Genomic DNA, 288,358 nt, shown 5'->3' on the forward strand with positions numbered 1-288,358 from the left:
CCTTTTTCTGCCCCCAAAACACTGTGAGTTGTTGTTGTGTGCAGAAGAGCCTTACTCTAGAGATTTCTCAGTCCCCTCTCTCTCTTTAGCCATCTTTCCTTCTAAATTCAGTTACTCCAAACCCCCATTTTCCTTATAATTCTGTCCCTGAGGTTTAGTTCATATTTGTTATTGTGTCAATCTTTCTCCTTGATGTTTCCCACAAATTCTGAATTTTTTAGTTTTCCTTCCCCCTTTTTGTTATATTAAGAGAGCATTAAATTATATTTGGGGAAACATGATGCAACCATAAAAAATTAATCATAACTGCAGTGGTAACTGTTTTAATTTTTGTTATTCCCATTCCTGTCAACTCAGGTATATATCTTTCTGCTGGGGTGCTCTGGTCACCCATCACAATTCTCAGGGGTCTCTCTATGGGTTGGGGAGATGGTAGTCTTTCAGGAACCTCACTGGACTTTTGGCCCATTATAGACTCTGGAGCTGCAATTGCAATGCATGATATATATCCTTAGTATCTGTCTCAGTCTGTGGCTTCAGGCAAAATGCTCTACCGCTTAAGAGTGCCTCTAAAATCCTCCTATATAATAAAGAGGTAATATGCAAATTGACCCTCACACAAGATGGCTGCCACCAGGTCATCACAAGGTGGCCCCCCCACATTGTCACAAGATGGCCGGCAGGGGAGGGCAGTTGGGGGTGACCAGGCCTGAAGGGGAGGGCAGTTGGGGGTGATCAGGCCTGAAGGCAAGCAGTTAGGTGTCAATCATGCTGGCAAAGGAAAGGTTAGATGTCAATCAGCCCAGCAGGGGAGCGGTTAGGGGCTATCAGGCTGGCAGGCAGAGTGGTTAGGGGTAATCAGGCAGCCAGGCAGGCAAGTGGTTAGGAGCCAGCTGTCCTGGATTGTGAGAGGGTTGTCCGACTAATCATCTTAGGGATCGGGCCTAAACCAGCAGTGGGACATTCACTGAGGGGTCCCAGATTGGCGAGGGATACCATTTTTAATTGAAGAACCAGCCAATGAGAATGTATTTGGTGATGTCTTCATAATTGAAATCTCTGTTGCTATAAATGTGTGTGTTGGTGGGGAGGAGAATCTTCTAGAATGTTTTTTTTGCACATTGGGCTGAGGGATACCTCCTCCCTCTTCCCTTCCTCCCCCAGTGCACAAATTTTGTGTACTTGGCCTCTAGTAGGGATAATATTTAATTATAAGTGAAGATTTGATTAATGTTGTTAATGGATTTGCACAGGCCAAGCACATATATTTCGATACTTGTTTTAGTAGTAGCTTCTGGTGTTCTGACTTTTCTCGCCTTTAAAGGCATCATATTTAGAAAGAATGTGATTGTTTCTAGAGAGGGAGAAAGATCTGGAACACACAGGTGTTTTGTGTTTTCCCATAATAATAAAGCAGTTTGATTCTAGATGGCAGTAAGATCTGGAATGACACTCCTCTCCTCTCTCTGTGCTGCTGCATGACACCATTTCTGCCTCGTCCCAGGCCTCTCTTTTCTCTCACTTTCCATATCGCTCTAGGAAAATACTGTCTTTTAGTCAGAGACCGAGCATTTTTAATCGAAGAACTAGCCAATGAAAATGTATTTGCTGATGTCTTCATAATTAAAATCTTTGTTGCTATAAAAAATGTGTGTTGGTAGGGAGGAGAATCTTCTAGAATGTTTTTTTTCCTTCTTCCTCCCTGACTTGCCTGCCCTACCTCAACCCCAAATAAATATACAAAACAGAGGTCATGTGTGGACTCTGGAATTGCCCCAGCTGGTTTGAATCCTGGCTTGGCTCTGACACCTGGACATGTTGCTTCACAGTTCTGTCTCTCAGTTTCCTGATTTGTAACATGAGGATGAGCACAATTCCTACCCCAGAGAATTGTTATGAATTTTAAATCAGTTAACACATGGAAAACACTTAGAGTGCTTGGCACTGTGTCAGTGTTAGTGACCATTAAACCAAAAATCATATGAATCATACCTATTCTGGAGTAACTGTTAAGAAAAAAAGATTTTAGAAGGCTGCATTGTCAAGTATTACTTTTTATTTTTATTTTTGCAGTAAAAACAAATTCTTAGTAACAATTTTGGATGGAAAGGATCAGTTTTAATTAGAGAAAATGTCTAATATGGCTTCCCCCAACTTTCAGAGAAGGTAGAATGTTTTTCTAATTTCTATGTAGCAAGAAAAAGAATAACCACTTGAGCATTGTGTATGGCAGCAGCACTGTGATGCATGCTTGACACTTAAAGCTATAAGAATCTCATGAGTGTGTTCCTATCCCCATTTCACAGAAGAATAAACATGGGCAGATGAGGAATCTTGCCCATGTTTGGAAGTGGCTGTACTTTATTTGACCCTGAGTTGTCCTTCCCCCTCCTCGGACACCCTGCTCATACTGAGGGAATACTCTGCCTCCCTGGCGGCTAGAAGGTTGCTGAGTATAGCAGAGGAGAGTAAATTTGGTTTATTATCATCGTAATCACAGTATCTCTTATTGGTAGTCTGGTAAATGTATTTTCTTTCAAAGGCAGTTTTAATGTTGATAGACATCTAAGTCAGTTGTCCACAAACAAGGAGCTCAATTCATGTTTTTTTGTTTCTTATGTTTGATCAAGCTGCCCTGCACAAAACCCTCCTTTTACATCTGTAAACAACTAATGTAACTTACCTGAATGAGCTAGAGTACGGCCTAGAATTTCCAGTTGCTCTCTAATTCCATTCAGGAGGGACCCTAGCAGAGGCCTCATCTGATTTGTGTGGCTGGAGTCTCAAGTATTTGAGAAGATGACCCTGAGCAGCTTCTTCTTGTTCTTAAACCACAGAGGTGACACCGTTTAGTGTCTATAGTAGAGCGCGGCAGGTATTCTACATCTTTGTTCCTTGGCCTCCAGTAAGTGTAGTTGGGTTTTTGTTGTCCTTTCTGGAAGGAACTATCAGTCACATCTCGATCCTAAGCCACATATTTACACTCATCTGAGTGATAAGCAAATTTGACAAGCAAGACTGAGACAATAATCTTGGTCTTGACTTTAGAGACAGGATTTAGTAAAGGAACTGAATCATACATTATTTATTATTTTGATCACAGAAGTTGGAAAGTCCCCAATAAGTAAATCTTTAAAAATTGTTTATAATACCACATACTTTAAGTTGTTTATTATTGATTATTTATACTAATACTATTGTACATATTTAGAATGTAAAGGAAAAATACCTACTATAGAATGTTGCAATTTTATTCAGTGGGAAAAAATTTTTTTACTGTCCTCATTCTTCTAGAAGAAAATGTTCCACTGAATAATTGATACCTCTAAAATGAAGCCTTGTGTTTTTATGATACTAGAATAACTTTATTATCTAAATAAATGTTAGACATTTCTGTGTAATAAACATTTGATCAAAGGAAAACTTAGGTGAAGTTTAGACCATGAATTATGCAGAACCACAGATAATTGCAGATGATAGAATTAATCACAATATACAAGTAAGCAACTATTAAGAACTTTATGAAAAATTTTCCGTGGTTTTGTTAAAATAAAATAGAATGTAAAACTGGAAATTTAATTTTAATTCAGAATGGTAAATACATTATTACAGTTTCACACTTTTTAAAAGAATTGAAACAAACGTAGTCAATTACATTTTATAATCTTTTTATTTAGTATAAAATAAAATAAGTGCATTATTTTTTATAACAAAGAGGCAAAATAAAAACACCATGTCTCCTAGTATTTCATACTCTGGATCTGAAATTCCTCCTTCTAAAATGTATACTTGGCTTGAAATGATATAAATATTGTTCTTATTACTGTTTTATACTTAAAATTTTTTAAAGGTTCTACATCATATCATGTCTTGTTAGCTGAGGATAATTAGAACCAGAAAAAGTCCATTTAAAGTGAATCCAGTTAAAGGAGACCAAACTTCTTAATACAACGAAAAAAAGCTTTGGGACTTTATCTTGCGAAAAACACAAAAATATTATGAAAATACATTTATTTTAGTTTATATTTAACAAAATTTAGATGATCATTTTGATTATGACTCTCAAAAATAAAATGAGCAATGCAAAAATAAAATGTTGATAATTTTGAGGAGAATAATTTTTGGACAAAATTGTAATGATTTTACTTGTTATACTTTTAAAAAACTTTATGTATTTATTATTTTATTAATAATAAATTAATTTTAATTATAGCAGCTTAAAATTTTTTTCCAATTATATTTGCCATACAATAAAATTTAGTTGGACAGCATAGTGATTAGACATTTATATATCTTGAAAAGTGATCACCTGGTAAGTCTAGTGTCCATCTGGCACCATGCATAATTATTACAATATTATTGATTATATTATATTCCTGGTGCATGAAATTCATGCATGGGGAAGGGTGACCCTCAAGCAGGCCTGCACCCTCTCCAATCTGGGATGACTAAACCAGCAGTCATTCCTCTCACAATCCAGAGACAGCTGTCTCCTAATCGTTTGATTGCCTGCCTATCTGCCTGATTGCCCCAACTGCTTCTGCCTACCAGCCCGATTAGCCACTAACTGCTCCCTTGCCGGCCTGATCATCCCCAACTGCCCTCCCCTGCCAGCCTGATGCCCCCCAACTCTCCTCCTCTACTGACCTGATCACCCACAACTGCCCTCTTCTGCCGGTCTGATCGCCCCCAACTACCCTCCCCTCCTCCGCCAGGACCTGCCTCCTCCACACTGCAGGACCGCCAGGCCTCACTGCACAGAGAGGCCACCAGGCCCTGCCTCTGTGTGCGCAGCCATCTTGTGGTAGCCCTTTTGAGATGATGTTGTGAGAGGGTATGATGCCACCTTGGCTTATATTTTATATAGGATTTCCTATTCTATATTTTATAGCCCCATGACTATTTTGATAACGGAATTTGCACTCCTTTTTTTTAATTAAAATTTTTTAATGTTGACATAATTTCAGTTTTTTCCCTTTTCCCCATCCTTTGCCCACCTCCACCTCTCATCCCCCTCTCTTGACCTTCACCAAATTTGTTCATGTCCATGGGGTATGCATATAAATTCTTTAGCTAACATCTTCATCTTCCTTATCCAGTCATCTCCAACCTTCTCCCCTCAGGCACCAGCCACTCAATTAATGAGAATATATGGCATTTGTCAGCTTATTTTGTTCATTAGATTGCACATAATAGTGAGATTATATGGCATTTGTCTTTCTCTGACTGGCCTATTTCACTAAGCATAATATACTCTAGGTCTATCCATGCTATAGTAAAGGATAAAAGTCCCCCCCGTCAAATAGTATTCCATTGTATAAATGTATAGCTTTTTTAACCGCTCATCTACAGATGAGCATTTGGGCTATTTCCAGATCTTGGCTATTATAAATAATGCTACTATAAACATAGGGGTGCATATATCTTTCTAACTGGTGTTTTGAGGTTCTTAGGATACGTTCCCAGAATGGGATAGGAGAGTCAAATGGCAGTTTCAGTTTTAATTTTTTGTTTTTCACAGTGGCTGCATTAGTCTGCATTGCCATCAACAAGAGTTCCCATTTCTCCACATCCTTGCCAGCACTAGTTGTTTGTGATGTACTGATAGTAGCCATTCTGACAGGTGTGAGGTATTTCTCTCTGATAATTAGTGACCTTAAGCATTTCTTCATATAGGCCATCTGTATGTCCTCTGTGGATAAGTGTCTATTCAGATCCTTTGCCCATTTTTTAATTGGATTGTCTTCCTGGTGTTGCTATATAAATTCTTTATATATTTTGGAAATTAACCCCCTATCTGATGTATCATTGATGAATATGTTCTCCCAAACAGTGGGTTCTCTTTTCATTTTGTTGATGGTTTCTTTTGCTACACATAAGCTTTTTAACTTGGTGTAGTCCCATTTGTTTATCTTTTCCTGAGTTTTCCTTGATATTGTATACTAAAGGCCTGATGCACGAAAATCATGCAAGAGTAGGCCTTTACCCGGATGCTGGCACCAGCTTCTCTCTGACACCAGGACCTGGGCTGCTTCCCTCCCCTGGCCGCCCACAGGCACCTGGGTCCCGGCCTGCTTCCCTCGGGCCACCTGCAGGTACATGGGACCAGCTGACTTCCCTCCATCCCCAGCTTCATCAAGAAGGATGTCCAGAATGGCGTCCAGAAAACATATGGTCTAATTAGCATATTACCCTTTTATTATTATAGAAGATAGAAAACCCTAAAGACTCTATCAAAAAAACTACTAGATCTGATAAATGAATTCAGTAAAGTGTCAGGATACAAAATTAACACTCAGAAATCAATGCCATTTTTACATACCAGAAATGAACTATCTGGAAGAGAAATTACCAAAACAACCCCACTTATTATTGCAACAACAACAAAAATATTAGGTAGCCAGGGAGAAATTTAACTAAAGAGATAAAAAAACTTGTACTTGGAGAACCATATGACATTGAGAAAAGAAATTAAGGAAGATACAAATAAATGGGAGCATATACCATGTTTGGGGATAGAATAATTAATGTCATCAAAATGTTCATACTGTCTAAAGAAATCTATAAACTCAACACAATTCCTCTTAAAATACCAATGGCATCTTTCACAGAACTATAATAAATATTTCAAAAATTTATATGGAATCCAAAAAGATCCCAAATAGCCATAGCAATCTTGAGTAAGAAGAACAAAGTTGGAGGTCTTATAATACTGGATATCAAACTATATTACAAGGTCATTGTAAACAAAACAGCTTGGTACTGGTAAAAGATCAGGAATATAGATAGGCCAGTGCAACATAAGAGAGAGCCCAGAAATCAACCCATTCCTTTATGGTCAATTAATATTTGACAAATGAGGCAAGAGCATACAACAGAATAAAGACAGTGTCTTCAATAAATGGTGTTGGGAGAATTGGACAGGCACATGCAATAAAATGAAACTAGACCAACAATTTATACCATACAACAAGAATAAATTCAAACTAGATAAAAGACTTAAATGTAAGTCTCGAAACCACAAAAATTCTAGAAGAAAACATAGGCAGTAAAATCTCACACCTCTCTCCTAGCAATATTTTTGCTGACATTGTGGTATTATATGATTCACATTTGACATTTACATCACATCTTCATGATGGTCAGTTTTACAAAAATAGTTGAGGTCTAACTCATTTTTCTTTCAGATTCTTGAATATTAAACTCCTCCTGTATTGAAATCCCTATCTTGGCACCAACTTAAATTTTTTCTCTTAAATTATTGTTTCCCCATCAAACTGCTCACTCCCCATTTGCCATTGCTTCATTCTGTTTCTGGGAATGCTCCCTAATTTCATTTTGATTAACCTCCTAAGGTTCTGTATTTGTGGGGAATATTTGCAGCTTTACCTTGCAGTGGACATTGGTGCAATACTAACAGATAGGATCAATTATAGATGCTGATGGTGAACAAGGACAGAATTTAGAGTGGGGGTTCAAGTCACAAAATGGTTGTTTGTTAGGAAGTATTTTAAGGTCTTAAAGGCATGCTGCCTTGGAAAAGCTCCTATCTATGCAGGGATTTGGCTAAAGACTTCTCAAATAATGAGGACACCCTGTTTTATTTGCATGAATTCATTGCAGTGTGCTCTGTAGAAAAGAGGACAGATCCTGACTGTGGAAATCCCTGGGCTTGTCTTAGTTCTGCTAGTGAGGCATTGTACGATCAGGACAAGTTACTTCATTTCTTTTGGCATAATTTCACTTGTCTGTAAAGCAGTTTTTGCTAAAGAACCTTCTAGTTCACAACATTTTGTGATTGGACATTTTAAGAGCTTTATTGCTGTTTTCTTAGAATCCTAGAATTTATTACCGTATTTTCTGGCGTATAAGATGACCCCCCAATTTTACAGTTAAAACATAGGTTTAGGCCTATATTCGCTGTATAAGACAACCCCCCACTTCTGAGGCAACACCAGTTCTTTTTTTAATAGACCGCCTCTCTGACTGGCCATTTTCGGTTGACTTTTTTTCGTTTCAAAAGTCGTCTTATACACCGGAAAATACGGTAGTCATCAACCCACTCCTTTTTCTAGTTATATCTATATATATAAAAGGCTAAGTAAGCATCCAATCGTTGACTGGTAGTTATGATATGCAATGAACACCAGGGGGCAGACACTCCAATTGGTAGCTATGACATCACTGACCACCAGGGGGCAGACCCTCAGTGTAACATCTGCAAAACTGCAGTGACTTGGCAGTGGCAGTCCTCAGGTTATGCACCCCAGAACCAGAGAGGAGGGAGCCTGATTCTGGGGTGTGTCACCTGAGAACTTCTCTCTCGCAATCTGGGACCCCTCAGGGGATGTCATAGAGCTTATTTTGGCCTGATCCCTGTAGGCCAGGCAAAGAGACCCCTCCTGTCAGAGGGACCTCCACTTACTCTGCAATGCCCTTCAAGCTGTGGCACTGGGGAGGGACCATGGAAGGGGAGGTTGGCTCCAGGGCGTGTCCAGTCCATCTTGCCCAGTCCTTCCCCGCTGGCCACCTTCTAATTAATTTTCTTTCAATGTGTGTGAATCTGCTAGGGCACTAGTATATAATCTATCCCATCTAATAAAGAGGGAATATGCTAATTGGCCATCACACCATCACAAAGATGGTGGCACCCACAGCCAATAAGGAGGGGATATGCTAATTGACTGCCACACCCTCAAAGATGGCAACGCCCACAGCTACAGGATGGAAGAGACCAGTCCCTTCAGCTCCACCAGGGCAGCAGGTGCGCGGCACAGCCACCTCGCCCCCAGGCGGGTCCAGCTGCTCCGCATGCCTTTCTCCGAAGTCCCCCAGTCTCCTCATCCCCCCAGCCACCCAGGGCCAGCCTTAGGCACAGGCAAGCTTTGGATGACAGCTGCCCAGCCACCCAGGGCCTCCTAAGGCTTAGGTAACCAGGGCTGGCCGAGGCTTGTGCTGCTGGCAGTGGCAGCAGCAGAGGTGTGATGGGGGAGTTGCCTTCCTTGATTGCAGAGTTGCCTCCCACCCCTGAGGGCTCCTAGATGAGGCAGACCGGGCTGAGGGACCCCCCTCCCAATTCATGAATTTTCATGCACCGGGCCTCTAGTATATATATATATATAAAAGGCTGAGTGACCATCGCATCCAAAACAACTGAATAAATAACTGAACAGGCTGTGTGGGGTGACCAGGCTGGCAGGGGATTAGGGGTGACCAAACAACTGAGCGGCCGGTTACATGGGGCTACGGGGGAGGGGGGCAGTTGGGGACAACCGCTCCAGAAGAGGGGTGCAGTAAAGGGTGACCAGACTGGTGGCGGGGGGCACTAAGGGGCAACCAGGCTGGTGGGGGGGGCACTAAGGGGCAACCAGGCTGGTGGGGGGGGGGCACTAAGGGGCAACCAGGGCAGCAGGGGGCCAGTTTGAGGCAACTAAGCTGGTGGGGCAATTGGGAGTGACCACGCTGGCAGAGGATCCAGTAAAGGGTGACTAGGGGGCACTAAGAGGCAACCAGGCTGACCAGTGACTGCACCTGCCCAGGGGGAAGTTGGAGGTGACCAGGCCAGCAGGGGGTGCATTAGATGTAATTAGGCAGGCAGGCAGGTGAGCAGTTAGGAGCCAGTGGTCCTGAACTGTGAGAGGGCTGTCTGGCTACCAGTTTAGGCCTGATCCCAGGTTTCAGGCCTAAACAGCAGTCAGACATATCCCCCAAGGGGTCCCGAATTGGAGAAGTGCAGGCTGGGTTGAGGGAACACCCCCAGGCATGAATTTCATGCAACAGACCTCTAGTCCTATATAATAAAAGTTTAATATGCAAATTGTCCCTGTGACTAGGAGTTTGACCTGGAGTTCAACCAGGGGGTGGGGCCGGCTGGCCAACAGCCTGTGTCCCCTCCCCATGTCCAGCCTCCCTCCCCCCATGATTATCCACCTACCCCAATCAGGGCTGGGGCTGGCTGGCCGAACACCTGGAACCCCTCCCCCATCCAGCTCTGCCCCTGATTGGCCCAGATTGGAGCGGGCTGGCCAGACCCCACCCATGCACAAATTTGTACACCAGGCCTCTAGTCTCTATTATAAAAGGCCTGTGGTACTAACTCTGCAATGACCAAAGTCTGGCGCAGGTGGGCAGGGCTGTAAGCTTGGCAGGATGAGACCGTGTGGGTGGGTGGGGCTGCATGATTTTGCGTGCTGGGCTTCTAGTATGTATAGTGTACATTATAATTTCAGTTGTTACTTCCATAGTAATCATACTTTTGGCAAAGTTGCAATCAGCACTTTCAAACAAACTTAAATTCTAGTCTTTTCAATAGTGTTACCTCTTATAAGTGTTTTCCTGTTTAATGGCTGCTTGATAGTTTATTGATTACATATGCTTTAATATATTTAAATATGTCTTGCCCAATGTATTCTGGCAACTGAGCATCTCTGTATGTTAGAGCTTTGGGGAGTTTTGGGGACTGTGTTACTATAGACATCTCTATAGCAGATAATTATTTCAAAAATTCATCTCACATGTAGCACAGTCTTGGGTGCATTTCAGTACTTAAGTGCCTCTTGCTGCTGTTGTAAACAAGAAGAAACAAACTCAGACAAAGCGTCTGGCTGAGTGAAGCAGGGGGAGGGACAAGGAAAAGGAATTGTGTTTTGCTGCTGATGAGCAGGGAAAATCCTGGGGATTCTGGTGTTTAATAACAAAGCAAGAGGAGAACAGCTCAGAAAACAAGATTCTAGATGGCGTCTTCGGGTACCTGGCTGCCCCTGAACATCATACCTAATACCCAGTCACCTGGGAAAGTTGGTGACTGGTGACTCCTGAAGTTGCACTCTGTCTGGTCCAGAGAACAAAGCTAGAGAGGAGGCCACACAGCAGCAAAGTAGCCACAGACTAAATGAGTTCATCGTACATTATTAAAAATTACAGCACTTTTCATTTGAACTCCAGACCTTGGACTTTTTCAATGCACCCTTGGGGAATAATTTGTTCATCCATTATAACTGGATCTGCTACCTCTTATGAAGATAAAGGAAACTTCGCCCTTGCTGATATCGCTCAGTAGGTAGAGCATCAGCCTGCAGACTGAAGGGTCCTGGGTTCAATTTCGGTCAAGGACACATGCCAGGATTTCTGTCTAGATCCCAGTGTGTGACATGCCGGAAGCAGTTGATCAATGATTCTCTCTCATCACTGATGTTTCTCTCTCTCTCTCTCTCTTTGTCTCTGAAATAAGACATATATAATATATATATATTTTATTTCAGATCATATATATATAATCTTTTTCATATATATGTGTGTGTGTGTGTGTATATGAAAAAGATTTAAATAAAAAGATAAAGGAAACTCGAAACTAATACAAAATATTAAATGTGCACTGTAATGTAAAAAATTAAAAAATTAAAAATATCAAAAGAAAGCATACTGCACACTTTTCCCTTCCTACTTGTAATATCGACTTCGGTCTGTGCGTGTGGTCACTTCCTCTGCACATGTGGTGAACTGTTCGCAATGCTTGTTTCACATAACTTGTCACCACACCGTGGTGGTTATTGGGCAAGAAAGGGAACTAAATTTTGATGAAATTAGGATAACCTGGTTATTGAAAGCAGCTAATGCAAATGTTTCAAGTTAAGTCAGGTTAAGGTAGATTCAGTAAAGGCAATTGTAGTCATGATTCAAATTGCCAACTAGAAAAAAACTAGAGAATTATAAAAATTATACGTCCATTTTAAATTTCACTGTGCTGGGTCACATAGTACTGAAGCATACTTATAAACTAGGAGAAGTTCAGTATTTTCGGAGGTTTACTTAAGCACAACGAATTTGTTCTGTGTTATGTATGTGTATGTTTCTCAGCTTTGGAAGTGACATCCTACAATTCTTTAATCTTTTTTTCCCCCCAGATTCTAGTTCCATTGAAGACTGGTTGTTTTCTAAAACTAGAGAAGTCCATGAAGTGATGGTGGCTTCTTTTTGAGGTTCAAGTACTAGAATAAAAGGTAATTTTTGATGATTTCAGAATTTGTTTGCAATACTATGGTAGAGGCTATCTACAAACAAAAACCAAGACTTCGAATATTTTTTTTCACCAAAAAATAACTAGTATCATTCTGATTTAGTTGTGTTTTTTAAAAAAACAAAACCTAGCATATCTTTCTTAAATGTAAGCATTTGCAGGTAGGTATATCTGAGGATTACAGTGTAACCCAGCTAGGCAGCTCACTCCTTTTCTTAGACCTCATCCCCAGGGACATCGCCCATGCCAGTTTGGTGTGATATCCCACACTCAGAGAGAAAATGTGAGAGTTCAGGCATAAGTTACAGAAAGACCGCTACAGTGTAGGGACTCATTTTAATGACACAAATTGGGTAAAAACTAATAACCAGCTGCTTTCCCATTTCCCCCAATCCCAGCTCATGTAAGCCCTGTGACAACTGGTGGGCTCACGTTACAACAGCAGGTTTGTCTTTGGCTGGGCTCCAGGAGCAGCTCCTCTCTCCCAGCCAGCTAATCCTAAACTGGTTATCCTCTCCAGGTCAGATTTTTTTTTCTGGATGCCTTTAGTTCTCCTATTTCTCAGAACTCTCAGCCAGATTAGGTCTCAGAAACTGTTTTCCAAAAGATCATCTTTCTAAAATCTATTCACAATATTTTTTTCTTATGGACAACCACAGTTCCTGCTCATCAGTTCTCAAAGTAGCAATTTATTTTCCCCTCTTCTTTAAGTGCTCAGTTTAATGGCTGGATTTAGTTTAAAAAGAAATCATATTTAAATCATACTAATATACTTTTTTTTTTTTTTAAATTGGTTTTAGAGAGAGAGACAGAAACACTGATGTGAGAGAGAAACATCAATCAGTTGTCTCCCGTATGTGCCCTGAGCAGGGATTGAACCCTCAATCTGGGTATGTGCCCTTGACTGGGAATTGAATTGCCATCTTTTGGACGGTGCTCCATCCAACTGAACCACACCAGCCAGGGCATACTGATATACTTTTTAATCATGTCAGTCCCAGGGTCAGTGGGTTGAGGTTATAAAGAAGAGTCAGGAGAATTTTGAAATCTCTGTCTAATGTTCACGTTACTTTGCCTGGAGGTAGCTCTCCCTAGATAGAGTTGTTTGTATAGAAACTGGACACCTGTCTGACCAGGATATTGGTGAAGGGGTGCCTGGCTGAATTGGGAAGAAGGTTTTCTAGGTCTGTTTAATCCCAGAGGAATTCTACAGTTTCTCAATTGATGGTCCAAAGCACATGTGTCAAACACAAGGCCTGCGGGCCAAATCCATCCCGCCAGGCCTTGCAATGTGGCCCGCACCGCGCTGTCATCACTGCACTCCGCTGCGTTTCCATCACAATGACAGTTTATGACTGTTCAGTAAACCATTCGGCCCGCAATTTAGGCTGGATTTTAGATTTTGGCCCATTCTCTGATTGAGTTCGACACCCCTAGTCCAAAGGAAGTAAATGGTTCCTCCCTGCCACCCAACCCCCCACCCCCTCACCTCCCCACACACACATTTAAAAAATTAAACAAAGCATTACACTAGATTAATACTTGGTGCGTCTATCATGCTTTTGGGGTGACTTTCTTGATACTCTCATTCTGAAGTATATTTCGTGAATGGCTCCCTCTTAGACCTCATGACCTTGGAGGGCTGTCCTGAGAAAGAATTTTTTGTGGAAACACTTCTGTGGCGAGGAGCTGCTCAGAGGGTGCTTTAGGGCAACTGTCTAAAGTAGGGGTGTCGAACTCAATCAGAGAAGGGGCCAAAATCTAAAATCCAGCCTAAATTGCGGGCCGAATGGTTTACTGAACAGTCATAAACTGTCATTGTGATGGAAACGCAGCGGAGTGCAGAGATGACAGCGCGGTGCGGGCCACATTGCAAGGCCTGGCGGGACGGATTTGGCCCGCGGGCCTTGTGTTTGACACATGTGGTCTAAAGCGTGTCTGTGGTTTGCTAGGTTGGGAGGGAGATTACCATGAGTTGATTATATACACCTGGCTGTTAGGATCTTAGCTTGGTCTTTGAACCTCACCCACTCTGCCACTCTGGTTCCCCTAGTGTTGCCTTAGGCCAAGCCTCCCATTGACAGCAAAAAGCATCAACATTAAACATGAGAAAAGTGTCATGTACTAAACAGTTTTGAAAATATTTAAAGGTCCACGATGACCATCTATGGAGGTAATATACACGAGCCTATAAAGGCATATTTGAGTTTTAATCAAATTTTTATGCTCCCATTCCTCATAAAACTGCCCTTATTCCAGCAGAAATTATTTCCTACTCCTTCCTTCTAAATGCTGTGTCACGTGTCACTTTGTCCTGTATGTCATTGGTTTTGTTTTATTTTATTTTATTTTAGTATGAAAAGCTTTCTTATCTTCTGTTTATTCCCCTAGAAACCCATTTGTTTTTTTCATAGAAGCTTTTTACCTCTCTAATATTAAATTAGGTATATAAGTCCTATCTTTAGCTGTTTATTTATTTATTTATTTATTTTTACATTTTTTTATTAAATTATTTGTGTTCATATTTTAACATTGCCCCCCTCCCCCTATACATACCCTTCCTCCCCAGAGTTTTGTGTCCATTGGTTGTACTTATATGCATGTATACAAGTCCTTCAGTTGATCTATTATCTCCCCCAGATCTCCCTACCCTACCTGCTGTAATTTGACAGTCTGCTTGTTGCTTTTTTTAAATGTATTTTTACTAGAGGCCTAGTGCAAGAAATTTGTGCATAGGAGGATGGGAATCCTTCAGTCCAGCCTGCACCCTCTCCAATCCAGGACCCCTTAGGGGATGTCCAACTACTTGTTTAGGCTCCTCTCACAATCCGGGTCTGCTGGCTCCTAACTGCTCATCTGCCTGCCTGCCTGATCACCCCTAACTGCCCTCCCCTACTAACCTGATTGCCCCCAACTGCCTCCCTTCTGGCCTGGCCAACCCCTAAATTCCCTTCTGCCAATGTGGCTGCCCCCTAACTGCTCTCCTGCTAGCCTGGTCACCCCCTAATAGCTCCCCTGCCAGCCTGGTTGCTCCCTAACTCGCCCACTGCCGGCCTGGTCACCCTTTTGGCCATGTCGCCTGCTAATTGTCCAGAAGGAAGTTGGATGTCTGGAAGATGTCAGGAAGACCCAGTCTAATTATCATATTACCCTTTTATTATTATAGTATAGATTCATTTCAGAGAGAAAGGGAGAGGGAAAGAAAGAGATAGAAAACATCAGTGATGAGAGAGAATCATTGATTGCCTCCTGCATGCCCTCTACTGGATATTGAGCCCACAACCCAAGCATGTGCCCTTCACTGGAATTGAACCTGGGACTCTTTAGTCCATAGGCCAATGTGCTCTATCTGCTGAGCCAAACCAGCTAGGACTCTTTAGTTGTATAGACAGCCAATTCTTTTTTAAAAAAAATATATTTTTATTGATTTTTTACAGAGAGGAAGGGAGAGGGATAGAGAGCTAGAAACATCAATGAGAGAATCATTAACCAGCTTCCCGCAACCAATGTACATGCCCTTGACCGGAATCGAACCCGGGACCTTTCAGTCCACAGGCCGATGCTCTATCCACTGAGCCAAACCAGTTTCGGCGACAGCCATTTCTTTCTTGCAGTCTATATACATTGAAATCCTCCACCCCCTAAATCTGTTAGTTTCTGTTTAATTCGAAGGCCTTCAGAGTAGAAGAAAAGTTTGTCCTTCCCCAAACTATTTTATTTTTATTTATCCTCCCTTTTACTACCATTTTTTGATTAAGTATTTTATAATATTTATTTTACTTCCTATATTACAAACTGTCCTTATTTATTTTTTTCCTAACTGCATTAGGGTTTACCATAAGCATCTTTAACTTATCACAGACTGCCTTCAAATAATATTATACCACTTGATGTATAATATCAAGTGTTATTAAGGGCCTATGGTAATATACCTTTCCTCCTCCCTTTTCCTGTCCTTTGTGCTATTGTCATACCTGTTATATTTATTTAAGTTGTTAAACCCACACTTCATTGTTATTAAATTTGCCTTAAATAGTCAATTTATCTTTTAAAGAGAAAAATATATTTTGTGTTTGTCCAAATCCTTCCAGTTTTTTTTTTTTTTTAATAATTCTTTATTGTTGAAAGTACTACATATGTCTGCCTTTTTTCCTCCATTGATCCCCTCTAGCTGATCCCTGCCCCAGGCCTTCACCACCCTTGTCTATGTCCATACTTCATGCATATAGACATACAAGGTCTTTGGTTGATTACCTCCCACCCATCCCCTCATCCTCCCACACCTTCCCTACTAGATTCTGCTTCCATGCTTCCATGTCTCTGGATCCACTCCATTCATTAGTTTATTTTGTTATTTAGATTCCACATATGAGTGAGAGCATGTGATAGTTGTCTTTCTCTGAATTGCTTATTTCATTTTGCATGATACTCTCCATGTTGTCTCAAAGGGTAAGAGATTCTTCTTTTTACTGCTGCTTAGTATTCCATGGCCTAAATGTACCACAGCTTATTTATCCAATCATCTACTGATGAGCACTTAGACTGTTTCCAGATATTAACTATTGTAAATTATGCTGCTATGAATGTAGTGGTGTACACATTCTTAGTTTTTATTTATTTTTTTTAAATTACAAATAGTAGTACATATGTTTCCTTTTTTTCCCCATTAACCTTCCCCTTGCCTCCCCTCCCCCCGGCCTTGCATCCATTGGTTATGCTTATCTGCACGCATACAAGTCCTTTGGTTGATCTCTTACCTCTCCCCCCAAAGCACACACACACACAAAAAAAAAAACCTCCTCAGCTTTCCCGCTGTAATTTCACTCATCTTCTATCTTTTTGTTCATTAGGTTATAATGTTCTTTATTATCCATAAATGAGTGAGATCATGTGGTATTTTTCTTTCACTTACTGGCTTATTTCACTTAGCAAAATGCTCTCCAGTTACATCCATGCTGCTGCAAGTGGTAAGAATTCCTTCTTTTTTATGCAGATGGACATTTAGGCTGTTTCCAAATCTTAGCTATTGTAAATTGTGGAGCTATGAACATAGGGGTGCATATATCTTTCTGATTGATGTTTCTGTTTTCTTGGGATATATTCCTAGAAGTATTATTACTGTGTCAAATGGCAGTTCCATTTTTAAATTTTTGAGGAAATGCCATACTGTTTTCCACAATGACTGCACCAGTCTGCATTCCCACCAGCAGTGCACAAGGGTTCCTTTTTCTTTGCAACCTCGCCAGTACATGGCATTTGTTGATTTGTTGATGATAGCCAATCTGACAGGTGTGAGGTGGTACCTCATTGTTGTTTTGACTTGTATCTCTCCAATGATTAGTGACTTTGAGCATGTTTTCTTATGTCTCTTGACTTTCTGAATGTCCTCTTTTGAAAAGTGTCTATTTAGATCCATTTTTAAAATTGGATTGTTTATCTTCCTTTTGGTAAGTTGTATGTGTTCTTTGTAAATGTTGGATAGTAAATCCTTATCAGAGATAATATTGGCAAATACGTTCTCCCATGCAGTGGGCTTTCTTTTTGTTTTCTTGATCGTTTCTTTTGCTGGGTAGAAGCTTTTTATTTTGATGTAGTCCCATTTGTTTATTTTCTCCTTAGTCTCTCTTGCCCTGTGTCTGTAAAGATATTGTTATGACATATGTCTGCAATTTTGCTGCCTTTGGAGTCTTGTAGGATTTTTATGGGTTCCTTTCTTACATTCAAGTCCTATAGCCATTTTGAGTTTGTTTTTGTATATGGGTTAAGTTGATAGTCTAGTTTCATTTTTTTTTTTTTTTTTTTTTTGCATATATCCAATTTTGCCAACAACCAATTATTGAAGAGACACTCTTGACTCCATTATATGCTCTTGCCTCCTTTGTCAAATATTAATTGAGCATATGGCTTGGGATGATTTCTGGGGTCTCTGTTCTGTTTCATTGAACTATATACCAGTTCTTGTGTCAATCGAACCTGAGACCCTTCAGTCTGCAGGCTGACGCTCTATCCACTGAGCCAAACCGGTCTTTTGATGTGAACATTAATTCATTTATATTTAAGATTATTATTGTGCTTAATTGTTGCCAATTTAATTCTTTATGCCTAGGTTTCTTTCTCTATTTCTTCCTCTCATTATAGCAGTCCCTTTAGCATTTCATGTAATGCTTTCTTGGTAGTAATGTACTCCTTTAGCCTTTTTTTTTTTTCTGGGAAGCTTCTTATTTGACCACCTATTTTGAATGATAGCTTTTCTGGGTATACTAATCTTGGTTTAAGATCCTTGCTTTCCATTACCTTGAGTACTTCATGCCATTCCCTTCTGGCCTGTAGAGTTCTGATGAGAAATCAGATGCCAGCCTTATGGGAGCTCCTTTGTAAGTAACAGTTTGCTTGACTCTTACTGCCTCTAGTATTCTCTCTTTGTCTTTAATTTTTGGCATTTTATTTATGACTAGAGGCCCAATGCATGAAATTCATGCACTGAGGGTGGAGGTGGGGTGGCGGGGGTATTCCTCAGCCCAGTCTGCACCCTCTCCAGTCTGGGACCCCTCGAGAGATGTCCGACTGCCTGTTTAGGCCCGATCCCGGTAAAATTGGGCCTAAACGGGCAGTCAGACATCCCTCTCACAATTCAGGACTGCTAGGTCCCAACTGCTTGCCTGCCTGCCTGATTTACCCTAAACACTTCTGTCTGCCAGCCTGATCACCCCCTAGCTACTCCCTGGCCAGACTGATTGATGCTTAACTGCTACCCTGCCAGTCTAATTGCCCCTAACTGTCCTCCCCTGCAGGCCTGGGTCCCTCCCCCGCCCCAACTGCCCTTCTCTGCAGGCCTGGTTGCCCCAAACTTCCCTCCTCTGCTGGCCTGGTCACCTCTAACTGCCCTCCCTTGAAGGCCTGGTCCCTCCCAACGCCCTCCCCTGCTGGCCATCTTGAGGTGGCTATCTTGTGTCCACATGGGGACTGCCATCTTTGACCACATGCCATTTTTTATAGGTTAGGTTTTTCTGTCATTATTTCTTCAGGCACATTCTCTATCCTTTTCTCCTTTTCTGCCTCTTCCAGTACACTTGCTATTCTAATATTGTTATGTTTCATATTGTTTCACAGTTCCCTTAAGCTGTCCTCCTGTTTTATCCTTGTTTTTTCTCTTTTTGGTTCTCTGATTGAGTGATATTTTTCAGCCTTGTCTTCTAATTCAGTGATTCGATCTAAGCCTCCCCTAATCTGCTGTGTATTCCTTCTAATGTGTTATTTATTTATGCTATGTCATTCTTTATTTCTGTTTTCATAGTTACTATGTGAACTCTTGGGCATCTTTACCATCATTACTAGGTGTATCAGGTTAATAATGCAGATTTTGTAATAAAAGAAAATAGGGTAATTTCAAGAGAAACATCAGAAGTGCTTTATTCAAACTAATGTCCATCACTAGCTACACATTTTTCCCATCTTCCAGATAATTTGTGGATACCATTCCAATAGAACTTTTATTGTTTTGAGGCAAACCACTTAAAAAGTCCCAGTTTTCCACTTCTTTATATATTTTGAAGTGCTGCTCAGAAAGTGCATGTGCCATCAGTCGGAACAAGTGGTAATCTGAAGGAGCAAGGTCTGGTCAGTACAGTGGGTGGCTTAATGTTTCCCAGGCAAGATCTTTTAACATGCCTTTAACTGGTTTTGAAGTGTGTGATGGTGCGTCATTATGAATCAAAATTACTTTGCCCTGTCTTCTGGCACATTCTGGTGGTTTTATGATCAAAGCGTGGTTCAAATTGATTATTTGTTATCAGTAGTGATAAGTATTAATGGTTTCACCTGGTTTTAGAGGCTTATAATACACCACACCTTCCTGATCCTAGCAAATGCAGAGCATTGTCTTCTTTCCGAAGTGATTTGGCCTTGTAGTCGACGTTGATGGTTGACCTGGATCAACCCATGATTTTGTGCGTCCCAAATTCATAAAATAAATCCACTTTTAATTGCCAGCCACAATTCAATGCAAAAAAGGACTTTCTTTTTGTGCTGTTGAAACAACATTTTACTAATGACTTTTTGGTTTTCCATTTGTTTTTTGTTCAGTTGATGTGGCACCCATTTTCCTTCCTTTAAAATTTTTCCCATTGCTTGTAAACAATCAGAAATTGTTTGCTAAGCAACATTTAATCTTTCTACAAGTTGTTTTTGAGTTTGACACACATTTTCATCCAATAATGCTTATAATTGTTGGTCTTCAAACTTTTTGGTTGACCTGGATATTCTTTGTCTTTCACATGGAAATCATCTATTTTAAAGCATTCAAACCAGCATTCACAAGTATTTTGAGATGGAGCATGTTCACCATAATCTTTCTGAAGTATTCAGCAGCACTTTTATTCAAAATAAAGTAATGAATTAAAACTTCCCACAAATGTTGTCTTTTTTGCCACCAAATTTGACATTTTTTAAGTGTAAAGTTATCTATGATGTTAATATGTTCAGCAAATTTGACATGAAGTTTCGAAGCTTGTTGTCAATACAACAAAATAGCGTACATATCAAATTGCATAAATATCAACATATGTGTAACTCCATCTATTGAAAAAAAAAATCCCCATTATTAACTGGTACACCAAATATTCTGAGCTCTGTATCAGATAAATTTCTTATCTCCATTTCATTTATCTCTTCTTCTGAGAATTCTCTTGTTCTTTCATTTGTGGATTGTTTTTTGTTTTGTTTTTTATCTCCTCATTTTGGCTACCTGTTGGTGTTCATAACTTTGTGTTTGGCAGATCTCAGTTTCTGGTGCAGGACAATGTCAAATGCTGATTTGACTAATTGGATCAGGCAGAGAACCAAATCCTAGAGACTGCCTCTATCTATAGACTACTTGAATTGCCCTCAGGCAATCATCCACAGCTGTGGCAAGAGTTTTCTCCCACAGGGTAGGGAAGTTGCTTCTGCCTGAAGGCTAATTGTTATTCTAAGTCTCTTAATGGGAGTCAAACTCAGCACTCTGGGGCAAGATGTTTTCCAATAGGATGGGCCACCTGTCTTTTGCCCAAAGCCTCCTGCATAGCAATTGTCTGTGTGAGAAAGATGATCTTGCCAGTATGAGGGAATGACTCAGCACAGGAAACTGGTTTTTCTGCTTTCTGAGCTCTAACCCCAGAGCTGTCAATCCTGGATTCTGTTCACACAGCTCCAGTCCACTCTGCCTTCCCTCTGCCAGATGACAAGGTGGGTGGCTCCATAGGACATTTGTGCATTGGCCTGTTAAGAGGTTGCCTGAATTTCCAGCTGTCTCTTCCTGAAAGTCAGCACCCCTGTTGCTTTTCACAGCCAGATCTTATGTGGGTACCCTCCTCAAGTCTGGTGCCCTGTTTGCGCCTTACACCCCAGAGTTCTCAGTGACACCCTTCCTACCCCCCACATCTGAGATATCTCTCAGGAACTTCAGTTGCTGCTATGAAAGCACCGCCAGCCCTTTTGTGCCTCTGCTCTTCTCCCAGTGTCTATGCAGTCTCCACTTTCAGTCCTGTTATTTGGGTTCTCTCCAGTGAGTCTTCTATTGATTCTTCAGGAAGTTTTTCTGTATTTTAGTTGTAATTCCAGTTTGGTCCTGGAGCATGTCCATTCAGCATCCATTCTTAATCTGGTTCCTTTTATTGACTATATATGGAGAAAAGGTCTCCTCACTTATCACTGTATATTAGCTCCGTGAGGCAAAGACTTTCTGTTTTGTTTTCTATTTTATGCTAAGTGACTAGAACAATGTCTGGTACATGCACATTTACTTAATGAGGTAAATAAATGTATTACATCCCTAGACCAAACTATAAATTCTCTGGGGACAAGACAGGCTGACACAGCAGCTGCTCTCTTCACTGGCCGCTGGTCTATGGGGGGTGAGAATACACATTTATGCCCTCTCTCTGAGGCTGAGGAAGTGGCATGTTGTATTTTCCCTGTATGGGAAATGATAGTTTAGGCTGTGCCTATCTGCTACTTAAACCATAGAAGATTCTTTCCAAGATGCTTACAAATGAGATGTGGAAGGGACATAAAAGAATTGGTGCCTATACAAGACCTTTTAATTTTTGTGTTTACCAGTCCCTCCCCAGGAAGCCTCTCTGATGGGCCTTGGTGGGGTGGGTGAGGCTGGAGAAGCAAGAAGGGTGTGTGTTGATGTCACAGTGAGTCTTCCCCTCTGGTCAGGTCTGAGGGGAAGTGTGTGGTAGATCACAGGGAGGCAGAATGTCAGTCCCTGACAGGGGCTGAGGGGGCCCTTTGGTTTCCCTTTCATGCCTATGCTTGAAGCCCTGCCTCTGTTTAAATGAACGGGCACAGAAAGGAGCTTCTCTGCAGTGGTCATAATTTGATATGTAGCGGATACAAAGTCTGGCTGGGGAGAATCAAATCTAATTCAGATGATCTAATAATATCTTTGAGGAGGTGCCCTGAGGGTAACTTTGGTCTTTTGGCTTCCCCTCCCAAGTAATCATAAGGAAGAGGAAGGTGGCTAGATATTTTCCAGAACCTCTTTGCTAAGTGAATTTATCTGGCACAGAAATTTTAGGTACAAGGATTTCAAGGCACAATAATAGTTGTCTTTTTGTCAGCTGATGTATAATTTTGAGAGTCATTAGATGTTAATTTGATGAATCCATGGACTTATGCCCTTCTCCTATATACATACACACACACACACACACACACACACACACACACTATCATTCTGGCTACAGCAATTGTCATTGGTTTGCATGTCAGGTTTTGTGGTTAGGTACCTAGAGTCTCTCTTCCTCACTGCAGGTATTTGTGAAGCTCTCATTCTGTGTTGCATCACTGCTGCCAACATATCCCCCACCCTCTCCTACACATGCCCTAAGACTTACCAACTTTTCCCTCCCTTCCCCCCTTGCCTCGCCTTTCTTGATTTGGCACTGCACTCTGTCACTCTGTCACTCTGTCCCTCCTCCTCCTCCTCCTCCTCCTCCTCCTCCTCCTCCTCCTCCTCCACCTCCTCCACCTCCTCCTCCTCCTCCTCCTCCTCCTCCTCCTCCTCCTCTTCCTCCTCCTCCTCCTCCTCCTCCTCCTCCTCCTCCTCCTCCTCCATGCCTGCTTCTATCCCCCATCCTGTTGTATGTACCAAGTTCTACAATAGTTGTGTATAATTACTCTCAGCTCTTTGAAAATCCCAGGCTCAGTCTCAGCTTTATGGCCCTGCCCATGCTGTTTCTGCCACCGGGAGTGCCTTTCCCCTTCCTTCTCATCAGGCGGAACCTTACTGATTCCTAACAATACCATTCTGGTGCCTCCTCAAAACAGTCATCTGGGTCAGCTGCACCTGTTGGGGATGGAGGCTGGACAAAACTCATATTAGAGCATGTCTCAAACTATTATGTTTTAGATGTTGATCTCCAGCTAACTGGACTGCTGTAAAGGCAGTACTGGATCCTTGGCCTCTATCACTGCACCCAACACAAAGGTATTTAGAAAATATCTGGCTTTCAGATCATGTGTCCTTACACCTACCAACATATTCTCAATGCTTTTTGATTTAGGTTGTTTTTTAAACAATATTTAATGAAGTCTTCTATCTGATGCAGAGAGGAATAGAGCTTGTACATTGAAGTTGCCATTTCTTGAAAGAATGGCTTAAATGGCTTTATTCACTACTTTTATTTCATAAGGATTTGCCATATGCATTTGCCACAACAATTGAGAATATAGTAAAAGTTAGTGGAAAAAGGTAATTCCTCCAGTGCCTACAAGCAGCCATCAACCTAGGTATTTTTAATTTTTTAAATTGTTGTTTTAGTTGGTTTTTAGAGACAGTGAGCAAAGAAAAGGGAGAGAGAGACAAACATCTAAGTGAGAGTGAAATGTCTATTGGCTGCTTCCTGCACGCCCCCTATCACAGGCAGTGGGCCTGAAACCCTGGTATGTGCCCTAACTAGATATTGAACCAGCAGCCTTTGGGGCATGGGATGACACCCAAACAACTGAGCCACACTGACCAGGGTGGTATTTTTAATGTTATAAATGGGCTGCCATAGAAAACTACAAAAATATTGTGCCCTGCCCTGCACTGCTCAGTGGTTAGACTGTTAGCCCACAGGGTTTGATTCCTGGTCAGGGCACATACCTGGGCTGCAGATTCAATCCCTGGCCCCAGTCAGGGTGCATGGGGCAACCAGTCAATGTATCTCTCTCACATTTTTATTTTTTTCTCTCTCTCTTTCCCTGCTTCCCTTCCTCCCTTCCAAAAATCAATGGGAAAAAATACCCTCAGGTGTGAATTAAAAAAAGAAAAGAAAAAGAAAAAAAGAAAAACGATGATCATGCATTCAGCTTCAATCAACTCAATTCCCTTCCAAATAAAGTGTAAGATGGAAACCATAGGAAGAGCCTAGTACAAGGAGGGATTGGTATTTCAATGGTCACCAAACTCTGAAGCTTCCACCGTGTTTGGTCATTTCTGTTTGGACAAGAGCTTGTTTTCCATACTCAAGCTTAGTTTGTTATGTGCTGGATGTAACTCCTTCAGGGAACAATCTCTTAACTTGCCTCTGACACACGACTGTCACTCACACATGCAGGACCCCAGCAAGATTCTAGACCTGTTGTCTTCCAGGTAAAGTGGGCTCTGACTTCTCTGCTGGGCTCTGTCTCAATGACTTTCTAGTGACATTAACTCGTTTGTCACAGGCCTTTTTCACCCTCAGCTGACCGGGTCTCTGCTGGATGGTCTTGCTTATCTGTTTTGGATTCTCTGGGTTGAATGTAGAGCATTATGGTGATGAACGCAGAAGGAAGCATCAGACATGAATGAGCTTCTGTTTACCTGACAGTGCAAATAACAGTACTCACTCAGAAAGGGCTATTATGTTCCCTTTTTCTTCATGGAATTTTCACTATAAGTAGCCAGTGAAACTATGTTCAGTTGTCATTTTTAGCATATGGGACTGGTTCTCCTGATATAATTTTTACTTTGGTTTAGGGATATTTCAGTGCATAGCCAACAAAGGATTAGGACTAAGAGAAATGAAAATCTTTCATCAGTTTTCACCTCTCATACATAGAAGCATTAGTTGGAGGTAGAAACTGAACATATCTTTTTGGCATCTGTGTTCCCCGTTCAGGGTTGGCAGTTGAGTTAAGGAAAAATGGAAGAGGGAGAATCCATGGAAAAATACATTGGGTGTCTGAGACAGTCACATGGAGACTGTATCTTTCCTTAAGTTTAAATTTTTCTTATTTGAAATTTTGAAGATGATCACAATTAAATAGAAGTTTTTAAACACCCAGTTGAACAATGTATTTTATAAACCTTTGTTTTCAAATGTTCCTAAGGTAAGTGATCTCTATCTAGTAGACAGATTGGGTCTGATGACCTGGGAAGAACTCGTGTACAAGTGACTAGGGCTGGTTCTCAACAGATGCTTCCAGTACTGAGAGTCACAGCTGAGTGCCAGCAAGAAAAGAGAGCTGGAAAATCTGTCCCCTGCAGCCAAATGGGCGCTAAATCCTAAGCTCACGCCAGCTGAAATGGAGCATCATGTGTGGCCAAAGGCAGTTGTCAGAAAAAGAAGAGCTGGCTTCTAATTCTTTCAAGCCAGAATCCAACTCTGTGTTCTGAGAGCCAGCTACTTTTACCCCTTAAGGTGACATCTCAGGGCCCCAAATGACCTCCTTTTCCCTGTTGCAGGCAGCTTCTCCTCGAGGTTCTTTCTGCATACCTTTGACGAGTAAATCTCTACAAGGCTCTGTGTATGGCCTCAGAGCACGTCTTGTCTTATTGTCATGGTCAAAGACTGCTTAGTCTTTGGTAAGCTGAGCAGTAGTCACTGAGTATCTGTGCTTAGTACATTAAATAGTCTTTGCTCTCAAAGAGTTTATATCACACACTCATGAGAACATGCACACCTATTCTTTGAACTTTAAAGAAGAAGAATGAATGAATATGTATGGTTAGCTACCCAGTAACAGGACATGGATGGATAAATCTTTATTGCCATTAACAAATATTTGTGCAATATAGGTCACATGTGTTTATCCTTCATTAAAATAGAAAGACGGAAGAGAGGGCTTCATTTTTCTCTTAATTTGGAGGCGCATAAGAAGAAAATCATTAGTTTTATTCTTAAAAGAGTTGAGACCATGGGTAGAACATAGTTTGGTGACTAGAAAATGGCCACTTCCTTCAGTGGAGCTTGTAGAAGAACATGGTGGTGTGCCTCTGTGAGGTGCCGGGACTGCTGGTGGGAGTGATGCTATGGCAAGTGGGAGGGCTGGTTTCTCATGGTGCTTCAGGTTTCTTGTGGGGTCATACATATGACTGGGCTTATTGACACTATTCCTACAGAGAAATGTTTGGTAGAAAAAGATCATGGCTCCCTGAAGAATCATGGTTCACATCCTAACCCTTAGAAGCTGTGAATATGTTAGATTACATGGTGAATAGAGATTGCTCATAAACTGACCTTGAAATGGGATGATTATTCTGGATAATCTAAATATTTCAGGTGGGTCAAATGCAGTCATGAAAGTTCTCTGAATTGAAGGAGATAGGAGACTTTATCACAAGACTAGAGTGAGGCCTTGTGACAAAGTCTCCAAACCTTTGTTGCTTTGAAGATGGAGGAAGGTGCCATGAGCAGGTGGACTCTAGAAACTTGAGAAGGGTAGGAAATGGATTCTGTCCTAGAGCCCTTAGAAGGAACCAGTCCTACCAACACCTTGTTTTTTAGCACAGTGACACCCATTTCAAACTTCCAACCTCTAGAACTCTAAGATAATAAATTTGTGTGTTTTTTTTGAAACAGCTAAGAATCATATCTATAACAATAAAAGTGTAATATGCTTATTATACTGGACACTCTTCTGGACAACCTTCCGGATATAGCTAGGGCTGCAAGGGAATCCCGGGTCTCTGGTGCCAGAGGGAAGCCAGTGCAGGAAGTCAGGTGAAGGAAGGTCTACTCTTGCATGAATTTCGTGCATCAGGACTCTAGTGTGGGTTATACTAGTAAAACTGAAACTCATAGACACAGACAACAGTATGGTGGTTACCACAGGGAAGGCAGTGGAGAGGGTAGTAAAGGGTAAAGGTTACCAAATATATGATGATAAAAGATGATTTGACTTTGGGCAGTGAGCACACAATGCAATGTATAGATTATGTATCATAGAATTGTACACTTGAAACCTATATGATTCTATTAAACAATGTTACCCCAGAGAGGAAGGGAGAGGGATAGAGAGTCAGAAACATCGATGAGAGAGAAACATTGAACACCTGCCTCCTGCACACACTCTACTGGGGATGTGCCCACAACCAAGGTATATGCCCTTGACCGGAGTCGAACACGGGACCCTTCAGTCCTCAAGCCGACGCTCGATCCACTGAGCCAAATCGATCAGGGTTTCTTCACTATTATATCCTTAATGCCTACTTCATTGCCTGACTCATATTTAAATGAATGAATCTTTTTAAACTAAATCCATGAAAAACAACTATCTTTTCAAAGAGTTTATTTTATAGTGAATCACTGTTATTAGAAATCTTAAATCCAGGCTCTTGTTATAGACAAAGAATATCACATTTTACATTGTTATTCAAAGATGAGAGGTTTGGTTAGAGGATTTTTTTTAAGTTGTTGGATTTAAACAAGATTCATTTTACTTCCTTGTGTTCTAGGAACTTCTTTGTAATTACACATGATTAGAATGTTAACTTGCCCTTTGCCTGTTTAATAATACTTCCGTAATATGCGGCAAGTTGTAACCTTAAGTTGGTGACCAAAATTTGCTCATTATTTGTGAAATTCAGGTTGGGAAGCCTGGTATTATTTACTAATATTACTAATATTATTAATGATCTTTGCATGGTATCTTTTAAAATTAACAATATTTCTAGTGTTGATTTACTATTTCTTCACTCACTCTCTGAAAAAAATCTTTTCTAGGATCTTACTGTGTGCCAGGCAACTGGGGAAACAAAGGGAAATAAGATATGGCACTTCTTAGAGGAATCCACATTCTAGATGGGAAGAAACATGAGTAGATGGATAATGAGACTATGCTATAGCCAGTATTAAAATAAGTTGTGGTGCCAAGATGAGAAATCTTACAACTTTGCAGGGAGAATACAGCAGAGAGAAAGAGACTCTTAAACCAGGTACCTAAGGACCAGAAACAGTTTGACAAATGGAAGAAGTGGATATATATTATTAACTGTAGGCCTGGTGCATGAAATTTCATACATTGGGGGAGAGGTCCCTCAGCCTAGCCTGTACCCTCTCGTAGTCTAGGACAGCTCTGTGGACATCCCTCTCACTCCTTACTGCCTGCCTGCAGCTGAGCAGCGCCCCCACCCTGTAGTCAGTGTGTTTCATAGTAACTGGTGCTTCCACCATTAAGTTGATTTGCATATTAGGGTTTTATTATATAGGACTAGAGTCTCAGTGCACGAAATTCATACCTGGGGGGCAGGGTAGGTCCTTCAGCTCAGCCTGTACCCTCTCCAATCCAGGACCCCTCGGGGGATGTCTGACTGTCAGTTTAGGCCTGAACCTGCTCAGGCCTAAACCAGCAGCCAGACATCCCTCTCATAAGCCAGGACTGCTGGCTCCTAACCACTCGCCTGCCTGCCTGCCTGCCTGATCACTCCCAACCACCATTGCCTGCCAGCCTGATGCCCCTAACTGCTCCCTTGCCTACCTGATTGCCCCTGCTACTCTGCCAGCCTGATCATCCCCTAACTACCTCTGCATGCCAGCCTGATTGCCCCTAATTGCCCTCTTCTGCAGGCCTGATCACCCCTAACCGCCTCTGCCTTGGCCCCCACCACCATGGCTTTGTTTGGAAGACGTCCTGTATAATTAGCATATTACCCTTTTATTAGTACAGATTGCCTCCAGAATCTCAGGTACTGTGCTGGGCACTTGTGTGGATAACTCTTTTAATTCTAGGAGAATAATATTCTAATTAGGTAACTTTACAAATCCACATAGAGTGGGATTTATATTGTCTTAGAAGTCATGGGTTTTAAAGCAGAAGTGGGCAAACGTTTTCTGGAAAGAATGAGAATAAATATGTTAGACTCTGTGAGTCTCTGTCACAACTATTCAACTGTGCTGGTGTAGTGTGAAGTAGCCATCCTACCTAATTAAAGAGTAGTATGCAAATTGACCATCATTCTGCTCACAAGCCATGCCCACAAACCATGCCCACAAGCCAATCAGAGCACATATGTAAATTAACCCCAGTCAAGACGGCTGCAGCCACAGAGGCTTGGGTTTCTCTGGCAATGGAAGAAGCCAAGCTTTCTGCCTGCCCTAGCAGGCCTAGGCCTCCACTCAAGGCTACAGAGTTTCAATTATAGAAGGTAAAGAGAAACAGCTGCTGCAATGGAGCAAGCAGGAGGCTTGACTCTGCTCCAGGCTACAAAGTTTCAATTGTAGAAGGTAAATATATCCCAGATACCAGAGGCTCTGCTTGGGTTGCTGGAGGGTGTAGCTGGCCTTCAAACCACCACAGACCCCTCACCCAGGCCACCCCACCCCCCAAGGGAACCCTCACCCCCCAAGGGAACCCCCACCCTGATCCAGGACACCCTTCAGGGCAAACCAGCTGGCCCCTACCCGTGCACCAGGCCTCTGTTCTATCTAATAAAAGAGTAATATGCAGATTGACCATCATTCCAACACACAATATGGCTGCCTCCATGTGGTCAAAGATCCTGCCCCTATGTGGACCCAAGATGGCCACCACAAGATGGCCAGCAGGGAAGGGTAGTTGGGAGGGACCAGATCTGCAAGGGAGGGCAGTTGGGAGGCACCAGGCCTACAAGGAAGGGCAATTGAGAGGGACCAGGCCTGCAAGAGAGGAAAGTTGAAGGTGATCAGCGCTGTAGGGGAGGGCAGTTAGGGGTGACCAGGCTGGCAGAGGAGGGAAGTTGGGGGCAAATGGGCTGGCTGGGGAGCAGTTAGACATCAATCAGGCTGGCATAGGAGTGGTTAGGGGGTGATCAGGCTGGCAGGCAGAAGCGGTTAGGGGCAATCAGGAAGGCAGGCAGGCGAGGAATTGGGAGCCAGCAGTCCTGGATTGTGAGAGGGATGTCCGACTGCTCATTTAGGCCCAATCCTCGGGCTGAAAAGGTCAGTCGGACATTCCTCAAGGAATCCCAGATTGGAGAGGATGCAGGCTGGGCTGAGGGACAACCCCTCTCCCTGCCCCGGGGTCTCTAGTAGATAATATGGAAACAAATGAGCAGGGCTGTGTTCCAAGAAAGCTTTGTTGATAGGCAATTGGCTGGATCTGGCCCGAGAGCAGCAGTTTCCTATTCTAGAATGGTGATTATACCTACCATTTTGTTTTGAGATTTCTGGAGAAGGAGCTTTTGGGTCCTATTCACTTCTCAGTGGTCAGTGACAGCTTCAGAATGGGCTATAGACTCTCTCCAAGAAATGATAACCAACAAGGTTAATAGTGGAGGTTCAGATTGACCTACTTTTTCTAACATTTCACAGATTTGTGATTAATATTTAACAGACCTCTGAGAATCCAGATAGAATACATCTTTAGGTCATTATAGATGAGTCCAAATAGAAAACCACACTAATGCAGTCTTGGGAGAGGGTTTGACATTGTGTGGATATGTCTGTGCTTACAGATGAGAGAAGAGAGAGAGAGAGAGAGAGAGAGAGAGAGAGAGAGAGAGAGAGAGAGAGATATTTGCTGGAAGTGGAAAAATACGGTAAATATCTGAACTGATGACCTGGGAGAAGCCTAGGGTGCTAAGCCTTGGTGCTCTGTCATCTGGAAAAAGTCAGAAGTATCTGGTTAGTGTAACGCTGAGGGGCTGTGTGAAAGGAAGTCCTAAGTCCAGATTAAAAAAACAAAACACATCTTGACATTTTAAAGCAACAAGCCAGAAAAATCTGTCTGAAACAGCTGATACTGTGGGAAAAGTCACTTAATTCAGATATTTGAGTAAGGGATTCTTTTAGCATAGTGATGTTCAACCTTTTTCATCTCATGGCATATATAAACTAATTACTAAAATTCTGCAGCACACCCAAAAATATATATTTTGCCAATCTGACAAAAAAAGTATAATTTGATTTATTCACACCAGATAGCTACTGTTGTGTTGGCTATTGCCATTTATTTTATTTTACAATTTAAGGGGAAAGAGGTTAGTGCCCCTGACTAACTAGAAAGGCATTGCATGTTTAAAAAATTATCAGAACACACTGGCTGAAAATTGCTGTTTTGTGGTGAAACCATAAGTTTTTTTGAGAACAGATATCCAAGAGTACTGGTATATTCTAAGAAAGAGAGAGAGTGGTTGGAAAGCCATTAAAGAATTTCAGGAATGTCACCGAAAGAAAACATTGGGAAGCCATATAAGTCACCTATTCTGGCCCTATGTGACTAAAAGATTTGTCTTGGCTAATGAGGGAAAAGTATGACTGACTACTTTGGAGACCTAATTTTTTTTTAGTAAAACTTGAAAAATCAAAAGCAGACTAAGTTTATGAGATTGTTTCGAGTTTGGATGGTGCAAATTGGATTGATTAAAAGTGATGTCTGTGGCTGTTGTCTCTAGAGTTCCCTGGGGTAAGCATCCCAAAGTGTTCTGATATGGTTTTCCATCAGGCTCTGTGCTGTTGCTCTGAAGATTGAATTGGGAGGGAGAGGGGAGAAAGGAAGAAAAGATGGAAAATGAGGGAGTTGGTATCTTTCTGGAAGACATTCTCCATGTTAGCAGGCTACAGTTATCTTAATCAAAACTATTTGAATTTTTTCTTGTGTTTTGGATCCTGGGCATGAATCTTGTCTTGGAAACAGATGTGATTTGGGGACATGTGCAGTCTCATAATGTGGAAGCTGAGCTTTGCTGGTTCTCCTGCTACTGTACCTCACTACGACTTACAGGCATCAACTTGATCCCATTGGGCATTTGTGTGTTATTTTTCTGGCCTCTTTCGGGGTGAGATGCAGCTTCATAAAGCTCAAAAAGAGCTTCCTCAACGGGGGCATCTTAGGGCAGCTGAAGAAAATGATGTGCGAAGCAGATAAATGCTTTGATATGGATTATGTCCAGCAAACTGTTTATATAAAAGGCTTTAACATGTAAACCAATTAAAGAGCCTTATAATTTGACTCCTCTTTCCCATCAGACAAAGCTTTTTTATATTGTAAACTTAGAAAAGCATATTCACATTCTACAATCTGGTTGAAATTAATTTCTTTCAGTAAGGAAGCTTCAAAGCATTGTTGATATATTGCAGGAAGCTTTGAAGCTTTTGTTTCCTGGAATGTTCACTAATGGAGTATATAGTTCCTTACAGAAATTCTTTTTTTAGCTGCATGTAGTAAATAACCTAGTCAGTGGGGTTGTTATTGCAAGATTAAATTAATATCTAAATTAACTGCTTCCATTGTAAAGAAAATCTTAAAATATATTGTTCTTTGGGTCTAATTAACCTTTTCTTTAATTCACCTCTCTCTCTGATAACAATATTACATACACTTTCCAGTAACTCAGCAGCTGTTAAGTATGGAACTAACTTGCTCCATTTCAACACATAGGACATATGTTGTTGTTTTTTTATTTACTATCCTATCTCAGTTAATGGTACCCCAGTTGTCCAGTCTGACCACTTCTCATCTCCTCCACTGTCACCACCCAATCTAGAGCTTACTGGCTCTGCTTTAAAGGCTGTGGGGACCTTCTATCAAATTCTCTGCTTCTTCTTGTCCACTTCCATATTTACCTAACTCTGCGAGTGTCCCACATCCTGCATGGTTCATGGTTCAGGTTCAGGGATCTGATTTGGGCTCTGGAGGAGGACACATGCAAATGAAAGAAACAAGACAAGAAATAATAATTTGGAAATTGGAGGCCAGGCCCAAGGAAGGACTCCGCTTTGTTCTCGTCTTGCCATCCCTTTTATTCAGGTTCCCCATACACCCATAGCCCTTAGGCAGGCAATTCCAGTAATAGGTCAGTGATAGCCTGTCAGCAAGGATTTACATACGACTGAAAGTTGGAAGTTGCTTCAGCTACCTTTTGTTTTATCTAGACAGTGGGTATGTGGCTCTGACCCTTGCCAGAGCCTCAAGATTGACCAGCCTTCCAGACTCATTGTCTACCCCTTTCTGCTAGTGAAGACAATAGGCGGTTTCTCACATAACCCCAAAGTCTGTTTTCCTCAGAGCAACTGGAATGATCCGTTAAAACTAAAACAAGATCATGCTACTCATTGCCCATACCCAACAGTGGCTTCTGGTGACAAAATAGAACCCAAAGTCCTTCTTTGGTATAGGGCCTATATGATCTGGGCTCAGCTATCTCTCACCAGCATTTCCAGGAACTCTTCTCTTCCCTCGCTCCCTTCCAGCCACATGGCCACCTTGCTAGTCCCTTGGACATAGCAGTCACACTTCTATCTTAAGACTGGTTCTTTCCTCCTCCTGACTCTCTCCCTCCTGGTATTCAGTCAAATTCTTCCCCAATTCTCCCAGGGCTATGCTCTAATGTTAGTACCTCAGAGATACCTGACCCAACTTTATGTAAAATAAAAGCCTCCTCCAGTTCTTACTAACTGACATGCAGTCTATTATTGATCAATCAGTTTATTTGTTCATTAATTTATTTATAATTTATCTGTGTCTTCCAAGAAAATGTGAGCTTCGTAATGATGGGGACACTGGGTTACCATTGTATCTTTTATGCCTAGCACACAAGCAATCAAGATGTACCTTCTCAGTCTTGAGTGAAGGAAAGAGCCAGAACTATTCACATTAATTTTGGTCTGCATATTGAGACCAAATCATAGTGCAGTTACATTGTCCAATCATACATATATTTGTTTGTTTTTTAATTTTCCTATCCTACTAAAGGTTTGCCATTCAGCAATCAAGGTTTATTTTAGATTTAGTTCCCTAAAGATTTCAGCAGTAACCTAGGTTTACCTTTGATGTAGTTCAGAGTATGGATGGCAGTACCTGAACTTCTTGGTAATTTAATGGTTTTATAGTGGCAGTCTGTGTGGACAGACAGCCATTGGAATCTTACTTGCCCGCTTTCCTGGGTGATTAGCAGGCACATTTTTAACACCAGGAGAAAGAACCACATACTCGACTATTTTTAATATCGAAGAGTTCCCATAATTATCTAAATACTCATAAATTTCCTTAAGAAAGTGTACGTGATGAAAAAACCTGTTTTTAAATTTTTATTTTATTGTTTAAAGTATTACAAATAATAGTACACGTCATCTTTTTTCCCCCATTGACCTCCCGCCTCCTCTAGCCCTCTGCGCATGCCCTCATAAAGGAGCTTTTATCCTACAAATAAGCAACCGATAATCTTTCTATAAATACTGTATGAGAAGAAAATGAAGTTAATAGAAAAAGTTGGATAATGATTTGTAGAGCCTTGTAGAAGATAAAAATAGTCTCATTCCATGAGATAATTTTGTTGGCATAATTGCTCTTAGCTAGTTTTTAAAATTCATGTGTGCTGATATATAATTTAAATACAGAAAAGTTCATTCTTTTTAAAAGTGTACAGCTGTGAGTTTTGATAAGTACATACAATTGTGTAGCCACAATAATAAAAATATAAATTTCATCCTGGCTGGCAAGGCTCAGTGATTGAGCATTAATCTAAGAACCAAGATATTATAGTTCAATTCTCAGTCAGGGCCCATGACCCAGTTGCGAACTCGATCCCCTGAAGAGAACTGAACTGTAATATCATAGTCCCTGCTTTCCCCATTTAAAGGGTTGAATCCACCACAGTTTGGTCACTATGTCAGGGTTAGAAGTTTGGTAACAAGATTTTTTATTATGTCTCTCTCTCTTCCTGTTTTTTTTGTTTGTTTATTTTTATTGTATCTCTATACAAAAATGATTGTCTTTTAGCATGGCTTAGCAACTTTTTTTATTATCCTCACCTGAGGATATGTTTTTTTGATGAGAGAGAGAAAGAGAGAGAGAGAGAGAGAGAGAGAGAAAGGGGGAGACAGAGAGAGGAGAGGAAAAAAACACACATAAAAACACCCATGTGAGAGAGAAACATTGATTAGTTGCCTTTTATACTTGCCCTGACCATGGATCAAACCTGCAGCCTAGATATGTGCCCTGATAGGGAATCAGACACACATCTTTTTGGTGTATGGACGACTCTCCAGCCAACTTGAGGTAGTCAACCAGGGCAGCCTAACAACTTTTTTCTGACATTTCTTTATAGTGACCATCTCTCCAGGGAACAGACCTGGCCTGGCTTTCTCATTTGGGGACTGTGATATGTGGAAGTGCAGCCAAATTGCCTCTGTTTGGGGGCACTACCTTAGGGCTTCAGCGTGTGGTTCTGGGGCACAGTGAGCATGAACACAGCTAACAAGCAGGTCCATCGTGCCCCGGAAGGCCAGGCTGGGCCTTCCTAATGTGCACTGGCTTTAGCACAATGCTGTTTTATTCATGCACTTCAGAGTTATTGCAGGGGTGAGGGAATTTATGTTGTGAGATGCACTATTGAATTCATAGTAGCCTTTCAGTGTGTCCTACTAAACATACAACTACTGGTATGGGAAGGGGGTGCAGTAACAAAGAAGTGATAACATTACAGAGGAGCTTCTTATATTTGAAGCGATTGAGATCCACCTCTGTAAGATGCGCCTAGAGACATTTTTAAAGACCAGACGCCTGGCGCATAGATTCGTGCACCAGTGGAGTTCCTCAGCCTGGCCTGCACCCTCTTGCAATCCGGGACCCCTAGGGGGATGTCGGAAAGCCAGTTTCGGTCCATTCCCTGCAGGGCAGGCCAAGGGACCCCATGGTGCATGAATCCATACAATGGGACTCTAGTATACATATACAGTGGTGCCTCGCATAAAGAACGCCTCGCACAGCGAACGCTGCACACAACGAACTTCATTTCATGATTCATACAAGGAACTTCGTTTCACACAACGAAGTCGCCCGAGCTTCCACGACCGCTTTGCCTGAGCTTCCACGACTGCTTTGCCCGAGCTTCCACGATCGCTGCCGATGTATTGCATCCTTCCGCGCAGGCACTGCAGGCAGTCGTTAGTCACTGCGCTTAACTTAAGCACGTATCGCGGCAATCGTTCTTCATTACGAATTAAATCACGCACGTATCACGGCAGTTGTCCTTTTAAGTTAAACTCAATATTTTTTTTATATCATGATGTATCTAAATAAAAATAATAACAAAAAATTTATCTTTTTTTATGTCATCTTAGCATATTTTATGCTACAGAACGAATTATTTTTTTTAACATGTATTGTTATGGGAAAACGCGTTTCACATAACGAACTTTTCGCATAACAAACTTGCTCCTGGAACGAATTAAGTTCGTTGTGTGAGGCACCACTGTAATATATTTGGTTAGTCTCTTCCTGCCCTCCCCCTGGCCCCTTCCCTCTGAGATTCATCAGTCTGTTCCATGTTTCCATACCTGTGGTTACTGCTCTTGCGTTGAACATCTGCCCCCTGGTGGTCATTGTGTGTCATAGCTACCAGCCATGTGGCTGATCACTTAGGCTTTTATATATATAGATAAGAGAAAGCAGATGAGAGTGGCCCAGAGGCAGGCAGGACCTATTATTTCCTTACCTGTCGGGAGAGTTAGGCAGAGTATATGGGACAGGGAACTCTGTCCTAGTGCACACTGTTTTTATCAAATGCAACTCACATATCAATAGGTTGGGGTTTTTTGATTTAGTTTGTTACTTGGTTGGGGAAAAAGAGCAAGGCCTAAGATAATCTTATTTTTGGAAAAACATGCATATGTACAGCCAGTAAAGAGCAATAGAAAATATTTGTCTTCATCAAGCACTGAATTGTATGGATTTATTGTGCCTGGGAGGACAAAGAGGGGTCAGGACATCATTGTTGCTTCGAGCCCATGGCCATCCACATGGAGCCCCAGGTGCCCCAGGGGCAGAGGAACAGACTGCCCCATTCTTTGATGGAGCTTATTTCTCTTGTTGTGGCAGCTATACTTATAGAGTGCTTCCTGAACTGCCTGTAAAAATATGCTTGTGTGGTGGATTTCAGAATTGTTGAAATTTGAGAATTGGAGAGAGACATGATGCTCCTTGAGGCACACTGAAATGTCCAGGTGTTGCATTCTGTTATTTTCTGTCTTACAGCTTAGGGCATTATGTATTTTGGTAATATATATATTAATATACTAGTGTATGTATGTGTGTGTGTGTGTATGTGTGTGTGTGTGTGTATACATACATTATATAATATGATACATACACATATGATACATACATTATATAATACACACATATGTATTATATAATGTATGTATCATATGTGTATGTACAGCCCCCTCTTACCCACAGTTTTGCTTTCTGTGGTGTCAGTTACCTGCAGTCAACTGCATCCTGAAAATATTAAATGGAAAATCCCAGAAATCAACAGTTCAGAGGTTTTAAATTGTGTCCTGCCATTTCTTAATAGTGTGATGAAAACTCATAGCATCTGCTTGGTCCCAACCAGGATATGAATCCCACCATCACCCAGCATCTCCATGCTGTGTACACCCCGCCACTTAGTCAGCAGCCATCTTGGTTGTCAGATTGACTGTCCTGGTATCACAGTGCTTCTGTTCAAGTAACCCTTATTTTACTTAATAAAGTGGCCCCAAAGTATAAGAACAGTTTAAACTTTATCATAGCTATCTATGTACCGGAAAAAAATATAGTATGTTTTCAGGCATCCACGGGGGTCTTGGAACATATCCCCCAAAGATAAGAAGGGTTGGCTTTGTGTGTGTGTGTGGGGGGGGGGGGGGGGGAGGTGGTTGTAGACATATCTATCAATTTATCTATCTACTTATCTATACTGAATTATTAAGTATAAAGTTGGCTTTTCCCATATGTTTTAGTTTGAGCTGCTATAACAAAATATCACAGACTGTTGGCTTTAAAAAAAAAATCTATTCATTTCTTACAGTACTAGAAACTGGGAACCCCAAGATAAAGGTGCTGGCAGATTCAGTTACTAGTGAGGACCCACTTTGTGGTTTACAGCTAGTTGCCCTCTTGCTGTGCAATTACATGCTTCTAATAAGGTTGCTAATCCCATCATGAGGGCTCTACCTCATGCCTTTTATCACCTTGAAAAGGCCCCTGCCTCTTAATGTCATTACACTGGAGGTTAGGATTTCATCAAATAAATTTTGGGGAGACACAAATGTTTAGTCCATAACACTATATTGGACTCTATCTATCTATCTATCTATCTATCTATATTTTATATATATATATATATATATATATATATATACATATACATACATACACACACACACATATATATATATACATATACATACACACATATATATATATATATATAGCTAAGTGACTGACTGTTCATCTGTACGGCTGACCAACCAGCCAGTACATATGATGCGTACTGGCAATTTAAAAATAAACATTGACTTGTGCATGCGATACATAATAAAGCTCTTGCTGGCATCAGTTGCATGTATGTGTTTTAATCTGTCATTGTCAATTGTGCTGTAATGTAATTACTGTACAAATCTTTCTTCTAATTAATTTCCTTTCAATGTGCATGAATCCATGCACCGGGCCACTAGTAAATAATATAAAATCATATTCACAAGCACATATATCTTTCAAACAGCAAGCTGAGTTTTTCTTCAATGTTTGCTTGCTAATTGTTTATTCATTTTGTGGTTGTTATTAAGGCAAGTAGTAGGAGGCACCACAAATTTTGAGAAAAAAATGAGAGAACTTAAAATTGAGAATTCTGCCCATTAACTTAACTTTTCTTCCTGTGATTTTGGATAATACCCACCTCCTCTGAATTTTGAAGCTTAAGACCTCCGAGGGTTTTGCCAGAGCATATTAAAAAATGTACAAGAACCTGACCCTGCCTTTTAAGAACCTGTGCTGTAATGTGATATATAGAAAGCTCACCCAATAGGAGCATAAAGGGATGGTGGTGTGTCTGTATCTCACTAGGGAGCACTTGGGTGCTTATTTTATGATTTTTTAAATATATATATTTTTATTTCAGAGAGGAAGGGAGAGGGAGAGAGAAACATCAATGATGAGAATCATTGATTAGCTATCTCTGCATGCCCCCTACTGCGAATCAAGTCCACAACTCTGGCTTGTGCCCTTGACCAGAATCAAACCCAGGCCCTTCAGTGTGCAGGCAGATGCTCTATCCACTGAGTCAAACTGGCTAGGGTTAGTGGTGCTTATTTTAGCTCTCTCTCCTTCATGTGCCCCCACGTCAGTTGCTATTTTGATAGTGTACATGCTCTTGGAGCTAGTATGGTATGCTGATGGCCAGAACCCCTCATGGTAGAGGTAGGGGGAAGGGCAATGAGTTACCCCTGTGCCCATTGATACCCCTGTCACCCTCTATTTGTTGAGCACTGGGCTCATTCCTATGAAATAATAACAACATATAATACAAGATAAGAATCTTGCTTATAATGTTTTGTTTTAGAGAGAAAAAAACACACATATTAAATACAGATAACTTTTAAGACAAGTAGAGTACAAAAAAGTTTGTACAGTCAAATTGTACATTGAAATGCACATTAATATACATTTCACGAAGACTATCAACATTTATTTAGTAAAAAGTCCAGTATTTAGGAAAATATTCACTGTTCTGTGGCTATTATCCCAATGTGTAAAAATATTACAATAATAATAGTTCCAAGTTAAAAAAACACACACAAAAAACCTCCTAAAAATCTTGATAAATAAAATGGGTATTAATACTCTAAAATGTTCTATTATTTGTTTTATTTCAGGCTTTCTGCATCCTCCCCCCAAATATTAAAAGGAAGCCTCGGCAGTTTAGTGTGTCATTAAGAGCTGTCCTTTCCTCTTCCCAAAGGTGCTGCAGTGGGCCCAGTGGTCTTTGAGGGGATCCTTCCCCCTTAGTGTCCTGCTGCCCTGTCTCCTGCAGCATCTTCCCACTGTTGTCATTGTTCATTTGCCTCTGATTTTGGTTCCTATACAAGACAGTCTATTTACTTACTAATAGTTTTCTCATCAAGTTGTGTGGCCCAATAATGAATGCTAGCAGAGTGACACCTTGGCCACCAATATAGTATGCACATGTCTGAGGGGTGATGGAATAGGGCTGTTCCACACTAGTACAGACCCATGGTGACATCTGAAGGCTATTGTGTGTTTCCAGTCAATAGGTACCTTCTAATAGATTTGCGATTTTGTTGACTTTAAAGTATTTTTTTAATACAGTTGTTCAAATAATCATGATTTTATTTATTTATTTACTTATTTATTTATTGTTATGACTAGTCCAAGCCTGGACAGTTGAGAATTAAGTATATAATCAGACTAGAGGCCTGATGCATGAAATTCCTACAAAAGTAGGCCTTTGCAGCCATGGTAGCTGCCTGGATCCCTTGATCCCTCCTTTGCAGCCTCGGGATCTGGATTAATTAGCATATTATGCTTATATTATTATAGATGTTTGGCATGGATTCAGGAGACAGTAAGGTCTCTGAGGAAGAAGTTGGGCATTAAGGGAAGGCCTCATGGAAACGGGAGATATCTGTGCTGAATCCTGAAATGTATCTTGAGATTCCTATGAGCTTAGGGAGAAAATGCCCATGGCTCAGGGAGTTAGTGCCCATGGCTCTGGAAAGATATCTTGAAGAAGTTACTTTCCTTACTTTAGACATCTAGGGAAAGATGGGAGAAGGCAGCCCCAAGAAGAGTTAGGTCTCATATTTAGAGTCTATAATAATAAGACCTTTGGACACCTGGTAGATGGGGACAAGACCTTTTCAGTGCTCTGGACCTGGGGCCACCTGGTCCTATAATTGTTAAGTAATGTGTGAGTAAAACACTGGAAATGGCCCTTCACTGTGGGCATCTTCATGGGCATCTCCTGTCAAACCTAAGTCATTTGAAATATGAAGGTAAAAGTATGTCTTTCTTTGTCATGTCTTCCCTCCAGATGCAGTTGGTCTAGAATTAGTCACAAAGTTTGTCCAAGTTTTTGCCTAGTGTTAGTTTATCTTCTGAAAGTCAAGTGAAAGTTTATTGTTTACCCTGAAATAATACTTTAGAAAGGTGGAGAGAGGCCTGGCGAGATACAAGGTCTTCAAGGTGTGACGTTGAGGGGAGCTCCTCTTCCTCTGCACCAGCCATATTGATTTTTCTTTCCCCAAAGCCCTGTTTTCCTTGGCGTTTTTTTTTCTGCTTTTTTACAGGTTTAACTAACTTTTATAAACTTAACCTGTCACTTAATTTAAATCCTTTCCTGATTGTGGTCTTGCTCTTTTCTTTTTCCCAAGGTAGCTTGAGTGTACTAAAACTGATTTATTGTTTGGTTTTCTGCAAGTGTTTTTATTCTGCAGTTTTATTATCTAGAGACAGGTTTTCCCATTGTCTTTGGGCAAACCATATTCCTGGAACTAAAGTTTCAGGTACAGGCCCTTCAAACTCTTTCTGGGTCCTGGGGCTCTTGATCTCCACTAGATTTTCTTCTTTCAGACTGACAGATATAGAGCCCCAAGGTGATTGTTCTGCACACTCTAGTTAGGCAAGCCTGGTCCAGAGGGTGATTACGGGAGGGGCCAAGGCCTGTGACTCACCGAGGACCCACCAGAGTGTGAGCCTATGAGGAGCAGAGAGCTTTCTCAGAAGAGTGTGTGGTGTGGTTTCCTCCCTGCCCTTGCTGCTTGGCTCCTTTTGGTTCTCTCAGCATTTTCTCTTTTTGAATACTTTCATCTTTTCTTTCTTTTGTGGCCAATACAGAAAGAGGTTTTCCTTTTTCAAAGCAGGCAAATTCTTCCCATTTAGTATCCTGAGGAGGAATCCTAGAGGAAACAGAGGCTTAAATTGGTCTAGCCTCGTTTACAAGCCTGCAAAGCTTTTTAATAATAGATTTATAGAAGAAGGAGGGGAAATGATTTTATTTTTGTCACAAAAAAATAACCTACTTAAATCCAATAGTTTGTCTATGTTTATCACAACCACCTGTATGGTTTCCAGTCATGAGTTCATGGCGATCTAAATGTCACCAAGCAGTGGTGACAATGTGTGTGTGTGTGTGTGTGTGTGTGTGTGTGTGTGTGTGTGTGGAGTGGGGGGAATCCTGCTTTGTGGGAACTTCACATGATTCAGCTCCTCTCTGCCCCATCAGAACCACAGGCTGTCTCAGCCTGGAGATGAACCCCATTCTTGCAATACAAGGTAAGATAAACTCTGACACCATGCCTCCCATATGCTGCTAAAAACTGAGAACTGATCCCACTTCTGGTCCTTTACAGTGTTGGTGTATCGCTTGCTGCTGTCCAGTTTAGGGTCCTCTGTGCTTGAGCAAACTTTCTTAAGATGACTTTTTTCAAAATAAATGTGGGAGGAGATAGGAAGAAGCGCCTCAGCATAAAATAAAATATTTCCAAAAGCCAACCTTAACCACTTAATCAGCTAACCAACTAGTAAACTCACAGGCTTTCTTTTGTAGTCTGGGATCTTAGGACTGTAGTCTTGTGTTCAAATTATTTTTAAGAGGTTTAAAAAGATATGGCAACCACTGCTTATAATTTGTAGTTGCTGATGGAAATAAGTAGTAATTGAAAGGGAGAAAGCTCTTTAGAAGCAGAAATTTAATCACAGCAGTATATCCTGCTTTGTTCATACATGTGGTTGTCATATTATTTGCTATTTTCTTTTTTAGATTTCAAAGTGGAAATTTGTCTTTCTCCCTTTTCAGAGAGTTTGAATACATGATCTTGAAGACTCAGAGAGCTGAGATAGGAAGATTTTGAAGTTGTTCTGCATTTGAAGCCATGATATAAATATACTTATTGCGGTAAGTATTTAGGAAAGAAATAAAACAGTTTTGTGGTTAACACACCATTGGTTTTTGCCTACATTCGAGAATAGTTAAAAATCCATTATGAAGGGTGAATTTGTTTGAATCAGATTCAGCAAAACAGAGCTCTAAGAATATTAAAGCCACCTCTGTGATTGGGGTTTTCTTTCGAAATGAGCTGTGGCTATGAGAGAACTTGCATGGACTCCATGGGTGTGTGTGGTCACCAGCGTTTACTAGAGTCCTGTGGAACTCTTTTCTTAAGGATCATCTTGAGACCAGTGTCCCATTTGTTCGTCAAACAAATGAGAGCAGATCCAGCCACTAAAAGGGAAGTGGAAGCTTCCCTCCAGCAACTGTTCTATCTAAAATGCTTCTCCAGGGCAGTATTTCTCAAAGTGTGTCCCTTAGATTATTGGTGCAGTGAAGGCAGGGGTAGGATGATAGGTCTGTGCTCAAATGTGTTTGGAAAACACGGGGTTAAAGTTAAAAAATCTTCCTTACTGAAGGATCTAAAAAATGAGTGAGCTTTATGCCAAAACCGGTTTGGCTTAGTGGATAGAGCATCGGCCTACGGACTGAAGGGTCCCAGGTTCGATTCTGGTCAGGAGCATGTGCCTTGGTTGTGGGCACATCCCCAGTGGGGGGTGTGCAAGAGGCAGCTGATTGATGATTCTCTCTCATCCATGTTTCTGACTCTCTATCCCTCTCTCTTTCTCTCTGTAAAAAAATCAATAAACTATATTTATAAAAAAAAATGAATGAGCTTTATGAAATAATATGGGTGTGTGTAGTTGTCAGTGGTTATCAGAGTTCTGTGGAACTCTTTTCTTTGGATCATCTTGAGATCAGTATTCCATTTATTTATTAAACAAACTAGAGCCCCATTGCACAAAATTCGTGCAGGTTGCCAGCTGGGGCCTTCCTCCCCCGGCTGGCCCCACCCCTGGTTGAACTTCTGGGAGAACTCTGGATCCAAGGGGACAATTTGCATACTACCCTTTTATTATATAGGATTATTGAATACCAGTCAGGTATGGTGTTAAATTCAAAAATAGCACAATGTTTGTGTAGATAGTAAGTAAGGTAAGAAGTAAGTAAGAACAATTATTGATAGGTATGATAACATATTTAAGGGAATGGTCTGGGGAGCTAGGGAGCCTGGGTTTTATTTTTTTTATATATTTTATTGATTTTTTTACAGAGAGGAATGGAGAGGGATAGATAGTTAGAAACATCGATGAGAGAGAAGCATTGATCAGCTGCCTCCTGCATACCCCTTTCTGAGGATGTGTCCACAACCAAGGTACATGCCCTTGACCAGAATCAAAACTGGGACCCTTCAATCCACAGGCCAATGCTCTGTCCACTGAGCCAAACCAGTTAGGGCTGGGAGCCTGGGTTTTAATTCTGAGTCTGCTACTTATAATCCTGAGTCTGCATGACCTTGAACAATACTAATTTTCACATCCATAAATTGGTGATAATACCACCTACCTAGAAAGGTTGTTGTGATTGTTGTGAGGGTTAAAATGATATGTATGTATTGGCAATTACTAAACCTTGTGCAAGTGTTATCAACATTTATGCTTATAATAATAATGGCTAAATATTCTGAAGGTTATATGATAGACTGACTGGGAAAGAAATAATGGTGGATGGGGACTTTTGAATATGATGGTCCAGGACTACCCAGATTTAGATACCTGTAAATATGAGAAATATGAGCTATGGAGATAGTATAGAGAGAGCATTTACAGGGAAAAGCAAGTGGAAGGGTCTGTGTTTATGTAGAGAAAGCATTTGACAAAATCCAATACCTCTACATGATAAAAAAGAAAAGAAACCCACTAAACAACAGCAACAAATAGGACTGAGGGGGACATTTTTAACCTGAGAAAAGGTACCTATGAAAAACCCACAGCTAGCATGATACTTCATCGTGAAGGACTAAAAGCTTTCCTCTGAAGATCACGAACAAGACAGATGTCCAGTGTCATCACTGCTATTCACTATGGTACTACTGAGTCCTAGCCAGGATAATTAGGAACAAATATGGAATAAAATATTTCTAGATTGGATAGAAGAAAGTAAAACTATATTTGCAGATGAAATGATGAAAATCCACTAAACTATTAGAACTACTAAGCAAGTGCAGATAGGTTGCAGGATACACATTTTAATTGTAGTGCCAACCACTTATAATGAACCTCTGAAATTATTAAGAAAATAATTTCTTTTACAATAACATGAAAAATAATAAAGACTTAGGAATAAATGTAACTAAAAAAGTATAAAATTTATATTCTTAAAACTGTAAAGCATAATTGAAAGAAATTTAGGAAAATCTAAATAAATGTAAAAAACATTCCATGTTTATGGACCAAAAGACTTAATATTGTTCAAATGGGAATATTTCCTAAACTGACCTACACATTCAATACAATCTCTATAAAAATCTCAGTTGGATTCTTTGCAGAAATTGAAAAAGCTTATTCTAAAATTTATATAGAAATGTAAGGGACCCACAATAACCCAGACAATCTAGAAACATAGCAAAATTGGAAGACTCACACTTCCCAATTTCAAAATTTAACAAAGCAACAGTAATCAAGATAGTGTGCTTAAGGATAGATATAGATCTTTTGAATAGAATTAATAGACCAGAAATAAAACTGTACATTTATGATAATTTATTTTTTTTTAATGTTTCAAGACAGTTCAATGGGAAAAGAATGAAGTTAGACCTCTACCTCACACTTTATCTAAAATATATTGAAGCCTAAATGTGAACTAAAACCATAATACTTTTGGAAAACAATATGGGTGTTAATCTTCATAACCTTTACTTAGGCAATGTTTCTTAGTTATAACACCAAAAGCACAAGTGACAAAAAAGCATAGATAAATCGGACTTCAATAAAATAAAAACTTTTATATATCAAAATACTTTATCAAGAGAGTGAATTGTGTCTCTTCTGTCTTTGGGGCATATGTAGGGAAGGGTTTGGGATAGGAATGGAGGGATGAGAACAATTATGTGATACCATAATCAATAACAAAATAAAAAAATAAATAAAGGTTATGACCAGGAAAAAAAAAAAGAGTTAAAAGACAACCCACAAAGTAGGTTAAATATATTTGCAAATGATATAATCTGATAATAAACTAGTATCTAGAATATATAAATAACTCTTACACCTCAGCTGTATTCTTACAGTTTAAAAACAGGCAAAAATTGGCCTGCCTGTGTGGCTCAATGGTTGAGCACTGACCTCTGAACCAGGAGGTAATGGTTCGATTCCCGGTCAGGACACATGCCCGGGTTGCAAGTTCAATCCCTGCAGGATCCCCACTGTGGGGTGTGCAGGAGGCAGCTGATCAAAGATTCTCTCTCACCATTGATGCTTCTATCTCTCTCCCCTCACCCTTCCTCTATGAAATGAATAAAAATACCTATAATAATAAAAGCATAATATGCTAATTAGACCAGACATCCTTCCTGATGAAGCCAGGGCTGCAAGGGAAGCCCAGGTCCCAGGTGCTGGAGGGAAGCAGGTGCCGGCAGCTGGGAGAAGGAAGACCTACTCTTGCATGAATTCTATGCATCAGGTCTTTAGTATTTAAATAAAGAAATAAACTTAAAAAAATAGGCAAAGATCTAAATAGACACTTCTTCAAAGAAGATATGCAAATGACCAATAAATTCATGAGAAGATTCTCAATCACTCCAGTCATCAGGGAAATGCAAATTAAAATCGCAATAATACCATTTCATTCCATTATGAGAGACAGAGAGTAACAAGTGTTGGTGAGGATATGGAGAAACTGAAACTCACACACTACTAGTGGAAAGGGAAAGTCTTTCCAGAGAAGCTGCTTTGAAAAATGGTCTGGCAGTTCCTCAGCCAGGAAAATATAAGAGATACTGTATGATGTGGCATATCCACTTCTAGATATATACCCAAAAGCAAAGAAAACTTATGTCTATATGGAAATGCAAATGTTTGTAGCAGTATTATTTTAATTATCAAAGAATGGAAAAAATCCAAATGAACACCAAATTGATGAATAGACTAAGAAAATGTTGTATGTCCATATGATAAAATATTATTTGGCTATAAAAAGGGATGGAGAATTGATACGTGCTACCAACATTGATGAATCTTGAAAACAACACTAAATGAAAGAAGCCAGACACAAAAGACCATCTATTACATGATTCCACTTATATAAGATTTCCAGAACAGGGAACTAGAGATAGAAAGTAAATTAATGGTTGCCTAGAACTGAACTACAGTGTACCTAGGTGGGAATTGAGAGTGAGGGCTAAAGGGTACATGATTCTTTTTTGGGGTGACTTTGTCAATGATTATACAACTCTATTAATACATTAAAAACCATTGAATTGTATACTTTACATTGGCAAATTGTCTGGTATGTGATTTGTGTATCAATAAAGCTGTTGTATACATAAAGCAGGATATGCTTTGCAGGTGTAATTGCCAGCAGTTGGTAATAGATGAGATATGGAAGCAAGGATTAGGGAGGAATTAAAAATGACCCCTAAATTTTATCCATGACAACTTCTGAAAAGGAAAGGAAAGACTGGGAGTTGTTCTTGTTTTTTGAGGGTTTTGTTTTTTTAGATGGGGAGGGCCAGCTTTGAGAATCCAGAGTTCTATTGTGGACATACTAAGTTTGAGTACTTGTTAAATATCCAATTAGAGATTTTAAGTAGACAGTTGAGTGTGCACCTGTAACTCAGAGAAACAATTCTGGATGGAGATAAAATTTAAATGATAGGTAAATCCATAGGCAGGGGTGAATATGGGGGGAGAGAGAGAGACAGAGAGGGAGAGGGAATGAGAATGAACTAGGCTAAGGATGAGGTAGAAAGAGGAGAACCACAAAGAAAAGAGAAGGAGCACCAGCCAGGGAGAAAGGAAGAAAGTAGGAGAATGCTGTGTCACTGAGCCCAGACTTGAGAAGGAGGGAGGGGTGCACAGAGCTGGTGTGACTAAGAGGTCAGTAAGAGGACAGAAGTGTCCTTTGGAACTGCCAGGGTAGCTGTTGTTCATGACTTTGATAAGAGTAGTTCAGGAGTGAAGATTTCAGGTCAGAGTGGGTTGAAAGGGGAATATAAGTGCTCAAGTGGAGAGAATTAGGCAACAGGTGAAAATTGCTCTAGAATATTTTTCTTTCTGCTCTGCTGAAATACCCAAGCTTTGGCAGGGTTTGAAGACCTATTCCGTGGAGCCAGCTGTTAGGGGTGGAGCCTGCATCTGGTATGTAGAGCAGCAGGCCTGTATGTAGGTAGGGGTGGGGCAGGAGGGCAGTGCTGGGCTGGGGTCCAGAGAGGAAGGTTATTCTTTGTTCTCTAATGGTTTTTATTTTCTTTTGTTATCATGACTGGGAAAAATATGAAAGCAGGGTTTTATTAATGTGCTTTTTGAAGTTTAGGTCAAATTGTTTGAAAATTTTTATTTGAACTGAGAATAAAGAGAAAAGGCATTCCAGGCTTTCAGGTGCAGTCTTTATAAATTAGAGTCCTGGCTGTACATGCATCACTGCTTCATCCAGACTCTAGCGGGTCCTGAAGGGAAAGTGGTAACTTTTAAGAAGGCAAACATACAAATACTTGAGCATATACATTCCTCAAACCTCAGACATCCACTCACTATGCCTCTCACATTGGCATTAGCACATTCTTTCCTATCCTTTTTTACTAATTTAGATTGTGTGGAAACAGCTTTTAAAGTACATATTCCTTGAAGTAATAACCCATTTTTTACTTTCTCTTGAGAAAATGGACTGCTACTTAGGCTATAAAGCCCACTTGAAAGTTTGGACAAAAATCATGTTTGGAGCACCTGTCTGTTGACTGCTCATTTTGTGTAAGTCCAAGCAGTGTGTGTGTGTGTGTGTGTGTGTGTGTGTGTGTGTGTGTGTGCGCGCGCGCGTGCATGAATGCGTTCATGCACATGACACAGTTTGGTGACTCATATTTTTAAAGTTGTATCTTAGTGTTCTAACTCAAATCTCTGCACTGATATGGCATATAAACAGCCTGTCATAAAGCAGTATTTAAAGTACACTATTTTCTAACTGGGTTGGCAAAAAATTAGAAAATATCCTTGTTTTCAAGCCCTGGTTAAATAAATGTTCTTAATAAAGATTTTTATTGTGTGTGTGTATTTTAAAAAAATTAAATTGTTATTGTTTGGTTATGTTTTGTTTTATATGGAGGGGACATGTATTAGGGGATTTTGAGGGAAGAATTTTTCAGTATTCGTCTGAAAGAAGCATCTTAATTTGTTCTAGAGCAAAGATCCATAGGGTATTAAATTTATTATAATGATAAACCAATATTTGTAGTGTCCTGTTTGGTTAGAAGCTAGATTGTCATTCACAAAGAAATAGGAAATCACCAGCTTAAAAAAAAATTCTCTGACTTTAGAATTTTGTTTTTTTCAGGCATCTTCTGCCTTAGGTTTAGAGATTTTACTAATTTCTGGCATCTTCCAATCACAGGAGAATGAGTGATTATCTGGGAGGAATCTTTGAACCTCATTCAACCGTTATTTTGCCCACAGAGCCATGCCAAGGGGTGCTTTTCATATATTGATTTCATTTCATTTTTAAAAGAAAATATTTTGTGGTTTAATACGATTTTGAAAGAATGAAAGTGGTTGTAGAGAGAATGGATTTGGTCTGCTCTCTCACAACTAACTGCTTTCTGAGAGAACCTTCTGCAGGCCCTCATAACAAGGGCCAGGCCAGGCTAGTTTTAGTCTCCTGAGTGTTTCAGAAACTTGGACCGCATTAGGCAGGTGCTACTGACAACATTCAAGATCATTTTGTGGAGGAGGATGCATTGAGTTTTTTCTGCTCCGAGTGGATTGTGCAATTTGCTTTCTTTCTCAGAAAATGTCTTGTTTGTTTTGGGATGCAGCCAGGCCTCTCCTGTGGGTGGTGTGCTGTGTCACAGACCTCAGGTCCAGAGCCTGCACTTTGCTTTATCTGTCAGATCAGATGAGTTGTAGGAAGCAGTCAGCCAGCGTTTGGGACAAACATGAAAGTGATGTTTGTGAGCTTGTGCAGGCAGAGCCTTTGGGCAAACTGCTTTGAGACGTGGGCATCTGGGTGACCTGAAGAAAGAAGAACAGCAGGACAGGTAAGGGACTGCTAGTTTGAGCTGCGCTTGGGAACCTGGCTAGCATTTCAGGGGTTGGTGGGGCCTTATGCTCTCTTTGTAGTGTGTGTGTGTGTGGTGATGGTTTGGGGATGTTGATAATGTACTTAGTAGAGCATTACAATTAAAAATGCCAATAATTTGAATTTTTAAGTAAAATATAGTTTTATTTTTTAAAAATATATTTTTAATGATTTCAGAGAGGAGTGGGGGAAAGATAGAAATGTCAATAATTAGATAGAGTCATTGATCAACAGCTTCCTTCAAGTCCCACACTGGAGATTGAGCCCACAACACTCAACCACTGAGCCACGCTGTAGTTTTACTTTTAAAACTGCTGTCCTTCCCAAAATCCTACTACTGTCCAGCTCCCTAAATAGGGAAAATAAGCACATAAAACTCCTGAAGGAATCTTTCATTGTGATCTTTTATTAAATCCCATGTAAGATTTAGACTTTATTTATAATAAAATTCCCCATTTAACAGGAAACCGAAACCATGGGAGAATATAAATATATCTTTAGACTTTTATGTTCTTTACCTGTTTTCTCTCTCTCTCTCTCTCTCTCTCTCTCTCTCTCTCTCTCTCTCTCTCTCCCTCCCACCCCCACCCACACACACACACACACACACACACACACCCACACTTGTATTTGCATGAAAAATGAGTAATGGACATCTTGTCAGACAAACAGAAGGTACAGTACAGTTAACTAAGAGGTTGAATGTAAGTTGGAACAAATATTAACTTTTTATTTCACTTTCATTTGGATACTTTTACTAATTCTCTTTGCTGGGTTTAGGCTTTTCGAACATTCTTTGGCTCTGGGAGAGGGAGTTGTATAACCATAAAACTTGAGAATCCTGGCCCTAGAATAAATGTTCCTTTAAAAACCCCAAGGACAGAAAATTGAACACAGCTGTGCACAAGAAAAAGAGGAGGGGAAAGGCAAGCGGTGGTTCAGGGCTGTGGGCACCCTGACCAACGTCCCAAGTGCACTGGGGCTGCGGTTTCTGGATGGGGAGTTTCGGTGGTCCTTTTGAAAGTTTCAGGAAAAGGCCAGAACTGGATGTTTCTGTGATGTGGTTAAGAGAACATTCTGACTGGATTTGTTTTTCATTGTCCTGCTGTCCTGTGTATATTCTGTTGTTTTCCCCTGGAGAGAATTGGGGTTTCTGGCCATTTTCTCTGATGTTATGATTAGACAGTTGTAAGTAAGCTTCAGAACTGAAGCCATTTCTACCAGTCAGAAGATAGAAGAGGCAAAATTTTTAGCTCCCAAGTCCTCCTCCTCTGCCCCCTCAGTCACAGAATTTCCCTCAGAATAAACAGCTTTAAAGTGTGGCCCTGAGAATGTGCCATCATTGATCCTTGCTTCCGCTCCGCTGGGACACAAACTTCTCTGGTATTGGTGTGATGGGCACTGCTGTGAACCCTAACCTCCGTGCAACCTTGGATTCATCATTCTGCTCTGTGTCAGACCATGTAATGATGATTCATGCTTCTTCCTCTACAAGATTAGATTACTGTAATTTTCATATCCTGGACTGTGCACTAGGGATTTGAATTAATACTTGTTGGTATAGAAAGCAGTGTTGTGTTTCTGGAAAGAAAGGACTGGATTTGCCCACTCAGCCTTCACCAGAACACATTTCGGGCTGGCCTGTTGTGACGCTGACTTCAGGTTTACCACATCATTTAGCTTACCTGAGAGGCAACAGGCAGGGCTCTGCATGCACTTGGTCCAGGGGTAGTAGATTGGCATATGTGCTGCCATGCCTAGGTCAGAATGCATGAGAGACTTGCAGGGCAGTCCCGCATTGAAATCACACACTGCTTAATGAGGAAAATCTTCCTAAAGGATACTTGGGAAGGAAGTAAAATAATTCAGGCTTGTGGAATAGTCTCCCTAAAACCAGTAGGGACTGTGATCATAGATTGCAGAAAGCAATGAGAGGGCAACTAGCCTTTGAAAAACCTCTATGCTTTGTCACTCTCCCTATAAAATATGTACTATTCATTCTGTTTCTTCAACAGATGTTAATTGAGCACTTCCTATGTCCTAGGCACTATCTGGACACTAGAGTTTAACAGACAACTACAAAACAGAAAAAATCCGTCCTCATGGAACTCAGATTGGGGCAGTGGCACTGCGGTAGGAGTATGAATGGAAGACACCCACAGAAAGAGTTAGGAGGAGCAGGCAAAGCTCAGTAAACGTAGTAGGAGTAGCAGGAAAAGCTCAGTAAATGTAGTCATTTGAGGGTATATTTGCCTGTTTATTTCCTGTCTTTCCTTTGACATGATGTACACTACCCCACTAATTTTGTATTTGTCATAGATAGCCTTGAAGGAAGTTTTTCATCCGTGCTAATAAATAGCCCACTCTGGTATAGCGAGTCTATGGGATAACTTAAGGGTCTTTGAACGGATTGTCTGCTATAGACTGAGTCTGTGTTAGAGGGAAACTGAGGTGGAATCAGGAGTTTTTATTTTTGTTCACTACTATACACTCTAATTATTCTCACTCCAGAAATGCCTTGTGTTAACATTCTCTCTCCTAATAGCCCCTTATCTTTATTTCCTGTTTCCTTCTTATCTTTATTCCCTGCTTTATTTTCTTTCTCTTGATTCCCTCTAATTTGGTGAATATGAGATGGCAGCACTTTGCCCCAGAATTACAGAATCTCAGTTTTTCAGAACTGCATGGGATTATAGGAGTCTTAATCTAGATAGGTGATCTTTGGTCTCTAGATTGAAACCAAGTTATTACCTGATGCAGTAAAATGAGAAATATAAGAAAATGAAGTAAATGTTTCAGATAGCTAAACTTCAATAGTTGATTATTTTCATTATTTTCTTTTCTTAAACTTGTTAGTTCTTAGTACCTTCCACCAACCACAGAAATTACTCATCCTCCTGTACTCAGCCCCCATCACTTGCTCTGCGGCCCTATCAGTTGACTTCATCCCCCTTTCTCGTTCTCCCACACTTTGGTCTTCAGATAGTGCCCTTCTCAATGTGGTAGCCCCAAAACAAGAGTTGCTGCCTAAACTTTAGGGTAGGAAGTCACCATCTGTGCTGCTAGGAAGCTGTGTTTTAGGCTCTCCAATTGGAGCCACAAGTACATTGTAAACTGACATATAGTGGTTCATGGAATTATTGGTAATGTGGTTCCAGTTTATTACAGTTTTATCAGGCTTTTTTGGGTTGGCCCAAGTGCACAGCCATCCCTTATAACGGTTTCTGGAGGAAAATGATAATGAACTTCACAATAGGAACCATTCTGAGCTGGAAAACGAAATACAGAGCCACCAACCAAGGGCACATGGAGTTTCTTGGTTTGTGGAGGCTGGGGAAACTCGGTTGCAAAGAAAGCTGCCCAGGTCCTCCTTGTTTCCAGTGTATTTCTGAGGTCTGGATATTCCTCCTGTTACTTCTTTATAACCTGGGCCAAATATTTGCCTTTTCATGCAGTCCTTAAGAAGAAACATAGGTTCTTTTTCTTTTTCATTCAGGAGTAAGGATTGTTCATTCCCTCTTGGTGTTTGGGGTCAACAAAGGAAACCACTGTGGTGCAAAAGCTTTGTGTCAGCAATAGAATAGAAAAGAAAGAACCTCTGGAGTCTTCTGTGGAGTAGGAGAGCCTCACTCCAGCAGCTGCACCACTTTAAGCTCATGTTCCCACTTAAGAACCTCTGTGTCTCTGCTATGAGACGAATTGACAGAAATCCCATATTTTTAGATATATAGTAGCCTAAATGGATCATGTCATTCTTCATACATCTCCAATTACTCTCAAGACTGAGCCTGGTGTCCAGGAATGTGATGTTGGTCCAGCTGTGCGAGAGGCTGCATCCCTGGAGCCAGGCCTCATAAACATGGTCCAGGCTCCCCCTTGGCAAACTCACATTTCATTTTGACTGTGAGGCCAGCAATTCTGTTCCTGCTGAGCATTGCTACACACCCATGCTCTTCAGGCAGCAGCCTGGGAGAAAAGAGTTGGCTTGCTCATCTGTTGTTCAAGCCAGTGACCTACACATGACCTTGGAGCTTGAAAGATTGTCATCTGAAGCTAGTGAAGTTCTTCATAAGCTTTGAGAAAGAGACAGTGAGACAGACTCATTGCTTGGCTCATTTAGATTATCTGGGTGAAAGAGATTTGTTGGTTGAAAAATATTGTTAACCAAAAATAATATCACCTCTTTTTTCCTTTAAAAAAAAAAATCTACCACAAAATAAAATTATTTGTTCATGGTACAGAGGTCACAATCCTAGGCTCACAATGGTGTGTCAATGTAAATGTTAGGATACTAAGGCATGTCCCTGCCTGTATTTATAGATGTCACAATTGTAAGTTTATGGAAAAAAATAAGCAACACCTGAAATGATTCCAAGTCTGGTCTTGTCATAGCAGAAATTAGGACATAATATGTACAGATCCTGGTTGCCAAGTCTTTTCATCCCCTGGAAATGAGCAACTTAAAAAAATTCTCCTAATGATTGCTCAAGTCCATTGCCATTTCAGAAAGCAGAACTTTTTAGAAGGCAGATCAATTAGAGAGCTTTGTTGTCTTGCTCTCCCTGCTCTTATAGTTCTGGCCAAAGTTCTGACCTCATCCTTCCTCAGAAATAGGTGCTTTACAGAGAGAAAGATGGAAAGTGAGGCTGTTGTCCAAAATCACCTGAGCTGGTTTTATCTATTTTATTTTCTGCCTGTAAACTGAGGAACCAACTTGTCACTCTCAAACTTCAGAGGAATATTATGTATTGATTAGTTACACCTGAAAAAAAAAAATAGAATTTTGTAGCTGAATTAAAATGAGACAAAAAGAACTAACTGTAAGTTACTTTGATTCTAGTTTTCAGTTTTTATAAATAAACATCTGTGATCTTTATTGAGTGGCAGACATTGCTAGGTTATATGGATACAGAGGTAAGATGAAGTCCCTCGCTTCTGGGTGCTAATAAAATAGAAGTTGGAAATCAGAGGCCATAGTAGGGAAGGGCTTATAGGAGAAATAATATTAACTGAGTCTAACGAATGTTTAGGGGATTTCTAAGTGAGAAGGAAAGAGTACAGCATGGACACAGCAATCATGGTCACTGTAGTTTCTCAGGGCCACCTGTGGGGGTTGGGGGAGAGTGATGGAATATGCGGCTAAGAGGTAGAAAGTGGCTAGATCACAGAGACAGGGACTTGGGAATCTCCACTAGGCCAGGCCTTCTTGGTTCTCTGTTTTCCACCTTCCACGTGTGTTGGATGCTATCCAAGTGTCACACACCTCCTGGGTGTGTCCACATGTGATAAAACATGGCAGTAAAGTACCCTGTAATGTCTCAGCTATTAGTAATACATCTGTAAAGTAAGTCACCACAGATCTTGGTCTGTATGAGATATTATAATCCCTGGGTTAAGTGTCACTTCCCAAGTATTTATTTATAACTTGATTCTTTTTTTTTTTTTTCTCCTACTGATAATATCTAAATGCAAGAGGGTAAAGTATAATAGTTCTTTTACAAGGACAGTCTTACATTTATTCTCCAAGAACATTTAATTCACAAAGTTTGTCCAGCACTGAGAGATGACTGGCTGCCTGGCCCACAGCTGCCAGGCCCTCCTGGGGAACCACGTGGAGCTAGTGCTGGGGTTTGGGTTAGGGGCGATGCACCAGGTTGGGCTGGGTGGAAGGCATTCTGCAAGCAGTGGAGAGGATGTGTTTGGGAGGATGTGGGAGGGGCAGTTGGAAGCTCTTCTAAGAGTCCTGACAGGAGGCAATGAAAGTATGATGTGAAAGGGAAGTATCGAGGAAGGCTGAGTTTTAAGTAGGAAGACTTGGTGATGGCTGGGATGGCAGTGATGAGCCTGAGGTGAAGCTGTAATCAGGTAAACGGGGGCACATGTCATGATGTTAGAGGAGAGGACCAATGTAGCATTATATGTCTTGAGGCCTGTATTCCTGTGAGATACCTGGTATTCTGAACCTCGGGAATGACCGCCATCCTGAATTCTGTCTCAGGTGTGGCTGAACTCACTCTGGGAGAGGTAGAGTGTGAAGAGTGCCTGCCAAGGTCAGAGTCCTGGGAAGCAGACATTTGAGGGAGAGGAAAGGAAGATAAGACCAAGAACCAACTGAAGGTTGGGAGGGGGGCAGCAAGGCATGGGGAGAGGCAAAGAAATGTTTCAAAAGATCATGTTCCATGAAGCTGGAAGTGGTCAGAAAGGATCAGATGCCTTAGAGAGGCCAAGTCCACTGAGGGAGCCTGTTGTTGGGGGCAGCAGTTTCTGGGTATGAGGAAGCTAGAATCAAATTGGAAAACTGATACCGTGTTTCCCCGAAAATAAGACATCCTCCGAAAATAAGACCTACTTACAGGTTTCCTTCTGAGTGAAATATAAGGCATCCCCCGAAAATAAGGCCCTCCTAGGATAAACATGAGAGATTTGGTCCACTGATTCTGAAAGAAATGGAGTCACAAGAAATTCACTAGAAAATTCAGGAATTGGATTGTTATTATGATGTTCCAGAAGATGATGACATGATTGTCATTGAATAAATGAGTAAATTCTTGATACTGTAGGATTCACAGTTTTTCTGGTTTGTGTTGACCACTACCGTACTACCGTACCATTTATAGGTAATAAATTTCTTTTATTTTCATTTTACAATAAATGTGTACCCTATTCTTCTTCATGGAAAAATAAGACATCCCCTGAAAATAAGACCTAGCGCATCTTTGGGAGCAAAAGTTAATATAAAACACTGTCTTCTTTTTGGGGAAACAGGGTAGCAGTTTCTGGATGTGAGGGAGCTAGAGGGACTTGGGGAGGGGAGTCTAGTTGTGGAAGATTAGTGCTGATAAAAAGCTGTGGTATATTTACACAATGGAATACTACTTGGCTGTAAAAGAGAAGGAAATTTTACCCTTTGAGACAACATGAATGGATCTGGAGAGTATTATGCTAAGTGAAATAAGCCAGATAGAGAAAAAAAAGTACTATATGGTTTCACTTATATGTGGAATCTAATAAGTAAAGTAACGAGCAAAATAAAAACAAACTCAGATAGAGAACATACTGACAGCTGTCAGATGGTAGGGCTATTGGGAGTTGGGTGAAAAAAGATTAAGCAAAAAGTAAAAGATTCCATAGACACAGAGGGAAAAGGAGTGGGAGAAAGTAGGAGGAGGTAGAGGGGGGAGGGAGGAGAGGAGAGAATGGTGATGGAAGGAGACTTAAATTGTGGTGGTGATCACACAATACAATGTACAGATGATGTATTTTAGAATTGCACACCTGAAACCTATATAATTTTATTAACCAATGTCACTCCAGTGAATTCAATTTTTTTTCTTTTTTTTTTCCTTGTGTGTGTGTGTGTGTGTGTGTGTGTGTGTGTGTGTGTGTGTGTGTTTTAAAGAGACAAGGCAGGCAAGGGCTTAGAGAAGGAGTTGGCTGAAAGGACTTGGAGGGCAGGTAAGAGAAGCTGGAGCATCTTCTTGGACTGTGGTCCTTTCCTCCAATGAACTGAATAGAAGCATCCTCTCATCAGTGCATTTCGTGGTGGCCCCAGGGCTGATGTGACAGGGATAGTTCTAACAGGAACATCCAGTGTGATAGGTTTGGCCTCAGCAGGGACAGTTCAGGATTTAGATCTGATTTTATGGAATCTGAGAGACTAAGGGCACTGAAGCATTCTCAGTAGGCTCATTCTACCATGTAGAAGGCCCAACTTTTATCTCATCTTTTTATTTTCAAGAATAAAACCAGAAAATCTTTAGAACTCTGGAATTCAAAGACTGGTTTTCTGTAATATTTATAGTAGCATTATGTTTGAGATAGCCCAGCCACCTCCCTTTCTTAAAGGGTTGCTTTCTTGTTATTTCTCATATATGTCAGATTTTGAAAATTAATTACCTTGGGGAATGGATTGAACTGCTGAAAATTATCTGAAAGAATCCTGCTCTATGTTAGAGACACCCTGGGTATTAAAGGTCCTTTTTAAATGCCCATACAACCTGCCAAATAAACATATTTAATTATATACAATGCTTTCATTTCTTATTCAGTATAAAATATTTTACTTTGTATCAATGACTTTTTTATGTAGAAACATTTCCAATTTCGATTTCTTAAGATGGCACTGATGACAGGAGCATCTAATTAGATTGATTTATTTAAAGTACAATTACAGTAAGTAGCCCATTTACAAATGGGTTACATTTGGAAGTTTCTTTGAAGTAAATTTTATTTAATGTTTAAACTTTTAATTTTGAGATATAGATTCAAATGCACTTGTAAGAAATAATACAAACAAGTCCTGTGTATGTTTGCCCATTTTCCCCAATGATAACATCTTGGGAAACTATAAAACAATACCATTATCAGGATATAGATATTGGCCCAGTCAGTGGAACAGTGGATGGGTTTCAGAACAAAGATCCCTCACAGTGGCCTGTGATAACCACTTTCCCCCCAGCTCTAATCTCTGATTACCACTAATATGTTTTTATTTATGCAATGTTGTCATTTGGGGAATGATATATTAATGGAATCATGTAGCATCTAACCTTTTGTGAATGGCTTTCTTTTACCCAGAGTAATTCCCTGGATATTTATGCAGGTTGGTTATATGTATTAAAGTTTGTTTCATATTATTGCTAAATAGTATTTCATGGTATGGAGGCACCACTGTTTATTTAACCATGTATCTATTGATAGACATCTGGTCTGTTTCCAGATTTGGGTAATCCTATCTAATAAAAGAGTAAAATGCAAATTAACCATCACTCCACTGTACCCACCAGCCACGCCCACCAATCAAAAAGCAAGTATGCAAATTAATCCCAACCAAGATGGCTGTAGCCACAGAGTGAGCAGGAGGAAGGCTTGGGTTTCCCTGGCAATGGAAGAAGCCAAGCTTTTCACACACCCTGGCCAGCTGAGGCCTCCACTCCAGGCTACAAAGTTTTTCAGTCATAGAAGATAAATCCCAACAGAAATGGCAGCAGCCATGGAGCTAGAGAGAGCAGGAGGCTAGGGTTGCTCCTGGCAATAGAGGAAGCCAAGCTTTCCGAACACCCTGGCTGGCCCAGGCCTCTGCTTAAGGCTACAAAATTTCAATTATAGAAGATAAATAGCAACAGAAATGGCTGCCACCACTGAGCAAGCCTGAAGCTTGGCTCCACTCCAGGGTATAAAGTTTCAATTATAGAAGATAAATAAATCCCAGATACCAGGGTTTTCTCTTGGGTTGTGGCAGGGTGGGAGGTAGGTGGGAGGGGGAGTATGGCCAGCCTGAAAACCACCACAGGCCCCTCACCCAGGCCGCCCTACACCCCAAGAAAACCCCCACCCCAATCCGGGACATCCTTCAGGACAAAGCAGCTGGCCCCTACCAATGTGCCAGGCCTCTATCCTTTCTAATAAAAGAGTGATATGCAGATTGACCATCACTTCAACACACAAGATGGCTGCCCCATGTGGTCAAAGATCCTGCCCCCATATGGATACAAGATAGCCAGCAGAGGAGGGCAGTTGGGAGGCACCAGGCCTGCAAGGGAGGGCAGTTGTGGGCGATCAAGCCTGCAGGAGATGGCTGTTAGTGGTGACCAGGCTGGCAGAGGAGGGAAGTTGGGGGTGACTGGGCCTGCAGGGAAGGGCAGTTCGGGGGGACCCAGATCTGCAGGGGAGGGCAGTTAGGGGTAACCAGGCTTATAGGGAAGGGCAGTTCGGGGCAAACAGGCTGGAAGGGGAGCAGTTAGACATCAATCAGGCTAGCAGGGAGTGGTTAGGGGCAATCTAGAAGGCAGGCAGGCGAGCAGTTGGGAGCCAGCAGTCCTGGATTGTGAGAGGGCAGTCGGACATCCCTTAAGAGGTCCCATATTGGAGAGAGTGCAGGTTGGGCTGAGGGACACCCCCCCGCCCTCCCCCCCCCCCCCCCCCCCGTGCATGAATTTTGTGCACTGGACCTCTAGTTATGAATAAAACTATAAACATTTTTAATCAGGTTTTTAAATGAAAATTAGTTTTCATTTCTCTGGAAAAATATATGGGAGTGTGATTGCTGGGTCATATGGTAGTTTGGTTTGGCATGCTTTGTTTTTCTAAGAAACTGCCAAGCTGTTTCTGAGAGTAGCTATTCCATTTTACAGTCCCCCCCAGTAATGTGTGATGATCTAGTTTCTCCTTACCAGAATTTTGTGTTGTCACTATTTTTACTTTTGCCATTCTGATAGGTATATAAAGCTATTTCACTGTAGTTTTAATTTTCATTTCTCTAATTGCTAATGATGTCTTTTTGTGTGCTTATTTTCCCTCTTTGTATCTTCTATAGTGAATTGTTTCTTCACATCTTTTGTCCATTTTCCAATTGAGCTGTTTGTGTTTTGGCTGTTGAGTTTTGAGAGTTCTTCATATATTCTAGATATTTGTTCTTTTTCAGATATGTAATTTGCAGATATTTTCTCCCACTTTGTAGTATTTCTTAAAAATTTTTCTTAATAGGGTCTTTCACAATGCAAAAGTTTTACATTTTCTTATATATCTTCAAAAAGTTTTATATTTACATTTAATTGCATGATCCATTCCAGTTGATTTTTGTAAAAGGTGTGAGGATTAGGTAAAGGTTATTTATATTTTTTTGTGTTTTTATTTTTCCGATGGATTTGTTGAAAAGGTACCTTTTGTCAAAAGTCAGTTTGGGTATATTTATGACAGTCTATTTCAGAGGACCCTAGTCCATCATTGTAGCTGCACAATAGTTCAATATGGGTAGGTTGATTACTCTCACTTTATTCCTCTTTTTTCTTTTTAATCCTCACCTGAGGACATGCTTGGAGAAAGGAATGGAGAGAGAGAAACATCCATGTGAGTGAGTAACATTGACTGGTTGCCTTCCATAAGTGCCCCAACTAGGGATAGGATCTGAAACCCAGGTATGTGCCCTGACCAGGAATAGAACTGTCAACATTTTGGTGCCAGGATGATGCCTAAACAGCTGAGCTACTCTAGCTGGCACTTTATTCCTCTTTGTGAAAATTGTTTTAGCTATTCTAAAGCCTGTGCCTCTGCATGTAAATTTTGGAATAAATTTATCTAAATTTACCAAAGATCTTGCTGGGATGTCAGTAGAAATTGCATTAAATATATAGATGGTTTTGGGGAGAATTGACATCTTTACTATGTTAATTCTTCCAATATGCGAACACAGTATATGTCTATTTAATTAGGTCTTTTTTTTATGTCTTTTATCAAAATTATGTACTTTACAACATATAGATCCTGTGTAAGTTTATATCTAAATGTATTTTCAGTTTTGTTTTCCATGTGTTAATTGTTGTTATAAAATAGAAGTTATAAAGATATGAATGTAGTTTTTCTTAGAAATACATATCATAAAATATATGGTTCCTGTTTTAGCTAACAAAACCAGATTAAAACTCATAATAAAGCAAATATAATGACCAGTTAGTAGAAAGAAATAATAGATTACTATATGGTTACAATACTAATATATAATAATAAAAGAGTAATATGCTAATTAGAGCAGGCAGCCAAATGACCTTCTGGACGTCATTCTGGACATCTTTCTGGACTAAGCTGCTGTGGTGGGGGCCGAGGCAAAGGCTGTTAAGGGTGATTAGGCAGGCAGGCGAGCAGTTGGGAGTGATCAGGCAGGCAGGCAGGCAGGCAGAGTGGTTAGGGATTATCAGGCAGACAGGCAGTGTTGTTAGGGATGATCAGGCAGGCTGCCAGAGGTGGTTAGGGGCGATCAAGCAGGCAGGTGAGCAGTTAGGGGCAGTCATGCAGGCAGCTGAGTGGTTAGGGGCAATCAGGCAGGCAGACAGGCAGACGGGTTAGGGATGATCAGGCAGGCAGGCAGTCCAGCAGTTAGGAGCAAGTGGTCCAGAATTATGAGAGGGATATCCGATTGCTGGTTTGCAAGAGGGTGCAGGCAGGACTGAGGGACCCCCCTCCCATGCCTGTGCATGAATTTCATGCACTGGACCTCTAGTATTAAAAATAGTAAATGAGAAATAGCTACTTATCAAATATCTTGAATGTCTAAGTTTAATATAAGTCTAGTTCTCATTTTAATTTAAATTCGTAATATATGATTTTTAATTTTCTTCATGAGGATATCATAAAATCTACTCTCATGCATATCAGGTCTGATTATTGTCACTTTTTGGAAAGTGTGTGTGTGAGACAAAAGTTTCCTGAGTTCAGCAAATAGCAGAAAAATTCGAAGGAAGTATTTAAACAGATTGCACAGGTAGAATTATCTGGATTTGGACAAAGACAAAACAGGCATATGAGAAGAATCATCCTTTTAGACTCTCATGCATTAATCTAAGTCGGTTCGGTTGCTCTAGGGAGCAGAGAGCCACAATGTAAATGCATCCAAAAGTTAGATGTTTACTTTGTGTGATTGGATCTTTTTAAAGAAAATAACTGCATTTTTACAGTGATAGTGATTCATTTTCTCCTCCTATCTTTTCTTAAAAACTCTATGGGCAACTGTTTTACATAAGTTTAGATATTTTTTTATTCTGTTTTATTCCAGGAGGAGTTTAAGTCAGCTTATATAAATATATCAAACAAGACCAAATAAAATTAAAAATTGATGAAAGGCAAAATTGGTCAAAGGGAACATAAAATGAGGGCCAGGACTGAGATTAGGAAGCAGAAGTCATGCTGTGAAATTTTCATTGTCTTCTTGAAATGAGTTAAGAAATTTGGCTTGGACAAATTGTTTTTAATCCTTGCACAAAATAGTCAGGAAGCTGGTGTTTAATTATTCAGCTGTCCAGGGTTTCTGCCTTCTTTTCACCTGGCTGGAGGACTGTCTGCTGAGGGGGAGGCATTGTCCTGCAGGGTTAATTAATAACAGGAATTCAGATTCCCCCTTTGGGAGGCCTCTGGTGACTGATGCAGCTGGTGGTCTGAGAAGGGACACCCAGAGGCATAGGACCCAGGCCTGATGGCATGAAGCACAACTTTTGCTATATCCCAGGAGCTCTGGCTTTGTGATTTATATTGAAGTTAGGATGTATAATTGAGACTTTCTTTCATTCTTTCTAACAACAAGGACACCTACAAATTGTAAGTATTTTTGTAAGCAGGGTTGTAATTTAGTTTTAACATCTAAAAATGCAAATAGTTTTTTAAGAAGTGGTTGTGCTTGATAAGCTTTGTTTGTTGTTTAGTTTTGGATTTTTGTTTGTTTTTAGTTAAGGTTCCTCTGAATTTTTAGATGAGCGACCTGAGATCCATCTCAGGCTAGATCTTACCAGTTCTGAGCACTGTCTTTGGTTTTAAGACAAAATATTTGTATTGTTTTAGAGAAAGTACTTGTAGTACAATTCTTCCTTCTGATGACTCATTTTCTACAATTATTGGAAGTAGGAAGAAATCCACAGATGTCTACACAGTCCTAAACTTGTAAATAGACCCAGGCCATTCTAGCATGTTGTTTCATATGCATACGTTTATATGTATGTTACTTTTTGAATGGGTGGCTTCTGAGCTGATTATGTGTTGTTGTTTTTTAACTCAGAAACTAGAGTTAAACAAATGTGTGCCCTCTCCAATCTGTACTGCTATTAGCCTGTTCAGTAGACTGGTGTTGCTTTTTTTTAATTTTATTTCTCTATATAAAAAGCTGAAAGACAATTCATTGCATTTGAGGTAGCTGCTGGCCAGGCCTGTTGCAACAGCTGATGGGCTTCTCGGAGTTCCAAGAGCTATTTTGGTAGATTAGCTGGAATCAAGGCTCTCCAGTTCAGACCATAAAAGGCCGGTCCTCTGCGAGTTGCCCACTGCTTCTGACTGTGTCCTCCCAGGCTGAGTGTCCTCAGGTTTCACGTGGATTTACCCAGTAATGGATGGCCACGCCAAGGCCAGATTGGGGAAGTTAAGTGTCAAGGACACCGGGGGACTGACTACTTCAAAAAGAAGATTCTTTTTAATAATATTTTGGCGATATTTTTTCAGAGAAACTTTTGGGATGTAGCCTTCACCTGTGCACTGCAGTTGGCACCCAAATGCCTTGTGGAGAGCACCGTTCTAAATTTATCCTGTTCTGAATCATCACTTCAAATAGATGCCTGGTTTGTGTTGTGATATTTGATTTTTTTTTACAGTGTTTCTTGGCCTAATTTTGGATATTTTACTTTTTGTTTAGAATTTGAAAGTATTGTTCATTGAAAGGAGGAGACCCAAAGAAAATTCTTGAGGACACCAAGCCAATTCGAGGATATACTTTGTTTTGTTTATTTTTTTAATTAGAAAAATAAGGAAGTTACACTGTGATTCATCCCTCCTTTTTAACAAAAAGGAACAAGGATTATACAGAAATTTGAAGTAAGTGAAAAATCTTCCTATAAATCTAAAGTGCAGTGGTTTCTCCTTGCCGTCTGTCTATGAGTGTGCTCCAAGGCTGTGTTGATTTGGGGCACTGGCCTGTTCTTCCAGGGTGTGCTAGCTCATGAAATTACTCCTATAGGTACAATAGAGCATGTTTTTTGGTTGTGGAATGAGTGGATTTTTGTTTTCTTAAAAAAAAAACAAAAACCTTACTTTATGGTACTGATAGGTTCGTACTAATAATATGATTAATATATATAATTTAGTAACTACATTCTATCTAAATATTAACACTTAAAGACTTGGAATAAAAAGTGTATTTACAATACAAAGTATTTCAATGATAATACCTCAAAAATGGGGGTGGGATGGATATTAGAAAGGCATGTTCTGTTTTGTTCCTATTATTATTATTACAATTGGAAATATAAATAACCAGTGAGCCATTTGTGTGATCTTTGTTTTGAGAATTCTTTATCTTGGTACCCTGAGTTTCAAGCTTGATTTATGGAACCTCTGATGTCTTAGAATTAATTTTTAAAAAAATACATTATTTTCTTGATTTTGAACTATGTTTATTTCTGAATTATCCAAGAAAAAATGCTGTATCAGACTTTTTAGGCCCTAAAGATGGCTGTGGCCTCATTGTAATTTAGCTTGGTGATTTGCTTCTGTTAAAAAAATAGCAATGAGCTATTGGAGAACTATTTTACATATTTCTCCTTAAAAAATATTATTTCTTTATACCGAATCAAATGGACAGTAGGAGCAATAATTATTTAATAAGGTAGAAAAGCAATATTTATAAAAATGAGCTTCATCAGTTAATACCGCTGTGGTTCTTAACCTAAGGTACTACATCTTTGTTAGGCATTTGGAAATACTTGGGGGTGTTTCTGGTTTTCATAACAATGAACAGAGAACGTAGTTAAGAATTCTAAATACCCTGTAATGTTTGATAGTCACTTAAGACAAAGCATTGCCCTGGCCCAATACTGGTAGGCCCCCCTGGGCTCCCAGAACAGCAAAAGCAGCAGTGGGCCGGGGTTATTTCGGCTGCCTCTTCTCACCAAACCAGAACTCTTGAGGAGCCAAGCAGTTGAGTGTCCTGCTTGGAGTAGATCATCCTTGTCACTCCTCTGAAGAGGAGAGGTGATGCAGATAGGCAGAGAGAATCCTCAGGAAACTGGTTTTGAGATTAGTCTAACTGGGAGCATAACTTTCAAAGGAAAATTCGGTTAAAGCACCCTCCTTACATTACTTCATTCAATAAACCAGATCTTTGTTTATCCTTTGAGACACAGCGTTTCTGGAAGATTTTGAATTTCAGTTAGAATGAACTTTTTTGGCAATACCCGGGATTATTAAAGAGTCTACAATTGAGGGATTATGTCCAAAGAAAAGGCAGCACAAGTTCTCAAGTTTACAGAGAGCTGTGGGGATGAGCCACCAGGGGCCTCCTTTTATTATTACGATGCAAAGGAAGTGTCTCCTCAGTCTGCTTTCTGGACATTCACTGCAATTGCATATTAACGCACACATCTCAGGGACTTCCCTCTGACCAGGAGAATTCCCCCATCTGGATTTTCCTGCAGTTCAGCTTTTCATTGTTTTGTAACTGAAGCAGAAGTCATGCTGTCACCTTGACTCCTCTCCTAATAGTCAACAAGGCCACTAAGTTTGTCTTTGAAATCATGCTCCTGCCTACCCCTCCTCCTGAGTCTCCTTGCCCCTTAACCTCTGATTGCATTGCTCTTAATTGGTCTTTTTGCCCCTAGGTTCTCTGCTGCCCAGTCCATCCTTAGAATGACCCTCCTAGACAAAGATCGAGCATGCTGCTCTGCATGCTGTCTTACTATTACAAGCTTTGTGGTTTCTCACTGATTAAAGGCTAAAGCTCAACTCCTGAGCCTCTCTTTCAGGGTCTTTGATGCCACTGTTTTTGCTGGCACCCCTCCCTGAAGTGTTCTGCCTTCCTTTGCCTGCCAGGGAGGTCATAGCAGATGAAATCTTCTCAGAAACTTCCTCTGAACTTCTGCCTCTGGGCTTGAGCCCTCTTGCCACCCCAAGACCTAGCCTAGTGCCTGCTGCCCAGCGGGTGCCCCACAAATATAAGTTGATTGAACAGAATTGCATTGGGAGGAATCACGAATTCTTCATATCAAATTTAACTGTACTCCATAAAATGCTTTTGCCAGTATTATATATTATTCACTATAGAAATGGGTGTTCTGTGTTATAAGCTAGGTTTTCTTCCATAACTAATAATGCAAGCAGAAACATTTGTCTTACTATTACAAGCCAGATAGGGTTTATGTATGTGTGCTTTTGCCAACACAGGAAATGAAGGTACATTTGATGAAATCAGTCACTTCATTATTGGAGCTTTGCCTAAAATGAAGGAATTCATCTAGTGGTGTGATTTGACATGCGTACCTTTCCCAAGCATTATACTTTATCCTTTAGGTAAAACATCTCAGAATGGTTTGTCCTGCTGATCTCAGAAGGGAAGCCTACCACCTTGATGTCTGTTCAAAGAGAGCTCTGTCTCACTTTACTATGGTACTCCTGTTTTGGGAGGTTTTGGGAGAGGAATATATTTCCCTCATAACTTTATTATTCTCTTCTGAAAGTAGATCCTTTAATCCCAAACAAGTTCTTAACCTATTTCTAACTGTCTTTTATGTCAGTGTAGTCAAAGAAAGAGCTTTAACATTTGCTTTGGGATAGTTGGTTTACTCATGTCACAGTACTGGATTCATTTCAGCAGGTTAAGTGCTTCATTACTGCACAGCTGTGCAGATCTCCAGGTTGGATGCCTTCAGATGAACACAACTGAAGTGTGTTCCCTGTCCTTGGTGAACTCATCTCCGGCATGGGTTCAGACATAAACATGACGAAGCTATTATACAATTGCTCTGTAAGCAATGAGCAATAATAACATGCCATACGTTATTACTGTATTCCAAGCTCAATGCCAAGCTCTCTACCTACATTATCTTATTTAATTTTTTAAAGTGGCACCTGAGAAATATTACTATCATTATTTCCATTCTACAGAGGACAAAACTCAGGCTTAGAGACACTTTCCCAAAGGCTCATGCCATGGTGTCAAGGTAGAGCTGGATTTGAACCCAGATATATCTACCTTCAATGCTCATATTTATAGCCACTGCTTTAAACCAGTGTTTCCCAAACTTCTCTCATGATGAGAATCACCTGGTGGAGTTGTTAAAATACAGATTCCTGAATCCCAATTAAGAAGTGCTAAGCTAGAATTTTGGGAAACATATAGGTAAAATTGTATACTTAACTTAGTGCTCTGTCTTAGAGCAGATTCTGATGCAGTAGACCTGGTAGAACCACATAGCAGCAGCCAAGCCCCCATGTGATGCTGAGCCCTCTGGTCTGAGGACCACCTTTGAGTAGCACTCTTCTAAATGACTCCCTTGCTGCAAGGGCCTTGCAGAACCACCAAGTTGGGAGGAATAAAGTCAGATGGGGATTTAAAGAAGGTGGTCTTCCAAGGCTAGTCTGTTCCTTTGTGCTTTTCATGCTATCCCTCCCTGCTCTGCCCAGACAGTTGCTCCCCATTGCTCTTCCTTCCAGCTTCTGTCTTTCTCCTGGCTCTTTCTCCTCAGTGTGAAAACATGCTCAAGTTTCCGCCATCCTAAATAAAGCTCTCCTTGACCTCATGCTATCACCTACAATACTTCTTTCACTGCCTATTCACTCCTCAACACCCACAATTCAGTGGGCACTGCTCTCCAAGACATCCCAATTGCTTTGAACTCCCCGAGCTTTACCTCTGAGCACCTCTTTGTAAGGATCCCATTTCAAGTGTAGAGGGTTGATGGGGCTCTGGCCTCTGCACTGAATGTCCACAAACTGCTGAGCAATCCTATTGATAGGCCTTTATTTTCTAAGTCATTTTCTCTTTACTTGTTCAGCTCTTTATGCTGTGAATTGTATGTCCTGTCCATTTCAGATGGAATATATTCATTTGGACTTTGTAGTTTAGATTTTTTTTTAAAAAAAATTAGAAGTTGTTCACTTATACTTAGCTATGCTTGGATTTATATGCTATTTAACTAATATTGATAGAAGAATTGTGTATAAAAAAAGAACAAGTAGCTTCTAAGAGAAGACCTAAAGGGCTTTTATAAATAATGCACCTACAGTTTGTGGACTGTTTCTTGATTAATTGGAGGTCTCTAATTTCCTTCTTGATTTTTAGTTACCTCCCAAGTATGGAAAGTTGGCAAATAACATAGGCTTAGATATAAACTGTCATTAAACAGAAGAATTATATTGATATTTTTGTATTTTTTAAGATTTGAATACTTTAAATATTTTAAGCCCTTGGCTTTTTTATACTTTCTGGAAATACTCTACCTAATTTATCCCTTTATACCAGAAATTTTAAATATACACATATTATACTTGCACACTCAACAATAAAAACAAGCCACTCCAGCCAAAGACTCAATCAGGCAAGTAGTTGATTTTCAGTAGCAAAAAATATATTAAATTAAGAGGTAGGTAGGTTATGAAAGGTAAAATAATTTTTGAAAGTTTTAGTACTGTTTTTATATACAGATTTTTTTTTTAGAAAAGATAATTTAATTTACCATGTACTAGTGGTCACATAATTTTGCCAAATTCATTTATTTTGCAATTAGTTTATTCCTTTAACAATTGACATTATAAAATCCAAAGACAAATTACATTTTAATGTCTATTACTTGTTTTTTTTTTTTAAGTATTGCTTTGGGTACCTAATGCAGCTGATGACTCCACAGGTTTGAGCCAGGTTAGAGAGAAAAAGTGGGAATGTTCAGGTATATGGCTCTACAAATTATTCTCACAGTCCTAATTTCTACCAGGTGCTCATTTTAGCCACATATGCATAATCATTTGGCTTTATCATTTCATACTTTTTTTATGGAAAGGTTTGCGTATTCTAAAATTCTGTGAGTGGATAATTGGCTAGGATGAGTAAGCTTCATGCCATGCATAGTACCTCTAACAGTGTCCTCCCATTTGAGATGGAATTTATTGATTTGGGTTTGTATCAGTTCTCTCTGGAGGCTTCAAGGCCCTTTCAGGGAGCTAACAGTTCTTAAATGTTTAAGAGAGTCACAGTAAGAAGTGGAGTGGGGAGCACAGGGAGGAAAGTAATGTGAAAGGATAACAAAGGAACATTGTGCTCCGCCCAGCCTCAACCACCTCCCAGCGCCTGGGAAGTGCTTTTTCTGCTCTCCGTGGAGGAAGAACTTGGAAATTGAAGGTGTTTGACCCTGAAAAGTACTTGGGAGCAGCCCTGATCCTAATAACCAGCTGTCTGATCTTGGGTAAGTTCTTAACCTTTCTGAGCCTCATTTATTGAAATGAGTGTTGGGCTGAAGGATTTCTAAGGTCCTTCTAATTATTTGGACTCTGTAATTCCAAGATTTCAGAGCTTGAAAATATTCTGACCTTCCCTGGGAAGGAGACCCTTTCTGGAAGGTGGTGGTTCAGGTGGGAGCAGGGCAAGTTAGAGATGTCTTGAGCAAATGTCCTCTTACTGTACTTGCTGGCTTCTGTGAAATATATGTGCAACCAATGCTTCCTTCTCAGTTCTTAGTCACCATTTGTGGTCTCTTCAGTCCTTTTTTTTTTTTTTTTTTTTTTTTTTTTTTTTTTTTTTAAGTTCCTGCCATATCTTCAGATTAAGCTCTCATTTTTTTGTGTGTTTATTAAAATACTTTAATTTTCTTTCCTCAAATCTGATTTATTCTTCTCTTCTTTGGACTTTTGCTCTTTCTCCTGATGCCTGAGACAAAATTTTCCTGCTGACAACAGGAGTAGGTTGTACTCAGTTTCTCCCACTCCCTTTAAGTTTGTTAACTCTCTGTCAGACATTCATTCTTTATCAACAATTATTTTCTGAGCTCTTACTATGTGCCAGGGACTGGCATAGGTGATGGGGAAGGAAAAGTGATAAATAAAATTTCAGTCTTCATGGAGCTGTAATGGAGTCACATGCAGTGCCCTGGGAATTCTCTTCATTTTCAGCCTTCTATCTTCGAAGTGCTTCAATGAAAGAATTTCAATTACCTGCCATTCTTCCTAACTATAGTTAGTATCTACTGTTTGCATTTTCCACCTTCCAAAATTCTTTCATACCCTATAAGTAATATTGGTAGTTTATATGTGTTTTTTTTTTTTCGTGTTTTTTTTAAATATATATTTTATTGATTTTGTACAGAGATGAAGGGAGAGAGATAGTTAGAAACATCGATGAGAGAGAGTCATCGATCAGCTGCCTCCTACACACCCCCCACTGGGAATATGCCCGCAACCAAGGTACATGCCCTTGACCGGAATCGAACCCGGGACCCTTCAATCCCCAAGCCGACGCTCAATCCATTGAGCCAAACCGGTCTCGGCATGTTTTTTTTTTGTTTTTTTTTAATCTGTTAAACTTAGGCAACTATAGGTCAGATACCCATCTCTCTCTCTCTCTTCCTCTCTCTTTCTCTCTCTCAACTCATGTTCTCTCCACTGTCATAAAGTACTATCTATAAATCTTGGTTCTTTGCCAAGACAAAGGTTGACATTGATATCATTCAACCAGAATGTTCCAAAAATAAATCATTTAATCAACTGTCAACTGGACTTCTGTATTAATTTTCAGATTTTTCCTCTTTTGAAACTTTTGTTATGAAAGTAAGCAAAAAATTGAAAGTAAAGGTAGTTTTACCTGAAGACTTTGAAGTGAATTTAGAAAGAGTTTAAGTCCTATCAGATGAACTATTGTGTGTCACAAGTAGTGTGAGAAGCCATCTTACAACAGAAACTTTGGAATTCATGATTCACTTTCTGTGTGTTTTTCTTTTTTAAGATTATATTCCTGGTCACCTCTACCACTGGGGAAGCTTATTTTATTAAACTAGTACATTAGTCACCTTTGTGCTTCCAGTGTAAGTTAGTACAATTTTTACATTTAATTTTGCACAAGTCGTGAAGACCAGTTCTTGGTTCGCAGGGCTATAAACATTCCAATATTTGCCCTTCACTAGATATTTATTTCATTAAAAGTAAATTACAACTTATTCAGTAGCTCCAGATAAAAATGGCAATTACATGGTAAATGGATGCTCTAAGATCTGAGGAGAACAAATCATCTTGGTATTTTAATAGAGTTTTGTGAGCTGAGAGTTTTCTGAGTATGCTATGTATAATTTTTATGCAGTGTCTCTTTGGCTAATAATGTGAGAGCTGGGGCAGGGTGAAGATAAAATTGTTATTGCAGGGAAATTATGTTTCAGATAACCACAATAGAAATGATTTTGTTGATTAGATCATTTTAAACAGTTTCATGAACAGATTTTAAAGTGTTAGAATATCTCCCAACAACTAACTATATGAAAATGTTCCCTTTTTTTGAAAACTCATTTAATTGAGAATACTCATTGTTTTCAGCATGTTCCTTAAAGGGGTTGTGACTCCCAAAGAGTTAAGAACAAACACATGGAGACTAATGTCTCAATGTGGTTATTATATAAAACTGAGGATCTCAGAAGCACCTAGAGGTCTCTGTGTGATGCCGTCTGGAGGATAGCTCTGTGGTGGCACAACCACTCATTGAAACATGGTCCAGGCCGCTCACAGGTCTGGGTCATCACTGTTCAGCCTGTGTGGATGGAAATACTATCTGGCTGGTGCTTTTCTGTAGGATAGCTGGGAGCTACAGGTGTCTGTTGAGCACTTGAAAATGTGGCTAGTGTGACTGAGGAATTGAACTTGAGCTTGACTTCTTCTTATTGAGTTCAAACTGCAGTAGATCTGCACAGTGAAAGTTCAGAGGAAGTGGGTTTGCACCTATGCATCTGTTGATAACAGTGCAGGTGTCCACATGATTTGTGAGTCTTGGATTGCAAGGGAAAAAATAAAATAGTGTGCTTAGCTATACCAACCCTCCCAACAACCCACAAATACACACCCCCAGTGCAAGCATGCATGCGCACGGGCGCAAACACACACACACACATACAGTGCACTGTTGTAGGTCCTTTTGTATGCCAAACACATTAAATGTTTATTTCGACCCTTTGAATTTTGTATCAAAGATCCTTGCTCTAAATAGTCTGACCATTGCTAATAATATTGGAGTTGAATCCTTCAGTCTACTATGAGAGGCAGCACTTGGTTAATGATCAGTGTGGCTAGGAAGTCTAGGAGTATCAAGTGGTTCAGGGGTCTGTAATGTCGCATTTTTAACATGTGCTTTGGCGGCTTTATTATCGTTTCCTAAGTTTTGATTTAGCTTAAGGTCATGGGATTTTGTGAGCAATTAGTTTAAATAATTTGCTTTTAACTTTTTTATACTTATGGATATAAACTAATGGTGAGCTTTGGGAACAGGGCTGTGATATTTACATATAATTAGGAGACGTTTCTGTGATGATGGCTTGTGTGAGATCTTGTACTTATCAAGCGAACCATATGAAACACTTGTCATTTATTCACTCATTCCAGTTGTTTTTGAGTATGTGTTGTGGCTACTGGTGATACTGTGTATTTTCTCCCAAGTGTCTGCCAGTTGTCAGCCTCTGACAGGTCAGAACATGGAGTAAGCAGTATAATGGGAGCAATAGAAAAGCCCTGTGAACCTGCACAAGTCACTTAACCACTCATCCAAAACACCAGCTGTTGATCCATACCATTACTAAGGTTCTTTCTGCTCTCAAGCCTCTGACATGTGTGCATGTGCCTAGTTTTCTCCCAGAACCTTTATTATTAGAATGAACCAGTAACAGAAGAAAATGGGAACTCTTGGGCAGTGCAGGAAATGTAGAGCTGGAGGATGTATCAGGGTGAAGAAGGGGACAGCTAATGTCCAAAGTTATGGCCTTCACCCATTGTCCATGGGTCCAGGGGCCAGGTGGTGGTGTCCTTTGGAGGCCTGGTGATTGCTTTTAAGACAGTCATTATCCTTCTGCACCCTGGGCTCTCACCACATTGGCAATCCCTTTCCGAATGCCATGGCCTTCCCTAATCTGCCTTTGCATTGGATTCACCTCAGTCTGGAATGCCTCTCCTGCCATCCAATTCAGCCTCCAGCCTCAGTGGTCTTGTTGCCTGACTGGGAAACTTCCCCTGGGATTAAGCCATCCTCCTTTCACCCTCCTGAAGCCACCGGCTAGTCTGCACAGGCTCAGGGAAAGCACAGGTCCTAATATACAGAAAACACAGAAGGCCCGGTCATTCTCCACTGCATTTCTTTTCATCTAAAATCAACATATACTAGGGAGATTTTGCACTCACAAATGCAACAAGACTTACCTGTTTCTTAAAAGAATCTAGGAAGTTTTTATTAAGCACAGTACCAGGAATAAAGAGGCAGGGGTATTTTCTCATGTCTCCTGCTTAATCCTTACAACAAGCCTGGATGAATAAATATGTTAATTGAATTAGGTGACTATATTATCAAAAATAGTTCAGCTGTTGAGCTGAATGGATGTTTTGAAAATAACCAATACGGTTGACTATCTGAGTTGCCACCTGACCTTCTTTGGTTTGTCAGAGAGGTGAGTGAATATTTAGGGGCAATATAAGTCAGCCTCCTCCTCTGCCTCCACTTGCCAGCTACCCTCTTCCCTCCCCTTCCTTTCTCCCTCCTTTTCTTCCTTCCTTCCCTCCTTCCTACCTTCTTTCCTCTTTCCATTTTCATCTTCTTCCTATTTTACTTCTGTTTTCTCATATTTACTCTTCCGTTGCTGCCTCTCCTCTTTCAACTTTAGTTGATAAGTCAAGGCATCAGCAACATAGCCATGGATATCTGTAAGTTTTACTGATTTTAATGTGTGTAATGATAATTTTAAAAACATATATATATATACATACTAGAGGCCAGATGCACAAAACTCATGCAAGAGTAGGCCTTCTTTCCCCCGGCTGCCAGCCCTGGCTTCCCTCTGGCACCCAAGACCTGGGCTTCCCTGACAGCGGGCAGGCACCTGGGACCCGGGCAGCTTCTAACTGGCCCAGGCTTCGTCCAGAATGACTTCTGGTCTAATTAGCATATTACCCTTTTATTATTATAGATAATATATTTGTATAGACATGAAAACTCCCTTTAAACAGTTCTGATAGTAAAGTTATTAATGCTACAAATGATATTTTAAAAATTATTATAGTCTGAAACTGAATCTTATTTTTAAGCATTACTGTATATTGTGGAAAGAGACTCGTGTTTCTTTTTAGAGTGAATTGATAATCTTTTCTTCACTGTTACCTATGTTTACATATATGTATATGTGAATAGATATGAACAACAACCAAAAAATCTATTAACATTTTAAAAAAATGTAGTTTGCCGGTAGTATGATAATAAGAAGAAAGTGAGTACATGGCATTCTAGTTTAATTTTAGTAGAGCAACAATTAAAATCAAGCCTCAGCTTCTAATTCAGTGTTTGTTAACTCAAATTTAAAATTAGAAATGTGGTAATGGCTTGGCAGTTCTGATTTTCTGAGGGAAACCATATCATATTGTATGTGTGTGTGCGCTGGCCTTTAAAAATAGGTGCTGCCATGAAGAGACGAATGCTCATCGCTTCTCGTGGCCAATGCTGTGAACTGGTAGGCTTTGTATGGAGGCCGTGAGTCACCCTCCCAAGGAGTGTATAGCACCAGCTCAGGCTGCATTCGGCTCACCTTCAGGCAGAGCTCTTTTGTTTAAAAGCTAACTGTTGGGGGATAAAGACTCTTAACCCTGATCGTAAATATTTGTCTGCTGGTTTTCACTGACCAAGGTCATTTTGGCAGAAGAGTCATTAAAGTTTGACAGCCCCACCAGATTATACAAAATCCATTGTTTTTCGCAGACAGGACTATCATATAGTCCATATGAAAACATTTATTTTCTGGTATTGAAAATCTCCTTAAATATATATACTATGAAGCACATGAAATACATAAAATAACTTAGACATGGCTAACCGGAAAAAAAAAAAAAAAGTTTTTTTGCATTGTAATTCTGTCAGTCCTCTGAGGAATTCACAAGGAATCATGAATTTTAGAGTTTCTGTTTTGATTCTATAGCCTTAAGTCCCTACCATTGTTCATCTTCTGATTATTTTTCATTGGGGGATGTGAACATTGTCATTCTGGGCTACTGAGGTGCTAGCAGAGCCACCTGGATCTTGAATTGTTACAGCACAAATCTTTCTCCACCCCCATTTGCTTATGGATCCTTAAAGCCCTTGATCGCCATACCAATGGTCTGCATTCAGATGTCTGCTGAACAGCTCCACCTATAACCTGGAGGGGAGGGGACAGCAGAGGATTTAGGGCAGAGACTGTTGACTCTGAAAGGACCCAGAGATTCAGGGGTCTGCCTAGACAATTGTATTTGCATAGTCACACATGACTAGAACCACGGCATTTGTGTTTGACAGTGGTTGAGAGAGTCCAGGCTGCACCAGGCACCAGGGAACATATGGGTCTGACCCTGCTTTGACTGTTGCTTTGTGCAGCCACTAATGCAGAAAAACTCTGCCTGAGGCCCCAGGCCCTGCCCCTTCTCTGCAGCAGGACTTTGCTATGTGAGGGAGGTGCAGACAGCCTATCATGGTCAGAAGAGACAGTGGATTCCTTTCCAAGGCCAGATGAAAATAAAGTAAAACTTGAATTTGATGAACTATTCAGAAATCCCCCATCCCTAAGAATTATGTGTGAAGGACTTGATCCTTAATCTGAACTGTGTAGGTTTAAAGTCAAATTTATTAAATATTTCTCTCATCCTGAAGAAGACAGGATTAATTAGCCTTCCATGAGAACATTCCTCTTCCTCTGGTTTTCATGAGTCCCTTGGGAGCAGTCTTACATCTCTATGGATGCTGCCCCACAATCATTTTATCAAATGAATGGAGGCAACTAGGATGATTTTATGTGGTCCGTGACATTGACTGTTTTAGAGCTTGAAAACCAAAAGATGTTAATCTTGGCCATATTGTAGAATATTCAGACTATTGATAGAATCAATCTTTTGCTATCATATTTAGCCTGTAGGCCAGTCACCACCCACTCCCTGCTGTACAGAGAGCCACTCAGAAACAGAGTGAGGAAAAGTCTAATTCCCCCAATTGAAGTAGGGAACCATCTGAACTAAGTCCACCTGAGAGCACACAGATGCCTCATGTCACTTGGAGGATCTCTTCAAGGAATCTCTAAAAAGGATTTACTTTCATAAATTTCACAGAGATTTTTTTTTTTAGTTGAGTAGACAATTTCTTTTTTTTAAATATTTTTTTGTTTAAAGTATTACATATATTACTACATATATCTTCTTTTTTCCCCCTATTGTAGACAGAGTTTCTTAATGTGAATCTGCATTTTCTCTCGTTGACTTATATTTAAACTATAGACCCAATGCACGAAATTCATGCAAGAGTAGGCCTTCCTTCCCTTGGCTGCTGGCACCAGCTTCCCTCTGGCACCCAGGACCCTCCAGCCACCAGCAGGCACCTGGAGCTCGGACTTCCCTCTCAGCCCTGGCTTCATCTGGAAGGTCATCCAGAAGGACGTCCAGTTTAATTAGCATATTACACTTTTATTATTATAGACTAGAGGCCTGATGCACGAAAATTTGTTCAAGAGTAGGCCTTCTTTCTCCACATTGCCATCACTGGCTTCCCTCTGGCACCTGGGACCCAAATTTCCCTTCTCCGGCCGCCCACAAGCACCAGGGCTCCTAACTGGATTCCCTTGGGCTGCCCTCAGGCATCTGGGACCCCATTCGGCTTCTTTCTTGTCCCAGCTTTGTCAGGAAGGACATCTGGAATGACATCCAGAAGACATCTGGTCTAATTAGCATATTACCATTGTATTATTATAGATATCCTGATAGTAGCATGGAGAACATGCACAAGGACACACACATGCACGCATGCAGACCTTGGCACATGGGAGAATATTCTAGAGCTAACCAGTAGCTTGGCCTCTGTGTGGACCTGACCCAGATGAAAGAATAGCATTGCTTGGGTGTACTCTGGCTGTACTCTGTACTGGATCATTTTAGGATTGCACAAAAAAATTGACTAATATATTATTTGAAATTTAAAATAAAATTTATAGCTCCTAAGAGAATTACATGACCTGCCATACACTTTATATTAAAGAAATCAATGTAGTACAGTAAATCTTAATGCCAAAATAACAAGTATTTTATGTGAGGTTGTATATGAGATCTGTCTTGTATGATATATCAATTTATTGTAAATTTTATTTGATTTTGGAACAACTTGCTCATATATAAGGTGTCCCAAAAAATGTATACCCACACTTTGAATAATTATAAAGGCAGTGTTTATTAAAAATACATCTCATTTGCAAAATTGAGGTATCAGTTGTTAGAGTGTATATACATTTTTTGGGATACCCTGTATATTATGATTTCTTGAACTCCAAAGTTATAGAATGTTTGCATGTTTTTGTCTTAGAAATACAATTTACCACCTACCCAGTTTGGCTTAGTGGATAGAATGTCAGCCTGAAGACTGAAGAGTCCTGGGTTTGATTCCCAGTCAAGGACACATGCCTGGGTTGCAGGCTCGATCCCCGGTGTGGGGCGTGCAGGAGGCAGCTGATGAATGATTCTCTCTCATCATTGATGTTTCTGTCTCTCCCTCTCCCTCTCTGAAATCAATGAAAATATATTACCAAAAATATATATTTTAAAAAAGAAAGAAATGCAACTTACCCAAAAAGTAAATGATTATTATGCACACAGACGTGTGTGTGTGTGTGTGTGTGTGTGTGTACATACATAAAGGACCTTGAGTTGTTAAACAAAAACTAGATTCAGTCTTATTTAGGAGAATGTTATTTAGATAGAGTATTATGTGATTTTATTGCATATTATATAGGAAAAGCATCAATGTCAGCTTAAACTTGATGAAATGAATGTGAGGAAATCAGTGTAGAAGTGTAAAGTATGGCAAACTCTTAATATTCTGAAAATTGGGTATTTCCAAGTGGCATTAGGGCCATGACTTGTAGGTTTTAATTTTGGCCTTAAGCTGTAAGGATTTTCTTAACCAAATTTTTATCACAATTTTGTTTGTTTGTTTGTTTTGCTTTGTTTTTATAACTTTGGTGTTTGGGTTTGTTCAAAAGGCAGCATAAAAGAAGACAACATTCTTTGGGTTCAGATGTCAAATTGTAGATGAATATCTTCATGTTATTCATCTGGACATGCTTGATCTAGAGGAAACTCTGGGTTGATTAAAATAAGAAACTTCAAATAGTGATATTGTTATCAGTTTGAAATAGATAATAGTTCAGTGATTGTTTCCTAAAATTGAATGATCATTAGAATCTCTTGATAAAGGTCTTGAAAAGTACAGTTTGCTGGCACACCTGACATATTAACTCATAATGAGGAGGTAGGGACCACAATCCTCCTCAAGTGATTCCAGTGCAGAGCATGAGGACCTCCTGCATTTCCCTCTAATGCATCTTGGTCCAGTGCCATCCAGCATCAGCATATAAGTGGACTCACCAGCAGTGGGACTTTGTGGACATTGTTCTAATAAGCTGTGTAGTTAGGACATATGTGACTAGGAAAATCAGCTTACTAAGGATCGAAGGATATTTTGGGGGAAAAAATTTTTAAGTGTGCAACATCCTTTAGAAAAAACACATTTAAAATCCAAGGGAGATCTCATTACCTCTTTTTACTTTTACTGGATCCAGAGCTGAGAGCAGTTTCTTTGAAGTGCAAGTTGTTTGTTGAATTGCATTGTACATGGGCAGAGCACACTGGAAGACAGTGCTGCTCCCAAGCCCTGAGTTCTCACAGTAGGGAAACCATGGATGAGTTCGCAAGTGATCCAACTGTTCTTCAGCCCAGCCCACCAATTCTACAATTGCTTTCATGTCTGGCAGGAAGAACACTCAGTCATTCTATTTCCTGATGTCACTACCAATACACAAGAAACAAGAAGAGGATCAAAGGAATAGCAGAACGCTCTCAAAAAGGTTTTCCTGAGAGTAGCAAGAACAAGGGCCGTTACAAACCTATAGTCAGTTGTTACACTCTAGGGATCTCCAGGCTTCCTGGGACCTTTCCTCAGATGACCTCACCATTCTGCTGTCACACACCTGGTCCGCGAGGTCCACGCAGATTCTCTTCTTACTTGTAATGGGAAGAAGGACTGAGAATTGACATTTTCTGAGATAGCTGAGGAGGGGAGTCCTGCCAACATCTGGGCTGTCACCTAGGAAAGGTAGAAGATTTATGGGGAGAAAGGAGGCAAGAGATTTCATTCCTTACTCCTGCCATTCACACTAGGCTGTTGAGTATCTCCTGGAGCCTAATGTCCATGGAATGATAGATTCTTCTCCTTGTTGCTGGTTTGGCCCCTTTTTCTTATAATATCCACATTAGCTTTGAACCTCTAGGCTGTTCCAAGTGTGGGGTCCAGGGAGCCAATTGGCTCCAGTCACCTTGAAGGAGTCACTCTAAACTCTGATTGATGGTAACCAAAAATTCTCCAAATAGTTTGCTCCCGAGATATTCTTTTTTTCTCATATGCAAGATTCTACAGGGCTGGGGATTCACTGCATTGTGCCACATCTATTGATAGTCAACCCTACCTCTGGTTACCACTGAATTCAAAGACTTCTCTACTGTTGACATTGGTCTGTTCCCCATTCCTCCTTAGAATATTCCAGGATGTTATAAATGCCAAGTAACTTTTATTTTAAGTAAGGGGTAGCATTTGAATCATCCTATGTCATAGGGACAAGCCTTCCACAGCTAAAAAGAGACATTTATCACATCCTGTCCTGGCTCAGGAGCAGTTGGGATTGAGCAACCACTTGATAGTTACTAGTCTTTCTCCCACGGCAGCTTCTATCTGAGATGACCAGGAGCTGTACTGTGCCAGTGCCCTGCTCAACATTTAAAACAGATGAAGTCTTTTAAAAACATTGGGCTTTTGAATGCTTTGAGACATTAAAAACAAAAAAAATGTGAAGTAACTGTGCCCTGAAGATAAAAAGACAATCTTCCTTTTATTTTTATAATTATACTAGTGTTCTGGTGCACAAAAATCGTGCATGAAGGAGGGGGGCCCTCAACCCAGCCTGCACCCTCTCCAATTGGGGTCCCATTTGGGGATCTCTAAACTGGCAATCGGACATCCCTCTCGCAATCTGGGACCACTGGCTCCTAACCTTTCACCTGCCTGTCTGCCTGATTACCTCTAACTGCTCTCCCCTGCAGGCCTGATCTCACCCTCAACTGCTCTTCTGGCAGCCTGGTCGCCCCCAAATGCCCTCCCCTGCCGGCCTGATCTTGCCCCCAACATCCATCCCCTGCCAGCCTGATCTCACCCCTAACTGCTCTCCTCTGCCAGCTTGATTACCACTGACTGCCTCTGCCTGTCTGATTGCCCCTAACTTCCCTCCTCTGCCAGCCTGATCTCGCCCCCAACTGCCCTCCCCTGCCAGCCTGATCACCCCTAACTGCCTCTGCCTCGGTCTCCACCATTATGGCTTTGTCCAGAAAAAAGTTGGATGTCTGGAAGATGGCCCATCAACCCCATCTAAGTAGCATATTACCCTTTTATTAGTATAGATAGATTACATAGGATAGGATTGCTTAAGTGGGGGGAGGAGGAGGAAGCCTTTTTCAGCAGGAAGAGATGCTCTTGGCAGACAAAAATGCATAATTCCTATATCTGGACTGATAGCCAGCCATATGCACTATACTGCCAAACCAGTCGTTAAAAAATTGAACCTCTTTATTTACACCTTACACCAAATAACTGTTGCCCTGAAAACCCCTCCTTAGCCCTAACCGTTTTGGCTTGGTGGTTAGAGAGTTGGCCTGTGGACTGAAGAGTCCTAAGTTCGATTCCGATCAAGGGCATGCAGGTACCTTGGTTGAGGGCACATCACCAGTAGGAGGTGTGAAGGAGCTAGCTGATCGATGTTTCTATCTCATTGATGTTTCTAACTCTTTATCCCTCTCCCTTCCTCTCTATAAAATAAATAAGTAAATAAATAAATAAATAAATATAAATAAAATATATTAAAAGAAAACAAACCAAAAAGAAATCCAAAACCCTCCTTAGCCCTCACCTTAGATTCTACCTTTGCAGTTCACCCAGATTTGGTTCTGATTGGTTGGTTTCTATGCCAGTCAGTGTCTCTGGGCCTGATCAGAGAGGTGGGGCTGATCAGCAGCCACCCCAGGGTACTTGCAAGCAGGCTGAACTGCTGACCTCTCAGGGAGAGAAAGGAAGGGTTGGAGGGTGGAGGCTTGGCTGCTGACAAAGCCCACCTTTCTCTCTTTCCAAGAGGCCAGTGGTTCAGCTCGCCTGCCAGTCCCCGCCCACCCGAGCCTGCTTCACATGCTGTCTGATGTATGTTGAGTTGTCCCTTCAGTAGTTTTGGTTATTATGGACCCTGGCTCTTTAAATATAGAGATTTTTATTGATTTTAGAGAGGAAGGGAAAGGGAGAGATAGAAACATCAATAATGAGAGAGAACCATGGATCTGTTGCCTCCCGCACGCCCCACACTGGGGATCGAGCCCACAACCTGGCCATGCACCCTTGACTAGAATTGAAACCGTGATCCTTCAACCCACAGGCTGATACTCTATCCACTGAGCCAAACCAGCAAGGGCAATCTTTCTTTTCACTGAATAAAAGTAAACCAAGAATTACAGTAGCAGGGATTTCAGAGAGCCACAGGAACCTTGGATTGTAGAGATTGGCACCAGTGCTGCAGTCACTGGGCTGAGTGGAAGAAGAAGGCCACATTCTTCTCAGTCACTTAGTGTTATATAAGTGTTACTTATAAACTAAAAGGGCAGGAAGAAATGCAAGATGTTACATATTGAAAGAGCAGAGATAGCTGATTCCGGCATGCAGGCCCTTAACTTGGGAGTTTTTATGAGCAAGCAGTTTGGGTGCTGCACAGGCTTCTCTGGCAGCTCAGAAGCTCCAGGTGAACGCATACACAAATCCTCACAAATAGGTAAAGTATGTGGTAAGGTGTAGGAATTGAGGAGCAGGAGGCAAATTTGAGTCCTGTAGACTTCATGGAGACTCCCCTCCTCATCTAGAGAGAATGAGGCAAGGTAGGATTTAGATAAGTGGTAAGATGGAGGAGGTCAAGTGCAGATGAAGGTACAATGAATGCACACTGGGCACTTAAGAGCCTGAATGATAAAATAAGTGGTGTGTGTGTGTATTGGCTGCAGGAAATCATGGGAGTTTTAATGGGATAGATGTTCACACAGCATGAAGGGGGAGAGTGGAAGAGGAGGCACTGAAGAGATAGCTAAAATGCTACTGTGATTGTGTAAGTCTCAGACTGCGATGACAACAGCAGGAAGAGAAAGGGAGGGACCAGAAGATGTGAAGAAAGACTTGCCCAGTGTGAGGGCTTGATTGGATACAGATATCTGCAAGAATGGAGGAGATGCAAGTGGGACTGATCACTAAGATCCTCAGGGAGCTATAGGACATACCTGAGATAAGGACCAGGTTATGCCGACTTCACGGCGATGAGCTCGCTCATTTCTCAGGAGTCCACCTGTTGGAGGTCAGACAGGCTCAGCAGGAGTGCAGGCAAAGCCAGGTGACCTTGGTGAGAGAGGAGGATTTTGTAGAGAGGTAACTTCCAGCCTTCACTTAGGCTACCTTGACATTTCTCTCACAATAGAGAAGCTAATCCTGCCCAGGCTGAAAATCTGTGGATGGCTATGAGTGAGAACACCTGATGAGTGAGGTGTTGATACACAGAGCTGGTAGGTGGGAAGTAGAGAGTCTGATGCTCAAATGAGTACAGATTCAAGTTGGGCAGTGACTGATGAAGGTCTTTATCACTTTCCTTAGAAATCTGAAAGCATCATAGACCACATAGAAGCACCACCGCCCAACTACCTCCACAAGCAATATACTGAAGGGTGGATTCAGTGGCACCAGAGCTTTACTGAAGTAAGTTCTGCCCTATGTGATGGGCCTCCTGCACAGCTGATCCTCTGTGGTGGTCGGAGTCAGTGGTCAGTGGTTGCAGCCAGTCCTTGCAGCTGATTGGTCTGAGGGCAAATCTCTCCCATTGACATGCCAGTAATTAAGGCTCAGCTACAAGAGGAGTGTACAACCCACACAGGAGGTGCACCTCAAGTGCCCAGCTTGGTGATTAGGGAGGCTGGGCATGGGAACCTGAAGAATAACTACTGCATTGGCCACTCTACAAGCCTGGGAGGAGTAGAGGCTTTACCTAAATCATAAAAATGAATACAGAGAGGCTGCCAAAATGAGGATACAATGAAACGTGGTCCAAATGAAAGAACAGAACAGAACTCCAGAAAAAGAACTAAACAAAATGGAGGCAAACAATTTAGTAGATGCAGAATTCAAAACACTGGTTTTAAGGATTTCAATGAACTTAGTGAGAACCTCAATAGCATAAAAAATGAATATTTGTCAGAAATGAAGGATAGACTAGCTGAAATGAGGAATAATTTATAGGTTATCAACAGGACAGCCCGACTGGTGTAGCTCAGTGGTTGAAGGTCAACCTATGAACCTGGAGGTCTCAGTTTGATTCCTGGTCAGGAAACATGCTGAGGTTTCAGGCTCAATCCCCAGTGGGAGATGTGCTGGAGGTGGCCGATCAGTGATTCTCATCATTGATATTCCTATTTCTCTCTCCCTCTCCCTTCTTCTCTAAAATCAATAAAAATATATTTTTAAAAATAATAAATAAACTGGAAATTAAATCAGCTATTTGGGATATAAGGCAGCAAAACACAACCAATCAGCACAGCAAAAAGAAAAAAAAAAGAATTAAAAAAAATTAGGATGGTGTAAGGAGCCTTTGAGATAACTTCAAGCATAATAACATTCACATCGTGAGGGTGCTTGACGGAGAAGAGGGAGAACAAGAAATTGAAAACCTATTGGAAGAAATACTGACAGAAAAATTCCCTAACCTGGTGAAGGAAATAGACATACATGTCCAGGAAGCATAGAGATTCCCAAACAAGATGAACCAGCCCACAACAAAACATATCATAATTAAAATGCAAAAGGTTAGCCCTGACTGGTTTGGCTCATTAGATGGAGGGTCCTGGGTTCAATTCCAGTCAAGGGCACATGCCCGGGTTATGGGCTCAATCCCCAGTTGGGGGTATGCAGGAGGCAGCTGATGAATGAATCTCTCTCATCATTGATGTTTCTCTCTCCTTCCTTCCTCTTTGAAATATATATATGTGTGTGTATATATATATATATATATATATATATATATATATGTGTGTGTGTGTGTGTGTGTGTGTGTGTATATATATTTTAATGCAAAAGGTTAAAGTCAAAGAATTTTAAAAGCAACGAGAAAAGAAGTTAGTTACCTACAAGGGAGTTCCCATAAGACTGTCAGCTGATTTATTAACAGAAATTTTGCAGCTAGAATGGATTGGCAAAACATATTCAAAGTGATGAAAAGCAAAGACCTATAACCAAGATTATTCTACCGGGCCTCTAGTACCTTATATTTGTATATAAAAAATAAAATAAAATTGTATTTGCTTGAGTAAAGAAATTTTGTAAAGACAAACAAGAAACAAATGACTGGTGAGTAAGAAGGGAAAGAAGCAGAATATTTCACTGTGAACCTTCTCCTACTTTTTAGCTTCATTCCAATTCCATAAATCAAGAAGTTACAACCATACACTGGATTTAAAAGACTGTATTATAGGCTCAGTACATTGAGTCACCTTTACAGACCAGTTCTGGCTTAATATATTACATCCATTAGCAGTAGAATTTTATATGAATTGAGTGGAAGTCCAAAAATAACAGTTAGGTCACTTGAAAACATGCGCCCTCAGGTGCCCATTAAATGTGTTTTTCAATATGTGTTTTGTTGAGAATGTGATCTGACCAGCCCTGGTTGGCTCCTTTGATGAAATAGATGCTGTGACTTTTCTGGAGGGAAGCTCCCTCAGCTCACTCCTCTGTCATTTCATCATCTGCCCATCCAGCCAGCTGCTCCATTAACTAAAAAATACCCAGTACATTTCAACACTGCAGGTGAAAACAATAGATACACTGTCCGACCAAAAATTATATGATGATTCTTGGGAGATTTTTAGCCCGGAGCCAGGGCTGTTTTATTGTGTCCCAGGCTCCAAGTGTTTGTTTGCTAACCAAATGCTTTGTCATCTTTGGTTTCAAAGCAGCACATTAGCACCTGTTTTATTTACTTCTCACCATGCCCACAGAACTCCTCCTTTGAAAGACAAAGATTTTGATTTTTAGTCATTTAGGAGACAATTACTAAATTCTTCACTTCTCCTCCCCCCATTTTTCTTCTTTATGAGGAATATGGGTTAGAAACAATATTAGCTCTTTCATTCTTTGTCCAGAAGATGTGAGAAAAAGGCAGGGCTCCTGGGGTTCTCAGACATTCCCTCCCCTGGACTGAGTGCCTTTATGTCAACAGCAGTCGTGCTCAGCATGTTTTAATGAATGCCCAACAGGGTGAAGAAGGTTCTCTGAGCTTCCAGTAGTCAGGCCTTTAGAAGTCCTTCATATTCATCTTAATGGGAATGAAAGTATTTCAAATAATCTTTTTATCTCTTCCCTCTTTTTAAAACAATCAGATTTAGCCATCTTTCAGATAGACAGTTTGCATCTTTAAACAGTTAATTACAATCCACGAAAACTGCAGTTTAAAATTTACATGATTTACATGTTTTTTATTAGAAGGTATGATCTCACCAGCATGTATATTATACTGTATTCATGAAAGGAAATGTTGTGGGCAGCAGGAAAAGTACCACATGTTAGACCAGTAGGATGAGACCAGACCTGGGTTCAGCAACCTCAGTTTTTGAGCCTACCTAAGGAAGAATTCAGAGCCAAGACTCAAACTTAAGAGAACACTTATTTGGAAAATCACCGAGATAGAAGCAGCAATTTGTAGAAGATATGGGCTGAGGAAACAAGATATAGAGGTAAAGGAAGAGCTTAGGAATGAGGAAGGTAAAGGGGATGTGCCTGAGGGTTATTGAGCGGGATCTAATTGGGAAAGTTATGGTGTGCTCCCTGGAGGGAGAGGGTTTAAGGGTGGAGATGTTAGGGGAGGTCCCAGGGAAAGATCTTAATAGAATATTCATCAATTTTCCAGGTGTGTCCTTTCAGGGCTGGAGTCTTTATTGACTGATTGGTTGGCACCAGGGCAGTGTCTTTAGTCAATTCAGCTGGTCCTGAGGTCAGCCTCGGCCATGGCATCCCTTGTCTGGTTTTACTGCTTTTCTTGGCCTGGAGCTGAACTATAACTAGTCCTAGATGTTATCTCTGGGGAGTAGAGATCAGGGGGTCTAAACCACATGACCAGCCATGTACTAGGTGAGGAATGGTCACTCAGGGGAAGAGGTCCCACCCTACAATTATCCTTTGCTAGTCACCCAAAGCTTCAATCTTGGTGAACTTCTGTACCTAGACTATAGTCCTTGCTCTGCTTATGTCTGTCTAACTGCCTACCACAGAAACATTTGCTTTTTTCCCCCAAAAAAAAATTCTGGTGAGGAACAATTACCTGCCTTAGTGTGTAGTCTTTCTGGACTTTAGAGCTTGAAGGTAAGTGAAGGCAGGCAAATGGGCAGTGTTAGTCATGTATCATGTCAGTGGTCCTTTCTGGAACAGCCCATAATATTTTTTCTTGTCTGTAAGTCATCCTATATAATAAAGAGATAATATGCAAATTGACCATCACTCCAACACACAAGATGGCCATCCCCAGATGGTCCAAGATGGCTGCCCCCATGTGGACACAAGATGGCTGCACAAGATGGACAGCAGGGGAGGGCAGTTGTGGGTGATCAGGCCAGCAGGGGAGGGCAATTGGGGGGGACCAGGCCTGCAGGGGAGGACAGTTGGGGGGAAGAAGGGAGCAGGCTTGCAGGGGAGGGCAGATGGGGGCTACCAGGCCTGCAGTGGAGGACAATTAGGGGTGACCAGGCCTTCAGGGAAGGGAAGTCAGGGGCAATCAGGCCAGCAGGGGAGCAGTTAGCTGTCAATCAGGCTGGCAAGGGAGTGGATAGGGGGCAATCAGGAAGGCTGGTGAGCAGTTGGGATCCAGCAGTCCTGGATTGTGAGAGGGATGTCCCAGATTGGAGAGGGTGCAGACTAGGCTGAGGGACACAGACACCCCGACCCCATGCACAAATTTTGTGCACCAGGCCTCTAGTTATAGAATAATCAAAACTGGATTGGCATAGACAGCATTTCTTTTATAGGTGGTTCAGATTGCTAATAGTTCTATAAATTGCTAAAAGCAAAAACATTGGCTTATCAACTAATGTTTTGAAATAACAGGACTAAATCTATCACATAGATACCAAACATTGCCCCAGATTTGGGCTGAGTGAAATTTACAGTTATGCCAACAAGCAGTGGACTGATAAAGGAGAAACTGTTAGAAGAATAATGCAAACTGAATAATGGTCCAAGTGAGCATTAAATGTACAAGGGATACATTAGAAAGAAATCTGTGTGATGAGAAGAGAAGAAACGGACAGAGAGGGAATGGAGAGAGGAAGGTTGGTGGGAACCGTAGAGGATGGCCTGACAATGGTATCTGTAGATACCTCCACTGGATCATTACAGATATGAGTGCCCTCAATTTTTAGAGCAACTTTCTAACTATCATTAGGGGCATAATTAGCGTAATTGGCACATAACTAGAAAACATCAGACCTGAGGTTTAAACTCTTGTCTGTCTCAAGAGCCTGGGGCCTTTGCACTAAGTATCTGTGGTATATCACTAACCACTGCCCCTACATCAGAGCTGAAAGCCATGGGTTTAATCCTGAAACCAGTTTAACCCCCTCCCAAAATTGGGGCCAGAAGTGGCGGGGTGCTAGGGTGAAAGAATGCTATGGCTCTGCCGGCCCAAACACATTTCCTCTTTTAGAGAAATGCATGAAAACAGAACTCTTGGTTTAGAACTAAGCTTTTCTTTTCACGGATAAAGACTAGCACATTTTGATCTTTAAAATCACTTGTAGCTCCAACTCTGGTCTTCGGTCAATCTGAGTGTACATTGGTTTTAGATTAAAACATGGCATGTGGCCTTCTGGAAAACAAAGTGAAGAAATAAAACTCCAGGGGGGGATTTTTTTAATGCCTTTGCCCTGGGAACTGATTTATGTTGGTATTGTTAGCTATTTTCCTTGGATGACAAACTTGTATAATTGTAGTAACATGTTTCTGGGATGCAGAGGAGGGGGAAAACCACAACAAAATGTAAACCTTTCAAGTTAGCACATGAGTAATGTATATTAATGACAGAGAGAAATGAGCCAGGAAAAAAGATTTTCAAGAAGAAACACCACAGGCATCAAGGGAGTGCCTGAACTTGGGGTTATATTATCTGATTTCTAGAAGTCAATTGCTCACCATCTGAGGGTTGGACATAAGCTGGGTCTTAATCATGGTATGTGTTGGCATCCTTTGGGTCAGTGGATCATTCTAATGTAATCGCCTACAAAAGGGACCCCATAGTGGAGAGGTCTGGGACAGGTTATGCAGATACAACAATGGGCTTCTAGTCAGGACGCTCTTTCGCTCTTTCATTGTCTCATCTCCTCCTTTCCCTGATTAACTGGGAACTTGTTTGGTTATGTTTATTATAATTTCACTCTGGAATGTTTGAGTGAGGTCCTGTTTTCCCCCAAGCTCAGCAACTAATCAAATTGTAATCATATATTCTCTAATAATATTTGTTTAAATGCACCTTTAGGAAATCAACTTTACTATATAAATGATGCTGGTGTTTAAAAAAAGAAACTGTCTTATAGTCTCAACTTTGTTTTCATGCACCTTAGCCAACCAGTGCATTCCTCCATCAAATGACTAGGGTCAAGAAGCCATGGTTTTCACCCCAGGCTGCACTTTTAACCAGCTTCCCAGACTTGGTCTCTGCCTGAAGATTCTGGTGCCATCCATCTGGGGTGTACCTGGGACTTGAGAGGTTTCAGGGCTCCTTGGGAAAGTCCAGCACTCAGCTGCAGTGGAGAACTACTGACCCAGAGCATTTCCAAAGGTCATTTGACCAGGAGGTCCCAGATGAATTTCACTGCCCCTTGCTGGTTTCTAGTCTGTGTCATATATACTAAGGACCAAAATTCAGTTAAATTTTCAGTGATCCTTCTAAGAATCTCATTTAGCCCAAAGCACCTCTTTTTTGCTGTATTTTATCAGTTCATTCATGGACTATGTGTAAATCAGCAGTCGCCAACCATGGACCACTGGTGGTCCATGAGGTCTGAAAGGTTGGCAGCCGCTGGTGTAAATGATCTCCAACCTCCACTTTCACTTCTCCCCATTCAGAATAGCAAACATTCAGAACAGCCATATTCAAGAGGGCTATAATTAGCATTACTCTACCTAGTGTGAATTTGATGGACATCTTTCACATATACTATTGTTAATATATAAAGCCATTGAAACCTGTAAAGAATTTTTGTGAGTTTATTTGAGCCAAACTGTCGACATGTATGAGGAAGCAGAATCTCAATGAATTGAGATAATGCTCCGGAGAACAGCAGGTTACACCTATATTTATACATTGCAATCAAATGAAAGGGACTTAGGTGAGTTACATGAAATCCATTGGTGATAGACCAAAGGGGTGGGAGAAAGCAAAGTGGGGAAACCCCTGGGATTGGATAAAAAGTAAAATGATAGACACATACTTCTGTGGGTGCAGGAACAATTAACATGATAATGAAGGGATTTGTGGTCTCTCTCCTGGCTCTCAGCACCTTAAGTTGTGCCCTAAAGGGTTCGGAAAAAGGGAAATTACCCAGACATTTCAAAGGGTATGTTTTTATAGATGTAAAGAGACAAATAGGCTCAGTTAAGGTAAAGGTTGACCTTGTCAGTGAAAATATTGGTCTAGGATATAACTACCCACCATAACTGCTTTTAGTAAAAGTTCAATTTCAGACCATCCTTTGTCGTTACTTTAGGTTTCTGAGTTTTCAAGACTGCCATGCAGGCCTTCCCTGAGCTTGTCAGGTTAGCATATGGTCCCTTTCGTCCACACTATAAATTGCATTCATGCTGTGGGCCATCCTTCTTTCATCTCATAAGAACCCAAATCTTGTCTATGACCATCTGGGAATTGATTTTGTTATTTTTGCTTCCCGCTGGACTACTACAAAAATATTTTAAAATAAAACTGACCCCCCCCCAAAAAAAAAAATGTAGAAAACATAAAAGAAAGGAAAAGATTCTTGTGATTTAGAACTTGTTCTAAATTTTCCAGGCAATAGGAGAAAACAGCTGTTACCCTGTCAGTGTACCCGAAGGTCAAAGTCAGGCTAAGGAGTTAACTGTTGTCCTCCTGTCAATCATGGGGCCTTCGCTGTTTGGGACCCATATTCTGTGTCTCATCCCTCCCTGAATTGCTCACACTAGTTACTGCAGAGATTAAATATTTCTGCTATAGAATATCCCCCTCCCCTCCAAATCAATGTGATCAAAGATTTCTAAAGCTAAAAAAAATGTCACATTGGCTTGCAAGGATTATCCATACCCTTGCATTAATACAAAAAAAGAAAAGAAGGAAGGGAGAGAGGGAGGGAGGGAGGGAGGGAGGGAGGGAGGAGAGAGAGAGAGGAGAGAGAGAGAGAGAGAGAAAGAGAGAAGAGGAGGAGAGAGAGAGAGAGAGGCGAGAGCATAGAGAGAGCGAGAGGTCAAGCGATCGGAAAGCTGCTCGAGAGATCTCATCGATCGAGAGCTCAGCTAATCATACTCCCACCCCGGTTCGTTTTTTTTTTTGTCTTCGCTTGGCCTTGCTATTTTTGTGCTCAGAAAGATGCCCCAAGGCAGCTCTAGATAGCATTGTTTTTGTTCAGTTTTGGCTGGGCTGGTGTGTGCATTAGCTCATGTTCCAAATCTGTCGCCCCAAGAATGTAGCGAGAATTTTGTTTCAGTCATTTCTCTCTCACTTCTCCCTTTCCTTATCCAGAGTCCAGCGTCTACACAATCCAAATTACCAACACTTGAAAGCAGCGGTTTTGAATAACAGTGCTTAACTGGTATAACCATGTGGGCAGCTATGGTCACAAACTTGAATTTGCAATTCAGGTTGTTTCCCTCAGTTTTTAACCACTCACCAGGCTCTGTTCAGCCTTTAAGGACCAGACAGCCCCTCCTCAGACTCACACCCACATTACAGAACCCAGCAGTTAACCAGTTGTTTCCTTCATCTCTCATTGTTTCTGGGAATATATTTGAAGAAACCTGGAACACTATTTCACAAGAATATATGCACCCCTATATTTGTTGCAGTGTTATATATAACAAGTGGCCCAGTGCATGAAATTCATGCATGGAGTGGCAGGTGGGTGTCCCTCAGCCTAGTCTGCACCCTCTCCAATATGGAACCCCTCAGGGGATGTCTAACTGCCAATTTAGGCCCGATCCTACAGTTGGACATCCATCTCCCAATTCGGGACCACTGCCTGCCTCCTAACCACTCACCTGCCTGCCTGCCTGATAGCCCCTAACCACTTTGCCTGCTGGCTTGCTCATCCCCAACTGTCCTACCCTGCCAGCCTGCTCGCCCCCAAATGCCCCTCCTGCCAGCCTGATTGCTCCAACTGCCCTCCCCCAGCCTGATCACCCCCAACTTCACTCCCTTCTTGGCCTGATTGCCTCTACCCGCCTCTGCCTCAGCCCTACCACCATGGTTTTGTCCAGAAGGTCTGCCGGCCTAATTAGCATATTACCCTTTTATTATATAGATAGCCAAAATTTGAAAGCAGCCCAAGTGCCCATCAGTAGATTAGTGGGTAAAAAAGCTGCGGTACCTTTACACAATGGAATACTACTTGGGTACGAAGGGGAACTTACTCTTGTAACAGAATGGATGGACCATTATGCTAAGTGAATAAACCAATCAGAGTAAGACAGGTACCATATGGTTTCACTCATGTATGGAATCTGATGAACAAAATAAGCAAACAAAATAGAAACAGACTCATAGAGAACAGACTGACAGCTTTCAGAGGGGAGAGGGGTTATGGGGTTGGATGAAAAAGTAAAGGGATTAAGCAAAACACAGTAACAATAGTGTGGTGATTACCAGAGGGAAAAAGGGTGGTGGGAGGTAGAAGAGGTTATAGTGAGGATTAATGGTGATGGTAAGAGATTTGACTTGGCGTGTTAAACACATAATACAACATATAGATGGTTTGTTATAGAATTGTACACCAGAAACCTATATTATTTTAATAACTAATGTCACCCCAATAAATTCTATTAAAAAATAAATTTTTAAAAGAAGTTCTGGAGTGGTCCCTGAGCAAGGCCTGCAGAGTGATGAGCCCACAGGTTGGTTATACAACCACAGGAGCCGGAAGGACAGTGGCTTTTTTCCCTGTGGCCAAAATCCCACCTCAGGTTAACAGAAACCAGCTGGTGCATGTGGAAACCAGAGGGAGGGCAGCTAAGTGAAGTGGGTTCCTTAATCTGCAAGTCCGATTATTTCCGCCCTCATTCTGTGCTTAGGGCCATGGAAGAAGGAGCATAACTGAGCCCATAGAACCCCCAGGCATTTGGAGATTGCCAGTGTGACAGGGAGAGGTGGAGCCAGCTCATGGGGTAGGAACAGAGAAGCACTAGAATCCAGTGCAAGACTGAGTTGCAAGCCTTTTCTCTCTGCGGTATCTATTTTTGTCTTAAACTAATGAGTTTGAAACTATTTTAGAGGAATGAATGAAATTCGATTTCTTTGCTACTCAACTGAATAGTTACCCACATGTTCCCATTTCACTGTGCTTTGTAAGTAAATAAAAGTGTCAATGCTTTCAGGGCACTGTGTGCTCTGAAATCTGGGGCCCTTTCCACACTGTGTCCCCCAAGCTTCACTGCAGCAAGTGTGTCTCCTCCAAGGGTCCTCTCAGGAGAATCCCAAATCCAATCTCGATGGACTTCCAATTCCTGCTTCAGTAGGTATTGGGCAGCAAAGATAAACCAGGGAGATGCTAAGGGATCCTCCACCACTGGACTAGCTCCAGACCCCTCCCTACTTAGTGTGGCCTTAACCTTCCAGAAGCTTCTCATCATCATCTTAGCAGGGTCTGGGCGAGGAGACAGGCAAGCTTTGTAGTACTGAGTGTACATTAATAAAAGGGTTCTTGAATTTTCAAGGATAGGGTTTGGAGTCAGTACTGGTACATATGACAACATGTTGTCTTTAAAAAAAAAACTTATAGGATTTATATAATATATGCATTGATGATAGCTTAATATGTGTATCATGTTAAATATTATTAGTAAAATTTGACACACTATCTAAAATACAAGGGTGGGCAAAATAGGTTTACAGTTGTTCCTATGGAAAAAGACATGCAGGTTGTGATTATTACAATAGCTTTATTAATTCAAAAGAATGTCACAGTGGTACAGGGCACTTACTTTTGCCCACCCCTGTAACATATTGCTCTAGGAATATTCCATAAGGTATCATTCTTTTCCTTAGACAGTCTGTGTGGGAGGGGTATTGCCCAAGCACTGAATTTCTCTCCACAATAAAGCAGGGAAGTAGGGAAGAGCAGGCAGTTGACATGTGGGTTTTGATAATCAGCTTGGTCAGTGTTGAGTAAAGACAACTGGGTTTTTGATGGAACAGGTAACTGGGGGCCTCATGTGTGGGTTCCTTTTACCTGGAAACTTCCTGGAGGGCAGAAGGGTATGAGAAATGTCCTCATATGAAGGTCTCAGGGCAAACTTTAGCCACTGACCAGTTTACTTCCAACTGCTAGCACCTGTCAGAGCTTGCAGAGGACTCTGGGACAGTTTGTGCCTTGTTTGTACTTATAAAATAGTGTGAAAATTAATTTTATTATTTTAAAATATTTCAAATTGATTTTTAGAGAGAAAGGGAGAGGGAGAGAGCAAGAGAAACATCCATGTAAGAGCAAAACATCTGTTGGTTGCCTGCTACACACCCCTATCAAAATTTTTAGGTATAACAGAAATTCAAGATATGTTTAATCTTGGATTACGGTAGTTGATAACTTTGATTGTGACCTTGGTTATCCAAAGTTCTGTTTTTGTTTAAAACTTCTGTATAACAAATCAGTAAATGAGATTTTTTTTTATTTTAAATTTGGACACTGGGTTACAATTAAATGTATTTCTACTTCGTTTTTTAACCCTAAAAATGAGGAAGAATATAAATGAACAGAATGAACTTTTATCTGAGCCATGCCCATGAAAGAAGCATTGAGATAAATTATTTGAATTTGACTTGTAATGTTGCTTGAAAATCATCTAGACTTTCTTTTCTAAGAGAACACTATCTAATAAAGCTCACTTTGCATATTTTAACAGTGGTTATGTATGTTTACTGGTAATTTGAATCATATTAGGTCTTGCAAAATGCCACCTGCCCTGTCCTACATAACTATCAGAGAGCCTGTAACTGTGGGTCCCTTGATGTTTAAATCTTGGCAGCAAGACACTATGAACAGCTGTAAGAGGGGAGAAGGGTGGGATTTTCACTTTGGAATTGTAGTAAAGGGGAACCTACATGTGTTCAGCTTTTGTGAGAGTTTATGCTCCTGAAAGACTATCTTGCCTCTTGTAAAATATTCAAGTGGCTTTATTTTCATTTTTTTAAAAAAATAAATACTTTATTGATTTTTTACAGAGAGGAAGGAAGAGAGATAGAGAGCTAGAAACGTTGATGAGAGAGAAGCACTGACCAGCTGCCTCTTGCACACCCCCTACTGGGGATGTGTCTGCAACCCAGATAAATGCCCTTGACCGGAATCGAACCTGGGACCTTTCAGTCCGCAGGCCGAAGCTCTATCCACTGAGCCAAACCGGTTTCGGCTTTATTTTCATATTTTAAGATATACATGTTGGAAAAGAGACTATGTGTATTAACACACACCTAAAAGCATTTGTATTGTTTTCAGGAAACCTCTTAACACGCCCTAAGCATCAGAGCAGTATGCAGGGTTCCTATAAAGCAGCGAGATGGTGCCCCTCCTCCCTCCTGTGCCCAGGCAGACCTGGGGCACTTGGGTTTCCCCTCCTGTGGACTGACTGTGAGGACCCTTCTCAGCACAGAGCTTTGCGCAGCTGTGCCAGTGGGCCAAACTGGCAGAAGGGTCTGTCAGCTGCCTTGGTGTGTCCTGTACACCTGCCTGTAACATTCTGAAAGATCTCACATTTTTAGGAACATTAGTTCTGACCCTGCTAGTTTTAATGAGGTGGGGATGGGAGGAGTAAAACAATAGCATTTTGTGGCTTTGGAATTTATTATTTCATCATATGTGAGATTCTGAATAAAGTGTTCACATCGTTGTAAGGTTTATATTTGCAAGAATATGTTATTGTGAAATATTATTGTATCAGTTTATATATAGGCCTTTTACATTTTTATAACTATCAACATTTTAGTTAATATTATGAATCACTGGAAACAGCAAAAACCCTTTTATTTAGCTGATAATAAAGCCTCCTCAGTTTGGATTCTATGAGTACTCACAGCCCACAGTTATTTTATTAAACAGATGCTTATTTGAGGGTCCAGCTTGGACAGCTCTAAGCTTGCCTGGGGGGAGGTGACAACAGACAACGAGTTCAAGAGAGAAACCACTAGCATGTCCAGAATATTTGATATTTAACTCACATAATATATGTTTCACATACATTAAAATAAAGGGTGACTGGGCATGTGGGACATTATAGTATACCCTTGTTTTAGTTGTTAACTGCTAGAACAGAATTTTTTCACTGTATCCTCACTGATTCCCATGGTCTCCCAGCCCCAGAACAGGGCCTATAGGTTACTCAGTACATATTTGTTGAGTAGATGAATGAAATAATTTGCTAATATTTAAGCTTATATATATATATATATATATATATATATATATATATATATATATATATCAGAGACATTAAAATTGCTATAAACAAGGATGTCTTAACTTGAGGATTTCTATTAAGAGTGGTGTTTGTAAAATTGACTTTGTCAAACGAATCAGTTCCTTTCTGCCACTAGAGGGCAAAATAGTGCAGTTAAGGAATCGAGTTTTCCATGACTTCTTTTTAAAAGAAAAGTTAGCACTTGAGCTAATCCTCTTAAATGTAATTGACACAGCTTTAATTTCAATAAGGAAATGCAGTGGTTTTAGTTCAGCTAAATGGATGCTGGTTAAATATATACCTTCAAACTGGGTGTCAGTTGTAGGTTTAATATAATCAAGTCTATGAATTGTTCTCTTGTGCTGGAAACCTGTTGGACAACCTAGCTTAAGATAGAACTGCCAATGGGAGGGTAAGTCTGGGAAGATCTGTATTGTTAACGAGACAGTCAAGGACTAGAAGAGAGGAATTTTCTTTTATAACATTAATTAAAATGAATTTAATATTATAGTTCAGTAGTTATTGCTGTTTACTTGATCTTTTTTTTTTTTTTTTTTTACTACCATCAGTTTGCAGATACTAACATCCTGAGGTTTGGCCATAGGGATTGCAAGGTGCTCCTCCTCACCCTCCAATGTCACACCTGCCCTCTGCAGCAGCATTCTCATCTCCAAGGAGTCTGATGATGGATTGACAGCTTGCTGGCAAGAGTTGGCAGCCAGCAGCTAACTTGTCTCACCTCCTTGTTCCTAGCCATCTCTGGTGGAAGTGCTAATTAAGGATCAAACAGCTCCAAAAGCTGGCAGTTAAAAAAGAGAAGGGAATCACAGTGCCTTAAATAATGGGAAATTAGTTACCTGGGAGGCAAACAAAAAGCCCCACCAGTTCAGTGGTTGCAAGTGGCATCTGACTGTGAACTCCTCTGCCTTCCAAGGGGCCCAGAGCAACTCCATACCAGCCCGATTCTGGCCACACTTGTTGATTACATGTGGTTCCTCTCCTGTTTGCCTAATTTGGAGATTGTAAAGGCAAGTTCAAGCTGATTCCTTTAGAGTTAGGCTGTGAGGGCAAAGGCATGTTGGAAAGATACCGGGGTTGATGTTACTTTTTTACTCTGCTTTCTAAGGCTCTTTGCCACAGAGGCATGCTTTTGGTTTCTCACTGTTTCTTTTTGCCACAAATATCAATCTAGACAGGAATTTCTGAACACCTCGCTGTCAGAGAATCCCACCGAGACTGAATAGGTAAACCTGTTTAGAGAAAACTAAAAATTGGTCTAATATTTACATCCCTAACATATTATTAGCATTGACTAACTATCTGGTTTTCATAACTCTGGTTTCAGACACTCCAAACTCTGTTCCTCTGAGAAGCAAAAGAAATGGCTGTCATATGATAAATTCAGGGGTTCTGAGAAACTGTAAAAGGATTATCTATGAACACACACAAAACATTAACACTGGACATTAGCCTGAAGGGAAGAGTGAAGTAAGGAGGTTGTCAGACTAGGTTTTGTTTTCCATAACCACATATTCTGTCTATACATTTGACTTCCCTGTGACACGGAATCAGTAGTTTGGTGAGTACTGTCCTCAGAGGTTTGCTGCTCTGTGCTCCCTGGCTCTTCCTCCTCTTCCTCATTCAGCATGGCAGTCACTGCTGATGCTTGAGGCACTAGTAGTGCTCAGAGCTCTGTTGGGACATATCAAAGTTTGGTGAACCATTGGGTGGGATGCCTTCTGAATGACAGAAGGATGGATGGCTGTGAGCTAAAGGAAATGTGTGCAGTGATGGCTGAGCTGCACTTAATCCCCAGCTGATTTCCTTTCCTTATATGTATAGAAGCCAGAGGAGCCTGGTCAGGGAGAGTTTCCAAGCCCAGACCTTAACAGAATTAAAAATAATGGGTGTTTGTATTTAAGAATGGTTTGGGCAACACCTCACGCCTTTTTATTTGAAAATACAGTTTATTTTTTGCTGGCACAATGCTAAGAATTGTTTCTGCACCTGACCCAGTGACTCCTTTTTGAGGACTCAGAACATGCAGTCTGTTTGGAGATAGCCGGTGGCTATTTTTGAAGGGGTGAGGGGCCTCTCAGTGAGTCAGAATACATGCTAATAAGTTGCTCTGAAGATTGACTGAGTTCTCCCCTGGAGCTGGGGAAGCAGAGAAGTTCCAGGTAAACAACACAGCTCCCTGCAGCCACAGCTGAAGTGAAGCTCCTTCAGTCCTGCCTATGTCTAGAGACAGGCAGGCTCTGCTGTGAAGTTTATTATTATGTAAATAGAGTAACAGTGCAGCGTTTTAAGAGTTTTTGCCAAAGGGTAACCCTTTGTTTGCCAAAAGGTAGGCTCTTGCTTTGCTTGCCAACCCAGTCAGTGCAGTCAACAGAGGGTGACCTATAAGCCAGCCAGTCAACTTGCACGTTGCCTTATTAGGCAGGCAGGGAAGGCTGTTGTCCGGGGACAGCCCAGCAGAGGCCTGGCAGCAAGTGGGCTTGTGTTTTGTAAGGAGCCCAAGAGCCCAAACCCTGGAGACATGGCCTAGTACTGCTCAATTAATTCTCATGCACTGTAGTGACAAGAATATGCACTCTCCTTGTCAGACACACTTTCTGATATGAATGGAAAACAGAGGTGACTTCCCGAAGGAGATTCCTGTATCTCCTTTTCTCAGGGCTTTTACTTACTGTACAGCTTGTTCTGTCATGTCCTGTATCAGGGTTTATGCTATGGAGTATGGACTTTATCAGGAAATGGTTAATGGTTTCCTTTTAATCCAAAAGATTTTGGAGACTCTTAGAATATTGTTTGTGTTTCACAGTAAAGTCTTTCTAGTGTGGAGGTCATGTGGAGGGCAGGGAGGAAGTATCACCAGGCTGTAAGGTGGTACCAGGGGCCCTAGTATCTCCTTGGACAAGTCACTTCCATTGCTCTCTATAAAATGTAGGGTTAGACTGAATGAGCTCTCTTAAATGACCTCTCCATTATAAATGTCTCATCCAAAATTACATTTGTAACATTATCTCCTTGGCCTTTTTGTTCTCTTTAGTAATAAGGTTTAATGAGTATTGGTGGTCAATAGCCACAGTTTAACATCCAAGGGTAATCTACATGCTTTGGGCTGAATCCATCTCTTCTGAGTTTTTCTAAAACTTGAGAGAGAGTTAGAGATTGGGAAGGTTTCTGTACTGATGTTTTTGTTCAGATTTGCTCCCATTCTTGAAAGTAAGAAGTTATGACTCATGAATCAAAGCTACAGGTGAGAAATCCACAGATGGAGGAGGAACCACAGTTAGTCCTGTGCCAGTTTCCCTTTCGGTTGAATATTCATGTATTATATATGGTGCAGGCACTGGCCAGCCTACCAGGAAGGAAGGTATGAAAGGCCTAACTGCCCATCACCTCACTTACAGGTTCTCCTCTTCTTCTCTCACTTTTCTATGTGAACAGGGATGGCTCCCACTGCTGGAGCTATGCCTTGCATCTGTGTCATAGACTTGCAGCAGGAGAGGACATTTGAGGTGCTGGTGGCTAGGTGTCTGTTTTGACCTTGTTTCCTACTTTCTTTTAATTGACCTGTGTCTGCTGCTTGTTGTTAAGGGAAAGGTCAAATCACTTGGCCCTCCTGTTGAAAAAAATCCTTTCTTTTCCTGTTTTAAAAAGTTGTTGCCATCTCCATTGAGTACTTTGCTCCCCAAGGCATGGGCTATGCCTTTGATTACTTATTATAACATGAACCTGTGGCCCATACCAAAAGGAACTTGTTAGCTTGATATTAGGTGCCACTAGGACTTTACAAGACCCCTGGGACTCAATGCAGTTTGCTGGCCAAGGGAAAAGTGACTGCCCTTCAGATGTTATGGAGAAAAGATAAGTTGTGTGTCCAGGACATGAAAGAGCAGAGAGAAACCTCCATAGTGATGCTACCCTGAATGGCAAGCTGGAACTCTCCTTTCAGGTTCTTGTCTTAATGAAGTTTGAAAAATAAAGTTCGTGGATAAAAGATTTTAAGCATAAGTGTGGAAGTTTATTGCAAGTGTATACAAATTCCCCCTGGGGTGGGGTCCCCAAAATAGAAAAAGTCCTCTTGCTCTCTAAAATGGAAAAAACATAGCCCAGTGAGCCTCTTTGTGGGTTTATAAATGCTGGCTGCTCTTTGTCTGTTCATCCCACTTTCTAATTGGACCCTTCTTATTTTATGTCCCCTGCATTTTTTCCTAATTGGCCATTTCCCCCTTTTCCCTGCATGGTATCAGTTTCAAAGCTCATGCAGTGCCCCCTTTTCTTCTTCCCCTTATCTTGTGATATTCTTGTAAATTGGAGCTATCTCTATCTGTCACGTATGAATTTCTCTTCTATGGACCCTTCCCTAATATTGCCTCTCCTGACTCTGAAGTCCTTTCAGTGAGCACATTTTCTTTGTGCATCACAAAGATGTCAGAGCTGGGAAGGGGCTTCTTGTTGGAACATAAACTCTGAGTCATTGCATTTGAAGTCACCAAAGTCAACCACATTGTAATTTCCAAGTCTATTGCTTGAATTTTTTACATCCTAGAGGTGTGAATGGGCAAGTTAGAATTCTAGTAGATAGGCAATTGAGTTTTCCAGTTTAAATTTTAAATATATCTATAGCTTTTTTCCTTTTTATTAAATTTATTGGGATGACACTGGTTAATAAAACTATATATGTTTCAGGCACACAATTCCCTAATACATCATCTGTACATGGTATTGTGTGTTCATCTCCCCAAATCTAGCCTTCTTCCCTCACCATTTATTCCCTCATACCCTCTTTCATCTCTCTCCACCCCTGCCCAATATATCTATGGCTTTAATGATAAAAGATTAGTTGATTTGAGCAATACTCATAGATTTTGGAAAGTTAAAAGAACTTTTGCCTTTTTCAGGGGAGGAAAATTACTCAATCACTGACTCAAATGGATGGTACTATTTTAATTGACTCTTAATTACTTGAATACTGATTAGCTACATGAATCAATAATAAATATTTCTCTCCAAATCAGTGTGAATGTAAAAAGTCATATGATGATTTACGTTTGTCTAGGACACCCCAGTTTACATACTCATTTGCATGCATTGTCACGATTAATTGCTTCAGCTCATAGCAACATGTGTTTTGAAGGAAAGAAGAGGAAGGAAGAGAAAAATGTTCTCTGTTCTAGGAAGGAAGTTCTTGCAGAATCCTGCAGTGTGTGTTTCAGCTCTGCTTGTGCTCTTGGTTGGCCTGCAGTTCGAGGGAACCGTCTCTCATTTTACCGAAGAAGAACTTATCTTCTATGAGGAAGACATAGATACGTACTTGATAGCATAAAAAGAAGTAGGGAAATCTCAAAAGGGTCAGTGATGACAAGGTGAAACAAAAGGACTTTGGGATATGTACAAGACTCCATCCTTAACGTATTAGGTGATTTCCTCATCCAGACTGTGAACTTATTGAGGGCAGGAATTCTCCCAGACTACTGACCACCCTGGTGTCTAAGCTCTGGTAGTTGCTCAGCGAATCCTGTGTGTGAGGCAGGGGTGAGATCTGGAGATAGAGTGACTATATACTGTGGGAGGTAGGAGAGGGCAAGGGTCAGGAGAGGGTAGGGGCAAAAATCTATGACATTGGTCTCTTGCATAGTGGGTTCAGGTAGATAGCTGAGCATGTAACTACGAATATTATGTCAATAATGAAAAATGTCAGCCTTCAATTTACATCTCCTCCCAACACTGAACCCCTCCCCCCTGTACCTTATGTCCTAGCAGTGTATCTGTTTCACCACTTCAAATGGCTGTGGCATGATGGCTGGCCCTAGTCTGATAATGAAGACCAATGTCCAGGTAGCACTGTAACAGCAGCCAAGGGATCACAAGATCAAGGGATCACAATACTGAGTTTCATCATTTGTGTGTGTGGGGGGTGGGAAGTTGACTTTTATAATCTTTTCATCCCCACTATCCCAGATCAGAGGTTGAAATGGTGAGAGGCATGCAGGCTGCCTATTAGGAAATGTCTGGGCTAGGACATCCATGTTCCTAAGGAAGTATTCTCTCCCCATCTCAGGATCATGTAGCACTGTGTATTCCAGTGTGGTGTCAGGCTGGGAAGAGAATCTGGAATTCCTTTTTCCACTTGCACTTCTGTAACAGCTTCCATGTTTCTTCAAGGCAGATAAATCTCCTCTTTTTGAAGGCTCTCCATTGCCTCCTTCCCACCTCTGAATGACCTATCCGGTTCCCTTGCAATTCCTTCTGAATATGCCCCCATTTAAGCTCACATCGTTCTTAACTCCATTTCTCACACTTATGTCACCTCTTCCTCCTGGCATGTCCAACCCTGTCCTCTCCATTCACAGTTTGGCTCTCTACTCACCTTTTCCAAGAAGTCTTCCTTTACCAAACTTCTCCACCTGATTCCATTTTTCTCCATCATTAAGATAATACCACAAATGGCTTGCATTAATGGTTTTGAACTGTGGAGCATTTCCTAATACCTGTGTAGGGAGACCTTCATTTTTAACATGCATCTATGTGACTGTGGGACACAAAGTTTGATATCATTGACCTTATATCAGATGTTAAAACTTACTCATATGTACAAACATATCTTTAGTTATTTCAACAAGCAGTACAGACTGTCTTTGACTTCTTTGTTATAACTTCCTCATGCCAGCCACTCTGTGGCACACAATCTGCTTTCTTGGTGGTTATTGCTCATTCTAAAAGCTGACATGAGCACATCAGATCTCACTGATTAGTCAGCAAATGCATTGAGAACCTGTTCTGAGACTCTAGTAAGTTCTAAGGTACCAGTTAACATAACCTCGTGGAAACATTAGAGACATTGGAAATGGCAAGTTGCTGAACTTTCCTTGTGTTTCTATAGTTACCACTGTTGAGGTTGCCATTGTAGTTTTTATTATGATGCCCCTTTAAAGAGAACCCACAAATAATATTATTCAAGGCTTTTTCCTTCAAATCATCCAAGTAAAGTCCAGAACAGCTATTAGGTATCAGCAGTCATCATTTTTTATATTACTTGTCTACCATCTGGATTTTCAGACTCATAAAAATCCTCATATCTGATGATTCAGTATTTCCTAGCTTTCAGTTCATGTGAAAACCATCAAATAGTGAGTATCAAATGACTGGAGTTGGCAGGAGCCTTCTCAGACCCTCCTTGGATAATTGTAATTGTGTTGGCCCCCTTCCTGCCAACTGGGATCCCCTCTGTGAGAGGGGCCTTGAGTCTCTGAAGCTGTAAAGACACAGCATTCTGTGCCTTATGATGGTCTAGGATTCAGCTTCAGATTCTAGGCAGCAAACACATGTGTATGTTGATTTGTTAAATCATTGTTTAAGGACCTGATGTGTGATGGGCATAGTTTGTGTCAGAATTTATTCCTTTTTAAGACTAAATAATATGTTGTATGTATATTTTAGTGTACATTTTATACACAGAACTAATGTATGTCTTTATTTTCTTACTCAGAGAAGCATTTGACCTGCCTCTATTCCCCTAAACTACTGAATTATTTTCCCTAAGAATCATTAGCTATAGATTAAAAATCACCCAGATTTTAAAATGATTAGAGATAATTTTCACTACAAATTTTAACGTTGCTTGTTTGAACATTTACTGTAAAGACTAGAGGCCCAGTGCAAAATTTGTGCACTCAGGGGTCAGGGGAAGGTCCATCAGCCTGGACTGTGCCCTCTTGCAATCTGGGAGTCCTTGGGGATGTCTGACTGCCGGTTTAGGCCTGCTCCCTGCCGGCCTGAGATAGCAGTCGGACATCCTTAGTGCTGCTGCAGAGGTGGGAGAGGCTCCTGCTACCGCCTCTGTGCTCACCAGCCATGAACCTGGCTCCTGGCTGAGAGGTGCTCTCCCTGTGGGAGTTCACTGACCACCGGGGGGTAGCTCCTATGTTGAGTGTCTGCCCCTTGGTGGTCAGTGCATGTCATAGTGAACAGTTGTTCTGCATTTGGTCTAAAACCTGCTCTCTGACATCCCCCAAGGGGTCCTGGATTGCAAGAGGGTGCAGGCCAGGCAAAGGGACCCCACTGGTGCACGATTGGGGCCAGGGAGGGATGCTGGAGGTTGACTAGCTGGGGAGAGACTGTGGGAGGGCTCCAGGGTGTGTCCGCCCATCTCTCTCAGTCTCAATTGGCTGGACCCCAGCAGTAAACTAACCTACTGTTTGGAGCGTCTGCCCCCTGGTGGTCAATGCACATCTTAGCAATTAGTCCATCGGTCAACTGTTTGACCCCTAGTGGTCAGTGCACATCATAGCAAGCGGTTGAGCAGCTTTAGCATATCATTAGTATATTACACTTTGGTTGAACAGACAACTGGACACGTAACATATTAGGCTTTTATTATATAAGATAATAATAAGTCTTTTAGGATATTGTAATATGCCTTTTCTTTAAAAAGCCTGTTAAATATAGCATGATTGGCATGGCTTCTTCAGCACATCTAATAAATACATATCTGTAAGTTGTAAAATTTCTCATTGGAAGTACTTTTGCCTTTTCATCTCTACATATGTGGCCTGTTTTAAATTACCTTACCTTAGTGATGCAGCACAAAATATTATTTGCAGATTTGTCCTAAAGTTTACCACTAACCAGAATTCACAAAGCATTTCACAGTGCAGACAGGGGAGAATTGCACTAAAGTCAGGAATCTAGAATGTCTGAATAATGAATATAAAATATAATAGAAAAATGAAAAGGACTCAGTGAGCTCCCCACAGGTGGGATTACCTCATGTTAGGCAATTCTGCCCCAGATTAAGTGTCTACTCTACACAAAATTCACCAAAGAAAATGAGAATACCATTTACAGCTGCTTCTAGTTTACAGAATAGTTCTATACTAGGCTTAGAAATATATCCTTCATTTTGGAATTTCAGCCCAGCCATCTATCGTCTTTAGTAGCTAATAGTAGATTTCATCAAAATTGTCCTGTGGCTCTTCTTAAGTTTAAAAATGAACCAATAACTCTCAGTAATATACACACACAAAGACAACTATTTCACAATATATCCCTGCCCAGTATTGACCACTTCCATGTCAGCCTATTTTCCTAGGGCCTGGAGAGCTTCAGTGCTATTCAGGGAGCTCATTGAAGGTTGCAAGGTGAGGGTATGCTATCTGCCCATTCCCTGAGTCTCTCTTTATCAGGTACTGTATATCCGAGTGTGGATTAGATAACACGATCCACCTTTCAGAGTGCTTACACATCCTTTTTCTCACTTAATAGCATCCTCACATGCTTGCTTACATCTTTGATTTTATTTTGGCTGATCAGGAGAAGGTGGTTTTTTCCTCTTGGAAACAGTTTTTCAGTGGTCACCCTAGGCTTCAGTGTTTCTCCTAGATTAGGGGTGTCAAACTCAATCAGAGAAGGGGCCAAAATCTAAAATCCAGCCTAAATCGCGGGCCGAATGGTTTACTGAACAGTCATAAACTGTCATTGTGATGGAAACGCAGCGGAGTGCAGTGATGACAGCGCGGTGCGGGCCTCATTGCAAGGCCTGGCGGGACGGATTTGGCCCGCGGGCCTTGTGTTTGACACATGTGTCCTAGATCATACCGTAGCTCAGTCTCTCACCTGTGCATGGGGATAGTGATAGGGTCTCGTGCAGGCTTTGTGAGGACTGAATGAGTTTAATGCCTAGAGCACTTGGCATCGTGCCCACTCCTGGTGAGGGTCTTACCCTGTTCTTTACATTATCACAGCAGGTGCACTGGGAAAAGGCGAGTTGTCACCTCCACGTAATCCTGAGCCACAGCTGTGCACTGCGCTGCTTGGTCCCTGAGGGTGTAACATCTTGATCTTGGGTCATCTAACCCCTTAGTTTCTGACCTTGGCAATTTAGGAGATGATCCTTCTTACCTGGACTCACTTCAACATTGTTCCCAGTTGGACTATGGGATCATCTTTCCTATTTTTCCCATTCCATCATGTCCTGGCAAATCTAACATCTTCTCCTAATTTCTCCTCACATACAAATATTTATGTTCCACATTATTGCTTCACAATTTAGGAAAGGCAAAACACTAGTGGGAGTTTCAAGTTAAGGAAGGAATGGTAATACTTTTCCTTTATGACAACTACTGAAGAAATAGAATAGGCTTTTTAATGTACAGTAAACTGTAATTTAAAAAAGCAAACTAAACTAAAGAGATTGTCTGTGGATGAGGTGGTTTCTAAGAATGAGGAAGAATCAAGGTGATTGCATTGCTTGTCTGCTTACTTGATTCATTTATTATCTCATTCATCCAGGATTTATAGCCCCTTGTTCTGAGCAAGGCACTGTGCTAGAAATGCCTCAGAAATGTATCTCAGGTATTGCTCCTCGAGTTTTAATAATTCTTAACTAGGAGACAGTGAAAAGTTTGATTGGCAGTAGAGAAGCACTGGAAGAGAAGAAAAGGTATCAAGGAGCTCAACAGTGGATTCAAGGTGGTTGGCAGGCTCTCCCATGTGACCATGGCCCACTGGGGTAGGCTTTGAGGAGCACTGTGTTGTGTGTTATTAGGATGTTGGTGATTGTCTGAATCAATACAATTTATAGCCAGGAAATGCATGTGGGAGAAATAGGCAGGTCCACTGGAAAATTTGCATTCATGACCATGATTTTCACCCAGATTTTTCTCTCAAGTCTAAGCTTTAGAATTTCAAGAGAAACTATATCTTTCATCTTTATTTGTACTTAATTGTTTTGGTAAGTGCTATGGAAGTAATTCATGCTTATTGCGGAAACTTTGGAAGAGAAAGGGGAAAACATAAACAGTTATCTCTCTCTCTCTCTCTCTCTCTCTCTCTCTCTCTCTCTCTCTCTCTTTTTCTCTCTCTCATTTCCCCATCATCTCTCTTTTAAAGCAATAAGTGTTTTTTTATTTATATAATTATTTACACTATTATTTAATCCCACCTAAATTATTCATTTCCAGAGTCTTTGCTGCCACTATTTCCTCTCTTCCCTCTTCTGCTTCCAACTCCTCCCTTTTTCTGTTTGTTCCTAGTTAGCCATGACCTCTCAGTAAAGTTTCCACTACAGTTATCCATAGGACATAAGTTCTTTCTTACTGAGTTTTTTTGTTTTGTTTTTGTTTTTGTTGTTTTGTTTTGTTCTTTGTAACTGCCTTATTTGCTATAGTTCTTCCCACTTTGCAAGAGTTGAGTAATCAGCAGTATAGAGGAAATGCACATAGCCAGCACTGATGAACCCTCTGTTGATGTGCCATAATTAATTTGGGTTGTTTGTAGTTTAGAAATCAGTTCAATTAGTATGGTTTGACAGCAGGTTATAAAATCAATGCAAATCACTATAGTATGATCCTAGCTTTTAGAGAAGATTATTCCACTAGTTTCTATAGTCATTCAGCAAACATTCACTGCAGGCCTGCTGTGTACCAACTAGTATTCAGTACTAAAGATACAAGGGCAGGCATACTCAGGGTCCCTGCCTCCTGGTGAGGGTGCCTGAGGGCAAATCATGTTCTTGATCTCACATCCCCAAGATCCTGTGGCTGCATCACAAACAAGTGACTATCCATGGGCAAGTTACTTCTCTAATCCTGCGTTTCCTCATCTTGTTAATGAGATGATTTTCCTACTTTCTTTTTAATGTCCCTTTTAGCAGTAAAAGAGTCAGTGTCTAATTATTGCATATTTTTCTTAGAATTACATTATCACTGCTTGGGCCTACCAGCTACAGGTTGCAATTAAAAACAAACAGGGGAGCTCCATGTTTACTGGTTCTGTGTGGAAGGAGCTTAGAAGTCACAGCTCCATCCTAGCAACAAGTAAAAAGTTGAACAGATTGAAAAATCAACGACTCTTCCTGAATCCATAGGGAAGGGAGGACACAGGGCAAACTACTGGCCCCAGATTGGAGAGACATTTAAGTCCATACAGGACTTGTGACTTCCCAGAGCAGAAACCCACAATTTATATAATGAAGCAAAGATAGTCTCTTCAACAAATGTTGCTGGAACAACTGGACATTCATATGCAGAGAAATGAAGCTAGAACAGGCCTTACATCTTGCACAAAAATTAACTCAAAATGTATCTCTGTACCATTCCCTCAATTTTGTAGTAAACCTAAACCTGCTCTCTAAGAAAAGTAAGTCTTTTTGAGAGGTGATAATAAAATAAAAAGGGGACAGTCAAATACATAATGCTTAATTTAAGAGCTTCTGTCTCAAATTAAAATTTTTGAACCTCTAGTAATATATGCTTTTCCTTTTCTCACAATTTCACTCATATGTTGTTCATAAATCTTAACTGTAGAGTTTTGGTTCCCTGTTAGGCAAAATTTTTCATTAACCTGGCAAAGAAGAGTTCCAATCTAGACTCAGAGTAGCCTGAGAATAGTTAGACAGCCTCCCTTCCTTCCAGAACATTGAGAGACTCTGTATGTGTATTTTTTGTTTTTGTTTGTTTGTTTTGTTTTTTTCATTTTGACTCCCCTGATGATGGCTAGGGTGCAGCATTACCTACTTAGCTACTGCACGTGCTGTGCTTTGGCGGGAGACTTAAGCAGGAACACCACCAGTGCCCATCACAGGAGACAGTCTGCTCCAGCATCTGCAGGCCTAATTTCTGCTTGCAATCTGATTACGAGGTTTGAGCTATTCCAGCCTTCAGCCTCTTGCTTTGCCTTTATCATACTCTCAAGGACACGAGTGTCTGCTTGCTCTGTCCTGCACTGTGAAGTCTCATCCCAGTGTGGCTTAGAGCGAGTGGCTGGAGGCTGTGACTGGTTGTGAATTAGCTGTAGTGCTGTCTCTGTTACTGCACTTTCTGTGTGTAACCATGATCAGAAGCCCAGGGTTTTCCAGCTATTTGGGAGCTTTCAAGTTCTCTGAGAAACAAGGTAAGGCAAGAGAAACTGAAAATGCACTTCTGTATATATTCTATAGCATAATGAATGCCTCGTGTCCTCCATTTTACCTTGTATCCTCCTGCATCCAGTGTTATAGTTTTCTCAAAGGACACTTTAAATATCTAATTGAGTTTAAGTTAACTTATTTTGGGGTCGCTGAAAAATGTGATTTTTTTTTTTCTGTTATAACTTAAAGATATTACTAAACTGCTAAAGCCTTATGTAGGAAAAAAAAAAAAAAAGCCAATTCAAATGGAATGCCCAAACTTTGGATCAAGTTCTGAACTTCAGCTAAAATACTTTTCTAAACCAAATGCTATATATTAAATTATTTCCAGTAGGCAGTGGTGAATGTATTTTTATTAAATCTTCATGTGAAATATTTTGGAACAAAATGTTGTCTTTTAGTGGCTTCCTTTCTAGCACAGAGGAAAATATATGCTCTTAATTTAACCATGGAAGTGGTGTCACTGACTCAGTTCACTGATTGAGCAACGATGAAATGCTGAGGTTATTTTGAATGTCACATTTGAAATCCAGCCATTGTATGTGAAAGTATTTTCTAGCACAAATGCATTACTAGGAAGTGATTGGAAGAGTTCAAGCCTCAAATTCAGGAATTTCTTCTATAATATTTGATAACTTTTGAACTGAGTTCTCTTTTAAAAAAATATATAACTAGGTATTTGTATAACTCTGAGAAAACCCTACATGTTCAGTTGGCAGTGTTCTTTTTATTTTATTATATTTCTCTAGTTGGTCAGACTTTCCAGATTCCAGGATTCTGGATATTTTGTGATGGATAATGATATGTCAGCATGTGATGTGTTTTGTACATCCTTTTCCTTAGGCTTCTGACCCCAAATATTAACCAGTAAAAGGCACTTCCATAGGAAAGGTTCCTGTAAGTGGCCACTTGTGGTTGTCTTGGTGGACAAATGGTTGTATGCCAAAAGCTGTAAAACAGATTACTTGCCATTAGGTTGGTTATAAATTTGTCTGCAACTGGTTTTGATTAACTGGTTCACTCAATGTTTGTTTTTGCTGCATGGGATTGTTCCCAGCTGGCTTTACATCACATCTATTTTGTCTTAAAAAATAAATTAGTGGTTTATTTGATGTGTTGTTATTTTTTAAGTTTTATAGAAGGCAATAAGAACATGACTAAAGCATCCCCCTGCTCTTTGCCCCCACCTCATGCATTCTTTAAGAGCATCTTAAATATATCAGACAGTAATGATTTTCAACATTTCTGGTTACCTTGGTCAAAATTTTTAACTATATCATTCAATATTTAATTGCTTTGAGTTATTCTTGTAGCTATATGAATTTAAATGAAGCCATTGAACTATGTCAGATTTTTTTTTTTTTTTACTTTCTGTCACTAGAAAAACTAGAAACCTTGCTATGTTAAATGTGTATTGTTGAATTTGATTCTTAGAAGGTGTCACTTTTTTAATTCATTAGTCTTGTCTTGTTTATAGTTTCATTTTTCTTAAATTTTATGTTCAAGAGAAGTTTGAAGAACTTTCTAATTTTTTTAACTTACTGTATAGCTAACTCAATGTTACATTATTTATTTACCCTTAGATTTCAACAAGAAAAACGTAAGCTTTATTGAATTCCCACATCAAAGGAAAGTTCCAAGTTAAAGTGGTCTTTGTCCAAGAAATCTTGTTTTGAAGATTTGTAATAGCTTTTAAAATTATCTCCTAAATTCCTAATTTACCATTTTAAATGTCTGTCAATATGTTTTCTCTCCAGAGTTTGGTTTGTTAAAATATATGAAGTACTCTAATTTAATAGTACATCCGGCAAGCAAAGATTATTTTTATGTATTTAATGCTGTTTGTAGAAACTATTTGCAGAACAGGATGTTGATTTTTCTGTAATTGCAAACTTGCAAAGAGCTGTTATCTTTTTTCTCTTATATTTACTTTTAAGCATGGGTTGTCCTTTTGCAATCTGTCCATCAAGTAAGGGAGATTTTGATTTTTTTTTTTAAAAAAGGTTAAGCTTTGTTCCTCCTCCTTTTCTCCCTTTTTTATCTTTCCCTCCTTAACCCTCCCCCCCAACCCCCGCTCATCCATCCATTTGTCCACATGACATGGTGTTGATCTTTAACTTTTTTGCACTTCAGTTTCCTTGGCTGCAGGGTATTATGGGTGCTAATATGATTTACCCAGTGTGCTATAACTCTGTGATGCATCATCATGGATATAAGTTAATACAAAAGTTAAAGTTTGTGCCAAACAAGATAGCTATTTCTCAGGTCTTCTTAGATTACTGTTCCTAATAGATTTTGGGATTTTCATGTAGAGGCACAATGTTATTTATCCCTTACACAAAAGTATGGATCTCAGCATATACTTCCTTTTGCTAGAAGGACCCAAATCCATTTACCCTTAACTCCAATCACATGTTCTTATGCCTAATGTTTATGTATGACATTATTTCTTTACTTAAAAGGTTTGCATTTCAATAGCATGGGAATAAACAGTTGTCTGATTTCTGTCCTCATCGGGCTAAGCCTGGCTCTGCATTTGATTTTAGTACCAGGTAAACTAGAGCAGTAATGAGTCAGGGTCATCAGGAAGGTTGTTTTATTTGACTCATGAAATCTTGCTTTTCTGACACAATTTCCCATATTTCTCATCTCTGCCATGTTTCAACAGGATCTAAGGCTGATATTTTAGTTCATTCAGGCTACTATAACAAAACACCATACTCTGGGTGTTTTGTTATATACTCTGGGTGGCTTATAAATAACAGAAATTTACTCCTACAGTTTAGGCGACTTGAAATCTGAGATCAGGGTGCCAGAATGGTGGGGTGAGGACTGTCTTTGGGGTGCAGATTGCCAATTTCTTATGTCCTCATTTGGCAGAATAGTCAAGCACTGATCTTCATGAGGGCTCCACCCTCATGGCCTAATCATCTTCCAAAGACCCCCGCCTCCTAACATAATCATCTTTGGATGATTTGGAGGATTTCAACATATGAATTTGAGGGAATCTAAACATTCAGACTATAGCAGCTTCATTCCAAAGATAACCCTATCAGGTTGGTTTAGCTTTAATAGTGACTAAGAAAAAGGAATACGTAAGTGGGAAAAGAGACAGGAAGATATTGCTTATTCAAGGATAGGAAAAGCAGAAAATATTAAGGTCAGACGCTTCCATGGAGGGAAGCTCAGAGGGACATAACTGTTCTGACAAGGTGGGTATTATTTCATATGTACCTATGAAAATCAGGGTCTCTTTGCCATGGCACTAAGTATAAAATGGGCTGGAGACACAAGAATCTGCCTTGTTCAGAGAAGTCAAGTCAACCAATCATCAGAGGTGAAAATATCAGGCAGTGGGTTTTGAATTCCCATATCTTATAATTTAAACTTCAGTAGGAGAATGAATAGTTTGTGGGGGAAGCCTTTACCAGTATGGGTGCTGAATAGTCAGTGTAAAAGTAGATTTCACATTTTGTAAAAGATAGACAGTAATAACAGCAGAGTATTTAAAGATAGGAAAATCAGAAATAAAATTTCTGCTTTAATAAAATTCCCCCTTGTTGCTATTGCTGGACATTTAAGTAGGTTAATGGGACACATTAAATAAATGACCATGGAAGATGGGGGAAGTCTCTTCTTAGATTATGGAAACAGAGAGAAGGGGGAAGACTAATAAAAAATAGTCATAAAGGATGAGCAGTGGTTCATAGGAGATGAAAGTAGATAAATATAAATGGTGCCTCTTAATTTAGTTATTTTAATTATATGTGGAGAAATGGTTTCATACTGAAATATGGGACCATTTGGTTGAGCTTGGCAACCCAACAAGGCTGCAGAAGTTGTTCAGGGAGAGACCCCCTTCTCCTGGAGGGGATGAGTGATGAGGAGGACCATGGCCCAGCATCAGGGGCTCAGTGCTTGAGTTAGCAATCGTTGAGTCCAGAATGGGCCCTAAGAGTCATCGCTGCTCAGAAAAGTGAGAGGAAGGATAATGTTAAGGCTCTTTTGGATAATCATGTTTCATCAACCATTACATAATAAGAAGGATGACTCATTCGCAGATGTTCCAGAACTTAGTGTGGACCATCTTTAGTGTATCTTGCCTGCATTTTCACTGCTGACTATGCCCTTGGGTACAGAAAGTCCAGGGAAGAGACATGACTTTTTTCAAAACCTCGTTTCATAGACTTGAGGGGTCTTCCCTTGGTCATAGCTTTTGTGACATGAGTCTGAGCCATACTTTCTAGCCAGTTCTCATTCTTCCTATCTGTTCATCTGCTTCCTCAGAAGTTGCTGGTCATTTAGTGGGAATAAGAGAGAGGTAATAAAAGCAAGAACAACATGTAAAGATAAGCACAAGGATTCCAGTAATAAGTTTACCGTCAAGATGGAGACTTAAAAATAGAATAAGTTTATAAACCTATGCAAAGAATACTGATGTTCTCATTCATATATGCAAAGTAAGCAACGGTGATAAAGAGAGATGTTTTCCCAATCACATATTCTAAAGATGAAAAAAGGAAAGAAAGAAAGGAAGGAAGCTTATAATTGATATTATTAAATATTTGCCCTTTTAATGCCCTTTTCAATATTTAAAACTCTGTCACTATCAACAGTGTATAAAGTGTATACATAAGATACTTCAGAGTGAGTTTAGCATACATTGAAAGTATTTTATTTTAGCCATTCATTATTTCATTTATTCTAAAGCTGGCCCAGCATCAGGGGCTCAGTGCTTGAGTTAGCAATCGTGTGAAATTACAAGTGTCTTATTTTTATTAAGTGTCTTAATAAAAATAAGACACTTAATAAAAATAAGACACTTGTAATATATTCTACAAATAGGGAAATAGGATACAATTTGAGGGAATAACAGGTACATAATGTACATTCAGTGCTGGCTGGGACAGGCACTGGATCAGGGGTTCTTTCTTGAGGAAATGACCTTACTTGGAGGCCCAAACCAGGAGAGGACTCAGCCAGGATAGAAGGAGAGGCTGGAGAAGTGGAAATTCAGGTCGAGGCAGCATTTACTAGTACAGTAAACCATATTAAAGAGGCATGAGAGATCTTCCTGATAGTGCTTTGATTTTACATTGGTTTTTGAAAGGCTGTACTTTTGATTGGTGCTGACACAATTTGTAGCTTGTTTCAAGAGAATAAGTGCATATGGCACCAAGGGCTGACAGGTGATGATTTGTGAACTCTGTAAAAGTTCAGCAAAATGTTTAACTTGGAGGTGATTTTTAGTCTTCATTAGTGGCTTTATTGAGCTTTCTGATGAGCAGGAAAAAAGGAGGGAAATAGAAACATAGAGATGTTTATTTTTTAAAAATATGAGAATATTTGTACCCCAAGCTGAATATTTCACTCATTGCATAATTTTGTTTTAGTATAGAATTTTCCCTGAGGCTTTAGTTTCCCAAAGTACAGAACTTAATTAAATAATAAGTTAATCGATTAAAATAGCATGTCCTTCCTTAAGTAGGACACATTTCTGCATTTATTTAATTTGTTAGGTTTATACTAAATCATATATGTAAATGAAACACTGAAAGGAGTTGTTATTGCATTGCAATCCACTGTTTGGAAATTAGTGCTAATCCTAAATTTCTGATCTAAGCAGGTTTCCTGGGATCTTTTTTAAGCCATTTGGATTGTGATTTATAAACACTGGTTACTTTCAAGCATTTTTATTAAATAATATAAATATATGTCACTCTTGTCCTATCTAATAAAAGAGTAATATGCAAATTCACCATACCTCTGCCACACCCACAAGCCATGACCACAAAACCACGCCCACCAGCCAATCAGGAGCAAATATGCAAATAAACCCAATCAAGATGGCTGTGGCCACAGAGGGCAGTAGGGAGCCTTGGGTTTCCCTGGCAATGGAGGAAGCCTAGCTTTCTGCCTGCCCTTGTTGGCCTAGGCCTCCAATCAATGCTACAAAGTTTCAATTATAGAAGGTAAACAAATCCAAACAGAAATGGCTGCAGCTACAGAGCAAGCAAGAAGCTTAGCTCCAATCAATGCTACAAAGTTTCAATTGTAGAAGATAAATAAATCCCAGATACCAGGGCCTCTGCTTGGGTCACCAGGGGGTGTGGCCAACCTGCAAACCACCACAGGCCCCTCACCCAGGCCACCCCATGCCCCAAGGGAACCCCCACCCGGATCTGACACACACTTCAGGGCAAACCAGTTGACCCTCACCCATGCACTAGGCCTCTATCCTATCTAATAAAAAAATAATATGCAGATTGATCATCACTCCAACACACAAGATGGCTGCCCCCATGTGGTCAAAGATCTTGCCCCCATGTGGACACAAGATGGCCATAACAAGATGGCCAGCAGGAGAGGCCAGTTGAGAGGGACCAGGCCTACAAAGGAAGGGCAGTTGTGGGCGATCAGGCCAGCAGGGGAGGACAGTTGGGGGCAATCAAGCCCACAGGGGAGGGCAGTTAGGAATGACCAGGTTGGCAGAGGAGGGAAGTTGGGGGTGACCAGGCCTGCAGGGAAGGGCAGTTGGGCTGGACCCAGGCCTGCAGAGGAAAGCAGTTGGGGGCGGGAGGGGAGAGACCAGGCCTGCAGGGGAGAACAGTTGGAGGGGACCAGGCCTGCAGGGGAGGGCAGTTAGGGATGACCAGGCCTGCCAGGAGAGGGCAGTTAGGGGCAAACAGGCTGGCAGAGGAGCAGTTAGGCATCAGTCAGGCTGGCAGCAGAGTGGTTATGGAGTTATCAGGCTGGCAGGCAAAAGTGGTTAGGGGCAATCAGGAAGGCAGACAGGCGAGCAGTTGGGAACCAGCAGTCCTGGATTGTGAGAGGGATGTCCAACTGCCCTCAAGGGGTCCCAGATTGGAGAGGGTGCAGGCTGGGCTGAGGGAAAACCCCCTTTGTGCATGGATTTTGTGCACCAGGCCTCTAGTTTATGAATATAAGCCATACCACATTCTTAAGCAATAACTGAGGCTTCAGATGAACTTGGTTCTAGGAAGATGGGATGGTGTGCAGGTTCCTTGACATTTAATTTCCATATCATACAAATTATCCCTATGTCCCACTTACCCAGTATGCACAGCTCAGACTGTTCTTGGGCTGTGTACCCTGTAGAATAGAACACAAGTAGAGGACAGTACATGGGGAAGAATGGCTTTGCATTGAATGTATTTTTAGACCAATTGTTCACCTCTCTGGAGATGATTATATCATTGGGGAATATCTTTTTTTCCCCCTTGGTTTGTTTCCTTCCTGCGAGACAGTAACTCCATCTTGCCCAACTCCTGGCATGTTCCAATGGAAGACCATGGAGTTGTCCATAAGCTGTCTTGGGGCTGTAACTGTGCATAGTGTAAGAGCTGGAGCTAGAGTTATATCTCATGTACTTTTCTTGCCAAATATGTGTTCTTGGGCAAGTCATTTACCAGTGTCCTAGTCTATAAGCCAAGGATGATAATTGTTCTGGTGGCATGCTGGAACCAGCTCCAGTCCCTATCAGAACCAGTGTGTGTCTTCCAATTTTTAGCTCTGTGAGTTCTATGGAGAGCCTGGAAATTGGCTGTAGTGGGCTAATTTACACTACCAGCTAATAAAGCAAGTGCTTTTGAGGGGAGGGGAACAGGCACCCAAGAGGAAGGAGGCAGTTGTTAAACATTTATCACACCAGCATTTCGTTCCCACCTCATAGCATCTTGTGATGGGGCCTAAGGTAATATGTGGGGTCTTCTTAGCACAGAAGGAAAGGAGGTAGTAAGCGCTCCATCCCTTTAATCTTCTCCCCTTTCATTTCCTCTTTTTTCTTCCGACACATTTTCATGAGGTTTTTAGACCTATTCACCATGCTTTGCTTGCTTTGTTATTGGAAGGCATTTGTTTCTCTAATGCAATTTCAAAACAGGAAAGCATGTGCATCACCTAGACAGATTGCAGATTTTCTGAGGAACAAAGTGTAGCACAGAAAGGTCAAGTGAATGATCCAAGCTGAAGTGGCCGCTCTAGATGAAGTGGTCAGGCTGAATGATGTTCTCACCACCGTATGCCGTGCTGCCTGCCTATGCGAATGAAATTATTTAGTTGTACAAAAAAGATAATATTAATGTAACTGTAAGTAAACAAAAAAGTTACCAATTCCCCAAAATAAAACTTTTTGCTTATAATCTATATATACACATTGAAATATATATAAAAGTAGCTTAATTTTTATGTTCTACCTTTTTTTTACTTTATGTCATATATCTTGATTTAAATTAACTTGCAACATTTTATTAATGGAGATATTTTTAGCTTTCAGAAAGAGTTCTTGCTTGAAAATAAAGAACAACTTACTAACTGCGAAAGAAGAACCAATGCTAAACTTTTAACTGCACGTTCTCGAGGTAAGGCTTTTTCTAAATAGTTGACCAGAATCCTGAGCATATAACTAGTGTGTTATCTGGTTTTCTTTGAGAACTCTTAAACCTCCAGCATGTATTCTCCTTTGTATCTCTTTCTGCCTCATCTAAGAATTAACCTCAATTAAACTTTCCTCTTGCATCTTTTGTTTTAAATATATTTTATTGATTTTGTACAGAGAGAAAGGGAGAGAGATAGAAAGCTAGAAACATTGACGAGAGAGAGTCATCGATCAGCTGCCTCTTGCACACCCCCTACTGGGGATATGCCCACAACCAAGGTACATGCCCTTGACCGGAATTGAACCCTGGTCCCTTCAGTCCCCAAGCCGACGCTCTATCCATTGAGCTAAACCGGTCTCGGCTCCTCTTGCATTTTTAATCCTCACTTTACTTTGTGTTTTTTCCCTTGCATTTTAGGCATCCTCAAGTTCTCACTGGAGGCTGGGGGTGGGGGTGACAAGGTTCCTAGAATCAATTTTACCTTGTTCCTCTCTCCTAGCTTTCACCATCTCCTAAGGTGGTGAGTTATGTTCATATGCCCATTGCTTTTCCATTCACACACCCCCTTCCTCCAGCCTCTTGATGTTTTTTCAGTGTTGTGGCATTTACCCTCAGTATCTTATAGCTCCCCACTGGGCTACAACACGAGGCCTAAGTGCAGTCTGCCTCTTCATCACCTCTCTTTTCCCCCAAGTTGACATTCTCGCATTCGTTGAATTTGTATTTTCATTGGTAAAGATGCACATGTAGTAAAATATTTTCAACTGCTATCAATTGAGGACCCCTAGTTTTGAATGTTAAGTGTTATGAACATTACCTGATCTTTGTCTCTACCCACTGTAACACTAGTATGGGGTAGTACCAGTTTACAAACTATCTTTTTCCTGAATGAGCTGTGAAACCCTTACTTCAGAAGAAACAGGTTTGGCACAAGGTCAGATTATTTTTCTACTTAGGAAAGGATAAAAACAACCACCCACAAAATTAAGCCCAAAAGAAATTAGCCCAGAAAAAAAATATGTAAAAGATCCACTGACAAATTGAGCTCCATTCTAAAGAATTGAATGGGTGATATGCCTACACATAGTTTGGGTAAAGGTGGATATTTGAAAGACACAGGAATTTGGCCTAGTGGAGAACACTTAAACGGGTCATTTTGTCAAGTACTTACAAAACTGTCAATTGAAATGTAGGCTTAATTCTAAATTGCTCCAGAGGCCAACAGCAAGAATAGTGTGTAGAATTAAGAGATTTCTTATAAGAAGAAAAATTCTGGTAATTCATAGAACCGAGAGTGAAATGGCCTGCATTATGATCTCATCAGCTCTCCTCATTAAATGTACAAGGCAGGTCATGTGACCATGTACTCAGGTAGGAAAGAGGCTGTGAGGATTGCTATCTGGATGGGTGTGTGGACCAGGTATGGAATGGAAGGGTCCTTGCAATTTCTAAGACTTTGTGAAAGGCAGAGAAACTCTATTTAATCTGAGCCAAATTAAAAATATATGAAGATAATCAGAACAAAGTAGAAGGATGAACAGATTGGTTTTAGAAATAGTTTAGAAGATTTGACTGATTAGGCAAAGTTCTATAGAGCAAAAGCCTTTTCTACCTGTTTAAAGTCTCCTTCTTCCTCTCTATCCCAGTTCTTTTTTCTTTTTTTTTAAATAATATAGACATTGGAATTTTAAAAATTAAAAATAATATGAAATACTAAGTAACTTTATGTATATATATAAAAAGCCAGCATCCATAAAGGTCATAACGACCTTAATGAACGGTCGCTATGATGCCCACTGTGGCCAGCAAACAGGCCTGATCAGGGGGTGGGACCAGCCGGCCAACCTCGAAGTCCCTCCCCACTGCCCGCCTTCCTCTGATCGGACTCTTCCATCCCATCAAGAGCAGGGCGGCCAGCCAAATGCCCCTTCCCTTCCCCCTGGCCAGCCCTGCAGCCACTCCCCCCAGCCAGCTGGTCCCTGATAACAACCCTCCTGCAGCCCCTCCCCCCACCATCCTACCCTCAATGGGCCCCCACCACTCTGATAAGCCTGCAGCCTCTCCCCCTGGCCAGCCCTGCCCCGATCTACTCCCCACCCCAATAGGGGGTAGGGCCAGCCAGCCAATCTCCTGCAGCCCCAATTGGGGCCAGGCTGGCCAGACCCCACCTGTGCGTGAATTCATGCAATGGGCCTCTAGTATATAATAAAGTTTTAAAACATATAAGCTTAGTAACCAGTTTTATTAGAAATTTTATCACAATTGGTCATAAAAACATAATTTTCACACATCAAAGATTTTTATTTCTAAATTACCAAAATCTCTAAAAGATGCTTAAAAGGTACCAGAGCCCTGCCTCCCTCAATTTGCCTGAATTCCCACAGTTGTTTTTCACAACCTTTACATGTGGGTGAGCATGTTAGGAAAGACCATGCATTACAGGCAAATTTTCATTTCATCATCATAACAGATATGTTAATGATTATAACAGCTCTTGGCAATATAATGTTAAAAATAGGAATTAGGACTTTTAATGGCAGAGTTTTATGTTTGGTTAGAAGTTTCTTTCTCTTCATTTAGTGAGGGTTTTTGTTTCTGTGAAACTGAGCACTAAATTGATCATTTAGTTTCCTCACAGGGACTTCCTTTAACTGTGTCACCAACAGGTAATCAAGGGATTTAAAATCCTTACCTATATGAAGACTATAATATATTATAAAAATAGATTTTCCATTTAGTAATTATAAAATGCACCAGATATATTACTCTACCTTTTTAATAGCTCCTCTGAGATATATTTTATATGCCATTCAGCCCATCCATTTGAAGGAGGCTGTTTCAGGGGCATTCACAAGGCTGTACATCCATCCCACTGCTGGTTTTAGAACACTTTCTTCACCAAAAGAGAGACCCCACATATAGCCATCACCCCTTCCCCTTAACACTCTAATTTTGTAATTACTTATTTTATAAGCTGCTTGTCTTTACATTAGTAGCTTTCATCCAAGTGTAAAGTTAAAGTGCTTCCTTCTGGGGCAGAGGAAGGTCAGTCTTCCGAATATTCTGGACCTGGCCTATGCTCTCCAGCTGTCAAACACAGTGTCAGGGAGATGAGTTCTTGGCAGTCCCCTGCCACTTAAGTTTCTCTAGAAGATCTGTGTACTCAGGTTTAGAGGACTGAACTCCACAATAACTTTACCAGAAAGCCTGTTTCTTAGAGCTAACGAAGAACTTATGTTTCCCAAGAAAAGCACTGGCAGACCTGAATATTGGTATCAAATGATATTACAAAGCAAAGTAGGCAGTTAAGTAATTTTATGTACCATTATAGCCCTCATGTCAAATCCCCTCAAATTGTCTTACTTAGAAAATAAAACTGACAAATTCCCATCAGAAATCACTAAAAACATAGACCCATAAATACATATTGTGCAAGCAAGGGCAGCAGACTAAAAGGTGGGGTATGATAAAGGGATAATTTAGTACATGGCAAAGTCTTAAAGTCTTTGAAAGCAAAATAGAAAATTTATTACAACAGAAGGTAGATCAACTGAGCTTGTTTATATGTGGATCACTATTAATCACTATTACCATTTCCTGAACCATTTATGAATTATATGTATTATGACACAGCATACAATCAATTCAATTATGGCTGTGTAATTGAATTTTTAAAATATTTTTATTCTTTACTTTTGGGAAATATGAAGAATTTAGAGTTACAGGGGCATCATGCTATAACTTATTCTTAAATGATTCATAAAAATGAATATGTAAATATCTGTGCATGTATTTTATATACATATAAATTTACATATGAAGAGAGAAAAAAAAGGATAAAAATAAACCAAATATAGTAAAATGTTAACATATTATGAAGGATGTCTCAACTTTTCTGTAAATCTGAAATTATATAAAAATGTTAATTCTCTCCCAAGGATATGTTTTAATTGATTTTTAGAGAGAGAAAGGAAGGGTGAGAGAAGTCAGGGAGAGAGAAACATCAATTGATCAGTTGCCTCCTATATGTGTCCTGACCAAGGATAGAACCTGCAACCTAGGTATGTACTCTGTCCAGGAATCAAACCCATCACTTTTTGGTGTATGGGTTGATGCTCCAACCAAGTCATCTGGCCAGGGCTGAAAATTTTAAAGGAAAGAAAACTTCTTTTGATAGACCATGAATAATAATAAACTGTTATCACCACTATTAGGTAGAAGATAACTGTGATAGAACCATATGAATAACCTGTCTAATAAAAGAGTAATGTGCAAATTGACCGTCACTCCAAGACACAAGATGGCTGCCACAAGATGGCCAGCCGGGGAGGAAAGTTGGGAGGGACCAAGCCTGCAAGGGAGGGCAGTTATGGGCAATCAAGTCTGCAGGGGAGGGCAGTTAGGGATGACCAGGCTGGCAGAGGAGGGAAGTTGGGGGTGACCAAGCCTGCAAGGGAGGGCAGTTATGGGCAATCAAGTCTGCAGGGGAGGGCAGTTAGGGATGACCAGGCTGGCAGAGGAGGGGAGTTGGGGGTGACCAAGCCTGCAGGTAAGGGCAGTTGGGGGGAACCCAGGCTTTCAGGGGAGAGCAGTTAGGGGTTACCAGGCCTTCAGGGGAGGGCAGTTAGGGGTGACCAGGCCTGTAGGGGAGGGCAGTTAGGGGCAATCAGGCTGGCAGGGGAGCAGTTAGGCATTAACCAGGATGACAGGGTACTGGTTAGGGATGATCAAGCTGGCAGGCAGAGGCAGTTAGGGGCAATCAGGAAGGCAGGCAAACAAGCAGTTGGGAGCCAGGACAGTTGGAAATGCCTCGAGGGGTCCCAGATTGGAGGGTGAGGCTGGGCTAAGAGACATGCCCCCGTGCATAAATTTCATGCACTAGGCCTCTAGTCTATAAATGAAATGGTGGGCTGACAACATTAGATTTCTATAGCAAGGGGAACTCTTATAATTTCTTAAAATTAGCTTTTTTCCAAGGTTTGTGATAAACCTGACCAGATTTTAGTGAGAGGAGGACTACAAGTGCCCATTTGAGGTGTTGTTGTTGTTTTTTTTTCTGGAAAGGGATGATAAAGAACACATCACTGATTCAAATAAAGCATCAATATATCTTATAAAACTGAGGTATTTTTCTATGAGATAGATATATTAGAATAATTATATTACATGTTGTTTTACTGATTTTACTTTTAAATTATAGACTTGGGGAAAGGAAACCAAACTCAAGATATCTATTACTTCCACACCATTCCTTTCTTCTTTAATCTCATGTTTATAAGAATGAGGCAAATCTTGATAATTAAAAATATATTTGTAAGAAAGAACAGATTGAGAGGTAATCTTTTTTTTTTCTTTTTTTTCTTTCTTTTTTTTTTCTTTTTGCTGGAGGATTTAAAAAAATATATATTTAGAGGGAGAATGATAGAGAGTTAGAAACATCGATGAGAGAGAAACATCGGTCAGCTGCCTACTGCACACCCTCTACTGGGGATGCGCCCGCAACCAAGGTGCATGCCCTTGACCAGAATCAAACCCAGGACCCTTCAGTCTGCAGGCCGACGCTCTATCAACTGAGCCAAACTGGTTCCGGCTGCTGGAGGATTTTTTTAATTTTTCTAATATACTTATTGTAGATTTTCACTAAAATCAATAAGCTCATTGATACATTTAAAATATAGTTTGATTTATGATCTCATTGCATTTCTCAGTACATAATCAGAGAAGACTATAAGATTTTAGGTTTGAAATTATTTTGAGTTTGAATCTAGGTTTGATTGAAAAGAGTGCAGTGATGGTCTAGTGGTGTCTGTCATTAGTATATCCTATGGCATAAACTCGGGAAAGAGACAGCCTTTTGGAAATATCTGGGCTGAGTTCAATGATTCTCAACCCAGGACAGTACCATTTCAAAGAGGACTTTGCAAACTCATGGGAACATTTTTGTGTCACAACAACTGGAGATGGTTTGGCATTTAGTAGGAGAGCCATGCCTACTCACCATCCTGCAGTGCAAGCCTCACAGCAAAGATATTGCCCATTCCAAAGGCCATAGTGATCTGTGATCTACTCCAGATCAGTCTCTGTGTCTGTGACCCTGATGCGGTGCACCTGTATGTCTGCTAAATGCTACCCTAAGACTTCTTGTACCTGGCAGTGAGTGACTAACAGGGGACTGTGTTCACTGCTTGTTTTGTTCAGAAAGCGCAGAGATGGACAGTAGGATAACTTGGCTTACCTGCCCTGTCCCTCTCTTTCTTCTCACTGCCCCAGACTTCTTGGGCTTTAGTTTCTGTGATGAACTGTATTCTGACCATCATTTCGCTTGACCCTTTCTCACATTATCTTAGTCCTTGTAGAATATTGATACAGAGTGGTAATGGCAGTAAGAAAGGTATAGTTTGGTTGTAGGTGGAACATTTGCATAATCAACAATTAGTAGATCTTTTCTTCTAGAACACATGTGTCAAACACAAGGCCCGCGGGCCAAATCCGTCCCGCCAGGCCTTGCAATGTGGCCCGCACCGCGCTGTCATCACTGCACTCCGCTGCGTTTCCATCACAATGACAGTTTATGACTGTTCAGTAAACCATTCGGCCCGCGATTTAGGCTGGATTTTAGATTTTGGCCCCTTCTCTGATTGAGTTCGACACCCCTATTCTAGAATATGGAAAAAAATGTAGGAAACAGCTTGTTGTTAAGCTTTCTCACTGTACTGCTGTGGTTACTTTTTTCTTCAGTTGCATACTTATAGAAAAAAATTAAAAATTTATGACTTAAAAGTGACTTTCACACTCTTTTAAATTAGGACAAAAATCTTATGTCTTAACTTTTCTTGTTGGAAGTTATATGCTATTCTGTGTGTGTTATAGTAATATGAGTGGCCCAGTGCACAAAATTTGTGCATTCGGCGGATGGGTGGGGGTGGGTAGGACCAGCCTGGCCTGTGCCCTGTCACATTGGAGCAGGAGCTCCACGATCCATCACCCCAAAGAGGTAGGTCCCATCTACCCATCCAGTGCTCCTCGATGGATTGCCCCAAAGAGGTAGGCTGGAGCCAGGGGTCCCACGCCTTTGTGCCACATAAAGCTGTGAGACCCACAGGCCTTATCATGCCAAGCTGAGGGACCCCAGACCTCATTTCACGGAAGCCTCCACCTGGCCCCACCTCCGGGCTGGGCTGTATGGAGGCCTGCTGACTCCCAGTGCAGGCTTACAGAGGCCTCCACCAGGCCCTGCCCCCGGTCTCCAACCACCCAAGCCTGCTGTGCATGCAGCCTCCTGCTGATCAGTCATTACATGTGAGGGTGTCCCAATCATTTGCATATTATTCTTTTATTAGTATAGGTAGATTTTATTCTTACCTTGTCATATGCATTGGAACTGCTATAACAAAAATACCATAAACTGGGTGGCCTACCAACAGCAAAATTTTACTTGTCACTGTGCCAGAGGCTGGAAGATCAAATCAGGGTGCCAGCAAGGTCAAGTTCTGATGAGGACCTTCTTCTGGGTTGCAGACAGCCTCCCTTTTGTAGTATCCTTTGTGGTGGAAGGAGAGAGGGGCCTCTGTGAGGCCTGTTCTGTGCAAGCACTAATTGTAATCATGCAGCCAGAGCCTATGCTCTTTCAAAGATCGCATCTCCGAATACCATCACTTTGGGGAGCAAGATTTCAACATATGAATAGGGAGGTGGGGAGACATAAACTTTCAGACCATAACATGGTTGAAGTAGGTTTGGGGGGAAAAAGGTAAGTGTCATGTGCATGTCTATTTCTCAGGTATGGTTTTGAGGCATAGGAATAAGGCATATCTTTAAAAGCACTTGGAATTTGGTTTCAATAGCTTCTTGAGTAGTCTTATAAAAAATACAGCTCCACCCTCCACTTTGGAGATTTAAATAAATAATTGATATGCTTTGGCTTATATCATCTCACTAGAGTTAATTTGTTAACTGAGGAGCCATTGTTAGCTAAAGGCAGTGGGGTGGATGCCCCATTATCATTATTCCCTTGACTTCTAAATAAGACCGTAATTCACATTGCAGGGCAAGTACACCTCTGCCTCTGGCTACTCTGCTTCCTGGTAAGGCCAAGTGAGAGAGAGACTCTTTTGAAGCCAACAATCTTAACAGTGACCCCTCTCTCTAACCCTTCCTGAGTCCTCTGTAGGAACCACTCAGATGAGCCCTCATGAATTCCTGTGATTGCGGAGGAGGCCAGAAGAGAGACCTTTATTCTTCACAAAAGTGGGCTATTTCTCCAAAGAAACAATTATTTGGCATCTTAGTAATATCTTTGTAGTTAGTATCACATGAGATCCTTTCAACATCACAGCAGAACATTCATCGGGTCATGCAGTTTTGCTAAGAAAATTACAGTAATCACTTTGTCCATCATGCACCTAAATTATAGCAAGGAAACACATGTCAACATTTCCTCCCAGGGAAAGCCTGTGGGAGGGGCTGAGAGACTGTGTTAATGTACATAGTATATTGGTACCACTGGAAATACAATTAGATAGTTATGGATATTTACGGGTTAAATGATAGGGTGAAATAGGAGTGATGAGTCTCAGCTATTGTAGTTTGCTGAAAAGTATGCAGGGCAGGAGTAGAGTGGGGCATAGTATTAATCTCTACTGTTGCAAATGTCAATGAAAAGTTAAAAATACTTCCTAACTCTAATAATAACTAAAAATAGTTACTGAGATTTTTGTTCGCTAGGGAGATCTTACTGGTTAGGCCGCCTATGGCTCCCCTGAATGAAATACATATTGCTGTTGTCACTCTGCCCCTTACTCTTATGGTTTTACTTCTTAGCCCATCCTGTTGGTGTGTGTGTGTGTGTGTGTGTGTGTCTACACTCATTTGGTACCTGCCTGCCTCATTATAAGACAACCTCCAGGAAAGCAGGATCTGTGTCAGTTTTGTGTGTCACTGTCACATGGGGAGCCATCAGCAGAAATGGAAGTTCAATAAATATACGTTGCATGAAGGAGTAAAATGAATGGATGACTGGTAAATGCTGGACTACTTTATTCTCTTATTTTGTTTTAGTTACAGAATTAAGAAACACCTTTGAACCAAGGAGGAAAGAATTTTTAAAAATGAAAAGGTAAGTGATATATTGTATGTAATTTGCAAGTAGAAGAGCTTGCTTGTCAAAGCCCTGTTCAATTTTCCTTAGAGTTGATTTCCTTTTTTTATTTTGGTGTTTTGCACAGAAAAGAAAGAATCGCCAGGCGCTTAGAAGGAATTGAAACGGACACCCAGCCCATCCTCTTGCAGAGTTGCACAGGGTTAGTTACTCACAGACTGCTAGAAGAAGACACGCCCAGATACATGCGAGCCACAGACCCGGCCAGCCCCCACACCGGTGAGCATCCTGGTGGCCATCATCAGGCAGGCTGCTCCAGCCTAGCCTTTTTATCTAATGGGATTGGAAAGTGAGATGCTCACAAAAGTGAATTGTGTAGGTGTTATTACACAGATCTGTTAAAAACATCAATAACACATTTATGTCCGCTCTGTCCTCCTCACAAGACTGGTTGAGGGCAGCTCCTCCATTGAGCATCTGTCCCCTGGTGGTCAGTGCATGTCATAATGACTGGTCATTCCATATGTCTTTCTACCATTTGGTTGATTTGTATATTAGGGTCTTATTATATAGGACTAGAGGCCTGGTGCATGAAATTTGTGCACTGGGGGGTATCCCTCTGCCCAGCCTGTACCCTCTCCAATCTGGGTCCCCTCAGGGGATATCCGACTGAACATTTAGGCCCAATCCCACCTGCTTGCCCCTAACAGCTTTAGCCTGCCAGACTGATCACCCCATAACCACTCCACTGCTGGCCTGATCAATGCCTAAATGCTCCCCTGCCAGCCCAATCACCCCCAAATGCCTTCCCCTGCTGGCCCAATTGCCCCTACTATCCTCCCCTGCCAGCCTGATCATTCTCTAACTACCGTATTTTTCGGACCATAAGACGCACTTTTTTCCCCCCAGAAGTGGGGGGAAAAAGTCCCTGCATCTTATGGTCCAAATATAGCCTACACATATACTTTAAAAAAAAAGTTTTTTTACTTGCCCGGCTCTGTGTGGTCTCTGTGTGCTTGCCCGGCTCTAAAATGGTTCTAAATGCTGCTGTTTACTTTACATGGTTGATTACATGTGTTTATGACTGTGATGTTGGGTTTTAATGCACATAAAATATTTTAGGACACTATTTGTTTCAGAATCTTTTTTTCTTCATTTCCCTTCTCTAAAAACTGGTGCGTCTTATGGTCCAGAGCGTCTTATGGTCCGAAAAATACGGTACTTGCTCCCCCGCACCAGCCTGATCACCCCTAACTTCTTGCTCCCCCGATGGCCTGATTGCCCCTAACCACCTCCGCCTTGGCCCCTGCCACGTGTCTTTGTCTGGAAGGAAATCAGATGTCCAGAAGATATCTGGTCAACCTGGTCTAATTAGCTTTTACCCTTTTATTAGTATAGACTAGAGGTCTAATGCACAAAATTCGTGCAAGAATAGGCCTTCCTTCCCCCAGCTTCCAGCACTGGCTTCCCTCTGGCACTGGGATCCAGGCTTCCCTCCAGCACCAAGGAACCAGGCTTCCCTTTGGCATCTAGGACCTGGACTTACCTCTAGCCACTGGTAGTCACCTGGGACCCTGCTTCCTTAACAACCCTGACTTCGTACAGAAGGATGTCTGGTCTAATTTGAATATTATACTTTTGTTATTATAGATTAACCTATTATACACACGAGGGTTTACTTTTGGCTATAAACTTGGTACTCTATTTTTACTTATTCATGTATGTAACTTTTAAAATCTTAGTTCTCTGGTTTTCTTACCAGAGATGATCAGAAACTATAGAGATATACAAACCAATAATGTCATGCAGTGAGACCAAAACCCCTTTCTGGGGAAGAAGCCAGAACCATCTATACTTATAAAAGCCTAGGTGGCCCTCGCAGTCTCATGCCCTCACTTCATCACAAGATGGCCACCCATGTTGTCACAAGATGGCTGCCTCCACATCATCACAAGATGGTCACCACAAGATGGTCAGCAGGGGAAGGAAGTTATGGGGAATCAAGCCAGTAGGGGAGGGCAGTTGGGGGTGAAATCAGCCTGACAAGGGAGCAGTTAGGTGGTCATCAGGCTGGCAGGCAGGCAGGCAGGCCAGTCAGATGAGCTGTTAGGAGCCAGCAGTCCCAGACTATGAGAGGAATGTCCAACTAAACCATAAGTTGGACACCCCCCAAGGTGCCCCAGATTGGACAGGGTGCAGGCATGGCTGAGGAACACCCCTCCATGCACGAATTTCGTGCACTGGACCTCTCTATAATAAAAACCTAAACGACCATTATGGCAGAACAACCAGAATGACCAATTGCTATGATGCTCACTGACCAACAGGGGCAGACGCTCCATGCAGGAGCTGCCCCCTGGTGGTCAGTGTGCTGCCACGAGGGGAGTGCTGCTCATCCAGAAGCTAGGTTCATGGCTGGTGAGCACAGCAGCAGTAGCAGCAGCCTCTCCCACCCTGTGGCAGCACTAAGGACCAGTGAGCAGGCAGGCATCTCCTGGGGGTCCCAGGCTGTGAGAGGGCACAGGCTGGGCTGAGGGGTCCCCCACTTAGTGCATGGATTTCATGCACTGGACCTCTATTATAAGACCATTTAAGCATCACATGTTAGTGAGAAAAGGGAGAGTTATTCAATAAATTGTTCTTGGAAAAGTGGTTGCTTGTGGGGTGGGGTAGGGAACATATTTTTCTTCTCATTTTAAACATAAAAGTAAGTTCCAATTAATTACATGATTAATTTAACTAAGATTAAAAAAAAAACATGAAAACATAGGTGAATACATAATTCAAGTTGAATTGAAAAGGACTTTTAAAACACAGAAACAGCTGTGGAAATCACAAATGACCAGGTCAATCGACTTTACTATATAATGATTAACATCTGTATTCCCAAGAAAAATCTTAGAAGTAGATTTCACAAGAAGGTTAATCAAGTTTGAAATATTTATAAGATAAAGACTCATGTTTCCCTATAAACATTGACACAAACCAATAAAAATGACACTATGAATTAATAGAATACAGAGCAATAAGCTTGACCAGGTATTTCAGAGAAGAAAAAGATAATACAGATGGCTAGTAAACAATAGAAAAATATGTTTATTCTCTTTTTCTAGTAATCAAAGGAAATTTTAAAAATTAGCCCTCAATGTTTATAAGAGGAGAACGAGCATATAGTGCAGATTCAAGTGAAAATTGATGTAAACTTTATATGAATTAATTCAACAGTCTAGCATGTATATTAAAATGATGGTGCAGCCATTATTGAAAACAGTATGGAGTTTCTACAAAAAATTAAAAATTGAACTCCCATTTGACTCAGTAATCTCACTTCTAGAAATATATCCTAAGAAATCAGAAACACCAGTGAGAAAGGATATATGCACCCCTATGTTCATAGCAGCACAATTTACAATGGCTAAGATTGAGAAATAGCCCTACTGCTCATCAGCAGATGAGTGGATTAGAAAACTGTGGTACAATGGAATACTATGCTGCTGTAAAAAATAAGGAACTCTTAACATTTACAACAGCATGAATGGACCTGAAGAGCATTATGCTAAGCAAAATAAGCCCGTTGGAGAAAGATAAATATCACATGATCTCACTCATTTGTGGAATATAATGAACATAAACTGATGAACAAAAATAGAGCCAGAGACACAGAAGCATTGAATAAATTGTCAAACCTCAAGGGGAAAGCAGGGAGGGAGTTTGGGGGTAAGAGATCAACCAAACAACTTGTATGTATGCATATGAGCATAACCAATGGACACAGACAGGAGAGGGATGAGGGCTTGTTCTGGGGGGTGGGAGTAGCTGGGAAGTGGTAAATGGGGGAAAAAGGAGACATATGTAACACTTTAAACAATAAAGAATTTTTAAAAAAAGAGTGAAGGCAAAAAAAATGTTGTAACTCCTGATAAAGGAGTTTTACAGGTCTGTTGAGATAATAATTAGGAAAATCAGACTGATTAAGAGACAGAAACAACTTAAATGTCGAGTAATAGAAAAAGGATTAAATTAATGATGCATGCCTATTGGATAAACTATTACAAAGCCTTAAAAGAATACTGTCTTCAAAATAAGAGTTCCAAGTATAGGAAAGTATTTTATCTAGAACATGAATATTATATAAAAATTATTTTACATAGAGAAAGAGAAATCAATTATATAAAAGACTAGAAGGACTAAATAGAAATGTTTGGTAAATTACTAATTTATTATTGACTAGAGGCCCAATTTGTGAAAGAATGGGCCTTCCTTCCCCTGGCTGCGGACAGTGCCTTTGCTCTGGCCCAGAGCCGCCTTTCCGCCTTCCCACGCTGCCCAGAGGCCCGAAGTGACTGGGGTGGTGCAGAACACCTGCATCGTCACCATGGTGACAATGCAAGCAATCACACCCTGCCCACAGCTGCTAGGTGCCAGTGTATGCAAATTAACCCACCCTATTTGTTGTTTTATTTGCATACTCACTCCTGATTGGCTGGTGAGTGTTGCAAAGGTACGGTCAATTAGCATGTTAATCGATTGTTATAAATTAGTGATTACTGGTGATTTGGGCTTTTACCTCCCTATGTTTTCATGGTAGACATTTTCTATGTCAAGCATGTGTGCTACAGTTGGAAAAATCCACTTCTATTTTATAAAACCTGGTGAATACTGACATGGGCCATTATTGTTATGGTTAATCTCAGATCCTAGGAAATCACAATCCCTCACTTGTCAGATTACAGCAATTCAAATATCATCTTTTTCTAGAGAGCTCTGAACTCATCCTCTGGTCTCACACATGAAATATTAAACTCAGAAATAAAAAGCAGTAAAATAGGTAAATAAATAATAGTATATTAGTAAGAGGATATAAGCCCTGGACAAGGACTGAAGAGCTCTCAGGAATGAGGGACTGAGCGTTAGTTTAGCCCTTGCTTTACATGACTTGCAGAGCCCATAGAACATTCCCAGTCTTTATGTATTTCACTGCAGATCTCAAACCTCCAACATCCCAGGTAACCATTTAGCTGATACACTTGTATGAGCTAAATGGTCCTTCAGAGCCAGTGTGCTCAAGTGTGTATTATGTACATAACAGAGTATAGTAAATATATCTTAAATTTATGTTTATTATTCATGTGATCTCCTTGTAGGTCGATCAAATGAAGAGGAAGAAACTTCTGATTCTTCTTTAGAAAAGCAGACTCAACCTAAACACTGCACAGAAACCTCAGGTGTCCATGGTGACTCATCCTATAGTTCAGGTATGGACACCCAGGGCCTTGAGTCCAAAGCTGAAAGGATTGCAAGATACAAAGCGGAGAGGAGACGGCAACTGGCAGAAAAATATGGGCTAGCTCTGGATTCTGAAGCAGACTCCGAATCTTTGTCTCGATTTACCAAGTTCAGGAGGGAGCCAGATGCTGTTGAGAAAAGGGGAGGAAAAAGTGACAGGCTGGCTGAGTCAAGCAAAGATTTCGGTTCTCTGTACTCCAGCACTGAGATCCCAAGGCTCAAAACCTGCATGGCTGAATCCCAGGACTATGCCCTCCATGCCAGGGATGGTGTTTCCAACACAGAGGTGCTGCTAAACATGGAAAACCAAAGACGAGGTCAAGAGCTGAATGCTTCTGGACAGCAGGCCCTGGACCTGCCTCCCACAGTTGAGAGTTCCTCATCCTTCCAGTTTTGCGGGCAAGACTGCTCCTTCAGTGATGTGCCAAAGTCCCCAAAGCAAATGCACAGCATGCCCCTCTCTTCACCTGGGCAGCCAGCCTCCCCAAGCCACTCTGTTGACCCACCACTCCCTATTGAAGCTCGATCAAGGTAAGCATTCAGCCCACTGACCACTTGTCTTCTCATGGCCTCAAAGATCTTAGAGTCTAGGTATTCCTGGCATTATTTAGAATCTTGGCTCATATATGTGATGTTTTAACTTTCACAATATCAAAACAGGAAGCCTTATCTATCTATCTATTTATTTATTTATTTATCTATCTATCTATCTATTTATTTATTTAATAAAGTAAACAGGTGTCATAGAAACACTTTTATGGATGCCTTGTTTTAGGGCCCTTCTTTTTACTGGTTTTCAACTGCCTTTTACCGTTATCTTTTTATTTTATTTGTTTTTCTATAATCATACCCAAGACTTTTTTGGTGATTGCTTTTATTGTCATTTAAAATCTCAAAGCAGAAGGACTACCAGTAACCAGTGGAAGGGTTTTGGGTTAGAGTATGATGTGTGACTACAGTACATAATGACTATAACTATAACATGTAGTTATGTGATTATGTCAACATACCAAGAATACAGTTGTTTGTAAGAATGCCTTATTAAAAAGATCAGCCATTAGCCGAGACCGGTTTGGCTCAATGGATAGAGCATCGGCTTGGGGACTGAAGGGTCCAGGGTTCGATTCCGGTCAAGGGCATGTACCTTGGTTGCGGGCATATCCCCAGTAGGGGGTGTGCAAGAGGCAGCTGATCGATGACTCTCTCTCATCGATGTTTCTAACTCTCTATCTCTCTCCCTTCTCTGTACAAAATCAATAAAATATTATATATTTTTTTTAAAAAAGAAACTCTTAATACTTGAAAAAGACAGACTAAAATATTTTTTAAAAATAAATAAATAAAAAGATCAGCCATTAAGAGAAACAACTGTAATAAGATCAAAGATAAGAACAGTTCTTCATTTGGAAAAATTAGAAAAGGCATTAAATCAGAAAGTCAAGTACCAGAAGAGAGTATATGTTTCTAAATTTAAATTTCTAGATTAAATATTTAGATTTAAATTTAAAAAGTGTGGTGAGCATCTTTAAACTATAATTACTTAAACATTCTACTTTAAGGTTTGAGGTAATTGTCTAGGTCAGTGGTCCGCAAACTCATTAGTCAACAGAGCCAAATATTGAAATTTCTTTTGAGAACCGAAAACTGACTTCTGCGCATGGGCCACAAAGTTTCAATCACACTGTACGTACATGCCTGCATGTGATATTTTGTGGAAGAGCCACAATCAAGGAGCCAAAGAGCCACATGTGGCTCACTCACAAGCCACAGTTTGCCGACCACTGGTCTAGGTCAACTAGGTCTAAATAAACTTAAAAGTGTATTTTTGAGCTCAAGCAGGCATTAGTTTCACAGGTGAACTGAGGAGGGATGAGAACCTAAGGTCAAGCAAATTTACTCTGAAGGAAAAAAAGTTGGAAAATACTTCTATTTATTTCACTTATGGACAACAGTAAATGTGATCGCTTTTAAGTAGTGGTAATATATCTAAAGGAGTTCATTTTTATTCTCAAAGTTTATTGAGCCAAAGGTCTGTCTTTACTCACTTGATCATCCACACTGAAATATTTAGTGACATCAACTTCTAAGATAGTTAAATACTATAGATCCTGAGATTGTATTTTGAGGGCCTTTGTTTAGCCTTTGGACTTGACATTTAGGGACTGTGACCTGTTGTCTTATATTTTGAAAAGAAAGCTTGGTGTTTGGGAAAATAGCATTTCATATTAGAAACAGTATTCTTGACTTAATTAATTTCTATCAAAGAAAATTTTTCATGTGCTCTGTGAGAAGGACAAAGAAACCTAACATTCCAATTTAGGAAAAAAGAGATTTATAATGACCTGGTTTTAAAAAAATAATGGAGAATCTAATTTCTGGTTGCCATATTATGACATCTGTTTAAGCTATTATATACAGTATATAATAGGTTAGTCAGCTGGAACATCCTATCTAATAAAGAGGGAATATGCAAATTGACAGTCACACCATCACAAAAGATGGCAGTGGCCACAGTAGAGGTGAGGTTTCCGTAACACAAGATGGCTGCACCCACAGTGGAGGCTGAGTTCCCGTAAGGAGCCTTAAGAAGCTATCAACAGGGACCTGAGGCTGTGTGGCGTGGGTACCTGAGGCCACACCCCCTACCTGGCAGGGCCTGACAGGGGACCTCAAGCCATGCCCCCTGCCCGGTGTGGATTGATGGGGGATCTCAAGGTGTGCCCTGGCCCCGATGATGGGCCGAGGGTCCTCAGACTGCTTCCCCTGCCCTGGGCCTGGTGACCTCAGGCCGTGCTTCCCACCCTGGCACTGGGGGACCTGAGGCTGCGCCCCAACCCCCCACCCAGCAGGGTTGGATGGGGGAACTGAGACTGCGCGTCCCCCGCTTCTGCTCCCGCCCCTCCCCCCCCCCCACTTCGTCCGGCAGGGCTTGATAAGGGTAGGGCCAGCCGGGTCTGGATCTTGCCCTCTTGCCTGATGGGGGTGGGGCCAGCAGGGTCTGGGTCTCGCATGATTTTTAGGTGCCATATGTGGGCCGGGACTTGACTCTGGGTCTTGTGATGCGTCCCAGGCTCTGACAGGAGAAATATTTTCATATACATTTTACTAATTTTCTTTCATCACTTATAGAGAAAGGGCAAATAGCAATATTAAAATATTTCTCTAATTAATCCCCTTTTAATGTGTATGAGTTTTGTGCACCAGGCCACTAGTATGCAATAGATTCTTGGTGATATTTTGAGTCAGTTGTAATATTAATTAGAACTTAGTTGAGCATTTTAGGTAAAAAGATAGGATAATTAATAGCTTTGTGTGAATTAAAATCTTAATATTCAAAATATTATATAACTTAAAATCTTGAATTATTTCTTTCTGTTATTTCAAGAGGAATATTACCTAGAAGTTTCCTAAGCCTAGTCATAGCCTCACATTGCCTTACCATAAAGAAAGGCTTAAAAGAACTGAGAAATTGTAAAGGAGTTCTTGAGGAAGCACATGCTTTATTTTATTAAATCCTTCAAATTATACAATTCTATGACTTATAGGCAAAGAAACACAAATAATTTAATATATTGACAGAAACATCTGATCTGTCTATCTTTACATTAAAAATAACACAAAAGTGCCCTAGCTGGTTTGGCTCAGTGGATAGTGTCAGCCGCAGGCTGAAGGGTCCCAAGGCATGTGCGGAAGGCAATCAATTGTTATCTCTCTCTCTACATCACATGTGTCAAACACAAGGCCCGCAGGCCAAATCCGTCCCGCCAGGCCTTGCAATGTGGCCCGCACCACGCTGTCATCACTGCACTCCGCTGCGTTTCCATCACAATGACAGTTTATGACTGTTCAGTAAACCATTCGGCCCGCGATTTAGGCTGGATTTTAGATTTTGGCCCCTTCTCTGATTGAGTTCGACACCCCTACTCTACATCAATGTTTCTCTCTCTGTGTCTCTCCCCCTCCCTTCCACTCTCTCTAAAAATCACTGGAAAAATATCCTCGGATGAGGATTAACAAACAAACAAAAAAATACTATTAATAGTATACTATTTTTAGTGTGACAAGTATGACATTAAAAATAATTAAGATTTGCTGAAACCGGTTTGGCTTAGTGGATAGAGCGTTGGTCTGGGGACTGAAAGGTCCCAGGTTTGATTCCGGTCAAGGGCATGTACATTGGTTGCAGGCACATCCCGGGTAGTGGGTGTGTAGGAGACAGCTGGTCAATGTTTCTCTCATTGATGTTTTTAGCTCTCTATTCCTCTCCCTTCCTCTCAGTGGAAAATCAATAAAATATATATTTTTTAAAATAATTAAGATTTATTTTGTGATAACACCAGTCATTCATCTTGTAAAGATGGACTTCAAAAGGATTACCATTCTGCTAGATATCCACTCTCTAGCCCCAGGTAATTCAGGTGTCAGAAAGTCACTGTTGTCTGATTTCCATTTGTGGGAAAGAAACACAAAAATACTTTGTGAACTAAAACACTAACCAAAGACACCTCAGTTACCCAAGAACCATGAGTGAAAATAAGATGTCATTCAATATGGAAATAGATAACAGAAAAGTTTAAGAAGATTAAGAATGACAAAAAAGTGTCTACAAATAACAAAACATTTTAATTCTCATCATGGGTTTGTTCTGTCATTGAAATATCATAGAATGTTTTTCTCACTGCTATGCTATATTGATCAGCTAGCTCTGTTGGGATTTTTGGCTATGATTTTATTTTTGCTCACTAGCATGAGGCTGTTTTTGTTTAATTAAATATGAATACGTCACCCATGAATATACCATCACAAGACTACCTGCAATAGCCTGAAAATTCAAATATGAGCCAAATGTCAGTGCTCAGTTTTGTATGTACTCACATATACTGGCACATGTATTCACAGAGTAATCATCAGCTCTTGTACTTCACTGTACTTCTGTTTTTATGCTCTATAATATAGTATAAGCTCAATAACAGTCTTTAGGCAATATTTAGCTGAGAAATAAATTTATTTTAGAAATTTTTTAATGTTCAGTTTATATGATAAAGAAAATAAGTATTATGTATATACAGGAGGGTGCAAAAGTAGGTTTACAGTAGTTTGTATGGAAAATAATATAATAATAAACAAGAATACAAGAATAAACTTGTGCATACTCATAACTATAAATCTACTCTTGCCCAACCCTGGATGGGTATAGGTTACAGGTTCTTTAGCTTAGAAATCCTTTTGGTTGCTTGGGAATCAGGGGAACACATTTTTCTGAAATAAGTTAGGAACACACATAGTAATGGACTACAAGACACCTCCCAACCCTCCACTTCCCAATACTGCCAAGCCTGGTAAACTTGGAATTTAGAAACTGTGTTTTCTGGATAAGGTAGTGTCATTAATATGAACCATTCTTTGTTAATTCTTTCAGCCCCCTATGGATTTTAGAATAAAATTTAAAGTCATTTGGAGCCATGGATTATTCAAATTTTTAAAAATCTGAGCTGATACTGTTAGAAATTCTGAATCAAAGCTCCTATTGAATTTGCAACTTTGTGTATCTCTTGATATTAAAAAATAAATAGCCCTGGTGTATATAGCTTAGTTGGTTGGAATCGCATGCACCGAAGAGTTGAAGATTTGATCCTGGTCAAGATGTATGCGAGAAGTAACTAACTGATCAATGCTTCTTACATTGATATTTCTCTCTTCCTCTCCCTGTCCCTACTCTCTCTAAAATTAATAAACTTAGGTGAAATAGATAGATAGATAGATAGAATTTTAAAATGTACCATATTGGTTACTTCTGAGTGGAAACACTTTACCCAAACCCACAGCTGCAGTTTTCCTGAGTATCAACTGTGACTCCCTGTTCCCAGTGAACTATGCGACTGGCAAAGGGGAGAATGACATCTAATTTTCTGGTGGTGGTCTACTCTAGAAAACCCTCATTCATTTTCTTATTGTTGCTCTACTACAATCTTAATCACTCCTTTTCTCACTGAATAAATTGTAATATTCATGATCAGAAAATTATTCTAGTGGTTCTATGCAGTGATGATACTGAAATTTGACTGGAGACAGCTGCCACTGGTAAAAGATGGTTTGGGCAGGACTCCCTGTAACAGCAGAACGCTGTGGAGGGCTCAGGATAAGCCAGGGCAGCCTCCACAATGAACCTTTTCTGTAACACTGTGACATGCAGACTGGGCTACCTAAGAAGGAAAGGTGCTTATGCTGCCTTCTTATAGTTTATTTCTGATTGCATTTGTCTCCATTGAGAGGTGTGCCTCTAAAAATGATCCCCAGGTCCTTAAGCTTATTTTTTTAGTTAATTGCCTGCTTACCTGCACTGATAGAAATGTCCACAAAACACTGATGCTGAGGCAGGTAACTGCCTCTTGACCCTCAGCATTACTGTCTCTGCCTGTCTCTCCAGTGGCACAAAGGCTGTGGAACACGTGCTCCATGTCACAGCAGAACATCCTGAAAAACAGACTTCTGAGTATCCCCTCCCCAAAGAAGAGACTTCGAGGTTCCGTCCAGAGTTCGGATGGCATCCTTTTCCCCTTTAGTCCTTGTACCCCACGGTCTGCTGTCCTCGCCCTGCTCTCTGAGTTTAGATATTAACATATGCTGAACTCACTCTAATTTTCATTTTATTCTCTTCTCACTGGCAAGCATCAATTTCTGTTCATTGACTTCAATATGAATATGTCATCTAAAATACTTGCTACTATGTCCTTAAAATTCAAATGTCTGCTAAATTTTAAATGCAGAAATTTGCCTATGGGCATGAGCCCTTGAACATTCATATGCCTGTGTGTATGTCCAAAGCACTTCTTCCAAACAAGTAACTTCAGCAAATAAGCTGTTCATTTTAATGAGATGCTCAAAGTTAATAGCCATTTTTCTTAAGCTGACTAATGTTTTATAATGAGAAGCTGTTGCATAATTAGAGCTGGAAACTATTTTTATTGTGCTGGACTTGACCTCACTTTGTGATCAGGAAGCACTGTTGTACTCTGTTGACTCTTAGGGGTTATACAATATTATGGTATAACATTATATATTGAGGAATAGAAACCAAGAGCAGCTCCTGTCCTCTATGACAATTATACACTGAGTGGCCAAATTATTATGATCTCTGAATATATATTAAAAAAAGGCTAATATGCAAATTGTTCCCTCGACCAAGAATGTGACCAACAGGCTGACTGGCCAACTGCGATGTCCCTCCCCCTGGCCAGGCTGGCCGGACCCACCCATGCACCAATTCATACAGCAGGCCTCTAACACACACACACACACACACACACACACACACACACACACACACAGAGTGGCCAGATTATTATGTGTTCAGAGATCATAATAATCTGGCTATTCAGTGTATTTTCTGGTAATATAATTCTCTGCTAGCCAGTTACCACATCATAAAAAGGTTCTATTACAATCTAGTTCACTCTTCCATGGTTCTCTTTTCCACAGTAACCTGTAGTCCTCTCCCAGGGAAGGTAGCCTCTGCCCTGGGGAAAGTTGGCTTCCCAGGACCCCACAAAATAGATACTTGATGTTAAATAATTTTAAAATCTTAGAAACAAAAGTAACCCTGGGGATTCTTTAGTTTAAAAATATAGTTTATACATGAAGAAACTAAAGATAAAAGCACTTAACTAACTGGATTAAAACCACATAACTACTTTGAGGAAACTGAGCCCATTAGCCATCACCCATTTACTCATTCAAGTCCTCTGAATCCATCAGTTCTTTCCATTATACTCTGCTTTTGTTGTTGATGAAAGTTCTGGTTTCCATCATAGTGGAAAAGAGAGATTGCTGTTTTTGCCCTTTCAAGGTTAGAGATTGTAGGAAAGAAGATCAGAGGCATTATAGAAAAGCCTTGTCCTCATAAACAAAAGGAAAACTTGTATGTAGTCTAGGAGGATTCCAACTCGGCAGGCATCCATCCATCTGTCCATACCTCATAGGCATTGACTTATGTCTTCACTTCTGCTCTAAGATAGTTTAGAAGAAAATTATATTGAGCCATTAAGCCTTCTGTGTTCCAGTCACTGTACTTCTAGCTGGGAATATATATATATATATATATATTATATATATATATACTGTATATATATATATATAAAGTGTGGAAAATAGCTCTGCCAGTGTGGCTCAGCATTTGAGCATTGACCCAGGAACCAAAAGATCACTGATTCAATTTTTGGTTAGAGCACTTGCCAGGGTTGCTGGCTCCATTCCTATAGGGGGTATGCAGAAGGCAGCTGATCAATGATGTTTCCCTCTCATTGATGTTTGTACCTGTATATCCCTCTCCCTTCCTCTCTCTCTCTCTCTCAAAATCTATAAAAACATTTTTAAAAATGTATGGGAAATGACCATAGCACAATGGGGTAATTAAGGTTCTAGAAGACAAGGTTGGGTAGCATGAGAAAACAAAAATGGTGTGTTACTTCTTCTCTTTTGGTGAAGTGATCATAATTGAACCAAATCCTTAAGAATGTGGTGAGTTTGTAGGACTGGACAGAGGCTTCCCCAGATAGGAAGGCACAGATGTCCATTGTTGACCTAGAAGGAAGGGGACAATGAGGCTAAGAGCCGGGGGGGGGGGGGGGGGGGGGGGGGGGAGACCAGTCCTGGAGTGCCTCAGATGACACATCAAGGCAGTCGGCCTTTGCCTTGTGGACAATGGATGATTGATTATGTGTTTTAGAAAGATCACTCTGGAGGAGTGTGGAGGGTTGATCTGAAGGAGAATTGATTCCAATTATTGAGGCCACTGACGCTGTGCTTGCAGTTGCCTAGACATGAGATAATGAAGTCTGTGGTTCCAAGTTAAGCTTTGCCACTTAATTGGTCCTATTTGACATTTCATTAGATTATCTGGAAGATATTGATATTAGATTGACCAGATTTCTGGAAGAGGGGTTGTAAATAAGTTTGGTGACATAAAGAGAGAGATGTGAGGGATGGAAGGAACAGGAAGAGAGATGAGAGGAAGGGCCAGAGAGAGAGGAGAGGGAACAGGAGTATGGAGGTAAGCGATCACATGTACCTGGAATAATGGTTGGAAACTATCAAGATGCAATTTCATAAAATTCTGTATTTAGTGGCGGGGGGGGGGGGGGGGGGAGTCAGTGTACAATGGCAGAATTGGGAAACCTGATTTGACAGAAGTTCATGGGAAACAGACTTAGGAATTTTAGTTGCCAGTAAGGTCTTTATGTGGGGACCTACATGGCTACTCCAACCTTGGGTACACCAATGAAGGTGAACTGTCAATAGCACAAGTGGTCCTGGCCCACCTGTTGTCTGCAGTGTCAGATGACATCTGGGCCTCTCATTCCAGTTGAGTTTTTGACAAATAAGAACATGTCCAGAGAGGCTACCTTCCCATCTGCCCTGAATTCTTGACCTTTCCAAGTTTTTATAACCCTCTCTGTATTAATAGAATCTGGAATCATTTTTGGAGTCTCTTATACCTTCTCTAGTACTTAAACTCTCAAACCAGTCTGTCTTCTCACTGTCTTTTTCCCAGCACAGTTATAAAGCTGAAGGTTGGTTTGGCAAAGGGAGTCCTAATGTTATCAGTCTGGCTCCTCATTGATGATGACTCTGCCAAAAGGGAAAAGAAGAGAGAGACCATGAACCAAATTAGGTGTCTCATAAATGTAGCTTCCCCCACACCTTGAGTCTTAGGAAGAAGGACATTCAAATGCTCAACATCCTACAAGGCTGTCATACGCAGGAAGGGATTTTAGCAAGTTGGTCAAGATTCACTCAAACCATGAATGGAACCATGCATTTGATATTATGCCAAATTGATTGTTAAGGATGGTCTCAATGACAGCATTACTTTAGTAGAAGCCTTACCAGAACATAGATATTGTACCTTGTCTTGGTCTTTTTCTAGTGTTCTTCCCTGCTATTGCCCAGCATCTAGCACAGTGGTCTGCAAACTCATTAGTCAACAGAGCCAAATATCAATAGTACAACAATTTAGATTTCTTTTGAGAGCCGAAAACCTACTTCTGCACATGGGCCACAAAGTTTCAATCACACTGTACATGTGCACCCACATGTGGTATTTTGTAGAAGAGCTGCACTCGAGGGGCCAAAGAGTCACTTGTGGCTCGAGAGCCATAGTTTGCCAACCACTGGTCTAGCACATACCAGTGAGGACCTACATGGCTACTCCAACCTTGGGTACACCAATGAAGGTGAACTGTCAATAAGTGATTTTTGAATGAATGTTCTCCTACTTTCTGTTTTCTTAGTATCACCAAACTATAGCACTTCTTGAACCATTTATTAGCCCACAGTCTATAGAGACTTGCACCTGAATGTAAATCGTGGGTCATTTCATTCATCCACAGACTCGTTCTATAAAAGAAAAGTCAGCTGGCTAGCCTTTTATTTAACCATGGATCAGTGGCACCAGTCAGCAAACCACCCTTGAGTAGCACTTGTTTATGCTATAAGGCTTTTTTCACTTTGAGGTTAGAATTCTTATATTATACTCTTGAGTCAGTGTGCTCATAAATGTTAAGCTGTGAGTAGTAATCACAATAAGTGAGCAAAACACTATTGGCTGTTTATGAGACCGGATTACATTTTTTCTAGGAGGAGCCATTAGAATTCAAGCAGGAGACATGGAAATCCAAATTCAACTGGGAGTCACAAATTTGATCCATTTTGGAAGGCCCACCAAGCCCTTCCTCAGACCCCGGTGCTTTCTCAGACAATTCTGTGTGTATGCACGTTCCTCCTGACGCCACCCTTTGCTGGCTGAGGTTGCAGCATTCATCACTGAGGTTAGCTGAGATGGAAGAAATTGCTTATCTCACATGTTTCTCCTGCATCTGCCCTAAGAAGACTCTAAATTTCTACCTTTTATTACTCAAAAAGTGCTTAATCTGTAATTCAACAGTGATATATTTTTAATTGGGGTAAAATATACATCAAAATTTACATAGTTTAAGGATGGTGCAGATTGATGAGTTTGGGGAAAAGAAAAGCCTTTACCCCAATCAAAATAGAAAAGGTTCCCACTAACCCTGTGCCTCTGTCCACTAACATTGATATATATATATATATATATATATATATATATATATATATATATATATATATATATATATATATATTGATTTCAGAGAGGAATGGAGAGGGAGAGAGAGATAGTATCAATGATGAGAGAGAGTCATTGATTAGCTGCCTCGTTCATGCCCCCTACTGAGGATTGAGTCACAACCCAGGCATGTGTCCTGGACAGGAATCCAACAGTGACCTCCTGGTTCATGGGTGGACACTCAATCACTGAGCCATGCCAGCCAGGCTGATTCTTGACTCTTCTTAGCTGCCGTACTCTGGTCATATCATATATTCAACTCATTATATAAAACTAATCCTGCCTGCTCTTTGTGTTTTAACCAAGCCTTAATTGTGAAAAGTAGTTAAGCACAAGATTAAAGAATACTGAAGAAAAAAAAAATTATAGCATCCATGCAAGATTTAAAGAATTAAAAACAAAAGAACCGAAGACATTGCTACCATTATCCAGAAGTGATCTCCTTTAAAAACAAAACAAAACAAAACAAAAAAACCTGTTCTAATACAGTTTCTCCAAAAGAATACCAGAAATTAATTTTGTCCTTTTATGCAATGATGTGGTTTTTAATCTGAGGTTGGGCATCCCTCAGGCCCCTGCAGTATTATGATTAAGCTGTGCTCCACAGTGGAGAACTTGGCCCCAAACTTCCAGAATGTTGGGTGGTTAGGGGGTGAGCTAGCCAGAACAACCCTGTACTCTGTTTCACCATTTTGGGGAGCCAAGGCATGCATTTAATCAGCTTCCCGGATGAAGAATTTAGCTTCCTTACCAATGTAAACACTGAAAGGACTCACTCTGGGCTCTTCTCATTTCTTAACTCAGGTTTCCCAGTCTCTTTAGGCTTTGGAGAAAAAATATGAAGAAAAGAAAGAAAAAGATTAAAAACAGATTTTTGTAATTGACTGTGTGTGGTCCACATTTTTAAAACATTTATTTATTTATTTTTTAAAGGATAAACAAAGATATTTGAATTAAAAATCCCATTAACTGCACTAGACATCTGTGTCAAAGTAAATCCCTGAGCTGTGACTCTTACCAAGAGCCCTGAGAAGTATGCTGAGTTAGAGATTTTAGAAAGCTTAGGTTTTAATATTTTTATTAAGGTGTAATTTATGTACAGTAAATTCACCCTTTTTAAGTACAAGTCTGTGAATTTTGACAAATATATGAAAGTTATGTAACTATCACTACAACCAAGATATAGAACGACTCTATTAGCCCCCAAATTCCCTCATGTGCCTTTGTAATCGACCCCCGCCCAGGCCTTAACAATCAGCAATCCATTTTCCATGCTACAGTTTTAGATTTTTAATATAAAGATCAAATTCTTTGAGTATTTTTTAATATTTCAAGAAAAATGATTTTAAATATAACATTACATGCAATAAACAACATTTTAAGAAAAAAAGATTTTTAATATAATGATATTACCAAAACTGTACTAACACAGTATAGCATAAAAGTTGTAGGAATTATTAAAAATTTGGAAATAACAGGATTGCTTCTATTATATTCTAAAATATTTGTTTTCTCTGGCTCTTTTTTGTTCATCACTTTATGTTGTTCATTGTATTCCACATCTGAGTGAGATCATGTGATATTTATCTTTCTTTCTTGACTGCCTTATTTTGCTTAGCATAATGCTCTCCAGGTCCATCCATGGTGTTGCAAATGGTAAGAATTGCTTCTTTTTTACCACAACATAGCATTCCATTGTGTGAATGTACCATCCGTTTTTAATCCACTTATCTGTTGATGGACACTTAGGCTGTTTCCAAATCGTAGCTATGGTAAATTGTGCTGCTAGGAACATAGGGGTGCATATATCCTTTCTGATTGGTGTTTCTGATTTCTTGAGGGGATATATTTCTAGAAATAGGATTACTGGGTCAAGTGGGAGTTTGATTTTTAATTTTTTGAGAAAACTCCATACTGTTCTCCACAGTGGTTGCACCACTATGTATTCCCACGAGGAGTGCACGAGGGTTCTTTTTTCTCTGCATCTTCAGCAGCACTGTCATTTATTGATTTGTTGATGATAGCATTTCTGACAGGTGTGAGATGGTACTGCATTGTTGTTTTGATTTGCATCTCTCAGATGATTAGTAACTTTGAGCCTTCCTATGTCCTCTTTCAAAAAGTGTCTATGTAGGTCCTTTGCTCAATTTTTTTTTTATTGGATTGTTTATCTTCCTTTTGTTAAGTAGTATGAGTTCCCTATAAATTTTGGAAATTAAACCTTTATCAGAGATAACACTGGAAAATATTTTCTCCCATGCAGTGGGCTTTCTTGTTGTTTTGTTGATGGTTTCTTTTGCTGTGCAGAAGCTTTTTATTTTGATGTAGTCCCATTTGTTTATTTTCTCCTTAGTTTCCATTGCCCAATGAGATATATCAATAAAGATATTGCTATAGACATGTTTGCTCTTTTGCTGCCTATGGATTCTTTTAAGATTTTATGGTTTCCCGTTTCATGTTTAAGCCCTTTACCCATTTTGAGTTTATTTTTGTGTATGGTATAAGTTGGTGATCTAGTTTCATTTATTTTTGTGCATGTATCTGTCCAATTTTCCTAGCACCATTTATTAAAGAGACTATCTTGATTCCATTGTATGGTCTTGTCTCCTTTGTCATATATTAATTGAGCATAATGGTTTGAGTCGATTGCTGGGTTCTCTGGTTCCTTTGGACTATATATCTGTTCTTGTGCCACTACCAGACAGTTTTGAGAACAGTGGCTTTGTGCTATAGCTTGATATCTGGTATTGTGAACCTTCCAACTTTGTTCTTTCTCGGGGTCTTTTTTATTCTATATGAATTTTTGGAGAGTTTGTTCTAGGTCTGTGAAATATTCCATTGGTATCTTAATAGGGATTGTATTGAATCTATAGATTGCTTTGGGCATATGGACATTTTAATGATGTTGATTCTACCAATTCATGAACACGTATATTCTTTCAATTGTTTATGTCTTTATGTCTTTTTTCAGCATCCTATAGTTTTTCCAGTACAGATCTTTTAACTCCTTAGTTAAGTTTATTTCTTGGTATCTTAATTTTTTTTTTAATTGCAATTGGGATTGTTTTTTTAGTTTCTCTTTCTGTGAGTTCATTATCCTATATAATAAAAGGCTAATATTCAAATTATGACGCACACTGACCACCAGGGGACAGATGCTCAATTGTCGGTGTGGAGCACTGCTCAGCCAGAAGCCAGGCTCATGGCTGGCAAGCACAGCAGTGTTGGCAGGAGCCTCTCCCGCCTCCACCTCTGTGGCAGCGCTAATAATGTCAGACTGCCAGCTTCAGACATTCCCCAAGGGTTCCCAGACTGTGAAAGGGCACAGGCCAGGCTGAGGGTCCCTATGAGTGCATGGATTTCATGCACCAGGCCTCTAGTTGGTGAATAAAAAAGCCATAGATTTCTGGGTGTTAATTTTGTATCCTGCTACATTTATAAATTCATTTATTAAGTCTAGTAGTTTCTTAATCGAGTCTTTGGAGTTTTCTATGTACAATATCATGTCACCTACAAAAAATGAGTGTTTACTTCTTTTCCAATTTGGGTGCCTTTTATATCTTCTTTTCTGATCATTCTAGCTAGGACTTCCAGTATTGTGTCAAACAGGAGTGGTGAAAATGGGTATCCCTGACTTGTTCCTCTTAGGAGAAATGGTTTTAGTTTTTGACCATTGAGTATGATGTTGGCTGTAGGTTTTTTATATATGTCCTTTATCATGTTGAGACATGCTCCCTCTATTCCCTGAGGGTTTTTATCAAAAATGGGTGTTGGATTCTGTTGAATGCCTTTTCTGCACCTATTGATATGATCATGTGATTTTTGTCTTTCGCTTTGTTTATGTGATGTATCACGTTTATTGACTTGCGAGTATTGTACCAGCCTTGAATCCCTGGAATAAATTCCACTTGATCATGGTATATGATCTTTTTAATATATTTTGTGGAGGGTTTTAACATCTGTTTTCATCAAGGATATTGGCCTGTAATTCTCTTTCTTTGTAGTGTGCTTTATCTGGTTTTGGAATTAGGATAATGCTGGCCTCAAAAAGAGAGTTTGGAAGTGTTCTTTCCTCTTGGATTTTCTGAAATAGTTTGAGGAGGATAGGTGTTATTCTTCTTTGAATATTTGGTAAAACTCCCCTGTGAAGCCATCCGGACCTGGGCTTTTGTTCCGTGGGAATTTTTTGATTCCTGCTTCTATTTTATCAGTTGTTATTGGCCTATTCAGGTTTTTTTATTCTAACTGATGCAATTTTGGGTGATTGTATTTTTCTAGAAATTTGTCTATTTCATCCACATTATCCAGCTTGTTGGCATATATTTGTTCATAGTATTCTCTTAACAATCCTTTGTATTTCTGTGGTTTTAGTGGTTACTTCTCCACTTTCAATTCTGATTTTATTTGGGTCCAGCCTCTGTTTCTTGATAAATCTAGCTAGTGATTTGTCAATTTTATTTATCCTTTTAAAGAAACAAATCTTGGTTTCATTGTTGTTCTATTTTATTTTTTTTAAGAGTATTTTGTTTTTGTCTATTCAAAAGCCGTCATATTAGAATTTAATGAAATGATTTAAAGTGATAAGAGAAATGTTAATGTTAATTGTTTATAGTATTCTGAATAAAGAAATATTAAATGGTTGTAATTTATATTTATAATGTGGTTTATACAAAGTACATTTTTAATTTCAGATATCCCTAGTCAATACTCAAAGCACAAGTCAAGTATGCATACTAAAATTATTTTCCCTGATGCTGGCATTATACATGTGTCATGGCCAATGCATGGATATTTATTGATCAACAGTTGACTTTTAGCTATTATGATGTTTAGCTTCCAGTGTGCTTGGGAAATTAGGAATTAGGTTTCATGTATTAGGTATTATGTCACATTATTTCTTTCTGACTGAGGAACTGAAGATCTCTCAGGGATAGCTGAGAGATCAGTCAAGCTGAGTTGAAATATTTCCTTGGTCCTCAGAGTAGTTATAATTCCTCCCACATAAGATCCAGTATTGCCTGTTCTCAGTTTATTCTTCCCATGAATTTTCTCATTTCCAAACGGGTAGTTCTTACACAGGTCTTCTGATATAGATTGCTGTGGGGGGAGGAGACAAAATTTTATCTGCCTTGCCAAGTCTGGGCCCCAGCATCCTCCTTGTACCACTACCCGACTCCTACCTCAGCAGTAAGTGCCCTCCGAGTCCAGTTGCTCTTTACTTCTGGACTCCTTTGATTTCATGTCATACATTTGGAGAGAGGAAGAAGGTGATTGGGTTTTGCAGGATTTACAGGTAATTGAGTGACTGTCGGCATGTGGTCAAATCTGTGAATGTGACCACCACATCTTTGTGCTGTTTGTGCTGAGCCCTAGAGCCCATGAGCACTGACATCTCAACTACATCATGACTCATTTAAGCCATGGAGGCAGTTGTTTTCCAGAATACAGAAACCTGTAGCTTTGGAGGAGTAGAAGATCTAGGCTAGGGTGCCCTAGCACTAGGTTAAGCCCATCCTTTCATAAACTAACTTGTGATTTGGCAGTTAATATGCTTTTTGCACCTTTTTATTTTTACCCATAAAACAAGGATCAGAATACCACAGAGAGCCCTAAGTGGTTTGGCTCAGTCGATAGCGTGTTGGTCTGCAGATGGAAGAGTCCCATGTTAGATTCTGATCAAGGGCATATACCTTGGTTGCAGGCATACCCCCAGTTGGAGCTGTACAGGAGGCAACTGATCAATGTTTCACTCTTGTCAATGTTTCTAACTCTCTATCCCTATCCTTTCCCCTCTGTAAATTAATAATAATAATAATAATAATAATAATAATAATATTTTTTAAAAAGAATACCTGAGAGAATTGTTATAGAGATTATTTAACAACTAGTGACCCTGTGCACAAAATTCATGCATGCAGGGGAGGGGGTGGTGTCCCTCAGCCCAGCCTGCACCCTCAACAATCTTGGACCCCTTGAGGGATGTCCTGTTTAGCCCGATCCCTGTGGCAGTCAGACATCCCTCTCACAATCTGGGACCACTGGTCCTAACCACTCGCCTGCCTGCCTGCCTCAATTCCCCTAACCATTCTTTCTGCCAGCCTGATTGCCCCTTAACCACTCCCCTGCTGGCCTTATTGATGCCTAACTGCTTTGGTGCCAGCCTGATCGCCCCCAGATACCCTCCCCTGCTGGCCTTATTGCCCCCAAGGCTTTTATTAGTATAGATATGACCCTTCACAGAAAATTTCACTAACCCTGTTTTACAATAAGAGCTTGTCAATTGAATCATTGGGGTCAAACACCAAGGTTTCCTTTCTTTGAATAGTGGAGGGAATAATTATCTTGTCTTTAGGTTGCCCTGAACATCAAATGAGATAATGACTTAAGAAAGTATAAAAGCACTACATAAAGACAACTGTCTTTTTCATGTACTGAAAAGACAATAAAGTGGTAAAATGAAAAACACTATTTTTATTCTCCCCCTTCCTTTGCAGTCTTTACTTAAACTTTGAAATTTATAAAAATGTCACTCCTATTTTTATTTCTTTATATTCAATAGTATTTTGTATTAGTTTTAGGTTTATGTTAGTTATAGAATAGTGGTTAGACAATCATATATTATACTTTACAAAGTGTTCCCCAATATTTCCGGTACCCACCTGGTATCATACTGTCATCACAATACTGTTGACTATATTCCCTATTTAAATGAGAATAGGTTTACAGTTTACTTCCAGGCTTTCTTTTGTATCGTTTGCCTTTCCTTTTCTTTCTCACTTCTTCCCTCATTTTTCTTAAATAGTATTTCAAATGGCCCTCAAAGCTCAGTGAAGGCACTGGGACATGCTTAATCCATTTGACAGACCAGGAAACCGAGGCCAATTCCAATTTGCTGTGGAACTGGACTCAACTCACAGGGAGCCTTCATAGCCTTGCTCTCTGCCCTTTCTAAGGGACAGCCGTGGGGCAAACAGAACAAACCTTCCTGTCAGGCTTTGGAGCCTCTTTCTCAAGTACATCTTCATTGTGGATGCTCCGCATTCTTTCCTCTCCGTCATCCTCTGCCCCTATTCTTTATCGTCCTCCCTCCCCCACTTCTGGGAAGCAGGTGGTAGGCTTCCCACTCACTGTGCAGGTGTGTGCTGCCATGGGGTGGGGTGGGGTGGGAACTGGGGTTGGGATGGGTGTGGGCTTGCTTTTGGGACAAGGCAGGAGCAGGAGTCACTGCCTTTCAAGTGCAAAGGCCACTGGTGTGAGGCCTGGTAGCCCCGGGAGCTTCGCCAAACCACTGCAGTGGGGTACCCGGCTGTGCAGCACCCCTCCACTGAGGTGGTGTCGCCCCTCAACCCCCACCTCAAGGCTGCGGGTCTGCGCCCCTCCTTCCACACTGGCCTCTTGTTTCCCTCCAGGCTGATCCGCATCTTGGGGCCACTGTAGACCCTCACTCTCCGCAGGTGAGGCAGATCCCTGCCTGCTGGCCCCCAAGCCCCCTCTGGTGCACCCCACCTGGGTGCTGTTCTTTGCCCCTTGGGCTACCGCCTCCTGGCCAGCTCCTTCACTGAAGCCACAACACTCGTCCGGGCGCAGTTCTGTGCCCCTTGGGCTGCCCGCCTCCTGGCCAGCTGCTTTGCCAAAGCCACAACACTTGCCCAGGAGCCGCCCCTCAAGAGTGCCCACAGCCAGGCCTTTCACACTGCTAGGTGTTCACCTCTCTGTTTCATGTCTTGAACTGGCACCAGGTTCAGGCATCCTGTGGCTCAGCCACATGATCTCTGAGAGGCCTGGTAGAGTCAGTCTCTGCGAACCTGTGGATCTGTGGCCAGAGGCCCAGCCTGGGTCTCAGTAACCCCATGCCTGCTAGAGAGGGCTGTTGGAGGAGGACTGGAGGCCATCAGTCATTTGCTCCCCATCTCCAGAGGGGACACCACAGGCTCACGTCCCCACCCGGTCCTGCTGTGGGCATAGCCTCCTGATTGGTTGTGATGTTATGGAGTAATGAACAATTTGCATATGCATATTCCTCTATTATTATATAGGATTACTCAATTTCACAAACTTACATTGAGACCTGCTATTTGCCATACACTGTCTGAGTGCTGATGACCCAGTGCCCTCTTCTTTCAAAAAGTGGAGTTGGAGACAATAAATCAGTATGTAACGAGACAGGTGTGAAAAGTAATATGAAGAAAATTCAAATGAATCAGTGAAGTTAGAAGGTAAATGGGGGTTGCTATTTCATATGAATTGGTTAGATAAATATCTCTGAGAGGACAGTAATTTAGCAGAAACTTACATAAAGTGAGGAAGCAAGCCATGTCCCTGCATGGACACTAAGCATGGAGTGCTTGAAGAGGCCCCTGGTCAGCAGTGAGGCAGGAGCATGGGATTGAGGGGTCATGATAGTGATGAGATGTGTGGGGACTGGTAGGCAGGTCTGGAAGGGCCTCATGAGGGCTTTGGGTTTGCTCTAAATTAAACCATATAATGGTTTTGAAAAGAGGAAAGACAGATCTGCCTTCCAATCCCATATAAATAAGCCTAATATGCAAATTACCTCATCAGGTAGTTGTTCAACTGGGAGACTGGGAGTTTGACTGCTCACTATGACTTGCACTGACCACTAGCAGGTGGCATGGAACATGGTGGGTGGCGCAGCACTGGCAGCAGGTGACAGTGGAGGTGCTGCCAGCCCCAATAGGTCCAAGAGCAGAACCACAGTGGAATGGTGGAGCAGGTGAGCAGGCTGCACCAGGCCAAGGTGGATGCAATCAGGCCTAGGTGCTGACCAGGGTCAGAGGTCAGCTGGTACCTGCCCTTCCATGCCAGATGCTCGCTTTTTGATTGACAACTAGGCCTAGGGACTGTACCAGTGCATGAATATTTAAAAATAATTCCTGTGGTTGCTAAGCTGAAAACAGACTGTATAGGTGGGCAAGCATGAAAATAGGTAGAATAATTAGGAGGTCATCTCAGTAATCAAGGTGGGAGATGGTGGTGAACTAGAATAACAGCTGAGGTAGCGAAAAGAGGTCATATTTTTTTTAAAATATATTTTATTGATTTTTTACAGAGAGGAAGGGAGAAATGTCGATGAGAGAAACATCGACCAGCTGCCTCTTGCACACCCCCTACCGGGATGTGCCCACAACCAATGTACATGCCCTTGACCAGAATCGAACCTGGGACCTTTCAGTCCGCAGACCGACGCTCTATGCACTGATCCAAACCGGTTTGGGCAAGAGGTCATATTTTGAAGTTAACAGGATTTTCTCATGACTTAGATGTGGCTGTGGTGTATGAGAGAAACAGATGTGTCAAGAGAAGTGAATTCAAATGTTTGGCCAGGCCACCACGAAGAAGGAATGGACATTTGCTGAACTAGGGTTCCAGTAGAAGTGAGGCTTGGAAAGAAATGAAGGGTTCCTTTAAGATGGCCACTAGATATCCAAATGGAAATGTCAAGTAGCCAAGTGAATGCAGGAGTCGGTGTTAAAAGGAAGATTGGAGTGGAGATGAATGTTGCAAGATCCAGGCCATGGAAGTGAAAGCTGGATGAGATCATTAAGGCTCCGACTATTGATGGAGCAGGAAAGGAGACAGAGCCATGGGCTCCCAAAGGTGCAGGTGGTGAGTGAGACAGAAGACAGATGAAAGGCAAATAAAAGGCATGTGTATCAAATGCTTCTAGTAGGTGAATAAGGAAAGGACTGAGAAATGACCACAGTCTGCATGCATTATGTGGATGTTACTGGAGAAATAGGAGTTCACATCTAATTATAATAGATTTCAGTGGTCTAAATTGCTATAATGCTGAAGATAGGGCAGTGGTCACAGCATAATGTACAGAAGTAAAGTCTGGTTGAGGGCAGGGGGTAGGGGCCCAGAGGAAGGAAGAAGGAAGGGGGTAGGGAATGGGAGATATCTATAATGCTATCAACAAAAATATATATATTTAAAAAATACACAGAAGTGATGACAGACAGATCCTTGCCTGTCAGTGCAAACCAAAACTCAAAGTAAAGTGATTTTAGAAAATTCAAAGAATTTTATTACAATTATCATTCTATTCTTTTGGGAATTGCTATGACCTAAAATTTGTTTGCATCCTGGTATTGAAGAACTCTTGCAGATAGGTTGTTAAGGGTTTGAGCCGGTAAACATTTTAACCCCAATGTAGAGTTTCCATTGTCCTTTCTGTTTTATAGGAGGATATAGGTTAGTATAGCTTTCTTTGCCTATGATTTTTCACTGAAATATTTTCAGCCTGGTATAATTACAGCTGACCCTTGAACAACATGGTGGTCAGGGGCGCTGTGATTAACTTGACTCTCCAAAAAGTTATCTCTTGGTATCTGCAAGGGTTTAATTCCAGGACTATGTTCTGCCCAAAGCAAGATTCTTAGTTGCTCAAGTCCCTTATATAAAACTAGAGGCATGGTACACGAAATTCATGCATGGGGATGGGGGCGTATATCCCTCTGCCCAGCCTGCACTCTCTCCAATCTGGGACCCCTCAAGGGATGTCTGACTGCCCATTTAGGCCTGGGACATCCCTCTTACAATCCAGGACTGCTGGTTTTCAACTGCTCGCCTGATTGCCCTAACCACTTCTGCCTGCCAGTCTGATCACTCCCTAACCACTCCCCTATAGGCCTGGTCACCCCTAACTGCCCTCCTCTGCAGGCCTGATTCCCCCTAACTGCTCTCTTTTGCAGGCCTGGTCACCCCTAATTGCCCTCCCCTGCAGGCTTGATTGCCCCCAACTGCCCTCCCTTGCAGGCCTGGTCCCTCCCAACTGCCCTCCTCTGCTGGCCTGATCACCCATAATTGCCCTCTCTTGCAGGCTTGGTCCCTCCCAATGCCCTCCTTTGTCAACCATCTTGTGGTGGCCATCTTGTTTCCACATGGGGGCAGGATCTTTGACCACATGGGGGCAGCCATATCCTGTGTTGCAGTGATGGTCAATTTTCATATTACTCTTTTATTAGATAGGATAGAGGCCTGGTTTGCCCTGAAGGGTGTCCCTAATCAGGGTGGAGGTTCCTTTGGGGCATGGGGTGGCCTGGGCAAGGTGCCTATGGTGGTTTTGCAGGCCAGCCACATCCCCGGCAACCCAAAGGGAGGCCCTGATAATGAGATTTATCTTCTATAATTGAAACTTTGTAGCCTTGAGTGGAGGCCACGTTAAGCCAGGGTGGGTGGGAAGCTTGGCTTCCTCCATTACCAGGGGAAACCCAAGCCTCCTGCTCTCTCCAGCTCCATGGCTATTACCATTTTTGTTGGTATTTATTTACCTTCTATAATTGAAACTTTGTAGCCTTGAGAGGAGGCCAGGGCCTGCAAAGGCGGGCGGAAAGCTTGGCTTCCTCCATTGCTGGAGGAAACCCAAGCCTCCTGCTTGCTCCAGCTCTGTGGCTACCGGCATATTTGTTGGGTTAATTTGCATATTCACTCCTGATTGGCTGGTGGACATGGCTGGTGGGCATAGTGGAGGTATGGTCAATTTGCATGTTTCTCTTTTATTATATAGGATGGCATTGGACAATGCATACAGTTGGCCCTCCACATCTGTGGTTTATTCATTGGATGCATGTGAAACCCAGGGATACAGAGGGTTGACTATTTACTGACAAAATCCTAATATAAGTGGACCTGTCCATTTCAAACTTATGTTATTCAAAGGTTAATTGTACTCTGTCAGATTCAACCTTGCATTATATTCTATTTCATATTGAGGAATGACTGTGTAAAAAATATATTATCTTGCTTAGCATGGTATAAGCTTTTTAATGACTGGTTGGTGCCTGATTCACCTTTGTTACTTCTCGGAGTTTAGCTCAGTGCCTTGTACATAGCAGGAATTCAATAAACATGAATCGAATAGACTTGAATTAGTATTGGCCACTGTTGTGTTGGCTGCGTTATTCGGTGATAAATATAAAAGGAAAATGCATTATTAGCAATTAAAGGTATGATCTTATTTACTTTCTTTTTTATTACTTTATTTGATATGTACAGTTTCAGATGCTGTTTTTATATATAGCTATTTACCAATTTACCAATGTACCTGAACAAAACTTAGGTATGAGATGTTGCTTTATATTTTTAATCCAATTTTTTATAAGAGAATTTTGTTTAGTGGGCAAAATGTGACTATTACAAACCCTTAATACTTTCACATTACCTGAAAAAACACTATATTTGGTGATTTTAGTAGTGAACCATATGTCCTGGAAATTCCATGATATGAATATAAATCCCATGACAAAGAGTGCGTATACATTTTAAAAAACTAGGAATACTCTTTACTTAACAGAAATTAGCCTTTCAGGTTTAAATTATAATCAATTTTCTAAAATTGCTTTTGTTTGAATTTTGATTTACACTGGCAGGCAAGAACTTTTCTGTCACCATTTCTGTACATTTTGCTGTGACCACTAAAGTCTGTTACAATCAGATGTGAACTTCTGATATCCCAAACCTATCACCCCACTTCCCTATTTGCAGTATTATAATAGCAATTTAGTAGCCTATAAACAATTCAGATATATGGGACACCACTTTTTTCCAACTATAAAGAGTCTAATTTCTGTGTATGTGTGGACATTTTAATAGACATTTTCTGAAGTTTTGTTTTTTGTACATGATAGTACAGGGAAACTCAAATATGAGTGGTTTCTGCAGAAAGATTCCGAAGGGGACACACCTTCACTTATCAACTGGCCTTCCAGGTATATTCCAAATTGAAACTCTTGGCTTTTGTTTCCTGAGTGCTTCTCTCCCTGCTTTGCCTGCTGTTTCTCACATCACCCAGTGCTAATTCTCCTCTTTCTAATGGTAGTGCATTTGAAATTCACGTGTTCAGAAAGAGCTGCTGGAAGTTACTTCCTAATCATTTGCTTTTCTCCTTCAAATGTCCTAATATCTCCTCTACTAGCATTTCCTTTTGCTCCTCTTTTTGAAGCCTTTTTACTATACCTCTTGTTTTTGTCCTCTCTAGCCACCTCCCACACTGCCAGTCAATCTGGCACTTTTGGTTGCCCCCTCCTGAGGCCAGCTACTCCGCTGGTGTCCCATCTTGTCAATACCCCTTCACCAGGCACAGACTCCTTGTTTTCATGTCTCTTCATCTCTACACCAATAGTTAATTTTCAGCAGTTAAATAGAGTGCCTGTAGTTTTAAAAGCAGACAAAACCCCCTATCATTTCATTTTTCAGATTGGAGGCAGGGAGAGGCTGAAGGAGTAAGAATGAATAAGTCATTGGCAAGACAAAGCACCCATATATTGAGTTTCTAACAGTCTTTGTTCTCAACTGAGGACAATATTCAGATTGTCTCTGATTAGAAGGACAAATTCCAAGGGAAAAGTTGAACCACATTGAACCACATTTCAGTCTTCTTTTGATTAACAAAACTTGTAAATATGAAAACACCCAACACTGGCTAGTCTGAGAAAAATAACAACTCAGAATCCCTTTTCCCCTAAATTGTTCATACTAACTGCCCTTCATGTATCTTCATTTTTCTTTAGTAAAGTATATTTCGATATTCTGCATCTCATGTTGGAAAACATGGAGGTGTTCACATCAAAGTTAGCAAGGTGAATTGGTCATTTAAGGAAATAGTGTCTTCCTAAAGGTACATATTAGAAATAATTATTTTTGATGACTAATCTTAAGTAAATAAAGGTTTTACATTCCCCAAGAAATCACCTTTCCTTCTTCAAAAGCATGCTTTATTTTTAGTAATCCATTCCTAAGCAGTTTCAATGGTTTCTCATTTCTCTATGTGGTATTTCAAAAAATAAGAACTACTGTGTTTCCCCGAAAATAAGACATCCTCCGAAAATAAGACCTACTTACAGGTTTCCTTCTGAGTGAAATATAAAGCATCCCCCAAAAATAAGGCCCCCCCTAGGCTAAACATGAGAGATTTGGTCCACTAATTCTGAAAGAAATGGAGTCACAAGAAATTCACCAGGAAATTCAGGAATTGGATTGTTATGATGATGTTCCAGAAGATGATGACATGATTGTCATTGAATAAATGAGTAAATTCTTGATACTGTAGGATTCACAGTTTTCCTGGTTTGTGTTGACAACTACCATACTACTCTACCATATACAGGTAATAAATTTCCTTTATTTTCATTTAACAATAAATGTGTACTGTATTCTTCTTCATGGAAAAGTAAGACATCCCCTGAAAATAAGACCTAGCGCATCTTTGGGAGCAAAAATTAATATAAGACACTGTCTTATTTTCGGGGAAACAGTGTAGCTAGGACTATTAAAGCCACGGGTTTTGCAAATACTTATCAAGTTACATACATTTTGTCTCTATTCTTTCTCTTTAAAAGATAAAGTGACTAAGGCAGGTAAGTGCCTGAGGTCACACAACTAGAACTAGCTGAGCCAGGCTTTGTGCAGAGGTCTCCTCCAGCCCCACGACCAGAGCTCTGGCTGCTTTGTTTCTGCCGTGATGGAAACATAGAAAAGTAGCTTTTAAAATGGATTAAGTTTTGCTGTCAGAAACAACCAGAGCAATCTCTTTTTACATTACTTTTTAACTAACAGCCTAATAGGAATTGCTATTTCAGAGGAGAGAAAAATGTTTAGTTTATTAATTCTTTCAACAATGACCTTTTCTCTAATATTCTTCTGAGTGCTACACTTAGTAGTAATGATGAACAAACTGGTGACATGTCTTCTGAATGAATGAATGCAATCTGCACTGCATGAAAAGCTTGTGAATGTTGAGGCGTGTGCTTAGAAGAGGTGATTATTTGTTGTATCTTGAACTCAATAAAAAAAAATAATAATCATGAATACTCTTACATTTCCAGAAGATGATGAAATCACATTTGGTCAGTAGGTGTAGGTATGCCTGGAAACTGCCCACAGTCATATGCTAGGCCTGTACATGCAGAAAGCTTGCTGTTCACAGCAGCAGCACCAGTGTGCCCTCATGCATACTATGGTGTGCATTGAGGGATTGTCTGTGGCTTCTGGGTATTCATTTAGTTAGAAGGCATCTATTCTCTCCCAGGACAGCATCTGACCCCTGAGCTTTACGGGTAGAGTTAGTTTTGCACCACCCTGGCATTTGAATGCACATTTGAAAACTCGTTTCAAAATCATTCATTTTGCAAGCAGTGGGCTTCTGATATTAACTTCCCAAAATGCTTCTTCACAAATTGTTCTCTTGTTGGTTTTATTTCCGTTGACTGGTAATCCATGATGCATGCATGCTTCTTTTCTGTTAAGTAGTTACTGCTCTTTGCAACTTAAACCTTTTTCTTTCTTAAAGAGTTAAAGTTAGAGAAAAATTGGTGAAAGAGGAGAGTGCTCGCAGCAGCCCTGAACTTGCCTCAGAGTCCTTAACTCACAGGAGAAGCCAGCCCGTGCCAGGGCATTACCTGTCCTTTCATTCAGAAAACTCGGCCTTCGATAGGGTCACGAGCAAGGCAGCAGGCTCTGCACGACAGCCGATCCGTGGCTATGTCCAGCCAGCAGATCCCGTGCACACTGCCATACTGGTGACCTCAGAAACCCCGGAAAGTGTGTCTGAGAGCAGCTGGGTGGGATCAGCCACCCACAATGTCATACAGCCTCCTGCCCTGAAGGTTCTCGAAGGTGAGAGAAGAGATACCCCCATTCTCCATATTTGTGAATCACAAACAGAAGAAGATGTGCCCCTTGCTGAAGCTCTCAAGAAAAGCAGGAAAGCACTCTTGGATTTAGAGGACGGGGGGCTTGTGAGAAGCCACGAGGACACTTCTGGAAATGAGGACTTTGGTAAGCCTGCCATTCTTGGCACCATCACCTTAGAACATCGCAAGGAGCCAGAAAGTTTTTCACACCCACCTCAAGCTCAGCACCAGTTTGCTGAGAGGATGGGCAGGAGTGAAATGGTTTCCTATGTTCAGAGCGAGCCTGTATCCCAAGATGCCAGAGTGACAGGTCACAAGAAAGAAGCACCTAGGAGGAAGCGCAAGGTCCTCACTCGTTCCCTTTCTGACTACACGGCCCCCCCTCAGCTCCAGGCCCTGAAGAGTAAGCACCCAGCTGCAGAGGGACAGCTGGAGCTGCAGGGTCCCAAAGCTGAGGGGTCCCACTCGGAGCTGAGCATGCTGGACACCAAGGTCTCTGTTGCACAGCTCCGCAGTGCATTTCTGGAGTCTGCCAGTGCCAGCAAGAAACCTGAACTGTAGGTGATGTTTCAAAAGTCCTCCTGATGTGTCACTTGCACGTCCTTGGCAAAATTATTAATTTCTCAAGTTGTATTGCGTCCTGCATTGAGTCACATTTAAGCTTAGCTCACAAGTGTGCAGGGCAGACCATAGAGGACATGGCTCTAAAACTACCATTCTGCTTTGACTACTAATGGGGAACTGGAGGATTGGGTCTCTGGAATGCTCCATCTCCTTTGCATGCATGGGAGAGGAATGCAGTGGGATTTGGTGGTGTCTGTGCCTTGACTCACTGAGATGCATAAACCTTTGCTTTATTCTCTCTCTCTGTCTCCCCTGTCCTCTGCTATATCCTCTCTCCTGATGATTCTAAAAGCCAATCACGGCTTGAGAGGTCAACCAAAGGAGTTGGCTTGCCTACCAGTGTGGAACGGGAGAGAGGGTCCCAGAAACCACGACGCTATTTTTCTCCTGGTGAAAGTAGAAAAACTTCTGAGAGATTTAGAACTCAACCTATAACCTCAGCAGAACGAAAGGAATCAGATAGGTAGGCACATGTATATCTAGGAACTAACTCACAGGATTGTCATCACAGTGATGGTCCTGATGCTGTTTAAATGGAATGTGTTCTTCCACCTAATCGATGCGGAATATTGGCTGATATAAATGTATTTTTAAAGAATGTTGTCCTTGACAACAGAATCCCAAGATACTGTTTTAAATTGCACTTAAACTATAAGAAGAAAAGTTTTTCTTCATTTAATGTTTTTAATTTTTTAGCCCTTGTTAAGTTAGAATCCAAGTTGAGTATTCACCATATTTTAAAATAACTGAGGAATATTCACTTTTAAAATGTCTGCCTGCTTGCTGTATTTGAGTTTTATATTATCACTTGATTATCCCTGGAAATGATAAGGTTTGTCTAAAAAATTATCATCAGTCATGTTAAATAAGTCGATTCTGGTTTGTCTCCACAAGGTGTCCACTTGGCTGGGCTGTGTGCACATGCATTTCATGGTGTCTGTTAACTGTACATATATGTTCACAACTAGAATTACTATCAGGATGATATTCTTTAAGAAAATTTAATTGCATTTTTATTTCTATGATAATTTATATGGACCACTCACACCAGCTAATTTTTTATTATTATTTGCTAATGTCTTTCCTAGGTCTACTTCAAATTCAGAAATGCCAACTGCTGAGGGCAAGTATCTGTTTTCCTTTTGCTTCTTTATCATCTCTCCCAGATTAGATTTAAATAAGATTTTTGCCTTTTTTGAGAATAAGATTACCATGTATACCTATTTCTTACTCTTTTGAAGGCATTCTTTCTGTCAATATAACAAAACCTAGTTTAGGTTTTCAGATGATCTTTCTGTTATCTTTGAGAGAGAGTTAGAATATTGATGAGTCAGCAATAATAACATAACTGATTTGATCCAAAGAAGTAGGTTTCCTGTTATTGCTGCTACTGCTGTTGAATAATAAAAAAATAAAAATTAAAAAAAATTTAAAAAAGAGTTATTCCTTCCCCTCCAAAACTGTTATTAAATCTCAACTTGTCAAATAGAACAATGGAGAATGGGCTTCCTGCAAGGGGGAGATACTGCCAACTGTAATTTTTAGTATTTCCATTCTTTTTTTTATTATTATTTTTTTTATTAAATTATTATCTGTGTACATATTCAAAGCATTTTCAGGTCAGCCTTGACAAACTGTTTAGGATCTTTACATACATTTTTTAATGATGTCTAGTTTTTATTTCATGGCTTTTCACAGATGAAGAAAAGGTAGATGAGCGAGCCAAACTGAGCGTTGCTGCCAAGAGGCTGCTTTTCCGGGTAAGATGTGTGAAGTGTTTGAGCAGCAACCCTCCCGAGGGAGGAACTGTCACCCTCCTGAGGGAGGCACCCACGGTGTCCCGCACCTGGGCCCTCTGTGGTTCCCCTCTCCTCAGATCCTTGGCTGATATGACCACAAGCCGACACAGCACAGCGTTCCCTTCCAATAGCGATTCAAACCTCTCGGGATGTTTCCCAGGGCAGGGGAATAGAGTGGAAACATTGTGCTGCCCCTATTTCCTTTTCTCAAATTCATGGGATTCTACAATGTTTCTGATCTCAGGAAATGGAGAGGTCATTTGATGAGAAACCTGTTCCAAAGCGATGTTCGAGAAACGCGGCCGTGGAGCAGAGGCTGCGGCGTCTGCAGGACAGATCCCACACCCAGCCCGTGACCACTGAGGAGGTGGTCATTGCAGCCACGTGAGTCTCCCTTCTGCCCTTTTGGCCTTGGCTGTACTGTCTTCTTTTTAAAAAGACATTTGAAGACACTTCTAAAGAAAACAAGGTGATTGGGAGATGGTTTAGTTAGAAGCCACAGAGAAGTTGGTGTTTAGGGATTTTTCTTACTGTGGTCTCTGAATATCATAATGGGATGTGTTATCTATTGTATCTACTAGAAAAACATGAAGAGGAATTTTGTTTAATTTTTTTGTCTCTGCATTTTTTTAATCTCTTTACAATAGAAAATTTACAAAATGAAAGTAAATAAATGAATATAATGAACCCTATGTACTCATCACCCAGTTTCAATAGTCATCAATTCCTGCTGTACCTCTATCCCCATCTCCTTCCCCTTTTCTCTTTTATTATTTTCAAGAAAACACAAAATATCATTTCTCCCATTAATATTTTAGTATATATATAATGAAGGGCTCTTTTTGTTTTTAAATAATCAAAAATTTAGAAAATTAATTGGAAGTTTGATCATCTTTTAAACAATTTTTGAGCAGTGTGTGTTCTAATATGCTCAGAATGGATTCCCCAAAGTGATACATTCATTCACTCAGGGATAATCACTTCCATTAAGTGAAAACTGTTATTGGTTGTTGTTGTTTTGTGTTGTTATTAATCCTCATCTGAGGATATTTTTCCCATTGATTTTTACAGAGAATAGGAGTGATGGAGGAAGTGGGTGAGAGAGGAGAAACACATTGATTGGTTGCCTCCATCAATATGAGAGAGACACATTGATTGGTTGCCTCCCTCAGATGCCCGACTAGGTTTGGGGATCCAGCCTGCAACCCAGGTACATGCTCTTGACTGGGAATTGAATTCTTAACCTCTGGTGCGTGGGCCGATGCTCTGACTATTTAGCACACTGGCCTAGGCAACTTTTACTCGTTTTTTAAAAATTGTTTTTGTGCTTCTCCTGGGCACACACACACACACACACTTTAAAAAAATGGAGTGCCTCTCACTTCAGTTAACCTGCTGTTTGGTCAGCTGCCTTCACTTCTTTCCTCAGCTATTCCTCAACATTTCAGTATGATTGTGGATAAATACATCCTATACCCATGAGGAACTATTAGAAATCAGTTTTTTAAATTTAAATTTTATTTTTTTTAATATCTGAGTGGCTGTATAAACTCAAAACACCTACCCATCAGAGCAAAATGCTAAATAAGCAAAAATTATTACCATGTAAGGCTCACTGAGTCTACTTTGATGTGCCCATAAATTATATGAGGACACAGATTCTTTTAAAAAATGTAGATGGAGAAAAACATTCTTAAAATGGGTATAATCTACTGATATGCTGGTGGTTGACATTAGCTTTCTTTTAAATTACTTTTTTAAACCAGGACATTTCTTCTAAAGATAGCCTATTCTTATTCCATTACTTTGAGTAGCCTGTCTGTTATTTCCTAAGTTTGTTATTGCTTTTTAAGTTCTTTAGTGGTTTTCCCAAAGTAATGAGCAAATAATTTTAAAAAAATATTTGATTTCACGTTTCTGGATGGAAAACTATGCTTTCCTTAATGCTTCTTTTCTTCTCTCTCCTTATGAATGTTCCTTCTTTGGCAATTGCTTTAAAGTGAACCTCTCCCTGCTTCCTGCTCTGTGGCCACCCACCCTGTAATGACAAGACTTCCTAGTCCCAGTGTAGCTAAGAGCACTGTGCAGCATGCCAGGTACTGGACAGCAATAGCAGCATGTGGCCCGAGGGCAAAGGTGGCAGACTGCAGAAGAGTCTGAAAACCTTGAATGGCTTTCATTTGTTTGACAAGTCAGTGCGATGAGTTGTTCCAGGAATGCTTTGTTATAGTTCAAGACACTGATTGCTTCATGTAGTTCTGTACAAGGAACATCTCATCTACCTGTGTCCGTGATGTGTTGGAACAAAGATTACACTAATTCACTCATCCATTTGCTTTGTTTCTATTTTTCATAAGCATAGCCATCCCTAAGAAATGTCATTCTTCAACCTAAAATACTAGCATTTAGTAAAGTTTAATAGAAAAATGGGAGTTAATGTGAATGTTAAAATTCTGATAATAATCAGTTTAAAAACAAACAAACATGTAGACACCAATAGGTGTTAAAAACAATCCTACTTGTTTCTAATTATAGACTATGCCTTTATATTTGGGAATTAGGATAATAAAAATTTAAGTGTCTGAAAGATGTGTCATTATCATGTTTTAAAATTATGTCCTTATTGTATGTAAATAGCCCTTCTATTTGCTATTATGGGCCAAAACGCAAAGGCTAAAAGTAAGACTGAAAGAAGTAAAATGACAGTGCAGAAATAAAGCTGGCACAGCCCAGAACCTGAGACCTCACTTGGGAAGGAGGTTGAGGTTGCCCTCCCAGTTCACCTGTTGACCTGAGAAAAGACACCAAGACAGGGTGCCTGTTGCCGTCTTTGTTAGTGTTCTGGAACACTGACACTGCTCTTTTGTCTGAGGCAACATGTGAACTGGTGATTAATTGGAGTCAAGGCAGAATATACTATTTACTGGACTGAGAATTGGGTTTCCCAGTGGCAGAGGGGGCTCGTTTTAAACCTTTGGGGAGTCACCGTGGCCATGTAACTGGAAGCCTTCTCCGCCTGAGAGCCAGAGGGAATTACCATTGACTGAAATTCCCTTCATGTTTAAGTTACTGGGAATTACAGACTTTTTCCACTGGAGAGTTTTTGTGTTTTTAATCTCTAATGTCAAATTATAAAAATACACATTCACTGTAAAATTTAAGCCAGTATAGAAGTAGGACAAAAGAGCCCTATCAGCCAGTGATTTAAACCTATGAGAGAAAGTGCTAGAGTGAAGGAGTGAAAAAACTTAAAATTAAGTCATTTGTGTTTAGCAAGTGAAAATCAAAACTGTGTTGTGGGTAAAGTTGTGGACAGCATGATTATTCTATTTGCTAATTATTTAAAATGAAAAGGCCACTTGCTGAACCACATCCTATCTAATAAAAGAATAATATACAAATTGACCATCACTCCAACACACAAGATGGCTGCCCCCATGTGGTCAAAGATGGCCACCCCCATGTGGACACAGATGGCCACCACAAGATGGCCAGCAGGACAGGGCAGTTGGGAGGGACCAGACCTGCAGGGGAGGTCAGTTGGGGGGACCAGGCATTTAGGAGAGGGCAGTTAGGGGTGACGGAGCCAGCAAATGAGGGAAGGTGGGGGTAACCAGGCCAGCAGGGAAAGGCAGTTTGGCAGGACCAGGCTTACAAGGGAGGGCAGTTGGGGGCAATCAGACCAACAAAGGAGGGCAGTTGGGAGTTACCGGGTTCCAGGGGAGGACAGTTGCGGGGGTACCAGGCCTGCAGGGGAGGGCAGATGGGGGGGTAACCAGGCCTGCAGGGGAGGGCAGTTAGGGGTGACCAGGCCAGCAATGGAGGGCAGTTAGGGACAATTGGGCTGGCAGGGGAGCAGTTAGGCATCAATCATGCTTTCAGGGGAGTGGTTAGGGGGTGATCAGGTTGGCAGGCAGAAGCAGTTATGGCAATCAGGCAGGCAGGCAAGCAGTTGGGAGCCAGCAGTCCTGGATTATGAGAAGGATGCCCGACTGCCCGTTCTGGAAGTCAGTCATCCCTCAAGGGGTCCCAGATTGGAGATGATGCAGGCTGGGATGAGGGACACAGTTCGTCACACCCCTCCTACCCCCGTGCATGAATTTCATGCACCAAGCCTCTAAGATACAATCTAAATATGCCATAGCTGATGCCTTAAGACTCCTTTTAGCCTTATTTATTATTAATACTAACAATACAAGTTTTTTTTTCTTAAAAATAAGGTATGTCCAAGCTGACCTCCATTTCTTAAAACAGGAAATTCAATTTTTAGAGATAATTCAGAGCTAAAAATCTGCCCTTTGTGAAATTGACAAAGCTAGTGTACCCCGACTACTTTGCTTTTTACGGTCTCCTTTAATAGCCCAATAACTGCCTGCACCTGTCTTAAATGTATCTAGGCAAAAATAAAGCCCCTTTCAAAATTGACACTTGAAATTAGCGGTGGGCTTGTGTTTGTTTTCATTTATGTTACTGACTTTTTCTCCCTTTCAGATTACAGGCATCTGCTCACCAAAAGGCTCTAGCCAGAGACCAGGCAAATGAGGGCAAAGATTCTGCTGAACAAGGTGAACCTGATTCCTCCACTTTAAGCTTGGCAGAGAAGTTGGCCTTGTTTAACAAATTGTCCCAGCCGGTCTCAAAGGCTATTTCTACCCGAAACAGAATAGACACAAGGCAGAGGAGAATGAATGCTCGCTATCAAACTCAGCCGGTAACGCTTGGAGAGGTGGAACAGGTGGGTGCACTGTCATCAAATTCCAGTTTTCTTGTATGTTCTCAAACTATAGGAGCACCGGGTTATCTCAGGTTCGTGATATAATGACGGCGGTGTGCCTGTACACCGTGTTACTTGTAGATGACTTGGTAATGGCTTCATTCCTAAGAAAGTCACCATGCCAAGTATGTTTCTCTTTACTTGTTTTTGTAATTTGCTTGCTGAAATTATCTGGATTGCTCTTGTTTTGGAGAGGAAAATAGGACACACAGTCTGCTCCTCACCCAGATGATCTGATTAATGAGATGCATTGTGTAACTGTCTAGCATTGGTCTCCCACAAGATAAGAGTAAATCTGCACCAAATGTAGTATTTCCGTATAGGTCAATCCATACACTCGGGTTTATCTAGACATTATTTTTAAATCAGCTCTTCCCTTTTTCACTCTGTCCTCCCAGGTACAAAGTGGAAAGCTCATTCCTTTCTCGCCCACTGTCAATACATCTGTGTCCACCATGGCATCTACAGTCACTCCTATGTACGCAGGAGACCTTCGGACAAAGCCATCCATGGATGACAGCACAAGTGTCACTGTCTATAAGTCTCCTTCCTCAATAGAAAATGTAGATTCTTCAATCAGTAACACTCTAAAGCCCCAATTCTGTCAGCCTTCAATAGAGGGCAGTGAGAGCAAAGGTATGTTTAGAGAGTACGGAGAGACGGAAAGCAAGAGAATCTTGACAGGTAGAGATGGTGGTGTTAAAAACAGATCCTTTGAGGAAGAAGAACCATCCTACCCTATCCTCAACCCCGTCCAGAAAGGAGACAGCCATAAAGAACCTAAATATGATGTTCCGAGAAAAGGAAGCCTAGAGCTACCAAATGCCCCTGTCTCCCACCCTGGTGACGAGGAGTTTTCCACTGCCAAGAGCACCACTCAAGGGAGCCCAGACTTGAAGGGTAGGCAGCCCTTTGAAGAGAAGGTGGATGTGGAGAATGTCACAAAGAGAAAGTTTTCGCTGAGAGGTAAGTTGCTACTGCTCCTAAAGTTGGAGAAACTGACTGGGTTTTTAGCTTCTGCTGGATTGTTTGCATGTGTTTGTGATTGTTTCTAATTAAATCATGAAGGCACTTTATAACTAGTTGATTAAAATTTTACTGTGGATCCTACTCTCCCCTATACTTTTTTTCTCTCTTTTATTTCACTTATTTGTGGATTATCAATTTTTTCATCAATAAAAATACCTGACGTTCTTTCACACATCTTGATAAGGGTACTTGATGTTTTTGGTCACATTAAAACCCATAATAGCCTTGTCAACTGCTAGCTCTGTTGGCCCTTTTTATGAGTTGATGACCCCAAATGTCCAGGGCTGGGTAAGTGCAAGGTAGCAGGATTTGAACCCAGGTCTGCATTCCTCATATGTAGGCTAGCAAGCTCTATTGCATGGGACTTTCTTTCTCTTTCTTCACTTACATTAAATGATAGTAAGTTATAATAATGGTTTTAGCCTGTGGCTATGGCACATTCAAAAGTACTCCCTGGAGGAGTAGAAACTGTAAGGCCAGAATGGTGAGGGATTAAAAAAATTTTTTTTGTAATATTTTATTGATTTTTCACGGAGAGGAAGAGAAAGGGATAGAGAGTTAGGAACATCGATGAAAGATAATCATCGATCAGCTGCCCCTTGCACACTCCCTACCGGGGATGTGCCCTGAACCAAGGTACAGGCCCCTGCCCAGAATCGAACCCGGGACCTTTCAGCCCACAGGCCAACGCTCTATCCACTGAGCCAAACCAATCCCAGTAGGGATTACAAATTTATTTGATCATCTGCACACCAGGAGGCTGAGCCTGGATGGCTCCAGCCCCCAGTGAGGGGAGTCAGCAGTTATTAAAGGACTTTGGGTGGGCTTTCTCTGGGCAGAGACCTCTTTATGCATACCTGGGGCGGGGGGGGGGGGGGGAGGGGGGGGGGAGAGAACGGAATGCGGTCTCAGTGAAATGACCTGAAAAGCCAGTTCCCTGGGAGGAGTATCAATTCAATTGCTCGATCAAACCTAACAGAAACATTTTGTAGTTTACAGTTAAAGCTAACTTCCTGTGTCTGACACACAGAAAGAGATCATTTTTTTGCTGTATGGAGTAGCCCACTGGGAAATTTGATTTTCTCATGCCATGTAGTTGCCACAGATTTGCATAAATTCCACTGGATTGGGTAGCCGGCTATATGCCCACGGTTTGCACTGCAAATGCAGGACTGTTGGGGGGTGAACAGCTGGAAGAATGCTTGCCTGGAGGAGTAAGTGCTGATGTCACTCCTTTCCTTCCCAGGAGCAGAGTTCGGGGAACCCACTTCTGAGCAGAGCGGCACAGTTGCTGGGAACAGTGTTGTTCAAGCTGCAGCCCCAGTGTCCTGGAAGCAGCAAGAGCCTGCAGAGCTGCCACAGGAGAAGCACTATAAGAATCCATGTGCGATGTTTGCTGCCGGAGAGATCAGAATGCCAACAGTGGAGGGCAGCCTTGATTCACCCAGCAAAACCATGTCAATTAAAGAAAGGTAATCAGATTTAATGACTGCAAAGTAATTCTATTAGAGAGGAATTACTTTTAAGGAGAGATCTGATTAATCAGCAAAGGGATGAAATAGTGAGTCCAGCTATATAAGGAGATGTGCTGTTATATTAGAATTCTTTGGGGAAGTCAAGAGTGAATTGCAGTGACTCCCTGCTTGCTCGGGTAAGGCTGGATGAGGGCCAGTTCCAGACTCATATGAGGAAACCACAGAGACAGACATTTGCTTGCTTCATCTGTTTACAGTTTTATTTTATTTTTTATATTAAATTTTTTTACTATCCAGTGATGGGAACAGAAAGCTTGGCTCTTTCCCTTTTAGATCCAGATGGCATCAAATTTAATGTACTCAGTGTTTATGACTGTTTATATAAAATCTATAAAAGGCAACTGACCAGAATTGACCAGTCTCTGTAATGCGCACAGTGGTGGCCAACAGGCCCGATCAGGGCTCTGATTGGCCCATCTCAATCTCTCGTGGCCCCTCCCCCCAGCCAGCCCTGCCCTCGATAGGCCCCCACACTCTGATCTGGGCGGGGCCGACCAGCTAACCTCCTGCCGCCCCTCCCCTCAGTGGCCTGGCCCCATTGGCCCCTATCGGGGTGGGCCTGTCGGACCCCACCTGTGCACAAATTCATGCACCAGGCCGCTAGTATGTATATAAACAAATACATATTTGTATATTTATTTGAGAGAACAAAGATACATTCATTTAAAATGAAGATAAATTCATTTAGAAAATCAGTGTGTACTGGTATTGTTTATTTTTAGGGAGAGGCAGATAGAAAACATCCTTATGAGAGAAACATCAATCAATTGTCTCTCACACATTCCCTGATGGGTGATCATACCCGGAACCTGGGTATGTGCTCTGACTGGAAATCCAAACTGCCACCTTTTGGTGTTTGGGACAGTGCTCCAAAGAACTCAGCCACACTGACCGGGGTCATTTAGAATATAAATTTTTGGGATTAAGATCTAAGTTGTGTAAGAGTAAATTGTTGCTGTTTGGGAACTTCTTTGGAAAAGCATTGCAAATCAAATCATCTTTATGTTATTTAGGGATAAAACCTTTGATACTTCTTTAAAAGTACACTAGGCTTTTAGAATTACTGAAACAACCGAATCTGAGCTTTTATATTTAGGGGGAAGATTACTAAAAAAGGCAAAGGAGCCATGCCTTCACTTTGGGAAATTGGTAGGATGTGAGGACTTAGTTGAAGAATATTGAAAAACTCTCCCATACCTCCTGCCAGCCTGCAGAATCCTGACTTAGCAGAACAGCTGGCGTCCCGCTGTGTTCCCCGCATGCCCCTCCACCCACTCTGTGGCCCTCCACCCAGCACAGGCCTTATTCATGCTTCCCCAGCAGACTCTGGGTTCCTGCCTTGTAGCTGGGAGATGTCAGCCACCAGAGGGCCCCAGGTTTATGTACGAATTAGGGATGAAAGTATCATTCCCCTTTAACCCTCCTTTTTTGGCCTCTGGCTTTTCCTCATTTAAAAGACACGTCCGTTCACTCCTTTGGCTAGCAAACTAGCCAAGGCATTGTAAATACTAACCAGCCCTACCTGAAATCTATGAGGTGCAGTAATTCTCTGAAATGCAGGGACATTTTTAAGAGGGAAGAAGACATTTTGAAGATCAGGGGCACATGGTTTGCCCCTCCCATATTTGACCCGCCCTGACTGCTGTGAGCCTGCAGAACATGCTCTAGTCAGGCAGGGCTGTCAGGTCAGTGCCACTGAAAAAGTGTGGGCTGTGGCAAGAGGGGTGAACATTTATTTCCCCAGGCGGCCTGGCAAGCACATGTCCTGGTGGCCCTGGCCAAGCCTTGGGGTTAATAGGCTAATACAGTGCCACTCACTAGGTTCTCAGCCTCAGACTAAGCAGATGCCCAAGCTCTCAACATCACAGCCCTTCAAATAGCACTTGGACTTGGCAGGAGTTAGAGGTGTTGACAGTCGTTTGAATGGCATAGGTCTTAGTTTATGTCATGTGTAAGGCTAGACATTTAGCTCCTCGGCCCTCTCCAGTACACGGTGGTCTGCGTGCGGTGAGTCAGAAGGGTCATGAGACTGCAGGATGCAAGAAGGCATTTGGAAAGGTCTTTTGCTCTGCTCTGCTTGTGGAAATCTAAAGGGACAGAATAATACATTAAAGTTTCAACGTGTGTTATTTTTAAGTTATCCACCATTAGCATTCCATAGGCTAGGGCTGGGGCCAAGGACCATGTGGGCTCAATTGAACCACAGTTTTCATCCAGATTATTTTGGTTACTCTGTAGTCTTTGGAAGTCCCTGATGGTGGCCCTGCCAGCACATCCAGAAGCAAGATTTCAGGTTCTTGGAATGGAGGAATATTTGAAGGCCATCCCGGGATGCGGGTAGGGAGAACATTATAAGAAAGCCAGAGTTCTGTGCTGCTCCTGAAACCTGAGGGCAAACATGTGCCTCGTCAGATCATGCACTAATGCTGTGAAACCAGCCTGGCAGGAGGCAGCACATGCCTGTGTTGGAGCCACATCTCCCAGACCTACTGACACAGTGTGGCTCCTGTCAGCCCAATCCTGGGCCTTCGTGCATTGTTCCTTGTCTGTCAGATTGGAAATAACAATATTGGTTTCTTAGAAACTGCTATGCCGATCAGCAGATTATAAGGTTGACTATTAAGTGATTAAAGATTCCCCAACTCATTTTTTTTCCTAAGTCAGTTTTTAATTCCTCAAATCAGACACCAGGAAAACCAAATGATTATTTAGATGATGTTGTCATTGCTCCAAAGAATTGGAAGCTTGTTTTTTTTGTTTGTTTGTTTGTTTGTTTGTTTGTTTTTTGAGAATGTCCTCAAAACTATAGTGCATTATTTTTAATAGTCCAACTCCTGAGGATGAATTTCTTATTTTTTCTTAAATTCTCTCAAATCATTTGAAATCAAATCTGATTGGCTTAAAAGGGTAGATGGCCAAGATGAATTACTACTGGTCTGTGCCAAGGATGAAGAGATGAGACCAGATTGCATGAAATATATGTGAGATGACTGTCTGCACAGGACAATGATTAGAAGCACCCCTTCATTTGGCTGTAAAAATTACTTTTTGAAAGTCTCATGTATAGATATTTTGAAAACTCTGAAAGCTTTACTGCAGCATGCAAATACTAATTATATCTTTTCATGATTTCATTTTGTTAGATTCTTCTTATTAGAAAAAGCTGATTCATTGAGAATAATTGGAGAAAATATAAATCTTAGATATATATAGACTGAACTTCAGATGAAAACCCTGAAAGGGATTTAGAATTTGTTTTCAAGTACATGAACTAGCCTTTGTAGCATGCAGAGTCTTGTCAAACAAACATCATTGATCATAGAATTTAAGACTAAATTGATCCTTGAGCCAAATGGGGGCTCTCTTAGTAAGATTCTGACTTCAATTTCCAATGTATGTGTTTTTTTCTCCAATAGCCAAGCAATTCAAACACCAGCTGGTGTCCTACAATTCAACTCAATTCTGACACCCTCTATCTGGAGTTAGCATCACATACCACAGTCCTACAAGACGACTTCCCACCCCCAATTCAGATGCCAGTCACAAGTCCAGGTTGTTATTTGTAACTAGGTATAATTCAGAGGTTCCCACGACCTCCTGCTTGGGTTGAGTAATTTGCTAGAGCAGCTCATAGAACTCAGAGAAACATTTACTTACTAGATCACTAGTTTATCATGAAAACATGTGACTCAAGAACAGCCAGTGGAAGAGATGTGTAGGTCAAGGAATATGGGAATGGGCTTCCACATCGTCCCAAGCGCACTACTCTCCCCAAGTCTCCATGTCCCACCAACGCAGGAGCTCTCCGAACCCTGTCCTTTTGGGTCTTTATGAAGGATTCATTACATAAGCACTATTAAGTTCAGTTGCAAATAGTCAATAATTTAATCAATCTTCAGCCTCAGGCCCTTCTGGAGAGGTCAGGGGTGGAACTGTAAGTTTCAGCCTTCTTTATATGGTTGGTTTTCCTGGCATTAGCCCCCATATTTAGGTGATTCCCCAAAGTCATACCATTAACAATAAAAGACACTTTATGGTTCTCCCCACTTGGGAAATTCCAGGAGTTTTAGGAGTTCTGGGCCAAAGACAAAATATGTATTTCTTCTTGTAAGTCACAATATCACACATAGAAAAGGTGGCATTATACCAGTTTTACAGAATGGACATTTGAGATCCAACTGCTGTCCTGAAGCATAAAGGAAGAGAAGGGAAGGGGAAAGAAGTGATTGGGGCGGGGATCTGAAACTCCTGCCCCCTTTGGGGTGTTCTTTTTCTCATGGCTTACTTCCCATTATTTGACTGAATGAATGGACATGTATAAGGTGTGATCATGTACAAATTTATAAATGTAAATGGATTATTAAGTACTGCAAAATGTTTCTTATTTGTTTAACAAAATTTCATCATGAAGTATATCACATCCCATCTCCAATTCAAATATTTAATTGAATCAGGAAACTTAATTGAAGGGTTCTTTGAGACCATCTAGTCCAGTTCCCAAAATGACCAATAAGGAAGGGAGACCAGGCTACTTAACCAGAGTTAATGGCCAGGCTAGAGCTGGTGTGCTATTTGTGAACATGTGTTAATGATATTTAAAAAGCACAGCCCAGCAGGCTGGGCAGAGAGGTTAAGGGAGTCTAAAGGGGGGTCTAATTATTTTTTTTTCCCAATCTTTGAAGTTGTTGATCATTAGCTCATATGAGTTTAGGGATCACCTTTTTTTTCCCTTTTATCTTCCCTACTAGAGGCTCAGTGCATAAAATTCATGCACGTCGGGGGGAGGGGGGTCCCTCAGCCTGGCCTGCACCCTCTCCAATCTGGGCCTCTCACAATCCGGGACCACTGGCTCCTAACCACTTGCTTGCCTACCTACCTGATAACCCCTAACTGCCTCTGCTTGCTCTCCCCTGCTAGCTTAATAGCCCCTAACCACCTCTGCCTCAGCCTCTACCATAGCTTTGTCAGGAAGGACGTCCGGAAAATGTCCAGTATAATTAGCATATTACCCTTTTATTAGTATAGATGTTTATCTAAGTTAAATGTCTAAGTATTCTTCACTCGTTACAGTAGAATTAGCTGAAACAGCCTCATGTTCACCAAAAGAACCTTTCATAGCTTATAACATTTAAGCAGCTTTATATCAGGTCACACTATAGTTGAAATAAAGTAGGTTAGGTAAAAATCTCAGTTAATTAGATTCTTTTTTTGTGTATAGCTTTCCCCTGAGGAAAGTTGAAGTAATAATTTTTAAAGTGGGTTTGTAGAGAAGTTTCTGTATTAAAAGGATAGATTGGAAAGACCAAGTTTGTTTGGAGGAAAAAAACAGGGCTCAGGATACAGAAAGAGAAACAGTCTTAAACATCTTCTTTCCCTGTAATTGAAAGATACGATGTTAAGAGATTGTCAGTGTTTTATAGCTTTAAGTTTTTAAACCAATTTCTGCTATATTTTCTCCAAGTAAGTTACTACCTAGTAAGTCATTAAGTGTTGTTTTATCAAGTGACCAGAAGGGGCCACTAGCCTACATGTTTTTGTGGGGTCATGCTCTCAGCCCAAGGAGAAGGAAAAATAACAGCTATTCCTTTTGTGGAATGATAATGCAGTTTTTATCTGGCAAGTAAATTATAGCTTTGCATTTCCTTCAACTTTAAAATCTTTGGGGTCATCTTAGAAGGGGATGCCTATATTATTTTTTTTAGACATACTTCAGAATAAATGAAATTCAGAAAGATTAAAATTAGGTAACTGTGGTCATTTAATGGTCAAAGACTTCTAACTCATCTACCTTATGGTTTTATCACAAGTAAGAGTATGTTGCTGAACTCTTCGGTTGACATGTTTTCCTCTTAGATTAGCACTGCTGAAGAAGAGTGGGGAGGAAGATTGGAAAAACAGACTTACCAGAAAGCAGGAGTACAGCAAAGCGACTGTTGCGAGTAGCCTGCACATACAAGAAGTGGAACAGTCACTCAAGAAGAAGGTAACATTTTCCGTGTTAGGAAAAGCACTGACATCATGCTTGGAAGTGCATCAAACAGGCATGCATGACTTCACTGATCACGGCTCTGAGAGGCGCTAGCACTTCCCTACTCTTTGAGTTCACACTTAAAGTCTGTTTCACAGCAGCTTCAGGTGAGCAAAAGGTAAAGTCTTGAGATGTCATAGAACTGGTAACAGCACCACCTGCATAATGTATCAGCAAACAAGTTTCCAAATTCTGAAGTGTATACTCTTACTTCAGTTTAAAACTTTCTTAAATGAATTCTGTCTTTACAATGTTATTAAAGCCTGTATGAATGAACAACTTTATACGTTGCATTTAAACTATGGACTTGAATGTCCTATACTGAGATTTAAAACCTAAGTATACAAAATAGGGACATCATTTTTGTAGTCAGTGAAATCTTATTTCATAATTGTAAGCATAATTCACAATGAGCAGGTGTGCCTTTTATTGAGAATATACAGAAAGATATATTACAAGTTTTATTAAAATTAAGTAACGCATTATTATCATTACTGGCAAGGATTGATATGAAAAAGTATTGATTATTTGTTAAATTACTAATGTAATGATGACCAGCATTTGATCAGTTAGTGCACACTTTCAAAACAGATATTGGCTTTCCTGCTGCTTAGCCTGGTGATTGCAAAAGTCTTGCTGGCAGGAGGCAAGGGGAACACATGGGGCAGGCACATCCACAGGCAGCATCAAAAGTCTTCAAACAGAAAAGAAAAACCAACTTAAGCATCTGTAAAAGGAGAAATTATGAATATGGCCTTTATACATTAAGAAACTCACAAATATGCTTGCACACAGAACTGTGAGGTAGGAGTTCAGACACTATTTTATATAGTATTTGTGTTTTTATAGGTCAAATTGGAATAGCAATTTGAATTCTCTCTTTTGAAACATAAATGATATTAAAGATAATGACTTAAAACATTTAATTCTCAATCATTAGTAAATTTCTCAAATGTAATTCCATGTGATTTTTGGATTTGCCTACATTTGATGTTTGGATTTTAAGAATGAGATCCTGAAGTGAAAGAAAATTGGGTCCTTCTACTAGGTCCCATTGCCCACAAACTTTATTTTAAAAAGTCTTGAAATCAGTGGTTCAAAAATAACTTTAACACTTATGTCATTTTGGAAGATGCAAAGAAGTTTGAGAAGAAGGTAGTCGCAATGGCCAGGTGAAAATTCAAATAAAGGTGCAAAACAGAAAGCTAGATAGATTCATCATGGATAGTAGAAGGAGATAAGTGCTCCACCCACTTAGAAGACAGTTCATTTGCAGCTCTGAAAGCCAGAGGCTGTGAGTAGAGGATGTGATCTAAACTACATTAACACTTGACTAAGGGTTTTAGAAATCAAGTGATGGGAGAAGGTGACTGCAGTTGCTGGTGGAGTGGAAATCCCAGTCAACAGAAGCACTGGGGCCCTGAGCATGACTGGGCGTGAGTGTGAGTGATGCTCTGGACCAGTGGTCAGCAAACTCATTAGTCAGCAGAGCCAAATATCAACAGTACAATGATTGAAATTTCTTTTGAGAGCCAAATTTTTTAATCTTAAACTATATAAGTAGGTACATTGTTATTAACGTAATGAGGGTACTCGTTTAGCCCCCTAAAAACTTGGGCCACCGCATGTGGCTCTCAAGCAGCAGTTTGCCGACTACTGCTCTGGACTAATGGAAGCAAGGGTGAACTCACTGCTCCACTCCTCCCCAGTGACCTCATTCACTTTGGCCTGAGACAGTCAGCTCTTTGAAGTTAAAATAAGTCAGTCTATTTTAGGCTTTCGTAGCAGACAGTGGGCCATCTCAAGTTCTGTGGAGAACAAATGGCCTCTGATACGTCCTTGCCTTGAATTCTTCCCAAGGGCCAGCAGTAAATTTTTGTCACACCTCCTCTCTGCTCAGATGTGAGGTGCCTTAAACCTGATCTGTCTTAAGACAGTCCCCAAACAGCTGAGGAGTGCTTGAGAAACACCGCTGCATGCTGGAGTCTGAGTGCCGCCCTGGAGATCAAGGACAGTCTTGACCTGTGGTTTCTGTAGGTGAAGCCTTGCTGTGTGGGCCGGCTCAGGGGAGGGAGCACCAGAACCCTCTGTCTTTTCCACCAAGGTGGAAAGGAGCTGGCTTTACAGCCAGGTCATCACCTCCTGCACAGTTTCATCCAACAGCACATATTCATGGCTACCACACATTTTACACTTTGTCCCCCGCAAGCTTTTGTGTGCTGTAGGCATAGTCCCAGGAGCTGTAGCCTGTGGCAGTGGTCGGCAAACTCGTTAGTCAACAGCCAAATACCAGCAGTACAATGATTGAAATTTCTTTTGAGAGCCAAAGTTTTTAAACTTAAACTTCTAATACCACTTCTTTAAAGTAGACTTGCTCAAGCCATGATATTTTGTGGAAGAGCCACATTCAAGGGGCCAAAGAGCCCCATGAGGCTCGTGAGTTGTAGTTTGCTGACCACCGCCTATGGGAACACAGAGAAGGCAGGAAATAGAGACAGGACTCTAAATCGCTTGAACTGCCCCTATGAAAATACCAGGTAATTGCTGTCCAATAAACATAGTAATTTATGCCTTAAAAATCTATAGCTGCTTTGTTTCTGTCAAAGGTTTTATCTGAAAAGAAAATAAATTTGTGGTGCAGTGACCAGCATCTCATTTGGGGGCCTATGTGTTAAGAAAATATTCTTTATGCCCATGAATCGATTTGGGGAACTAGGTCAGTTCCCTTTCCTACTGGAATATCAGTCATTTCTCAGAGAATATATTACTTAACAGCAGTTCCTTGCTTTCCAAATCTGTCCCCCAAAGCAGAGTTGATAAATTGGAGCACTAATTACTTACAGAGCGGACTCTGTCCTTTCCTCTGACAAAGAGTTCAGGTTCCTTCTCTCCTCTCTTCCTGTCTCCCTTACCACCTTTCTTTTCTCCTCTTTTCTTTCTCCTGTTCCTGGCTTATTTCAGGGCAGTGCTAACCTGACTTAAACGTTTTTGCTTTTATAGCATATATAATTAGTTTTAAAGCCATTTGGTTTGTAGATTTGGCCTGGTCCACACCATGTGGAATGTGTACACATGGACACAATCTGTGGACAGTTTCCTGCAGAGTGATTCATTCCATCAAAAGAGTGCATGCAATGAAACAAAGTGACATTTTAAAGAAGTAATTTGACAGAAGTTTTTATTTTTATTTTTTTCTTTATTTATTAAGGTATTAGATATATGTCCTTATTGCCTCATTGCCCCCCTCCCCACTACACACACACTCATGCCCTCACCCCACTGGTGTCTGTATCCATTGGTTAGGCTTATATTGCATGCATACAAGTTCTTTGGTTGATCTCTCCCCAAAACACCTCTGAGGTTTGACGGATCTGATTGATGCTTTTCTGTCGTTGGATCTGTTTTTGTTCATCAGTTTATGTTGTTCATTATATTCTATAAATGAGTGATATCATGTAATATTTATCTTTCTCTGACTGGCTTATTTCACTTAGCATAATGCTCCCCAGCTCCATCCATACTGTTGCAAATGGGAAGAATTCCTTCTTTTTTACTGCAGCATTGTATTCCACTGTGTAGATGTACCACATTTTTTTTAAATCCATTCATCTGCCACTCTGAACATAGGGGTGCATATATCCTTTCTGATTGGTGTTTCTAGTTTGTTGGGATATATTCCTAGAAGTGGGATCACTGAGTCAAATGGGAGTTTCATTTTTAGCTTTCTGAGGAAACTTCATACTGTTTACAGTGGCTGCACCAGTCTGCATTCCCACCAGCAGTGCAGGAGGGTTCCTTTTTCTCTGCACCCTCGCCAGCACTTGTTGTTTGTTGACTTGTTGATGACAGCCATTCTGACAGGTGTGAGATCATTGTTGTTTTGATTTGCATCTCTCAGATGATTAGTAACTTTGAGCATGTTTTCATAAGTCTCTTGGCCTTCCTTATGTCTTCTTTTGAAAAGTATCTATTTAGATATGTTGCCCATTTTTTAATTGGGTTGTTTATCTTCCTTTTATTAAGTTTTACAATGACATTGAAGTTACTTATTTTAAACAAATAATTCTTTTAAATTTCCACTCATGTTGGCATACAGATAGTTAATCTCATGCCCCTTTGTTAAGATAATCACTGGAGATATCAGCCTTTTTTAGGAAATAAAAACCCTGTACAGAGTTTGTCATTACAATCCTGGGTCTACTTCTGGGTCACAAGTTAGGATTTGATATTTGCTGTCCTTCAGTAAGATCAGGTCATGGAGATTATTATGGTAAGTGAAATAAGCAGATCAGAGAAAGACAAATATTACATGATCTCATTTATATGTAGAATCTAATGAATGAAATAAACTGACAAACAAAATAGATCCAGAGACATGGGAGCATGGGACAAACTGAGGAATCTCAGAAGGATGGGGTGGTGAGGGTGGGAAGAGATGAACCAAAGAATTTATATGCATATATGCATAACCCAGGCACAGACAGTAGTGAGCTAAAGGCCTGGGGAGGGTGCAGGAGTGGGGAAGAGAGGGGCAATGGATGGGGAAAAAGAGGACATCTATAATACTTTGACAAAGATAAATTAAAAAATAAAGAAAAATGCACACAAAAACTATCATTATAAAAATGAGTAAATTTTAAAAACATATAAAATTAGATCAGTGAATTAAGCTAAGATCTATGATGTCCTCAGATTGAGTCTTTGAAAATTTAAGGAAGATAAATCTGCTACATGCATATTCTCATTCCTGCTGTCATTGAAATTCCAAATTACAATTTAGGAGTGAAGTCAGTTTAAAGAGAGAGGGGAGGAGGAAGAGAGGCCAAGTTAAAGTTTAGCATCTTGCTGACGGGGGTGAGCTTGCCTGGTGTGTGTCGCCTGCCAGTGTGAGTACATGCATGCCTCTGGCTGAACCCAGGCACAAAATCCTGGCAAATGACTGTCACATCATAACTTGACCCAGCTCTTCCGACACTCTGCAATGTTACCTATCTGTTTTAACCTGTAGGAAGAAGGAGGATGTACAGATGATAGTATCGTTTCTAATCTGCTTTGGGTAAGCCTGACTCTAATACAGGTGTCTCTGGGTCATAGCAATATGCCTGGCAGCTATAATTCTCACAGGGTGATCCCCTTAGTGCCCTCTGGGTTTAGTTTCTTATCCCAAGGCAAGATGTCCCTTTGATTCAGAGTGGGGAGCTATCCTGTGTCTTTCCATTTTTTTATTTTTATTTTTTTTTAGTATGTAATAAAAAAACTTGAAAGCTTTAAATTAGATATTTTATGTTAAATGTTAAAACTCAGTTAAACTCATGGTTCCCTTTCTGTAACTGAGTATCTTCTATAAATCATAAAACTGACTGGAGTATACTTACTGTGCTTGGGTATTTATGTCAGCATTCTAAAAAAATGAACAAATGGGAAGGACTCTCTTGAAAAGCTAACTGAAATTGCAATGAGAAATTAACATTCTATTAGAGAAATCATTGTTTTTGTCTCTCCCGCTCCCCACCCGGCTCTGATAAGTCTTCTCTTCTCAACTCTAATCCTCTCCCTTTGCTCTATAGGAACCTGTATATGCTTCTACTTATTCTCCCACTATACCTGCTGCCCATAAACACCTGTCTTTTATACCTATTAATCAGGTGAGGAAAGCCTAAACATATTAAGCCTCATTGTCATTTCTGAGTAGTAGGGAAGCTTGTTTCATTTAGGGAAGTAATTCCACTGTGTGTGTGTGTGTGTGTGTGTGTGTGTGTGTGTGTGTAATCAGTTCATATATTTATAGTCAGTCAAATATCTATAATAATAAAAGTTTAATATGCAAATCAACCAAATGGCCGAACAGCAGAACGACTGTCCAGATGATGCCGTGGTGGCAAGGGCTGAGGCAGCCGCCAGACCTGGAAAGGCCTACTCTTGCACGAATTTCGTGCACCGGGCCTCTAGTATCATATATTTGGCTCAGACTTTCAGATAGACCCGATGAGATTAATTAATTCACATTCATGAAACTGGTTTAAGAAATACTCCAGAGCAGCAGTTTCCAACCGGTGGTCTATAAGGTCCAAAAGGTTGGCGACCGCTGCTCCAGAGAATTCCTTGCTCCAGCTCAGCAATAATGCCATCTTGCTTAGCTCGATGAAAAAGGAGGATAAGGTAGAAACAGTGTGGGGTGTGGAAGTTTCAGGGAAGAAGAAGGGGCTAGTATGGCATGAGCTGGTTTCAGTGGTTCTATTGAAATGAAAAACCAAAGCCTCCTGCCCCCTCCTCTCCATGCCCGATCTGAAACCCACTCCAGAGGGGAGACCTGGCCTGGCTCAAGGCTTCTGTTGGTGCCTAATATGTGATAATTTTTAAAGCTAAGAATACACATGATTGGTTTTCTAATGTTGACATTTTTGCAGGAGTCTCTACTCACCTCCCTTTGCCTCCATGATTGGTTTTTATTCCCCTTGGAATGTCTCTGGTGTCAGAAGAACTATGAAAAGCAGCTACATACACTTTGCCATGATCCCCACATTCTCCTCTCCCTCCACCAATGGGACCTGGCTCAGTCACTTTCCTTTTAGGGATTTTATTTGCTCTAAGGTGGCCTCTGCTAAAATTTTCATGACTTGACTGTCTCTTTAGGCCTGGTAATGATAAAACAGGCTTTTGAGTGTTAGGTGCAGGATTTCAAACATGAAGTCCACAGACTGCTGCCAGAGAGAGGTTTCTGGGGGCCCTTCTGTCTGTATTTTGCATCTCACACATGGAAACTCCCCATTTCTACTCCTGCTGGTGGATTTTTTCCTTACACTCCTTGGTTTCTTTCCTCTGAAGTTAGGCACGCTGGGCTGTGAGCCCAGCCTCACATAGCCAGTCAATGTCCACCCAAAAATGAGGTTGAAATTAGAGGGGGCACATGAGTTATTTCTTCTAAATAAGTCAACTTTAAATCGAAAGATGTATTACTGAGTTCCTTAAATACAAAACATATATATTACATACATATACACTTTTTTAATAGACTAGTTTTTAGAGAAGTTTTAGGTTCACAGCAGAATTGGGCAGAAAGTACCCACCACCATGCACATAGCCTTTCCCACTATCAGCAACCCCATCAGAGTCATACATTTGTTACAGTTGGTGAACCTACAGTGATACATCATTATCCCCCAAAGCCCATAGTTTACATTTGGGCTCATTCTTGGTGGTGTGCATTCTATGGGTTTGGACAAATGTGTAATAGCTTGTAGCTATCAGTGTAGCACCATGCAGAATGGTTTCATTGCCCTAAAAACCCTCTGTGCTCTGCCTATTCATCCCTACTTTCCCCACCCCCAGTCCTTGACAATCATTGATCTTTTTATTGTTACCATAGTTTTGCCTTTTCCTGAATGTTGTATAGTTGGAATCATTCAGCCTTTTCAGATTGGCTCCTTTCACTCAGCAATATGCACTTAAGGTTTCTCTATGTGTTTTCATTATTTGATAGCTCGTTTCTTTTTAGTGCTAAATAATATTCCTTGTCCGTATGTAACACAATTTGCTTATTCATTTTCCTACCAAAGGGCTTTCTAGTTTTGGCAATTATGAAAAAATTCAAAAAATATCTATATACAGGTGTTCTTTTTGTGTGTAGCTAGAAGTTTTTCAACTCCTTTAGGTATTAAGGAACCAATTACTGGGTCATATGGTAAGAATATGTTTAATTTTGTAAGAAACTGCCAAACTTTCTTTCAAAGTGGCTATTTTACATATCCACCAGCAACGAATGAGGGTTTCTGTTGCTCTACATCCTCACCAGCGTTTGGTGAGTACAAGGTTTTGGAATTTTGTACTAGGTGTGTAATTGTAATAGGTGTGTAGCAGTATCTCATTGTTTAACTTGTATTTCCCTGATGGCATATGATGTAGAGCATCTTTGCATGTATTTATTTGCCATCTGTATATCTTTTTGAGTGAAATGTCTGCTGAGATATTTTTACTATTTTTTAATTGGTTTTCTTATTGTTGAGTTATAAGAGTTCTAATTTTTAAGTTAAAAATATATTCACTAGAGGCAATCTATGTTTTGTCACTTGAAAGTTAAAAATGTCTTTAAACTTTTTTTTTTTTTTTTTTTTTTTTTACCTCTTGACAGTCTTCTCAGATAAATATTTTATGTACCAGTTAGTGGCACTAGCTTGTCAGTTTTCTCAGATGTCAGGAGACTTCTGTCCTCAGTAGTCCTGGTGTCAACATTCAATGACTCAAAGGCTCAGAGAAGAAAACAGCATTTACACGGAACACACACTATGTCTAATGAACTGTTTGTCTCTTTATTAAGCTTCAGCATACAATTTCTTCTTCCTCACATGCCACAGGGCTGTACCAGAATAAGATTTTCCTTAATTCCCCTCTTATTTTAGAAGCTGGTGGATGGTGACAAGACCAGGTTATGGTTACTTTAAGAGCTACACATAGTTGAGATCTTTGTGTTTTGTTCTGGTTACTTGAGGCTACATGCCCTCATTTTGGATGGAAATCACTTAAGAGAGGAAGAAAGCTAAATTTTTTTAACAGTGCACAGATTTCTAAATGGTGATAGCATTTTTGAAAACTGAGTACTTATTTGTCACTTTACCTTATTTCTGTTATTTAACATGTTCTTTGACCATTTCTTTTTATAATTTAGTTTAAATAGATGTGAATAAGATGAAAATTTTAAAGCCACATCACAATATTTTCCACCCATAAAGCTCTCCAGTTATGGGAGAATTTATTCTTAAATTTGCACTAATCCTATGATACAGGTTAGTTCCAATCTCCCTGGTATTAGCTCCCTGTGTCAGAAACATGTAGTGAGATTTGCACTATAATTTCTTAATACAGTTGACTTTAGATCAGTGCAGCAGTCGGAGTACTGATTCCCCACTCCAGACAGTTGAAAATTCATACATAACTTTTGACTACTTGTAGCCTACTGCTGACCAGAAACCTTATAAAATTTAACTCATTTAACATATTTTATATGTTAGATGTATTCCTACAATAAAGTACACTAAGGGAAAAGAAAATGTTATTAAGAAAAATCAGAAGGAAGAGAAAATACATTTACAGTATTGGTTGAAAAAAAATCACATGTACTGGTAAATGGATCCATGCAGTTCAAACATATGATGTCCAAGAATCAATTATAGAAATATAGAGGCAAGCCTGTCAGTAACAGTGTGGTAGCCTGAAAACATTTTTTCTGGATGACCCGTTGCTCAGTTTCAAGCAGTGTTCCTGGCCACCCTAAGATATCCTCTCTTCTCAATTGTTTCACTGACTTTTAAACACACACACACACATTTTCTCCCCTCTCCCTCTTCATCTCTCCACACCTCGTTCACAGAATCTGTGTTGGAACAAGTGAAGCACAGGTTGGGTAGGGCTTCTATTTATACTCTGACAATTTTTTCTTACTATTACTGGCCATCCTGTCATTGACTAAACCTGGATAAACATGGAAAAATGACCCAATGCTCATTACAATATTTATTATGTCCTACTCTAAATGGGGAAGAAAAACTTAGAAAGTTGAAATAGTACAATAATAAAGTCTTAAGCTAAAAAAAGAAAAGTAAATGATCAAAGATGCCCATCTTACTTGTTTTCACATTTTGAGTTCTATAATTTAATAGCAACTTGGGACAAATTTTTATTAGATTCTCCAGTGAATATACAAGCTACTAGAGATCCGGTGCACGACATTCATACACTGGGGGGAGGTGTGTCCCTCAGCCCAGCCTGCACCCTCTCAGGGTCTGGGACCTTTTGGGGAAAGTCCACCTGTCTTGGAGGCCAGAGAGGCTCCCACCACTGCCACTGCACTCTTTAGTCATGAGCCTGGCTTCTGGCTGAGTGATGCTTCCCCTGCGGGAGCAAACTGACCACCAGGGGGCAGCTCCTGCATTGAGTGTCTGCCCCCTGATGGTAAGTGCATGTCATAGTGACTGGTTGATTGATCAATCTGGTCATTCTGCCATTCAGTCACCGGGCTTTTATTATATAGAATATTTTTCTTATCTCATTGGAGAGTCATGTAGAGTAAGATAGCAGGAATTAGTGGGCCCTAAACCAATCCCACTAAATAGCAGAGTTAAGGTGAAACTTCTAGAGAAACAAAACCTTTTATGTTTAATGTTATCACTTAGAAGGGAGTAAAAAAATATGCCTTCTTAATACAGATGAAATAGCTGTATCATTCAAAGGTTCCTATGTGTCACATTCTCAAATGAGCTCCAGGGGAATCCCAGTTCTTTGGGGAATGGAAATGCTGACTTGGGGATACCAATTTTCTGAGTCATTAACCATATCCCTCGACCACACCCAGGACCTTGGAGATGCTACTGAGTTCACTATAGAGCAGTGATTGTGGGTCTTTGGCAGGAAAATGTTGGCACATTATATGTTTTTCCCCAAAAAATATTTAAGTGCTGTATTGATTTAATTAAAATTCACTCCTGGGTCTTCATTTTCAAGGAAAACTAATTTTCTGTTATGAATTTTGGTGATATCCTCCTGGCAATTTCGGTGATATCAACCTCATAGTTTATTTAAGAAAGGTATGTGATGCACAGAGTTACTTGGAATTAGAATCATTTTGACAATTGCAAGTGGGAAAGTTAAAAAAAATTTTTAAACATTTTTGATAATTCTATTCTGATAAAATTTAAAACTTATAGAAAAGTCATCATAAGAGACAGGATATTCTCATATATCTTTTACCAGGTTTATTTTCATTATTTTTTAATATATTTATTTATTGACTTCAGAGAGGAAAGGAAAATGAGAGAGAGAGAGAGAGAGAGAGAGAGAGAGAGAGAGAGAGAGAGAAACATCAATGAGAGAAAAAGCATTGATTGCTGTCTCCTGCACACCCCCTACTGAGGATCAAGCCTGCAACCTGGGCATGTGCCCTTGACTGGAATTAAACCCGGGACCCTTCAGTCCATAGACCAATGTTCTATCCACTGAGCCAAACCGACTAGGGCTTTTACCAGATTGATATGTTGACATTTGCTCACTCCCCAACTTTTCTCACCCTTCTCTCCATTCCCCACCCCAGTGCTGACTTGCTGCTTTCCCTTACTAGTGATCCGGAACATGGATTTGTGCACATTGAAACAAAATTAATTAGAAAGTGGCCTGTGGGGCAGGACTGGGCTAGATGGGCTGGACACGTCCTGCAGCCAACCCCACTTTGTCCCTCCCCAGCTGGGATGGCACTGTGGCTCAAAGGGTGTCTATAGAATTAGCAGGGTCCCTCCAGCAGGTGGGGTCCCTTGGCTTGGTTTGTGGGGATTGGACCAAAACTGGCTCTCCAACATCCCCAGAGGGGTCCCAGAGTATGAGAGGGCACTCTGCAAAGTTACTGTCATACAGTGTTGGAACGCAAACACAAGTGTGCAAGTGTGGCAGAAAACCAGATTCAGGGCCTACAGTGCCCCAGGAACAACATAAGCCACGGCTGAAGGTGGAATCAGAAGGCCCCTCCAGGAATCGGGCTCCCTCCTCTCTGGTTTCTGGTGCATCACCTGAGAACCGCCGCCACTGCCAAATTACTGCAGCTCCACAGCTCCTGCATTGAGCATCTGCCCCCTGGGGGCCAGGGTGCATCATTGCGATCAGCCAGACAGGCGGAGGGACACTTAGCATATGAGCCTTTTATATATATAGATATCACCCCCCAATACCATCATATTAGACATTAGCTTTCAGCCAATGAATATGGGGAGGGGAGGGAAGCACAGACATTCAATCTATAGCATACTTCCATAACTAATGCAACTGTAATACAGTCATCAAGATGAGGAAATATCACATTGATAGATGTTTAATCCATGATTCATATTTCAATTGTGTCAATTTCACCTTAATGACATCCTTTTACCCACACCCACACCCCATTTAGGATTCAAGCCAGGATCATGCACTGAATTTTGTTGCCCTGTCTCTTTAGGAAGAGGTTTTTAACCTAATTTAAATGGCCAAAGATCCTAGGACCAGTTCTGGCTATGACTGCTCTGTAAAAGAAGTCTGTAAAAGGAAAACTCCTAAATGAGATGATGGCAAGGTCCATATTCATGGTTTAAGCCAGTGGTATTAGTGCAGGCCGGGTTTTATGCGGCAGGAGAGGCTGGAAAGACCTGTTTCCTGCACTGCCTCCATCATCCCATGGCTTTCCGAAGCCCCCAACAAACCTGGAAGTTATGCTCTGTTGATCAGTTAAGAGAAGCTGATTTGCCACTTGGATGGAGTTGAGGAAGAATCAGTGGCCCCCAGATGAATTTCCTCTCTGGCTCATTGGAAAGCCTGACCCTCACTTTGATTCATGTTATTCAAAGGAACAGTCCTTAGGAGAGAAGAGGAGCTGGGGAAACTGCCAGATGCCTTAGCGAAAATGGCATTCCTCGGTCTGAGAAGATCCTGAAGTGAAAGCAAAAGCACAAGCCCAGGAAGTTGGCCACCACCATCTTTAGAGCGCCCCCTGGGTGACCTTGAGGGGACAGCCCAGAGGCTCCTATCTGGGAGGGGCTCTCCTCCTCCACACTGGCTCCCTGGGCTCCTGCCCTCTCCCTTGCTTCAGGCCCTGGCCCATACTTTCACGGAGAGGGACTTACAGTGAGGCTCTGTCCTGCCAACATTGGAAGGCCTCCTGCCCGAACCACCCTACTGCCATCACCCACTCTTTCTCAGGGCCACATCCCTTCTCTATGGCCTGGGTGCCTTGAGCCCTGTCCTCTGCCTCCTTGCTGCTTTTCATCCTCTGACCTCAGCCCCAGAAGCCTGAGCTCTCCCTCCTGTCCTGCTCTCTCAGCCCCTCAGCTTTCCCTTGGGCCAAATGAGAATCACCAGTGGCTTAGAAAGTGAAGAGGCAGATATCTCTAGAATCCCAATTAGAAGTTTATAAAAATCATTTTTTACATAAAAATTTCATTATATATGTAAGTTATATCTGTAGCACAGTTCTTCCTCAATGTCAGATATATTATTACCTACAAATTAGGCCTTGATTGCCTAATAACTGCCCATGTAACATAGTTGCTCTAGAAAAAAAGCATGTCAAATTCCAGAAAACCTTCTTACAGCACACCTTATTCCTGATCAGCTTTTCCTGCTTTATAATTGACCATGTTCCTGTGAACTTAATTGGTAAGATCTAGATTGATAGTGTTCTTTGTGATACATGTATATGTAATATATATGGATGTATACACACACACACACACACACACACACACACACACACACACACAAATACGTATATGAAGAAAATTTTCTTATCACCTGAGTTTAACCAGATAGGTAAAACAGACCAGTTTAAAAACTCTGTAAAGGCCCTGGCATGAAGGCTATTTCGATTTTTGTTTATTTTTACAAAGTATTGTTCTGGTGTTCCAATTTTTCAGACAAATAGTTAAAAAACAGCTAAGTTTTGATTTAAAGTTTCAGTGTTGCTGACAGTGATCTCTGATCCAACCTGGTCAAATCTACTTCAGAATAGACTTGGCTACTTCTGAAGTCAAGTCTACTTCAGAATAGCTATAGCCAGTTTCAGATAGTGTTGTATCTCTTTGCCTGCTTTTCAGCTCATGAAATGCTACGGGCTAAAATTCACCTCTTTCTCATTTCCCTCTTCTATTTTCTCCTTTGTACATGTTTAACTAAGCAGGTCACAGAAAGTCGAGAGAGCCAAATGACTATTGAAGAGAGGAAGCACCTCATTACTGTGAGAGAGGAAGCCTGGAAGACAAAAGGCAGAGGGGCAGCTAACGACTCCACCCAGTTTACCGTGGCCGGGAGAATGGTGAAGAAAGGTCAGTTTGTGAATGTGCATGCTGTACATGTGTTCATGTGTGTGCACATGCTCCATCACCCATGACAGCTCAATGAAAACAATCACACCATGGTATATTTTAGTTTTTAATCTCAGAGATGTTATATAAATGGTTTTGAGGTCGGTTTTCTGAGATATTCCTACCGAAACCTTTTTTTATACATAGCGTCATCTTCAATATAAAAAGCATAATTCAATTTCAAAACTTACCCATCTGAAAATTGAGCACAGGTTTCAAAAGCAATTACAAATCTGTTAACGAATCTTAGTTCTTTCCCATAATTGCTTTCAAATTATTTACATTTTCTTGCCATCTGGCAATCAGTTAACCCAAATTAGCCTTTCTCAATGAAGAAGGAGTTTCCGTCTTCTCCCTTGTAGGGTAATTCCTAGGTCCCTTTCCATAAAGCTGAGTTCTCTGGCTTACAAAGATAGATTTCCAAGCATGTTTTAATATATGTTTAAAAGATATACCCAATTCAAGGAGTGGGATTTCCCTGCAGACAGTCATTTCTATACATCTGAGCTTTTGGAACTAATTTGAAACCTGTACATGGCTAGTAAAGTCACCAGAGAGCTTTAAGCCTCTATATCCTGTAGGAAACATTTAGAATTACGGATCTCTTTGTCTCTTATTGGGCATGCCTTCATTTTCTGGGTTATTGTTTAAAAACAAATTTTCTAAGTTAGTGATAAGGGTTTTCACATTCACTCGGAGTTCATTTATATTGTCATTAGCTCTTCTAAGTTTATCTTTCCCTTTTCTCAGAATCTTTCACGATTTTCACTCATACAAAGTGCCTAGTTCACTGTAATCTCATAATAAATCTTTGCAGAAGGACAAGAGGGAGGGAAAATCCTTAAACTGTGATTAACTCAAATCTTGGCAGAAGAATCCTTTCTAACAAATTCTTAACTAATCTTGGAATTGTCAAAAGATAATAGCAGATAACTTACTCTCACAAAATGAGGCAGCATTTGAGTATTTTCACCAAATCACAGAACAGGGTAATCATGTTAAACTACTTTAATATGAGCCCCATCCTGTGTTATCAAAAGCAGCTCCTTAAGGCCCACATTGATCAAGAAGAATTCAAGCTGAGAACATGAACCAGAGCTCAGATCTAGCCTGGACTTTCATCCTGATGACTTTTTATTTTTCTTTCATTTAAAAAATCACATTGATTTGTAAGTAGGCCCACTTACTACCAAAACCCACTGCTCTAGTCCACAGCACTGTCAGAGGAAGGAGATTTATCTTACATGGGCTTAAAGAGCAAGATCCAGGAAGTTCCTATCTCAGAGGATGAGTTTGCATTCACATTTTCCTGAATAAATCAGAGATCTTTATTTAACAGGTGCTATATTGTTGGCTCAGGAAATAATTTTCTTACACTTTTAGCCTAATGAAAAACATTGTACCCTATTTTTCTAATATTTGTTACCACCTACTGGGTTATATGTTCACTTGCGTTGTCAGCTGTGTTTTATTTGCCGTAAAATGGCATCCAGTTTATACTCACTATAGAATAAAATAACCCCCTACACTGCAGTCACTGAGACATCCCATTTCATATGGTTACAATGGCATATATGAGTTACTGCATATCAGTATATTGCCAAGAGGCACACTCATTTCATTCTTTCAGGCCAGAAAACTCTACTGTTCTCTAGGACTTTTAAACACTACTGTTCTCTACTGCTCATTAGGACTTTTTCCCTTCTTGATACTCCTAGAGTATCTGTAACAATTAGCACTCCAAAAGGTTTCTGTGATATTCTACTATTCTCCTGGGAGAAAAATACTCAAAGTACGGAATGCCTTGAACAAGAGGGATGTGAAAATGTTCCTGAAGAGAGTGGGTAAAGGTTATTGCAAGTAGAAGTCATTGGAAGAGGTATGGGGATTGCTTTGTTTTAGTGTGTAATTTAAATCTATTTGCCCTCTTACATGCAGAAAAATACTAATATTTACCTGGGAAAGAGGTGGCTCACATCCAAGAGCTCTCCTGCATCTGCTGTCTGAATGGGCAGCAGGGGGCGCCCTGGCAGTACAAAGGGTCAGGTTTCCTGTTGGCCTGTTTTTAACTTTAGAGTTAATGACCTCCATGCTAATAAACCTTTCCATATCTCTTTTGCATCCTTTTGTAGGTAATGATTTACTGCCCCAGCCTGTGAACCAAATTTCACCTATCTTTATTATCTTTCAGGAAAAACTTATTTTCTCACTGATGTAAACCCTTTGCAGGTCTAGTAAATGAAATAAAATTTGAAAAATTGACATCCTCAAGCAAATATATGTATGTCTTGAAGACTTCTAGAATGTCACCTAAAACTTAAGTTTTAAACTAGAATTCATTATTTTGCCTTAAATTTTTAATGCTGTAAGTAATACATCTTTCTCTAGCTCCCAGGAGGAAGGAGCAGAGCAATTCATTCATTTATTTTTCCTTGTAGTTGATAGCGACTCACATCTTCTTTAGATGTGCTTTGAGGAATGCTCAAAGTGGTAATGTTATCTAAGGATTTTACATTAAACACAGAACATGAACACCTCGTTTGTCCTTTGTAAATGTACTAATTATTCTCCTTTCCAAATCCTTCTACTTAAGTTGGGGGTGGGGGAAAAGGAGTTGCTGATATATTTTCTTTTATTAAAATTTCTTGTTCTGACCAGATACCTTTTTCATGCTGAAATTTCTTTCTTTGCCTTTCATGTGTCCCTCACCATTTCTCCCTTTAAAGATTCCCCACCCTGCTTCATGATAAATCTATGAGAAAGCATATCACAGGTTCCCAGCCACACCTGAGATGGATATGCCCTGCCAAAGATCACAAATCACTTTCACTGTGTACTCTTGTGTCTTTTCTTCCACAGGGTCAGCACTCTTCAGTTATTGCTCAGTAGAACCACTCTCCTCTGAGTGATGCTCCAAAGGCTAGACTGTCCCTAGTTCACCTCAGCCTGGAAGGAAATTTGTGCTGGCAGCCACTGCGAGCCAGTGTGACACAATCCCTTCTCCTCTTTCTCCGTGGGAGATGGTGCAAATAGACTTCCTCCTCAACTGTGCGCACCACCACAAAGGGCCTTCAGAGCTCACCCTCCATTTGTTAAAGTATATTCTGATAGACTTGTACTTCCTTATCCCACTCACGTGTATGGCCATGTTTTCCTACGTCCTCATTACTCGTTTTGGAATGGCAGCTTATCAGACACTATAGTCCTTAGAAACTATCAGATGTCTATCTACATGTGCAGTTGTCCTACACAGACATGGTACCTGCCAAATGTATTTGTTTGTACACATGCATGTTTGTGTATAAATTCTATGAATTGTAAAATCTACATTGGAGGTAAGAGATCCAACAGGGTCAGGAGACTTTCCAGGAATGACCCTTAGATACTAAACAGCTCCTTGTTTGTTCTGCAGGTTTGGCATCACCCACTGCCATCACACCAGTAGCGTCCCCTATTAGCAGTAAAACAAGGGGCACAACACCCATTTCCAAACCCCTGGAAGGTAAGTCACCAAGGCACCTGATGTGCCAGGGACTCTGAGTCCTCAGTGGTTCTCTCTCATCGATGCTGTCTCCTTGCCTAGATATTGAAGCCAAACCAGACATGCAGTTAGAATCGGACCTGAAGTTGGACAGGCTGGAGAGCTTTCTGAAAAGGCTGAATAACAAAGGTACATGCCAGAAGCCAGAGGGAAGCTTTGGTTTAGATACCTGTAGCACACTGCGATTCGTATTTCAGTGAATAGCTAACTAAGGAAACCTAAAAAGAACCTGCTCCTCTCTCAGAACCTCTACGTCCCATTTGTGAGGGCTTTCTCCTCAGTTAAACTGTCTTCTTTCTACATGACTGGACCGATTTATTCTATAAGTATTATTTTTGCTGTTATCTTTTTAAAAATGAAGTTACTGGTCAAGTCTGATTGTATTACCAAGCTCTGACCCACTTGATAATGTACTAAATTTGAGACCCCCAATAACATTTCTTATTAAAGCTAAATCTTGGGGTGTCATCCCATCAGAATCATGATTTAATTTTGCTTTGAACCCTGAAAGCAGATTATTCTACTTATACAAAGTCAACATGATCTTGGGCTGATGAACTTTAAATTGTATATGTCAATTTCCAATAAGGTAGCTGTTAATATATCTTATAATCACAAATAATTTCTAAAAGGAAATTTAGGTAAATAATAAATTGAAATAAATATTTCAGTACAAAAGTCAATGGAATATACAAAATAAGAGAATAAAATGCAGGAATACCCTTATCTCTTAGTTAAAATTTCCAGTACTTGAAGCTTATCAAATATTATACTTTGGGAGTGCCTATCATTGACACTGACCCCTAACCATTTGGAAATAATACACACACACACACAAAACACACAATAAAACCCTTTAAACCAGAAATATAAAAGTGTAATAGGATAACTAATCTGCAAGGCAAGGAATGCAAACAGTTCAACAGTGATCTAGCCCAGGGGCCCAATCCAACTCACCACCTGTTTTTGTAAATTGAGTTTTATTGGAATACAGTCATGACTACTGTTAAGGTATTGCCAGTAGTCACTGTTACACTACAACAGCAGAGTTGAGTAGTTATAACACAGGCCATATAGCCTTCCATGGAAAGCCCAAAACATGTACTTCACGGCCCTTTGCAGAAAAACATCTTCCTGACCCCTCATTTAGAGACTGAGGCTACTTCTGCTTCGAGCAGCAAAAGGAACTTAGTGGGCTTGTGTGTAGCAAGGCCAGCCTGGCTCTCTTTTACACGTCACAGCGCAAGCGTTGTTCACACTGGACGTCTTTCAATGAGAAAGCAAGGAAGGCCTAGGAGGCATCCACAGGACACTGGATATTATCACTATTATGGCTATCACTATGGAGGGAGGGGGGAATAAATTTTAAGGAATTGTGAGGTGCAATTGGAATAATGATTTTACACAAATTTACTCCATTTACTTGCTTGTTTATTGATAGTTGGTGGGATGCAAGAAACTGTACTCACCGTCACAGGCAAATCTGTTAAGGAGGTGATGAAGTTGGATGATGACGAAACCTTTGCCAAATTTTACCGCAGCATGGATGATACCGTGCCAAGGAGCCCTGTAGAACTGGAAGAAGACTTTGACGTTATTTTCGACCCTTATGCCCCCAAGTAAGTTACTGAAATTTCTGTTTTTCACCCACTGAGAATGGACTCCTGCATTGGCCTCTACCCAGTATTTTCATGAGCTCTTCTCTCACTCTGATAAAACTTCATTACAGACAAATTATTACTTCCCTTTATTCATGGGGATATGTTCTAAGATGCCTGGATCTGGAGATCATACCAGTCTTTTCATATGTTTTCTTTCCCCCCTCCCCGTATTTCATAAATACCTAAATACCTTTTTCACTTAAAGGAAGTACTATATGGCTTCTCTCTGGCATCTCTGAATTACCATCATCACTATTGTTCTTTGGGGCCATTATTAAGTAAACTAAGGGTGACTTGAACACAAGGACTATAATACTGTGACAGTCGATCTGATAATCAAGGTGGCTACTAAGTGACTAATGGGCGGGGAGCACCTACAAAGTGGATGAGTCACAGGATGGAATGGACTGGCAGCAAGTGTTATACTGCTACTCAAAATGGCACATAATTTAAAACTTACCATTTATTACTAGAATTTTCCATTTAATATTTAGTTACCAATTTTTCTTGGTAACTAAAACCATGGAAAGTGAAACTGTGGATGGAGGGAGGGGAGTCTATTGTATTCTCTAAGCCAGACACGTAAAGCTGTGGGTAGATGAAACATGCATGCCCAGAACTGATGCACATTCAGGCAGAAAGTCTTACAGACAGAGCATGTGCCACAGGTGTTTGCCCTGTTCCTAAAATGTCACTGGATTTTTTACCTACTCCAATATTGTTCTGCATATTTTTAGATTAACATCAGTTAGTAGAGATTTCTATACCGTCTTTTATTTGACATACCATTCTTACTCATGACTTTAAAAAGTATTTGGATTTCATGGGCTTAAATTAATACAACTAAATAGAAAATCAGTAAAGCATGTTACTTAACTACAATCCTATATAATAAAAGGCTAATATGCAAATTGACCAAACAGTAGGACAACCGGTCACTGTGACGAGCACTGACCACCAGGGAGCATATCCTCAACACAGGAGCTGCCCCCTGGTGGTCAGTGCGCTCCTACAGGGGGAGCACTGCTCAACCAGAAGCCTAGTTCATGGCTAGCAAGCACAGCGGCAGTGGCAGAAGCCTATCTCACCTCCACAGCAATGCTAAGGACCCATCAGGGGATGTCCGACTGTCGGCTTAGGCCCAGGTAGAGGGCCTAAACCGACAGTTGGACATCCCCTGATAGATCCCAGACTGTGAGAGGGTGCAGGCCAGGCTGAGGGTCTCCCTGCCTCCCAGTGCACTAATATTATGCACTGGGCCTCTAGTAATTTATAAAATCAGAAGATCTGAGAGTTTTCTCAGTATGTCCAAAGGCCTGTCTTCACATAGGAACCTGACTAAGTCTCCTAAGGAAAGCAATTATGGTTTATGATTCCTCTTCAGAATGTGGTCTCTCACTTGCCTACTTTCCTCTGGATTTCTTCACTTTCAGTTGAGCTGTGACCATGGGGTGGAAGGCACCTTTGCCTTGGCCACTCCAGCACAGGCAGCTTCTCTTCCCAGTAGTTCCAGCAGAAGTTTCAGGTTTGATTTTCTTGGATGTGAGTCTATCCCTAAAGCAATCATTGTGGCCAAGGTGATGCAAGACAGTGAATGGCCAGAGCTGGTCTCTGGATCCAATCCTGAGCCGGGCTTGGAGGCAGGAGATGGAGTAAGATGAGTCCTCCTAAGGAGAGTCAGGATGCTCTTATCAGAAGCAGGAAAAATACCCTGAACAGGATAAACCCACAGCTATTGACCACATTTATCTATTTTCTAAAAGTTTATCAGAGTGACAGTATCTTTCTTAAGTCTGTGTAGTCATCACAAATTTGTCCTTAAACTACTTCTGATATATTTGTTGCAGGTTTCAATATGCTTCTTTTATTTAATTTGCTACCTTAAGAAAATTAACATTTTACCATTTCTCATATTTAAATAATGTTTTGGGTATTTGTGTGCATGGTTGTTCAGCCATTTCTCAATCTTCTCCCAACTCAAATGTTTAAATTTTTTAAATCATTACATATAATTTAAATATATGTGCATGTTTTTACACACACACACACACACAACAATATTATATATAAAGGAAACTTGCAGACACCTATGCTGTTGGAAGTTGAGAGCAGCATCAGGAATCTGTTGGGAAGTCATGTGACTGTGTCCACCCACCTCCTTGTGTCTGATCTTCTGCCCCGGAATTGTGTGAATGTGTAGCAGTCATTGCTGGTTTGTGAGCCTATTTTACTTCAATCTATTTTTTTTTTTTCAAAATAGTAGTTATTTTTCAGAGGGAGGCAATGGTTTGTGAGGAGACTCGTTATGAGAGAGTTGGTGAGGGAACTGAAAAATTATTTTGTGAAAAGAAAAGTTAGTTTGGAGGAAAGAGAATAAAATGGAGAAGCAATGGCTGGCTATAAATTCTTGAAGGGCTTGTTAGTAACAGAAGAGGTAGATATGTGTACTATTACAAAGAGCAGAGATGGGACGGGTCTGTGAATGTGTAGGGTTGGGGAAGAACTTCCTACCCCTGAGATCTATGGAGGAGTGGGATAAGCTGCCCCATTAGGGACTATTGTTTTTCAGGCAGAGCCCACGGGGTTGGGTGAGTGGGGGCTTTGGGAATTGTCTGAGTTCTTAAACTCTATGACTCTCTCCTTGAATCTCCCTTCCATCCCCATGGTACTATGACTTTATGTCAGGAGAGTGGCGGGCAGGAGGAAGAGTTGTAAGATTTAAAATGAAATCAGGGAATAAAAATGTAGAACCCATTGCTTCAGATCAGAGAGCCTCAACAGGCCAGGAGTTATTATAGACCAAGGCTCAGCTCTGCTTTGCTCCTCAGGTTGACGTCTGCCGTGGCCGAGCACAAGCGTGCAGTCAGACCCAAGCGCCGGGTTCAGGCTTCCAAAAACCCGCTGAAAATGCTGGCCGCAAGAGAAGACCTCCTTCAGGAATATACTGAGCAGAGACTAAACGTCGCCTTTATGGAGTCAAAACGGATGAAAGTAGAAAAGAGTGAGTATTTGGAACCAAACAACTTGCTTCTGTGCTTGGGAACTAATGATCTGGCGATATATTTTTTAACAATTGAGGTTGCACATTTTGTTTTATTTTTTTAATATATAGTATTTTGTTAATCCTCACCTGAGGATATATTTTCCACTGATTTTTAGAGAGGCTAAAAGGGAGAGAGGGAGAAACATCAATGTGAGAGAGACACAATGATTGCTTGCCTCCTGCTTGTGCTCTGGCCAAGATGGGAGATTGAACCTACAACCCAGGTCCATGCCCTTGATCAGGATTCGAACCCAAGACCTTAGGTGTGTGGGCTGATGCTCTAACATAGGGGTGTCGAACTCAATCAGAGAAGGGGCCAAAATCTAAAATCCAGCCTAAATCGCAGGCCGAATGGTTTACTGAACAGTCATAAACTGTCATTGTGATGGAAACGCAGCGGAGTGCAGTGATGACAGCGCGGTGCGGGCCACATTGCAAGGCCTGGCGGGACGGATTTGGCCCGCGGGCCTTGTGTTTGACACATGTGCTCTAACCACTGAGAATTCTGGCCAGGGTGTGATGTGGTGATTTTAATCCTCCTTTTTCTGCCTTGTAAAGGCCAATAATGTTGCTCATAAGACACTCATTAAATAAAAATGAGTAAATTTGTGCACACCTGCAGAAAATCTGTATATAATGTAAAGACTTTACACAGAAATTCTTCTAGCATTAAACATCTGTTAATTGGAAAATTCAAATTACCCTGCTGCATTTTTTCCAAGAGATTGGAGGGAAAGGATGTTTTTGGGCTTTGTAATTTACCCCATTGTCAGCTCTGTAGGGCCCAAACACAATAATTCTCTGCTTAATCTTATTCAAGAGGAAATAATTTGATTTATCAAGGGAAAATGTGCCAAATCACTGCTTCGCCTAATCCTAGATTTTTATATTATTAATTAATGCACAAACCAGTGCTCTGCAGATTGTCTTTGGTGGGATGTGGGCTGGGTGGAGAGGGGGGAGGAGGGATGGATAGTGAAAGGAGCATGAGGAGGTAGACTCCAGGCTGTGTGCCTCACGTGACAGTGCTGCTCTGCTTTTACCTACCTGCCCAGTAAAGTGGAATTTCATAGTTTTGAAACAGAGGTTTCCTTGGTAGCAATAATGACATACATAATTTGTGCTGTTTTAAATATTCTTTAATTTTGAATATAATTGTTATTTTCCTATAGCACTCATAAACCAATTTCCTAAAGCTTTTCTTAGGAATATAGTAACTAAATAAAGTGATTGAGTCTTGTCAACATAACTGGTTTACTCAAAAAGTGTATTTCAAAATCACTATGCCTCATGAATTCTCAAGATGTGTTATATATTTCTTCAGTATAAGAACCTAATCCCAGCAAAGTAATTTTTCTGAATTCCTTTCCAGCATATATATATTTTTTTAAAGTGAGTTGGAGAAATGAAGGTTTATTGGAACAAGTCTTATCTATCTTTCCTCTATTTCCACCTAGAGGGAGTGCAGATGATGTGTTTGTGGTGACTGGCACATATACATTTGTTGGTCCAGATGAAAACTCAGCATCTTGTTATTACAATCTTAAATTGAAAGCAAAGGACCTCAGGGGATCAGTAATTTATTACTTAGCCTCTATAAAAAGATTGTAAAGTAACCATCCCTTATTGAATGCCTGCTTTTCTATTTTTGGTAGAAAGTAAAGGCTTTTGGTGAAAGACACTTAACAATCTTCCTTGAGAATGCATTTTCAACATCTCAACATTGTTAGGAACTTTTAACAGCTTTGAATGGAATTGAAACAAATGAGTCCAGTTCCTAATTTTATACTAAAGTAGCTGTGCCACATTATCACTCTATTCTTGTCTCTACGTGGTGAGGTGTGACACTTGTCAATAGCAGTTTATACTTTCAGTACAGTGTTGAATCCTTAATACAAGGGTTAAGCATTGCACTGCAGTTAATCAGACTTGGGTATGTTCTCAAGGATTAACCTTAAAAGAAAAAGATAGCTGGTGATGAATAATTTCTGATTGTAAGCATTGTCATTTCACCTGAACATCTTGCTTTTCCCTGTGTTTTTGTGTTTCCTTATTCAATCGGCCCAGTGTCCTCCAACTCCAACTTCTCAGAAGTCACCCTGGCAGGTTTAGCCAGTAAAGAAAACTTCAGCAGCATCAGTCTGCGAAGCGTCAACCTGACAGAACAGAATTCTAACAACAGTGCAGTGCCCTTCAAGAAGCTGATGCTGTTGCAGATCAAAGGTATGTAAGAGCAGGAGGAGTTACATCAAGACCTGGGCTTCAGTCAGGCAGCATCAGGGGTCCTGACTGCCCATAACTGCCTGTCATGGGAAGGGAACTCACCTCACGCTTTTGAGGACCTGCTATGTACCAGGTGCTGAACTTCCTCCTCTCAAGTAAGCTTCATACAATCCATGAGGCGGTGTATCCCTGAGGTTTAGGGGGATAGTGATGTGCCTGTGATCAGCAGTTGTTGAGCAGCATTGAACCTCGGTCTCTCCCATTTGAGAAACAGCTTAGGTGGCTGCCCCCTTTACCCTGTAGCCCCTGCCACACACTGTTAGGCAGTTACCAGACCCCCTAAATTGTCATAGTGTTCTCTCCACACAGTTGCCTCCCTGACACAAACAAGAGTCAATGCAGGGCAGAGATAGACAGAGGTATATCCTTGGAGAAGGAATCCAGAGGAAGCAGAACAAGTGAGGTAGACCCGGATTCCAATTCATCACCTTTTCTATTCATAGCAAGGGAGACCTAGCTCTGGGTTGTGAGGGTAGATTTGGCTGTGTCCCAATGGCAACAGCTCAAGATTTATCACCAGAAGAGGATAGATGAAATCTCCTCTCCATCTGGGAGGGTTTCCCGTATGTTGTGCATGTCCATGTCCATCCCAATGACAGGCTCCAATAACCAGCCTCTATTCCTGGTTTTAACCCAGAGACGATACTATCAGTGTGTTTGTAGGAAGATCCACAAGGCAGTGCTTGACTCTAGACTGATGCCCAAAAGAATCCCAGCCAAAAACTCTGGAGCAAGCAGAAGCTGTGAAAGGCACTCCCTCACCTGAGAAAGCTAGGAGATGAGCGAACAAGGGAAAGGAGCATGGTGCTGCCTTTCCTGGTGGAAGGAACCCCAACTAACCTATGTCTGTGCTGTAAAAGGACACTGACAGTGGTCCTGAGGACATGGTGGCATTTGGGAAGGCACTAAAAGGAATTAATCTATGATGTTGCCATTCTGAATCCCCCTCCGCCATTCCCAGTCATGGAAATTAATGTAGATAGGCCAGACTCTTTAGAATTGAAAGCGATGCTCGGATGGGGTGCTCTCTGGTCCTTCCTGTGGCTGGGGGAGTTCTCTTTTCTGGGAGATGGTGTTTCTTTGCCTTGTGTTCAGGAAGAAGACATGTGCAGACAAGACTGGTGGAACCCCGAGCTTCATCACTCAACAGCGGGGACTGCTTCCTCCTGCTCTCTCCCCACTACTGCTTCCTGTGGGTAGGAGAGTTTGCAAATGTCATAGAAAAGGCGAAGGTTGGTATCTGAAAAATAAAATAGTTTAGTTGAGCATCTCCTTTATACACTGACAGAATGTCCTATCAGTTGCCAGATGATTGCAAAGCTTCTCAAGTGCACAGTTTCATTTGAGTGAGAAGAGATAGATATTGTTCTGAATATCTCTCAAACAAACTTTCAATAGGTGTGCACGTGTGGTACTTTAGGGGGATTGTTACCTATCCCTCCAGGGGAAGTCCTGGCTTTGTTCTCACTTTTGTGTAAAAAAAAGAGCTGGTACATCACTTCAAAGTTGCTTTTCCCAAGTCCCTGTGAAATCTTGCTCCAGACAGTGAATGAGGATCTCATGGGGAAAAGTCTAGAGAACAGGTAGCTTTTACCAATTTATGTGATCTGTTTGAATTCATGTGACCTAAAGAATTGATGCCTCTGTTTAGTTACATTTTCTTAATTTTGTTAAAAATATTCAACCACCAGTGCCTTGGGCTCCTGGTCACCAGGTTTTCCTTTCAGACCATTTCTGGTCTTGGATTTCAGAGTGCCTCCCCAGCCAGCCACAGGCCGTCTACCCAGATAACGGTGTTCCTCCCTTTTTTCAGGCCTCAGAACTTGCAACTTTAATTCAGACAAAGAGGGAACTTGGTTGTAGAGCTACTTATATCCAAACTATTGAAGAAGGAATTAATACACACACTCATGCAGCCAAAGATTTCTGGAAGCTTCTGGGTGGCCAAACCAGTTACCAATGTAAGAGTTTACTGTATGTCAGAGAATGACAAGACTTAAATATCCTTTCTTCTCCCCTACTTCATCCTTCAAAACCAGCCCCATTTCAAAATCTAATGTAATACCCTCTCATTATTCATATCCCAAAGCTGCTGGAGACCCAAAGGAAGACGAACTGTATGAAACAGCCATAATAGAAACAAACTGCACTTACCGTCTGGTGGATGACAAGCTTGTTCCTGATGATGACTTCTGGGGGAAAATCCCAAAGTGCTCCCTTCTGCAGTCAAAAGAGGTATAGGGAGTGGGCGGAGCAGTCTGCACAGGGCTGCCCCATAAAATAGTTAGTAAGTGCCCATAAATCCTAGCTATCAGTCAGTACTGTCGTGAGTTGGTAACATCTTTTGAAAGGATATTTATTTGTAATTTCCAACCATTACTTCCATCTTGATTACTAATATAGAATTTAGAATATTGTTCAGAGGAGTTTCAATAAATTATTGAAGGTTTTTCTATTTTAGGATATATATATATATATGCCCTATCTCTTGATTTTTGTATAAAAATTAAATAATTTTCACTCCTTAAGTTTCAGGGAATTATATATTCTTTCTATATGTCCTTTTTTCCTCTCACACCCTGAATACTAAATACATACATTTATATGTCCTTTTTTCTCTCACACACCTTAAATATTAAATACGTACATTTCCAGGTCCATTAAGTAAGTAATCTAAGTTTTGAGAGAAAAAGTGCTACTCAGAATTTTATTGAATAGAAGAGTATTATAAAGACTGTAATCCAAAACTAGATTGATTGTATCATATGTGTGGGCATTTAAATGGGAGGAAAAACGGTCACAGAAATAATCAGGAATAACTTTAAAGAGAAAGTGAGACTGAGCCTTGTTTGAAATTAAATAGAATTTGGATTATTGGAAATGAAGGGAGAAGTTATTCTAGGAAGAAAGAGTAGAACAAACTATAGCCTTGAAAATAAGAGATAGTACCCCATTCATGAATTCGTTCAGCAAAGAGTAGCCCTATTATAAATGTAAGTATGGTATGCTCTCTGCCCTTGGGGGTCTTAGAACTATATAGAGGAGAGATGGCACCTGTCATCTCTGTGCCTGGAATGTATGAAGTGACCTATATATACTAAGTGAATGAATAGAAGAAGAAAGGGAGGGAGGGAGGAGGGGGAGAAAAGGGAAGGATGATAGGAAGATGGCCTTCACTCTTTGATGAATCAGAAGTTTGAGAGTTCAGAGGAGGGAACATTAACTTGGGCTCCCTACTGACAGTGAAACGGACAATGAAATGGAATTCTACCCATCAGGTAGAGGCTGGCTGGAAGTGCCAGCTTGTAGGTCTTGTTATCTTCTTGTGTTTGTATTGATTGCTCCACCTTTCTTTGTGTCATCACCCATTTGACTCACTGTCCGTAGGGAGCCTGGTTCAACTGGAGCTTATCCTTGAAGTTAATAAATCCTTCTGTGCCCTTCTCCCAGGTACTGGTGTTTGATTTTGGTAGTGAAGTTTACGTGTGGCATGGAAAAGAAGTTACATTGGCACAACGGAAAATAGCATTTCAGCTGGCAAAGCACTTATGGAATGGAACCTTTGACTATGAGAACTGTGACATTAACCCACTGGATCCCGGAGAATGCAATCCACTTATTCCCAGGTACTCCTGTGATTCTCACGGCCCTGCAGAGCAAGCAGATTTCCTCAGGGGCCTCAGTTCTCACCCAGTTGGCTACTGTTGCTCGTCATGGGTTTTTGTTTTCATAAATGACTGCCGTGCAGTACCATGGATATTTAGAAAGGAACATTTCTTTAGCTTTTACCTAAGTAATACAGAAATACAGATGTCTTCTTGAAGATGTTTGTTATATTACATGCCTTGAAGTGAACAAATTATTTTCACCTGCAGCATTCCAGATACTATTGACAGATGGATAGCAATTTTTTAAACAAATTACATGTTGATCTGAAGACTTCCCATTAATCTAACAGTGCAAAAGCAACACACTTTTAACTTTACACTGTCACAGTATAGCCCTTGAATTCCAGGGTTTATCATTGATTTGGCAGTAGGTGATATTTATGCCTTCCCTCAGAAGGAGTGGGGAATGATATGGAATTAAAATAATGATTGTAAAATTATTATTTTCTACAGCATACTGGACTTTTTAAAATAATTTGGCAAATCATAAAAATATGCACAAACTTAAAAATATGCACAAACTTATTTTTGTGATCATAACAAAAATAATTATTTATGCAAAGAGATTTTTTTTTCCTTAACATCTAGAAAAGTATGTGTCATAGAAATAGGTGTGCATAGGTATCACACAACTGCAATTTAATCGTTTCCATTGAACTAGTATACAGATTTCAACTTTCCTACTTAGTTTTCTGTTTTAAAATCAAGTTATTGATGTTACTATTATGAAATAGAAACTATTAAAAATTCTGTTGATATAAGGTGAAAAGTTTTAACCACATTTAACCTAAAATTAGTACTGTAATAACTAGCATTTTACAGACAGAGGTGAAGGCTAAAAAGAATCTTTTACTAAGTATAATAAATGAAAATTACAATGTGTGAGAATAAAATCCATATGATGGATAATTCCTATTTAGCAGTGGCACACCCGCAGATCTGGAAGCAGCTGAGGGAGTACTCAATCCCCAGATCAACATCTCCCAGATCATAATCAGCTAAGGAATTTAAAAAAATAAAATAAAAATGCATGTGCCAGCCCTAGCCCCAGAGATGTGTTTTCAACTTGTGTGCAGTATCAGTATGCCTTGAAAGCTTCCCAGACATTTTTAAGTACAGCCTTCTTAAGAAACATGGAGGCTGAAACCACCGAGGTGTCATGACTTAGCCCAATTGGACAATTGGATAGTGTGTGTCACAGGGGTGGGGACAAGCACACCTGCTCCCACCCCTGTCCCCACTGTCACACTGAGGCCTGTTCCCTCTCATACTTAAAAGATACATTTCTAAAACTGACACCAAATGTGCATTTCCTGTAGGCATCTTAGCAAGTCTGCAGAGTCAAAATTATATAAAAGACAGTCTTTCGGCATTTCTGGTAAAGACCTCAGCCTTTCAAGAGAGTCCTGCATTTCCCATAGTTGCTGATACTTGGTACCTTAAGTCCCCTGGGAGAATGAGGCAGCAGTATCTGCACCTTGCTTTGGTCTCCTTTGAGACAGGTAGCCTCTGTGATGTGTGTTTGTGCCAGAAGCTGAAGTCTGGTCTAAAACAGGAGCCACAGCAGCCCAGTGAGCACTGCCCATCGGTCTGAGGCATCATATGCATCCTGGTCATAATTCACAACCAGTGGTTGATTTGGAAGGATGAGAAATGCCTGCACCTTCTTCTCAGGGCTGGACCCTCCACAGCATGTGTTTTCTCAGATGTTCAGGCATACTTCGTTTCATTGCGCTTCACAAATGTTGAGTGTTACACGTTGAAGGCAAGACCCTCCACCAGCAAAAAGATTATGACTCGCTTTGCTGTGGTGGTCTGGAGCCCAGTCCACAGTATCTCTGAGGTATGCCAGTACCTTTCTCTTGGTCACCGTTTGTTTCAAGCACAGGTTCACATTCTGAGGGACTAAGACAGGACCAGCCCTGCAGGTTGGGCTGTGCCACTTCCTTCCCTGTGTCCTTGTGCTCTCCCTGCCTACTGTCACATCCAGGGGCCTAGAAATAAATATGCAAATCTTAACTTCATGGTATATGAAATTATGTTCAGTTTTGTAACAGAGGAGAGTTAGACTGGAGAGTTTGTCATAACATGACTTAATAGAATTCAGGAGAACTCCCATCTATTCCACTTTGCAGAAACTTGGTGAGCAGCTGAGGGGCCTGAGGGCAGCATGAAGGAGGCCAGGGAGATAAGCATGTAATTCCTGCCTCACCTGCTCCCAGCCTAGTGCACAGACCCCAGGCTCTCCCGAACACAAGAATGTACTAGGATGCCAGAAAAGTCCAGTCCTGACGTGGTCCTCATTGCATTTCAACTATAATTCTGTGGACACGGAGTTTTGCAAGGCTTCGGGCTAAAAGAATAAAATGTCACTTATTTGGTAAAATAAGAAAGAACAGACCATTCTATATACTACTTATATATTCTGGTGTGTTTTTCTGTTTGTTTGTTTGTTTGTTTTTCCATAATACATGTGTTTGTTTTAGATTCCTTTCCTTTGTTTTTATCATGGCTTAACTATGGCTCTTTTCCTATCTGTACCCCACCCACATACCTGCAGAAAAGGACAGGGGCGGCCTGATTGGGCAATATTTGGGAGACTTACAGAACACAATGAGACTATTTTATTCAAAGAGAAATTTCTCGATTGGACCGAACTGAAGAGACCGAATGAGAAGAATGCCAGTGAACTGGCTCAGCAGAAGGTATTCCGGGTGGCCAGGCCTCAAACCTCAGGGCTTGGTTTGGGTCCCAACAAAAGAGGCCTGAAAGCTAAGACTTCCCAGGATTTATCTACTAGTAGAACAGCAAACCAGTTTCCTACTATATTCCAACTGGAAGAGTGAAAATAGCCTTGTTTGTACCTTTGGGTTTATGGGTGTCCTGCTCACTGTGGTGGGGTAGGTATTCAGGCCTCCCCGAGTCTTTCCCATTAATGCAGCCTTTCCCTAGTGCAGTCCAGTGCCTTGGGACAGAGTGTGAAAGCTGTGCTCTTGCACTGTCCAGTTAACCATGAAGCAGCACAGAGTGCGAGACAAAACTGCTGGAAAAATAGGCAACTGATCAGACATTTTATGTTCCCTGTAGGAAGATCCTAGGGCTGACGTCAAGCCATATGATGTGACCCGGATGGTGCCAGTGCCCCAGACGACAGCTGGCACTGTGCTGGACGGGGTGAACGTGGGCCGTGGCTATGGCCTAGTGGAAGGGGATGACCGCAGGCACTTTGAGATTGCCAGTGTCTCCGTGGATGTCTGGCATATCCTCGAGTTCGACTACAGCAGGCTCCCCAAACAGAGCATTGGGCAGTTCCACGAAGGGGACGCCTATGTGGTCAAGTGGAAGTATATGGTGAGCACTGCAGGTTAGTGACGTACATTTTCTTCAAGCTAAGACAGGCCCCGCCCCCACTCCGAGGCCAGGAGCCCCAGGGCTGCTGGAGCCGACTCCCTGTGCACCATGTCTCACGCTGGCTGCGGGGGTGCAGCACGCCAGCATACTCATTCGCTCTGAGAACCAGTTAGTAACCCTGTAGATGTATTCCTAACAGCCCAGTACTGCTAACATCGGGATTTTTCCTTACAGAGATGAAACTTGCACGTTGGGATTTTTCCAGGAACCTCATTCTAGCCAAGTGATCATCTGCCTCCACATGACATTTGACATGTGGATAGATGCTGCTTAAATTAAAGTAGTTAAGTAAAGCATTTGTGAATGATTTAGAACTGAAACCAAATGTTGTTGGTAACATAATAGCAAATACATTCACAAAAAATAATGTATTAAAAATGAAAGAAGCTATTTCTGAGGGAGGACAGTGAGTGGACTCTGGAGAGACTCCCTTTTCTTTGCCAAAAAGTAGCCTTATCTATGTTATGCTCAGTGTCTGTCCTCCCTACCCATTCAGTGGGGAGTTTATGTCACAGTTCTGATTTTGAGATTCAACTACAGAAGAATTGATTCACCTCCTTACGGTCCCCTTTGCCTCCACATGGTTTGCTGATTAAATACCTGTAGACTTAGAACCATTTGATTTCTTTCCTAATTTATCAAAAATAAAGCTATTAATCAACTGCACAGCATTTACTGTTTGTTAGAGATTTTATAGGGAACAAGTCAATATTTCAGACCCTGCCTTCAAGAAGAATCTGTACTAATAAAAGGGTAATATGCTAATTAGAATGGATTGACTATACATCTTACGGATGTCATTCCGGATGTCCTTCCTGACAAAGCCAGGGCCGATTGCCTGCGGAAGCCTGGGTCCCAGGTGCAGGATTTGAGCCAGAGGCGGTTAGGGGCAATTAGACAGGCAGGGGAGTGGTTAGGGTCAAGCAGACAAGCAGTTAAGAGCCAGTGGTCCCAGATTGTGAGAGGGTGCAGGCTGGGCTGAGGGGCCCCTTCCCACCCCTCCATGCACAAATTTCATGCACTGGGCCTCTAGTCTATATATAAAAACCTAAGCAACTGTTACGACTGGACAACTGACCGATAGCTGTTATGCACACTAGCCACCAGGGGGCAGATGCTGAATGCAGGAGCTGCCCCCTGGTGGTCAGTGAGCTCTCATAGTCAACCTCCCATGGTCCCGCCTGACAGCCCAAATCGGCCCCATGGGGACTGGGTGAAACAGCCCCAATCAGCCCCAATTGCCAGCTAGGCCAAGGGACCCCACCTGTGCATGAATCCATGCATGGGACCTCTAGTATGTTATAAATGATGAGAGAGTTCTGTCCCCTGAGATGGCAACTGCCTGCAGTGGGAAGGCAGAACAGGAGGCTGTGCAGGGTTGTGCCAAGCACTTGGCTGCAGGTGCTGGGGCCCAGCACACAGGTACATACTGGGGCTTTACCTTAGGCTCCAGCTGAGTGTCTGCTCAGTGAGCTCATAGGATGTGTTCTGTGCTTGTGCTCGTTTTTCCGATAAGGAGCAGGACACAAAATTAAGTAACTCACCTGGAGTCACACAGCTAGGAGAGAGTGGAGCTGGGCACTGAAACCATGTTCCCTTTCATAAGGAGGCCTTGTCACTTAGAGGGAAGGTCAGGGGCTCTGAAGCCATATGGCTTGGGTCTTCTCTCAGGCCCTCCATACTAGCTCTACAAGTTGGGTAAAGTTACTTCACCTCTCTGAGCCTCAGTTTTCTCACCTGGAAAATAGAGATTATAACACTCAACTCATACAATATTATAGTCTGGTATGTATAATGTTTAGAATGTGCCTTGCAGGAAATAATCATCCTTGACATTCTCAACAGCAATGGCATAATTACTGCCTTTAACGTGAAGATGAGATAATGCCGATTTACCCAAAACAATAGCAACTCCCAAGAGTCACTGTGCAGAATTGGCAAACTGAAGTAATAACCTGTGCTGCTGGCTGGCCATAAAGACAATAGGAGGGAATTTAGTAGGGAAGAAACTACTCAGCTCTGGGTGTGGAACAGGGAACTTTAAGGAATAACCTTTGAAGACATACATAGTTCTTGTTCTTAAACACAAGAGGGACCATTCACTAGTTTTATTAAAGGAGACCAAGAGGCTCTACAGTGTAAAATTGAGGCATTTCCTTACTTGAGCTGTTGGCTATAAAAAAAAAAAAAAGTAATAGCAAGTGAATGAATGAATGAATGAATGAATGAAATGAGATGAAAATAAATGTAAGATTTGAGGTCTTCATAGACTATTTATGTGGAGGCCCCTAAGAAATAATGATTCCAGCCAGGCAAGTACTTTCTGTATTCCTTCCAAATAGACAATGTGTTCCTCTCACAGCCAGATCCAGCAGTATCTTTATGAGCAAAGTTATAGCTTTGAAGAAGTCCAGCTTCAGAGAATTAAGTTAGAGCAGGGAGCATTCAGATTCCAGACCGTCCCTCTGAAAGCAAAAAAGCATAGACCAATGGCATTTGCAGTCACATGTGGTCCTCCTAGAAGCACGGGCCCTTTGCTGACTGCTAGTCCAGCTCCTCATCAATCATGTCCCACAAGGGCTGCACCTGCAAACAGGGTCTGAACTCGGAGCTCAGGATGCTAGGACATGCTCAGCAGAAAGCAGCAGTACAGTCACCTTCTTACTGGACAACGGCCACCCAGCACAGGCACGCAGAGCTCAGCTCCTTGGGGTCCACAGAAGGCAGCCTCGAAGCCTCGGTGGGTCAGTGCCCTGCTCTAGTGACCTCCTCAGGAGCTGCAGGGCATGGCTCTTGTCCCCGAAGGTCAGGAAACAAGCTGCTTGGGGTACCCAGTGCTGTTGGGTCAGGCCACATGGAGCATGATACAGGGAGGGTTCCTGTAAGTAGCAATCAGTAAGGGGATTCTGCTCTAGACCCTTGACCATGAGAGTTCATACCTCAGTTTTCTATTTCTCCTAAATACAACTGCTGCTAATGAACTTACTCTGGAAAGTATTTTGATGACATTAACACTTTAAATTAGGCATTTGATGGCTGTAATGATTCTATTCTAGTTCATAAGTTCTTACTAATAAAAGCTCAATATTTCCTTTGCTAAAATTAAAAATAAATAAATGAGTTAAAAATTAAGTTGTATATAGGATTACATTTGGATATGTTGGAGAAAGTTTCAAGAAAAATTAGTGGAAAAACTGTTTTAAAAAATACAATTCCATTTTAGACACAGACACTCAAGTCCATTTTAGAAGGTTAGGGTGCAAGCAATGGTTATTGAGCATGACTACTATATATTTACACAATGTACTTCATGCTAACAAACCCCAAGATAGTTATCAACTGCTGTGACCTATTGTAAGCATATCTTTTCCCTATAATCAGGTTAACACAACTAAATTTCACTATGTTGAAAGTTGCTAATCAAAGGTAAACCTTTATTCTTATCCAAGTCAGCATAAATTTCAATCAGGTGCCTTCCAACTTAATTGTGGACACTTATAAACTGTTCATTGATAGTTGCTATTTCACTTTCCCACTAAAAATACACAGGCTTGACCAGTTGAGGTATACAGTAGATGGCACTGAAGATAGTGCTTAGTCAAAATACATTAAGAATTATAATCCTTTATGAACTGTTATAGAGTACTTTGCTAATGGGCCAAAAAAACAAACAAAATAAATAAATATGGCTTCTGACCTCTTACGATCTTAAATAAGTTTTTTTCTTATCTTCAAACCTCAGGACACATGTGATTTAGTAATTGGGATTGGAGCTGAGAAAAATCAAGGTAATATAGAGCAAAGAGTACAGTTACCAACATTAATTTTTAACGGGTGTTAAAATCACTGGCATCCTGAGGCCACTTACTAGGCCACTGGGCATTTTAGTAAAGAGCTTTGTGTCCTGACCTTACTCAGCCTAAAAGACTCTGCCTTCTGGGTCATCCTCATTCAGGCCTCCACTCACCCACCTTTGCTGAAAGGCCTTCCTTCCACAGGCAGTCCACGAGCATTCACCCTGGCCCTGCCTGTTTTCCTCGTCGCTACCACTGTCTCAGAGTATCTTGCTCATCTGTTTGTTTATTAGAACAAAAGCAAAGAAGGTGTCTATCCTGCTCATCTTTGAGGTCTGAAATACTATTCAAAACCACCACTTGACCAATTAATTTTCTGTGACTGTTCTTCAGTGAGATCTGCCTTCTGTGGGCTGCTGATAAGTAGGCGAATGCCTGCGAGGAGCCAGACAGTAAGGATAACCAGCACTTACTAGTAATCCTGGCTATAGCCCCGGTGACAGATTTTTAAATCCCAGATTGTTTGATGTAAGTGATATGTCAGCAATTTATCTCTTCTATTTCTAACAGAACTTTGAGACATCAAAGTGTGTTTTTTCTACTAGAATAGTTTTAACAGACTAAATATTTTCCTTTGTGCTTAAAGCTGGCCCAGCTGTTGTTTTCAATATCTCTACAAACAAATCATTTTATTTATTTATTTATTTATTTATTCATTTATTTATTTATTTATTTTAGAGTTTTGTTCTTTTGCTATGGAGAACCTGGTACTGAATTCTTTTTTTTTTTTTTTTAATATATTTTATTTATTTTTCCCAGAGAGGAAGGGAGAGGGATAGATAGCTAGAAACATCGATGAGAGAGAATCATCGGCCAGCTGCCTCCTGCATCGGGGATGTGCCCGCAACCAATGTACATGCCCTTGACCGGAATCAAACCTGGGACCTTTCAGTCTGTAGACCGACGCTCTATCCACTGAGCCAAACCGGTTTCGGTTCTACCAGCAAATCTTTTGCCAAAGAGTGGTATAATTAGGAAATCGTGCCTGCATCTTTGGGAGCTGTAGGTCCTGCTGTGGCATCACCACTTCCTCTATCACCTGGGAGTGTGTGCACCTTCCTCTGGTTGGCAGGTGCTGTCTTAGGGCATCAAGATCACTTCCCTCCAGCTGAAGTTGCAGGACCTGTTAGCTGGAAGAGGTGATTTTTCTCTTGTCCGGCAGTATGATTTACTTTCCCTCCAGTGATGAATGATTTCTCCTCAGCTTTGGTGCCCAAAAGCTATTTCTCTCCTGCTTTTCCTCAGAGAGCCTTGCACTTGCCCTTCTTTTGTCTTATCAGCTGCTCACCCCGCCCTCTGCTGTTCTGTGTTTGCAGTGGGGAGCCGGCAGAAGGCGGAGCACTCCGTAAGGGTGGCTGGCAGAGAGAAGTGTGTCTACTTCTTCTGGCAAGGCCGGCAGTCCACCGTGAGTGAGAAGGGCACGTCAGCTCTGATGACAGTGGAGCTGGATGAAGAAAGGGGAGCCCAGGTACGTCCTGGGGAGTGCTTCCCCAGACACGAGAGAGCTGGCCCAGCATGTGTCGCCTGGTCCCCTAATGACCGGATTCTAATGAACAAAGACAACTCACCCAACACACTTTTAGTCCTGGCCTGGCTTCTCCAGACTTTGGGCTGCACCTCATTTTTCTCCCCGACCACTGGGCCAGGAAGGCCCATCTGTTATAACATGGTCTTCAACAAAATGTATCTGCAAATAGCAGATGCTAGATGTTTACAAAGCCTTGGTTTTCAGGAGTAGTAACTGTCTGTTGTTAAGCTGGCTCTGGGTTTTAATGGTGAAGAAGACCTGGACAGATAAGGTCTCTTTCAAGTTTGTGGGGCAAGACAGAAAATAAGTCAGTCAACAAAACAACTCTATAGTTTTTCATAGCAGCAAATCCAGAAAATAAGGACAAAAGGCTAATAAGTGTGTGTGTGTTTTAAGTTTCCTCCTAACTAGTCATCAAGGAAAAGGACATAATAAAATAAGAAGATGCTATTTTCCATTTCTAAACTTGGTAGATATTTTTTTAAGTCTGGATCAGCGCTGGCAAGAGCTCTGTGGGTGAGGACCTCACATGCTTCTGCTGGAAGTGTAACTGGAAGCAGCCATCCTGAAAACAGCTTTGGCTCAAGAACCTTAAATGTTCATAAGCTTTAATCAGTTATTCCACTTACACAAATGCACCCTAAGGAGATAGCAGAGATTAATGTAAAAACTAATGTTTCCAACATCTGCGTTCCTTAGACTGGCTCGAGTTGTTTTTCCAGACCAGGCCAGATAGCATCACCCCAGGCTCCCCACCACCCGTGGCTACATTCCCAGCAGCCTGGCCGTGGTCTCCCAGCACCCTCACGGGCAGCCCTGCACATCTCTCCAATCGTTCCTGTTCTTGCACAAGTCCCGACTGCGCTGGTCTTCTTGCTGCTCCTCAAAGCCTCTTCCTGCCCACCCAGGGCCTGTGCACTCTGACCCCTGGATCTGTATGTAACTCTGCCCATACGATTCAGGTTATGCTCTTAGCTCTGATGATTCGGGTTTATGTTCCAATGTGCAATTTTTTTCATAGCACTTACTGCTATGTAAAACCACATGTTTGTTTTATTGACTTATCTGCCTTTTCCCACAAGCTTGAAAGAGACCATATCTGTCCTGGTCTTCCTCCCCGATATAGCCCAGAGCCAGCTTAACAAGGGGCAGATACTACTGCTACTGAAAACCAAGGTTATGTAAACATTCTTTCTAGGGTTTGGATTACCTGTGCCTTAGGTTCCATCCTTCAATACCAGTAATTAAGAGCTGGCTCTGGGTGCAGGTATTTTTACTATCTTGGATGAACAGTGAACAATAGCAGGAGGAGGGAGAACAGGGAGGCATTTTCTCCAAATGCAGAGCACTACTCACTCAGCCTTCTAGATTCCTGAGATCCAATCCTCTTCTGCTGTGATCTATATTTTACCCATAGTCGTTAGTGACCGTTGCTTTTTCATCTATTTGTAATAATGAGTAATTTCAACTGCCGCTTTTTTTTTTTTTTTTTTTTTTGGAAAGCCCATGAATGAATGCCCTCAAAGTCATCTTTAGAGTTTTAATCTATCGGTTGAAGCATGTCATTTTTTTTATCAATCCAACAGATGGAAAAATCACTTTAGGCATATAAAACACTGCCACAAAATGGCATTTAATTATGCAAAATGGGCCCTGAGGTTGACAAATTAACTCATGGTAAGAAATGCTTCCTACCTTCAGTGTTCCTGACTGCCAGACTCAATAAACACTTTCCTCTTTAAGGGAAAATGTCTTGCCAAAGTAAGCGTGAGTTGACTCAACCCTGACGCTATTATGGGGCAGCTAACACCTGGCGGGAGACAGTGCGTCACCAGGCCAGGGAGGCCGTGGGTGGTGGACACAGGCTCTGATCAGACTCTCGCAAATGTGACAAAAGAGACAGTCCTTTCCCCCAGGATTACTCAGTTGGTGATTAGTCATCCTCATTGCTCAGAGGTGTACTGTGTTAAAAATGTGTTTAAATCAATCATGTTACATTTATATCACAAAATACTATTTATATATCAAAATTCATGTTTTAAAAAATGTTCAATAACAGACAAACTTTAAATGGAAAAAAATCAGGGTAGAAAGCAACATGAAACAATAATCATATTTTTGTTTGGAAAAAACAACAACAAATACCTGAAAAATACTTTGAAAGTAAAGTTATACGCTAGATTTTTAATAGTGGTTATCTTTAAATAATAGTATTGTCACTGGCTTTTGTTCCTGCGTCTTGTATTTTTTCACGTTTTCTACAATAGGGTATATAATTAGTATGCCTTTGGAAAGCCAGTGCAGGTTACTTATTTTAATGTGTTTAACTTGGAAGGTCCAGGTTCTTCAGGGAAAGGAGCCCCCCTGTTTCCTGCAGTGTTTCCAAGGGGGGATGGTGGTACACTCCGGAAGAAGGGAAGAAGAGGAAGAAAATGCACAAAGTGAGTCACTTTTACTGTTCGACTTGGATTTTTCCCCCTCTCCTGGAAGGTGTTTTTATAGGCGTGGAGGTTTAGAGTAAGTCTCTCCTCATATGGCCATGCTTTACCACCAAAAGCCACCTGATGTCTGCCTCATAAAGCATCTTTATGGGCTCTCACTCTCCCAACCCCATGGGTAGACCCTGCATCCAGCATTGTGTGCTGGAGGCTGCAAAATTACTTCACCTTATACAGAATCCTCACACTGACTCTCTCTTTAAAAAATAAATAAATAAATAAATAAATAAATAAATAAAGCAATCAGTGGATGTCTATTATAAATTACAAAATTTTTATTGGCCACCATCCAAAAAACCCCAATATAACATAAAATAAATCCTTAGCTTAAGAGGTTTTTTATATATGCCGATTCTTACTTAGGCATTTATAAATTTTGTGAAAATGGTGTCTCTGCATCGTAAACTTTTGACAACCTATTCCTAACTCCAAAAGGAAGTGTGTTCTGGGTTGGCAGTGAGATGGCCCATGGCCTCAGTCTGCACCTTCCCTTAAGTCATAGAATGGAATTTGCTCTTGACTGGGGAAGAGGGCCCCCAAAGGCCAGTCTCCTTGTGCAGCATACCTCCTAACCCTGTGCCGCTCGTGCCCCCTACAGGTGAGTGGAGGCTGTACTGTGTGCGAGGAGAAGTGCCTATGGAAGGAAATTTGCTGGAAGTGGCCTGTCACTGTAGTAGCTTGAGGTCCAGGACATCCATGGTTGTTCTCAACGTCACTAAAGCCCTCATCTACCTGTGGCATGGATGCAAAGCCCAAGCGCACACGAAGGATGTTGGAAGGACTGCAGCAAACAAAATCAAAGAACAGTGAGTGTTGTGGGTATGAGGGCCTCTTCTGGAAGGGGGGTTACCGGTGGGACTCACCGCCTGAGGCCAGGAAGATTCCCTGGATTCCTAGTGGACATCCCCGTGTGTTCACAGTGACCTCACTATGACCATTGTCAGGGTCTAACATTCCAAGTGGCTCTGCTGCATCTCAGCCAACACTTTCAACTGAGGGATCCTCCCACTTTTTGAGGGTTTGTCTGCCTCAATAAAAGGCAGTGTGAGGGGTGATGAAAAAGACCTCAGCAAGCACTTTGTTTTCTTTATAGGTGTGACTCAGCTGTTGAATTATAAGCCTAAAAGTCATATGTTACTTAAACAGAGCAAATTTTGGATATCTTTTAAGAAGTTCAGGGTTTAATTTTGTCAGAACAGTGGAATATTAAAAAGCACTTAGCTAGTGAGTTTGGAGTAAGATGTGCCTCTGTAAAGAACAACTGTGCTTCTGTATTCTGGAAAGCAGCCTCCTAAAAGAGTTATGGGATCCCTGAGGCAGTTCTCAGACACATCCCACCAGGTGTAGGGTTTTATTCCTCTTCCAGGCAGGTACTGGCATTGACCACTTACACAGAGAAAACATACGGTGCCATAGCATTAAGTGAGGCCCTGAGGAGGGGGCTGTACCGGCCGGTCACCTGTCTGGAGGCAGGCTGCTGCTGGGGGCTCAGCACTTCCTAGCAGCTCATGCAGCATGGACACTGCAACCCGACAAAGAAACTCCAGTGCCCCCAGTCACTCAGGAGATGCCCAGCATTTCCTCAGGGAGAACTTAGAGGACTGTGTCATGTCTGTACAGTAAAATGAGGAGTTTCCCAGGGCCACAAGGTAAAATCCATTCTCTTGGCATCAAAACTTGTGGGCCTGCGTTCCCTGTTACTGCTCTAAACCCACCGCCACACAGAGAGGGACAGGAGGGAAGGTGAACTTTCAACAGGCAGGTGGCTGTGAAGCAAGATGTTTCATCTCAAAACATTACCCTGCAGACCAGGGAGAAGGGAGGGATTATAAATGACATTCTGTTAGGTATTCAAAGGCATTCGTGGCCCATCAGAGTCTTTACATGGAAAGAACAACAACAAAAGAATAAAGAACTCATTCCCTCATTCATTCAACAGCAATCCTTGAGCACCTACTTGGTGCCAAGCAGAGGTTTAGGGACTAGGGACTTGCCGGTGAATAAATCCAAGTTCTGTCCCCATGAAGCTTATGTTCCCACAGGAGAAGACCAGGAATAGCAAATACATATATTACATATAGAAATATATATTCTATTCATTACAAACTACATGTAATTGTACATTCCTCTCTAAGGGCCACACCAACCCATACCCCACAGAGCATGTTTTTATTCATTTGTAAGAATTGACTTAGTTGGAAAGCAGAAGAGAGATGGCGAACTCACCTGTAGATTTAATCTTGAATAATTTTGTGCTGTCAGTACTTCCAAAGCTTAATAAAAATGATTGGTCTTCACACAGATGCCCCCTGGAAGCTGGGCTGCATAGTAGCAGCAAAGTGACCATACACGAGTGTGAGGAAGGCTCCGAGCCTCTGGGATTCTGGGACGCGTTAGGAAGAAGAGATCGGAAAGCCTACGACTGCATGCTTCAAGGTAACATCACCTTCTGTAGCCTCTGGTCAGTGATTTATGCCAATACATATTTATTGAGCTATGTACAGTGCACACGGAATTAAACCTAGGCTAGGTTTAATGGGCCTCATGGGCCTACAACCCAACAAGGCTAAATAATTTGTATAACTAATTATAATGCCAAATAAAAATTCTGTATCGTGAAAGAGGTACAGGTGGAGGAGGTTGAGAATAAATACTTAACATTACTTCTACCAGAAAAAAATCACACCCAGCATTTTTTTACTTGCCTTTACATTTTCTTTGTAGGTTTTTTGTATTGCAATATTTATTTTTATGTTGTCAGTGCATAAATCTCTTCTCCTTTGATTGCTTCTTTTGCAATTATAATTAAAAAGGCTTCTTGACCTCCAAGTGCAGATAAACTCTGCCTATTTTTATACTAATTCCCTTATTATGTTGTGTTTTACATTAATTCTCTAATCCCTCTGAAATTTACTTTGGTACTTATTTTGTCTTCAGCTTTGTTCTCTTTTCTTTCCAAGATCCTGGGAATTTTAACTTCACACCCCGCCTGTTCATCCTCAGCAGTTCCTCTGGGGATTTCTTGGCCACGGAATTCATGTATCCTGCCCGAGCCCCCTCAGTGGTCAATTCCATGCCCTTCCTGCAGGAAGATCTGTATAGTGCACCGCAGCCAGGTATGGCCCCCAGATGGCAATGGTCATGGGAGCAGCAGAAGTTACACCTTCCAAAAAGTATTACCCCTTTTCACTTATTAGGCAATTTATTTGCCAAGTACTCTGCTAGAACATGTTTTATATCATCTCATTTAATCTTCACACCTACCCCCCAAAAAAACTGGCATCCACCACATAGTATAAGAAACTCTGTTACTTAACTCACCCAAATACATCTGTTGGAAAAGGTGAGTACAGCAGTATTGGGCCCTGTGGCCTCATCTCTCCCTTTTATCCCTGAAGCCCCCAGCAGACTTCTGCCTACATCCCTTGGGCTAGAGCTCTGTCACCTAGCCACCCCAGATGCAAGGGAGCCTGGTAAAGCAAGTGGCCAAGGGGCAGGAAGTTGGGAGTATCTGCTGAATTGGGCAAAGAACAGTGTCCACCATACCAAGGCTGCACAGCAGAGCCACGGCTCTCGCCCAAGCTCGGTCTGTTTCTACTAGACCACCACCTCAAGACAGGACCTCTGTGCTCTCATTCTGATCGGGACAGACACAGGCACCGCAGACTGCGCTGTGTTATAGACCTCTCTGCCCTCCCTGTAGTCCAGCCCAAGGTCGGCCTCCCCTGGCTCATGGCTTCTCCCCTTTCCAATAACAAGAGCCTGGAACCACTGGCAGCCCAGGTCACCATGATAAAAGCTTGATGGTGTACAGTCATACTGAGGGATATATCAGCAAGGGTCTTTTAAAAAGGGAGGCCTATCGCTACCCTCTTCATCCTCTGGCTCAGGAAGGGTTACTAACCTCCACTTGGCTTTTTGAGTGTATGAATCCTGAAACATGTGCTCACTCTCGGGGCAAGCTGAGCTAGCAAGTGAGGGCCCTATGCCGTGTGGAGTAAGAGCAGGCTGATGGTTTGATGAAGAGAAAAAGTGAGGAATGCCATTTTTAGAGCTCATTCCTCTCTAAAAGAACCATGAATATACATCACCTGCAAAGCAGTCATACGCAGACTTGAACTCAGGCCCAGGGCAAGCATGAAGTACTCTCCAGGTGTTCATGTTCTTAAGAGATAAATGGTACTAACACCCCTTTAATGGCACGTACATTACCCCTTCCCCTCTTAGCAGCCTCTGGACTCCCAGAGGCCCTTGGGCAGGTCTGCGGTTGAGGAACCAAGGGAGAAGGAACAGAGGAGAGAGGAGGAGAGGGAAGGAAAGCGGCCTGTACCATCAGTGCCACCTCTGCCTAGAGACCCTTCCTCCCTTCCCCCTGGAAGTAACTGCCTAGGGGATCTCCCCCTGCAGAGGCAGCCTGGGGGGAAGCACTTGCTAGGCTGGGGAAGCCTGGCCTGGAAGGAGCTTCTGAGGGTCTGGTCTGTCCTTGCCCTCACAGCGCTTTTTCTTGTGGACAATCACCATGAGGTGTACCTCTGGCAAGGCTGGTGGCCCATCGAGAACAAGATCACCGGTTCTGCCCGCATTCGCTGGGCCTCCGATCGCAAGAGCGCCATGGAGACTGTGCTCCAGTACTGCAGAGGTGAGGCGTCTGAAGGAGGGGGCTGGGCCGGGGCCAGCCAGGTACCCCTGGGGGATAGTGACCAGCATTATTCAGAAGCTAGTGCCCAGCTGGTTGTCTGCAGACTTGGTCGGTATCACAGACCAGGCCTTCCCTTTCTATGTATGCCAGCCTTGATGAAGCCTGGCAGACAGTGATAAAGCCAGTTTTCTTTCTCTTTAACTTTTGAGCCTTATTAATTTTCAGATTCATGTATTCTCAACTGCTAGCATGAATGAGATTTCATTTTTATTTTTTATATTGTGAAGCCATTTAACTTGTTGCCCTGGAGGTTAGAGGCTGCACAGTTGACCCTTGAACAACAAGGTTTGAGCTGCGAGATCCAGTTACACCCAGATTTTTTTCCATAATTATACAGTTGGTCCTTCATATCCGCAGGTTTCATATACAGGAATTCAACTAACTGCTGAACAAAAAGTATTTTCGGTCCACAGTTCGAAATCTGAGGATGGGGAGGGCCAACTGCAGGCATTGTTCTACATCATTTCATTTAAAATAGGAGCCTGAAGCATCGTGGATTATGAGATTTGTGGGGCGTCCTGGAACCAATACTCTATGGATGTTAAGGGGCAACTAAGTTTTGGGGGAGTCAGAAGTTACATGTGTATTTTTTTTTATCCACATGGAGTGTTTATACCTTCAATCCTCTGTGTTGATCAAGGTCATCTACATTGTGGAATGCCCTGGTCTGGTTAGAACTCTCTGCACTCAGGATCACGCTGGCCTCCACCGGACACTATCCACATGCACGGCACACTGTTATGGAGTAGAAAGCTCCCTCACAGGCTGGAAAGCCATGGCAACCGTGTTACCATTCATTATTACTTTTAGTGTGATAGCTAAAAAGAAAGTTCTATAGTCAAATCCTGGTTTTTTATTATACTGTCCATCTAAGATTTATGGACTTTTATATAAACTGAAGATTTCAATAATGAGTGTCTTCTCTGGATTTTAAAGGTTTTATTGATTAGTGTCACTAAGTATTCAATGGATTCTGTTCTTGAAAAGCTCTCTAGTAACCAGTAACTTATTAAACTTCCCACCAAATGTTTAAGCTAAAGTGGCATACAAAATGCTGTCATTGACTGTTTAATTCTCATTGAACTTGACACTGCATTAGGACTACGCTGAATGCAGCAAAAAGAAACAGCCCCACTCAGAAGCACGGAGAGAGGCTTTCTCCCATCCAAGGACACAGACACATTTTGTCATGTTCAGACACTGTAGTCAGATGGGGTACATGCCATTTTATACAGTCGTGTGCATAAAACGAACGTTATGTAAACATCATCCAAGTGTTGTTATGAAATACTCATAACTTTGATTTCAAGTATGAAGTCAAGATATCCATACAAACAAGAAAAGGTTTCAAGGGAAGTCAGAGAGAGACTGGGTCTCCGTGCCCACTTGGGGTCAACTGACACTGGCATTCTGTGTAACCACAGGAAAAAACATCAAGAAGCCACCGCCCAAGTCCTATCTGATCCACGCAGGCCTGGAGCCCCTGACGTTCACTAACATGTTTCCCAGTTGGGAGCACAGAGAGGACATTGCTGAGATCACAGAAATGGTGAGCACACCCCTTCCCTGGGAGGGTGGGTCCCTGCCTGGTGGACTGTGGGTAGACTTTCCCTGGGAAGAAGCATCCCATTGCATTTTCAAAGTGAGAACATGTCTTTTCATTTACATGTTAACCGTCTGTGTGCTTAGAAAGAAGAAAAGCCTAAGGAGAAGCCAATTGAAGTATTTTGGTAATTTTTTACATATAATACTCAAGTTAAAAAACTAAAAAGCAAAGGTGAATTAATTACTTTGAAAATATCCACAAATAAAAGCTGACATCTCTTCACTCTGTTAGCTAAAAATCTAAAGGGCCACATGAGGCACAACAAAGCTCGTGTTTCAGACGTTGACCTTGTATTAAAGGAGATACAGAATAACTCTGAGATGCACTAATATATGCAGATAACTAAGTGAATGAATGTATTATGAGTCACTCCTTATAAGGCACTGCTCACTATCTCAATATTCTTTTATGAGACCACCTGATAGCACATGAGGCATTTATCAGAATCTCTATTGCCAAAAAATATTGTAAATCAGAATGTTATAATTTCCATCTGCACAGAAAAAAAAGGAAGCTTCCTGCAACTATATAGAATGTCTTAATTTCTGAGGTTTTTAACATTGCTAGCAACAGCAGTTCCAATAGTGTTTTGGGTTGGTAGGTCTGTTTTCTTTTTCTTTCTGTGTAGGAAAGCTGTTTTTCCGAGAAGGGCGGAGATGGCATGAGTGCATTTTATAGGAGGTCTGAATAAATTTAAACAAGAAAAGTTCATTGCTGCTTAACACTGGAGGAAGCCTTTCATAGTGTAGGCATCACTGCCAGTGCTACCCTGTCTGTGGCCAAACGGACTTCATTGACACAGGGAGGGCTCATGCAGCCTGCTGTCCAACACAGTCAGGAAGGAGGCTCTGTTTATGATAACTATGTGATCCACCACGTTTTAAAGTTCTAGGAAATAGAGGCACTGTTGCGGCAGTCTTAAGTTCAAGACCATAAATCATGGCCATTCTTTGTATTCATGCTCTGTCACCGGGGCTGGTGGGGGACTGTGCAGTGTCTTGTGCAGGCTGCAGGCTTTCAGACAATGAGCAATTGGCTTCCCACGTCAACAAGTTGCAATAATAATGAACATTCACTGAGAGCTTGGTCTGTGCCAGGAACTGCTCCAATTACTTTACATTGGTTTTTACTTTAATTTCCACAACAGTCTATTGAGATTGATCATATTGTTATCCCCATTTTACCGATAAAGGAACTGAGGCACAGAAACAGGAAGCAGTTTGCCCCAGGTCTTAGGCTCAGGCTGGTTCTGAAACCTGCCTCTCGACCACTATTGCTGCACTGCTGGTCAGTGGTTTTAAAAAAATTTTTTTTTAAACTGCTGGTTTGGTTCAGTGGATAGAGCATCAGCCTGCAGACTGAAGAGTTCTGGGTTTGATTCTAGTCAAGAGCACATGCTGGGCTGTGGGCTCAATCCCCAGTAGGGAGCATGCAGAAGGCAGCCAACTAGTGATTCTTTCTCATCATTGATGTTTCTCTCTCCCTCCCTGTCCCTTCTCTGAAATCAATAAAAATATATTTTAAATAAATATATTATTTTTTTTAAATTCTGATTCAACCGCAGTGTATTCTAGATGCATTTTCTTCCCTTCTTTCTCTATTGTGAATTAAGAAACAGAGCCTGGGTTGGGTAGGGGGAAAGGGGAAGGGTGATTCCTTTTAAGGCTAATTATTTTTAAATATTGTTCGGTAGGCATCATTTTTTGGGTCCTTCTGGTGTTTAGACTTCAAATTTAATAATCTTATGTGATAATTCACTCAAATGATATCCCCTAAGCTTTTCTCTGAGGCAGCCCTGAGACAGGATTTGTTGGACCTTTGAGAGAACTGGGGGCTTTGAGCAATTCCTTTCCACTTTAGAGCCCAGTTTCCCCGTGAGGGAGGGTCTTCAGGCTGGCATGCAGATCAGACAGGCTTGTGTGTCTGCAGGCACATGATAGAGCGTATTTAGATATGGGACACAGAGTTTCTCTGCTCCGTTCTCTTCTCTAGGATACGGAAGTTTCCAATCAGATCACCCTTGTGGAAGACGTGTTAGCCAAGCTCTGTAAAACCATTTATCCTCTGGCTGATCTCCTGGCCAGGCCTCTGCCTGAGGCGGTTGACCCTCTAAAGCTGGAGATTTATCTCACTGATGAGGACTTTGAGGTGAGTGTTCCTTCAGATAGACCAGCAGGAAGCCACTTGGTGGGCTGGTACGGGAGGCCTCTTCCTCCACACATGGGCATTTCTCTCGATTCTTCCAGTTTGCACTAGACATGACAAGAGAGGAATTCAATGCACTGCCCGCCTGGAAGCAGGTGAACCTGAAGAAAGCCAAAGGTCTGTTCTGAGCGGAGAGATGCCGGTGGAACCTGTCGTCACTTTCAATACCATTGGACCAGGAAAGTGGATATTTTTAGTTCCTGTGTTTTAAAACATACTTTTTAATCAGAGATTTCAAAACCTGAAGTTATTAGCTCTACCGCTTGTCCTGTAGCTGTGTATTTTGTAAATGTTTAAGAGAACTCTTTGGAACTCTCTCCGCGATTCAACAGGTAACATTAATAAAATCCGCGGTGCAGCTCAGCGGCACTCCTCAGCCCCTGGCTCCAGCTCAGTGTTGCCGATATTTTTTAAGCAGTTCTCTTTATAAAGTGTTATTTTGATAGTTTATGGATTCTAAAATATATATATATTTATATAAACACCATATAAATCAAATATGTATTTAACAAAGCAGTATGTATTCATTCACTTTTAAGATTTTTTGGGAGGTGTCAGAGTAGATGGAGTTTCTTCTGCCGATACGTATCTTCACCGTGTTCAGAAACGTCTTCTTCGGCATTACATTAGGTCTTACTTCTTCTGAGTGCTGCTTCCGGTGCTAAAACAGACAGAAATGTGCACATACTGGCATGGAATCTGTGCAAGTTCACCTTCTACCTTAATATCTCCCCAACATGTATAGTGCCTTGTTTTTATGTACAGTTTATATACATACAAGTTTGCCCTGCATTTTTTGATGATGGTTTGGAACATTATCTACAATTTTACTCTAAAATAGTAGAAATAAAAAAAACACCTTAATTTCTAATGCCTATTGTTAACATTAAGCATGTCATTTTGCAATCTAGGACTCCAAAATAAAAGCTTCAGAATAAACACAGCAATTAACTAATTGGTTCACACTGAATTCTAAGCATGTTCCTTTCTGAAAAATATGTTTTTTGCAAATGTTAGCCTAGTATCGATATCCCACCATTAAACAGTATTTGTTCTTTTAATTGCGTTTAGGGCAAGATTTTATACAAGGTCATAAGACTAAATAGACAGATATTTCACCTATAAGATTAATTACAAGTACTATGTTAATGGCATATTTTTGTAAATCATCCTTTAACAGAAGCTCTTTACCTACAACTATATCTACATCTCAAATTCAGGATCTCTGTGCCTTTTTAAATATTGAATATATAAGACATTTAGAAAAATTAAAAATGAGCCAGAAAACTCTTCACAGGCTCATATGTTGTTAAAATCCTAGGTCCATAGTTTGAAAAAATTCTATAGACCTACTGTAAGTTGCTACTGCCTTCACTTTGGTTTAACTTTAACATATTGGATGGCATTTGCCTTAAATATGGTCGTTAACCTGTATGCTCTCACCATGGGACTGTAATCTCTAATGGTCCCACCACCTTAAGACTATGTGATACTGAGCAATCACTGATGTATTCTACCTACATTTCCTTTTTAATAAATAAATAAATAAATAAATAAACAAACAAACAAATAAAGGAGTCAATACCAGCTTTCCTGACCTCATTACAGGATTGATGCTTGGTGAGGATCAAATGGAAGCTCCTTAAATATTGTCAAATCCTAGGTACCTGCTGGCATTACTATTATTGTTACTGTAGCTGGCATAGGGAAATTGAAAGTTAAAGAATGGAGTCACACACTTAGAAATTATAAATTAAACCCAAATAAGTGGACTCTTCCAAAGAAATAATTGTAGGAGAGAAAGGAGCTCAGAGTATAGGCCCCATGGATAGTAAGCAATGGGAAATGGAGAAGGACTCAAAGAGCCAGTAGGGTAACCAGTGGAATGTGCAGAAGAAAGGCAGGGCCCCGGCCTGGTGTCTCACTTAATTGGAGAATCGTCCCATATACCAAAAACATTGCAGGCTCGATTTCTGGTCAGGGTGCACTCCTAGGTTGTGGGTTTGATCCCCAGTCAGAACACATGTGAGAAGCAACCAGTTGATCGATGCGCGCTCGCGCGCTCTCTCGCTCGCTCTCTCTCTCTCTCTCTCTCTCTCTCTCTCTCTCTCTCTCTCTCTCTCTCTTCTGTCATCAAGCATATCCTCAGGTGGTGACTTAAAAAAGAAAGGGAGGCAGGGCTGCTATGTCAGTTCAAAGAGGTCACCTGGATCAGTGTATGCATGGAAAGTGACTCAGGTTGCTATAAGAGCTTCCTTTGGAGAGCCTGCCATAGCTATAGATAAGTGTCATCAGCAATAATCATTACCACCAAGTGCTTTCAAATCGTGTATGTCGATTTATATTAAACATTGTCCCTCAGTGCTGTCTATCCATCTGCTTCCCGCCTCTTCTCTAGAAGTAGGGCTTTCCATTTGCATTGCCAGTTCACCTCCTGCCCCTTGTGTGGTTTTTCTGGTCCCTTTCCATTCATAGCTGTGACTTGACCTTTGCACACTGAGAAAGGATCCAGACTAAAACTAGAATTGCTAAATCTGAACAACTTGGCCAAGGATACCGCACCGTTCTCCAGAGCCTCTCAGAAAGCAAACCTCCCTGATGAGCTTTTATTAAACACAGTCAGGCGATTGGTGATTCCATGATTTGAAGCTTTTGAGCAAAAGGGCTTTGCAGAGGGGCACTGATGTTTGGGTTGGGATTGATAACAGAGCTGCAGTGGGACAGACGAGACATTGTGTGTGTTCTGAGGCTTGGAAGGAACCATCTGAATGTGAACAGTTTCCAGAGGAGTGGAGCTGTTGTACCTACTTGTTCCTGGTAGGCAGTGGCCAGGCCGGGGCCAGGGAAAGCCGGCTGGCTCAGGAGACCACTCCTTTCTCTCCTTATTTCAACACTTCATCCCACTCACAGAGCTCCTATTCTGGTAAAAGATGCATTTCAGAAAATCCATTTGGCCTTTTCCTTTTGTTGTTTTTCTTTATTTCTGATTATAAAAGTAACACTTGTGTCTATATAGAGACTTGTGTATGAATGTTCACAGCACCTTATTCATAATAACCCAAACCTGTAAACAACCACTTATCCATCAACTGACAAATGGATAAACAAAATGTGGTAAACTTTAAAACAAATTTCCCAACAGTTAACAGGGGTGGGGAATCTTTTTTCTGCCAAGGGCCATTTGGATATTTACTAATATAATATCATTTGAGATTCATACAAAATTTTCAACTTAAAAATTAGCCTGCTAACCCTGGCTGGTTTGGTTCAGTGATTAAAGCAGGCTGAAGGGTCCTGGCTTCCATTCTGGTCAAAGGCATGTATCTCAGTGGTAGGCTTGATCCCTGCCCCTGTCAAGGCACATGTGAGAGACAACCGATAGATGTATCTCTCTCACATCAATATTTCTCTGTTTCTCTCCCTCCTTTCACTCTCTCTAAAAAAGCAATGGAAAAAATATCCTTGGGTAAGGATTAACCAACAACAACAAAAAAAATTTAGCCAGGTAAATTTGGTCAAACATTTAATTAACTCACTCACCCCTAATGCCTTGGCAGGGCCAGGCCAAATGATTTCACAGGCCTCATACATCCCTCGAGCCAGGCATTCCCCACCCCTGAGTTAGAGGAACAAACTACTAATACATACTGCAACCTGGATAAACCTCCAAAAGTGAGAGAAGCCAAACACAGAAGGCCACATGTCCAATTCCATTTACAGTCCTCTCCTTTATCTGTGGTTTGACTTTCTGCATTCCAGCCGTCTATGATCAACTGTTGCCCAAAAGTATTAAATGGAAAATTCTTGAAATAAACATGTTTTAAATTGTGCACAGTTCTGAGTAGTGTGATGTTATCTCGTCCGTCCTGCACTGTCCCACCCAAGACATGGTCACCCCTTTGTCCAGTGTCTCCATGCTGTGGATGCTCCCCAACCCTTAGTCAGTTAGGACTCATCTGGATGGGCAGACTGGTTATGAGAAGAGAGAGACCACATTCACATAATGTATTACAGTATGTTATAGTTTTTCTATTTTATTATTAATTATTGTTAATCTCTTACTGTGCCTAATTCATAAATTAAACTTTGTCATAAGAAGTATGTATAGAGAAAAAAAAACAGGATATGTAGGCTTCCATACTATCTGTAGTCTAAGGCATCCACTGGGGGGGTCTTAGAATGCATTTCTGAGATAAGGGGAAGTTTTCAGAAAAGGCTAATTTATTCAGACAGCAGATCGGGGTGGCTGGAGATGGAGGTGGGAATGAAGGTTGAGTGCAGAGAACTTTTAGGGGAGACAGAAATTGTTCTAAAACTGGATTGTGGTGATGGTTGCACAACTCTGAAAAAGTACTAAAACTTCCTGAATTGTGAAGAGGCATATTTTATGACATGTTTATTATACCTCAAGAAAGCTATTTTAAAAAATAGTAACACTGATCTATGTGAAAAAATGCAAGCATTAGCATTATAAGGATATATTAATCAGTTGAAAATCATAGATATTTTATTGCTGTTCTTAAAGAAATAATTATCATGAAACTTGTTAAGACAGAAAAGCTGAGCCCTGGATGGTATTGTTCAGTGGTTAGAGTATTGACTTGCCCACTGGAGGGTTGTGGGTTCAATTCCCAGTCAAGGGCACATACCTGAGTTGCAAGTTTGATCTTGCATGGTGGAAACACATGCGAGAGACAACCAATCTATGTGTCTCTCCCACATCAATGTTCTCTCTCTCTGTACCTCTCACTTTCTCCCTCTCTCCCTCCTTTCAACTCTCTTTAAAAATCATACTCTCAGGTGAGGATTGCAATAATAAAGAGACAGTAAGGCTGACTTTATTAAGGGGTATTCTATAAGTATAGGGATCCCTGCAGTGAGAGTTTGCTCTAGGGGAAAGAAATTGGGCTCAATTCGGAATAGATAATGGAAAGTGGGAATTTATAGCCAAGGAGCAGAGGGGGTGGTGTTGAGTGGATGGAAAATTAATAAAAGGAAACATCAGGATGAGAGTAAGGAGGGATCTTACTGAGGCAGATCTTGGGACTCAGACATCAGCTGGGCGCCAGTGCAGGATGTGGACCCTGATCAGATAGAAGGGTGGTCAGGTGTCAAGGGTTGGGGGCTGGTCTAATGTACTTGACAAGATTTATGCTAAAAGTGGGCTCTTAAAGGACACTCCCAAGGACAGGGCCTAGTCAGGCTCAGAGAAGCCTGACTAAAGTTTGATCACGGAGAGTGTCTCTGTCGTCACTTCCCAAGATAAGGACTTTAATTTGATTAATGTTCTAGACTTTTCTTTACATCTACTAATGTAGAGATGCATGCTCATATCGTTTTGAAGAGAAAAATTGATTTTCAACATCTTAATTTTCCTGTTAGTAGGGCTCAGACATCAGTCCTTGTGTGTGTGTGTGTGTGTGTGTGTGTGTGTGTGTGTGTAAAGTTCTGAGGTCACGTGGGGCAGTGTGGAGGCTAAATCACCAACTTCCCCCCACCCCTGGTCTGGTCCACATTTCTCTCAGGGTGGGCAGCATCTCTCCTGGGCCCAGAAAGAGGGTTGGAGATAGTTTTTGCAGGCCTTTCTTTATATCAGATCCACAATTAAGGGCCAGAATTCTCAAAGCAGACCTCCATACAAAGCCCTCTGGACAGCAGGATGTGGGTTGGGGTCAAGGGAACAATAACAAGTCAAAGATCAAAATAATTATTCAAATGCAACTAATGTAAAGTTGACTATATTGGTGTGTCATTTGACCCAAATAAACCTTCCTAAAAGCATTGCATTGCATACATTTGCTTTTTCTGCACCAGAGAGAAGATGTTTGGGCTGTTTTGGATGACCTACAATAGATGTACTCCAGGAATTAGATAGGAAAGATGGATTTGTAAGGGGCAAACACCAGAGGTTTTGTGTACCTATGCTCAGGACCCTGGATATGCTGCGAGTGCTGAGCTTGTGTGGAAATAGCCCACAGGTTTCACCATTTGAATATACAGAGCATAATGCTGATCCTTGCAGGTGCATAGGGAAGAAAGATGAACAGACCAGCATGCCTCATTTCTAATAATGAGCTGGCCCTCTATTGAGCTTTTCTATCGTGCTGCTAACATTGAAAAGAAAGCCCCAGGAGAAGAAATAAATGCAAGCTCAAACACTGGCAGGAGATGTCCAAAATCCTGCAGTTTAACATTCCTCATCAGAGTGGTGACCAGGGTCTTTGACACCTAATGCTTTGGAGCTCAGGAAGTCTCTGAAGGGAAATATCGGAACTGATGTGTCTGAACCGGAGGCCTACCTAAATTGCCTGTTACTAAATCTCATTGAATTAAGTTCAACTTTACCATCTGAACACCATTTTAGCATCCATCCTGAAAAGGTTGTAACAGGGCATGTTAGTTCCATAAAATAAAGAAATATTGAACAAGGAGCCACCCTAAGCCTATGTGGAAGCAAAGAAAAATAAGATGGGACACAGCGAGCAGGGCGACTGGCACTTTTTGATTGGTGGTCTCTGCAGAAGAAGAAGTAAGCAATTAGACAATGCACTGGGAAGTGTAAGTCATAGTTGGTCAAAGGCCATCCTAGGAGGCAACCATAAAGTAGGCACCCAAACTCCTCCCCTGGCTTCCCTTACTCCTCCATCTCCACCTTCAGTGATTCTTTCCCCTCCAAACACCGGAGCTTCCTGGGCTGAGGCAGGGAGAGATTCATGTTTTAAATCAGGATCCACAAAGAGCTGGCATGGCACATCATTTGTCAGTGATGGCACCCCAGGTCTTGGTGGGAAAATGGTTTTTTTTTCTGGCAGTTGGCAGGGTTCTTCCTCAGGTCCAATCAGACTCCAGAGGCAGCCACATCACCTGCTGACATGTGTTCCTAGGATCACATATGTGCACGCAGACCTGTCGTGATGGCAGTCCTCATTCACTCCAGTGTTTATAAGTGCACACAGTGCAGGCCTCGCCAGAGAATGCACAGTCATGTCCAGGCACTGGCCCCACAAGGAGCGTGCACTCCAGGAAGAAAAGGAGTGTTCACCGAAAGTAACTCAAGATGCCATGGGAGTCTGTTACAGCTGGAACTGTGGCCCCTCCCCTGCCCAAAGAAAAAGATATGCTAGAGTTCTAACTCCCAATACCTTCGCACATTTGGAGATAATCTACAGGTAATCAAATCAAATGAGGTCAGTAGAGTGGGCCCTCGCCCAATATAACTAGAGTCTTTATGTGAAGGGAATTTGGACACAAAGATGGGCATTCATAGAAGGAAAACAGGACAGGGAGAAGACAGACAACGTCAACCCAAGGAGAGAGACCTTGGAAAAAACCAACCCTACCAACACCTGACCTCAGACTTCTAGACTCCAGAACTGTGAGACAGTAAGTTTCTGTTAAACCACCCAGTCTGTGGAACTTTGTTACAGCAACTCTAGGAAACATATAGAGTGAAAAGGAGGGACTTGTGGTTGGAGGGAGGAGGGCAGGAGCAATCAGGACGGCTCCCTGGAGGAAGTGCCCGGACTGTTAGGATTTCTCACTGTAGCTGGCATCAGCCCATCAGGCAATAGCTTCAAAGGGGAATATTTAGAAAGGGGAGATGCAGAAGGAAGGTGTGCAAGTCTCTCAGCTGTGGCACAGGTAGGATAAGGGAATAGTAATTATAGCCTCAAGGCTAAAGTAAAGGTACAGCATGGGTGAAGGATGTTAGAAATGGACAGACGGCTTGGTCCAGGGCAAAGGACATTTTCAAGTGAGGGACGAGCCGGCAGCATCATCTGGGACTGATGCATTGGGCCAATGGGCAGCATCCCATGCTCGCTGTGACCCACAGAGTTTGTTTTTAGGGCCTCTGGTCTCATCTTACCTGCTTACCATACTCAGTGGGACCTCACTTCTAACTTGTACCTTTGTATTCAAATATTGAAAGTGTTGGCTCTCCAGTCCCTGTCTAGTCTAGTCTTCATATAACGGCATTTCTGAAATCCACGGCAAACAGATTGGCGGGACTGGGATGGGAGGGAAAGGAATCACACTCCCAGTCCTGTGCCAGCTTTCTCCACACGACTGCACACATCCATGAAGCGTCCCTGTGAGTGCTTATGGTCCCCATTGGTCGGCAAACTCGATAGTCAACAGAGCCAAATATCAAAAGTACAACGATTAAAAATTCTTTTGAGAGCCAAAATTTTTAAACTTACACTTCTTCTAACGCCACTTCAAAATAGACTCGCCCAGGCCATGGTATTTTGTGGAAGAACCACACTCAAGGGGCCAAAGAGCAGCATGTGACTCGGGAGCCAGTTTGCCAACCAGGGGTATAGGTGATACCATAAAGGTCATGTTCCCCACGTGTCCTCCACTGCTAGGACATAATAGACGTTGAATTTGACTTTGTCTCTGATTCCCCCGTGTCCTGCCACCTCCATGTGGCTGGAAGAAAGTGGATACTAGTTCTCACGATTTCTGATCTGTAGTTGGACTCTTTCAAGGATTAAAAAGGACCCCATTTGCCCACCTGGCCCCTCCTATCTGCTCATCTGTGTGGGAGGCTGAGATCAGTGGAGGGGCTGTGGGCATGTAACACGGAAGGAGGGGGAACTACCCGGGAAGCACTGGCGGGGCTTTCAGACTCCCAGCCCCTGCCTCGCCACTCACAGCTGTGGGGCTTGTGCAAGTTCCCTAGCCTATCTGTGTCTCACCTTCAGGCACATCTATCAAATGGGGACCTACCCCATGTGAGGTGGTATGAAATAGCAAATGTGTGAAGCTCTGCAATACCACAGAGCGGTTACTCAATCATGTGGGAAGGCCGGCCAGGGGAAGGAGATAAGACAGGGATCCACTGGCAGAGCAGCAGCAGCCTCAGTACTCAGGCTTCCTGGGACCTGGGCTGGGGCCAGGACTCCCCAGCAGGAATTTGGGACTGTTATCTGCATAGGAGCTCAGCAGGTGGCATTCTCCCTCTCCAGGCGATATCCACCTGTGGTCCCAGGTGCAGGACTCAGCCTGGCAGCTGGTTCAGTAGAACTCCAGGTGTGGAAGGTGGGGGGAAACAGCTGCTGTCCTCAGGGCCACTCTGGTGGGTCCTCCTGTTCCCAGTGGGACCTAGTTCAGGACTCCAGAACCTCAGAGAAGCCGGATGGGGCATCGGAGGCGCCAGCTCCCTCATCCCAAGGACGGATCTCTGCCGGGTCTGGGTGTGGAAGACAGATGGCCATCCTCTCTCCTGACTCTGGCTGCAGAAGGGTTTTACCTCACTTCACTTTAGAAGCCTCATGGCTCAGTCCCCACCTGGCGTCTGTGTGAACAGGGCTCCTTAGGTGCCCACAGACAGCAGCTCCTGGCCGCAGGGCAGGAATGAGAGGCTGCTCACCTTGCTCTGAATGAGGAAGGATGCTTAGGCTCGGGGAGTGGTTGAGAACTTGTTCCACCATTTGGGAGAACAGATGAAGATTTCCCCATCTCTGTTCACTTGGGGGAAATAAAATATGCAGATGGAACCCTCACACTGGGCGGGGATATCTGACCAGGTGCCTCAGGCGGGGTCTTCATAAAGCCAGGCTCAGCGACTGTGTCAATTCTGTGGTCTCCATCAGCACCTGCTTGCCCCAGTCTTCTCCCAACTGGTGCACAGCCTAAGGAAGAAAGTGCTTGCTATGCAAACACAGCTTCTAGACACGTCCCTGGAACCCACCTTCCCCAGACCCTCCAGTGACAGGGTTAGGGAGAGATGCTTGCTGTTTACATCCAATGTTGCTCTGACAGACTTAACTACATTCCTCCGGCTAGAGAAGCCAGGACTCTGAGCTGCAACTGGCCAGGGAAAGAAATAAGGAAATTAGAGAATAAAAATGTTGGCATTTGACCCAAGGTCTGCAGTGGAAGAGCTGTAGGGCCAGAAGGTGGCGCTGTTGCTCATCAGCTGAAGCAGAGGAATCCGCAGAAGAGCCCCACCCACCACTGGCCTGAGTCATGCTCTTTAAATCCAGCGCCCAGACCCTAAGCCCCTAGCTGACTTTGAATGACCCCCAGCTCCACTCCTGAAGCTGTATCCAAATCAAAGAACTTGAATTCGGTGACTCTGGGAGTGCAATTCCCATCCTCCAGCCTCCTTTCTATCTGCCCCTGCCAGAGGCTCTCAGAATGAAAATCCACCGAGGCCAGCATGGCAGTGGTACAGCATGAGTAATTACACAATTAAATGAAACTCCCCCAAGGCCGGGGGTTCTGTGTAAGGATCCCTGCCCCCATATATACACACTTCATTTTCTTTTCTTTCTTTCTTTTTTTTTCTTCTTTGAATGTCTTAATGTCTTCTCTTTGGCAGTTTTGCCATCTATGGAATGAAGGTGTTACCTTTTTTAGAATCAATTAGTTAACGTCAGGAAAGCTCTCTGCAGATGAAAAGTGATAAATACTATTTATCAAATATTTAATTAGCCACAGTTGGAGATGATTCATAATCTATTCATCTTGCTGAATAACCAGGAAAAATGGTCAGAGCAGAAATATAATTTTAAATACAGGTTTTCATAGATTTTGTACAGGACTAAGAATTTTAAAATTAGTATTTCAATTTCTCCGTTTCCCAGGGCCCTGAGAAAACAGGCTCCCTTCCCACTCAGCCCATTGGCTGGAGCCCTCGCTGCCCATGGCAGCCTCTGCCTGGCCTGGACAATCACTAAGCCCAGCAGCAGCATTAGGGCAGAGTCACTGGACCGCCTGGTGCCAGGAGCCTCGCCTGTGTGCCCCAAGCTCCACTCGGTCCTGGAGGGCACACTCTCTCTTCTACTCAGGTCCGTTTCCTCACGCCCTGTCTGTCACATGCCCGCCACCTTTCTGCCCTGGCAGGGACTCCGCGAGGAGAAATTAGGTCATGTGCAAGACACCAGCACTTTCAAATGAAAGACATCAAAGCAGCTTAGAGTCTAAGTTGATTCAGAGACATTTCTAGTTGCTTGGAAGCAATATGGCCCAGTTTATGTTCATATCAAACTGAGATGGTGGTGCTCTCCCAGTACACAGCAAAATTATTTTTTCTTGTTCATTTGTTCTGCAAATATTTACTAAGCCTCTGGTATATAGCTATGCATGTTAAGATGATACAGATGACTTTCTACCAAAGTATAATTTTCAAAAAGCTAAAAACAAAACCCCTCTATAGATATATATATATATCTATCCAGATGTCATTTCCTTCTCTGAATACCGAAGACACTCAAAGATTACCTCTGTTAAGGCCCTTATATATTCCACCTTATAAAACAGTCATTTGTGTATTTGACTTTCACCTCTCAACTAGTATGTAAACTTTTGAGGGAAAGAATAATGTTTTTCTGAACTTAAACCTTGCAGAGAACTGGGCACATCACCAACACTTTGTGGTGTTGAATATATTGGGCAAAGTGGAAAGCTGCTACTGGTTGGTTGGTTGGTTTGGCCCTGGCATGCTTACCCCCTGACTTCACCATGAAGCTCATCATGGCTTCATCACTCAGAACCAGGAATGAGACCCGTGCAATGAGACAGATTCTTTAACTGAAGGCTCACATGTAGCTGCTTTCTCTGTGTCTAAGGTTTCTTATGTACAAAGCAAAGGCAATAAAAACCTGACCTGGGATACTAAGCAGATCACATGCAATCTTAGCAGAGTCTGGTAGGCAGGACACTTTCCATAAATGTAGTCATTATCAGAAAATCATGATTGAAGACATTGATGGGCTTTGATTATTTTATTATGTATTTTTAAATTGTTAGTAACACAACCTGGAGAGGATGGGGTGGAGCAGGCACTGCACAGCAACTTCCCAAGAATCTTCAAAGCTCATGTCATTTGACTCAGTAATTCCACATCCGGGGAATCTGTATTATGGAAAGTCACAAAAATGCAGAAAAGACTGACTCAGAAAATGTCAATTCCAGAATTATTCATAATAGCAGAAAGTTAGAACTGAACAACTATTACATAAGGAAATGCTTAAGATAAGTTTGGCTTGGTATCAAACAAAATGTATGATGTAGTTATAAAAAGCATGTTTACAAAGATCTCTTAATGACTGGGAAAATGTTTATAATATTAAGTGAGAAAAGTAGGCTACAAACATTTCATGTAAATGAACATAATTATGTAAAAAGCATCTGCAGGAAGAGTGTAACTATATTAATATATTAATATTCGGTCATCTCCAAGTGATGAGAAGGGACAGCTTGGATTTCTCCTTTTTTGACAGCTTCTAAAATGAGAATGTACTACTTTTCTAATCAGGAAGAAAACTCGTGCTATTTAAAAAGACGTTTGATAAGGGTGAGTTGCTATTCCAGATGATACCCAATGTCACATGATGCCCCATCAGTGACTTCTGAGTTGTGCCATCTTGAGGCCATGATGATGCTCCTTGATTTGACCCTCTGGATCTAGGCCTTCTCAACTGTGAAATGGCTGCTAATCACCTGTCAGAAGGCAGGTGGCCAAATATTACAGCATTGACTATATTGGGCAAAGTGGAAAGCTGCTACTGGTTAGTTGGTTTGTTTCTGCTCTGATGCCTCTGGTCTGTGTCTTGAAGGAGCCTGATTGGTGAGGCCACTTTTCTCAGGGTATGGACATATGTGATTAGGACAGGGCTGGTTAGAGAAACAAGGAGGGCAGAGGTAGCATGCTTCTCCATTTCATAGCACTGAGCAGGTGACAGTAAAAGACTATTCAAGGGCCACAGATGTCCTGGGCCTCATCAGGCCTGCTGGAGCCAACAGCCTGAACAGGGGTTTCGAAGAAGAGGCTGGCTCTGACCCTTCTTCTCAGGCTGCGGCCCTGCCCGCGCTTCTTCATTCGCCACAGGGCCGTGGTGTTGGTCGAGCTTCTGAGGCAGAGGGCACAGCTGTGGTTCCCTCCTCTAAAATATTTGAGGTTCAAAGGGCTCCCCATCCCCCTTCTCCTCTCACTTGTAGGAACCAGAGGAACATCTTTTGTTCTGAAAACTCAGTCTGGGGCCCCAGGAGCTGGAGTGGACACACAGCTGCCACGGGGCAGACATCCAATCTGCTCTTTGACCTGGAATGAGCTGTGCAAGCACGTGGGTAACTCTCAGCCACGGGATCTTGGGTGGAGCCGCTCTTGCAGGAAGTTCTTACCAAGCAGCGTATCAGTTGTGAGGGCCCAGCAGTCCCCCGTGGGTCAGATAAGTTCAATAAGATCGGTCAAGCAGGTGTGTGCAGTCCCGTGGCCAGGGCCAGACCCACACCCTACCTCCTTCTAGCTGTGTGATGGGAAAATTACCCAACCACGCTAGTGCCAGTTTCCCCACTTAGGAAATGAGAATCATAGTGGCTCCTACTGCACAAGATCCAGCGAGGAGGTAACACGTGGACCATGCTTATCCCGGGGCTGGCAGGCAGTGAGGGCTTGGGAAGTCACTGGTTCTTTTACTGTGAAGCTCTCCTTTGGGCTCAGCACCCCCTGTGAGCAGTGATGGGGGTACAAAATGTTAAACCACATCCCTTCTTGTGGTAGAATAGGTAGGAGTACCCCAGGAAACAGTTAAACAGCTAAGCAGCCTGTGATTAAATGCAAAAGCGACTGGGAGGCAGCATGCTATTTATAATAGCAACTTGCTGGAAGCAACTCAAATGCCCAGCCAGGCTGTAATGACTAAGCAAACCTGAAACTTCGGGACATGACAGCCACTGCAGGGCCGTTGGAAAGGCAGGTGTGCCGCTGATGTCCACATGTAGAAATGTGCCTCTGAAATACACGTTTCCACGAGGAAATCACAGGATGGCATGAGCACGCTGCCTGCCGGGAGGGGTAAATACCGGTGAAGTCACCCTCAGAGCTCGCAAAGGAACTTGAGGGGTGGAGGGAGTTTAACGCGTGATGCTAGTCAGTTATTTTCTTCTGAAGACAAGTTGCTTTACAAAGAGCACGGTGCCATGAGGAAGTGTTAGAGGTCAGAAAGGGAGTGAGGTGTGTGGGGGAGGGCTGAGGAGGGCTTCGCAGGGAGGATGGTGTCTGAGCAGATGTGGAAGCACCTGTGGGTTTGAACAAAGGAGCAGAGTTGCCCAGTGGGACAGCATGGGCTCGCCTCCTGCCCTGGTGTCTGGCCAGAGAAAGTGAGTTAAGTGCAATGAAGGGCAGTGTGAGCAGTAGGTGTGGGAGCACTGGGGGACCCACCCTTCTCCATGGGGGATCAGGGAAGTAAAGGGAAAGCCGTTTGCATACTGAGCTTCATGGCTTGTCTGTGCCAATTGGTGGGCTCTCTTCCAGGTTCTTGCCTACGTCCTGCCCTGATATTTACCCACGAAAGGGGCCAGGGGCCTAGTGTGGCCCAGGATCTGGATTAGCTGTGTCTTAGGGAGAAGAGGGGCCTGTGCCAGGGCTCTCTCAGCTGGACAGTTTGCATGACAACACATATGAGTCTGCAAATTGGGTCGCAGAGACACCAGAATGAGAGTGTGGCAATAGCTGAGGAAATTCCCTTCCGTCTCGGCAGGCCAGTGAAGGTGCTGACTGCACCATATCCTGCTGCAAACCACGACAGACTCCCCAGGGCACTTGTGGGCTCTGTCATTAGTTTATGGGGTAAGTCTCCTAGCTGCTATTTGGGTCTGGCCAGCCTTTAGGGATCAGCTACGGGGTCTAGTTCTGTCCTCCTAATGTGAACCAGAAGGCATCATGGGAGGGCACTGAATAGACATCTGAACCTCATAGATGTGAGTTTGAATCCTCCTCTGCCACTTACCTGTGACCTTGAGCAAGGTTTTAAACCTCTGTGAGCCTCCAGTAACTCATCTATAAAATGGGGACAGTTACCCTCCCTCCAGGGTTTGAGACTTAGCAATAATGTGTGTGAATGTTTCCACAGAGTATGTAGAAGCTCTGCGTGATGAGCATTGCCCTATTCTTGCTGAACATGTGTCTGTGATGGAGGAGTTTTCATGAGACAACCATACATACACCAGAGGCACAAACCTATTGCGTGAACATGGCCTTATCCCCATCCCTCACTCTCTCCCCTGCCAGCAAGTCCTTAGCTGCCCTTACATGGGGCTTCCTGAACGCCCCCCTCACCGGTCAGAGGTGGTTTGTGCATCAGAGATGGGCTCCCTTTGCCAGCGGGTCAGGGTCAGGGTGGTGCTCAGCGCAGGTAAGGCCGAGGTGGCTTCTAAATGCCTTCTAGAATTCCCACAAGATTGAATCTACCAGGGAGCACCTAGACATAAGACACGTAGGTACCTAAACATAAGAAATATAGATGATAGTGGTGATAGGAACATCTTTTGTTCTATTTGATCTTTGTCCCTGATTCATGACGTAAAGCTTCTCTCTCTCTTGGCAATTCCTGGGGGGTAAGAGGAGCATCTTGTAATGAGGTGACGGTGAGCAGGCCCTAGGAAGCTTCAAGATGGGGTAGGTCACCAGAAACCAAACCTTAATGAGAAGTTTGGAACATTAAGTCCCACCCCGAACTTCCGGGCAGGAGAGAGGGACCAGAGATTGAGTTAATAATCAATCACATCTACATGATGACACCCCCATAAAAATCAATAGCACACATGGGACTGAGTGTGTTTCTGGATTGGTGAGCACATCTACGTGCTGGGAGGGTGGCACCCAATGATCCAGTGGGGACAGGAGCACTCACGACCTTTCTTGACCTTGTCCTATACATCTCTTCATCTGGACACTGGTTTCTATCCCTCAGACACCACAAACTCATATTGCTCAAAAATAAGTGCCTGGTTGCCGACCCCACCTGACTCCTCCTGAGGTTCCACATCCATGAATGGCATGACATCCGTCCCCAAACTGATATAAGCTAGAAAATAAAGCCATCCTTATCTTTGCCTTTATTCTCCTAACCAAACCAACCCATCACCAAGAGCCAACCATTTCACTGCCTAAATATCTCTAACTCCACCCACTTCTTACCATCTTCTCCGCCACCACCTGAGTCCAGGCTGCCTTTGTCTCCTCTTACCTAGACGATTGTGGTGGCCACCTCTTTGGGGTAGCTCCAATTCTCTTACCATCTGATCCCCACACTGCATCTATAGTGGTCTTTCCCAAATGCAGGGCTGAGCCTAGCGTGCCCTACTTAAAAACCTTAATAGCTTCCCATTGCTCTTAAAATACAAACCAATCTCTGACAAGACTACAGGCCCCTATTCAAACACGCCTGGTTCTGTGTGCTCTGGCCACACTGGCTTCTTTAATTCTTCCAGCGCTCCCGGAGCCCTCTCAGACAGGCCTGTGTGCACACTGAAATGATCAGATGCCACCACAAGCACCCCTTCATCCAGCTAACCCTGCGTGGCCTTTGGATCGCTGCTCAAGCATCATGTCACTAAACACCTTCTCTGACTGCTCAGCCTGGCTGGCTCCTTTGTAACAAATTCCCCTTTAATGTATTTTTTGCCTTCCTCAGGACATGCACTTCAGTTACAACTTTGTAGTCTCTTCTCAGAACCGTATCCCAGGATCTTAACCAGTGCCTAACTAATAATATTAACAAGTATTGATTTACTGGTTGATTGAATGAATGAATAAACAAATAAGTGAGTTAAAATATTGAGCTTTGAAGCCTTTTTTTATATATTTATTTACAAGATTTATGATGTTTTCCCCAAGTTTCAGAACAGTATCTAACTTCACAAGTTATGTGTTTGAGTGTCCACTACCCCAGATGCTTATTTTTGGCTCTTTAATTTTAAATTTAACTGACCATATTCAATACATAAAATTCATCTTCAAAATTCATCACTAGCTGGGCAGAATGTCTCAGTGGTTGAGCACTGACCTATGAACCAGGAGGTCATGGTTCAATTCCCGATCAGGGCACATGTCCAGGTTGCAGGCTCAATCCCCAGTTGGGAGCTTGAAGGAGACAACTGATCAATGATTCTCTTCAATGATGTTTTTATCTCTCTCTCTCCCTCCCTCTCTCTTCCTCTCTGAAATCAATAGAAATATTAAAAATTCATCACCATCCTGGGGAGCCTATAAATACACAACAGGGAGCACTTCTGAAATGACCAAAGAAACAAATGATATATTTAAATGCAAACTAAATGCTAAAATAGCTTTTGCAAACTAATTAATGGAACAAAATTATTTTGCTGACATATTATGGAAGGAATTTTCTATCACATGTCTTACCTGTATCTATACTAATAAAAGGTTAAAATGCCAATTGGTCATGACACCTTCATTGGTCATGACACCCTCACAGTAACAACAAAACATCAGGCTGTGTAGGGCGACCAGATCTGTATGTGTGTGGGGAGCATTTAGGGGCAACTAGGCCAGCGTGTGGGGGCAGTGAGGGGCGACTAGACAGGCAGGGGGGCATTGGAGGCAACCAGGCTGGCAGGTGGGGAAGTTGGAGGGGACCAGGTTGGTAAGGGGGGCAGTTAGGGGTGATCAGGCAGACAGGCAGGTAAGCAGTTAGGAGCCAGTGGTCCCAGATTGTGAGAGGGATATCTGCCAGGGATCTGGCCAAAATCATCAGTCAGACATCCCGTGAGGGGACCCAAATTGCAGAGGGACCAGGTTGGGCTAAGGGGACTCCCCCCTCCACTGTGCACAAATTTTGTGCACCAGGCCTCTAGTATTTAAAATAACTGATTAGTCATTGGCAATATCCCCATCACTTGTCATCTTTCCACTCAGTTTCTGGTGGCATAGACTCATATGTTAGAGGGACATGTTTTCAAATTTTACCCCAAGCTTTATTCTTCTACAATCTCAGGTCTCCTAGTTCTTAATGAGGGACCCATAAGCTTTCAGCTTTGTGTGGTTTCCCTGAGATGGGAAAGGACAAGGAGGTATCCATCTAAGGACTTTCAGGGAGAGCAATGTTAAGATTCTGCCATTCATAAAGGCCAAGGTTTCATCTAGGCCAGCACCTGCCCCCTCTGTAACACTGACTCGGGCCTAGCAGACAGCCATAGTGTTTGAATACCGGAAAACACCAGTGACTCATCTTCCTCTGGAAGGCCGGGCAAGCCTGTGGCATTCTCCTAAGGTGAAGGTGCCTCATTTGAAATTCACCAAAAATCCCCATTGTCTAGAACAGTTCCTTCCGTCTGGAAAGTTGTATGAGATTTGTCACATTTGGCTACTCACATTTGGCCAGAACAAGTTCCAAGTCTGGAATTTAATCATCATATTGAACAACTAATTTCTAAATTGGGCCTGTGATCAAGACCACTTCATAAGAATATTAATGCTTTGAATTTTGCAGCCAAAAAACACATGACAGTCTAGATTTTATGGCTCATTCTAGATAATCGTGACACATAACTGAGAAATACATCTGCTTCCTAACTCCATAAATTGGGTGTTGCTTATAATAATGCAGCCAGAGCAGCATTACTTTATCATAAGAGCTGCTTTCCCCATGGAAAATCATTACCTGGTGTATACCTGATAAATTGGTCATTGATCACAGCAGAAGAGAAATTGATGGGGCCTGTTTTATTTACCCAGGAATGGGCCATATGTAATCTTCATATTGCACTGGTATTTTTCCTACCAGAGAATTATGTTGCCTCCTGCATATCACCCAGAGAATTTTCTCAATGTTATTAGTCTTAAAGGCTTTAATACCTAGGGCATAAGGAATAACCATCCCTAATCTCAGAATTATCTTCAGAAGAGAAACTTTCCAGATACAAATTTAATCTTTCATTTCCCAAGTAGAAAAACAAAGAGGAAAGAATGAATAGCGATGAGGAACTTTGTTTCCCAAAGCTGGCCTGGTGAGCCTCAAAGATGTCATTTTTCCTTTAAAGATAGGAATGCAGTGGTCGGTTGAGATTTGGTAGATGTGTGCATCCAAGGCTGGCCTCCCAGCTTCACAGACATATGTCCCCATTGGAAACTTGGCAGCCTCTCCCTGGAGATGAACATCCTCCTCAGTGGAAAAGGTGGCATCGCTCTGGACATCGCCCTGCGATGCTGGCTGATCACTATTGCGAGCTCCGGGCCCACCGCCCGGGGTGTGAGCGCTGCTGCCCTGTCCCCTGTGCTGCTGGCACCGGAAGGAAGGCTGCTCTGGACCCTGGTTGCTGAGTCCCTTCACCAGCTGCCTGAACAGGTGAGCAGCGTGTGGGTAAGCGCACAGGGCTGCATGACCTCTGAGGGTGGCAGTCATGCCTGGTGTGTGCTGTGTACCACTCTTCCTCACGAGGTCTTGGGCTCCCCTGAGGCCTTACGGCTCTCCCCACCTTCTAGAGCTTTCCAAAGTTCTAGCAATTTGGCTTCCAGGTCACACAGCAGCGTTCAGTTTCTCAGCCTCTCCTGACTCACCAGCGGAACTCACACGGAATTAATCTGCAGGTATTTATGGAGCCTTAACCACCTGGCCAACGCTCTGTGCTGATGCAGGAGGTGGCACAAGAGGGGTTCCCGAGAGAGACTTGAGACTTGAACCAAGTTTAAGCATTTTCAAAAGCTTTTACAAAGCTTTGTTTCCAGGTAATGAGGCCAGTGATTAGAGCGTGAGCCCAGAGGTCCCAGCCCCACCACTGCGTATGCTCCCTCGGGGGCTGTCAGCATCCGTGTTCTCTTCTGGGAGGCTGGGACCACACTAAACCCATGCAGTTGGGTTTCCACAGGATCCAACAGGATACTCCACAATAAGCATCTCCTCGATGTTGGCTGTTATCCTCACACCATCCCTACTTTGCAGAAACACTGAAGGAGGGGTGTGGAGAGCATATTATAAATAGGATTCACAGTATTCACAGTTTTCTTCTGCTTTCACACAAATCATGTCAGTGATTTATTTTTTCACAACCTTTCTCTTTTACAGGTGAGGAGACAGGTAGGGCAGTGTATCTCACTGTTTGCCACTATTGACTTTCGGGGCCAGATAATCCTTTGTTGGGGCTTGTCCTGTGCACTGTAGCAGGTTTAGCAGCATCCCTGGCCTTCCCCCAACAGAGGTCAATAGCACCATCCCTGTTGAAACAACCAAAAAAGTTTCCATTCCTAGCCGGTTTGGCTCAGTAGTTAGAGTGTCATGGGTTCGATACCCCATCAAAAGCATGTAGGCCCCTGTCACGGAGCATGAGGAAAACAACCAACCAATGTGTCTTTCTCACATCAATGTTTCTCTCTATCTCTCCCCTCCCCTTCCACTCACTTTAGAAATCAATGGGGAAAAAGTATCCTCAGGTGAGGATTAAAATAACAGCAAAACGTCTCCATACTGCCAAATAGCTCATGAGGGACAAACTGGCTCCCTAGTTGAGATCCACTGAGGTGGGGTCATTTGTCAAAGGACTAATGAAGAGAATGGAGCCAGAACTAGTACCCAGGAGGCCCTCTGCCTACAAGTGGCTCATCCTCTATCACCACAGAACCTCCCCAAAAGGATTTATTACAGAGTTACAGAAATAAAAACACCAACAAAAACAAAAATGCTTAAGCATCATTGGATTTCAAAAGGGTGGCATTTGAGTTGAGGTTCTCATTGGACAAGAAAGTGGGCTGTGGCTTGGGCACTCCAGGCTAAAAGGGAGGTTGGACCAGGAAAGACGGTGAGGTATGGCTGCTGAGAAAAGTAGAGGCAAAGGCCAGGAGGGGGACTGTCAGGGGCACTCGGAGGACAAAGAGGGTCAGATAGCTGGATGGGGTGTTGGGCAGCGGAGGCAGGGCTCAGAGCCACCGGAGGAGTTTGGGCCTGATACCTGAAGAAGTCAGGCTCTAAGGGCCAGCCAACTGGTTCCCATGGGGCGGAGAGCCGAGTGAGGTGCAGGCAGGCTGGTGTGAAGAGGCCTACCTGCAACAGGGCCCTGTGCCCTGCTGGGGCCCTTCTCTAGCTACTGCCCGAAGTTCTGACAACTGGCCTATTTTAGCTGGGTCACAGGGGAAGGTGCCACGTACACAAACCTCACCGACCTTGGTGAGGATTAGGTGGGTGGGCCCCTGCATGCCCGGCACTGACCAGGGCCAGCCAGCACCTCTGAGCCTCACTCTGCTCAGAAGTGGTGGCTAATTATTTCCATTTAAGACAAGCTGATGACCACAGAAACCATTGTCCTTCTCCCCCAGCCTCCTAATGACAATAGGCAAAGGGACCTTTGAATAGGCCCCTTCCCACTGGAGACTGTTTGCTCCCACTGCCATACGGGGAGTCAGGATTTCCTGAGGTGAGAGGCAAGGCTCAAAGCTTTGTCACTCCTACTCCTCAGGAAATCCAGCTGAGGCAACAAAAAAAAAAAAAAAAAAAAAAAAAGGAAAGAAAAGAAAAGAAAAGAAAAGAAAAACACTGTGTGGGTCATTGATCTATTTTTATTTTGCATGTCCTGACTTGGTGCTTATATGCTTGACCCTAAGAGATTGCAAATGATGGTTGTTGAGGAAGATGTTCTTAAAATACCCAGCTTACAGATTCTGGTGGGCTGCTAACAGAGGTCAGGCAGTGGGGACTGGTAGTCTGCGGGGAAGGTACCAATCAGGTTGGACAACTTTCCTCAGTGCCTTTCTAATTCTTTCGATATTTCAGTAGACCAGTCCTTTCTCCCACAAGCACTCCCTGAGTGCTTCACACGCTTATTCAGAAACATTTACAGCTGCTATGGTCAAACTCCAAGTTCAACATTGGATCTCAGGAAGATTCCTGAGTGAAGAAGCAAAGAGAAAACCCACATAAAAGGAAGCTCACTGGAACGCAAGGGACGTTGTGCCATGGGCCATGAGGGCGAGGTGGCTCCTCATCACTGAGAATATGCCTGACTGTGTACACAAAACACACGGACAACCAGAGTGCGGGTAGCTCAGCTTAGGAAAGTAGGTGTTACCAAGTTAAGTGTGACCAGATGGACATAGTCTGTCTTAATTTTCCCTCACAGTTATTTGGGAGCGCCAAGAAGAAGGCCTGTTAACTTGCTGAGCTTCCTTCCCCAGCTCCTGAGGCCAGCGGGGTGCCGTGGAGGCCTGCCGCCGGCAGAGGGCGCCTGGGCTCACCAAGATCCAGGACTGGCAGCTGGAAAAGAAAGGCCTGTTTGTGCCCAGCAGCCCTGAGTGCACTGGAGGATGAAGTTGATCAGAAAATATTTGGCTCAGCCCCCGCTCACTGAACTGACAGAGCCTTATGTCCACGATGAAGTCACAATGGAAAGTGCCTGGCAATTAGCAGAGATTACAAAACCAGAGGAAGGAAGCTGCTGGCGGGGAGGGGCTGTGAGGACCAGGAACCCCTGCTTTTCTCTAGGGCCAGCACCCACCCAGGAGAGAGGGGGGTGCCAGGGCCTGAGGTGGAGCTGGTCTTGGCCTCAGAAGCCCCCACCTGGGTCTCTCCTTTGTACAGAGTTGCCCACTGGGAATCCTGCGGCTGAAATTGTATCCTAAGGAAGGGAGAGCGAAGACGCCAGGATGGTTGCCAGGTGGCTGGCAATCCAATCTCTGACTTCATCGGCTAATTGACAGCCCGTCGCAGGCGTGGGAGTTAGGGCTATTTGGCACACAGAAGGGGACCATGAGTCTTCCAAAGGCTGAGGCCCCGTGAGACGCGACAGCTGAAGAAAATTAAATGTGACTGCAACACGGTGCCTGCATTATCTGGCCGCCGGGCAGCCTGCAGCTTTTGCTGCCCTTGGGTCTAGAGAGGGTGTCCCGAGGGACAGCGGGAGGAGAAACTGCTGTGACAGAACCCCGTTTAGGAGTGTGCCCGCCCATTTGTTTATCAGACAGTAGAGCAGCCCCTATCACGTCAGCTCGGCTCAGCGGAGGCCCTGCCTCTGCCCTGCAGGCGGCCTCGCCTGCTGAGTGGAGCCCCGCTGGGAGGGCCCTGGCTTCCCTGGAGAAACCTGGGGATCAGACAGGATTTTGTTTCCTCCTCCCAGCAGAGCACCCTGCTTAGTATGGGCAGAGCCCCCTGCTTAGTATGGGCAGAGCCATGATGGCTCCTGCCAGTGACAGACCACACAGGAAAGCACCTCACCCCCCCACCCTCCCCCTTTCTCCCCAAGCCAGCCCCTGGCCAGGCGGGAAGGAGTGCGAGGCCCTGGCTGTTTGCACCCCTCTGTGTCAGGTCAGGTTCGCCAGGTCGCCTCTGGGAGCAGGACGGCTGCGGTGCCCACCCCTCCCCCACCCCTCCCGTGGCACTGGAGTGAGCACAGGCCCGCCTTTTTGCGGAAGTGATATTATGTAGATAATAATCATTTATTCACCAGCCATAAAAATGATTCATGGCGGTGAGGAACAGAGCTGGGCTGATGAGTATCAGGCAGCAGGCCTAATCAGAAATTCAATATTCTCTGCCTTCCTGCCTAGCAATGCTCAGAGCACTCTGAGCAGCACGGGCTTCCCCACAGCGCCTCACCGCCCGGCCAGGAATAGGGGTGCGAGTGTTGTTTCTTCCCCTGGCATTTGAGTGGTGTCCGAGCGGTGACCCTCTGCCTTGCTGGGGGCCTCCCCTGGAGATGGGACCAGCCCTGCGGGAAGCAGAGCCCACAGCAGCAGCGGGTGGGGCTGCCTCCATCTCATGCGGAGCCTGCCTGAGCGGCTCCTTTCCCACCTGCCCCTCCGCCTCTCCATAAATCCTTCCGGCCTTTTAAGTAAATCTGGGCTGTCTCTCAGGGTGCTCACAGGCGATTGAAAGAGTAGTAGCTGTCCTTGCATCTTTTTCTTATTTCCTTTTGTTAAAAGACTGCTTTGCCATTTGCTCTCCGGGCTGCCCGGGGCATAATTGTGAGGGAGGAAAAATATGGCAGCAGTCTCCTCTTCCTCCTGTCGTTCCTCCTGCTTGTCAGCGCCCAGGGGCTCCTGTCCTAGAGGGCACCATCTCTAGACTCTGAGTGCCCCCTTCCTAGGGGATTTGCACTTCTCAGGAGACCACCCAGTCCCGCAAATGGCGGCGTGTCCAGAATGGAGGCCACGGGAGCTGTTTCCGGGCCTCCCAGCACAGCATTTGGGACATCCTGGAGACCTCGCCCATGGGCCATCAGCAGTGGGTGCTGCCCCTCTGCCGCCAGTCTCTCCTGCAGCCTCTCCCAGCTGGTCCTTTACAGCACGGCCTGCAGCCAGAGGACAGAGTCTGCTGCATTCTCCTCAGTCCTGTCCTGGTCAGACCTTTGTCTTCCATCCTGTGTGCAGGCACTGAAAACCCCAGACCTGGCAACAGCTTACAAAAGGCCCATGCACTGTGAGAGCACCAGCCCTCCACTCCCCTAGGCCAGTACCGTGGCTTTGCTGTGCTCACTCAAATGCGAATGCGAGGTGCCTCAATCTACTCCTCTACTCGGCTGGGCCGTGGAGGGATGTGCAGGCCGGCCCCTCCCTGACGCTTCACTTCCTGAAAATGGAGACTTCCCATCTCCTGGCGGAGGCAGGGGTCCACCAGGGAGGGGTGGGGTATCCAGGAAAGGGGCAGCACGGGTACAAGAAGGCAAATTGTTATCGGAGGAAAGAGGTCCTCATCCCCAGGGTGGGAGTGGGCTTTTGCAATATCCTGGAAAAAAGAAGTTTCTGAGACTTGCACAGGATGAGGTTTTGTAGAAAACGTTATTTCTGTGGAATTAAACTCCTGAGTTTCCAAGGTCTCAATTCCCTTTGTCCTGCCAAGGAAGAAGTCCCATTTGACTTCCAGCAGGATTTAAATCAAAGCCATTGTCCAGAATTTTTACTCCTTAGTGGAGCAGTGTCTAGTTCAGCATCCGGCTAGTTTGGTTTATGTCCCCCACTGCAGGCCCTCAGTCCATTGCATGTCAGGGTTTCCATGGCCACATAGGCATGGAGGGAACATGGGCAGGAACAAAGCCAAAGGAGCCAGAGAGCCAAGAGTGAGCCGAGAGAGAGAGAACGCCTTTGTTTGGGGGATTATGTATCCCCAGATTTTCTGGGCTTACTGTGGCTCCATCCCTTTTAGCCAATGATTTCTGTTCCCAGGTTCCACTGACAGACACCTTCCCTAGTCACCCTGACTCACTGCACATGCACCCATTCCCCTTTGTTGAATCCCTTCTGCCAGTGTTTTGCAGGGAATAGGTTGGTGGTTCCCTGCGGAGTGCAAAACTGCAGCTTCCTGATGAAGCTGCCCAGATGGCCATGCTTGTAATGTCTGGCCTTCCCTTTTGTTCCTTCCCATCCTGTATAGAATAAAGAGGTAATATGCAAATTGACCCTCATGCTGTAACACTGTCATAAGATGGCTGCCCTGCCCAGCCTCATCCCTGATCACCTCTCCCACCCCAGTTGGGGGTGGGGCAGCTAGCCAACCTCCCACCCTCCCCACCCCCCACAGCTCCTCACCCAGGATGGCCAAACCACTATGCTTTTCCAGGGCTGGGGTACCCCACGCAGGCTGCAGGCACGGTGTTGGTCAGAGGCAAAGGTCCTGGCTGTCCCTGACCCAGAGAGTCCAGAAAACCAGCAGTGACCAAAGACCAAGACTGAGTGGAAAGGTCCCTGCTGGTGCTTATGCTCAAAGTGCCAGGAGGAGGCAGAGCATCTTGAACCTGCAACGCTGGTGTCTGCACACCAAGCCGTGGGGCACACCACACCGGTGGCGCCTGTGGGTGAAAGGGGGAGAGCAGGGAGCTGGAGTGCGGAGCTGAGAGGGGCCCAGAGTCTTTGGGAGCAGCCTGTCTGCTGAGGTTGCTGTGACCCTCGAGGTTAGTCAAACACCTCCCCTCCTCCCCCAGCTCTGCTGCTTGCCTTCCAGGTGAGGCTAGCTCTGAGCTGGCTGGCATTGCACTCAGAGAAGCAGCTGTCACTGGGCTCAGTTAAATAAGAGAAATCAAAGAGCTTAGAGTAAATATCCTCTCAGCCCCTTCCTACGACCTCGGGCCAGGAGGGCTGGGGATGGGAGTAATGGAAAATGGTTGCTACTTTGCATTTTATAATGAAAAAACTCCCTCCTGCTATGCAGAGAAGAGAACTGATTCATTCTCAGCAACACCTGGTGTGCTTCCTGCCCCAGCCCTGAAGCCTGACAGCACCTAGCAAAGGTGTGTCCGTGCAGCCATGTGGCCTGGCTCCTGGGACGTTGGGAGCAAGTTTGAGCTGCATTGGTTAAAAAATAAAAAAGGTAAAGATTGAAAAACACCTCTTTGGCCAAAGCCGGTTTGGCTCAGTGGTAGAGCGTCGGTCTGCGGACTGAAAGGTCCCAGGTTCGATTCCGGGCAAGGGCATGTATCTTGGTTGCAGGCACATGCCCGGTAGGGGGTGTGCAAGAGGCAGCTGGTTGATGTTTCTCTCTCATCAATGTTTCTAGCTCTCTATCTCTCTCCCTTCCTCTCTGTAAAAAATCAATAAAATATATTAAAAAAAAAGAAAAAAGAAAAAAAGAAAAACACCTCTTTGTACTCAAATGGCAGTATAAAATGCAGATTACAGCACCTGATTTTGTCTTCTGTGTTGATTTTGAGGCAGAACACAAATAGGTTCATGGGAAAAGCAGAAGAAAAAAAGGGGGGGGGGGGAAGGGAGAGGATTCTGCTGTCTACAGCACTGAAAGTTGTCTTTTTTTCTATTATTTTTCCTTCTGTTCTTCAAGTCAGATATTCCACTTAAACCACTTTATGGTATTAGGTAATAAGCTAATGCTTCCTCTAGTAAGAGCAAGCAGCTGTGCATACATTTAATTCATTCAAATGAAGCATACGGGGTGGAGAGAATGGTATGTGTCATTATATAAAGAAGTTGGCATTATGATGCTATCTGGCTGAAGATCTTATTTATTTTGCAATTTAGAGAACGTAGACAAACCAGGCATTGAAAATGAATATGCATGCTTAAGTGCATGACTATTTTCATCCGTGATGACCAAAGGACAGGCCACTAGGAGGTGCACTGATGGGTCCTGCACACGGTGGGTCTGGGTGAGGCTGCGTGGCTCGGGCCAAGGCCAGGGGACCTGAGGCTGAGCCCCCCACCCCAGCGGGGCTTGACTGGGGAGGGGCCAGCCAGGTCTTGGTGTTGCCTAGTGGGGGTGGGGCTGGCCAGACACTTCTATTACAGAGAAAGGATAAATAGCAATATTAAAATATTTCCTCTAATTAATTTTCTTTTAATGTGCATAAATTTCATGCACTGGGCCACTAGTTATTAATAACTAGATAATTACAATGGCATCAAAATGTGTGCCAGATCTGTGCAGCTTGACCATGAGTTCAGAACATTTGCAAATCATTGGAAAATACCAATATTTGGAAAATACCCACAAGCCACTTGGCCATGGAGGTGTAGGTGCCTGATGGTGATCTTTGCAGGGAAATTTCTGCTTGAGCATAAGATGCAGCTACTGAGGGGGCAGCAAGAACAAATACTGGCTACATCCTGGCACCCAGCATTGCACCAGGATTCCTCAGGTAACTGCTCTCATGCTCACAGTGGCTCCTGATCTAGGGGTGCTACAGCTAATTAGCAGAGGTGGAAACAGACTAACTGTTCTGGGTAGGAAATTTGCATCCCATCTCCTCTAGTTTAGTTTCCTTTTATGGTCTCGCTACCAGCAGGCTCCTGTGAGTGAGCTCTGTGTAGCTCTCTGAAGAGGGGACAAGAAAGACATTAAGCCAATCCTCAAACAGCATAAGAAGTTTGCCTGTTTTCTGGCCTCCTCTGACACCCTGCCCTGAGCCCACACACCCACAAACTATTGTTTCCCTTCCTGGCTGAGTCCAGTGGAAGGAGGGAGCTTGGCTCTCTTGGGACCTGGTGGCACCACTCCTGAGAGGGTGGGAATTCCCCATCTCCAGTCCAAGATCCCTACGGATATTTAATTGTTTCAGGGAGCAGTGATGAGTGTCAATGTTATTTAGGGTTTTGTTTTCCAAAGGCTAGAGGAAAAGTTACAGTGTTGGACAGGAGCCTGGAGCTTCATCATACCTGTGAAGAACAATAAAAAAAAATGGGTTTGAATCGTATTTCCTTTTTTCTCTGAGCTCCTAAGTTTGTAGCAGGAAGCAGATGGAGAAAGAATCTGCTGCTACCCAAATTGGCCTCTTTGCCCACACGTGGTGCTCCTGTTTCCTTAAAAGTCAGAAAGGCAAGGAGAAAAAAAATGTGCAAATATTAGTGCTTTGAGTCAGAAAATCCCAACTCCTGGAACCAATGGGTTAACATGGGGTCCACTGATAAAGTCCACCTGTTTCAGTGTGTCCTCTGCAGAGCACGCTCCACATTCCAGCTGGAGGCCCTGCACTCAGGGCCAGAATAGGCAAAAAAAAACAGTATCTCGTGCTGTTTAATTTTTGTTCCTGTTCCCAATGCACCTACGCTAAAATATCAACTCCTTGCATCTGCTTAGATGGGCTAGTATAAAGTTACTTCCCAAAGAAACCAGGAGAATATTTTGTGTGAAGAAGGTGGGGCAGATGATGGAAAACAATTTCCATTTGGGTCTGGGCCAGCCCGTCCCAGGCCTGCACTGAGTGATTCCAGCTGTGCAGCTTCTGGCCAGCTCCTGCCTCCCACCCACTCTAGGGGAAGGACTCCTCCCTCCTTTGGGGGGCATCAGGGAAACAGGTGGGAGAGCAGGTGGGTCACAGCCAGATGCAGACTGTGCACCAAGAGGGCCCCCTGTGCAGCTTCTCAAAACTAAGGCAGCAGCAGCACACTTGGAAGAAAGCAATTGAAAAAACAAACATCAAGCCAGGAGAAGCCAAACCCATTAGGAAATGCTGAGAAACTGCTAGGCTTCAGGGGGTGGCTCATGCCATTGGCTGCTCATTCTCCTAGGCCAGAAGAGCACAGTGTTCGCGTTCTTTCAAGGAGTACATCAGAGTTCCAGCCCAGCAGAAACCTTTAAGCACCCTTTTTGCACCTCAGTTTTCTCTCAGATTAAGAAGTTGGAATGGATGATCAGGACAGTGTCTTCAGATTGCTCTAAGACCCTCCAAATTTGACTCTGATCCATTCAACTAGTGGGCATCTGTCTACAGAGATGCACTAACACATCATAACTGCTCCCTGGCTAGTACTGGGCTCACTAGCATTCCCAGGAATGAAGATGATAGACACCAACAACACAAAACTACTGTGTACAATATTTATAAAGTTACTGCACACACAAATGTGTGTTCCGAACTGAGGGAATTTTGTTGGGACAATCTCTAAGTAATACTTTTTAAATCATCACTCAGCAAAGCATGTCCATCCTTCATCTGTAAAAATTTCTAAGCAATGCCCTGCAAATAATTGAGACTTCAAATCCCCACCAACCTGAATCAGAGGTTCTCAGTAGGTCACCCAGAAGCTGTAGCTTATCATGATGGTCTAAGAGTTTCCAACTAAATCCAGAGGCTCTAGCACCAGATGTGAACTACCAAGTGGTGGATCTTCTTTTTATTTTTTATTTATTTATTTATTATATTTATTTATTTATTTATTTTAAATATATTTTATTGATATTTCACAGAGAGGAGGAAGGGAGAGAGATAGAGAGCTAGAAACATCGACGAAAGAGAAACATCGACCAGCTGCCTCTTGCACACCCCCTACCGGGGATGTGCCCGCAACCAATGTACATGCCCTTGACTGGAATCGAACCTGGGACCTTTCAGTCCGCAGACCAACACTCTACCACTGAGCCAAAGCGGCTTCGGCAGTGGATCTTCTTTTTAGACTCAGGAATAGGACTGTATCTTCATGTGTGTATTTAAAGACCATTTATGTGCATATTTTTATGTAGAAGGAATCTTGTATGTGTCAACACTTAGGTTCTCAGATCTGGAAAGAACCAGAATACATTCAACCAGAAAACAATTTATTGCATCCAGCTGTATTTTATTTATCTTATGAGTCACCTTAAATGCTTTCCAGAATAAGGTGGGTCTACCTAAAAAAAGAGTAAATGACTCAGCACATGCTTGTTATTCATTTTCAGAGTGCAGAAGATAGTTAAGCTTCATGAGGTTGGGGAGTTAGGGCAAGCAGGAGGTAAATATAGGCAGGGCATGGTCTCATAAGAAGATATGACATCGACCCCAAACAATCAAGACCCCCATGGGAAAAATAAACCATGGATAGTAATGCAAACAAGTAAGGCAGGACTTCACAGGAGTGCTCAGGTGGTCAAGGTGATGTCATAGACATTGAAATGGGATGCAGAAGGGACCATTTACAGACCTACCTGCCTAAGAGACCGTGCCAATGCTGAAGGATCCTGATTGACCATCAAGTCCTCTTCCTTTAGTACGTGCAGCTCACCTGGACCTTTCTGCCATCACCTGCAGCCTCCTCAAGGCCCAACTGAAGGCAATACAGCCAGAAACAGGGATTCTGAAGAGATGGGCCGTTTTTGTGCCCTAGGGTGCCATGCTGAGCCCAGTATATGGAGGCTTCTGAGGCCACAGTTTTCCTCACTGTCATCACATAGTAAGGGCTTTTTATCCCTTTGATGGCCGGAGCAATCCCAGAGAGCTGGAGGGGAGGGGGGGATTGAGTCTGCATCTGTCCCTGTCAGTGCCAGGCAGGCATTGGGATCTGAGTCCCAAAGGGTGGCCAGGTGTCCTCATGGGCACCGATAAGGTGTGGAGCCAGAACCAAGCACACACTGGCAGTCGGCTGGAGAAGGAGGTGAGTGGCACAGTTTCTACCCCTTGTTTTTAACAGACTCCTCACCTAGTATAAGCCCCCACCCAGGACAGGACACTATTGGAACAGAATCCTCACCATGACTATTTTACATACCCCTGCAGCAGACACAGTTGGAAACTGCCTTAAAGTACTTAGCCTTCAAAGCCTAAGATGGTGGCTTTTGATTACAAAGACTCGTATATTAAGACATTTAAACATTTTTAGTGATTTTCTTCTTCTTTGTAATTAGAGAGGAGCAGGAGGATTTCATTCCCATAATGACGTAGCCATCCTTTCATGCCATTAGCAATGTTTCCTAGCGCCTCCTGCCAACACAAACCCATTCTGGTTTGGCTTATTTTGCTGACTGCTCCTAGATGCCTGGGCTCCCTGGTGGCAACCTGGGAAGCCCGTGCACCCCAGACACGCTCCAGCAAAGGCAGGGCAGTGAAGGGTGGCTTCGGGCTCTGCTGCCACTCCTCAAGTCCAGCAGTCCCCAGCAAGGGGACTTTTCTAGAAGTTCCAAGAGTCTTACAGGAGGTTTGCTTTTGTCTTTTAACAATTACAAAGGAAAAGAAAAATAAAACAGCCTGAGTGAAAGCAGAAGTCCCTGCTTTTAGTCGCACACTCAAATCAGACAGTGAAATGATAAGCACTGTCTCATAGGCACGACATGCCCAGCACCATTAAAGTGCAGAGTGGGTGTAATTGGCCTCCTGGACTTTTTCTTCCTCTTTGCCCACTTCCCTATGCCTGTTCCTTATTGAATAAACCTGCTCATGATTTAAGGTCTCACAATGAAAATAAATAGATCCCAAAAGGCACCTTTCAAATTACCCAGTCTGGGCATTATACAGCTGCTGTTTTCAATGGCCATTTTGAGGCTGTTTCACCTCAACCTCATGTTATAAGGGTGGCTCAGGCCCATAAGCAGTGGGGTGCACTCAGGATGCCTTTAACTGGCAACCCAAGTGCCCTGGTTGCCATTAATGACCACCGGCGATAGTCCAGGGATAACATAGGCAGGGGACTCATTAAAAACTCTCCAAAGACTTGGTTAATAATCTATTATTGCAAAACTTCATAATGTGTGTGTTTAAACTTTGAAGGTTCCCTAATTTTCCAGCAATGACTTTCTCTTCCAAGTCATATTTGAGAAATCACTTCTCATGGGAGTATCCATCAAAAACAAAAACAGTTTTAACAAAATATATTCTATGCCATTGGAGAGGTCCTAAACGATGAGCTGTGCTGATGACATTCGGGAACTAAGCAGAGTGGAGGTGTGCTCTGGGGGTGATGTCTGGAAGTGTGTGACTGTGTAGGGAGAGGGGAGCTGCCCCAGATGAGCAAGTGCTTTCACTCTGCCCCCAGGCTGGGCTGGGACTGGAGCCAAGGACGGAGCCAGGGCCTCAGGTGGACAGAGATGGAAGCCACTTCAGAGGGGCCACCAGGCCACTGAGGGGTGCTATGTGGCCAGCAGCCCCTGCGATGCATGCTCTAACCCTGCCCTCCAGATACAAGAATGGACAGGGAGAAGGGCTCTTTCCAAAATAGTTCAGTCGGTGTGGAGAAAGAGGCAGCTTGATCTGGACTCTAAAAATTCCTATGCCAATCAATGCTCATTGTCAAAACATGTGTAGCAAAATGGAGCATACTGAGAACCAAGTCTTAATATTTACATTTGAACACAGAGTATTTCCCAAGTCATAGCCCCCGCCTAATGTGATGGAGCACTTGGATGGAAAAGCAGACAAAGAGGGACTGCAGGGGAAGCTAAGAGTATTTTTTTAAAATTATTGTCTAAAATTTTACATATGTCTCCTTTTCCTTCAATTGATCCCCCCCTCCCAAATCCAGCCATTCCCACCACAAGCAAAGCCCCACAGCCCCAGTGTCTGTGTCCATTGGTTATGCTAATATGCATAGAAGTCCTTTGGTTCTCTCTACCCTCGATCCCCACACCTCCCTACTCTTTCCTCTCTTCCCTCTGAGGTTTGAGCATCTGATTGATGTTTCTCTGTCCCTGGATCTGTTTTTGTTCATCAGTTTATGTTGTTAATTATATCCTACATATAAGTGAGATCATGTGATATTTACCTTTCTCCAATGAGCTTATTTCACTTAGCACAATGCTCTCCAGGTCCATTCATGCTGTTGCAAATGATAAAAGTTCCTTTTTTTTTTTTTTTTTTTTTTTTTATAGTGACATTGTATTCCACTGTGTAAATCTACCACAGTTTTCTAATCCACTCATCTGCTGATGGGTGCTTAGGTTGTTTCCAAATCTTAGCTATTGTAAATTATGCTGCAATAAACATAGGGGTGCATATATCCTTTCTCATTGGTGTTTCTAGTTTCTTGGGATATACTCCTAGAAGTGGGATCATTGGGTCAAATTGGGGATTCCATTTTGAGGAAACTCCATACTGTCTTCCACAGTGGCTGCACCAGTCTGCATTTACACTAGCAGTGCAGGAGGGTTCCTTTTTCTCCACATCCTCTCTAGCACTTGCCATTTGTTGATTTGTTGATGATAGCCATTTTGACAGGTGTAAGATGGTATCTCATTGTTGTTTTGATTCGCATCTCTTGAATGATTAATGACTTTGAGCATGTTTTCATATGTCTCTCAGTCTTCTGTATGTCCTCTTTCAAAAAAGTGTCAATTTTAGGTCCTTTGCCCATTTTTTGATTGGATTATTATCTTCCTTTTGTTAAGTTGTATGAGTTCTCTATAAAATTTGGAGATTAAACCCTTATCTGAAATAGCATTGGCAAATATGTTCTTCTATGCAGTGGGCATTCCTTTTGTTTCGTTGATGGGTTTTTTTGTTTGTTTGTTTGTTTCTTGCTGTGCAGAACCTTTTTATTTTGATGTAGCCCATTTGTTTATTTTTCCTTAGTCTCCATTGCCCTAGGAGCTGCATTGGTAAAGATATTGCTACAATATATGTCTGACATTTTGCTGCCTATCGAGTCTTGTAGGATTTTTATGGTTTCCCATCTTACATGTAAGTCCTTTAGCCATTTTGAATTTGTTTTTGTGTATGATGTAAGTTGTTGATCTAGTTTCATTTTTTTGCATGTAACTGACCAAATTTCCCAGCACCATTTATTTATTTATTTATTTATTTATTTTTATTTATTTTTTTAATATATATTTTTATTGATTTTTTTACAGAGAGGAAGGGAGAGGGACAGAGAGTTAGAAACATCGATGAGAGAGAAACATCGACCAGCTGCCTCCTGCACAATCCCTACTGGGGATGTGCCCGCAACCAAGGTACATGCCCTTGACCGGAATCTAACCTGGGACCTTTCAGTCCGCAGGCTGATGCTCTATCCACTGAGCCAAACCAGTTTCGGCCCAGCACCATTTATTGAAGAGTCTCTATTGACTCCATTGTATGCTCTTGCCTTTGTCAAATATTAATTGAGTGTAATGGTTTGGGTCGATGTCTGAGTTCTCTGTTCTGTACCACTGGTATATATGTCTATTCTTGTGCCAGTACCAGGTTGTTTTGAGAACAGTGGCTTTGTAATATAGCTTGAAATCTGTGTTGAGATCCCACCTACTTTGCTCTTGTTTTTCAGGATTGCTGTGGCTATTCGGGGTCTTTTTTTTTTTTTATTCCAGATGAATTTTTGGAGAGTTCTTTCTAGGTCTATGAAATATGCCATTGGGGATTGCATTGAATCTGTAGATTGCTTTGGGTAGTATGGACATTTTAATGATGTTGATTCTACCAATCCATGAACATGGTATGTTCTTCCATCTGTTTACGTCTTCCTCTATTTCTTTTTTCAATGTCCTGTAGTTTTCTGAGCACAGGGCTTTTACCTCCTTAGTTAAGTTTATTTCTACGTATATTAATTTTTTAATGGTAAATGGGATTGTTTTTTAGTTTCTCTTTCTGTGAATTCATTATTAGTGTATAAAACAGTCATAGATTTCTGTGTTTTAATTTTGTATCCTGCTTCATTGATGAATTCATTTATTAGGTCTACTAGTTTTTTGTTTGTTTGTTTGTTTTGTTTTCCCCCAGTCTTTAGGGTTTTCTATTCTTCCTTCATATTTCTCTTTTTACAGCAGACCCTTTAGCATTTCTTGCATTGCTGGTTTGGTGGTAATAAACTCCCTTTGTCCTTTTTCGTCTGTGAAACTCCTGATTTCACCCTCAATTTTTATTGATAGCCTTGCTGTGTACAGTATTCTTGGATTAAGAGCCTTGCTTTGTATGAATTTTTATATCCCATTCCATACCCTTCTGGCCTGATGTGTGTCTGTTGAGCAATCAGTTGATAGTCTTATGGGAGATCCCTTATAAGTAACTTTTTGTTTCTCTCTGGCAGCCTTTAAGATTCTTACTTTATTGGTGGTGTTTTCCAGTTTAATTATAATGTGTCTTGGTGTCGATATTTTTGGATTCATTTTGCTTGGGACTCAGTGAGCTTCTTGGACTTGTGTGAGTTTTTTTTCTTCCCAATATCAGGGGAGTTTTCTGTCATTATTTATTCAAAAAGGTTTTTTATTTCTTCTCAGTTTTCTCTCCTTCTGGCACCCCTATTATGCGGATATTGTTTTATTTCATGCTGTCTCTAGGTGCTCTTAGGATCTCTTCCTGTTTTTTAAATTTTTTTCCCCAGTTACTAATCTGCTTCGGTATTTTTTCCTACCTTGTTTTCTAGCTCATTAATGTGGTCCTCTGCTTCTTCTAGTCTACTGTTGATGTTTTCTATTGTGTTATTTATTGCAGCAATGTCATTCTTCATTTCTTCATGGTTTTTCTTCATTTCCTATTGGTTCTTACACCTGCTGTTGAATTTGTCTTCCATCCTTTTCAGCATCCTTATGACCATTGCTCTGAATTCTTTCTCTTACAAATTGCTTGCTTCCATTTAATTTACTTCCTTTTTCAGTGATTCCTCCTTTTCCTTTATATGGGGGCTTTCTCTTTGTTCCCCCATGTTCACTCCTCTCAGGGTTTCCGTAGCTCTCTCTTTACCATATTGACTGAAATTCAGGCACAAAATACAATATGACCAGACACAACATAGAAGACATCAAGCACAACCTATAACCCCCCAAGAAAGGTGAACACCAGAGAAAAAAGAATTAGGGAAGAGAAAAGAGTGCAAAAATGATATTGAGAAAAGGAAAAAATGCAAGAGGGAAAAGAAAGAGAATGAAAAGAAGTGGGAAAATGTATGTACTAGTATATAGGGGAAAAACTCTAAAGAAAAAAAAACTAATTCAAAAAATGCAAACAACAAACATCCAGAAAAGGAAGAAAGCTGAATATGAAGAGACAGAGCTTATTACTAGAAGATAAGGTCAAAGAATTAAATGAATGGGTAAATGGCCATGATTCAGTACAGAGGAGGTATAGAAGAGAATGAATGTATAAGAAGAAAAGTAAAAATATATATAAAACAGTAAGAAAAAATACTAACAAACAATCAAACAAACAACAACCACAAGACAGAAAGAAAGAAAGAGAACAAATTTTTGCTAATGAAGAAAGAGAAAAGAGAAGTGTGCATGGACATGGAGCAGGGGAGATAAAATTAAATATATGAGTAAGATAAATTTTTAACTTAAAAGGTTTGACCCCATTTTGAGCTGTCATCTTACCCAGCTGGTCCATTTAAAAGGATAGAGAACAACTAAAGCAGGGACAGGGTAAAATAAATAGCATGAAAAAGGGGAAAAGTGAGAAAGACAGTGTTGGCATAAAGGAAAAATTGAGATACAGTAAAATAATGCTAAAATAAAAATAGAATGTAGAACACAAATCCAAAAATAAAATAAGATAAAGAAAAAAAAATAAAACTTTAAAAAGGTAAAATAATAGTAATAATAATAATAATTAAAAATAAAAATATAATAACACAAAAGTAAAATAAAGTGAGAAAAAATTTAGTTTCTTAAGTAAAAGATAAAAAATTAAAAAGTAAAGTAGTGAAGGTTGTTCACTTCCTCTACTGTTCTGCCTGACATGTCTGTTTCACGTCAGGTAGTTGAAGTTCCCCATGATCCACCACTCCTCTGTGTCATAAGCTACAACCTTGTTTTTAAGAAGGCAGGATCACTCTGCTCACTTTGTTTTTCTGCCTGCTTTCATTGTATTTATATAAGCATCTATTTGTGACACAGCCCCTGGGTGGTGGTGTTTCTGTATTAGTTTCTGAAACCAAATGGCCCCTAAACCCAGTGTTTAGACTTTTCTTTCCCTGCCGCACTTAAGACTGGGTTCAAGGGATGAACTGACACAGAGCTGGTTTCCTGCTTGTCTCTCCATGTTCTGAACCCCCAGTTTCCACAAAAACTACCTTCCCCTGCAGTCTTGGTGAGTGTTTTTAATTGGAAGATCATACTGGGGTTAGCAAGCAAAAGCAAGAAAGTAAAAAAGACAAAGGAATTGTGCCACTTTGAGTCTCTCCCCTCCCCCCAGCACTGTGCAGCCAGTATAGAACTTCAGGCTGCCTTTTTGGGCACTGTGTCTCATGGCTGTGGACATAGATCTAGAGTTCCCCTCTGCCAGCAGCCCTGTGGACCCTTTCCCACATTTGAGAGCTATACTGACCTCAAGGGCCTTGGATTTTGTGGGGTCCAGTCTCCCTCTGAGACTCTAGTCTGGTCTGCCAGTTCCCAAAAGTCCTGTGGAATATAACTGTCCCTCACTCACAAATACAGACACTCCCCACACATCCATTCATTCTCCTTTCACTCTTTCACTTACTCACTATCTTGCAGCCTGCTGTCTCTTCACTCACCATCTTGGATCCTCCAAGCTAAGAATATTATGGGAGATCCACAAAACCTCCCAACCTTTTAAATGGACCAGCTGGGTAAGATGTCAGCTCAAAATGGGATCAAACCTTTTAAGTTAAAAAAATAAATGATTTTTCAGATTTACTGAAAGCTGAATCCAAAAGCTTAATACTGTGTGGTTGTTTTTTTAGTTTCTAACATTAAGCAGTCAAGCACTCCTTTAAAAATATAGTACAGTTGAGTCAGGTGAGGTCCCATGGCTCTGCCATGCCCACCATGCTGTGGGAATGGCAGGAACAAACCTGAGTCAGACCGTATGGCCAATTCAAGAAGCATGAGTGGAAAAGCCACATGTGAAGTTCTTAACCAAATGTGCCCGAACTGAACCCAGATCAGGCTCCCCAGGAGGCTCTCAGCTGGAGCCAGGGTCTAACTGGAAGCAGAGTGCACAAGTTCGGGGACCCTGGGAGGAGGAGAGAAATGGAGTGCTGTCTTTCTTGCGGTATTTGGCACCTTTCACTTCCCTGCCCTGGCCCTGGTTAGCAGGACATGGGTGATTTACTCATTAGACCACATCAGAAGCAGGTGGGGTGAAGAAACAAGGGGGCAGAGACAAATAAAAGTCTCCATTTCACTCTGTGAAGGCAGCACTTAGGCAAAATGAGAGGTTTTTAAAGCTTCTTTTAAATGAAACCAGGAAGACCAAACAGCAGCCTTTATGTTGGCAAGGAAAGACCTGTGGCTGCTTTGTGCTCCCACCCATACAATTAGGGCAGAGGCCACGTTGCTTCCTGAAACAAGTTCTTCAGTTCAGCCCTTAGCTGCAGATGGCACACATTTGCTGCTGTGGCGGTGGTGCGGTAGGAGGGACAGGACAGCCACCCATGCAGTGCAGGGACCACGTGCAGAGCCACCAGCGGCCCAGGCACTGGCTCTGCTATAACCCAAGTAACTGCATGACTTTGCTTCTAGCAACCTAGTGGTCTGAAGATAGCAGTCCAGGGTAAGGTCTACAGAGACTTTCCAGAAAGTTGGCAAGACCTTATATGCAAGGGTGAGCTCTTGAGCCCAGCCCAGAGGACTCAAGGGGCCCCTCACCAGGGGTCCTGAGCAGCTGTCTGGGATCATCTGTTCTCTGTTATAATGGGAGTTCACATCTGCTATGGACTGAAAATGTTTCTCTGCATGTAGCTCATCCTTTCTAGCGTCCTTCATCACCCTGGTGGTTGTTTTGGGGGCTGATGTGCCACATGCTGCCTCCTGGCCAGTGCCAGCTCCTGTCATGTCCACACACCTCTGCTAGCCACCATCTGCACCACTAGCAATGTCAGGAGGCTCTAAAATGCTGACATGTGCTCCTGACGTTTGGTTTAAGTGCTTTCTCAGAACTGGGAGTTGACTTGCCCTACCTGGAACATCAGTTGGAAAATGCTTGACATTTCTATAGCAGAGCACTTGCTCATTTAGGAAAAAATGATCAAGAGAACATAAGGACTAGACTCCCATGCCAGTTCTACCTCCCCCCTGCCAGGAGCAGCCAGGCCTCCTCATCCCTCTCGGAGTGTGGCATTACAGCCTTATTCTCCACTGTCACTTCTCAGCCGTGGGAAGTACAGCTCTGACTAGCAGCTGGGTGTTTGACAGCTCCAACTTCTCTCCCCAAAGGAACTCAGTCCCACTCCCTTAAATTGGCACGCTTCACTTTGCTTTCTTTATAACTAAACCACAGAATATTAGTCAAAATTTTTTATTGTTTAACTCAAAGCTATTAAAATTGTGTGCAGTAAGACCTATTTGGTTTAGTTACTTAAAGGAAGAGCTTAAGCAAGCCCAACGTTTCTGGCAGCTGTAGAACAGAGTAAGGGCATTTCTGGGAGGGGAGTGAAGGAAGCGTTTGAGACTCCCTCTTGCATGGTTACAGCTGCTCATGTTCCACAGTGGAATTTGCATGGGCCCTGACCTGAAAGTGTTGATTTAATGATCTGTATAAACTGTTTCATGGGAGATGAGGATAAATATGGTTTCAGAAGAACTGTTGAGCAGACAAAACTGGATACAGTCACAGAGCTCTAAGAAGAAAGTAAAGGGAGAGTGCAGAATAGGGAAGCTGTTCCCACGGACTCATGTACTTCTCCCTCCTGTGGATGTGTGACCTCCCATGGAAAGAATTCAGGGACATGTCCACAGAGAACTGGAAAGCCCACTTTTTCTAAGTTGTTTCTCATTGCCTGTCACTGGGATCTCACCACGTGCTCCCCAGCTCCCTGTCACCCACCTGCAGGTCTTAAACTGCTGCCTCTGCCCTTCCACCTGTCATACAATGTTGTCAGTTCTTATCACTCAGAATTCAGTGTGGGTTTTATAGAATTGAAGTGTGGACACATTATTTGTAGACCCCAAGGAATGATCTTCAATGTTTTAATTTGCATTTAAACTAGACTATAGAGTCATCTCAAAGTGAAAAACCCTCAAATACAGCTAGTGTGTGATCCAATCCCAGAGCATTGTGGATGAGTGTCAAAGAATTTGTGCTGTATATTTAATCCACCACCAACCACATTCTGGTACTAATTTTTTACATTAATTCCACATACAAAATTCTAGGACCCTCAAAAGTCTCTTCCCACTACAGATTCAGGCTCAAACTTGGGGTCTGGCATCTCCTTTTCTAAAGAAGGATTGGGTCTATCTGGGTGTTTCCTCAGGAGCAGCTCTTCAATTCTGGTCCCTCTTGTTCTGAAGACCTGTGAACTAGAAAGAGAAAGCTGTGCCCCCCCAAAAAACATTTAATAAACAATGATGAGATTAGGATAGAAAACTCCATTTAACACCATTCAAAACAGGAGTGGAAAGGAAGCCTATAGCAGCAGAATTGGTCCATAGCAGTTTGGGAATCTGGCCAGGCATACATTTGTCTTGAATATCTGAGTAGATCCCAGGGGCTCTCAATCAGCCTCGAGAAAGCCTATAAGGCATGAATTTAAGATTCTCAGAAGCCCTACTAGGTATATCCTTAATCTTTCTTAGAGTATTTTTTTTTCCAGCTACAACCTTGGGATTGTCACCCTGAGGCCATGTTGTACAAAGTTTCCTAGATTTGATCTTTGTCCTGAAGCCATTTCTTATCATTTGACACTTTTGCTGGAAGACAACGGAAATGTGATATTATCCTATCCTATCACTATCCTATTCAGGTAGTTCTGGCTTCTTTGTATGTTCCACACCTTAATAATTCCTCCTTAGTTCATCTCTCTTTTCTCATAGTTTATCATAGGCAGTTGGAAGAAGTCAGTGGTACATTTTGTCTTCTGCCTAGCATCCCCTCAGCTAGACCCAATAGATCTACTCTTTCCATTTTCTATGTTAACACAGGTAACAATGCTGCCAAACTTTCTGTCTAGACTTAAGTAACATTTTCCTCACTGTCCTCCAATCTCTCAGCAACAGTCTCTTTGAGGTCCTCCTAACTTTTGTTAACAATCTTCTCAAGGTTCTCCCAGCTTTTGATCCATGTCTTGTCCCAAAGCCAGAGCCATGTGTTGGATTTTTGTTATGGAAGCAATCCACTTTCAGGTATTAAATTTTCTTCTGATTATCTATTGCAGCATAAAAAATGCCCCAAACTTGGTGGTTTAAAATAACAATCATTTTTATTGTTTTTCACAATTTTTCATATATGAAACTCAGATAGAGCCCACTGGGTCAGTTTGTGATACTCAGCTTGTGGGTGGGCTGACCCATGGGGAACAGGATGGTTTGTTCACATAGCTGGTGCTTTGATGGAGATGATTGGGAAGCTGGGCTAAACAGAGACTGTCAGCCAGTGTCCCTTCACCCAGCCTCTCTAGCGTGGCAGGCAGGGTGGTCAAGGGTTGCACATGGCAGCTCAAGGCTTCTGGGTAGAATGTTCCCAGATATTTTTCTTAAGACTTCAGTTGGAAACTAGCACAACATCACTGCTTCCATCTTCTAGTGCATAAACTAGATCACTCATGAGGAGAAGACACAATTCCCACTTCTCAGTGGGAGAATTGTCAAAGAATTTATGGGCATCTTTAGTCTTTCAGATTCCTTCTTCTTCAGTCTTTCTTTCTTCTGCCTGGAATGACGGGAAGGAGTTGCAGCAGCCATCATGGACCATGAGATGTTGTTGGGATGAAAGACATGCACTGCAGACCAATAAACTAAAAGCAATCTTGATGCCTGACTAGGGATAACCATCAAATCCCTTACCTGTCTACTCTGAGTTTTTAGAATGTGAGAGAAAATAATTGTTCTTAAGTCATTCTTATTTGGGGATTTTCTTCTCACTTGCAGTTGTTGAGGAACAGAGTATCCTTTGGTAACTCAGAGTTAACGAATGAGGAGAGTGTTCTATATCCCAATAATCCATCTTACGTGCCACTCCCAGAGTTTCCTGAGGCACCACATATGGAGCTGGTACAGGCTCCCTGTGACACCTTCCACTGTAAGAGCCCTGGACTCACACTCTAATCTCCTCACTCCCTTCAAAAGATTTTTCTTTTAGTGTAAAGTCTAGTGTAAAGTCAGGTACACTAAAGTGTAAAGTGTAAAGTCAGGTACAAGTCTAGTGTAAAGCCCTGACCCAGCTCTCTAGCCTAACTTGCCCACATTCCTCACCCGGTGTGTGAGTCCATAGCCCAACGAGCACTGTGCTGTCCTGCCTGGGGGTATTTATGCCTCTGTCCTCCCCCACACACACCTTCTTCCAAATTCCACCATGTTTTTAGGACAGAGCTCAAATCTCTTTTTCAAAGAATTTCTCGAATCACAAACAAAAGCGTCGCTTTTTCTTTTGGAATTTTAAGGAATCATTGTCCAAACTCCTCATTTGACATCATATTCCACTGTCAATGAAGGGTTTTGTTTTCTTATTTCCCCCCATATGCTCACATCTCAATTTTCCAACTAGACTCTTAGTCAACAAAAGGCAAGGGCTTGAGTCACTGTTCTTTGGGTTTCCAGTATCTAACTAGTTGTGGCCAATATTACTTTCAATAGGTCACACATCTGGCACAACAAGCAGAGTCAACTGCTGGCAAACATGGCACGAGGAGGAAGAAAATGCACTTCACCAAGCCACCTTCTTCTGGCCCCTTGCACACCTGGCTGGCTCTGTGGCCCACCATTTCTAGCTCTCTTTCCCTCACTCACTGGTCATTCAGTGATATAACTTCACCTCAGAGAACTCATGTTCCACTGCAAACCCAGAGGACAGGGGTTCAGGCCCCAGCCTACTGACTACAGCCCCTGTGCAATCCCAGCTGCCACTTGCTCCATGGACTGACACTGAGGTACAGCCTCCCATTTGCTTGGATTTTGTTCCACATCAGCACTTAGCCCAACAATAAAAAATGAACATCAGGGAGGACATGAGCACAGAAAGAAGAATGTCTTGGCTTTGCCTGCAGTCACCTGAGAGGAAAGCCCAAGGTGTCCCCCACCTAGTACCCTGCTAGGCCCCCTCATCCACACCCACACCCCAGCCCACAGAGAGAAGCACAGGCTCTGCCGGGACATCAGGTGGCCCGGGAATCGGGAAGGCAGTAGAAAATGGCACAGATTCTGACTGAAAACTTTGACTAATCTCAGCCTTGCTTCTCCCGAGACCTGAAAGCCTGACAATGAGTGAACCTGACACCCAGGGAGATTATATTTAATGAGCTGTTTGGCAAGGGCTATTTCTGAAATTAATTATAAATCATTTCTAATTATTTTTAAATGGCGTTTATTAATCCCACCAGGCTTGGGGAAATGCATGCGCTGCTTTCAGAACCCACGTGAAGAGCTGCCTGGAGATCTGGCCAAGGCTGGCCCTGCAGCTCCTGGGTGTGGCCTGGGCCAGGTGGGTGGATCCAATGCCCGCCTTGTCTTTCAAGAGCAGTAAACAGGAGCCAGGAGAGGAAGATCCTGCCTGAGCATCAATTCCAGCACCTAGCCTCAGTCCCAGTCTCACTAATCATTCAGCCCCATTGAACCCAATATATCTGAAAACCTGGCACCCCCAAAGCATGTCTCACTAGTGGCAAAGGTGTGCCTGCCATGCTCATCTTCACAGCGAACAGGAGAAGCTCAGGAAGGAAGGAGAGGTGAAAAAGTATGGACTTCATCCCCTGTCTCAGCACACTTAGCCAGAGTGAGGAAGCAGGGCTCTGGCTGTTTCTGCCTTCTCAGAACCCTATCTGGCCAGCAAATAGCCAGGCACACACACACGGAAATCGGGTCAAACATCAGAGTGACAGGAGCCCAGGTCAGCATCTGTGCTGTACTTACATGAATGGTCCAGAGGAAGAACCATGTGAGAGGCTCACCCACGGCATCTGCCACCCTTGCTGAGGCTTGTGTTGCTCTCTCTGCCCAAGATGCTCTTCACACTCTGCCCCACCTGCATGGGGCATTTTCTGATGCCAGAAATAGCTTCCATTTTGCATGTGCTAATGGTGGCAGCTTGCTTTCCAGTTCTTGTGGTCCCAGCACCCAGGACAGAGCCCAGTATGTGATGGATCTTTAACAAATGTTGATCTAATGATGATAGATGTTCCCAGACCAGCTTTCCGTGAGTCTTAGCATCAGCCATCATGGTGTTGAGTACCTCAGCACCACCTCACGCTGGGGCTGCCATCAGTGAGAAGGCAGAAGGCTGTCTTCAGGCAGGTGTCCATTCTTGCTCACCTCTCATCAGCTGGTCTGAACTCCAACGTGCTGGGGCATTGCTCTGCTCCTGTTCCCTAAGGCTGGCTCACAGGGGCAGCGAGACAGTGCCTGGGATTTGATGGGTTTGTTCCGGACCAGGACTGACTCCCACGGTCACTACAGGCCACTTTGGGAAATAATTTTCCTTTGAAATAGGGTGACTGAAACCTAATGGTGAAGTTTGCAGAATCTCATTAGTAAAAAAAAGTTCTGAAATTTTTTCTTTCCTGGAAGTTGTGCATTTCAGCAAAATGTTCAGCTACAGAGCCTTAGAAGGGATGATCCCCACTGGGTAACCCTTAGAAGACAGGCAAAGAGTTATTATGTAGACAAGAAGTGAACAAACATCAAGACAAACAAGATGCTGCTATGTGTAGGACCTTGACAGAGACAGAATTTATGAGCCCCTAGTGACAGAGGCTGGTGCAGAGCTGGGGACCTCCACATCCTTACAGAAAGTGAGGTCATCAGTCTTGACCTCTTCAGGGTTGACCTGGAATGTTCTGAAAGAAGGCTCAATACAAGTGAAATGTCGACTTTGAAAGAGGCCTTCCATCAACAGTGGGGTTAGGACATTTGCCTTGGTCTAGAAGCAGTTCTCTGAGTGGCACTAGATGCTGAAGGAGACAAGTCACAGGATAGCAAGTCAGGGAAATGTACTGTCATCCCAGTCTGGACCAGCATAGGCTCCTGGAAGCCTTTTCCAGGGGGTCTGGGAGGCCGGCTCTGACTCAGATCACTCCTGGCACAGGCAGTCCTTAGGAGTGTCCACACTGGACCTTCCCCCTACATTCTGAACAACACATGACAGTCTGACTCATACAACTCTACTAACCCTGGAGTGGATGGGAACAGATCCAAGCAAGATTTTTCTGGGATCTTAACCCTGTTAGAGTCAATGGAAACCCTGAGACTCCTATGTTCTAGGGACAAATGTCCATGGAGTGAGTTTGTCTAGCCTACAACCTCATGTCTTTCCTAAATTAGAGGGTGAACAACCTTTTTTTAAAAAAATGTATTTTTATTGATTTCAGAGAGGAAGGGAAGAGAGAAAGAAACATAAAGGAGGACAGAGAATCTTTGATCAGTGGTCCCCTGCACGCCACACACTGGGGATGGAGCCTGCAATCCAGGCATGTGCCCTGACAGGGATCGAACCTCGAGCTCCTGGTTTATATGTCAATGCTCAACCACTGAGCCATGCTGGCCAAGCAAGGTGAGTAACCTTTTAAAGTGTTGACTTTTCTTTAATATCAAATATTGATTAAATAATTTTCCTTTAAATTAGTATATATTAATTATACTTAAACTTAAAAGATAAGACACAACCAAAGGAGGACTAAATGGAAGTGGATGCTGGCATCAAACATCATATTTGCCTTGGGGTGGGGGGTCCATTTCTGGCTGCTTCCACCTGGCCTTGTGCCTTGAATCATTGCTTTGGCCTCAGTTTTCACAGGTGAAAAATTAGGGTTAGGCTAGCCCCTCTCCCCTCTAGGCCCAAATCCAATGGCATTCTGATGCGTGGCACTGGCTTCATCACCAATTGAAAGCTCCATCATGTTCCTTCCAGGAACCTCTGGTGAGCTCTGGGGTTCAATGTGACCGTTTGTCATCTCTAAAGGAATGTTCTGGCAGAAATGAGAGCAAGAGATACTCTCTGGACAGCCTGGAGGGATGGTATCTAGTTGGGAGTTATTTTTTTTAAACTGCTTGTGGCCAGCCCACGTTACCTGAAGCTGGACAGACTGAGCAGCTTCAGATATCAGAACCTGAAGAGTTAAATCTTTGGTGACATCCGAAAGACAAATACCAAAGGATGGGCTCACAGAATCACAAATTGGGGTGTTTGGGTTTAGCACAAACTCCAGGCATTCATTTCTAGGGAGCAAACTGGCCATTTGGCTTAGAGATCCGACCCTGGGGCCTGCCAGCACTCAACACCGAACAGCCTGCTCTGAAATGGGGCACGCTGTGTGGGAGAGAGGGGCTGAACAGCCCTGAGTCTTATTCCATTTCCCTGCAAATGGTCATCATGGCTCTTGTTATTGCCATGTCTAGTGCCACATTTGTGTTTTATGTCTCAAAGATAGTGTTTACTGATACTAAACAATGCTCAGCTGCTATGCAAACATCTGTGCTGCAGCTGCCACGGCCCCTCAGAGATTTTTGTAATAGTTGCAGGGTGATTTGCTAGCACGGTACATACAGTACTAAGAGCGCTGCGTTCTGCTAATCAAGAAGATTTGGGATAACTGGAAATGTGGGGGCTTTTCAGGTTGTTGTTGAGTGTGGTTCTGCGGGGTTGCTTGATATCAGCAAGAAGAATTCTATATAGATATGCCCTCTCAGTGTCCCCACAAAATAACCTAAGAATTATGCTAGAAAAGTGCCCAAGGCCACAGTAACTGGAATGTTCTAGAATCAAGTCTACTGGTAACAATTAAATTGCCAACGGTTGAGCCTATACTATACAACAAAAGCAGGCCTATTGTGTTAAAGAATTTTAAAAAACTACTCAGAGAGAAGGGATGCTGGGGGAAGAGGTTCGGATCCACCCTTCCTTAGCTTGTAAAGACATCACAGTGGTTCTTATGCTAAAAGCCCTGAGAGGTTCAGATAAGGAATAAATACCTTCCACATGCCTAATGTCCTTGGCTTTGGGGTCACTTTCCTGTTACATTGTCCTATTAGGCCTGTCAAGGCACACAAACTCAGCATTCTTTTTCTTCTGAAAACTTATTCTTTTTTGTCTGAAAAGTGGGTAGCACCTTGCCCAGAACACCCAGTTCTAGTGCTCCCAGCCCTTCCAGGTCTTGCCTTCACAAGTATGTATTGTGTGCCCACTGTGAGCCAAGTGCTGTTGGAGAAATAGTGTGGTAAGCACATCAGAGAAGGCAAGGCCTCTGGTTCAGTAAATGTTACACTGCAAACATCCGCACATAAATGCGAAGCAGAAGAAACATCCATAATGCAAACAGTGAGGAGGGCTATGCAAGACCGAGATCAGCTGCTGTGCAGAGTAAAGAGTGGGTGGGGGCTGCTTTAGGCAGAAGATCCAGGGAACTTGCTGACACTTGAACTGAGAACTGAATCGCCTGAAGAATCCTCCAAAGAAGAGGAGGCCGTGTTCTAGGCGGTCCTGAAGGCTCTGCGGATGGAAGCACAGTGGCTGGGGTAGAAATGTGTGGGGCGGGGGACAGGAGTTGGACAAGGTAGGAAGGGGCTTGCAGAATCAGAGCATAATGCTCCAAGTGCAAGGGAATGCCTGGTGCGTGCGGTGCCAAGGGGGTGCCCTGCCTGCTTCCCTTAGGAGAGAACCTGCTGGGAGGAGCGTGGTCAGCCCACTGACTGCTTCCAGCTGCAATGCCACCCAGATCCACCCAGCATTTGACTTGAGGCTACGCCCTGCTCGTGACTGGTTGTGATAGGGACCCTGGGGCTCCATGCTGGGAGGGCACAGGCTTTCTAAAACTCCACTGTGGTCCTTGGTCCTCAGCTCTTCTATCCAACTTCCCTCCTCCTTCCTTTCCCAGTGTCAGACCTGGCCCTGGTCTGGAGGATCTCCCTGACTCTTCCTGCCTCTCCACTCTGTCCTTCACCCGTCTCCCCTTGTGAGCCTTCTAACTCTGGCTCAGAGCACCTGGCAAGGCGGAGTGGGTTGAACAGCAGCGGTGGAGGATGGCCCGAGGAGTGATCAGTCAGAAGCTGCTGAGGAGCAAATCTGGGACAGAGAAGACTTGGCAGAGCTCTGTTTGAAGGCCTTTTGGGCATGGGGGGTGGGGGTGGGGAGGGCTCAGGGGAAGCGCTGCCTTCCCTATGAGACTGGCTTGGGTGTCGCAGTCGAGATTAACATCTCCATTTAGTGGGCATGTGGCCCAGGCTGGGCATGTGCTAAGCACCCTGCACAGTCATTACACCCTCCCTTCGTAGCTATTCCACTTGGAAAAGAAGGAGATGGATTCAGACAGGTGCGAGCTGTTTTACACCAGGGTTTCCTTGGGTATTTTATAGACAGCTGGGACCCCTCCTCCAAATCCCCTCTTGCCAGGAACTTCTGAACCATCTCTGAGGGTCTGCAGTCCAGCGCCCATGTTTTGTGCACAGGAGCCCACACAGTACGGAACTTCCAGAACCTTTGTGGACCTGTCTGAATGCTGGGAGGGGTCCCCTTTCAGGTGGCAGGCCTGGCATCCCCAGCTACAAACAGGAGCTGGAGGAGGAAGCATGTCCTGGCCACTAGGACCTGGGGTGGCAGTGACCTGCAGCCCCAACTCCTCCAACCTGGAGAGAAAGGAGACCCCCTTCCTCGCCCTGCTTCCCAGGCACTGGGGAGCCAGGGCCTCCTTCTGCGAAATAGATGTTCCTTCTCTTTTAGGGGCCATGGGGCACCCACTCTTCGTGGCCAGCCGAGGCCCACTGGCCAACAAAGCTGCTGGGGAAGCTCAGGGGCAGGAGCTGGAACGCGTCCTCTCGGGAAGAAAGCTGGCTTGTTCCAGGAGCACAAAGAACAGTGACTGGGCAGGGACAGGCTGCGCATGCTAATGGCCAGGTGCTGGGAAAGCGTGGGCCCTGTCCTGGGGGCGGGGGCGGGGGTGGGGTGGGGGAAGCAGAGGCGGGCTTCCTGCCCTGAGCCAGCCCTGGCTGGAATCTAGGCAAATGGTTGCTGTGCATTCCTCCCCTTTCAGGGAGGGCCCTGGACACGATGCCAACCCCCAGGTGGCCCAGCCCCCCTCCCCCACATCCATGCTGCGTCACCTGTGCCCATCACATGGAGTCCCAGGCGAGCATCTGTTGCAGGCAGCACACTGTCTAAACATCCGTGCAAACATGGACCAACAGGTCCTGCTAAAATGTGTTAACCATCTGCTTTTCCTTAGCTGTTTTTGAGCAAATTATGTTTATTACATTAATTTATTTTACTGTCAACAACACAGAATGACACAGTTGCTGCTAAACAACATCATTATATACCTCATTCTGGCATATTACCAGAAGGTTTTTTAAAAAAATAAATTCATCAGGAATAAATGCATATTGAAAGTTGAGTCCGGGCCATGGCTGGTGTGGCTCAGGTGGGCGGAGCGTTGTCCCAGGCACCAAGAGTTAGCAGTTCGACCCCCAGTCAGGGCACCTGGAGGAGACAACCAATCGATGTTTCTCACACGGATGTTTCTCTCTCTGCCTAAAAATCAATAATAAAAAATTATAGTTAAACAAGAGAGAGAGAAAGAAAATTGAGTTCGAGATGGCAAAGCAGGTCCAGACCTGCCTGGGTCACACCCTCCAGGACGGACTTCTCCGGGAGAGGCAGGGGTGTCCGGCCAAGGCTCGGCCAGGAACACGGAGCTTCTCAGAAGCCTTTGGAGTGGGGCATCTGATTTTCCCTCTTAAAACTTCCTCCCTTTCCTCAGCAAATGCTCCCCTTTTCCAGAGGGTCAAGCCACAGGGAGCAGACAGAGTCCGAAGCAGAGAGGTACCTCTTGAGAGCCCTGTGGTTCACTGGGGACCATCACCCTAAAACCCAACGGCCAGGCAGGGTTTGGAGTTTAGAGTAACTAAGTTTGTGACAACCCACTTTCCCCTGCCCCCAGATCAGTAAACCCCATAGGCCCAGGGAGAGAGGAGGAAAGAAGAGTGAGTGTGAGTGCGGGGTACGAGTGGGGGGGTACAGAGCGCCTCTCAGAACCTGCCACATGACTTGGTTCAGCACAGAGCGGGGCTGCTCACTGGGAGCTGAAGGACTTCAGAGGCACCGCGATGCCTCCAACAGTCCTCCACTGGGCAACGGGCAGCAGGAGGCGCTGCAGTTTCCTGGGAGGAAAACAGCCTCAGACAGAGGCCAGAGCCACCGCTGCACGGAGGCACAGGGCTCCTTTCATTCGGCTCCCAGGCCCCAGTGAGGTTCAGTCTGCACAGACCCACCATAACAGCGGAGCCAGGCTTCCCTGCGCAACGGGAGGGGCTTCGCCTGCTGGACCTTCGGAAGCTGAGAAAATCCCCAGGTGGAATTTTTACAGCACAAATGACCCACCTGGTGGAGAGATTTGGTAGCCAGGTGCCTTCTGGGTGTCCTTGCAAATATTGAGTTTCAGAGAATGGGTCACGTTACACAGTTTAATATTGGGAGACGGAAAGGGCTGCAGCACTCAGCCTCTGTCCCCCATTTATCCTGCAGCCGCCAGTAGGCAGCCGTAAAAATGCAGGGCTCATGTTCACAGGCGGCTGGGAGTGTTATGGGCTGGGGTAAAGGAGCACAAGATGGGCATGGTGAGGCTGTCAGAGTCTCAGTTAAATGGGTCTCACCTGGCCCTAGCTGGGTGGCTCAGTTGGTTGGAGCATCATCTGTGAAGACACAAAAGTGGTGGATTTGATTCCTGGTCAGGGCACATACCTAGGTTTTGGGCACATACAGAAGGCAGCCTATTTCTCTCACATTGATTCCTCCCTCCCTCCCTCGCTTCCTCTCTCTAGAATCAGTAAAAAGCAAATCCTTGGGTGAAGATTAAATCCAGGAATCAATAAACGGGCCTCAGCTGTCAGGGATACCTGGGTCCTGAGAGCACAAAGCGGACTTGGTGTCCTTTGAGGGCCCCTGCCCTCCACTGAAATGGGCACAGGACTGTCCGATCCTGCCTCCCGGAGCCACCTCACCACCTCCTGCTCCCAGCACAGGATGGCCTCCGCCACTGAAGTATGGCCTCTGCAGTGCTGGCTCCTGCCCCTCCTGCCCCTCAGGGTGCCCCTAAGAACCCCGTTACCCCTAGGGAAAAGATGATAAACTGGTTCATCCTAAAATAGGTGCCTAAATTTTAATCTCTTAAAGACATTTACCATTTAATTGGGGCTCAGCCTTAAAGAAATTGGCCTATTAGAGTGGAATAGCAGATGGCAGGAAAGGAGACTTTGGTCCTCTGTGCCTTCCTTTTAGTTTATTCGGGGCAAGAAGAAAGAAGGGAGGGACCATTTCAACCCCGGGTGAGGGGTCTCAGCCCTGATTTGCTTGTGAGTACCCTGGCTCTTTAAGCCAGTCTGCAGGGACCACAGGGACTATTCAGGCTCCTGGAAAAGGGAGAGGGAGAAATGTTTGGAGAGGGGTCTGGCCACGAGGTGGCGCTATTGCCCAGGGTGGTCAGTTGCCCTGGGTTCCTGGGTGGAGGGTGAGAAGCTGCAGGAACCACAGAGGGAAGGAGAGAGGGTAACTAGAGAGCGCTGTCTTTGTGGGAGGTTCTAGTCGGGAGTTCCTAACTCAGTGCTGACCGAGGGCGGAGCTTACAGAACAAATCGTAAATTCTTCTTCCACGTCCTTCTCCATCTCTGTTATAAAGCCTTGAGATTCTCTGGATTGCTGGGGTGATGGGTTGGGGGTGGATGAGAAGAGACCTACTTGTGGTCCTTGTTCATGGGGCAGAGGGAAGACAATGCTGCGGGCAGGTTTAAGCAGTGTTCCTAGCGGGTTATTGGGCGGTAAGGGCTGTGGGGGGTGTGAGTGTGTGTGTGTGTGTGTGTGTGTGTGTGTGTGTGTGTGTTTTCCCCCGGAAGGGTGGGAACCGAGCTTGGCAGGCGGCCAGAGCCGCGCCGGGTCCAGGCTGGGCTCCCAGCTGCTCCGAGGCCAGTCCCGGGGGCCCCTCGCCCATCCCCCGGGCTCACGCTTAAGCTCCGGGAAAAGCAAAAGCGCCTCTTCCTGCTGAGCTTTCCTCACGTAGAGTGATTACCACGTGTCAGAAATAAACTGCTGCTTTCTGCGTGTAGTCACAGGCCACTTCGGAAAACAGTGACTCTGGATGAAAAAGGAAAAGGACTTCAAAACAAAATGCGGCAAGTTCGCTTGCTCACGCGCTCCCACCCCTCTTTTGGTGGGGGTGGGGGACCTCAAAAACAAACACAAAAAGTCAGCCGGTATCTCCTCACCACTGCAGCTGACTTCCTGTGTAAACGAAAACCATGTGATATTCCATAAACGCTTCCAGCTCTGAAAGACAGGAAATGAAAACCATCAAGGAAAAGGAAAGCTGCAGAATGAATTCCCAGAGCCGATAGCATTACCGCGACGCTGCACAGGGACCGGGCAGGGCCGCCTGCGAGGCCCGTGGGTCACCGGGCGCTGCAGCCCCGCGCGCTGCGGAGGGAGAAGCCCGGCGGCGGCGGTCACACCGGCGCGGCGCCCAGCTGCCTGCTTTCTGCTGGAGGCCCAGCCCAGAAAGTGGTCTTTTCTTCCCGCACTCCTCCGGTGGTCAGGTTACGACCGCGCAACCTCTTTGGAGCGCGGGGCATCCATATGCATGAGGCTAATTACCTCTGAAAGGCCCGGCGGCTGGGCCTCCCCGCGGCGCGGGTGGGTGCGGAGGGGGCGCTGGACCCTCGGGGCCTGGGCAGCTGCTCCATCACTGCCCCGGTGCGCACGTGCGCGCCCCGCAGGCGCCTCAGGGCGGGGACCAGGGGACGAGCAGGCGAGGGGAATTAGCTCTGCCTGGGACAGTGTCCTAAGCTGCAGTGAGAAAGGGACGCTCACTCTAAGGGGGGTTTTAGGTTTGGGGTTGTACTTGGCCTTGCAGCTGAGAGGATGAGACTGGGTTCCAGCGTCAGCTTGGGCTGCCTCTGGGAGCTGGGAACTCAGCCCACTCTCTGGAGCCCGCACTGCTCTGCTGGGAGAGGAGGCTGTTGGGCTGGAGAGAAAGGCCATGTACTTTCCACTTACTGGTACAAGGAAGGCCCGGGAGGACTAGGAGGCCTCTCTAGTTTCCCTAGTTTCTGAGTACCTTTCCGTTTCCCAGTTCATGACAAGCCAGGAGGTGCCAAGTGTCCATGAGGCGACAATCTGTGTGGTAACATTTTCTACCTCTTTCTGAATTAGTGAAGGCCCTTCCATGTTAGACTTTAGAAATGAACTGGAAGGAGCTTCAGCAAACTAGAGAAAATTTATTATTTGTGATACCACAGCCTGGGATGCAGCTAGGCCCAGAAACTTCCTTTCTAACCCACTCACCTTTCCTTCTCTATTTCTGCTATTTTATTTTCATTAGCTGACTGGCTTCCTCTAGGCCTGTTTGGTTGTCTACATGGCATAGAAGGCGGCCCCATCCACCATTTATCAGTTTATAGCTGCTTTATTCAATAGATGGGCTCAAAGAAGCAGCCCAGCCTGAAACTGCCAGATTTCAGGCACAAAATAGGCATTGGCCCAATTTTGATCACCTTTAGTCTCCGGTCCAATCAACTGTGAGGGGAATCAGTCACATGATACAAGCATGGCTGCCATGGGCCAACCCCTGTGGGTGGGGAGATTCCAGGGTGAGCAGGGGAGAGATGCCAGAAGGTCTACTGCACTGACTAAAGCCTGATTTCAATTAGCTGCAAGGTAATTTCCTCAGAGATGGTTCTCTGGGCTCCTGACTCAGAGCTGGCTTTCTCTTACCACAAAGAGGAGGGGCAGAACTCCCTGGGTGGAGTTCGGGAGTTCAGGAGCACCTGACTTTCCTCAGCTTCCATCAGGGAGTCTGGAGTGAGGCCACTGGCTCTGCTGTGACAAGAGAGGAGGAGAAGCAGACTCTCCCCTGGAGAGAATCCTGTGGCCGGTCCTGAGGAAGGGTGAGATTGCTGGATGGGGTGCTGGCTGCATCCCTTACTCCTGCATTAGAGGAGAGGTCCATATCATGGCAGTAGGGAGAGAGAAAGTCCAAATATGAGATGAATTTACTCCCCAAAAGAAGCCATAGGCATGAGTCTACAGGACAGGATATTGTGGACATCACTCATTCATAGCATCACTAGGAGTTGGAGCCCACTCAATGGGGCAGGTATTACACAGAAAGTCAAGCCCAATGCCTCTTATTCTGAGGGACCCAGAGGCTGCCTGCAGAGGTGACAACCTAATCAACAAATCAGACCTCTTGATGGCAGATGAAGTAGAGAAGTGAAACACTCAGAGCTCTTAGTCATAAAAAATAAGATCTACTTTGGCTAGTTCAGTAGAAAACTGATTTATTCAGTGTATTAGTCAGGATGGGCTAACCCTACAACAACCCCCAACTCAAAGTGGGTTAAAACAATAAGACGCCTATTTCCCTTTTATAGCACAGACCAGTTGGAGATTCAAGGACCCAGATTCCTTTCTACTAGTGGACTCCCATCTTCTAGGATTCTTGATGTCTTCTACTGGATTCTGCTGGGAGATGAGACTGCCCCAGAGGTTTTAGGGACCAGGAACAGAAGCTTGTCATGTCTGCTTACACACCATTAGACAGAATGCAGTCCAGTGATCACACCAAGTGAAAGGAGAAGGAGGAAAAGCAGTCTTGTTCCGTGTGTCCAAGGACAAAGAGAAAATGGGCCAAGTGAGCATCTAGCCGTTCTCTTAGGTGATAGTAGATGATATTAGAACACTAAGTCACAGGCAAGTGGGTGTGAGAATTGAGGTTTACTTTCCAGGAGCACTCCCAGGCTCTAGCAACAGACTTCATGAGTAGACTGCAGTGTTCTTTCTACTCAGAAGCACTAAATGCAAGAAACCTGCTTGATTGCCACCTCTGCTAGAACCAATGAAATGTGCGGTCCCAGGCTTGTCCTTGCAACATCTGTGAAATAGCTGCCACTACTGAAGGCCAGATGTCTCTGCCACCAAAACACTTTTAAAAAAGTCTGGAGGCACCAGGCAGAACTCCCTTTCTCTCTTATTTCCTCCTTCTCCCCCTTTACCCTTCAGTTATATAATACTTCCAAACTCAAGTCTTGAATAGGAGCCTTTAAAGTAAGCATGTCAAACTCAAAGGCTAACACAACCCAAATAAACAAGGTTTAAATTTGTGTGGGCAGAAAAAAAAAAAAAAAAACGCACAAAAGCTTCAATTTTCATAGAAACGTAGGTTTATTTCGATAGAGACATGCTGAATACAAAAGGCTGAAATAAGTAATTGTTAACATAAAATAAGAGAATATTTTAATAAAAATTATTATCTTTTCTTAAAGACTAACTTAACAGACACTGAATAACTGCACAAATTAATAAGCATAAAGCAAATAAACCTATTTTTCTTGTTCTCCGAAAGTGAAATATTTCCTATTGCACACACCAAACAAGACAGTACAAGACTGATGATGTGGCAATTGGTTACTAAAATATTTGCTGCTAGTATTAGTGGAGAGAAATGGTGTGTGTATGCATAAGGCGTGTAAGGGAAATGAATGCAACATGATTATAGTAATCAGTCATTAGCAAATGTTGTAGTTCGTTATTAATAATTAGAAGCCCGGTGCACAAATTTGGGCATGGGTGGGATCTGTCCAGCCCACCCAATGGGAGCCCATCGGGCCAGGCTGGTGAGGGAGAGGGGCTGAAGGTGGTTAGCTAACTGGCTCTGCCCCAGATCGAGATGGGGGGTGTCGATTGGGGCTCAGATCAGGTTGGTTGGTTGCCACAGTGTGCATCATAGCCAACAGTCATTCTGGTTGTTCCACCGTTCCAGTTGCTGGACTTTTATATATATAGATTATGTATAACAAAATATTGTAAAACTTAAGTTACAAAATGTTTATTAAAACATTTCTTACACATCATTATATTGGGCCACATGCAGCCCATAAATTGTGAGTTTGCTATGCTTGCTTTAAAGGATCAAGACTTCATCCTTCCTGCAAGGAAGGTTGGGAATTTGATTCTGATTTTCGTTCTGGGAAGGCAATCCCCATATTGTGAGTTTTTCCTGTAATGAGGAGATAGTCATAATGAGACAAGTATCCACCATTGTGGGGAGAAGGGATGGAGGCCCTCTGGCAATTGCAGCTCTGGCTGGCCTAGATAAAATGGTATTAAGGAGGAATTATAAATTATTTCTAAGCAGTTCCAAAAGCCAAAAGGCCAAATGGCATAAACTTTAAGTTCTTGGATTTGGGAGGACCATTAGAGGTTATCTATCTAGTTTCAACTCAACACAGAGATTCACCAAAACCATCCAGTGATCAGTCACCACCACTGAAATATTCAGTGCTACCTTACAAGGCAGACTTTTGGGTCACTTTTGTTCTGAGAAGGTTCTATAGTGAAGCAGAAGTCTGACTTTTTAGACCTCCCACCACTGTCTTCAATTCTACCCTGGGAAGCCACATGGAAGGAACAGAAGACAATTTTTATGTTTTACTTTCCACTCTTCCCCATTTGTTGACCTGCTTCAGAGAGACCTGTGGGCAGAAGGTCAGAATACCAACTTCCCAGGGGGCATGCTGTGAATTTCACTACTCCTTAAAATTACCTCAGTGAGATGCATTAACATTCCATTTTGTCTGATGGGAAATTAAGGTGCTGAGAAATCAGGCTAAAAAAGAAATTTGGAAATACCGAGTCCAGACCAAGATTTGAAACCAATGTCCCAAGTTCTGTAGACACCCCTCATACCAGGTCCCATCCTCTTTAGATCCGTCCCAGGGCCTCCATCTGTGTGCTGGCTGAGTCCCTGGGCTTGCATAGGTTAAGTCCTGAGAAGTCTGGCCAGGAGACACTCTGATGGCCCCACTGTGGGGGCTATCACATAGACACCTTTCAACAGTAAAACATGCTGCTATGGGACGTAGAAATAAGTCCTCCAGCAAGAGCCTCTACAACATTAACCCGAATGTGTGAGTATGGTGACTTATAAAAGTTAAAAATAAAAAGGCTAGTTTACCCTGAATTTTTCTTTTAGGAAAAATAAAAAAAATCTTGTCTTTCTGAGACCTCCATCTACCCCCTCTGCTGCATTCAGCCTAAAGAGTCCCCATGAGAAAGGAAGGGCATAGTTATTGGGAAAAACACCAGCAGTTGTGCGAGCTGCTCTGAAAGTGACGGTGTAAAATAGATATAAGTCTCAGGCCAGTTCAAATGTGGGTATTTCACAGGATACCTCAACCCTGGACTCAAATCATGGTTCATTTAAAAAGTCCTGGCCCTGCCAGCATGGCTATGAACCAGGAGGTCAAGTTTCGATTCCTGGTCAGGGCACATGGCTGAGTTGCTGGTTTGATCCCCAGTGTGGGGCATGCAGGTGGAAGCCAATCAATGACTCTCATCATTGATGTTTCTATCTCTCTCTCCTTCTCCCTTCCTCTCTTGGATCAATAATAATATATATATATTTAAAAGTCCTGAATCTTTTGCTGTATTTATCTTCATCCATTCTTTTCATGATTACAAAGGAAACAAATGCTTACTAGAAAATAGATGCAACAATAAAGAAAAAATAAAAATGGCCATGAGTAACCACTGCTAACAATTTAGTGCCTTTATCTGGGTTGTGACACATATATTTATGGATGATAATGTTAACATCGTGTGATAGACAGTTTGTAGATATTTTGGTCATTTAATATTGTATTCATGAACATTTTGCCATATGGATTTGTTAAGAATACAGCTTTAAGGCTGTCACATTCCTTCTTTCACACAGGAAGCTGTGTGTGCAGGCACCGTTGCAGGCTTTGGGTGTACAAAAGTAAAGAAGAAAGGCAGCATGCAGCTTGTGTGGGGCTCCTCACCTGGTGGAAGAGGCGGAAGTGGGAACCAGATTACAAAAGTGCGATGGAAAAGGGCAGGGCATCACGCCAGCGTGGGACAGAGGGACCCTACCAGGTCGGTCAGTGGGGGGCAGGGGCTGGGAGGCTTCGCTGAGGGAGTCCTGCTCAGGGCCCTGACTGGATGCTGCAGAGAGTGGTCAGATTCCTGAGGCAGGTGGAAAGGACAGACTTGGCTGTTAACTGGATGTCAGGGAGGAACAAAGGATGTCCTCAAGGTTTTTTGCTTGAGTGGCCTGGTCTAGAAGCTTTAGGTTGTTTCCATTTTTTCTTTCTGTTGCTATTAATACTGCTGCAGTGAACATGCTTAAATACAAATCTGTGACTGCCTCTCTGCATATCCTCAGAATAAAGGGGTTACGGGAGGTATGGGATGACAGTTTTTAAGGATTTGGATATATCTTATTAAGTGTCCCTCAGAGAGGCCTGGCCACCAATGACGAGGAGAGCACTTGTTCTGTAGCCCCCTCAACAGTAGCAGTACTGGGAACGATAATAATAACACTGGGCCGTGTATTAATTCTCTGAGTAGCAAGCACTATTCTAAGAATTTTACATATTTTTACTTATTAAGTTCACACAGCCAACATTCTGAAGTAGGTGCTGTTGTCCCATATCACAGAGGAGCTGGAGGGGACACAGAAGCTAACAAACTTGCCCACTGTCACCTTGCAAATCATCAGTAGAGCTAACATTTAACGCAGGAAGTTTGACTCCAGGGTCCATACTTTCATCACACAGAGTAGTATTTTGCTTAATGTGGTCAGTTTCATATTTTCTTCAAGCTGTACTTCCTTAAACACTAGTAAATCTGAATATTTAATTTTTTTCCTTTTCTATCATATTTTTGGATATGCATTTTTATATATTTGTGGTGAGGTGTGTAGAATGCTTGGTGTTGTGTGTCATGTGGGCTGTATGTGTATGTGTGTGTGCCGATTGTAGTGTACAGGTGTGCATGTGTGGGAGTGGGGTGTATGTATACTTGTGTATATTGTTCATTTATATCCACAAAGTCATGTGGATCTGGAGTCATGTAGATCAGTGGAAACTTGAGCAAATTATGTTTCTGAGGTGCTTTCTTCTTCTTCCGTAAAGTGGAAATGTCCTTTCCTTTCTGGAAGACTGGGGGAGAGGAGAGAAGACCTGCCAGAGTCCTGTGCACAGTGGGCTGCTGTTGTCAGGGCAGCAGTGGCCATGGGGTCCTGCTTCATGGTTGTGTCTCCAAGAATCTGCTTGGATCACACCTGGTGTCTGTCTGACTGTGAGGTTTCCTGTCACACAATGAGACTTGAGGGGAGGCCTGAGACCTGGCTGAGGGGACCCTTCGCTTTGCCTGGCCCCTCTTTATGGGTCAGAAAGCACAGATGGGCTCACTTGCAGTTAAGGGCTTGGGGAAGCCCCTCACCAAGCCCCCTCTCTCAGCCCCACTGACCAACTGTCACTGTGGGCCTTGCCGGGGCCCTTGTCCTTGGCACCTTCCTTCCTTTTACTACATTCAGATGTTGGGGAGCACTTGCAGGTGAGGGGCTTCCCACATGTTGAAGGCTTTGCAATACAAGCAAACACAGTAGGGGATAGAAATAGTGAACAGGGCCACACAGGACAAGAGCCACATCTCAGAAGGCATGGTGGTCCAGGGAGCCCCACCAGGGGATCTGCTGGAATGCCCCTTCCTAAGCAGTGACCTTCAGATGGCATCCTGGCCACACAGCGAGGGGCCCGAGGACTCATGGGCACCGACCTGCCTGGATCGGGTTCCTGCCAGCAGGGGACCTTCACTTCTCCCTCAGCTGGAGGGGTGGGAGCGAAACCTGGCCTGAGCATGAAGTACAGTTGTAAATAGAGTGAATCTTTTTATTTTACCAGAACCAGATGTATAAAAATACCAGGAAAAAAAGGAAGCCAAAGGTTAAGAAAACAGACTACTGCCATCAGGAGCAATGACGTTTTATTGCCATGCTTGTCAATGGAGTGGTTTACAAGTGAGAGCTCAGTGCCAGACACACTGTGCAGGACAGGAGAGCAGAGGCACCTCCTGCCTGGGCTGGAGGGTGCAGGGCAGGCACCCCATGTGGTGCAGCGCACAGCCAGGGCCTCCCCTGGAAATTCCCCTGGGTCCCTGGGTCCCTCATTGGTGACCATCCATGAAGTTTGGAAGTTTATCTGTGTCTTGACTTCTCCAACATCCACCCTGTCACATCTATGACCAAAGTCCTATCATTGTCCAGGTCGTCAGATAGTGATTTCAATATTGCATTCCCTGATAGCTATGTTGAGTTGCCACATCTGCTGGATGACAATCCTATGCGTATCTAATTGAACCATGTTGAGACCTGGCTTCACATGGAGTGTGTAAACAATTCAGACATAATCACAACATCACCTTCTCCTCTGCTCAAAAGCCTCCAGTGCTTCCCATTCCCTATCTTCCTCCTTCCCCATTCCATTCTCCCTTCCTTTCTCCCTCCCTCCAAAGAGGCCCCCTAGGACCCTCCATGCTCCATGGTGGCTCCTCCTACCCCATCCCCACCATCCTGCCATTTCCCACCAGACAGGCCAGCTCCACTGGAGGCCTTTACTCCTGCCTGGATACTCTGTCTCTAGGTGGCCACAGATCTGTCATCCTTCAAGTCTGCTCAGATGTCATCTGTTTCAAGCAACGAGCCCCGCATCCCCTACCCTCTTCCCACCTTGATATTTATTCAGAGCACTTCTCACCTTCTAGAGCACATGTGTCAAACACAAGGCCCGCGGGCCAAATCCGTCCCGCCAGGCCTTGCAATGTGGCCCGCACCACGCTGTCATCACTGCACTCCGCTGCGTTTCCATCACAATGACAGTTTATGACTGTTCAGTAAACCATTCGGCCCGCGATTTAGGCTGGATTTTAGATTTTGGCCCCTTCTCTGATTGAGTTCGACACCCCTATTCTAGAGTCATGTTTAATTTACTTATGTTATCCATGGTCCTCATTCCCATATATATTGTAAGCTGTCTGAGAGGTGTGTTTCTTTAATTATACTTTGTTCCATGCTGTAATCCCAGTGCCCAGAATAATGCTTACTTGTTTAATGATGAATGAATGAATGAATGAATGAATGAATAACATGTGGGTTTTCTGTGCAGGGCATTTCAAATAACAGGTTGAGTACCCCCACACACACCCTACCTCCCTAGCTATCTAGGTGTGCTTAGGGGATACAATTCTTGCAATCTCAGTATAATCTGAGCTGAACCAAATTATATGTGCTGCTGAAGCGAGCACTGAGCTGAACCAAATTAAAAAGGCAGATAGACGTTATAGAAAAGAAATGCTAATGATATTCCCCAATCAATCACATTATGTTGTCTGTAATTACCTATTATTCCTCCATCAACATGGGCGGTTGGATGGAACATCCCCTCATGCATCATTTCACATCCTCTTAACCCCCATCTGTGCTGTAGCCAGTGACCAGTGCCATAGAGGCACCCTGGCTCTGCTGGGTGCAGCCCAACAGCACCTTGCCCCAGGCTCCTGCAGTGACCTAGCTCTTGATTCTAGGCATTTCTTATGTATTCGGGGGATTTCCTGGCACTCACATGTGCAACTTGAAACTGTGGGGATGTAATGCCTGTGGATTCATCTTCAACCAATGGGGGGCAAGAATTGACAGGTAGAGGTTTCTGCCTTTTGTCTCCCCAGCAGCAAGTTCTGAGACAGCACCATAAATTCCTCAGAGGTCTTTCAGAAAAGAGTATCAGTTGCCTATGGTGGTGGCCATGTGATGATAATATCTGATGTGCAATCCTATCTAATAAAGAGAGAATATGCAAATTGACTCTCACACAGTCACAAAGATGGCAGCGCCCACAGAGGATGCAGGGTTTCCATAACACAAGATGGCTGCACCCACAGTGGAGACCCTGTTCTTCTAATGAGCCTTAAGGAGCAGGGACCTAAGGCCACAGGGCTTGATGGGGATCCTCAGGCTGTAACCCCTACCCTGGAGCCAGGCTGGGGGACCTCAGGCTGCGCTCCTCACCAGGGCTCTGAGCCGGGGGACTTGAAGCCACGCCCCCAGCCTGGCAGAGCTTGACAGGGGACCTCATGGTGTGTCCCCTGACCCAGCACTGGGGCAGGGAATCTCAGGCTGTGCCCTTGCACCCAGCGGGGCTTGACAGGGAACCTCAGGCCATGCTGCCCTCCCTGGTGCCAGACCAAGGGACCTCAGGCCATGCCTCCACCCCGACACCAGGCTGTGGGGCCTGAGGCTGTGGGCCCTTTCGGTGCTGGGCCAGGGACCTGAGGCTGTACCCCCTGCCTGGCGGGGCTTGTCAGGAATGGGACCAGCCAGGTCTGGATCTTGCCCAATGGGGGTTGGACCAGTTGGGTCTGGGTCTCATGTGATTTTGAGGTGCTGCAGGTGGGCGGGGACTTGACTCTGGGTCCTGCAGAGCTCCCCAGACTCTGACAGGAGGAACATTTTCATATGTATTTTACGAATTTTCTTTCATCTCTGACACTTCTATTATAGAGAAAGAGGAAATAGCAATATTAAAATATTTTCTCTAATGAATCCCCTTTTATTATGCACTAATTTCATGCACTGGGCCATAGTAGTGTTATAATCATTCAGGTTGTTACCTGTGATGGATTGAGTGTTGCAGGCGGAGGTGAAGTATGGGGGGCGGTGGCTATGGCATCTGTTCAGTATGGAGACAATGGTGATTGTGAAGACTGGAGTAGGCCAGGACTGATAGGCTGAGGAGTGCCAATTGTCAACTTAAGATACACTGTGAAAGCAAAGGGCCTCAGTGGCAGCATCTCAGGAAACAAGTTATCGCCTTTAGTCCACAGGCCAAGCTGTGCTGATAATTAGATCTACGATCTAATCAGATTGAGAGAACCACAAATGATACTTAATACACAACTTTGACATGTCTCCCATGTCAAATTCAGAGCACTGATGAAAAATATAGGAACCTGAGGTCTGAAATGGGGACATTTGGGTAGAGAAGTCCCAAAGTCTTGAGTCTTGATTTTTCTGAATGTCCTGTACTCCCATTTACTAGAGGAGACAGCCTCTCCTTGACCGCAGACCCTGCAAGGGCCTCACCTGAAGCAAGAAGCTTGCAAAATGACACTTGTGTCTCCTTTTCAAGATTAACCCCACCACATGTGATGGTTAATTTTGTGTCAACTTGACTGAACATGGAACTCCTAGCTAGCTGGTTAAATGTTATTCTTGCTTATAGACTGCTCTCTGACTTCAGATCAACATATAAATTGGCAAACTGAGTATAGCAGATGGCCCTCACCAATGGTGATGGGCACCCTCCAGCCCACCAAGGCCCTGAATAGAATAAAAAGGCAGAAAAAGTTCAAATTCACATTCTGTTTGACGGTTGAGTCAGGCCATTGATCTCTTCCAGCCCTCAGCATCCTCTGGTCCTTTGGGAAGATATAATAATTAGGGTTAGGTCTCAGCCTCGCCCAAGTGGGGGGTGCAGTCCATGCTTCTAGAGCAGGTGGCCTATCCTAAAGAAATTCAGAACCCGGCAGGCACTGGGGAACAGGTGTGGTAGGACCTCTTGGCAGCACTGGACTGGGAGTGGAAAATCAGTGGCTTAAAAAGGGGAGAATTTATTGACTTGGGATATCACTCATGACTTGGGGTTCAATTCCTGGCGAAGACACCTGGAGCTAGTCATTTTTCATAGTGCCAGCAAGGCTTCCTGAATTAGGGTGCAGTGGCAGACTTTAGTAAGTGCCGGGAAGATGCTGCATAGGTCTTGCACACGAATGCAGAAGACCATGGGCGGCTCAGCGATGTTGACCAACTAGCTGTCACGGTGAAGTATGCAGTGCAGGGGAAGGGGCACTAAAATCCAAAGACACTAACAGAGTCTTGCTTATCGGCTGCCCTCAGTCTTCAGATCCTGAGTACAGGGTTATGGTAAGATCTACACAGGCCCGGGAGCTGCCTGTCCTGACTCACTTATTAAACAGGATATATCAAACCTGAATTTTGCAAGCTACCACTGGTTTTTCAAACATGAAATGTGTGATGTGTATGTCTTCTTCCATCATTTCAGTGAAAGCAAAGGAAAGTGCATGGCACCCTGGCGAATGGAACCAAAATATTATCACAAAATGCAATAATACTAGAAGGTGACAAGTGCTAAATGAATCAACACAGTGTGGTCAGAGCCCATACTCACTCACTTAGAGATGTGGGAAATGTGGAGCCAGATGGGGGAGCTGCATCAGCCAGAGAGAGGCCTTGCCCACCCCACATAGTTCATGGCTCCTGATATCTTACAGAATTAGCTAAAGAAGAGCTTTTTTAGAGACAAGCTGAACTATTTGTACCCATTTTCTTATTTAAAATTTTGCAATTTCTTCCCTCACCTCCCTGGTGAACATGAGTGTACATCTCCGGAGGCCTGACAGGTCCTGTGAGCATTAGGCAGGGGCGGGGGGTGATTCAGAGGGCACTATGGGGACTGTGGGGCCCTGTGGCAGCAGCACAGGCTGGAGGGAGGCACACTGGAGGCATCTTCCCCTTCCTTGCTCTCAGTAGGCTGTGTCCTCAAGGCAGCTGTAAACCAGTGAGCATCGCTCTGACCACACAGAACCTTCCCTCCACTTCCCTCTTCCTTCAGCCCAACCTCCCAAGGCAAATCCCAAGCCCCATCCACAACCTGAGATGGGTTGGAAGTGAGTGCTGTTAATGTAATATATCGTTGGAGACGGATGCTGAATGTGCTGACTGAACAGATGCTAATAACTCAGAGGGAAAAATCCATATTGAAAATTACCTTACTTATATGAACTATTTATTCCATGAGAACCACAGCATGTTCATCATTTTTATTCCCCTTGAAGCAGCACGAAATGGCACACAGATGAATTAGGGAATTTCTCCTCCTACCTGTAAAAGGAGGGTAGCAGAAAATATGTATACACTAAAATCCTGTGAAAATAATTGATCCAGGTGGTGGCTATGTTCCTTATGTCTGAATACTTCCCACATTTGGTAACATTAAGTGGTGATCCCCTCCCTGAGACAGAAGAAGACAGTCATCTGGGCAGCATGTTCTCTCAGGACATTTAGGCCTCTGCTGGGAGCCGGGGGAGAATGAGAAGCCCAGAACAGAGGGCTTACTGCCCACGGGGACAATTGGCAATAAAGTACAAACTGAATGTCCTTAGAAATTCAGATGACAGGGCAATTACTATTAGAAACACGGAGAAGAGGAGATGCACAACTTGCCTGCCTATTTTGTGTCTGAGGCTGCACCCATTATGGTTGAATAAGGCACATGTTATCCCATTTTGCAGCTATGGTTCCAAAACCCAGGGAAGTTTACTAACTGACTGGGGATCACACAGCTGAAAATGGCAGACCCAAATCTAAGCCCTCTGACCCCAAATCTGCCACCTGTCCACTACACTCTGGGAGAGGGGGAGGATTATTTTAAGATGAACACACAACATAAAGAAAGGTGGGAGATAAGCAGACTACTGACTGCCATGGAGGGCCTTCCTAATGACAGAGATCCTGGTCCCGGGAAAAGGCCAGCACCCAAGGTAGACACACATTGGTTACATCTTACTGTCACTCTATTTCTTTGCCCTTTTGAAGGGGGCAGGGCAGACAGAAGCATGAGGAGTCACTTGGCACTGGGGATTTGCAGGAAGGCTAAAGAAAAATCTGAAGTCCATAAAAACATATTTTTCTGAACCTAGGGATACTCTGGAGTGTTCATCTGAGGCCATGATAGATGTGTCCTTGTTTAAAATTCAAAACTCACAACCATGTCCTATCCATCTTACATTTAAAAAAAGGTTTTCATTAGAGCCTAAACATTAAAAGGTCTTCATTAAAATTTCAATTAAGCTGGAAAATTATATTTTTCTGAGGGTTATAGACTGTGTTATTAATAATAGAACAACCACTTTTAACCCCATGGCATTTTGACCCACTGCCTTAGATAGCCTGGTAAAATCATATTGCCTATTCTTTTGATCGTGTTGTTATTTTACATCAGATGGTAATGATTTCAATTTAAATGCTTCTCTATTTCTTAAATGTGGAAAGAACTTAAAAAAATTAGTAGGGTAATTTGCAACAAGGCCCACTTTGGTTTTTCCCATACAGACATTTCAACTCACCTGTCTCAAGGACAGAGGTCTGCCCCATCGTGG

The 288,358-nt window shown here is 42.3% G+C and overlaps 1 protein-coding gene and 2 long non-coding RNA genes across 5 annotated transcripts in view; 2 read left to right on the forward strand and 1 right to left on the reverse strand.

Moving 5' to 3' along the window:
• Positions 1-11,897: 11,897 nt before the first annotated feature.
• On the forward strand, positions 11,898-224,131 carry SVIL (supervillin). 3 transcript variants are annotated; one of them, XM_045586015.1, is made up of 41 exons: positions 11,898-11,999; positions 42,807-42,905; positions 64,294-64,472; positions 69,695-69,829; positions 117,656-117,747; positions 126,823-126,880; positions 126,990-127,141; positions 132,007-132,679; positions 155,942-156,022; positions 158,602-159,501; positions 159,861-160,031; positions 160,657-160,691; positions 161,267-161,328; positions 161,612-161,751; positions 165,859-166,102; positions 166,540-167,107; positions 168,417-168,642; positions 174,559-174,688; positions 179,742-179,789; positions 180,301-180,378; positions 188,418-188,565; positions 192,017-192,106; positions 192,188-192,274; positions 193,587-193,764; positions 196,635-196,807; positions 198,917-199,072; positions 200,228-200,364; positions 200,946-201,093; positions 201,222-201,367; positions 202,583-202,758; positions 205,361-205,505; positions 205,888-206,164; positions 211,382-211,533; positions 213,929-214,034; positions 214,690-214,897; positions 216,394-216,527; positions 217,052-217,207; positions 218,587-218,730; positions 220,215-220,339; positions 222,389-222,544; positions 222,643-224,131. In XM_045586015.1, exons 6-41 carry the CDS (start codon positions 126,873-126,875, stop codon positions 222,727-222,729), a joined length of 6,645 nt encoding a protein of 2,214 aa, XP_045441971.1. In that variant the 5' UTR covers positions 11,898-11,999; positions 42,807-42,905; positions 64,294-64,472; positions 69,695-69,829; positions 117,656-117,747; positions 126,823-126,872; the 3' UTR covers positions 222,730-224,131. The 3 variants fall into 3 exon arrangements, with proteins under 3 accessions (XP_045441971.1, XP_045441981.1, XP_036309414.1); XM_036453521.2 differs by lacking the exons at positions 11,898-11,999; positions 42,807-42,905; positions 64,294-64,472 and adding exons at positions 110,950-111,007; positions 163,368-163,463 and having other exon boundaries at positions 69,696-69,829; XM_045586025.1 differs by lacking the exons at positions 155,942-156,022; positions 158,602-159,501; positions 159,861-160,031; positions 179,742-179,789; positions 180,301-180,378.
• Positions 224,132-267,679: 43,548 nt separating this feature from the next.
• LOC123652898 overlaps positions 267,680-288,358 on the forward strand; it is a 34,772-nt gene continuing 14,093 nt past the window's right edge. Inside the window, exons 1-2 of the long non-coding RNA XR_006742456.1 lie at positions 267,680-267,838; positions 280,038-280,219. This is a non-coding gene — a long non-coding RNA (uncharacterized LOC123652898). The remainder of the gene's footprint in view (positions 267,839-280,037; positions 280,220-288,358) is intronic.
• LOC118705411 lies at positions 274,149-275,003 on the reverse strand. Its single transcript, XR_004983686.2, has 2 exons — positions 274,534-275,003; positions 274,149-274,400 (listed from the first exon to the last, which is right to left on the reverse strand). It is a non-coding gene; the product is annotated as an uncharacterized LOC118705411 (long non-coding RNA).

This window comes from Pipistrellus kuhlii, unplaced genomic scaffold (assembly GCF_014108245.1).
Source record: "Pipistrellus kuhlii isolate mPipKuh1 unplaced genomic scaffold, mPipKuh1.p scaffold_m20_p_1, whole genome shotgun sequence".
NCBI lineage: Eukaryota > Metazoa > Chordata > Mammalia > Chiroptera > Vespertilionidae > Pipistrellus > Pipistrellus kuhlii.

Coding starts and splice junctions, on each gene's coding strand:
- SVIL (XM_036453521.2), top strand. Junction 161,752..163,367: donor GAGGTGGTCATTGCAGCCAC/GTGAGTCTCCCT, acceptor ATTGCTTTAAAG/TGAACCTCTCCCTGCTTCCT. Junction 200,365..200,945: donor ATGTCATAGAAAAGGCGAAG/GTTGGTATCTGA, acceptor CCCTTTTTTCAG/GCCTCAGAACTTGCAACTTT.